Genomic DNA, 272,734 nt, shown 5'->3' on the forward strand with positions numbered 1-272,734 from the left:
AAGAAAGAAAGAAAGAAAGAAAGAAAGAAAGAAAGAAAGAAAGAAAGGAGGAAAGGAGGAAAGAAAGAAAGAAAGGAAGGAAAGAAAGAAAGAAATTTTTTTTTTCCCTGTGATGAGAATGCTTAGGAAGCATTACAGTTCTTTATAGTGGACAGGTGGAAGCTATGTGGAGTCACATCTTTACACTGATGTCCACAAGCTCTGGTCATTCTAGGGTTCTTGTTCTTGAATTTCCCGAAGAGTTCTGCATGCCATGATGTTTTAAAGTAATTCTCCCTGGTCCCCCTGACTCAAGCTGGTAGAATTAAGCCTCTATTTCTTACAACCAACAAAGCCTAACTAAAACACCATGCACATACTGGAAGAAGGGACTAGTACACATCAGATCAGTAGCCTGAGGAGGTAGACATGAAACTTAAACAACAGACCTCTAAGGGAGTGAGGTAACCCTGGAGAGTGGCTGTGAGGTAGTTCACTGTTAGCTGGCCTGGGCCCTTTGTCCAACAGTCCCCCTTAGCAGCTGGTTCTGACCACTGTAGTGGGATTTGACTCTGAGTATTGCTGTTGGTACACTTCTGGGAGGTTCTATAGGGATCAATTTGCTCCTCCCTGGCTACTGTAGCTCCAGGCTCTCCAGCATGGGTGACAGTGAGACTCCACTGCAAACTCCTTTTTCTCACTCCTTGGGTCTTGCTTTTGCATTTCATGAATTGGAGGTTGCCTTTCTTTTTCTTTCAAATGAGTCTCATTTTATTTAAAGAAAGTATCTAACAAATATTTTTTAGATTTTCTAGAATGTGGTAGCACTTTAATTGAGTTACAGGTTTGCTCCTGTTTTTAAAATTCCTTTGAAGGAGCATGAAGGAGTAAAGCCCTTGTGCTCCAATTACCATCATTGGTTGAAAACTACATTTTCCAGTTTAATTCCTTTTTTCTCATTTAAAACTAAAAAGTCTTAATTTGTATATAATACCTCCTTATTGAATCCGCCCAAGTAATCAAGGAAAAAAATACAATGAAAGCAGATCAGCTGGTAGAAATACCAGGATATCTTTAATAGCTATAAAGCATTATTCAACATATAATTTGTATACTCTCAGAATAATAGGCATCATATTCTTTCATATTTTGCTCTATTCTTTTCTGCATACTTTCTTTGTTCTCTCTCTTCTCTCTTATAGTCAGTTGACATCAGGATACCTAATGGGTGATATCAGCAATAAATAACTCATTCGATAAACACATTTTGAGACCCACAATTTACAAAGCTTTAAGCAAAAGGTTATAGGAAATGTGAAGAGTAACCAAGTGCTGGCTGTAGCAACTGCCATCACAAAATTATAAGCAAACTTCAACAGAGCACATGAAAAGGTGTTCAACACGATTAGTCGTTGGGGAAATGCAAACCAAAACCACAATGAGATACCACTTCACACGCACTAGGACAGCTACAACAAAAAAGACAGCTATTAACAAGTGACTGTGAAGATGTGGAAAAATTGAAACCCTCCTGTTCTTTGAGGTGATAAAAATGTTCCAGAATGGAACGGTGTTGATGGTTACGTAGTCATGTGATTGTATGATAAACAACTGAATTGTACAGTTTGCAAAATACACGTCTGCCATGTATTAGTCAGAATTGGTTAACTACTACAACAAATAAACCAAATCTCAAAGGCTTTAAAAAAGCCCAAAACGTCAATAGGAGGTGGGGGAGGAAGAGTTCAATTCTGACAAGGGGGATTTTGGAAAGCTTCTCAGAACAAAAACATTTAAGTCAGACCATAAAGAACAAGAGATTATAATAGCCATTTACAAAGCACCCATATCTGCTCTTTAAATGTGCTGAATGCCAGGCCTTTATTTTTAATTCTCTGTATACGTAGTATGGTCCCTTTGTTGCAAACCAAGAACCTGAGGCTCAGAGAGGTCTAGATGGCTGGCCCGTGCAGAGAAAGATTTGGATTGGCTGACAGGCGAGCTCTTGGAATATGCAGAGGTTTGAGTAGTCTACACAGAGGAAACAACAGTGCAAATGCGTAAGGGTAGAAATAGCGGAAGATGGATGGTAACTAGCAAATCAGCCAAGTAGCTGGGCCATCCCTCCAGCTAGCAACTGGAACTAGGACTTAATCTTCAAAGGGAGGCAGGACCCAAATTACGGAAGGTTTTGTGTGCATGATGGAGAAATTTAGAGAGCAAGACCTCCTCTTCCCGCAGAGTTTAAAATCCACTGGAGAGACAAGACCGACCGTGAAATAACAATTACCATTAACACATTACAGGCTGGAAGCAGGACAGTGTTCCAGCTGATACCAGTAAGAACCGATGACTTGAGTGTCTAGGGATTCATCTGTTACACCCACAGTGGCAGGGCCGTTGTGTGACCCAGAAAAAGGGGCTCCACCTGGAAAGCTAACTTCCACTATTTGGGCAAAGCTTGTGAAATGAGGAGAGGTAGCAGATAGCCTGGGGGCTTAGCTGACCCCTCCTGGGCGTCTGAGATCCCGGCCCTCCTTCATTTCTTTCGCCTGGGGCTGAATCTCACTTCTTGGTTATGGGTTCTTAACACTCCCTGCTTTGAGTGACTGTTACACGTTTTCATCTTCTGTCTACCCAGATTTGGAAAGCGAGATAAAAGAACATATAGACCCTAGGGAGAAACCCAAGGAAGAAATAAATGGATCTAAGTCAGAGTCATTATTTTACAGATCTAGAAAAGCAAGTTACTCAGAGTAATTCACACATCATTGAGAGACCAATTAGAACCATTCGCAAGTTATTAGCACTGACTTTAAGCTACCTGCTCTGATGTAGCCCCAACCATTCAGAGGGGCTGTGTGGTGTCACTGGAATTAACCAGTATAAACATACCTGTACATAAACAACCCTCAATCCGCAACTGTTTGTTGGGTGCTTTACCTGCCTGTGCATTGTGGTCCCTCCCCAAAGGCAGATTTAACACACACAACTATCTAGTCTCAAACCACTAGCTACTGGTCTTGATGGTGGAGTTAACATAAAAGATGTGGAAGGTCCCCAACAGCATAAAGTTGCAAAATTTCAGCAAAGGAGGAAGACTATGGCTACACAAAAGTTCAGAGACTTAAAGGCTGGGGTTGCTCAGATAGACCTCCCTTTAGGACTTAGACTTGGAGCCTCACCTTGAAGGATGAGTAAAATTGAAGCGAAAAAGTGGAGGAGATGGAAGAGAAAATATATTTCCAACAGAGTGTGGGCTCTGGCATCTGACTAGTGAGAACCAACCTTGGCTTTACCACTTGGCCTTGCTCTCATTACTTTACCCCTCTGTGCTTCCATTTCCACATCTGCGTGGGAATGATGAGAACGGTAGTATCTACCTGATGGCATTGTTGGGGAAGATGAAGTGAGTTAGTTCACATACATTATGAATTACATGATGCCTGGTTAATACACAGCTGACAATCAGTGTTAGCTGTTACTGCATGGAGCAAATACAAAGAAAGCACATTTCAGAGTAGTACTTATTTTAGGATCGCTTGTTTTTGAATAATCCTGCCAAAGCTACTTTTAACTTGATCATTCAGAAAAATTAACCTGATTAGTACTTTTTAAAAACAAATGACATAAAATGAATTCATGCTGATCAATATGAGATATTCTAGGAGGCGGCATATACAGCATTTACTACTTTTTTTTCAATCAACCTGAATTTTCCTTCATTTCCTTTTTATAGTCAATAGGGAAGGGAACCTATCTGTCTTAGCTGGGGATGCTATAACAAAATACCACAGACTGGGTGACTTAAACTACAGATGTTTATTTCTCCAGTCCTAGAGGCAGAAGTCTGAGATCAAGGTGCCAATATGGTCAAGTTTTTGGTGATGGCCCTTTTCCTGGCTTCCATTTCCATCCAGATGGCTGTGTCATGGGTGGGATGGGGTAGGGGAGAGCTCTGTATTCTCTTCTTATGAGGGAGATAATCTCATCATGAGGACCCCACCCTCATGACCTCATCTCCCAAAGTTCTACCTCCTCCTAATAGCATCGACACTGGGGTTAGGGCTTCAACATAGGAATTTGGGGGCATACAAACGTTCAATCTACTTAAAAGAAAAAATAAGAAACAAAACATTCAAACTTATTTGTTATGAATGGTCCTATAGTGCCAAGTATTTATAAATTAAAGCTTTAGGAATAAAAGAAAATTAATTATAAGAGTAGAGACTTTGAAGTTTAAAAATGCAAATTTTCTGAGCATAAAGGATATCATTTTTCTTTGAAAATTATAGGTAGAGCATTTGAAGATATGGAATTCAGAGATTCTGCTGGGGTGGAAGGGCAAAGAGGTAATGGTTTTATTACTTGTAACCAGAGGGGATAATCATGTTTTTCATTATTTTTGTATGTTTAGAGTTATCTTAATAATTATGAATAGCTAGAGAGATTATTCTGTGATAACATATCTAGTAGATTTAGCTTGTGCTGACCAAAACAGATTTGCATGGTTTGTGCTAGAATCCTGCCTCTCTAGCCCCTCAGAGCCTCTCCTGTCTACCCCCTCCTTTCCTCCTGTGCTCTTCTCTTCTGCTGTCCTTGCCAAGGTCCCCACGGTCCCACTGTCTCTCCTATGACCATGTGCAAGAAAGTGTGTGTGTGTGTGTGTGTGTGTGTGTGTGTGGTGGGAGTCTCCACTCTTGTGTCTTCCACATGTGGTGGGGAGGACAGATGGAGGAGAGGTGTCCCTGGGATCCCAGGTGAAATGAAGAATGAGTTTTCTCACTAAAACAATGTTTACCAAAGCAGTTAATTTCTACAAAAATTACAGCACCAAAGAGGGTTTACTAAAAAGCTAAAAGGGGCTTAAGTTTCGAGACCCCTCATTTCACATGAACCCTTCCAAAGGGTTTTTGTACTTTTGTCTTCCTTATCTAGAAGATTTGGCTCCCCAAATTGTGCTCCCAGCCCTGTAAAACCTGGATTATTTCTGGTCAACACTATTGTTTAATTACAGATTCCCTTCATGGACTGTTTGCAGACTATCCTGAGAACCTCACTACCATATAAAATGTTACTTCTAAGTAGTGTCTATTGAGAAACAAACACTTAACAACATACAACCTGTTCTCTGTCCTAGGAAGTTGTCTAGGTACTTAATAAATGTTTGCTGATGAAATAATAATGAAATAAATGAAGGGAAAATGAATATCCTTGAAGCACTTATTCAGTACCTCCTTCTGGATGATAGGATTATGGTGATTTTTCTTTTCTTCATACTTGGCCGAGTTTCCAAAATTTCTAAATGTTCGGCAATGAACATGTATTCCTTTGAATAATTTAAAACTTGCTTTAAAAGTTCATAGTACAGATGCCCTTTAATTTATACATGTATGAAGTGCTTGCTTTGTGGCCTTCCGTTAGTTCTGAGGAGACCAAGTCAAAGGAGACCGCCATTGCCTTGCCCTCAACAATCCACAGTGTCAGTCACCGTTCTGAGGCCTGAAGGGACAGAATTCAACCCAGGTCAACAATTTACAGAGTTGGTCTATTCAGGGTGGTCTGTGTAGATGAGGGAAGTGGGGGGTGGGGGAGACAAAAGCTTGTGACTCGTAAGGATCCTTTTACATAGATAAACACACACACACACACACACATCTTAGTCATATATTTCTTTCATTTTAGCATAGGAAGCTTTAGGCATGGCCTAAAAACCCCAAAGAAGAGTTGACTATATTTGCATAAACCCAGCAGATGGATCCCTCCCCCAACTTTAAGAAGGAATGCAAAGATTAGGAAAAAAAAGTCTACCAAATTTGGGGTTAAACTATATATCTGAAATAACAGCTCATCTTTACTGAGTTCTTACCATGTGTCATTATGCAAAGTGCTTTACACACATTGGCACCTCATTTCATTTTCCTTTTACTTTCACAAGAAGCCTATGAGGCCGGAGCCAGAATCATCAATCCCATTTTACAGCTGAGGAAAGGAAGGCTGACAGAAATGAAACGGGTTGCCTAGGGTGATAGAGATGGTGGCTGGCAGCGCCTGATTGGAATCCTAATTTGCCTCCTCTCCCTTCTTAACCATTCCTCTTTAGACGACAGAGAGTTCTGGTTCCAAGGAGAAAAATGAACTAGAATATGGGTAATTTAAAAAACAGAACACAAGTTTATTTTCAAAAACAACGTGATACCAGCCTTTCAAATTGAGAAAGAAAAAGCACTGGAAAACCTTTTTTTTTTTTCTTAAAGCCTGACTTCCCATCCATGATGGGTGGTTATTAACTCATTTCATTACACTAAATTATGAATTTGCTTTTCAATTAAGTGTCTCATCACTGTCACGGCTCTGACGTGTCCTTTTCCATTTCCCAACTTCATCTTGGAAAGTGAGACATGGTTCGGTTTGTGTGCAATCCACGAGACCCGGGGGTTATCTTTTGCCCCTATTGTTTTCTAGGGCGTCCCTCACTCTGGAGGCCTGGCATTCCTCACGTGTCTGGGGCAATGCCGCAGCAGCGAAGCGCCGGGAAGCCGCACAAAAGACGTCCAACCGCTATCAATGTGGAAAGATCCATTCGGTGCTCGCACCGAACACCCGCGGTGACCGAGGAGAGGGGAAAAATGAAACAGCTTCTCCCAAAGGGTGGAAAATTGGGTGGCCTCTTGTGAGTGCCCACAGAAAACTGAACGGCGATCTTTCTGGACCCTCAACCATCCCAGACGCGCCCAGCCCACGCGGCCTCCGCCCTTCTAGTCCCTAGAGGCCGGGAAGGGCGGGGAGGGGGAGCAGGGCGCGAAGTCTCCGGCCAGGGCTGGAGGCGCACAGCTCTCCCCCGCAGGGCCGCTTCCGCCGGGTCGCCTGGGCTTCATTCATCTGGAAGGCGCCGCGGCTCCAGGGCAGGCTGGAGGCGGTTCGGTGGCGGAGCCGGAGCCGCGGCACTGTGGCCATCCAGCCAGGGAGGGGGGGGCCGCGCGGCGCGCCCAGGGTGCCCGGCCTTCCCTCCGTCCGCTCCCAGCAGGCGCAGCCCCGCGGCAGGGTCCAGGGGCGGGCCGGGTCTACCACAGAGCTGGGCCCTCCGGCCTCGGAGCTGCCCCGCTACACCCGCGCCTCCTCCCGGGTGACAGGGCCCGCACGCAGCTTTCCCGCCGGGGTCTCCCCTCCCGCCGGCCCGCGGGCTCCTAGCACGCGCGCGCGCGCGCGCGCGCGCACACATACACACACACACGCGCGCGCATAGGTACCGGCCGGCGCCCTCCTTCCCTCCCCGCAGCCCCGCGCGCCCGCTCGCCCGGAGCGGTCCTCCCGGGGCTTGGCGGCCGGGCGGTCTCGGCAGGCCCCTCCCCGGGGGAGGGAAGCGGGCCGCAGCGCGGAGCGGGGCGCGGGGAGGGGCCGGCGGCGGGGGCGTGGCTGGCTGCCCCCGCCCCTCGAGTGAGTGACTGGGCGAGGAGGGCCCCTCCCTCCCTCCGCCCCTCCCTGGCTGTCCCCTCCCTCGCTTGCTCCCAGCCCGCTCCCGCTCGCTCCCTGCCCACTCCCGGGGGGAACGTTCCGCGCCGCGGCCCCGCGGCCGCCGCTTCTTTCACACTTTAGTTGGGAGCTGCGCGCCGCGCTCAGTTACTGGAGAGCTGGCCCCGTGCCGTCGCCTCCCGCACGCACGCACGCGGGCTGGGCTCCGGGGTTCTCGGCGTCTACTCCGAGCGGCGGGGAGGAGGGGGACACCCGGGCTCACTGTGGGGAGGCGAAGGAAGAGGAGAGGAGGGAGGAAGAGAAAAGGCGAGGAGGAAAGGGGCGGGGGGCGGGAGGCTTGCCACCTTCGGCCCCCCCCTGCGAGCGCCCAAGGTAAGCGTGGCCCCCGCCGACCTCGGGCGGGGGGGAGCGGGCGGCGCGGCCCCGCGACTCGGCTCCCCGGCGAGCCCGGGTGGGCTGGGAGGGAGGCCTGCGGGGAGTCTGCCGCGCCGAAGGGATGGGAGCCGCGGTGGTGGCGCTGCGGGCGCGCGGCCCGGCCCGGGGCTGCTGCTGCTTAGTGCGGGGACGGAAGCTGGGGTGGGGGCGTCTGCTCGCCGGGGCGGAGGGGCTGGGATGCGGTTGGGGCTGCTGACGACTTTCGTCACATTGAGGCCTGGGTGGCTGGTGTGAGACACCCCTCCCTTCCCACCCGCACTCCACCCACTCCCCCCGCCGCCCTCAGCCTGCCTGCTCCTCTCGGAGCTGTGCATGTAGCCACCGTACTTTGCGAGCCAGATCTGGAAAGAAAAAGAATTCAGAATCCTGTGCTATGTCTTCGAGTCCCTTCTCCCGCTCCCGACCGATTGATATGCTTGGATGGGTGCTGGGATCCCCGGGATTTCTGAAGTTTTGACCTTTTGGGGGTGGCTTGCCCCGGTGCATCTGTTTGCTCACCTCGGTGTGTTTATTATTCGTGCCCATGCGAGGCAGCAGCAGAGGGTGCTTGGGTACTGGACACGGAAGAGATCTCCCTCCCCTCTGCAGGCAGTCCGCGAAGTGCGGCCGCCACGGCTGCTGATGTCCTTCCCCGATCATCCACCCTGCCTCCTACCCCCACGGAGGGATTTCCCCCACCCCCCACTTACTGTTTGTGTGAGAGAAGTCCCTGGGCTTAAGGGCTCTCATCTCCCATTCATTCCTCTTCTAAAGCTCTGAATTGGCTCAGGCACGTTGGTCAAATTTGAGGTGGCTTTCTTTTCTCCAGGAGTTACATGGTCAAAGATAAAAATACATACACAGAAACACGCATTAATCCTGAGTGATGACAAGCACAGTTGGGGATAGAAGCGATTTGTTTCAGTAGGAAACCTACCTCCCTATGAGGTATCTTCCATCGCATGTGAGTTAGGAAATTTGTTTTAAAATAGATAGTGCTTATGTTGTGTGTGGCTGGAAGACAGCCATAAGTTCAGCTATTGGAGCAACTCTGAAAGTGATACACCCTGATCATCCAGAACCTTGGTTGAAGACACACACATGCTCTGCTCTGACTCAGACGTTGGGAGGGGGGCTGACACACCATAGATTCCATGAAACACTTTTTTTTTTTTTTTTTAAGGAAACAGTATGGACTGTTCGGGGAAGTGGCATGTTCATTACACAGAGAAATGTTATGAAAACCTCCCTACTCAAGGGGGTGGACTCACTTTTCACCTAATAATAACCTTTTAGTTTGGTAGAGTTGGAATGTACCGGGCGGGGGGGGGGGGGGGGGGGGGGGGGGGGAGGGGGTGTTTTTGAAGGGTTTTTCATTCCAAGATGCTCAATTTGGGGGGTTTTCTCCCCTTTTTCATACTTCTAGAGCCGGATCGTAGGGCCAATAGAACATGTTGTGTGTTGGCTCTCTGGAGATACAATTGAACAGACCTGGAAATTAATTTAGACTTGATCAGCTATTTTTGTTTTGCCCCTTGTGAAATGGGAAGTGTTGGTGATAGGTGAGTGTATTTATTTGCGTTAAACCATTGCTGGGACCAGCACTTACTGATCACAAAATGCAGCACTGAAATGTCACTTCCCCTCACGTTTCCTGCTGGGCAAACGGGGTTCAGAGAACAGTTCTGGAGGGCCACTGGGCAAAGCAAAGACAAGCAAACTTAGCTCTTGGATGAACCGATGCCTGAGGAGGAGTGGGTGCTTCTGTGGTCAAGCTTACCTCCCTTGGAGCATATGTCCCAAGAAAAATGGCCTTGGTTGGTGTGGAGGTCTTTTATCCAACGTTGAAAGTTCATCCTGGAAGAACCCTGAGGTTCTAGCTTCCCTCTGCAGCACTGACTCATTTTCACTCTTTTGAGAGAACTGATCATTTTGTTTTCTTGGCTAGTAATTTATCCGTCACCCCTTTCTCCCTATCTTATTTTATCATCTCACATGGATTTCTGGGAATTAATAGGCCACTGTTTGAAGTGGTTTGAGCTTTTTTTTTTTTTTTTAAGATTTTATTTATTTATTTGACAGAGAGACACAGAGAGAGAGGGAACAGAAGCAGCGGGAGTGGGAGAGGGAGAAGCAGACTTCCCGCAGAGCAGGGAGCCCGATGTGGGACTCGATCCCAGGACCCTGGGATCATGACCTGAGCTGAAGGCAGACGCTTAACGACTGAGCCACCCAGGCGCCCCTGGTTTGAGCTTCTTGAAGAATCACAGGGTGCAAATCAAGAGCTTGTTCGTTAATTGGTACTACTTGCTGTGACTGATTAAAAATCCTACCAAGGAGGAAGGTGGTTTGCCCGATTAGGAGTCTCATTTCCAGGCAGATGGTGGCTCAGCACTGTGCCGGATTTTCCACTAGGCAAGCCTTGACTGTTACATTTCCAGTGGCTTGCTCCAGGCTCTTCGTGACCAGCCCCCTTTCTACTGGATATTTTCTCTCAGAGAGTGAGACACCCCAGGCTGAGAGAGGGGGTGGCACGGCCCCTCCCATGAGGTCAGGAGAGACAGGAGAGGGCAGGGACTCGATCCCGTCATGGTGGTGGGGGGAATCCTAAGTGTGATAGATATCCCCAGCTTCACTTGAACTTATCAGTACAACTTGGTGCCACCTGAGGCACATACAAGTACACTTTGGGCCCTTTTATGGTCCTTCTTGGGACTTTCAGAAGTCTCATAGCATGGGAGAAGTAAATGCTGTATTAAGTTCTTTTTTTTTTTTTAAAGATTTTATTTATTTATTTGACAGACACAGAGACAGCGAGAGAGGGAACACAAGCAGGGGGAGTGGGAGAGGGAGAAGCAGGCTTCCCGCGGAGCGGGGAGCCCGATGTGGGGCTCGATCCCAGGACCCTGGGAACATGACCTAAGCCGAAGGCAGTCGCTTAACCAACTGAGCCACCCAGGCGCCCTGTATTAAGTTCTTGTTAAAACATGAAAAGCAGATTGCAATAGACTAGTATAACATACTGCTTAGACAACTGAGAAGACAAGGATAGGGCCTGTCTGCAGGGGGAATTGCAACACTGAAACTGTATTTTAGAAATTGGTGACAGTTGTGACTTTAAGAGCTCATAATTCAAGGGCTTATCTAAAGTGGCACACAAATTATACATATACATATTCTTAAAGTAGGCAATTATTTAGCTTGACTATCTCAGTTCTGAAGTTTAATTTTACAAGTTACAGTTGCAACAAGAAACAACTTGACATGTATGGTTATGCAATCATGACAAGAGTGGTTAGATGTAAGCTGGGCTAGGATGAACATAGAAATGAGCACCCGACAGCGTCCTCCGTCAGCAAGTATCAAGAAGTTCCTTGACTTTTTTTTTTTTTTAATGAAATCTGTTCCTGGAAAATGTATTTCCTGGGTTGTAGGCCAGGCACAGAATGTGAAGACTGCCTTCCGTCTCCACTTGTGAAAGGAGAGATAGCTCCTTCCCGATCTGCAGTGGAAACTGAGAGGATGAGTTGGCCAGGAAACTAGAAGACAACTAGAAGGCAGGCGGTTTGGGTCATCTTTGCAAACCCCACAGTAGCCAGCACAATACCTTGTACTTGGAAGTTACTCAGTGAGTGATTGAATTGAATTGAATTAACCTAATTAGTTAAGGTCTGTAATGTGTCAAAAAACTCCTTGGAAATACATTAGCTGCGGACTTCCATTTCAATAAATCAGTATGATAGCTTATTAAGAGCTCCGTATTCTGCCTCGGTTGGGATTTTTAATTGTTGAAGAATATTTAACAGGCAAGTAAACATACCAAGTGTAATGTCCCCTCACATTACTGGAATTTCTACTTGGGGGGGGATCTTGATTGGGATTATATGTATTATCCATCTTTAACAAATATTTCTTCCCTCATGAGTGTTGACTTGTGACTGTGGTCTTTACCTTTTTAGTCTAAGGGGTTCGGTGAATAACAGTGCCTCATATCGATAGGACGCTTTATGGTTTCCGGAGAACTCCCATGTACCTTGTCTTACTGAACTTGTGCTCCAGGTGTCCCCTGCTGGAATCCCAGAATGTGCCTGGATCTAGGAGTGGGGGAGACGGTCTGGGAAGGCTCAGGTAGCCCCAGCTCTTGGTTTACCAGGTTTTCCCAAGAGAGTCAGTAGTCAATAGTCACTGCTGCTCCCTCCGAAATCACTTAACATGAGGAAAGTGGAGACCTGTCTCCTGCAGGGAGCTCACTAGGCTCCTGGCATCCCGTGGCTCTGCCCCTACATCTGTTCTCACTCTTTGGGCTGCCTTTACCTTACTCCTTTGCCAAATGTCCCTTTCACCTTACAGTCCGTTCTGGAGCTTTAACATGGCTTTCTGCCCCACAGATTTTCATTCATAGAGCCTCCTGCTTCTTATCCTCGCACCTTACTTTTGCCTGCAGCACTTGGGTATTTTATGTTTGAATAATCTTGTCCAGTGTTTTAACCTCATCTCCAGGTCCACTTTCTCCTTGACTCCACCCACCTCCCTGTTCAAGTATAGCCTTCCGGCTTCTGGGGAGCTTCTTCCTTCTGCCCTCAGGGCCCCCCTACCTTGTCCCACTTTGCCCCACACCTCCCTTATTACTCCCACCCACTTCTCTCCATCAAGCCTTTAGATCTTCTAGCACATACCTGCCTGTGCCTGTTTCACAGGCTCATGCCAGTTAACAGATGCATTTATAGCATTCATGAGTTCAAGTCCACATGTTTTGTGCCTTGTAGAAAAATGGGATTAGAGCACCCGTGAGTTTAGGGATCTTTTTGCCTTTGTTTTCATTTTGACCTTACTATATTTTGGATTTTTCAAGGTGCTTAAGCCATGTAGTAATAGCTGAAGTATTTTGCTTCTTCGCTTAGCTGTTATATCCTGTGTTGGATAATAAAGGAACATTTCAATGATATTGTTACTTTTAAAGATTTGGACAATAAATCTTGAAAAGCATTTCAGAGATTTTCGTAATGGCACCATTGAAAGGCTTTGCTGTACACCAAAATCTACTGACTAATGACAGAAATAGAATGGCTTATTTAATGTCATCTTCATTACCTTATTTTTTTCTCCTTTGGTTAAATAAATATTACTGTAAGTTGAACCAGATTTTTTTTCTCATTTGTTATGGCTTTACTGCTCTCCATGAAAATTTTATAAGCCTGCAGGACACATTGCTGCCAAGTAAGGATTCTTTAGCTAATATTATTAGCTTGTTAGCTAATAAGACCTAATATTACTGGTTTTCCCTGTAAATTTGTAACCTAGGTCGGCCCCATCAGTAGGGAGTCAGTGGGAGAAAAAGTATTAATGGGGACAACTCCTAGAAAAACATATCCTATTGACTCATTACATACATCCTTGGGTTGGTCTTTTTATAAAATTGTACTTCACAAGTAGATCCAACACTAGTTATGCAATATCCCTGAGTGCTCCTCGGCTTTTGGAAGACAGTGCTTTAAAGCAGAGCAGAGCAAACAGTTTTTAGGTAAGGATTCCCTTTCTTTGATGAGTCTGTGTTTTATTTGAGTGCGATGGATACCACAGTAGTTCTAGTTCATTGGTAAACCCTGTGTTAGGACATACCCCACCTCACTTGGTGACTTAGGATTTTCCCCACTGAGCCGGGTAGGGAAAAGGTCATGAGAAGTTTAGTCTTTGCTGGAGTGTGGGGATCTTTTTTATACCAATCATCACAGATGCTAGTGTGTATAATAGCCACTCCTGAAAGCCTCCCCCTGAACCCCAGGTTGACAAAGAGGTCTGTATATGGTTGTTTGCGGTGGAACCCCTCTATTGACACTACTGTTTCTATCACAAGAAGATTGAAAGGCCAGGTGTAGAGAAAGGAGATGCTGCAGGCTGCCAGACTGTGGTTTGCAGGGAACTTTTCAAAGACACAGATAGTTAATACATGCCAAGGGGTGACTTCAGCAGTTCTATCGGAAAGTTCTGCCAGAAGCAATTTCCCTAAAATAATTTTGTGACAGTTCTTGCAGTTAAAAGGTTATAAACGAAGAAGCAACCTATATCTCATTGTATGTCTCAGAAAGATACGATTACTATTTTGATGAAGGAGATGAGAATCCAGGAGCCTCTTTGAGTCCCTTAATATTCGCTGAGAATTCAGATGTTCTGGTTTCTGTGCCAGGAATCCATGGCAGTCTAGACACAGCAACCAAAACAAACCTTGTGCTTATCCTTGGTGGCCTCCCTAGCACCCACCCCAACCCCGCCTGGGGATCTCAGTTCTCAGTTCAGATCCTGTCTCTGACCCTTTTCTGACCATAAGAATGGCTCCTCCCTTACCATCTGTGAATGCCTGTAACCCTTACTTGATGTCTGTTTCTTTCAGTATTAGTTTTGGTTTTCAGTTATGTGCTTTTCACCGCCCCACCAAATGATGAGATCTTTTGTCCTGCCCCCTGGGGGTGTATTATGCTGAGTAAGTGGCTCTGTTGGTTGGTTGACAGCTGGTCAGTGGTCTGAGGCTTAGAATTTTTCTCTGTGAAGACCTTGCTCCCATTCGAAACTCTCTTTGACCAAATGAGGAAGTATAGTGTGGGATGAGAAAAGATAATGGGAATTTTAAAATTCCTTTGTTGGCCGAGATTAAGGCATCTAATCTTTCTTACTCACTCAGATAATTTGTTAAACAAACATTTACTTTTGTTGATGACACTTTGTGTCATCTCCGTGCCTGGCACTGGAGAGATGCTGGAGATACAGATAAAAAGGCCTGGCCCTGCCTTTGTGGGCTTCTCAGACAAGTGAGTAAATTGACATGCAAACACATGATAGGTGGTGAATAGACGCTGCTTTGGGAGTTGAGGGAAGAAAGCCAATTCTCTTTACAGGTAGGCTGACCTTGTAGCCTGGTTTCCCTGGGACAGCCCTGGTCTATGCCTAGTGTTCCACATAGGTCTTAATATACCCCCTTGGCCCTCAAAAGTCTCCCAGTTTGGGCAATAAATTATGTGATTCCCCCAAATAAAGAAGTCCTAGAAGGCTTCACAGAGGAGGAGGTGTTTGGGATGACACTCAAAAGCTACACAAGAGTCCTCTACGGTATTGTTTACATTTCTAAAAATATTGGAGGGCGGCTAACATTGGCTTTCTAACTATTTTTCTCACGTTACTGTGGATTCATAGACTAGTTCACAGACTGGCATTTGGGGATAAAAGAGTTTATGGACAAAGGGAAGATGAAGTAGAGCATTTCAGGCGGAAGATACACATGGTGTGGAGACATGTGGATGTGGGGCCTGATGGCTGCAATTTACACGTGTGATGGAACACAGTGGGAGATGAGGCTGAGGAACCACACAAGGCTTCATGGTAAACAGTTTGGACTTACTGCAAAATACAACCAGTGAGAGGCACTGAAAGATTGTAAACAGGGGAGAGACGTCATTTGCATGATAGATAGTTCCTTCCAAGTGTGGGTAGGAGACTGGAATCAGAGCAAGGGAACTCTGGTCCCAACTGGGTGAGAGCTGATGGGAACTGAATTAATGCCTGAACATTGAGAAGATAGACAGGAAAGGTATTAGGAAGCAAGATTGGTGGGACTTGGTGACAGATTGACACTGGAGAGCGAAGAAAAGGGTAAAGGATAATTGCAAAATTTTGGGATAGATTATTCTGTCTTTCACCGAGATGAAGAATTCATGCAGCGGGAGGAAAGATCATTAACTCGGTTTGGAGTATGTTGAGTTTTAGGTGCTTATATTCTTTTAGATGGAGATATACTGAAATTCTGGTCTAGATTTCAGAAGAGAGATTTGGGACAGACTTTCGGCTTTGATCTCAGTGAGCATTTCTTAGGGAATTATTCCCTAACCTCCATGATGAGGTTAGATCCCTCTTTTCTGTCTTCCAGCTTCACCATACCCCTTGTGTGCATGTACTTACTACAATTATAGTTGCAAATTTATTTTTTGGTTCTTCAAATACCGATTGCCCACCTCCACCCCCCGCCCCAACTGTAAAGTCCATGAGAGTAAGACTATATCTGTTTTTAATTCTCTTGTATCCTCATGACAGCTTACCACACAATTGGGGCCTAGTACATGTTTGGTGAGTGAGTGAGTGGATGAAAGAAAGGAAGGAAGGAAGGAAGGAAAGGAAAGGGAAGGAAAGGAAGGAAAGGAAGGAAAGGAACGGAAGGAAGGAAAGGAAGGAAAGGAAAGGAAGGAAAGAAAGAAAAAGAATTTTTGTAAATTTGGTGGTTGAAGCTATGTGGTTTGGTGTGAGATTGCACAGGGAGAGTAAATACAAGAAAACTGCACAGTGAGTTCCAGGCAATACCGACATTTAGGGCTGTGGATGGAAAAGGACAGGGAAGAAGAATAAACAGTACAGGCCCTCAGAGAGGCAGGAGAGACAGGCAGGCCTGGTGTCAGGGAGCAGGCAGGGTGGGTCACAAATCAGCATATGGTCAGCATGGTCCAACAAAGAAGTAAAATAATATTGAAGAGGTTTCTCAAAATTCGTAATTCTGTTATTTAATAGAAGTGGAAATATTTACCTTACGGGAGATTGCCAGATACAGGTATTTAGCGCCGTAATATTATGTTAGCTTGTGCTACATGCAAAGTTTGATGTTCTATCACTGTTAGTTTGATATGTTGGGATTTTGAGGTTTGCTTTATATAATTTACACCAGCATCTGATGTAGTAAAAATTTGAGGCCATATTTTGGGAGGATGGTGAAATGGCGCAGTGTTTAATCCTTGTGAATTTATGAGTGTGCGTATTGATTTAAGGGGGTTAAAATACTTGAGTGCGTACATGCCACCAGATGAGAAACCATTAACAGTAAAGACACGTGAAGTTATGACACTGTGACAAAGGATGGCTCGTTGTCTGATTCTAGAAGCGATGTCATCAAAGCCTTGTCTTGTGAAAAAGGGACTCTTATTGCAGAGTATTTTTACGTGTTTTCGGTCTCCACTGAGGGACTCAGGGTAGAGGTAGGGCAGGCATCGTTATGTATTGGAACAAAGGAGGGCTTTGAATTCGGCACTTCTCTCCCAATTCTACCATCTTTTGACTCTAGCTTCATGAACTTGAATAACAATGGTAATAATTAACAGTAATAATAATGAAAGCTAACATGTATTGAGTAGCTTACTCTGTGCCTGGGTACTGTGCTAAGTACATTACATGAATTATCTTCTTTAATGCTTGCAACAGCCTTATGAGGAACCTCCTACCATTACCTCTATTTTAGGGATAAGGAAGAACTGAGGCTCGGGATCTTTAGGACCTTGACCAAGGTTTTGTAGCTGTCAAATGGTGGTACCAAGACTGGAACCCAAGCTCTCTGATGATAAAGTCAGGCCTTTAATTACCAACTCCTGGCCAATTCTGTTTTTTCCATACTCCTCTCCCCTTCCTGCCACACACACCTATTCCCTTCCCCTCACCTACTTGTTCTTCCTGAAGCAAATCACAGACATTATGCCATCTTGTCCGTGCATACTAGATTATATTTCTAAATAATAGGACTTTTTTTCTTTTAGTATAACCACAATATCATTATCATGCCTAAAAAATTTCAACAGTAATTCTTTAATATCAAATACCCAATCAGAAAGCAAATTTTCCTGATTGGTCCGTAATTATTTTTAATGATTAATTTGTTACATTCCGGATTCAGACAGTTTTCACACCTGAAAGATGCATCTGTCCTTATTTATAGACTTCCTTTTTCTATTTTTCCCTCTTCTGCTTCTTTCCTGGGAGTTTGTTTGTTGAAGAAACAGGGATTTTTCTGTAGGATTTCCTTCATTCTGTAGTTTGCTGATTGCATCTTCTTTCTTGGTGTTCTTCACTATTTCTGTTTCTCATATTTCCTGTAAGCTGGTAGTTTGATCTAGACTGGAACCTCGATCAGATAGTTTGGCGAGAGTACATCATACAAAGTGTTATGTACTTCTATGACAAGACTTTAGGAGGCACACGTGCCTTCTTGTTTCTTCTTTTGTGAGGTTAAGACTGATCAGTGGATTCAGGTGTTGTCAGCATGATCTCTCCATTATAAAGTTTCCCCAGGCCCTTCAAAACCATTGATGGTCATTGCTTAGATACAGTGTTTCAGTAAGGGTTGTAAAATGATGATATCCTGCCATCCATTTCTGCATTTGTTAGCTGGAGTTTTTCTATCAAGAAATGAACCGCATCAATTATTTGGTTACCTCAGAGTATAGCTTATATAGGAAAATTAATGCTTGGTTTTATTCCCTCATCTTAAATAATATTCAGAAAAATGTGTTGATTTTCTAGCATTTTCCAAAGAAGACTAAAGAGGTTGTTTTTTTTTTTTCTTTTTGTTTTTTGGGTTTTTTTTTTTAGTATTCTGAACTCATGGACTTTAACACAGGTTATATGTGTTTCAATCCCTTGCAGTTACTTCTTTCAAAACTCTAATTATCTTTGGCATGTGGAAGACTCTTTAAATTGGCTTCTGAATCCTTTTGACATGACTATAGTGGTCTTTGATGATATTTTTACTTTCTGGGGTAACAAGATATTTCAGACTTACCGAGTACTTTTTCTACTGCAGATCAGTTTTAGTGGTAAATGGTATTTAGAGACCATAGTCTAGGTGTTAGGAGTTCTCGTTGTCTCTGGGCTGGTCATTGTTCAATGGACAGAGTTAGGAAGATATACATATGTATGTGTATAGGTATGTGTTTGTGTATATGTGTGTATGTGTGACCTATGCAACGTATGCTCTATTTCTATTTAATGTATGCAAACATCTTCATTTTCTTCTTCTTAGGAAAAAGAGTAGCATATTATAGTTCTGCACCTTGTTTTTTTGCATTTAACACTGTATTTCAGAGATCACCCTGGAGCCATATATAAAGTTTTTCATTGTATTTTACAACTGCAGAGACTCCAGTGTATAAATACACCACACTTTATTCATTTGGATAGATGGTTGTTCCTAGTCTTGCTCTTACACTGTAGTGGGAATGATTGTTTTTGTTGGTGGAGGTTTATTTGCAAATCAAACATAAAGCTGGGACTGAAACATTTTTCCTTAACTGAATGGACAGGTGAATGGGCAGTGCTGGCAGTTTTTTCCCCCCAGTTTATCACTTGTCTTTTCTCTCTGATTCTGTTTTGTTTTGTTTTTTTAATTTTGATTTTTATTGTTTTTTAAAGTTTTTATTTAAGTAATCTATGCCCAAGATGGGGCTGGAACTCATGACCCTGAGATTAAGAGTCACATGCTCTTCTATAAAGATTTTATTTATTTATTTATTTGAGAGAGAGAGAATGAGAGAGAGCAAGCACATGAGAGGGGGGAGGGTCAGAGGGAGAAGCAGACTCCCCGCCGAGCAGGGAGCCCGATGCGGGACTCGATCCCGGGATTCCAGGATCATGACCTGAGCCGAAGGCAGTCGCTTAACCAACTGAGCCACCCAGGCGCCCCAAGTCACATGCTCTTCTGACTGAGCCAGCCAGGCGACCCAGATTTTGGTTTTTTTAATGCAAACTTTTTTCTTTGTTGTAGTCAGTTTTATCAGTCTTTCTTTTATTGCCTCTTGATTTTGAATCATGATGCAGAAAAAACAATTCCTTCTAGACCGTACAGCAACACCATCCAGTAGAAATCATATATGTAAATTTTTAGTAGCCACATTAAAAAGCATGAAAAGAAACAGGTGAAAAGAATTTAATAATAATTTTATTGAATCTATCAAAATATTATCGTTTCAATAACTAATCAGTATTTTTAAATTAATGAGATATTTTACATTCTTTTTCCATGCTGAACTTTCAAGAACTGATGTGTGTTTTATACTCTAGCACATTTCAGTTTGGTCACTAAATTTTCGTAATAAATACTTGATCTGTGTTTAGACTTCATAAAATTTGCTGTTGAAAAAATAAATTCACATAACCAGGTTGTCCCAAGTGTACATGAAAACTTTCCAATAACTGAGTTAAGTATTCTAAAATTTCAATATAAGTTAATTAAAATAAATTAAAACTGCCAATTTAGTTCCTCAGGCACACTTAACTACATTTCAAGTGCTTAGTAGCCACATGTGGTTAATGACTACCATTCTGGACAGTTACGGAGAGTCACCCATATTTTCTTTTAGTGCTTGTGTGGTTTTATCACTAACATTTAAGTATGTGACCCCTTTGGAATTTATTTTGTTGTGTGGGAAAATGGATCCAATTTTCTCTTTTTCCACACGGCTATCTAGATGTCACAAACCGCTTATTAAAAGTCTCATCTCGGGGCACCTGGGTGGCTCAGTCGTTAAGTGTCTGCCTTCGGCTCAGGTCATGATCCCAGGTTCCTGGGATCGAGCCCCGCATTGGGCTCCCTGCTTGGCGGGAAGCCTGCTTCTCCCTCTCCCACTCCCCCTGCTTGTGTTCCCTCTCTCGCTGTCTCTCTCTCTGTCAAATAAATAAATAAAATCTTTTAAAAAAAAGTCTCATCTCTTCCCCACTGATTTGAGATGTGCCCCTATTGTATATTTAATTTCCATAAGTATTTAATTGGCTGTCTTTCTGCATTTTCTATTCTGTTCTCTACTCTTTCAATTATAGAGGTGGTATAATATGTTTTAACATTAAAACCACGATGAGCTACCATTTCATACCTACCACGTTGGTAAATGTCTGTCAGCATCAAGCACTGGGCAAGGATATAGAGCAGAGGGAATATGCATATGATTCTGGTGCAGAGGGAATATGCATATGATTCTGGTGATAGTGGAAACTGGTATAATGGTTTTGGAAAGAAGTTTGGAATTCCTTGTAAAATGGTCCCCTGATCCTCTTAGTCTTCGGGGTAGCAGAGCAAATTGCAAGCCTGGAGTGGGAGTGGTTTTGTCTCATAACTTTATAGCTTGTCATTCTGATACTATTTTTTTTTTTTTATATAAGTGGGGTTATGAAGAAGATTGGGAAACACAGCCTTAGAAACTCTTACACATCTGTAGGAATGCTTACAGTGAAATACTGAAATAGGTCTATAGGCCTACTAACCAGTATATTGAGAAAAGAAATTGTGCTACATTTATAATAAACAGCAGTGAGAATAACGTACAATGGTGCATATCAACAGGGATGAATCTCATAAGCATAATGTTGAGTGGAAAAGCAAGATAGAAGAATAATACAGCGTGATTCCATTTATGTAAAATTCTAAAAAATGCTGAACTAAAGCAACACATTCTTTAAGGATTGACTCATATATGGGAAGATTATAAAGAAAAGTAAGGGAACTAGTAACATAAAATGCAGGAGAACAGTGATTACTTCTGGGGGTGAAGGATAGGGTCTGATTAGGAATAGCTACACCTGGGACTTCAAAGGTGCTTGCAGTGTTCTACAGGTAGGTACATAGAGACATTCATTTTGCTTTTGTCCATTGAATTGTACATATGTTATGTGATTATTTCATAACAAAAGAGAAGGAGAACAACAACAAAAGTCCAGACCCAGGAATAGGCTAGATTACTCAGAACTCAAGTAATTAAATTTATGCTTGAGAAAGACTTCTGTTAGATATGAAACACTTGGCTTTTTTCATTTCTTATTTAGGGACAATTACTTTTTTTTTTTTTTAAGACACTTTTTTTTTTTAGTGCCTGGGTCAGGCAGCAAGAAATATGTTCTTGTGTGGTGTACACACACGAGTGACTTACATCACCAGGTGCAACAACACACAGTCATGGGTTCTTTGACACTTAAGTGATTTTTTTTTAACCATTTATGCAAAATATCATCATGGTCAATTCTAAACTTTATTCAGAGAGAGATGACTTTTGAAGGGACATCATAAATAGGAAACATTTGTTACACGTGTGCTGTATGCCAGATGCAGCATGTACATGAACTCATTTAACCTATGTAGTGGTCCTGTGAGAATTACATATGGGCTTCGTGTTACTGATGAATAAACTGATGCTCAGAGAGGTTAAGCCACACAGGAAATTACATGATGTCAGAAAGTCAGCGGGAAATACATGATGGGGTTTTCATGAAGGTTTGGCCCCAAGTCCCATGTTCCCAACTTCTATTCCAGAGTATCTTTTTAAGAACTTCGGGTGATAATCTATCCTTTTGCTCGATGGCGGTCCATCCTAGAAAGTTGGTATTTTTACCCTTAAAATTTCAGAGAGGAAATCCTTGAATCTCTTGTGGCGGTTCTTCACTATGTCAACAGGAATTTTTAACATCAGTTCAAGTTTGCTCTGTGATGTGTGCTTTCAGAGACTTGGTGGCCTTAAAGGATTTGGCTGGGTGATGGGACACCTGATGGGGCTGGTTTCTGTTTATTTTCTGATTTGAAGGCTCTCCTAGTTTCTGATTCTTAAGATTAGCCTGAACCCCCCAAACCTGTCCTGACTATGCCTGTGCAAAACTTTTGTAGCCCATCTTCCCTTCTGGTGTTGAGATTATATGTATCTATTTCTGCAACTTGTCAAAATTTTAAAACCGTTTTTTCCCCCTTGTTCTTCGAAGATTACCTTATGTATCCCAAATTGTGATGTCAGCAAATGAAAAGCATTCCCTGACCTCTTTTTTTTTTTTTTAAAGATTTATTTATTTTAGAGAGAGAGCGAGCACGGGGGGTGGGGGGCAGAGGGAGAGGGAGAGAGAATCCTAAGCAGGACTCCGAGCTGAGTGGGGAGCCCCATGCGGGACTTGATCCCACGACCCTGCCATCACGACCTGAGCTGAAACTGAGAGTCAGGCGTTCAACGGACTGTGCCACCCAGCGCTGCCCACCCCGTCTTTTATCTGAGTCATTATTTGACATGGTCTGATCAGACCCAGCACTAATAATTATCATTATGCTTTGAAGTTTGCTTTCAAAATCCTCCCATTGCTACATTCTCTTCTTTCCACTGGTATTTTCATGACATGACACAGCAGATGAAGGGGATAGGGTGGGAAGGAGCATTCAAATAAGCATTTGGTTGCCAGGGATCCTGGTTTACTCAGGAATTGTGACTTCCCCAAAGTGATGCAGACATTATGGCAGAGCTCCTTGGGATCTCTGTCCAGTAGCATTTTCCTCTTTAGGTTCGTGTGCCTTCAGTTTTGGAGCCGACCGAAGCTCCTAAGGCTGCTGGGCTCCTTTCTGTGGGGGCTGGTAGACTTGTCTCAAGGGCATGAATGTGGCGAAAAACTGTCTTCTAATCAAAATCAGAAGGTCAGTGCAAAGTGAAGATGGCAAATCTCCAGCTTGTCTTGTGATCTGTGGATGTGTGTGTGCCTTTCAAGCCCTAGGAGGATAGTTTTTATAACACAAAGCTATCTTTATATCTCCCTTCTATTTTCATTATATTTGAGTCTCTACCAAGTTTGCTTTAGGTTCTAATGTCAAGAAAATACTTCCCCTTCATATAATCTCAAATGAGAGTTTTAGGATGCTCTGTGTGAAGATAAAATCCCTTGTGAGTGTTTTGGTTTTTCAGTTTTTATTATAACAGCTAAGACTAACCCACGTTTCAAAGGAACCAGATAGAATTAAATAAACTCCCGTGATTAGCAAGGAAGTAACATGAGTATATCCAGAAATGAAATGCCTGTGAGATTCATACTTGTTTTCTGTTACTTGTTTAGATCTTATAATAATGATTTTTGGGGGTTCTTCTTTGGCATGTCCGGTGTTTTTGCCATAAGCATCCTTGCTGCAGGCATTTTCACTGCAAACATTTTCACCAAATAATTAATTGGCCATAAGGCGATTTTGCTGTAAAAGATAAAAATCACACACACAAAAAAGAGGGACATTCATTAAAAAGGACATAAAGAAATAGGAAAAATAAGCGACAAAAATAAAAAGACTTAATTGCGAAATACAGTATGTTTGTATACATTCAAGGTGTGTAGTATGGATTCATGGCACTACTGTGCAAATAACTGATTTTTTGTTTTGGTGGCTTGTACTTAAGCCCTGTCTTTGGAGTCTTTTGTTCATAGCATTATACTTTTTTTTTTTTTTTGCTTGTTGGTTTATCTCCTCATTCAGCATCACACTTTTTCTTTTTTCGCTAATATTTCTTTCTTTATTCTAAGGCATAGCTGTTTCCAAGTACTAGAATATATATTTGTAAATGAGTTCTTGTTGTATTGTGTGGTGAAAACCTACACTGTTCTTGGCATCTTGTCACCTGTCTTTTGATAGAGGTTCCAAGGTTCCATGGGAAATGTGTGTTCAAAACTCTGTGCTGCTGTCTAGACGATTGTGAGGGTTAAATTTTATATAATATAAAACGGGAGTATTGCATAAATGGAGAAATGAAACTAAACTGTCAGCCGGTTGATGAAACCACAGACTGTCAAACCACACTTTCAACCAGTTATTTTTTTTTTTTATCTTTTATGCAGAATTGCCTTATGGCCAATTAATTGGTTATGCGGCAAAAAGGCTTGCATCAAAGATGCTTACAGCCAAACTACCTAGAACCTTTCTTTGAATCTTAGCTGTTGTCCATCCCAAAGGTGGGATTAGAGTGAGGGTGAGGGGTAATGTCCTTGGAAGAGAAAAAGAAGCGCTTGTATTTATGATCAAGTGTTGTGCATTGGGAAATAACATTTATACTAGAACATGTGGCAGGTTATTTGTTAAGTGGCAGAGAGGCTCCGAATTCCGAGGGAAATGCAGTTAAATTCAGTTCAGTTGGCACTGCTTGTCTTCTCCATACGGCCTGAAGATAACCTTGTCATCTACAGAAATGCATTCAGATTGTTTTCCAGATCGCTCCTTTAAAGGACTACTGAGGAAGGACATGGGCTTCACTCTGTTACATTGTGCTTTAGTGAGCCAGCCTCATGTATGTGGAAGAGTAAGGGAAGAGAGTAAGTGGATTTTTCCCCTCCCCACACGATCCCCCTTTCTCTATGGAATTGAGTCTTTGATTTGGAACTGTGACTATAATATTTTATATGTCTAAAATGAGTGAGACAGGGCGCCTGGGTGGCTCAGTTGGTTAAGCGACTGCCTTCGGCTCAGGTCATGATCCTGGAGTCCCTGGATCGAGTCCCACATCGGGCTCCCTGCTCGGCAGGGAGCCTGCTTCTCCCTCTGACCCTCCCCCCTCTCATGTGCTCTCTGTCTCTCTCATTCGGTCTCAAATAAATAAATAAAATCTTTTAAAAAAATAAATAAATAAATAAAATGAGTGAGACAAATTAAATAGGTGCCTAAATGGTATTTCCCATAATTGAATGAATATGCAACTACATTTGGTAACATTTAATATGAAAAACTCAGAAAATCTCTCAGGTGAGATTTTCTTTCTAAGCAAAACAAAACTGTCCCCATGGGTTCCAACCTGTGCTCTGTCACGTCCACTTAGCTCCGTGTATGCATCTGTTAAACACATGCGTGCACAGTAGTTCAGAAATCCACAAACACCATCTTCCCTCGGAAATAAATAAAATACATCCGTTTGGGTTATTTTGATAGTTCTTATCCATCTCTTACCTGCTTACCTTTGAGGCATAATGGCTTCTTGTTTTTTTGTTTTGTTTTGTTTTTTTAGGTCAGTAAGGAGGGTTGGGGGCATGTAAGGAAATGTACCAGGTCTCTAGCAAATCATCTGTGGCCGTTGAGATGCCATAACGAGCATTAGGTTTGACCTGAGTGTTTATCTTTTTTTATCAGGTATAAAGAAGTCTAAAATAAAAAGTTACATATCTTCATTGCACTGACAGATATGTTACGGTCATGAGGAAGTCATGGTGAAGAAGACCCAGGGTCTGGTTTTTGCATCGCATGGGCATATGGATTCCAACGTAGATGTGCTTATGGGTGTCAGATAGAGAAGGGAGCCATGACCTTCCACTCTTAGGGGTTAGAAGTCAATCAGGTGATCTGTGAGGAGTCTGAGTTCTCATTTTCCCTTTTTACTAACCTGGCTCTAACCTTGTTACCTGAGATGATCAACACAAGAAAGAGTAGTAGTTGGAGAATTAATAACTCAGTGATAATTATACTGAGATTGGTCAGATCAGGATGAGAAAAGTGTCCTAAATAGAAATTGTAGGCAACTCTGTCAGGACCCCTCTCACTCTTGAGAGCTTTTTCTGTATCTTCACTTGATAAACCTCTATGGCTTTATTCACAAACAAATAAATAAACGGATAGACAGAAATTGTAGCAATTCAGTATTTCCTTGCCAAGTAGGTAGATGACTCAGTGCACTCGGTAATACATTAAAATTGTTTTATCAAAACTGGAAAGCGTGTGTTAATATTGTAATATCGCAGTGGGCAATGGTTTATTTTTGTTGGTGGTAGTATATTTGCAGGTCAAACATAAAGCCTGAACTGAAACATTACTTTTCATTACCGAGACGGACAGCTGAATGAACAGAGGAGGTGAGTAAATTTATTTTGCTGCAGCAGCCCTGGGTATGGAGGGTTTGTGCTTGTTGGCAAACTCTGCCTCCAAAGAGACTTACTTCTATGTCTCAACAGTGGGACCCATTCTATCAGGGAGAAAACACTGCTGTACTGGATTTTTTTATTGCCTTGATTTTTTTTTTTTTAATTCATCGTTAGTATTTTGACTCCCAGATCAACAAAGGGTTATTTGGGTCATTTGCTAGGGCCTGGAGCTTTGCTAAATTGAGCTATAAGTCAAAATGTTTATAATCAAGGAGGAATTTTTATCTGTATTTGTAAGGAATAAAGAATCCCTGGTAAGCACTTAGAAATAGGAATAGTCACTGCGCCGCTAAACAGATAGAATGTGAAGGCAGATCCCCCCTGCAGGCTTTCCCATCCTTTGGGGATAGTCTGACCTTTGAAAAAGCTGTTGTAAGCCTGGTCAGGTTTCACCACCTTTTCTCCAGCATCCCAATCTGATGAAGCCTCATGCATAACAAAAATGGCAAATTAGGGTCCTTTTATTTAGTTCTGACAAAGCTCCATCAGAAAATTTGAGAACAAAGTCTATGCCTTCATCACACAGCTATTCTCACAGTGACCTAATGGGTTTGGATATCAGCATCCTTTCTGTACTAGACTACCAAGAGTTATTTCAGCTGAGAAAATGAAATGTGGAGAGCCTCCAACATTTCTGTCTTCTATTCAGCATTTTGGGTTTTTTTGTTTTTGTGTTTTGTTTGTTTGTTTTTCATTCTTACTCGATGTTCAAAGAAAGTTTTCTTCGGCATGTTTTGTAGTGTGGGGATGATCTCCAGCCAGCAATTGGCTAACCTCTTGGCTTGTGGTTTCTATTCTGTCCAGGTGAGCTTCAGTGGAGGGCCAGAAATCTGCTCTGCTTGTGTTTGTCAGTGAGTAGGCTCTTGTGTTGGAATTGATTCTGATCTTCAGCCTTTGTAGAAGGAAAGCACCTCACACTACTGGGGAGGAAATAAATGAAATGAGGTAGTAATGGAATGCAGGTGGGATGTGGGCTTTAGATGGCGAATGGGAGGACGGCAGGTGGGGTGTCACATAATCCCTTCCCAGGTGTCCTACAGGAATACAGGGCTTCCTAATGGATCTTGGCAAATTAAAACAAAAAGAATAAGAAGGAAGTGATCTTTACCAAAGTAACATAACTCTCGTGGTCATGAATTAATAGTTCTTTACAGACCACCAATTAATAACTCCCTGTGGCATGAGGTCTTTGGTCCACACGGCCTGCCCTTTCTTTATAGCTCACTGCCTACCAAGCACATTGCCTGGTTCATGGCGGGCCTCCACAAATCGTACAGAATTGAATTAAATGTTATGGCGACTCCAGGGGCTCTCGGTATTCATTGTTTCATTTCCCTTCTCTGTGGGTTGCTGAGTAATATCTCACTGTTCTAAGCTATAGTCTCAGTTGGCTTTGCTCTTATTTATGCCCTTTCTCAAGTAGCACTGCAGAGTAGCTACCACGGAAAAGAATCAAAACATTTATATAAATTTGTATAATGTCAGGGAAAGACACATAGCAGAATAGGGATAGAGTATGAAAAACTGGCGAACTTACGAGTGGTAAAAGTGATAGACTATGGAGAAGAAAGGGTAAGGACAGCAGGGAATTTATTTTTCCATTATAATAGAAATGAAGAGTCTGTTCTTAAATTTTAAAATAATATCTAATAAATATGCAGCAAGATTCTTCTTTTTAAAGGATTTATTGTGGGGCGCCTGGGTGGCTCAGGTTAAGCATCTGCCTTTGGCTCAGGCCATGATCCTGGGGTCCTGGGATCAAGCCCTGTGTTGGGCTCCCTGCTCAGCTGGGAGTCTGCTTCTCCCTCTGCCCCTTCCGCTGCTCGTGCTCTCGATCTCTCTCTCTCAAATACATAAAAGCTCTAAAAAAAATAAATAAATAAAGGATATATTGTTCTGGCAAGCAAAAGCAAAGAAAAAGAACTACAATAGATAAAAGATCTGTGATTAGTTTGCTAATCTAGGAAATATGGCTCTGAAAGCAATGTCCTCATAATTATACCTGTGTCTGGATAGGTAAAGATGTTTCAAGAAGTCAGAATTTGTCTTGGGAGGAAGAGTTATGCTGAGACCAAAGATGTTTTTTAGGTGTATATGTTGGATTTCATACTCTAATAATTTTTGAACGTGTTGAATGATTTTGATTAAATATGTTAACAGCACAAGAAATAGCTTAGATTCAGCCTTTGGTTTGGTAGGCAGTGTTGAAACAGTAATGAAAGCCAGTTCATTTCCAGTGTATTTCTGTATATTGAAATGAATCACAACGAATTTTAGGTGGATGAAGGTGGCTAATGGTATATGAAAGTATTGAGCAAGAACTTGTGGTCAGTTTTCAGATTTTCTCCTAATATATATATACTGTGGATTAATTTTATGTGATGTAATAAAAGTTAATTTGCCAAAATATATTTTTTCCCCTAAATCTCTGTATCAATTAGAGTTGTTTCTCTCAGGCAATTCTAAAATCTTATAGAGATAATATTAATGAAATATTTCTAATTTAGAGAAAATGCCCTATTGATTCTGTTTTATTGCCAATGTTTTTTTGTTTTGTTTTGTTTTGTTTTTGCTTTTTAGAGAGGGAGAGAGAGGGTTGGGGAGAGGAAGCAGAGGGAGAGGGAAAGACAAAATCCCTAGCAGGCTCCACACCCAGCTCAGGGCTGGATCTCACGACCCTGAGATCATGACCTGAGCCGAAATCAAGAGTCAGATGCCTAACTGACTGAGCCACCCGGCACGCTGCCAGTGATTTTTGGTTTCAATAAACATGGAGACTTAAACATGAATGCATGTGGCTTACAGGGACGTTTATGATCAAATGCAAGAATCAGTGAGGTCCTATCTAGTTCTTTGGTTTTGGCATTAAGCAGGCTTGGAAAACCTGCTGGCTTTTCTAGGCTCTAAAAGGGCTTTTCTGCAGATGGACTAAGGAATATTACCCCCTTATTCATGATTGCAAAATAAGAATATTTATCTATATTTTGCAGTAAAGTGTGGCCGCTGGGCAGCTTTCTGTGCTACTTTCAAATTAGGGTGTGGTTAAGTTCAGTGATCTCTTCTTAAAACCAACGTAGCTGAAAGCTCTTGGTTATATGAATTTCTTTTTAAATGCCCCATCCTGAGTTTATTATGAGAGATTACCAGGTTCTGTATGTTATTTCTGTCACAAGCTAAAATTTGTTCTCAGTCCACTAAGCTCGCCTCACTGTTGCAGACCTGGATGCGAGATTCAAAACTTTCGTGATGCTTTCCTGGCGCTAATCACGTACCTGACATTAGGCAGAGATGAGTGAACATGTAGAAACTATTTGATATGGAGGTTTATGATCGAATAAAATTTCAGAGAGAACTGTGATGTAGAGGCATAATTTACCATCTACTCTGTCTTCCTTTATTGTTGCATACAGATGGCTTTTTAATGGGACGGACTGTGTGACAACGATGACATCATTGGGTGCTTTTTACATTTCTGTGTTTTTAGTTGAATTATTTTACTTCCCGAATCCCCATTTTTCAATAATCCTGCCAGATAGGATTTTCTTAGTTAACAATGAAGCCAGGTTTAAATACCACTCCAGAGAAGACAGCACTACCATCCACTGTTAAGTGGAGAGGATGAACCCCTCAGGATTGTCAGCAAGCCAGCAGTAGGTTTTCTCGTGTAAGGAATGTGTGCTTGAAGATAGAAATTATGGACTCGGGGTAATGTGAACATGTCTGCATGCTTGGGAACATCGTGACAGGTGGTGAATGCTTGGGGGAAGCCTCATGCAGGATAAACATTGCTTAGGTACTTACTTGTTTGTTTCTTAATGAAACACGTTAATAAAGACGAAGAAAGGAGAACAAAAGTGGCATACGGATCACACAGATGAAACCAGAAGAGTGTTAAAATCTAGAAAGGCATTCCGTAAGGCTCTGCCTAATTATGTGAAAGGTAGTCTGCAGATCTGGCCCTGAGTTTCCCTGTAGCCATAAGAGAGGAAGAAACATCAATGACAAGATTCAGTTATAGGATAAAAATATATCTTTGCTTCTCCTCACACGGAGAGAAATGCATATGGAGAGAAAGGGACACGGAGTGAGGACAGTTCAACTTTGCTTGGGAAAAATCCAGATTTCTTCCTGAGCCTTTTCTAGAGATACTTCTGATTGATTACTGCAGGTGGGGAGCAATGTCAGACATTACATTTATACATCTGGAGGGATTAACTCTCGAGATACAGTCATCCCAAAACCCTGAGAGCAAGCGAAAGAAATCCAATCTCTGCTGTTTTTTCTGTTATCTCTTTGGAGGACTTGTGTTACTGGGGTGATCCTGCAGGGTCCTCCATGAGTAGTTTCTTGAATTCTTCAAGCAAAAGAGTGATTGGGGCTTCACGCATGTTTTGATGTGCATATATGTGCATGTGTGATGAAATGTACGTGGCACAGTTTCTTAAAACACTACTCAGTATTTGTCATCAGACTCCAGATGTGAAGCCCATCCTCGAATCCTGATAAAAATTATGAAGTGTATTTGCAGTCAGTTGTTAAATTTATCTGAACTAAATCTCACAGAATTAATGATGATTAAAGTGTGGGAGTGAGTAGCTGCTACGGATCAGGATAGAACTCCTGTATTAACATTTTAACGATGCCAGAGTTGATTTTTTTCTCTTTAGGTTCATAAAAGTGTTTGAAATCTGTAGAATATTTCTTTCTTATTTTGATCAGCTGCTGAGCTTGGCAATAAATCTCTGAAGTAGCTACGGTCAGACCTGAGTTACCAGGGAAGTATGTTTCTGAAAAATGCTCAATAACCCAAGGCATTGAGTTTGTAGACATGGTTGACTATCTCATCAGCCCCTTGTTTACAGAGAATGCTGTGGGAATCTTAGCGAGTGATGTAGGGAATGAAGTGAGAGAAATGTGTCAGCTTTGCCTTTACTCCCACTGCCTTCTCTGCCCTGAAAAAATATGGCCCATGTGTGCAAATATGTGGGGCGGGGCACCTTCAAGTCTCTTTTTCTACCTGGACTTTGCCAGAGAAGTCGAAAGGAAAGTGAAGGACAGAGGAGTCTCAAAGTCAGGGAGGGGGTGCCCTGGGGAGGCCCCTGTACCTCGCGCTTGCATATTTCCCTGAATATTTCCCTTGCATATTTCCCTGAAAAAAAGAAGTCCTCTCGTGTATACATTACAATTACTTGCTCCTTCCTTCCAGGTAAAGAAGTTGGTCATTGTGTACCTGCTTGTGTGGTTATTGATAATAACCTAGTACTTATGTACGCACTGAGAGGTTTTTGTAATCAATTATGCGACTTGAGAACTGAAGAGTCTACTTACATCCCTTCCTACTCCTACAGCGTCACACCGGACCCAGAAGTTAATGTTGTTCAATAGATGCATATTGAATTAATTTGATTTTAGACCCTAGAAAACCATCCTTGGACTGCTTCTGGAAGAGAGGGCCAACATTACTCAGTGGAATCCTCATAGATCACTGGTCATAGCTGTGGACCCTAACGCCTGACCCATGGGAACTTGAATTAACTGGAGGAGCCCTTCAAATGGAAAAATTGATATTAGAAAGGTAAACTCAGCCTAACCAAACCACAAATTTGACAGTAAACGTTCCAATTCCATGGTCTGTTTTTATTCTATTACATATAGTTAGCTTTATTTAGTATCCTTGATCGACTTGCTTTTTGTTGGTATTATTCCTTTGTTAGAATATGAGAAAACCATTTGTCAGTTTTATGATTTAGGAACTAAAACTGACACTTTTTATTGCTAGTTTATTGCCCCTTTTGGCCACTGTTTTCTTCTTACCTGTATAAAGGGAAAGCAAAACACCTTTGCCTCTATTATTTCATTTTTCATTCTTGCAAATCATTTGTTTTGTTAGGTCAGGGTACATTTGATGAAGATCAATGCTTATTAAACAGTGCGCTGGTTGTTAGATTGGCCATACGTATGATTTTATACTCCTGTCTTCTTGGAATATTAATTTTGGAAATGATAAGACATACATTTCTGGGGTTCTTCCTAACCCCCCCCAACCCAGACATAGCACTGTTCTAGGCATTGGAGATATAGCAGTGGGCGTGACCATTGAGTAAATTTGGGGGATATGGATCAGAGATGGGCATGAATGGTGTTCTTTATGTATTTAAAGAACACTCCCCAGGAATACAGGAGGCACGATCCCTGCTGTTGGATTTGCTACTAATTAGCAGTATGATCTTGAAAAACCATGTAGCCTCTTTGGACCTATTTTCCTTATGATTTATGGCTGGGTAATGGTCAAGACAAGTTTTCAAACTTCAGTGCACATCAGAATGACCTCGGAAGCTCATTGAAATGACAGTTCATGGACTCTACCAACAGATCATCTGTTGTGGAAGGTCTGGGATGGAGCCCAGGAATTTGCTTTTTTTTTTTTTTTCTTTGCATGTTCTGTTCTGGTGGACATGGACTGTGGGCCACACTGTCAAAAACATCTGGTGTAGGTCATTGTTTTCCAGACTGTGGGAAGTGCCCCATTAATGAGTCATGAAATCAATTTAGTAGACTTTGAAAAGCCTTGTAAAAATGAAATAGAAGAGAAGATATCAGAGGCATCTTGGGGGCAAGTAAAATGAGAAAGCCACCATCTACATTTTTAAGGGTTTGCTAGAGCAACACTCCACTTCCAGGCATCTAGAAGACTGTTATGCCTACTCTCTGCTAATTGACCTGAATGTGCAAATAGGAGCTGTGGAGTTCATCTTTTTCCTGGAGCATTGATTATTTCAAGAAGATGAATTGACCTGAGATGGAAGTTTTAATGCTGATAGCCACCGCCATGGCCCCAGGATAGAAATGGTGATTCCACTGTGGCTAGGGAAGCTTGTTCTCGGTATCATAACATAGACGTATTCCTGTTATAATATAATAGGAAACCCTGCTCCCTTCCACTTACTGAAAACTGAAAATAACAGTCCCAGGCCTAAAAGATTGCTAAGGATAAATTCCATCTTCACCGCCACAAAACCATCCTCCTAAATAGATGACTTACTCAAGGAGATTTAGATGGTTAATCTTGGCAAACTGAACATCTCTCTTTCTCTCTTCGCTAATATTTGCTCAATAAATATCTATTGGGGGCGCCTGGGTGGCTCAGTTGGTTAAGCGACTGCCTTCGGCTCAGGGCATGATCCTGGAGTCCCGGGATCGAGTCCCGCATCAGGCTCCCTGCTTGGCGGGGAGTCTGCTTCTCCCTCTCCCACTCCCCCTGCTTGTGATCCCTCTCTCACTGTGTCTTTCTCTGTCAAATAAATAAATAAAATCTTTACAAAAAATAAAAAATAATAAATAAATAAATAAATAAATATCTATTGGATGGATGCTCTCGAAATCCACTTTAATTCTAAGATGCTGAAGAAGACTTTGCTTTCATGCATTTGATCATTTGCTCCTTGAGGGAATCATATATTTTAATATTTTTTGCTATCACAGTGAATGATTTAAATTAATGAGAATGATGGTGGAAAAAGGATAAGATTTTGTGAAAATTAATCAAAATGTTAAATTAAGGGCAGTTGGCAGAATTTATTAATATAATTTATTGCATATACTCATATGTGTGTCCAAGTGGGAAAAACTGTCTTCGGAGTAGCTTTGGTTCATTTTGTACTAATTTTAAAGATCTTGCCATTTGCTTAAAAACAACCAAAAACCAAGACTATCCATCACCAAACACTTTTTGAACTTTTTTGTGCGTTTGCCTTCAGAGTCTGGTTATGATCCTCATAAGAAAACCAGTTTTATTACTTTAATGGTCACACCTCATTTTTATGAAAAACAATATTACTCAACATGATTACCTACATTATTTGGCAAGCTTGGGCTCTAAAGGCCTTTGGGTGCTTCCCAGAATCAAATACATCTTCAGAGAATGACAACTTACTGTCTCTGAGCTATTGAAATGGAAACAGCTCAGAAAGAGGAGTCGCAAACATTGGAGCAGTTTCTTCATGTTACTGGAAGACATGCTGCTTTCTAAAGGTGACCACTCCAAAAGCCTGTACTCTTAAATGTAAAATTTATGAAACATTTGTGTTTATTTATTTATTTTGCAATTTATTATTATTATTTTTTAAAGTTTTTTTTTTGACAGAGAGAGAGAGAAAGCACAAGCAGGGGGAGGGGGCAGAGAGAGAGGGAGAAGCAGGCTCCCCGCTGAACAGGGAGCCCAACGTGGGGATCGATCCCAGGACCCTGAGATCTTGACCTGAACCAAAGGCAGACGCTTAACCGACTGAGCCACCCTGGTGCTCCGAAACATTTGTTTTTAAACAAAACTTGGTCATGCTTGCTCAATAGTGAGACTGTAGTTGTCAGTAAAGGGTCCAGAAAGGAGAGATCATAATTAGGCCAGTGACAAGAACTTGAATGGGCCTTATCTGTGATTCCTTCAAGGAATGAATGGTTGAATGAATGAAAGTCACCTTTTTTTTTTGGGGGGGGGGCGGGGGAGGTGAAGCTGGTATTTCCATTGATCTATACTCTACCTCTATGTTTGGGGCTCAGCTGAAAGCATGGTGCTTGACAGCATGTCAGAAGGGTGGTACCTAGGCGAGGCAGGGCATGCTATACCCTAGGTGGATTACTGTCAAAGCCATTTTCAGTGAAAAGAAAAGCTGCGTATAAAGAACATGGCCTTTGCTAGCATAAGGAAGAACAGTCAAAATTTAGAGCTGCTTCCATAGCGACAATGCTATTTTTCAAGTATAGTTAGAGCCTAGGTACACCCCTCCCCCAAAGGCATCCATGCGTCAAGATAGCTCTCAAAGTGGTTATGGAATACTTGTGAAGGCTTTTAATTAAAAATTCTTTTCCTAGGGACTGCCTGCTTGTTTTACATTACTAATAAAGTAAAAATTTCTACAGATAATAGACCTGAAAAATTAAGACTTTGGATTGCTCTCTTGATTAAAACCATTTAAGCAGGGATTTTAAATTTGGGGTTTTAATGATTATCACAAAAGGAATTCTTGGCATTTATGCGTAATCTAATTTTAGATATTGAACTCACAATTTAGAATTATCAAGTAAAAGAAAAACTTCAGTTATCCGTGCGATACTTTGAAGTTCAGATATTTCTTCTGGATGAGGCAACGCCAACATGCGGGACTCTCCTTTTACCTCTGTCCACGGTCACTGAAGGCTCCCACCTCCCACCTCAGAAAGGTGAAAGCAGTGTCTGGTTGAGAAACCCCCAGGAGAATTTGGATAAGAAGATTTGATGGAATCAGATGGTTGGAATAGGCCGGGTCTGACTGGGACATAACGTTGTCGTGCCCTGTGTGTGGGAGTCGGGAGAACCCTCGGTTGGACTTGCCCCCCAGTGTCTGGGGTTCAGGAGTCGGTTAAGGTGGTGACGGTAGCCTCAGGACGGGCATCCCAGCCTCGTCTAACCACACAGCCTATTCTGAGCCATAGAAGTGGGTGGCTGTTTTGGACCATTTCCCTCTCCGTGGGAAGAGAAGCTAACCCTTCCAGAAACTTTTGCTCATGGGCCGTGTCTCCTTTGTGGGTTGGCGTCAATGAAGACTTTGGTCCACCGGTAAGATGATTCAAAGAAAAGAGCCTTTGATAGAATTATCCTTTTTCTGTCATTCTCTGGGAACTGCTGAACTCAGCTGTCTGAGTTGACTCAGGTTTTGTTCTACTGGGCTTGTGTAATGGCTCTCAAAATACTCCTACCAACCTCAGAAATTGTGATCTGGAGCTGGTTGAATTTACAGCGTGCCTTTTTTTTGTAAATTCGTTATTTCTTGCAGATAGATTTTTCTCACTTAGTGAGTCTCAGAATCTGCAGCCAATAGTGCCGAGGCTCAGTGAAGGGGTCACAGGGGCTATCCTGGTCACATAAGCAAGTCTTTAGGGAGACCGGTGCTGAGTTTAATCATGACGTCTCCCTTTCAAGTTCTGTTGTTACTGGTTTGGTTTTAACAGTATCAGAATGATTTTATAAGAATGACCATATGTTTTATTATAAAAGTACAGATTCTTTCACAAAATTTCGTTGCATTTATTATTTTTTTTTAGCCCAGCTTTTCTCTGTATAATTAACTGTACCCTGGCGTCTTCCCATAACACAGCCATGGGGTCTCTGTTGTCTGTGCTAGTGAAGAGCGGAACCAGGTTTATGATGAAGGAGGCAGAATGGGGCATCAGATGGCCCTGGATGTGCAGACAGCCCAGCATGGGCCCTCATAGGTCACAGTATGGTCTTGGGTTACTCTCTTATCCTGTCTGAGCCTACATTTCCTTAGGCTCCTTAAAAAATTAGGGAGGAATGTAATGTCTTTCTAATTGGCGCTTGGTGATGATTAAATGAGAAAACACATCTAAAACATGGTACCTGGCTCATAGTAAATTCTCAATAAATGGTGGCAATTAATTAAATGTTTTTGAACTTGACAAATCAGTTTCTTGTGTTGGTATCGGTGGTGAAATAACCAGTTATCAGTTTGCCAAGCGGGAAGTACTGGATACTTCATGGAGTCATAAGAAGTTAGAGCAATAGAAGACCTTATTTATTCATCTACAAATATTTGCTGAACACCTGCTACATACCGAACACCTGAGATGCGTCAGTTAACAAACACAAGCAAATTCCTGCCCTCAGGCAGTGTTCATGCTAGCTGGAAGAAACAAGCCAATAAACAAGAAACACAATAAAGAAATCAATTGTGTCATTTGTTGGAAAGTGGTAAGGACCATGGAGAAAGAAAAATAATGGAGTTTGAAAGACATGTAATTTTAAACGCATCTAATTGGGAGGGAAACGTTTATTCAGATATTTGAAGGTGACCATTAGTCATGCAGATATTTGGGGGAAGAGCATTCCGGGCAGAGGGCAGCCAGAGCAGAGAGGCCAGTGTGTCTGGAGTTGGTGAGCAAAGGGACAATCAGGACGTGAGGACACAGGGGTCAGACTCCGTAGTGGCCTGGAGGCCATTGTAGGGCTTTGGTTTTACTCTGACAGGGAAGGTGAAGGGGGAGTTCTGAGCGCAGGGATGACAAGATCTGACTTAGTTTTAATAGGATCGCTCTGGTGCTGTGCAGAGCACAGTGGAGATGAAGAGCAGAGACCTTGGGGTCCTCTTTAACTCCTTCATGTTAGAATAGAACTTGGAATTCGGGTTCAGATCCTGGGTCTGCATGTACCACTGTGGGCATCAGAGATCCCAACGTGAAGGAACTCTTCACAATATCCTACTACCTCTGAGAGCCAGATTTAGGCTTTGAAAGAAGGAAAAAGGCTGATTCCATTTATTGGGGGGATGAAAGCTGAGGCCTTTTTTGTGCCCTAAAATTACTTGGGGAGTGTGTTTGTCCATATAGCTTTGGATTTATAGACTGGGTACTTCAAATAAGAGTTGAGATTTCACCAGGTTGGCTGTGACATTTTATTAGACTTAAAAAATCTCTAGGTCTGGTTAGCTTTGTAGTTAGCTGTCAAGTACTTATGGAACCCAAGTACCTCAGTGGTGTTTAAAAGGGAAGTTTGTGATATTATATCATTTTTATTTAAAGAAAGTAAGCATTGCTAAGGGATCTAATTTTAGACTATTATGAGGAAAAAATGACTTAGTCTGATAGGTTTGCCTCCCCATTAGTCCTTCTTTATTTTTAACCTTGGCCAATATTTGATCCCTGTCTTTTTGTTTTTGGAGAAGCCCCCGAAATGTACTATTTGGCATAAAAATGTACTTTAATCCTTCTTGTTGCTTAACCTTAAGTTGCTAGAAATAAGTTAATCCCTTAACCCTCAAAGCCAAAAAATAATAATAAATTTTCTTTCAATTCTAATTTTCTAGGTTTTTTTTTAAAGATTTTACTTATTTATTTGAGAGAGAGAGTGCGAGTCAGAGAGCACAAGCAGAAGGAGCAGCAGAGGCAGACGGAGAAGCAGGCTCCCCATTGAGCAGGGAGCCCAACGCCGAGGACCCTGGGATCATGACCTGAGCCAAAGGCAGTCGCTTAACTGACTGAGCCACCAAGGCGCCCCTAATTTTCTAGGTATTTTTAAGCCAATTATTATTATTTTTTTAACATTTTATTTGTAAGTAATCTCTATACCCAACATGGGGCTTGAACCTACAACCGTGAGATCCGGTCATATGCTCTACTGACTGAGCCAGCGACACACGTCCCATGATTTTTTTTTTTTAAATAAAGAGACCTGTAATAAAGATTCAATCAGTGCTCAGAGTACTCCTGAGAGGAGAGACGATTATTTAATGTTTGGATCTTCTTGATCTTTTGCTTTTTTTCTATTAACGTTGCCTGCGTTATAGCCTCATATCTGCCTACCCCTTCTATAATTGGGCTGAAAGAAAGAAAAGAGATGGAATTCATATTTGCCTCTTTCCTTTATTAACTTCACAGTTTCATCATTTTTTGGTGCATTTTCCCCCAGATCTGCTATCACAGTGGATTGATTGCATTCTTGATCAAAAGTTGGCCATGAAAAAAAATAAAATTCCTTTCGTTTTTAAAATAAAACAATATTTGACATAGGCTGATGTTAGGAAATTTTTATTACGCTTCTGATAATTTTTATTTTATTTTTAATGTTTTAAAAGATTTATTTATTTATTTTAGAGAGGAGGAGAGTGTGGGGGGAGGGGCGGGGTGGAGAGAGAAAATCTCCAGCAGACTCCCTGCTGAGCAGGAGGCTCACGGGGGGGGGGGGGGGGGGGGGCCCCCCACTCATACAACCCGGAGATCTTAACCTTAGCTGAAATCAAGAGTCAGATGCTTAACCTACTGAGCCACCCAGGTGCCCCTGTGCTTCTGATAATTTTTAATGTAAAAATGCTTCTCACTTTCTTCCACTCCAGCTTACAAGGAAGCCAAGAAAACAGATGTGACAGTTTCAGATAAATATGTATTAGGAAGGGTAGAGGTTTCTTTTGTCTCACATTCTCCTGTCTGTTTTTAAGCTCCTTAGATGGAGCTGCAGTTTTAAATAATAAATCATAGGTTACCTCCCCCATTAGTGAAAAACTCAAGATGATGGGTTAGGATGAGTAGGAAATATTGTTTACAGTAGAGCTGTCTGCAGTTTGGGGATGGTTTCTAATTTTAGCTTTGGAATGGTAATTAGTATAGCAAATATCTCTGAACTTGAGCTGATGATCATTGTCTTGTGGTGCTTTGTAAAGTACCTGCCCTGTGAATGTGAGGCATTCTAGAAGCCCCATGGATTTCTGCTCATATGCACGTATGTGTGTGCATAGTTTATGGGTGAAAGTGTATAAATACCAGCTGTATACACAAGACTGACCCTGACCCAAGAGGCGTCAGCTAAGTGTCTGGGAGGGAGATTAGGGGCACATTCATGGAAGGGGTCTAATAGGATGGTTTTGTTGGCTGATGGATAGGATTTCATTGGGTCAAGACTCTGGGAGAAAGAAGAGGGCAGTGTGGAATGTTGGCCGTTTCTGTAGCCAGTCATACCCTCCCTGCTCTTATACCTACATTTGCCTTCAAAGCTCAGCCCTAGCGTCACCTGGGTACAGGTGCGTTCCTCAGGAAGGCTTTGTACATATGGATACTGGAATCGGATACTTGGTATGCTCTGGGTCAAGTTACTTAATAAGCTTTATGCAGTATCAGGGAGCATTTTCAGTGCCTGGCCTAGGCTTCATCCCTACAACATCCCTGTGACTCGGAACTGTTCCCATTTTAGAGATGGAGGACCTAAGGTACGGATGGCACTCAAGGGCACAGCTAGAAACCGGTGGTACCGAGACTAGAACAATGGCACTTTGCCTCCAGAAACTATTATCTCAACCACTTAACCACACTATGATCTTGCTCGGCTGCAGTTTGTTTATTTGTAAAGCCTTGTGATAGGATTTTCAAGACATTGTTCAGCACGCAGTAGGTGCTCAATAATTAGAAGTCATTGCTATAATTAGTATTTCCTGTCTCCCCAGTTTGGTTGAAATGTTTTTCTTCCTATCTATATCTCTCTGGTAGCATTATTGCACTGTGCCATAATTGTTGGTTTGTCTCTTTCACACGGTAAATTGTAAACTTCTTGAGGGCAGGAACTCTACATCCGGATCCTGTCCCCTAATGGCGCAGTCAGTGCTTTGTTGAATGAGTGAATGGATAACGTGTTTTAGCTGTCATAGATGGACTTGCTGCAGGAAAGGAGCATACGGAACGCTTCCTGTCCAGGACTTCGAGGCGTGAAGTACCAGGTTTGAATCCAACCCCGACCAATTACTGGCTTTGTGTCTTGTGCAGATTTATATTCCCTTACCTCCAGTTCCTTATATGTTTACTGGGGACAACAGAGTTGTTCTAAAGATCCAAGCAGATATTGCATATCAGGAATTTAACAGAATGCCTGGTTTATGATAAACAATAAGCAATTTCTATTGTTACAGAATGACTACTGAAAGTCAGGTATTCTCCTCCTCGTTGGAGGTACAGAGACAAAGATTCCTCCCTCATGCAGGGACTTCACAGTCTCATGGACGAGAAGGACTGTCACTGAATGCATTGTAATTGTGTGCAATAATATACAACAATAGACACAGTTCAGAGAATTGGTAGGGGAGAAGGTGAAGAGTGGTCATTTTCTTGATGGGGAATAGAGCCAAGTTGGGATTTGAAAAATGAATAAAAGTCCCTAAGGTAGAGCTGGAATAAACCCTCAAATAAATATCAGGTTTGTGGACTTAACTGAAGAGGCAATGGAGAGCCATTGAATTTTTCTGAGTAGGAGAGTGACATCAACAGAACTGTCCTTTAGGGAAATTAATCTGATAAAAATATACATACATAAAATATGTATGAGTTAGTGGGAGAGAAATGAGGAAATAAATATCACATTGACCTGTAGTAGAACCTTCTACGTGGGATAGAAGTCCGTTCTGCAGTGCCCCTTACAGAGGATCATCCAGCTGATGCCTGGACACAGTTGGTATGGGGAAGTTTACTCCCTCCTGAGCCAGCTCCTTCTTCCCTTCCTTCCTTCCCACTCACCCGCCCACCCATCCGCCCATCCACCTATCCATCATTTCTTGAGTTTATTATGTGCCACTTTGGGCAAGGTGCTGGGAGTGTCCATTAGCAAATAATTTTTATTGTTGGAAAGTTCTTTTTTCCTTAGCCTGAGTCAAAAGCCGCTTCCCTTTTGAGCTGCTCCCCTCTTGGTCCTACTTTTATAATTATTTCTTGTAAAACATACTAAGTGTATTCTTCTTTTATGTGACTGCTTCTAATCATTTTTAAAACTAGAGCATGGAGCTTTTTAATCATTTCTTTTGGAAAATCGCATTCCCTTTTAAAAGGCCCTCATAAGGCAGGATTCATAAAACTGAAGGAGTGTTAGAGCTGAATGGGACTTTAGGAGTCACTTGGAATTCATATCTCAACCGTCATCACTTTACAGGTAGGATCTGAGTCACAAATAAGTTGTGACATGCCTAAGATCACAGAGCTAGTTAGTGACAAAACTAGGGCAAGAACTCAGGCTTTTAGGTGTCTGTACTTGCAAGACTAGTGCTTTCTCGAACCTTCTCTCACGATCCCCCTTCCTAAACAGTCTGTGAATTTTCACTCTCTCTCATAAAACGTGGAACCTGCAGTTGAGCATGGTGTCTCTCATGTTCTGACCTTGGCAGAGAGCTGTAAAGAGAGTTAATAAAGGCCAACATTAACAGAGTGCTCCAGGTTTGTGCCAGCCTGGTTCCCTGCACTTTCCATCTGGTCTTTCAGCAGTCTCGGTAGGGTGGGTTTAGGACTCCCAACTTCGAGATGTGGGGAAACTTCACTTGGGAATGAAATAATTTCCAGTCCACAGCCATACAGCTGGTAAGTGGACGTGCTGGAAATCAGACTGAGCGCTCTCTTGACTTCAGGGTCACAGAAGGGCCGTTCCTTACTATAATCTCTAATGGTATCTTCATGAAGCTGATATTAGCTGCAGCCCCGGATTTGTCAGCGTGTATTACATTTGCAGTCATCGTGAGCGTATGGAAAACTTTTAAAAACCTAACTAGTGGCTTTTATTTTTCTTTCTGTGAAATAGCACACTGTTAGCATTGTTTGGTTTCACTGGTGACCAGTGGAACAAGGCTCAGGAATGGGGCCGATCCCTTGGGTGTGGTTGGGTGAGGGGAGCATCCCTGCGCCTTGTTGTCAAACAAGATCAGTCTTACTGACCTCGATATGAATGTGAGATGAAATGAGACGGTGTTTGTGGATGGGTATTGTCAATGGGCAAGTCATTGCTAATCCTGATGTTTTACCATATAGATCGAGGCCTTCCTTGCCCCTGGGCTCCCGCAGACTCACTCCTCTTTGTTCTTATTTTATTCAGACTCTTCCTGCTCCCAGGTATGCCCCCTCCCTCCCCTCCTCTACCCCTCAAAGTGTTACTCAGCCTGAAAGGCGAAGGTCAGAGGCCAGTTTTGAAAGAAACTTGCCCTACTTCCCTGCCAGGATCAATTTCTCTTGTTAGTGCATGTCCATACAGCTTTGTTTATAGTGCTGTTAACAGCTCTTATCTTAGTAGGCCCCGTATTAAAGTGTGTTGGGCCCAAACTACCCCCCTTCCCACTGGGGCCTCTGGGAGTCCCGTGAGAACAAGACCGTTCAGTTTTCATCTTTATCAACCTTCTCTTTCCTGAGCCTACAAGAGAGTCCAGTAGTGGTTCAATGAACTTTCTGATCGCGGCCATCCCTCCCAGATTTTTACGTACTAGTGGTTTGGCTGGTTTCCTGCCTGGCCTCACCCCCATCAAGATAACGTGTTGGAAAGGACAGAGACCCAGGGTGGAGCCAGCGAGAAACGGTGGCCCCACGTGATGAAGATCTTCCTGAAATTGTCACCCAAGCATAAATGTCCTCTGGGGTGATTGTTACATAAAGGGTGACTCCTCCAAACAGTGCTCTTACCCACTTGTCTGTCCATTCAAAACTTGCCAGGATGACTGCAGGAGCAGCCTAATTGGTGGTCTTTTACTTTCCCCTCTCATTTATGCTGCACCCACAGCCAGAGTGGTCTTTAGAGAGCCTGTCTGATCATGTTTCTCAGCCGTCAGCCCTTTGGCAGTGCATCCGTGGGCTCGCTGGGCAGGAGTCTTCAGAGACCTGTGCACCTCTCATGCTTGGCCCCTCACCTTACTGGGGCTCACTCTGCTTGGCCATATTCCGGCCCCACAGGGCTGCTTTCCATTCTCTCATTATGTCCTGCATCTTCCTGCCTCGGGGATTTCGCTCAGGCTGTCCTTCTAGAAGGTATTCTTCTTCCTAGCTTTTATTTCGTTAACTCTGATCTTGATTCTTGGCTTACATGTCATTTCCTCAGAACCGTCTTCCCTAAATGCCCCCTTTCGTAGCATCCGGTACTTCCCCTCTGAAATGTTATAATTGTTTGTATGATTGTTTGCTTTATCCTTGTCCCTGTCAGAAGACTGTAAGTTCCCCGAGGGCAGGGATCGCGTCTGTCTTGTTAATAAGCCCGGCATACTGGTGCTTGGCACGGTGCCTGGCACATTGTAGGTCCTCAGTAGATAATGAACGTATAAAGAGAAGTAGGAATTCATTCGGCCAACCCTAATCGAGATCCTCCAACATGCAGGGGCTCCAGATTCATCAGCTTACCATCCCCTTAGGGGGGTCCAGCCAGGTAAATGAACCACAGGAAGCTGTCACCTTAGCTCTAGCAGAGCGAGTGTGCAGACCTGTGGGACTCGGGGTAGGTGGGGTTTCCATGTCTGCAGTGGAGCTGCCGAAGGTATCCTAAGAAGACAATGTTTGAGCCAAATCCCTTTTATTTTGCCATTTTCATCTCCAGGTATGAGACTACCATATACCCTGCCTAAGTCTTGATACTTTAAGTGGACCAGACTTCTCCTGCTTATCAAAAACTGTAAAAAGCGGGATATAAAGTTAACACAACATAACATTCCTAGTGAATTCTTGTTAGTACCTAGTGCTTACAAAAGTCCGTGAGAGCCCCTTTTTAGTTTAGACAGACTCTGTCTACTGGTTTGGTTTCCTGGATCTACCCCATTTATAAAAAACCCAAAAAACTCTGACCTGTCTCCTTTCCTTTGCAAGAAATTCCCTTAACTCTTTGTGGCTCCCCAAAGATTTCTCAGAGAGGCTTTAAAGACCAGGTTCTCCTTATGTATCCTGGATTGCTTTTTTTTTTTTTTTTTTTTAAAGGTTCTTTTGATCTTTCACTTCTCCCTAGCAGGCCCAGGTAGGCAGCTGGAGGGAGAGGAGCCCTGGAATAGAGTCAGGACGCCTTGGAATCCTCTTCAGCCTGGTGATCTTGGACAAGTTATTTAACCTTTCTTGGCTTTGGCTGCCCGTCCATTAAATGAGGTGGTTGAAATGAATGAATTCGACGTATCCCTCCAGCTCCTGGTATTAGGAACTTCCTAATATAGTGACCCTCCAGCTCCAAAATATAGTCTGAGTAGTTCTGCCTTTAGTTTGAGGAGTGTGCATCTTGCCTTTCCATCTTTTCGATCATCCCTGCTTAGAAAACTCTGTCTGGTTGTCTTTTTTCTCCCTCCCTCCCACTCCCTTTCCCTCAATCTTAGCTCATTTGGGGCATGGCCTTCCTAACATTTTTATAGGTTTGAACCACTCTTGGGCAATGACCCTTTGTCCATTCGACTCCTGGGCTGCAACAATCAACAGCTTACCTAAAACAGGATCACGTTGTCCAGGTTTAAATCTTGGCTCCGCTGTGTGACCTCAGGCAAGATACTTAACCTCTCTAGGTCTCCGTTTCCTTGTCTGTAAAATGAGGATGAGACTAGACCCCACTTCAGTGGATGTTATGAGGTGTTAGTATCTCACTGAGTGAGCACAGTGTCTTAAGGTGAACACTCTTCAAATGCCATTTTTAGTATTTGTGCCTCTTTTCATTCTTCAGCCATTGGAACTTTTTCCAGCAGACCTACACTGAATTCTTCAGCTGTTTCATATGGTACATCGCTGTGCAGGAGCCTATGTAAGACTGCACAGGTAAACAAATTGCTGCATGAAGCAGCATTTAAAGTCAGGGCATTACAATAATGAACGGCTTTGAGGAGGCAGAAGATAGGAGGGAGGAGAAGGAATTATTCTTTTTCTAAATGTTATGTGAGGTGGTCTACCTGGTAATTTACATTAGAACAGCTTCCGACAGGAGGAGGAAGGAATCTGGTCAAGGCTGGTCATACTTAACCTTGCATCAGAATTAATAGAATGTACCCATATTCCCCATTAAATATGACTTCTTTTTAAGAATGTGAGCATTGAGTTGCATTTGATTGTTGACTTAAAGTAATGTTTTATAGTCATCTAAGCAAACGTACTAATTTTGATAGTCTGATTTCTTTTTGTATTCTGGAACTAATTCCTTTTCCCTTGGGTCACAGATGTTAGTGAGAGCCTATGGGCCACTATCTGTGCCCGTGTCCCCATCCCTGTGGATGAAATGGTCTTGGAGAGGGCAAGCAGCTGGGTCTGAGCTGACCCTGGGCTACGATTAGGTTACTTTCCTGAGGACCCAAATGTAGGGGATGATGACATCTTTGCATCATTACTGGGGATAGGACAAACAAGAGGATTCAGTTAGAAGATGGCCTGAGAGGGGCGTCTGGGTGGCTCAGTTGGTTAAGCGACTGCCTTCGGCTCAGGTCATGATCCTGGAGTCCGGGGATCGAGTCCCGCATCGGGCTCCCTGCTCAGCGGGGAGTCTGCTTCTGCCTCTGACCCTCCTCCCTCTCATGCTCTCTGTCTTTCATTCTCTCTCTCTCAAATAAATAAATAAAATCTTTAAAAAAGAAAAAGTTTAAAAAAAAAAAAAAAAAAAAGATGGCCTGAGAGCCAAGGCTGTGGTCATCCTGCATTCTCCCATTACCCTGTTCTCAGAGCTCCCCTCCTGTTTGCTTTTGCCCGCTTCACTATCTCTCCCAACCAGCATATGTAGTCTCAGTGACTCAAGACTACACACACAATCACCCATTAATTCATCAAATATTCATTGAGTGTCCACCAAGTGCCAAACATTTCGGTTACACAGATGAATTCAATACCCATCCGGTCCTCGGGGAGCTCATAGTCCGTTTCTTCTCTGTTTCTATCACCGCTTGTGGAAAGGGCTCTCACGTTGCCAGCATTGGAAAAATAAATAAATGCTGGGGCAGGAGAGGCACTGGCAACTTCTTGGCCCTCTTGTGGTTAAATGTGGTGTCCACGTCACTTTCCTTAACTCTCATGTTGGTAACTGGTTGTAGGAAGGTTATTTGCGCTGGGGAATGACATCATTTTTTTCTTTTTTTAAAAAAAGGGATCTATGCAAGTCTTCCCAATTCTAAAATTCTGTGATTGTATGATTCTAAATTAATTTAGGGAAGCAGTCAGACGGGTTTTGAGCGTGTTTCCATGGACACTGTGGATGTTGTCTTGAGGTGTCTGCTTATTCACATTTGGTACCATCTGGCATAAAAGAATTACTGGATTTTGGTCTGAGGGCAACAAAGGTACTTAGAGGGATCTGCTATTCTCGTATTCAGCTGAAATGTTCTAGCAGCTTCGCCAACCACCAGGTAGCATTAGGTGTGTGCCAGATAAAAATATAATATACCAAAAATGTGAGCAATCTGTTAGTATATCCCATGTGATATACTTTAGGACATAGTAAAAAATTATCTGTCATTCATCTGAAATTCAGGTTTAACTGGTGATCTTTTCCCTTCTGAATCAGGCAACGCTAGGCAGCCTCCACCTATAAGCTGTGATCTTGCTTACGTATGGTGCAGGTAACAGACTTACCAGTCAATCAGCCCTGCCTCCGTCCCGCTGAATGTTCTCTGCTCTGGGCCCCTTCTCACATGAGAGGAGTTGCTATTTCAAACATAACACATTGTACTGTTTGTAGGACTTTGATTGACATTTCTCTTTCCCCCACGAAAGATGAAGTGACAAATAACCATTCTTTAAGGTGCTTAAAATGTCCGTGAATATAATTTATATCTCAATTAGCCGTCTGTTAACCTATGTTTTAGAAAACATGTTTTTTGATTAAATCATATTTGATGAAATCTGAATTTACAGTACTTTATGAGTACTTTTTGGCTTTGTTTTTCTTATTTGATAAAATAGCTCTGGAATTTTTATATGAGGTCAGGACCTGTTAGCTCAAGCACACGCCAAGAGCTAACCCCCAAATACCAGATTTTTCTACAGTTCATCTTTGGTTCTCATTAGCATTGGAATATTTATAACTATACCCATTCATCATTCCTTCTTTTGAAGTCTGGTGCCTCTGTGAGGAAGAAGGAAAAATACAGCACCACATCCTTGCAAAATTTATAGGCTTTCAGTGAGTTAAGACATTTGCTGAAGAACTAAATGGAGAACATGAGAGATTTTGCAGAATCCTTAAGATTATTAGGAACTCCTCTGCTTTGCTTTTCCTGTTTTTAGCGAAAGAGAACGTGGAATCCCGAATTTTTTATTATTGAGTTTGGGATATCAAAAGACAAGTGTCAGAATCTTAAAAAAAAAAAAAACAAAACACCTTAATTCAGTCATGGAATTGTGACACTGAAGTTTGGGATCGGTACGTCAGACTAGAGAGGTCCATGCTTCTGTTGTCTCAGGTTTGCAGAATGAGGAGCTGTATGTAGCAGCCTTTCTGGGCTGTCCTGAGCCATAGGCGGGTGAGTTGTTTTCAGGGCCCTGGATTCCTCCTCACTCTGGGGATTTTTTAGGCAGGTATGTGTTTGCTGCTGCCTGAGACAGCAGTGCATGGCCATCTCTCGGCCTCCAGTGGCATAACTGATCTGGCAATTCTTCCTCTGCGGGGATGGGCGATGGGGTGGGGAGTGTGTGCATGATGGTCACCCAGGCCCTAGAGTCTTCCTTGCTCTGCTCCAGTACCATAGCCATGGAAAATCTTTTTCTGTCTGCTTAGGCTGCCAAGGGTGGTGCTCAGAGCTCTCTGCTGGGCTGGCAGAGAGAAGGGTAGGTATGCAGAAGGCTTTCTTCCCCAATCTCCTCTTTGCCAGGGACTGAGAAAGGTCTGATTTTTTTTTTTTTAAAGATTTTATTTATTTATTTGACACAGAGAGAGAGAGAGCACAAGCAGGAAGAGCTAGGCAGAGAGAGAGGGAGAAGCAGGCTTCCTGCTGAGCAGAGAGCCCGACGTGCAGCTCTATCCCAGGACCCTGGGATCATGACCCGAGCCGAAGGCAGATGCTTAACGACTGAGCCACCCAGGCGCCCTGAGAAAGGTCTGGTCTAAAATACGCAGTGCATACGTGGTATCACTTCTATGCTGACCTTTGTAAAGTGCAGCTTTGAACATACTACTTGCCTACATAGATGCTTCTGATGGCTCCAGTTATCCACAGGAAGAATTATAAAAATCTAAGGATGGCAGCATGGTGGGGACCAAAGCCCAAGAGGGCTAGGAAGAGGAGAAAATAGAATGTGAACAGGAGAACAACGCAATGGAAAGGGAGGTGCTGGTGATGTGGGCAAAAGGGGATGATCACAGGAGAGAAGTCCCTGGGAGGTGGGAAGGGGTGGGGAGCGCGGCCTTAGCAGAAGGAACATTTCTTGTATTGTAACCCCTTGGAAAGTAGAGGATGTGGAATAGATGCAGCTAAGTTGGGGGTGTTGTTGCTGGGAAGACGGGGTCGTTCTGTTTTCTTTATGATGCGTGTAACGATGCGGCCGAGAGTACGGCTGAGAGTTCGGGGTGAAGTCCGACACTTGAGGACCTGGGAGTGGTCAGCCTGGAGAGTTCGAGGAAAGTGTGCACATGGGAGGGGCGGAGAAGGAGTGTGTGCAAAGTTGAGCGCCCAAAAGGAATGTCCAGAGACGTCATCACTTGTGCGGGTCTGAGGCCTTGGAGCGCAGCTCTGCCCAACCCCCCGGAGCCGGGGACTTAGCAACACGTTTCCCCGAAGGTCAAAACCTCAATCTGGTCTTTGCCGTACTGCTTCTTTCCCCTCTGAGTCCACGAGGTGTTAGAACACTTCTGCTGCTGCCTCCTCTTTGCTGTTCCTGGGACCTCCGGTCTCGCCCTCACCTGGCTCACCCTTATTCAAGCATGGAACACCTTGCAGTGACAGGCGTTGGTCGGTGTGCTGGGAATGCAGCTGGGAACAAGGCAGGAGAGGTCCCCAGTCTCACAGGACACCTGTTCTCAGGGGGCAGCAGCCATAACCTGGTGGAGACAGTTGTCCCCAATGATCAGATCCCGGTGAGTGCTGTCAGCTCAGGAACCAGGCCGTGAGATTGAGTGGCCAGGTCGTGGCAGGGGGGCTGCTTGAGAGGGTCCCTTTGGGGACTTGACCTTTGATTGAGACCTGAAGGGTAAGAAGAAGCCAGCCGTAGAGAATCTTTAACAGCTGGAGTCCTTTTCTGTCCCTGGTGGAGAAGAGGAGCCCCGATGAAAGAGGAATCCTTTGGGAGTGGGGCATTCGGATGGGGCGGGGAAACCCTCTTGGAATTTGTGTTCAGAAGATTAAAATGCTAAAATGTTTCCATCTCATTGTGGAAGGAATCTCTCTTTCTACCTCCCTCCTTCCCTCCATTTCAACAACTGTTCATTTCGGGAAAGGAAATCATCCTGGAAGGACAGGAAGGGGTCTGATCTCGGGATCAGGCCCACTCCAAAATGAACTCAGAAAATTGACCTGAGACCCAGAATCAAGGCTCTTGGATCAGGAACCACAAGCAAAGAGTGAATAAGGAAATCTTTCTCTAGTAAGAAGTCCCACCCAGGCCTACCCTTGCTCCTTTTCCTCCTACCTTCACTGTATGTCTGGTTCCTATCTTAGCTGAGAGCCTTCTTTCTTTCTCCCTGGGGTCACAGCCTGGATGGAAAGGTAGCCACTGTGGGGGAAGCTGGGCTGGACGGCGGGAGGTATCAGGTTGTTTGTGCGCCTGTTGGGCAGAGCACAGAGGAACTTAACGTTTCATCTGCGGCCATAATCCCACGTTATGGACTTTTCCAGTGGGGAGAAAAAAGGCCAAAGAGGTCACATTCTCAGGGCTCTCAAAAATCAACTTCCCTCCTTATTCCTGAGGAATGTAGGATAGAACTTAGCTCAATTCCAAACTCTCTGTTGCCCTGGGAGCCCTGAGCAGGTGTTATTCTGAGAAGAAAACTCACTTGCCAATTGTATTTCCCTTTGAGGAATCTGAGAGCTGGAAGGTGTCTTGGAACTTGTCTGGGTCCCCCCAGAGAAGTCCCTCGGTTCTCCTTCCGTGTCAACTTGGATGACTCGGTGCCGGCAGAGCGGAGTGTCCCCTCCCGCGGAGCCGCCCTTCCAGTGCCGTAGTGTGGTGCTCCCCGATGTGTTTCCCCTTCACGGTGCACATAGAAAATGATCAGCGTGGCAGGGCACGTTGGGGTTAATAGACGAGGTTGCTCAAGGCCAGAGGTGACTGGCAGGGGGGCCTGGGTTGGGGGGAAGCACAGAACAGAGGAGATGCTATCTTGGTACACGTCGAATCCATTGGTTGCCCCCTAGTTAGGAAGCACTGCTGAGAGACTGGACTCCTTTAGTAGATCATGTGCCCCTTGGGGGGGGGGGGGGGGGTTTTGGGCTTTTTTTTTTTTTTTTTTTTTTTAAGATTTTATTTATTTTATTTGAGAGAGAGAATGAGATAGAGAGAGAGCATGAGAGGGGGGAGGGTCAGAGGGCAAAGCAGGCTCCCCGCTGAGCAGGGAGCCCGATGCGGGACTCGATCCCGGGACTCCAGGATCATGACCTGAGCTGAAGGCAGTCGCTTAACCAACTGAGCCACCCAGGTGCCCCTGTTTGGTCATTCTTGAATAGTTCTTCAAAAGTTCTTTACAACTGGTAGAGAGTCCATGAATATGGTTGCCTTAAAAGCAACAAGGATTATCTTCCCTGGGAGATCACTACAGAGAATTCTTTCTAAGCTTCTGGAAAACTAAAGATAGACGCATCATTGGGCTGCCTGGAATCACACCACTCAGGTTTGAGTTCCAGTTGAACCACTCGTTGGCTGGTTATCTCTTGAGGCTATGGTTTCCTCACTTGTACAGTGAGGATAGTAATATTATCTAGTATGGGACAGAGTCCAGACCCTACCCCAGAGCTATCTGACTCCAAAGCCCTTACTCTAAATCACTCCATCAGAATTCCCTGGTAGAAGCCTTTTGTTAAAACACAACCACATTCATAAGATTCTGGAGAAGTCTAGAAGTTTTTTTTTTTTTTTTTTGTAAAAAATTTTGTGGTTTAGTTCAAATGGATATTGGCCAACAATGCCTAGATTTGTAAAACACTTGAGTTCAGTCGTTCAGTATACGTTACTGGGCATTATCTTATGTTTGGGAGTTAGAAAGAGGGTCCAAATAAAGATGGTATAAAAAGCGAGGCTGAAAAGTGAGCCTGATGATTTCTTAAGGTTTTTGTGGTTGTTAACTTAGCAAAAATTAAAATGAAATAAGAATTCAGCTTGGTGATAAATAAATTTCTCTAAATAAACCAAACCCCCAAGAATTAATATTAGATTTGTTTCTTGCTTCTACTTTTGAGTTCTGATAGGGGCTGAGCCTCATGAGACTGAGGAGCCCTTGAGCTGGATATTAAAATGGTTGCTGACCGAGGACGTTAGGAAGTGATACCTGATTTCTCCACAATAGATATTGATTGCTTTGGTAAAAACTAGCATGTTGAGACTTGCTTTAAGATGAATAGCACCAGAAAAATGTCAGTTTCCTAATTTTCTTTTTTTAATATTAGAGGAACCTGTCTAAATATTTGCCTTGAGGAAATCTGATGATTCTCAAAACTTCTTTGAAAGTAGTTTACTGAAGTTGAATAAACATGTTCCAATATAGTAAGTTTGGAAAAACATCTCTGATACTTTAAACCCATGATATGAAAATCAAGTATATCATAGAAAGAGGGGAGAAGGGGAGAAGGAGAGAGGAGTGTTGCATAAAGTTTGTGAAGTGTGTGTCACTTAAAAGCATATATTAAGTTATGCATGAAGCATTCATGTTAAAAGAATTATTAGGAGACCTGATTTACCCTTCTCAATTAAAGGAACCCAGCTGAGAGACCTGCCAGATTCTACATTTTCCAAGAAAATCAAGTCCTAGAAAGTCCTTGCATTTCCTTTTGAATGTTGGTGCCAGAGATACATCAAAAATACAGGGGGGAAAATCTTACCAAGTGCTCCCTATAATTTGAACTATATGATGGTTTTTTTTGTTGTTGGATCCGATGTCCTAGGTAAACTGCATTTCCGCCCTCCTCCCTTTGGAGAGGCATCAAGGGAGAGATACCTCCTTAAAATTCCAGTTTTCTGATAAAAGAAAGCTTCATCTTTTGGTTAGTGGAAACTTCCATTCCCAGGATACATACGCATTTTTACTTCAGTACAGCTTCCTCTTGGTTTTGTGAGTGAGTTATTTTTAGTGAGTTACCATGTTTCTCCTCATTCCCTATTTAACTATGCTGTATCTTTTACTTCTCTTTCTCCATTAATTAATTCCCACAGCTCTTTTCTTAAACCTTTCCTACACTGAGAGATATTTTAAATTTTTTTTATGTTTCTCTTAAAAAAAAAAAGGAAAACATCTGGTTTGTCTAGAAATCAGATGTCAGTTCTGCCGCCAAAATCAGATGCTTCATTCCCAGTTTGTATTTTTGTGTCTTACAACCCAGTTTGAATTCATTCACCAGTTTCTTAGTTCTTTTATTCTTACTTGACCTAAATGACCTAATTCCAAAATAAGTGGGCAGTAGCAGTGTTGTGTGATTATTATGTGCCAGTTCTATGCCCATTTGTGACTTTATTTAAATCTCACACAACAATCCTCAGATGAGTGGAATCATCCCCACTTTATAGATGAATAGATAATCTTAACTACTGTGTTTATGCTGCCTGGTAATACTGTCTAATAGATGTACAGTTCTGAGCTAATTGGAAATTGATTAGTGTGTTTGAAGCTTCTATAAACCCAAGGTAAGGTTAATTTTTTTGACTTGGTTTAGAAGCATGTCCAAAAAACTGACAATAATAAAAGGAATGTGTAGGCCCATTTAGTGGTGGTTCATGTCCTGCAGTTATTGATGTTTATAGGGGCTGGTATTCATTAGTAATATGAGTAGATGTCAGTGAATGTCACAGCAGAACTCTTGTACTCTATTCAGTTATGCTGTAGTCAGTGGTTGGGATATTCCTGTAGTTGAGTGCACCCTGGATTTTCAGTTCAAATAGAACTTGATTCAAATTCTGACTTTTTCCCTGCTCTTGGATGAGCTTGCAAGCTATTCAGCCCTTCTAACCTCAGTATAGTCATCTGTAAAATGGGAATAATACTATCTCCTATTGCTGTGGTGATTAAAAGGAAAAATGTTATGTACGTTGCAAAGCGCCTTACACAGACTAAATATTCAACAAAATGGCACTTGTTAATAACAATTGTCACCATCCTGGAATCTCTGAGTTGAGAAGGATCTTATGGTCAGATAGACTTAGTGCAGGTTTTGGCTCTGCTGGCATTCACCTCAGTCAAGTTGCTTGTCTCTCTGAGTTTCTATTTCCTCACCTGCACAATAGAGATAATATTTAACACAGGATTATGATAAAGATTGTGTGACATGTGACATCTCTGAAGTGTCCAACCACCGATTGACCCTCATAAATGGTCATGACTGTCTTCCTTTGGCTCACAACCTCTAGGGACAGGGCAGCTCTAGAGAGCTGGAATTAGTAGAGCTTTACTTAACACTGAACATTAGTTTCCCTGTGACGTTTACCAGTTTGGCTCTGATCCCATGATCTGAATGACTGAGGCAAGTTATTTTTGTTCACTGGGTCATGATTTGGATTATATTTAGAAATATTGTCAGGACCCTAACCCACTTACTTGATTGTTAAGATTAGAGTTCCTATTCTTCTACCGTTGATCTTTATCTCCGTTTTCCTGGATACATTCTGTGCTGAACAAAAATATTTGTGTACATGAGGAAAAAAAGTTCCGAATCAAAAGACTGTGAAAATGTGTCCGTTTACATTAATGTGTGGATCTGATCGCTCAGTGCTCTGTTTGCCTGTTGCCGGTGATTCCTAATGTCATGTTGAGATCATCAACATTTTAAATAATTTAATGCTAAGTATGACAGTTTAATTTCTTTTATCTCCCCTCCATTCTCTCTCCCTCTCTCTCTAACTTCATGTGAAGCCCTGTAGTTTGAAGTCAGTAATAACGATAGTAATATGCCGTTACTGAAATGTGAAATGTGAATGTGAAAACATGAACAAAGCACGTAAATAATTTTACTGTGCATTTTCCTGAAGGGAGTTCCCGCGCTCGTAGGATCTTCCCTGAGGTTCAGGTGCAGAATCCCTTAATCATATACTTAGCATTTCTACTCCTTACATGCAGATTTACTTTATTTCTGTGGGCTGTGCCTGTGTGCCCTGCATAAAGAGCTCTGGGTGAGATTATTATGTGTAATGTAAGATCTTACCTAACCTTCTTTTCGGTGTTCTGGAACTAGGAGTGCAGTAGCTGTTCTGATGTGAAGAGTCAACAGGTTTTAAAATCCCAAATTCTGTTTGCCACTGGATGCCACATTTCATATTCCACTGGCTGCCAAGTCTATAAATTGGACATTAACTTTCCTCCCGTCCCTCTCAGAGTGACAGTGACAGTTGTCATGGACGTAGATGCCATGTGGGGGGCTCTTGGAGCCCTCAAAGCAAAATGTCCTTTATAAACACAACACCATAAAAGATGGTTTGCTTACTTGGTTGTTTTTTAAGGGGCACTGGGGAAATTCTTCACCTCAAGTTATTCTCCCTGCTAATCACACTTTTGGTGATTTATTCCTCTGGGGTCCGCATCTCCCCTCCCCAACACCCATGTTTTCCTGGAAGGACAGTACTCGATGATCCGATCACTTCCCTTTACCTAGCTCCCATTTTCTAGAGCTGCAGAAGGGATGGCAGGGCACGATGGGTTCCCACTGGCCTGGAGTCCCTGAAATGGGGATATCAGGCACAGAAGTCCAAGCAAAGCCTGAACTTTCGCTGTGTTCTGAGCCTGCTGTCCTGCCTGGGCAGGAGGTGAGAAGGCCCAGTCCTGAGGCTGAGGCTGTGTATGGGCATCATTTTCCATAGTGATCGGAAGTAAACCACAACCTTTTAGAATGAGCTGGTTATTGAACATTCTTTCAGTGAAAAAATTCTTGCTTGGGGTGGGCGCAGGGAGGAGTACAGTTTCTTAAAATGCCTTTACTCCCCCTTTTGTTTGACCTATATGTCCTTAGAGGGAGGACTCTGCCTCCCAATGAGGACAGTCCTGAAAAGAGCTCCCAGGGCCTAATCGTTACAATGGAAACTTCTACCTTGGTCCCTTGGTCCTCTCCTTCATCTACTCAAAATGGACTGGTTTCCTTACTAGCTATGAGACTTTGGGGAAGTCACGTTACATTTAAACCTGATTTCCTTATGTACAAAGGAATATATAATCTGTCCTGCCCGTCCACCTCACAAGGTTGTTGTGTGGAACACGAGGAAAGTGCTTCATCCAAGCATTCACTGAACACAGGATAAACGCCATGCAGGGCTTTGTGTCAAGTACCCAGGTGTCACATGGTCCCCCATGCAGGGAGATAGAGTGCTCCCCCAAGCAAGACGATTCCTCTCACCTTTTGTATCCTCAGTGTGTAAACACCTAGTATGAATACAGTATTTGTTGAATGGTTGTATGTAACATGATTGTGCTGGAATATTATATGTGACCCAATATGGGACAACAGCGAGATGGCAGATGAGTACCTCGTGGGTATGGAAAGTCCTCCCAGGAGAGAGACCTCCCACCATTTCATGGTGGATGGTCACTGGTCTCTGCACTGGCACCTGGGAAGCATCTCTTGACTTTTTACTTGTCCATTCATCCTAATGAAATCACCTCACTGATGCATTTATAAATGCATTAAAAACAGGCTTTTGTTTGGGGGCACCTGGGTGGCTCAGTCAGTTAAGCATCTGCCTTCAGCTCAGGTCATGATCTCAAGGTCCTGGGATCAAGCCCCAAGTTGGGCTCCCTGCTCAGCGGGGAGTCTGCTTCTCCCTCTGCCTCTGCCCCTCCCTCCAGCTTGTGTGTGCCCATGCTGTCTCTCTCAAATAAATAAATAAAATCTTTTTAAAAAAAAAAAACAGGCTTGTTTTCAGATGAATGTTTTTAGAATATAAAATTTTATGATGAAAAACCTATTAATTTATCTGAGCCCCTTTTTACCTGATACTACTGTGCCCCAAATAAAAACATGCTTTTTTTTAGACCTGGTGTTTGTTTCCAATGGCAGAGTAATTAGAGTGCACAGGACACTCAGTGAATTGGAACATACTTGCTGTAGATGTTGAAGTAGAATTTGTTCTTTTCAGGCAGGGACAGGAGAAAAGGTGCAGACAATAAGACAGGTTTCCTGGGAGGGCGCGTCGGTGGAATGAATGTGTCCTTTAGGGGCCATCCGTTAACGGGGCTTGTGTTTGGTAGAGCATTTTGTCAAATGTAAGTTTTGATCCTTAGAAAAAATGTCATGTGAGGATATGGTGAAAATTAATGAAAAGGGTGTTTGGATCTCTCTTTTTATTACCATATTCCTGGAATAATTACATCAATGTTATATTATTGGCTAAATATTTTGCCTTGTGGAGTCGAGGGATGTCATTTATGGGCTCTGTGGTTACAAGACAGAACAGTTTCCTATATGGGTGATGTGGTAGCCTCCTTTTTAGTGACTTTTCTTGGGAAGCTTTCTTCTTGAAGCCTTTAGGATTCCTGTGATGGGGCCGGTTATTACCTCTAATACTATGGAGAGATGCTTGGGGCTGCTTGAAATGGTCCCACAGTGTGATGCTTTATGAGTAGGATATGTAATTGCTTTTATATTTTTCTTTTTTCACTGTCCTCTGTCTTTCAGGCCATGCTTTTCCCCATTCTTTACCCTCACCTTTTTCATGGGCTTCTTTCCCATAGCAGATACACATTGATTTGTTAGCCCCATCTTTTTGTCTCCTGGTGGGAATCCCAACACCCCATAGGAGGTATTCTTGCCAAAATATTGAACCAGAATCTAATCAAACTTCTATGTCCAGGTACCCATTTACAAGATAGAGAGGAATCAGATGAATGTTAAATATTACTTTAGGGATACAATCAGAAAAAAAAAAAAAAAAAACTTTTATAGAATAAATGACCAAGGGGGAAAGAAAGGAAGAAAGAAGGAAAGTCAGTCATGTAGGGAAACCTATAGGCTAAAAGAGACTAGAAGGCTTGTCAGTCATTTATAGCGTATGGACCTGTTTTGGATCTTGCTTTAAACAAACTGAAAACACAATGACAAATATGAGGCAATGGGGGGAGGGACATTGAATGCTACTGGATATTTGATGCTTTTAAGAAGGTATTGTTAATTTTTTAAGATGTGATAATGCCAGCACGGTTATGTATTTTTGGTGTGGTCCTATTAGAGGTAGATACTGATATTTAGGGATGCAGTGATATGAATTGATAATTGTTGAAGTTCAGACCAGGTGAAGGGGCTATAGTAAATGTCTCTCTACTTTGAATATATTTGAAATTTTCTGTAAGAAAACATGAAAAAAAAAACCCAACAACAACAACAGCAAACCAAAACTCTACTTTGAACTTAGCCCTGTCCATACTGCCTGTTATTTCATATACAGTTCTGGAAGGAGTGGTCTACACTCACTATAGAGTCTCGAATGCTTGGCAGCTCTTGTTGTTTCTTCCGTGCGCCCTGTCTTCACTGTCTCCTCCCTAAGCCCCCTTCTCTTCTTGCTTTATACTAAGAATTCTTTGCCTATAGGTTCATAGTTGAGCTTCAGAGGATCTATAATTTCTCTGATATTTAGTGCCTTTTCTGTATTTGCAAATGTGTATTTTTTTAGGGGGTTAGGCTCATGACTTTTATCAGCACTTCAAGGATCTGTGATTGAAGAAGGTTAAGAACACCTCATGGCTTTGTCTTCTACGGGCATGTTTGGTATTTCCTATCTGCTCTCTGGTCCTCAGCTCTGTCCTGCGCTTCAGCCCTGTCCATTCATTTGGCTGGTTTTTATCTCATTACCACCTCAAAGATAACATGTTTAGGTGATGGTTTTCCCGGATACCCAGTTCCTCTCCATACCAGATACCTCTGAAGTAGCCCAGATTTCACTCTCTTCTTTGCATGAACTCTTGCATCTAAATAGTCCTCAAACTCTCATCATTTTACCTCCTAAGTGATATCTCTTGTGTCCTCTTCTTATTTGGTACAATGTCTTCATTTGGATGCTCACCATCTGTCACCTGGCTACTGGTTACCAATCTCCTTGCCTTTAGCCCAGTGCTTTCAGTTCCCAGAAATGATGTTACTAACAGAAATCTGGCCATATCTCTGTTTACATCAGTGGCTTACAAGGTCTTAGTAAGGCTGTTCGTAGGCAGCCCTTGTCCACTTAAGCGGTCTTATTTCCTGACACTTACTCCTTGGTCCTATTTAGAGCATAACATATTTGTCAAATCTCCTAGGCTTTGCTCATGTATTCACTTTCCCTGAAAGTCACCACACCTTACCACTAACCTTCCCTCCCCATCTTGCCAACATGGGAAATACCACTTTACCTTTCAAGTCTTCAGTCTTCCTGATGGTCCCCCAGGGCACTCAGGTGCTACTTCTCAAATGCTCACTCTCGGGTTGCACATACTGTCACTAAGTGTTGGTGTTTCAGTTGCCTTGCAGTTGTTGATAGGGTCATAAGCTAACCTGTTAATACTTTCATAGCATCTTTTTGAGACTACTCTAGCTCTTGCCCAATACGGAGGGAATGAGCGTTCCGGTAAGTGGTTGCCAAATGTACGCTGACCCGGGCCTCCAGAAATTCTTCCTTTCCTACATGTGGGAGCCGCCTCGAGCTCTTTCAAGGAGATAGTGACAGGGAGGCCACGGGGCTTCTTTTTCTCTTGGATCCCATTTCCTGAGGAGAGGAGAGGAGAGGCATCCTGAGTGGCCACTGGGAGGGGAAGCCGAGAGAGCGTTTTTCAGGTGGAAGTTTTTCTTTGGGGACTCCATTATTTCCCTCCCTTTCTAGGTTCTTCTATTCTCTACCATTTTTTGGTGACCCCTTTAAAATATGTGACTAAAGGGTTTGAAATAAGACTACCCTCTTCCTAAACTTTCTGCCTAAATCTATGTATTTTTTAACTGAGTTCAGTGGATTGAACTTCATTTTTAACTTATTTTATAGTATTTTTGGCAATGAGAAGAGGGGCTTAACTAGATTTCTCGGTGTCTCGGAGCCACTGAACTCCGTATTGATAGTGGACCCATTTTCCCCGGAAAATTATTATTTAAATCTTCTGAGAACAGCTTGAGTCAGAAAAGGCTTTATTAGTGGTCTCAACATTATACTAGTCAGAATTCAGATCTTGATCTCGATTCTCTTCATAAGCCCACAGATTGGTAGCTGTGAGTTTGTATCTAACTGTGTGATCGTGTATCTCCATACAGCTTTCCTTCAGTGTTGACTGACTTCATCCTGCCAGCTCCATGGTGCAGAAGGCAGGAGGGTGTCCTGCCTTGAGTCCTGAAAAATAGGAAAGGAAGGCTTGCATGGGATTTTAGAAATCACAGAAAAGGCTCCCTGCCTAGCATGCAGGATACGGGTATAGACAGAACACAAAATGGAGGGAGGCATTTTTATGGTAAAATTGGGGTGTGTGGTGTCTTCAATTCCAGGCATAGGAGTCATTTATTTTGAAGATAGCACAGTGAGGTCGTAGTAAGGGGATGCCTAGTACAGTCGTCGAGGGGATGGTTGTATGGGTCACCTTGCAGAGCAGCTCCATGAAGGGTTTGCCCCTCAGGGTTCAATCGGAGAAGCGCCCCTTTGTTGCCTTCACTGGGGTCTGTGAAATGGAGAGCATGGCCACCACACCGGGTGCAGACCTCTCAGGGTTTCTCCAAGCCCAGTGCCCTTCCAGGCAGGATGCTGCTAATCACTGCCCTGTCTTGGACTCCCCTTGCCCCCACTTAGAGCCTACTGGGGGTCTAACCAGCTAACCTGTAACACTGAATCAGGGAAGCGGGTTAACCATAGAACATGTGGTCTTCCCAATACTATTTACATTTTAATGGACGTCAACAGTGCCGTCACACAAAGAGTGGAAAATCTGTTGAGTTTTAGGGCGACAGGTGGCAGAGGTGCTATTCCCAGCGAAGTACCTACTTCGTAAGTTGTGGCACGCCCAAGAGGTGTGTATGCACACACACACAGCCAGATAAAGGTTGTCAAAATACACATATCACCAGATTGCCAGTTCTTTGCCTTTAACTTTCCTGTCCTCTGCTGTGTCCATGTCGATTATTAAACTTAATTAAATCCCATCTGGATGAAAAGCTTTATAAAGGTCAGGGAGAAAACCTAACTCATTTTTTGTGTGTGTGTGCTAATGAGTTCTTTTACTCTTTAAAATCAGAAATGAGGATGGAGAAAAAAGTTTCAGATGACCTCTGAATTCACCAGTATAAAAAATGCTCATTAAAGCTATGATTTTAAAAAATGAATCACATGTAATGTATGGTGATTAACATAACAATAAAAAATTTTTTAAATGAATCACATAAAAATAATTGCCATGCCTGTTTTTTTTTTTTAATTTTCTATTTTTCACCAATTTTGGAACACTGGTTTTAATCTCAATTTGCCCATCAACGGTTGTAATATTACACTTTGTGGCTTTAAAGAATTCTATACACACATACACACACACTTCTTTACATGCTCAAAAACAAATGAATTAAAAGCAGAATTCCTTCTTGCCCTGAAATGAGTATCTTGCACGCTGAAGATCTCTTCTGCCCCAAGTTCACAAAAAGGGCATTAGCAAATTATAAGCATCTGAAAGCTGAAGTTTTCCATGTTTATAAACTTAATGAGCAAAGGCTCCATTAAGTGATTACATTCTTTATAAATAATTGTGTTTTTAGAAATAAATGTTAATGTTAGTTTGTTATTGGAGATGAATGAAAGCATTAATCCCCAAGTGATCTTTTGCTTTCCCTGGGAGGTGAAATATTTTGTGACATTGAAATCAGAAGTCAAAGCCAAGCTAACTACTTAGATGAGATTTACCCCTGGGTGGTGTACAGAATGCTTCTTAAACTCCTAGACATGTATGTGTGCATTGTAGAAATGTTTCTGATGAAAATTTTGTGGAATGCATCTTGGAGGAAGCTGTTTCTTAACAAGGTAGAAGGTGTGGTTGGCAGGAATGATGGTATCATTGCCATGTCTCTGATGAAGGGCTTATTCCATTTAAAAAGATTTTGGTTTCTACAGTCCCCAAAACCATGGTGCAGAGCAAAATTCCCCTTGTTTACAAGGGGGGGGGGGTGAGACCAACTCTCTTATCAGTCCAAAGGGAGATTGAACCTCTCATCTCATTGGTGGGTCACCACTGCATGTGGGTGACTGGATACTGTTGTGCTTGTTAGAAACAGAATTAAGAGTTGCCCCCAAAGTAAGTTCTGGGTTCTTCTGCTTGTATCCTAAAGGTCATATTTGCTCTCTGTACTACCATCAGCCTGACCCGAGTATGGCCAGGTGGCAAAAACAGGGTGTAACCACAACATGCATTGTTTGCACATCAGAAGGCCATGATTTTTTTTTTTAAGATTTTATTTATTTATTTGAGAGAGAGAGATCATGAGCAGGGGGGAAAGGTAGAGGGAGAAGTAGACTCCCCACTGAGCAGGGAGCCCGACACGGGACTTAGTCCCAGGACTTTGAGATCATGACCTGAGCCGAAGTCAGATGCTCAACTGACTGAGCCACCCAGGTGCCCCAGAAGGCCATGATTTGTATACCTTTTCATGATACGTCTGTGTGGCTGGTGGCTCAGAACAAACTTCGGTTGGCCTTTTTGTAGCTAATAACACAAAGAAGCTCTATGAATGACTATTTATGGTGTCTCAGAGGATTGATGAGATTGTTTAGCTTATACCTGGTAGGAGCAAAATCTCCATCTTGTTTGTGCATTCTGTCAGCCCTGTCCCCTCTGAAGCTCTCTCTTGTGACCCAGCATAATTCGATGAACAATTTTTAAGGCCTTTAAACAATGTAGTGGCTTTGCTTCACCTCTATTGTTTGTGCCTTAAAAGCTTTCCCTGTTCTCATGAGTGGAAAACTTTCAGTCAGAAGGAAGCATATAGCCTTTTACTGAGAGGATTGCTGTGTTCAAGAGCCCATTGGTCTCTACTCAGCCAGGGTCACTTCCCTCCTAAATGGTAAACAACTGGATGAGGAGGAGCCACAGTCTGTTTCTAGAAAAATCTTAGAGCTGGGAAGCACTCTATGGAATGCCTCTAAGTGGTACGGACCTCAGTGTCCATCACTGTGGGAAGAGGCAGCTAGAGTTGCGTTATAGCCAAGCTTATCTTGAAGAACTGAGCCCTGTACCCTTCTCCAGAGCTTCTCCGAGCAGAGAGAACTCAGTATTAACTGACTGTTGCATCCTGACTTTGGCATCCATGAAGCCCCAGGTAAATGCAGCATCACCTTGGGTATACGTCACACAGAAAGCAAGTGCTTCTGACTTGGCTTTGCAGTCCTTTCTTTGCTTCCCGTAACATTTTAAAGTATTGACAAATACACAGTTTAGTAACACATTTTTTACTGGATCTGCCTTTCTCAGGAAACTAGTGTTTCATTTTCCCGAAGGAAACAACCCTGCGTAAATACTGGTCTGGGTGTCGGTGTTTTGTCTTTTCCTTCACTTGCTGAATGTCCTGATGTTAATGCCCTTTCTTAAGTTCCAAAGCCTTTGCTTGACACTTCCACCTATGTTAGTTTTTAATCTCTGAAGAAATCTTCACCCAAACTGGTTTTTTATGAGGTCATTTGTTTATAACTGCCGTGTTTGACTTGTTCTTCAAGAAAAGCTGTTAGTTTTCGTGTGTGAAACTTTAGGGATTAAGGGACAGTGAATGCCAGATATTTTATAGCTTTTGTCTGTGTCAGTTAGAGTTTAATGAAAGAAGCTGCTCTCCTGCTTTTCCCAGAATGTGCTTTTAAATGACAATTTTGAACAGTCAACTCTGAAAGAGAAGAGAGATTATATTTAAATTTTCTTTCCAGCAGCTAGAGTGACTGAAATTTGTTTCTGAACTTGAACATAAGAAACAAAACATTGTATGGGGAGAAGGATAACATACATCATAAGGGGACTTCGAGTGCTCTAGGCTAAACATACACCATTGGTAGCAGATCCATAAGGAAAACACTTAAAAAAGACACTGGGGAGGGTATGTGCCATGGTGAGCGCTGTGAATTGTGTAAGACTGTTGAATCACAGACCTGTACCTCTGAAACTAATAATACATTATATGTTAAAAAAAAAAAAAGAAGAAGATAGTGGGAAGGGAAAAATGAAGGGGGCGAAATCAGAGGGGGAGACGAACCATGAGAGACTATGGACTCTGAAAAACAAACTGAGGGTTCTAGAGGGGAGGGGGGTGGGAGGATGGGTTAGCCTGGTGATGGGTATTAAAGAGGGCACATTCTGCATGGAGCACTGGGTGTTATGCACAAACAGTGAATCATGGAACACTACATCAAAAACTAATGATGTAGGGGGCGCCTGGGTGGCTCAGTCGTTAAGCGTCTGCCTTCGGTTCAGGTCGTGATCCCAGGGTCCTGGGATCGAGTCCCGCATCGGGCTCCCTGCTCTGCGGGGAGCCTGCTTCTCTGACTCTCCCACTCCCCCCTGCTTGTGTTCCCTCTCGCTGTGTCTCTCTCTGTCAAATAAATGAATAAAATCTTTAAAAAAAAAAAAAACTAATGATGTAATGTATGGTGATTAACATAACATAATAATAATAATAAAAAAACATACAGAGAGGGGCACCTGGGTGGCTCAGTCAGTTAAGCGTCTGCCTTCGGCTCAGGTCATGATCCCAGGGTCCTGGGATCGAGTCCCGCATCGGGCTCCCTGCTCTGCGGGGAGCCTGCTTCTCCTTCTCCCACTCCCCCTGCTTGTGTTCCCTCTCTCACTGTGTCTTTCTCTGTCAAATAAATAAATAAAACCTTTAAAAAAAAATACATACAGAGAGTGAGTTTCTTTTGTTTTATTTACTTTTGGAAAGACAGTGAGAGGGAAATTTTGTATGTTTAAAACTTAATCCTTATCCAGGAATGGAAGCTGAGAATCCAAGGAAAAAAGAGAATATTTCAAGTTTTGATATATTTGATACAGTTCATTATGATATGGTTGAGTAGATTAGAAACCTTTAATTTAATATGGATAATCTATTATCAGAGTAGGTATAAATAGAATCAGTAATTATAGTCACAGATAATTAGAGGTAAATTTAATAGTAGGTCCAAACAGCAGTGGGCAACATAACCTAGTAGTCAATAGTGTGTGGAAGAGATAAGGATCTCTCAGACGGCATCCAGTACCACACTGTGGTTTCCCTAAATTCTTGGTGAATTATAAGCCACTGATCTCAGGCAAATCAAAACTGTTTTCAGACACCTGCATTCTTTGGAGGAATTAGGGAGTAGTAAATATATTTCTTTTATATAGGCCATTTTAAATTCGTTAATTATATCCTAATTTCTAGACAGTCTAGATTCTGAAAGTAGGAATTAGAGTTTAATGAAGTGTGATATGGCCTGTTTGTCTAATATAACTATCCTGTCATCTGAATTTTGAATTTCTCAAAACTCCACTATTAAAAATAGCTAAGATGGGGGGCGCCTGGGTGGCTCAGTCGTTAAGCGTCTGCCTTCGGCTCAGGTCATGATCCCAGGGTGCTGGGATCGAGCCCCACATCGGGCTCCCTGCGCTGCGGGAAGCCTGCTTCTCCCTCTCCCACTCCCCCTGCTTGTGTTCCTTCCCTCGCTATCTCTCTCTGTCAAATAAATAAATCTTAAAAAAAAGAAAAAAAAATAGCTAAGATGGGCGCCTGGGTGGCTCCGTCACTAAGCGTCTGCCTTCGGCTCAGGTCATGATCCCAGGGTCCTGGGATCGAGCGCCGCATTCAGGCTCCCTGCTCCGCAGGAAGCCTGCTTCTCCCTCTCCCGCTCCCCCTGCTTGTGTTCCCTCTCTCGCTGTGTCTTTCTCTGTCAAATAAATAAAATCTTTAAAAAAAAAATAGCTAAGATATTTTTAAGTTTGTCCCTAACCTATGACCTGACATTTTAAAAGAACAAATGAGCCCTCCCAGACTTTCCATGCCATTGTTCACAGCACCGTCTCCAAAGTTGGAAGGAGCCTTCGAGGTCTCATTCAGCCACAGATGTAAAGTGGCCTGTTTGTAATTAGACTTGTAAATAAAACCTCTGAGAACAGTGCTTCTGAAACTTCTACCTGCATACTTGTCACTGGGAATCTTTTTAGAAATACAGATTCTGGGGCCTGTGATTGAGCCTGAGAATGTGCATTCCTGGAAAGATCCTGGGTGGATCCCAATCCTGTTGATCTCCTATATCATACTTGGAGAAACAAAGTCTTAAAAAGTAGCTGTGAAACAGCCAACCCCCACCCCTAAATTAGGAATTCTTTTATATATTCTCTCATAGGGGTATTATGTTGGTCCCAATATTTTCATGCTTTGGGGGCATCGATGAAAATCAAGCACAAATGGTCACCTTTCTGGGATTGCTAATATTAAGGTTTACTGTAAAACTCTTTCACAGTGACTACCAAGGTCCATGTCTTTCTTGTTCCCATTATATTTCAAGCACCTGGAATGCTCCTGGCACATGCTGGGAGCTGAGTAAATACCTGCTGAATGAGGTCATAAATGGATAAATATATAACATTCAGATTTGGGGACATTATGAGTACCATTCATTTTGGGTTTTCACCATCAAATTTTTAATACCCCCTGGGAACACATCAAAAAGCTACCTAATTCTCTGTGTATAAGTGTAGAGTAGATACATCCTGGAAGCTGGTTCTTACTTGAGGAGAGTCGTCAGGTTGACGCCTCATCTCTTTTTTTTTTAATTTTTTTAATTTTTATTTTTTAAAGATTTTATTTATTTATTTGACAGAGAGAGAGATAGCGAGAGCAGGAACACAAGCAGGGGGAGTGGGAGAGGGAGAAGCAGGCTTCCCGCTGAGCAGGAGGCCCGATGTGGGACTCGATCCCAGGACCCTGGGATCATGACCTGAGCCGAAGGCAGACACTTAACGACTGAGCCACCCAGGCGCCCGGCGCCTCATCTCTTTTCATTGTTTTCTACTTAAATTTAACTTCTTCTTTCATTAACCAAATTAGGGAATCTCATTATCATAGCAATCAGTTCCAGGGCAGTATGAAGAGTTTACTTCTGAGATAGAAACCTGGTAATCTTTGGAAAGGTTGTGGTAGGTTTATATTCATTCACAGTAAAGATATTCCCAATCTTCCTCTTTAGAAACAAACAGCTATGATAGCACAAGTCCCAGATTTGATATTTTTCATGTTAAAATTCTCCCAAGCATCAACTCACACCCTACCTTCTGCACAGACTTTCTGGAATCCATCCAGGCATTGCTTTTTAACTTGATCTCCTCTGCTTGGTTTTATGCCGGCCAGATCAATCAGCTTCTCATATTGCAGTCTCTGATTTGCTCATCTTTTACTCTCCGACCATCACTCCATCTATATATTTTCATTATGTCCAGGTATGCCTAATCTAATGCAGGCCCACAGCAGCGGTAAATGTTGACTGAAAAACACACGAACGGTTTGAGCATTTGAGGAGAGAAGGAAGACCAAACCAGGCAGAAGCTATCTGGGGCAGCTTTCTGGAAAAGGTGATGATGATCATTTGGTTGGACATTATCTCCTGCCTTATAATTACGATAGCTCTGCCACCAGTGTTTGAGAGTTGTAAATAAATGCCCCGTAAGAAGAGGGTGTTGCTGCATAAAGCAGCAAACTATGAAGGTATTTACAGATGTTCTGAACTTAATTCTTACTCCTAGGAAGGCACTCTGAGGGGGACTATAGAAGTGGCGAGAATTATATCTGTCACCTTGAAAGTTGATATATTCAAGAAATACTTATTGAGCAAAAATGAGTCAAACTGGTTCCCTGCTTTCAAGGAGCTCATGTTCTACTGCCATATAGACTATCACCAAATAGACTGTAAGGAGCTCTGTTGTGGAGAAGCAAGCACAGTGCTGTGAGAACCCAGAGGGAGGAGGCACGGATTCCAGCTGGAGTTGGACAGAAACGGTTTTTACATAGATTCTGTCTCTCGTGCCTTCTAAAAGTGGGATTGATCTGCTGCAGGCAGCGTGACCTCTCTGTGATCATTCACATGAACCTTGGTTTGGGACCTCAGTCAACTGAAAGCTGCTCTTCTGGTACTTCCTGGACTCTTCTGGACTCTTGGATCTGCTCACGGTTCTTTTGAGCCTCTTTCCTGGGTATCTTGCCAGTTGTCAGTGTGCTTGCTTCCCCCATGTTCAGTCTGGTGTGTTATGAGGTGTAGCACAGACAAAGGGAAACTGAGATTGCATCCGTTTTGAGTGTCCTGGGGTTTTTTATGTGAGTGAAGCTAGGTAGAAAGACATTTTTATCATTTAATGGCATGTGCGCTTCCTGATATATATTCACTTATTTTATAATGACAGCTATCTTCTTTAAGTGTCTACTAAAGTGCTTGGTATCCTGGCCGTTGCTTTGTAGACATTGCTTCAAATGCTCAGAACTATCCTACAGGGGTAGATGGTGTTTATATCCATTTTATAGAAGAGGACGCTGAGGTTTAAGAGATTAACTTGTGGGGGCGCCTGGGTGGCTCAGTCGTTAAGCGTCTGCCTTCGGCTCAGGTCATGATCCCAGGGCCCTGGGATCGAGCCCCGCATCGGGCTCCCTGCTCGGCGGGAAGCCTGCTTCTCCCTCTCCCACTCCCCCTGCTTGTGTTCCCTCTCTCGCTGTGTCTCTCTCTGTCAAATAGATAAAATCTTAAAAAAAAAAAAAAGATTAATTTGTGTTAATACCTGGTAAATAGCAGAGCCTAATTCTTCCCTGGTCTGCCTGACTCCAAAGCTTAGGTTCTTTTAGCTGCCCCATTCCGCCTCTAGAGTGGGGCTGAGTCCACTGGTCGAGGGGACTCTGTTCCTGCCTTCATGGAACTTCAGATGGGAGCAGAGGTATTTGAAGCCCAGTATAACTGATCCCAGGAGAGGAAGTATTACTGTTTTGTGGTGTGTACAGATTATTCCAGTGGTATTTGCCCTTTCGTCTGTCTTCTGCTAATATTTGCTTCTCTTTAGGAATTTTGATAGAAGATTGATTGATAAGATTGATGGGGGAAAAGGTTTGTCACCGTCTCCTAGTCATTCATTCCTCTCTGTTGGGTCCCGATTGGGAAACAGATAAAAGGAATCAATATATATACTAAAGGATTTTAACATATAGACTGCTAGGTCTAGACTGTTTGAAACCATAACTATATATTATGCTTGGCACATGTGTACTGAATGGTAAATGAATATGGTTTTGACTCTGCTATAATTGGAAACAACTCCAGAAGTATTTCAATTTAACATCTTCATTTATTTATACTAACTCTGGCTTTTACAACGATCTGGCTTTTTGCCAGTTATCATAAAAGATTGGAAATTTTCTCATAATAAATTCATTCATTTATTCATTTCTAAATACATGCTATAAAACTAATTTTGAAAGAGTCAAACTTAGACTAATTCAGAGTTTAAAGGCATTAAAGTTTATGCCAGGAAACAAAATGATACAATGCTGGAACTTCACAAAGAGTGGGAAATTAGCTCTTGCGTAAATGAGTTTGCAGCAAATTTAAATAAATAGGAATCAGAGTGGTGTTTGTACTTTTATTGGGTTTCTCTGTTTTAGAGGAATTCTGTCAAAGGTTTTCCCATTCCTTGAATGGGAAGTTAAGTGTATTGTTTTTTTTTTAAAGGCCCAGAATCTTAGTAGTATTTGTATTTACTTAAACATTATTTAACTGCCTTCCATATATGTTGCGTTGTGCTGTTTGTTATGAAGTGCTTTTGTTTCTGCATCTTGATCCCTTTCTGGAGAATGTTGACATTACAGAGACTTTTCCAGGGTTCTAAACTTGAAGCATCAGCTTCTACCATCTTCCCGAGAAGAGTAGATTACAAAGTGGTCTGGGGAGTAATTTATTTGGTAAATAGCCTTGACATTCAAGAAGTTCATCACTTTAACAGATTGGGCTATATTTTTTCCAAAATACAAATAGTTCCTGGAGAAGGTGAAGGGTAAATCAGACTCTTTTAAGGTTTGCCTGACCGCTTTTAGGTCAAAGAGTAAAAACTCTTAAATCTGCATCCTTAAGGAATTGATGCCAGTTATAAAAGTGCCTCATTTGGCCTTGTGGAATATGGAAAGGAACTGCCTTCAGCTTTCTCTGTTTATTTCTCAGTGACTGAATGCCTTTCCTTTCTTATAAAAGGATTTTATGACTGTTTGTTGTGCTGTACATGGGTTTAAGATCCCGAAGCTGCCCTAGGATTGTTACGGCTAATATCCTTTTTTAACACCTTCTCCATTTTTAAGATTCATGTTATTTGGCAAACATGTGTTGAACGTCTTCTATGCATCAGTCAGTGCTGGGAGTTGGGGATGGATTTTTTTTTTTTTTAAGTGAGTAAGAGTCCCCACATTTGTCGCTCATGGTCTCGTTCTGGAGACAAACATAGGCTGAGAGGATGCAGTGAAGAGCTGAGAGCACACAGGGGGAGCAAGAACCACCAGAGCCTTCCTAGAAATCCGATGCTTTTGAGCAGAGTGTAGAGGTTGAGTTGCCCTGGCAAGGAGAGCTTTCATACAAGCTTTTGCATCCATTCGCTTCTCTTTTCCTTCTTCTTTCTTTCACTTTTCCTTTGGCTGCTTCCAGTTTCCTCAGCCTCCCACAGTTGCCCAGCATGTCTTTTCCTCACACCCCGTTTCTCTTCAGCTCTTCTTGTTCTTCAGGACTTTTCCACATGGGGGGCTCTACACACAGCCCCCTTCCAGGAAGCAACAAAGAACATAGCGCAAGCTGGCGCCCTGACAGAAAGACAGATTTCCTCTGTGGTAGACTGGAAGCCATCACTGCTTTTCTTTAGACATCCAAGACACAAATTTAATTCAAAATCATGTTGGTAGGTAGTGATAGAAATAGATCAGAAGTGGGGGGATTAGCAAGCGGTGGGAGGAAGTCACTCAGTGAGCCCCCAAATCCCAGCCGTCACTCGGCTCATTCAAGCAACTGCTACCATTGTCAGGAGAAGCAGATTGCTTTGCAGATGTTTACATCCCAAATAAAATGCAGCTTCAGTAGACATTCAATAGAAATTGAGCTGTGGGTGTGCCAGCAAGAGGTACTAAGGTCAGAGATGTTATAAATACCATCGAATAAGCTCTGATACTCTTACTGATTTTGTTGTTCTCTAAGACCTCTGTTACTCTCAAGCAAAGGAAATCAAATGGGGTGACCAACCCTTTTCTAGAGGTAGCCCTTCCTTTCTTCCCCACACACGGGGGACACCCTAGATCTGAATTAGCTTTACAGGCATCTCGAGTTGTATTAGCGGTGCCTTCTAAGACACTAATGAAGACCCTGGCAGATCAACAGAGCCAATTTGTGTGAAAGGCTCTGCAGATGGTAAAGTGGTGTGTACAATCAGTTGTTTTGCATCTGTGATGTCAGCAGGAGGCCTGGGTTCCATAGCCCTCCATTGCTGACATCGAGGACCAGTATCCTTCCTTTCCTCCCTAGTGTCTCCATTTACCTTGGATTCCCTGTCTCCATTTCTTCACAGAAAATGCTGATGCTTGCATGCCTGCCATCAGCTGACCATCACTGCCAGAGGCAGCATTTTTTCAGTACGAGCACCTCACCCCACTCCTGTGACCCAGGAGCACCCACATCATCCATTCTATTGGCCAGGCCTCTTGCTTAGGATCTCAGAGTGCTCAGCCAGCCAGGGCTTGAACGGGCTTGTTCCTTGTGTGCACTGTGATGGCCTTGTGCATCCAATGGACTGTCCTAATACCAGTGGCCAGGACTCCCCAGTGCTTTATACACTCTGTCTTTGATCTTCCTGAAAGAATGTGTTGGTATCCAGCTTCTAATAATGGGTGGTTGAGTTAGAGGGGAGCGAAGTACCCTTAGGTACTTCTCATTGAGGCAGTGAGTCTAAGGTTTTTGACCTTAGGCATACCATCAGGCAACCACCTGATCTGGAGTAGCCTTGGCCAGTCTGGGTCTCTGTCCTAAGGCACTGCTACTGATAAATCGTCCTGATCATTGCTGCTACCCAAAGATGTGTCCTATCGGTGAGCCCATTTCCTGCACAACAGAGCCAGAGCCACCAGCCAGGAGTCAGCTAATGTTTAAGAAGAATGCAAGTCTGGCTGCTGCATTTCTTGTCTTGTAGATTGATGATCTTTGGCTGTTTTGCTGATGTCATGGTACATCTGGTTTTTTTGAGTGACTGTAACAAGGAAGGAGAATGGTTAATCTAGCAAGAACTCATTATACCATGAATGATGAAGGGTGGCTCCTGTTTTATTCCTATTTGATTTGTTTGCTTCATTGGGGAAAACAAATGATTATGTCACCCTACAGAGAATTTCACTTTCTCTTTGACGTACAAATAAACAGCCTCCCACATTTCATTTATTTTTGCCACTGCTGGGATGGTTGATTTAAAAAACACGTTGTTAAGCCGCTTTCCTATATCATGACCTTCACTACTGGGTAGGGAAGAAAAAACCAGGAAAGTATGTATACTTTTTAAGACATGAGGGACCCTTCGTTACAAATGTCCCTACAAGCCCAGGTCCATTAACGAGATGGATTTGATGACAAAACCAAACTAAATAAGAGGGAGGAGGACATGAGTCTTCATTTTATTTCCTGTAATACGTCTTGGAGATGAGGATTCAACTCTCATTAATTCATTAAAGCAAGACATCAAAGAGTTCTTTCTTCCTCTTGTTGTCTCCCTATGACAGAATGTTCCTGGTAATGGGTACATTTGCTCATTTCCACTAAGAATGTGTTTTGTTGTATAAAACACATGTGAGGTGTTGGTTGTTTAGAGGATCACAGATACTGGCTAATTGGGATTTTCCTAGGGCCAAAATCCCAGTCGGCAACTTTGTGGCCGCTAGTCATTAGGAATGTATACATTTACTATTTCTATTCCTTGACCCTGGGCTTTTGGAGCCCGGCAATAGGTGTTTTATTTCCTGAGCTGGTCAGTATTGATTTGTGATTAGCCAAACCTGATTTGAACCGCAGTTTGCAGGCCCGTGTCTTGGGGGTATGTGGATATTGGACACTTGAGGGTAGAGATTAGGGGATTTTGACAATCTGTTGCTAGGTTACTGAACCCTGAATTACTGAACCCTGGACATAGCATTTGGGTTCTAAAAATTGTTATTTATGGTTGAAAGCAGCTGCTGCACGTATTTTCGGGGAGAGTATGGTGAAATGTAAAATAAATAAAACTAAATAGTTAGACACAGTACATCAAACAGTAATTATAAGGAAATGTTGATGGCAAATTAGGAAAGAGATTGATTTCCCCTCCTCCTACCCCTGCAACATTGGGAGAATTATTTTGCTCATGTTCACCGAACTGTTAGGCCAGCCTTTATAGAGCCATTATGTGAACTCAGTCATAACCTAGACTCTGTAATAAAAGTCAACCGATTCAGTTGTGGATGCTGCAGCCAACCCTCCTGATCTAGGGGTAGAGGTGGGGGTGGCAATCTTAGGTATACATTTTTCTTTCTTTTCCTTTTTTTTTTTTTTTTTTTACTAAATTTCCTTTTCTATTTGTAATTTTTTTCATATAGACAAAAGTTTCTATTTAAAAATAACCTTTGTTCAGAGAGTAATTTTACCAAATTATGGTATAATTATACTACCAACATTTGACCTTTTAAAACAGCCTCTAATAATCAGAAATGTTCAACTCCACTTTTGGCAAAAGTTATTTTTTTTAAATAACGTCTATAGTTCTCCCATCCTGCACACTTTTGTTTTCTAGCCAACATGTCAGGTAACAAATAATCGTTAACCTTCTACTTTGTGCCAAGAATTGCACAGGACCAGATATCAAAAGCATTGAAAAAGTTAAAAATGAATTAAGATGCCAACACAAAAATGTACAAAAATTAACAGTATAAAACAATGGAGATGTCCCAAAGCTGTGTGTGTGATTCTTTCCTGAGTGAGAGAGTTAATGCTGCCTCCAGGGCAGGGGCTGGGGGGGCTCCCATAGACCACGTTAGACTGAGGTGGAATGCTAACTGTGGACATGTCCCAACATGGGTAGGTGATGAATGGTCATGTGCATGCCTGCTGATGAGCTTACAGAAGGGGAAGATCTGTGTGGCCTGAGGCAAGGTTTCTTAGAGGTGACAAGACTGGTCTGTACCTTAAAGACAGGTAGAATTCGAATGACAGGCAGAGATTAATGGGGAGGGCTTTCTGTCTGAGGTGAGACCATGACCAGAGGCAGTTAGGGTTAGACTGGGAAAATAGGTCCATGGCATAGTAGCTGGAGACTAGACTGGCTAGAGCAAGGTACCTATAGAAACCCTTGATTTCCATGAGAAGAAGTTTAAACTTTCTTCTGGATACATTCATTTATTATTTATTCACTGTGCACATATTTTGAACTAAGCACCATGAGAAGCTGGGGGTACACTAGAGATCAAGAAACACAGTCTTTGTCTCACGAGGAGTATGCCCTCCAGACCTGTGGAAGCGATAGGCAATTAGGAATTGAGAACATCCTGCACTGTAATGGGTCCATGAAGTGGAATTATCTGGTGCACTGGGACCTTTTGGAAGGGACAGCTCATGAAGACCAAAAGTTAGTCAGGCAAAGATGAGGAAGAAGAGCTTTCTAGCCAGGGGAATAACAGTTGTAGAGGTGGGAAGGCAAAGATAGCCATTTTGAAGGTTTATTGAGTTCATACTATCTGCCTAGCAGCGCATCCCCCCCCCCACACACACACCCAATAGTGGGGAAGACAAATACAGGAGGTGGTTTCTGCCCCCAAAGCACTTAGTGTCTTTTCAGAGAGAGACATCTAAGAAACACCAAATAATTTACTCTAGAAATAAGACTTAGGAAAGAGAAAATTGAAGGAAGTCATGGAACAGTATGAAATCTTCTTCCTAGAAAAGGCTGAAGCAGTTGTAGAGAGGTGGGTATGTGAGCAGAATATTGAGGGGGAAGGATGGTCTTTGAGACCCACCTGGTGTGATGAAGAGGATGCTCATGACCTTGGAGCAGTAGAAAGAGATGACAGTGGGTCAACAAGTCTTGGTCCCATTGGGGAACCTTGCCCTTCAGTTTTCTTGTTTGTAAATTTAGGAACCTTGACCTTAGTGGTCCCTGAGAGTATGTCTAGCTTGAAAGTCTAGGTATTTTGGGCTTAATTCCCAAGGCATTAATGAGTTCTGGAGGATTTTGAAACAGAGGAAGGACCTAACAGAAATCAGTGCATTAAAAAGATTAATTTCTCTTTATTGTAGAAAATTAATGGGATAATTACTAATTTATGAGAAGTACAGTTTTTTACTAAAAACTTTAATCATGTTCTGATGTTCTTAAAACTGCTAGTGGGACCACCCTGATGTCCACTGCACATTGCCTTTTGAGTTCTTTCTCAAAAAAGCAAAAACCAAACAAAAGATAGGGCCTAGAAAAGCCTGATGACTAAGGGAGAGGTTTAGAGCTGAGTCCAAAAAGTGACCTACAAATCCAAATTTTAATTTAGATCCTAAAAATTCTTCAGAGTTTTCAGGGAGACCTTGGAATTAGAAAATGTATGTCTTTCATTTTTGTAGTACCATTCCTGGGGTGGTCATGCAATAGAGGTGATAATGGGGTGGCGATCCTTCCAGATACAGGAATACGACGCAGCTTGCTGGATGTGCCTTTGTCATAATCCAGGACCACAACCTCCTCAGCCTGTCCACCCACTGGAGGTCCCACAGAGATGGCAGCGGGACAAAGGCCTTGTTAGAATACAATGTGGTCAAATCCTCAATGTAACCTATTTCTGCTATTCCATTCTCCAATAAAACAGTTTATCATCAAGGCATGTATTTAGTTCTCTGTCCAGATGAAGACTTGAAACTTCCATGTGTCAGACTGGAACCGAACGTGGATCTGTTGGAGAGTGTTAATGCCAAGGAGTACTGGCTGATACGTCTTGATGTTCAGCTGTGGTCTTCTGTTGATGGGCCCCCCAGACCTATTGCTCTTGCTCTCATTTTCCACTTCTGCCGAATATGTGTCACTCTGGTCTCTTGCTCTAAGTACATTTTGCTGGACAAGTAGGGAAGAACACCATGTTCACTAATTATGCTACTTCAAAGGGGGAACATTGGGCTGATTTAAAATAATGATTATAGAGTAGACTGCAAATTTTGGTAACATTTACGAGGTCATAATAGCTCATAGCCTATAACCCTACCTGTTCTTTCATAGCTGTTTAGTGGCTGAAGATGGGCATCAAAGCCAGGGAAGAGCTTCTTGCCCTCCCTTTTACGTTGCATGACTCAAACCCAACTACATGTCACAGAGATGGTGGTAGGTACATTCAATGTAGAGTCTTGAGTGAACTCAGGAGGGGCAGGAGAGGGCCTCTGCTGGGACATTAGAGAGAATTGGCCATTACTCAGCTGACTGCTTTGTCCTCTGGGTCTAGTCTTTCAGTTTCTTACTTTTTGTTTTCTTTAAAGGAGATAATCGCACAGAATGTGTTTTTGGCTGAGCTCTGCAAAATCGAAGTTCCCCCAAAGTCTTCTGCATTGCTTGAGAGCAGTATGAGAACCGATGTGCCCTTTTAAAAAACAAAACAAAACAAAAACTCAGTAGGTTAAGGGGACATGGATTTATGCCACCTGAAAATGATACTTATAACTTCAATTTTTTGGCCTTGTAAGGACATCATTCTTAAATAGTTCTTTGTCATGGAAAGTTAATCAAAGATTTAAATTTTAGCAAAACCCAAAATGACTTTGTTTTTCCGACAGATGAGTTTTCGAAACGCTGCTAAACATTTCTGGATTCTAACTGAAAGTCAGAAAATGTGCGTCAAGGTCTGGCTGACTTACCCATTTTGGTATCTCTGGTTCCTAGTGGAATGTTGAGAACTAAACAAGTTCCCCAAAAACGATTGTTGAAATAAATAAATAGCATAGTTTTCCAAGGCAGGTTAGGGCCAACCATACAAGTGCCAAAAGCTTTCAAAATTCCATCATACTAGTATATTATATATTGCTCCCTTCCTGTCTTTTTAAAAAGGAAGTATATACTGAGCATAGTTTTAAATTGTCTATGATGGCTCAGACGAGTATCTTTAAGTGTAGTTCTTGTGATGTACTGAAGAACTCAGCCATCCATGCAGTTGACCTAGGGCCTGGGGCTTAGGAGAGCTCCCTTCCTTAAAATCCCTGGACATCTCTTTGTGAAAAAAGGTTTCTTTCTTTCTTTTTTTTTTTTTTTTTAAAGATTTTATTTATTTATTTGACAGAGAGATAGCAAGAGCAGGAACATAAGCAGGGTGAGTGGGAGAGGGAGAAGCGGGCTTCCTGCTGAGCAGGGAGCCCGATGTGGGACTCGATCCCAGGACCCTGGGATCATGACCTGAGCCGAAGGCAGATGCTTAACAACTGAGCCACCCAGGTGCCCTGTGAAAAAAGGTTTCTAAGAGAATTGATTAGTTCAACATCTATTGCAGACCTACTGTGTGCCTGATCTGTAACAGAGGGAATATAGGGAGGAATAATTAGGATATGGTTGTAACCTTGGAAATCGGCCCGATGAAGGAGACAGACACATAAACACATAAGAGTAGCGAGATGAGAGCTGCACATCATCAAGGCTGTGGCAAAGCTTGGGAGAGCTCACTGACCTTCAGTTTGTCTGCACACAGCAGCCTTGGACTTCAGAGCCCTGGGATGTGCCACACAGAAGCTGACCTCCCCACCTCCAACCGGGCAGCAACACGGGCACTGCTCAGGGCTCCCTTTGCAGGTGTTGCTCACGGACCACGGGTTTCTGCTACAGCATTGCTGTCTCTTGGTTCTGTGGTCTTTGAGTCTGCCTGCTTATCTTTGGTGCAGTTCCTAAGAACTACCAAGTTGTCTCAGTTAACCCCTCATCTCTTCCCATTTCTCCTTTCTAGTCTCTTTTGCCTCTCCCCATTTCTTCTTAAAGTTCATCGCCATCCCATTAAGTAATAATGATGGTAGTAATGATAATGGCAGTAAGAATCACATATCAATTGTTTACTAATTGTCAAGAGTTGTCCTAATTCATGCACTTTTACCCCATCTTATAAATGAGCACCCGAGGCACTGTGAAGTAAATAACTTGCCCAAAGCCACACAACTCCTTTCCCCTCGCAAAATCACAGAATATTGGGTATAGTCTTTGCATCTCTACAACTTTTGTGGTGGGTGTATGTGTGTAGGTGTATGTGTGCGTGAGGAAGAGAGAGAGAAAAACACTAAGTCCTTTACCAATAACGAGGTTTTATCTGTGTGCTCTGAGTTTTCAGGGCATTTCCAAATCTTGAGCTGTTCTAGATGGAACTGGAAGGTTCTAGAAGACGGAATTTCAGGTAGCCAAGGCTTTCCCTTGGGGATGCTCATTTCAGTCAGCAGGTCTCTGCCCAATTGGAGAGAGGTGGGTTTCCTCGGTCACTGGATCATTGCTGACTTCTCAGACATGGGATACTGTGGCCTGAGTCTGAGCCCAGGGAGAGAGAGCTCTTAAGACAGAGTTTGCGGGCGCCTGGGTGGCTCAGATGGTTAAGTGTCTGCCTTCGGCTCAGGTCATGATCTCAGGGTCCTGGGATCGAGTCCCGCATCGGGCTCCCTGCTCCTTGGGAGCCTGCTTCTCCCTCAGCCTTTCTCTCTCGCTCTGTCTCTCATGAATTAAAAAAAAAAAAAAAAATCTTAAAAAAAAAAAAAAAAAGACAGAGTTTGCACCAGTTTCTCAGGGATGATTTCATTTATTTTAGCAGGGGTGGTGGGGGAGGAAAGAGGCTATTGTGGGAGGGAAGAGAGATGTATGTTTAGATTTTTGAGGGAAACACTGTTTTTCAACTTCTAGTATTCAACACTTTTTAGAGTGTTACTACATTACTTTGTCAAAAGTATTTATAATTCTAAAGATATTAAATATATCCATACTTAAATGTTAGTACCAAACTGCTCAAAGAAAATATAAGCAGGCTCTTTTGTTTTTAAATAATTCTCACATTTGCTTCTAATGGTTAGTTTAGATAATTCCTATCTTTTGCGTCTATTGGTCCTATTTCTTTTTATCTGCCACAGTAACCAGCTTAAGGCTGAGATATGCCATGTCAGCATTAAGCTCAGAGATTTCATTGAATAAAAAAGGAGGAACATGCTAGGCTTGTGTGAAAGTTGACACTTTCTAATTCAGGGATGAAAACATGATACGTGCTTTCCCAGTGCATGCATCAGACCAGGATCACCGGCATTCAACCCTTGCCCCCTCGGCACCATGAGAGTAACGTTCAGATTTCCGAGGGATTAATCCAGCTGCAGTTCTGTTGTAGTTTATGGTGTTAAAAAGGATCAACAGCTCAAAACTGGCACAACCTCTGTTTCACTGTCCTCCTCAGTAAATGCTTACTGAGGGTCTGCTGAGAGTAGCGCATTGTACTGATGTTCCTCCATCTCTTGTTGCATAAAATAAAGCTGGGACAGCACTAGTTTAATTAGATTGAAACATCCTATGAATTTCAAGAACATCTCTGCTCCCTTCTTTTCCTGCAGTGTGCATCAGGTATTGGAATTTTAGTTTACTTCATTATGTTTCTGATCTGTTAGCCTCTCTGAACGCTCGCCCTTCAAGGGCAGGAATCCTCTTTGTTCTTTATATTTCAACAGGCAGATCACCCAGGATGTTCTTCATTGGCCATTCAGGAAGGATCATGACCCTATTGACTTAGACTAAAATCAAATTGTGCTTCTTTAGTAATTTGTACTTGCTCTACTTTCACTTTCTGGTTATTTCTTGTTTTTGTTTTTTTTTTTTTTAATCTTTCCCTTATCATCTGTTTTCTCTCATTTCTCTGGGGCCACCTATAGGATCCCTCTGGGCAAACCAATTCCACCCAGTGCTCCTGAAAAGTAATGTCCTGCACCTGGCATAGCAAAGTATGCATAGAAGAATATTACCTTAGCATTTATAAGTGCTTTTCCCAGCATTTCATTATCTACCTAGATTTCCAGAACAATCCAAAAAAAGAGAGGGAGCTGCAATTGTTATTCTTAGGATACTGACAAGGAAATCACACAGATTTGGTTCAAGTGACATGGTGAACCAGTGGCATAATTGTCATGACCCCAGTCATGGGTGGCCTGGTACAGAAGGTCCCCCCCGTGACATAGGTTGACAACTTCCTGCACATACCCTTAGTATACTGAGTCTTAGAAATGGAAGGAAGAATGAGAACTCCCAAGTCCTGGAATATCTGCCATTGGCCTGACCACTGAGGAGCAAATCTAGAAATAACATAATTCTGCATAGGTTCACCCTAGTGTGCGTGGGTGACTCTAATCAGGATCTGCTGTTTTCCTCTCTTGCCTTCCCAGAAATAGCGCCAGCCATGCATGAACTGTGGTGACCCATACACAGGTGACACAAGAGTGGAGTTTTCGGGTGTAGGATAAAGGAACCGAACCCTTAAGTCCCTAGCTGAAGAACAGTTATTCTACAGGCTTTTTAAAAATCTGCTCCCTACAAGAAACATTTTTAAAATTTATTTTTATTCATTAAAGGCAGGATAGAGAAGAGGAAATAGGAGAGCTAAGCTTTGTTCACCTTTCCACTTTATACACAATTGAAATCAACACCCTCAGGCCCAAACATCATTGGTAATAATCCATAGACTTCACAGGGCTTCTCAAAATGTGGGGGGTTTTAGACTTGCAAGATATCCTAACTGGGTGAGTTTTGAAAGCAAAGTTTGTAAGTAAATTGAATCTAGATAAAAACAAAACAAATGGGCTTTTTGTAAGTGGCAGTTTCATCCTTAGCATCCCTCGGACATGTGTTCAGGTAGATCATAGAATCAAGGAGAGAGGCACGGAGAGGTGAAGCCCAGCCTTGGTACTGAGCCAGGCATGTGTGTGATGCCTGAGACCAGAGCTGGGATTCTCACTCCCACTATGGTGCCCTTGCCCCCATGCCTCCTCATCCCCACACCTCACTGCCCAAATCCTGCAGAGGTGTATCATCTCGCAAAGGACTTACGATTGTTAACGTTTCCGAGAGACACCTCCATGCAATTATTATTTATGGAAGTGAGAGTTTTCTTGTAAAGAAAGCAGATGCCAAAATTCGTTTCTTGGAGTTAATAGCATATTGTTGAGTGTCATGCCACCAAATGAGTGTGAGGTGAGGAATGAATATCTTCTGGGATGCCGGCAGTTGCTGGTAAGAAGATTTGACTTTCCCAGATTACCCTCATGTCAAATGTGACATCTCTTTATGTATTACTTTCAACATTCACAATGAATGTGAAATAGTGTTAACAGAAGCCCAAGGATACCAAAGCTTCAAGATTAGAAATCACTTTTAGGCTGCCTTTCTTCTCCTCCCCGCCCCCCTCACCCCCCAGTGGGTTGCTGTATTAACACTCATTATAGCAAAGCAGAGCAGATGGGCAAACAGACTGATTAGTTATTTATATATATATTTTTTCTTTATGGAACTTAGATGTTGGCTCTTCCTTTAATAAAAGAAAGGAGTTTTTAGATGTTGCCTTGTCTTGATTTCCCTTTTTAATCAGAGGGAAAAAGGGGGCACTTTGCTCCTGATCTATTAATAATGTGGCTATATCCTATTCTTAACTACTGACTTCATAGCTCTCTATGTACCCATTTCAACAGAATTTGATTTCTCTCCAATCCTCCAAGCTGCATGTGGTACATTCTTGTTCTTTCTGGCCTAGGATTTCTTTATGGAGCTTATCACTTTTAATTCATTTTTAAAGAAGTGTCTTTCTTGACAAGGAAACTGTCTACAGTATTTTTGGCTTTTTCATCCAAAATGAAAAAGACTAGAACTGATTGGTGGGAAGTGAAATTATCCATAATATTACGTCAATAGAAATATTTTCCCATGTTTTTCCTCTTTTGAAAAAAGGTCAGATATCTCTCTGATTTTTCTCAAAACAGAATTTGTGTATTTCCTTCCTTCCCAGTTTTTTAAGAATAGGTTTTCTGATGAAACTGTGCTTCCAGTTAAAAAAAATTCAGGTAAAGAAAAAGGCCATCAGCAATTCCACTTCTGGATATATATTCAAAGGGAACATAATCACTTTCTCAAAGAGATGTCTGCACTCCCATGTTCATTGCAGCATTATTCACAATAGTCAAGGTGTGGAAACAACCTAAGTGTCCTGGATGAATGGATCAAGAAAATGTCACACACACACACACACACTCTCTCTCTCTCTCTCACACACACACACACACACACACTGGAATATTAACTTTAAAAAAGGAAGAGATCCTGTCATTGGCAACACCACCAATGAACTAGAGGGCATTTTGCTAAGTGAAGTAAGAGAAAGACAAATACTGCATGGCATCACTTATATGTGCAATCTAAAAATAAAATAAGTCAAACTCAGCAACAGTATAATGGTGGTTGCCAAGGACTGGGGGGTGGGAGAAATAAGGAGAGGTTGGTAGAAGGATACAAACTTTTGGTTATAAGATGAATAAGGTCTGAGAATCTAATATAAAAAAAACATGGTGACTGTAGTTGATTGGCACTGTATTTTATAATTGCACATTGCTAAGAGAGTATAACAAGCATTCTTGCCAGAGAGAGAGAGAGAGAAAGGTAAATAGGAGAGTTGCTAGATGTGTTAACCCGATGGTGGGATCCCTTTCACAATGTATGGGTGTATCAGATCATCTTTATGGAGCTTGAACAGTTGCAGTGTATTGCAGTTTTGTCAGTTTTACCTCAGTAAAGCTGAAAACCATAAAAAAACAAAGAGAAATCACTGGCATTGGGAAAAAGCCATAATCATAATCTTTTCTTATAAAAGGACAAATATGTCATATGTATGTAATAGGTATTCATAGAAAGGTAATGGGCTTAGTTGTGTATAGAAAAGAACTTTCTAGTGTTATAATGTGGAGTGTTCTCTAAGAGTAATTCCCCTAGTGATACTCAAAGCATCACCTAAAGAGGCCTGAGGCATAGTGTAAGGAATGATAAACATGCATGGTTACAAATGTTTTAGCCCTTTTTAAAATTTTTGAATTGGATTTGCAAATTTCTAATGTATTTTATCAAAGGCAGGAAAAATATCCTATAAAGATAGTCCTAAAGTCAGTTGGCTCATAGCATTGTGGATAGGGATTCCAACTTCTAATTTCATGGTACAGGATAATGTACCCATACAACTGTTGGGGGAGATTTTTACACAAAGCCATGGGCAATTAAGTGGATCCCATGTTTTTAGAGGTACCTGATGATCCTATCATATAGATTATTTAGTTTTTTAAAACTATCCTCAGTGGGAGTTGGTATTAGTAGAAGATTCTATCAAACATCAAAGAGATACTTCAGCTTAATTCTCACACTGTGATCTGACTTCAGAAATAGCATGCTGTTGATAACAATATGTGAAAACGAGACTCAGCTCTGTCCAGCTTTGTGGTCTCAGCATGTTCATCTGCACCATCGGACTCACCTCTCTAAGTGCTGTGGTTTCAGGAAGGGGCGTGAATAGAGGGTGTAGGGGTTGGCAGAGAAAAGCTGAGCAAAGCCAATGAGAAAACAGAAGCTAAAAAAAAAAAATGCTAGGGTTTCTATGAGGGATAGTACAAACCAGAGGGAAGCATTTGGAGCAGATTATCGTGGCAGATATTAGGGGGACATTTCTGAGGGTCTGCTCAGTTTGAGGTCTCGGTGGGACTGTAGTCAAAGTGAGAGAATTTTCAGTGGAAATGAAACCGTGACATTGCATCAGGCTATGAGAGAGGTGCAATGCAGGGGTATTTCAATGATGATTCTTTAGCTATGGTCAGGCCTCAAGCCTGATCTCTCTTGACATTCCCTCTCTCAAGGCTGAATCAGGTGCCTGTGGGCTGAACTCACCTCTCTTCCTGGATTTGACTCACTGCCGTGAAACTAATCTTTCTCGTGATCGCTTCTCTCCGAATGTTCATGTTCTGTGGGGATAGGGAGGAAAACTGTATCTTGTGTATCTCTATATACCCCATGCTTGCCAAACACTTAGTAGTTTTCAATAAGTATTTGTTGATTAAATGAATGAATGTTTGGACAATTGCTTATGTGCAGAATCCACATCACATAGTAAAAAGCTTTCCCTACTGATCCATGGTTAACTTTATGAATTAGAGATCTTCTGCCTCTTAAATGACTTCATAATCATAACCTTCAAAATGGGCAAAATATTGGGGCTCCCGGGTGGCTCAATCGGTGAAGCATCCGACTCTTGATTTCGGCTCAGGTCATGATCTCAGGGTTGTGAGATTGAGCCCCGTGTCCACCTCTACACTGGGCGTGGAGCTTGCTTAAGATTCTTTGTCTCTCTCTCCCTTTCCCTCTGCCCCCCCCCAAGGCAAAATATTAAAATATATTTCTGATGAAGTTGTAAAACTTGAAAACACCACTCATTAAATTACTGCTGTAAAATATAGAGTGTGTGTGTTTCAGAAACAAAATCCCTACCTAGTTAGGATTCTGAGAGAACTCATATCGATCATGCGTGTCTTTTAAAAAATATAATTAAATGGAAGCTTCCTGAGTCATCACTTGAATTGGATGTAAATCATGTCTAATCTGCTTATTAACATGCCCCTCACCTCCATGCCTGAATAACAGAGAAGTCCTCCTAAAAGGTATTCTTACATGTTTCATTTTTATTAGCCTGCTGCAGTTTATTTGATTTTCGTGTGATTTCACCTTTTTAAATGCAAGTAAGACTTTTTGATACAAACACAGCTTCTACAACACGGAAGAAACATCACACAATGCTTTTCAAGGGTAGCAAAGGATAATTCACATCTTAGATCCTTACATTAACTTCTTGGATCACTTACGAGGCTGTAAGCAGGAATTTGGAATGAGGACGAGGACAGCGAGAGGGACTTCCAGAGAGGACAGTTGTCAAATTCCCTTGGATCACCACTGTCCTTCAGGGATTCTGTTAGGGTTTCCCACTCTCCTTCCTGTTTTTACTTTGTTGTTGTTGTTGTTTTAAAAATTTTATTTATTTATATGACAGAGAGACACAGCAAGAGAGGGAACACAAGCAGGGGGAGCGGGAGAGGGAGAAGCAGGCTTCCCGCGGAGCAGGGAGCCCGATGCGGGGCTCGATCCTAGGACCCTGGGACCATGACCTGAGCCGAAGGCAGACGCGTAACGACTGAGCCACCCAGGCGCCCCTTTACTTTGTTTTGAAGATGTGGCAGCGGGGAGGTTTCCCCTCTCACTTCAGTTTGCTCTCCTGTGGATGCATGAGCTTGTTTTCCCACATTCCTTTCTGAAGAGTGAGGAATCTGGTTCCCTTAGGTGGTGATGCTTGAGGTGGGACTGAGGGAGGTTGACCCCCGAGAACGTGCTGGCCGGCAACGCATGGCGACGGTGGCAGCAAGGACCCTCAGCAGCCTCCCGGTTGGAGAGGAATTTTCCCCTTCTTCTACCTTCGGAACTGAATCCCATCTCTCATTCTTCTTGTCTCACAATTCAGTGGTGTTTCTTCAAAAACTATGATAGGTTGACAGAATGGATTTCTGCACTACTAATTGAACATCTCTCAAAGTGTGCTCAACTTGGCACCAGAGAGACGTCCTTATCTTTAAGTTGGATAAGGCCCTTCACAGCGTCAGCCCGCAGTCCCCTTCCCTGCCCTGCTCCCACCTCCTCCCGCCAAGCGAGGGTGAGTATGGACTCACGCGCACACACGCACTCTTCCACATTCTAGTGTCTTCACTCAGGCACTTCCTATGTCTGGATGATGCCACTGTCCTTGCAGCCTTGCAAATTTCTACCAGAGGGCACCTGGGTGGCTCTTTCGGTTAAGCGTCTGCCTTCAGCTCTGGTCATGATCTCAAGGTCCTGGAATCGAGCCCCTCATCAGGCTCCATGCTCTGCAGGGAGCCTCCTTCTCCCGCTCCTCCCTGTTCATGCTCTCTCTATCTCTGTCTCTCTCCCTCAAGTAAATAAATAATAAAATCTTAAAAAAAAAAAAAAATTCTACCAGACTTTTAAGTCTCTACAAAATACTACTTCCTCTTTTAATTCCTGTCTTTGCCCAGTCATAATTTCATTTTTTTTTTTTAAATTCTGCTTTGCCATAGATTTCTGTGAAACCTCTGTCATGGCACTCCTACACAACATTGTGTGGATTTTCAAAAAATGTCTTCCGCATGCACATTTCCCCTGTCAGGGCCCTGAGTTATATATACCAGTATGAATAGACCATCAAATCAAAATACTGTAGCTTTAACGACATTACTGCTAAATGTGTGTGTGTGCGCTCCATATAGCTTTAAAAATATGAAAATGTGTTAACAAGAGGTTACCCAATCGTGTAGAGAAGCTACAAACATTAACTGTCTAGGGAATAAAAAAAATCTTCCTTTTTTGTAAAACTTGACCAACTAACCCTAACCCTATACTTCCTGTTAATGATTTGATAGAACCAGTGCTAGAAAGTAGTATGAAGAACTATACAAAGACAGGACTAGTGTTATAGCCGTAGGGTCGATACTGCAATTTGCATTTGCTTGGCTTCATTTAAGATCATTACCTTTGTATCTAAGTTTGTTTTGGAGATTGATGTAGAATTACCTTTCAGTATTAGGTTAATTTGAAAAATTCCCTTTGCTGATATTTTATGGCTTAAATGATGAGATTTCTACATCCATAGGTGTCCTTGGAGCTCTAGGAAGGAGGCCTGCAGCTGTGTTTCGGTTTCTATAGCCCTGTTCCTGAGGCTGAGAAACATCAGATGTTCATAAAGGGGAGGTGCAGGTGCTAATTCATATCAGGTGCATGCCCTGATGCTGCTTTTGCTCTGCTTGGCTGTGAAGAGGTAAGGGTCTGTGCTACGGCAGGCTGGATGGAGACGAAAGAATGGGTAGATACCCAAAGGAAACATCTATGAGACTGGCATAAGTTACCTACAAGATTGAAGTGGCTGGAAAAGGATGATAAAAGAATAAAATAAATAAACAGCAAACCCTGAGAATTTGGGAAGCGACCTTGGGTGGGGTGGGGAAGGTATATTTACTTAACTAGAGGACTATCTCCTTTGTGGTCAATCCATAAATTCTCTTTCAGTCTTTATTATAGCGGTCCAGTAGATGTACAAAGGCTCTGATAAGAGGTGGGCAATTGCCTTGTTTTCTTCTCTTGATCTTCCCACATCTTCTCAATCCTTAAAGCATTCAGCTAGCTAAGCAGAAAATGGACAAAAGTAGGTTTGAATCCTTGCCCCCATCTCCTTCCTTTATCTTCCAAAACACTGTCACCTCAGGTAAAATAAAATACGGAGTTCCTTACAGAACCCACTAGAAATCTATAAATTAGCCCATATTTCAGCCTGAAGAGGAAGACCACTTCATTCTGGAAAAAGAACTGAGGATCTGAGAAGAGCTGGCTTGCAAGGCAGGAGGGGGAAGATGGAGAATTTTTCCCAGTTTCCTGTGCCTGGTAGATCTCATGAATGTGCTTTCCTTACTCTGAAGGTTTTTGAGATTCCAGAACATTAGCAAACATACGTGCACTTTATGTGTAGCAAGGAGTAGTGCTCAAATACTTATTTGAATAAACAAATACGTATGTTTTTGTTATCTCAACAAGTTCAGCCATGTGTCGTACAGGGGGCATGCCTTCTGGTCTTGCTTTCCGAGTGAAAATCAGATGAAAAGGTGCCATGTTGCCTTTCCTCCTCAGCACCAATTACCCACCCCCCCCCACAGTGCAGGGGGTTCATGCAGGAATCCTAGTGCATTGCTGATCACATAGCACGAGACACAGGCTTTGTTTCACGCATTCTGATCCAGCTTTCTGTTCTTGCAGGTGCGCACATCTTGACCAACTCAGCAGGAAGGTGGATTTTCTTTGCGTTTAAAGAAAAAAAAAATGTCCCTGTGTCTGTAGAGATGATTTGCAGTTCAGCCCGGCTGAAGCTGACCGAATGAGACTATGGGCTGTGCCTCTGCTAAGCATGTTGCCACTGTTCAAAATGAAGAGGAAGCCCAGAAAGGGAAGAACTACCAGAATGGAGATGTGTTCGGCGGTGAGTGCCCTTGAACTTTACCTTTGACCTTTTGACCTGGGCTTTTCACTTTCTCGGGAGCGAATATTTGTAGTGTTTTGGGGGGGGCTCTGCTGGTAAAGGGCTGATGAGATATGGCTAGAAATCACTGCAGATCTTTTACGTGGGGCAATTTCCGTAATTTATACATAGAGGATTTTGAGGAGCATGGTGGAGGTTTTATACAGAAGCTAGTATTTCAGTCAAGTTTTAAATAACTGGTAGGACTTAAATGGGTACATAGCACAGCAACCTCAGGGGGTCCTGGTAGAGGTGCGCTCACTGTAAGACTGAAAACACAGAGGTCCAAAAGTGTAGTGAGTGAGGATTTGTAAACGAGAGAGTGAGGTGTTTTTTAGGGTTAGTAGTTACTCTTTATGTGACTTTTTATGTGTATTTCTTCAGATTAAAAAATAGAAATACAATGAATTTAGTAATCATCTTTTAACCTTTCTCTGGTGATTCAAAGTGACTTGGGAATATCTAGTGCAAAGATCACAACTTGCCAACCCATGGCCATGTCTGGCTTGCAAATATATTTTCTTTGGCTCCCAGAGAACTATGAAATAAAGCGCAAGGCAGGGTTCAAAACTCAGGATGTTTCACATAAAACCCCCAAATTTCTTCAGGAAATCTGGCAACACCGGGTTTGTCTTCCCTGAGGCAGTGGCCCCCTCAGTCCAGCTGTGGCCTCCCGGGAACTGCTGAGCCTGCCCTGGAGAGCAGCACATCCAGTCCCTTTCACTCATGAACGTCATCTGCCTGGCCACTTACAGGCTTCTGAGTTTGCCTGGTGATGAGTTGGACCCTTAGAAGATCAGCGATTGCTCTGGCGTCACATGGCCGTGGGTTAGTACGAAATTCCAGTTGGGAAGGCAGACGTAGCAGTTTTGCTGAATTACTTGAACAGTGATAACCCACGACTGGACCCATGCATGGCACTCCTGTGTTCAGTCACCGTCAAGTCATTCTCCAGCATTTTGGTCCATCGTAATGGTTATGCCGGTCCCTGGTGAGGAATTGGGGTGTTGTGGGAAGACTAATGTTCTGCTAAAAGTGGGCTGGTATATATGGCAGGAGGACTTTGTGTTGTGTCGTTTTAAGGAAATGTATGTGTTGCCTGGAACAGATTTGCTTCTGGTGGGCACTGCCTAGAAAATTGAGAACTGTGGCAAAGAGTAACATGTGAGCATCTAAATAAAACTCGGCTTGGGATCACGGAGACCAGTTTCTGGGAGAACAGTTAATTGGAACCAGCATCATTCTGTCACCCTCGAACACTTAACTTTTAAGAGAACATAATCTAGTATCGAGGATTTGTTCAAACTAACTTCTACGTGATATTCTGTGTCATTATCATTTTTGTAACAAGAGCTGCCATTAATGGAGCTGCCACCGTATGTTAAACATGCCAAAGCATTTATACATTCATTTCCGTGGTGAATTTTCACAACAATCCTGTGAAAGGTGTGTCATCCCAGTTTTACATATTTGGAAGCTGAAGCACAGGAGAGACTAACCAGGTCCCAAGTTGCCCAGCTACGAAGCCACAGACTCCGGTCTCTCTGACTCCAGAGCCCATGTTGCTTTTCTCAATGTTGATGCCTGGCATTCTGCTGCCTCCCATTGGTCACTCATTCTTCAATGCAAAAGAATTGCATTGGCCTGTACAGGATATGCCAAGACCTTTTGCTAAATGCCACGGAGGGTGCAGAGGTAAATAATACGTAGACCTCCCTTCCTAGGACTTAATAAGAGGATGAGGAAATTTTATGAGGCAGAATAAGCCAAACATCAGGAAAGGAAAAGACATACGTCATGATAAGAGTCAAGGGGATGGAGAGACTGCCTTAAAAGTTGGGATCAGAGCAGATTTCTAGAGGGGACATCGAGCCTGGCCTTAAAGGACCACAAGAATCTAAACTTGTTGGATGAAGAAAGGCTAGAGGTAATGTGAGACTTACTTGAGAATTATAAATAATCCAGTTGGAATGGAGTATAAAATTTAAGTGAGAGAGAATTGGTTAGAAAACTAAGTTAGGGTTAAATTATAGAGAACTTTGAATACCAAATTACAGTCTTGAGAAAGATAGGCTGTAAGGGCAAAAATCAGTGATATTCAGTATATTGCACTTATATTCTGCCCCATAATGAGACCACCTAACCATCCAGTTGGTAATTCAGTTTCAGCTTTTATAGGCGAGGAGACTTTCTATTATTCTAAAGTACTATGTGTATTTGGCAGAAGTTGGCATCTAATAAAGGAGCCCTCTATTAGTCAGCTATCGCTGGGTATTGGACAACCTTAAGATCTCAGCGGCATTCAACAATGAGCATGTCTTTCTTGATCACGAGTTGGTGAGTCAGCTGGAGTGGCTCTGCTCCATGTCTCTCTCATCTTCCTCCTGGGACCAATGAGCCGCGGGAGGGGAGAGGGGGGCATGCTCTTTTGCAGAAGGGTAAAAGTGCAAGCAATACACAAGATGCCTCTTAACCTTGGGCTTATAGCTGGCACAGCATCATTTTTCTGGTCAACTCAAGTCACATGAACGGGCTCAAAGACGAGAGGCAGAGAAGCCCATCTGACGGCAGTGCATTCGTGACAAGGGTGCAGATGCGGAGAAGGGTCAAGAATTGGGGCAAACAATTCAGTCCAGCCCCAGCCTGCCTAGTCATTGCTGCCTGTGTGGCTGCATGCGGTTCATGCAGTCTGTTAGCTTTTTTCCAGCCTCCTAATACTTACACTGAAGATTTATTCACTCCAGCATTCATCATCTTGTTACTCTTTCTAACATAAACATTTGTGGGTTTGTTCCATGGTGTTAGATACAGCAGAACAAGGAGGGAGAGAGCTTCTTGAATTGGTCAAGGGAGATGGTTTTTGATAGTCCCACAGGGCTCTGGGGGTAGAATTGTCAGAGGGCAGTTTGAACATCAGTGCCATTATTGTAGTGTTACTGAATGCTAGAGTATGTGTATGACAAGAGAAGGTCCTATTTGTGTTTCTCCACTTAAATTTTACTTTGCAAGCGGAGCAAGTGGACAGAATCCCAATATGATCACAGATGGTCACAGGTAACTGGCAGATCTGGCTCACTTTTACCCACTTGATATCTTTGTCACCCATTGTTTCAGTAACTTATTACCGCATCACAAAGAACTCCACATTTAGTGGCTTGAAACAAGCATTGATTTATCATTTATCACAATTCTGTGGGGTGCCTGGGGTTCATCTGCTGTTTTTGCCTGGACTCAACCAGGTAGCGGCATTTAGCTGGGAGCTCAGTGGGGCTCAAGTAACCAAGATGGCTTCGAGTCTCTCTTTCTTAGCTAGAAAGTCAAACTTTTCATGAGGTGGCTGGTTTCTAAGAGAGGAAGTAGAAGCTGTCAGGCCTATGAAGACCTAGCCTTGAAAGTCCAAGAACGTCACTTTTGCCTCATTCTGTTGATTAAAGCAAGTCACAAGACCATCCCAGAGTTGACAGAGCTAGAGGTCTCCATCTATTGAGTCTGAGGAATTGTTGGGGGCCGTCTTTGGAGACTAGTTACCTCAACCACTGAGAGAGGCAGTGAGAACCCCATGACTGGATTCTATTCCAGCCTGCACTGTTAGAGTCTGCTTTCCAAATCACTGCTCTGTTTTTTACTGAACAAAGTTGCCTTGTTCACTTTTTTGTAGCCATTTTTAAATGTTTAAAAAATGTTATTACTGCTTGTTGTTGAAGAGTTGACAAAGTCTGTGAAGGATGGCATATTTGGGGATGGCTCTGAAGTATGTGTCTCTGCGTGTGTACACACACACAGTCGATCCTTTTCCTAAAGGTGTGAATTTAGTTTCATAGCTTCTAAGGACATGCTGGGGAGCGTTGATAAACAGTGTGTTTTTACAAATGGTAATTTCCATTTTTATGAAGCAGTTGGTCTCCATGATGTTTTGGTTATTTAGGAGAGTGACCGCTCCAAATGTGTGTGACAGAATATGTCTAGAATACTCCACCATAGAGGATTAAGTGACAAAAGAGCATCTTGACTCCTAGATTTCATAGAATTCAGGAGGTCGTTGACAGGGAACTTTATCATTGTCGTTCACCTATAGACTTTCTTTCCCTTTAAATGCCGAAGCATAAAAAGTTTCAGATCTAAAGTTGTGCCTCACATCCATGTGGCCTGTTGAGAAGTAAAATCCAGACCAGAAAGCTCCATCTCCAGATTGGAATTTTCCTCCCCAGCCGTCAGGGCCGATGTGAAGAGTGGTCAGATCTGCCAAGGTCAATCGGAGGACAGCTGAGCAGATTGCCAGAACCAGCTTGCATCAAACGAGTGACCAGCAGGTTCAAGTTATCATGAACTAGTTAAGCAAGTTCTAAGGAAAGCCAGGTGCTTATTGGATTTCTTTCAACAGCCATTCACTTAGACTATTAAAGTAGGTGCACGTAACAGAGTCAAGCCTAATATTATTAGGGAAGTTAACATGTCAAACCTGAGATCATTATCTCTTCTGCAGCCCACCCCAAGGGGAGAAAGCTCTTTACTTATATTGACTTTACTATTTGCCCGGGCCCCACCATTCTTACAGGAATATAGGCTTTAGTCTTGAAAAGGCTTTAAACTGGAGGCCTTTGTCTCTTCCAGTTCCCAGCTCCTGTGACTCTTGCAGTTTTCCCCAGAGGCTCTTTTCCTGCCGTTGCTACAGCCCATCGCCCAGAACAGCGCAGTGCCCTCCGACCTGAGCTCCATGAGCCCCCCTGGTTGCTTGTTTTCTTCTTGGATTTTTGTTGTTGTTGTTGTTCATTTTTAACTCTCCATTTTTTTTGCGCTATTGTCGGAATCTGTCAGGTTTTTCTAAGTGCTCCTCTACCCGTGTTGATTCTCCTACTCCAGAACGTTCTGTGGCGCCTAGTTCTTAGCCAGTAAAATCCTAAATCCTTAGTGAACATGCAAGGCCTCTCAGAGTGCTCATAGCCACCCTGGCAGCCTGTTTCACACTCTTTTTAAATCCTGCTGTTCTTCCAAACTTCACCCAAACTTGCATGAAGCTTTTCTAATACCTTCAGAAAGTATCGCTTTCCTGCCATCCGAGAATACCTTTTTACATACTTACGTATTTGGATTATTTCTTGATATGTCTCATCTCATTATTTGTGTTTATGTGTCATCTCTCTTATGAGCCAGTTAGCCCCTTAAACGCAGGGACTGTAGGTATTGAGAGAAACCTGGGTTCCCAGAACCCTGGGAGCTGGAGGCAGAGAGATTGAGGATCCGGTTGGGCCCTGCCCGCACCAGCTTCCCTATATGACTAGGTGGCCAAGTTTGGCTGAAGGGCCAAGAGAGGCTGAGGTTTATAAATATCCCTTAAGTGGAGGTGCTTAGATTATGACAGTAAATTCTTCTGGAATAGCAGTGTAAGACTGATTATAAAAGGGAAGCAGTAAAGCAAGATTTTGGCTACTTTGTCTCCCCTGGGCTCTATGTTGCTGTGTAGCTTCAGTTAAGTGCTGATGCTCAGCTGTGAATTGGGAACATATAACAGGCTTGTGTGTGTGTGTGTGTGTGTGTGTGAGAGAGAGAGAGAGACAGAGACAGAGACAGAGAGAGACAGAGAGAGAGAGAGATGGTGTTATCCAATCTGTTACCCATCTAAAATACCGTAGGGACCAACTTCACAGGTTATGGGAAGATTACGTAAGAGAATATATCACATTCATTCAGAAAGTCAAAGCAGTTGAAGGCAAAGTAATAATACACTGTTTCTTTCTGCAGTGATTTCTGATTGCATGAAGTGAAGATTAATTAAAATTAATCTGCATTTGTGTTTGTGAGACAGTAACAGGATGTTACCTCTGTGCCATCCAGTCCAGTAGCCTCTGGTCACCTCTGACTATGAAGCATGTGAAATATGCCTAGTTCTAATTGAGATATGCTATGAGCATGAAATACACACAGGATTTTAAAGACTTAGTATAAAAGAGAGAATAAAATAGCTCATTAGTGATTTTTTTTATTAATTAATGTGTTGAAGTGATAATATTTTCGGTATGTTGGGTTAAATAAAATGCATTATTCAAATTAATTTCATCAGTTTCTTTTTGCGCATTTAATGTGGCTCCTAGAAGTATTTAAAGTACATCCATAACTCACATTATCTTTCTATTGGATGATGCTGGTTTAAGTCCCTGAAAGGAAGTGCTGGTGTTTAGAGCTCCCTTTTCTTTCCCATTTCAGCTTTGGAGTTTACTCAGTCTGGAATCCAAGAGAAAAGGAGTTAGTTAGGCTGAGACAGGTGGGGGAGCAGGGTATTGGGGTAACAGGACAGCTGGAAAGGCAGAGATGGGGAAGCAGCTTAGCAGATGAGGAAGAGCACACTCTAACTTGCTCATCTCTCTGTGCTAATTAGTGGTAGTCTTTAGCTGCCTCTCACATAACTTCTTTTGCTGGCCTAGGGAAGCTTCTGTTGACTTCTGAAATTGTTATTTCCCAAAGATCAGAGAAGAAATCATTCTCTCTGCCACCCCCCCCTCGCCTTTTTTTTGTTTTTGTTTTCAACGAGTAGGTAAAGCACCTTCAGGGCAGGAGAACTGTTTGATGGGTTTGTGATAGAGCCAGGTCATGGTCATGAAAGCTGGGGAAAAAAAAAAAAAAATTAAGTCAAGATGAGTGAGGAACGTGGCCCTGGGTTTTAGTCTTTGAAGACTCCACAGTGTCTTGAGCTGAGCCTTACAATGGTCTCAATGGCTTGAAGTGTACTTGGAGCTCGTGAAATTATAGAGGTCAGCCCGCCTTGGCCAGGGGGTTTCATCATACTCTTCCAGAGTACAAGTGCTTAGCCCAGTGCCTGGCTCAGAGAAGGTGCCCAAATGGCTCCTGGGTCATTCTGGTAGCTGCTTGTTGCTTTGACAAGAGACAAGTCTGTATCATGAGCACGTTAACAGTGATTGTGAGTTCTCTCTCTAGCTGGGGTTTCTTCCAGCTTCCCCACTTCTTGTATTGCCTTTGGCAAGTAACTTAACTCATTAGTGCCCAGGTTTTTTCATCTATGATACAGAGATAATAGTGGAATCCACCACTAGGAGTCCTGTGGAGGATCAGATGAATTAACAATGGAAAGCACTTAGAACATTATCTGGTGCATAATTAGCACCCAAGCATCAATTATAAATATGAATAAATTTGCCCCACCTCTTCACTCTTGCCCCTCACCCACGTCAAAATATACCATGCTAGAATGTCCTGTGATGCAGAATCTAATCTGGCTGAGGTAGAGTCAGTCTGAATTTCTATTTGGAAGAATTTCCTGTAACAGAAAGTCAAGAAAACTCTGTATCTTTTAAATTTAAATTCAATTAGTTAACATAGAGTATATTATTAGTTTCAGAAGTAGAGGTCAGTGATTCATCAGTTGTATATAACACCCAGTGCTCATTACATCACGTGTCTTCTCCAATGTCCATCACCCAGTTACCTCATCCCCCCACCCCCCTCCCCTCCAGCAACCCTCAGTTTGTTCCCTATAGTTAAGAGTCTCTTATGGTTTGTCTCCCTCTCTGATTTGTCTTATTTTCTTTTTTCTCCCTTCCTCTATGATCCTCTGTCTTGTTTCTTAAATTCCACATGAGTGAAATCATATAATTTCACGAGTGAAATCATATAATTGTCTTTCTCTGATTGACTTATTTTGCTTAGCATAACACTTTCCATATTTAAAAAAAGAAAAATCTGGGCGCCCAGGTGGCCCAGTCGGTTGAGCGTCTGACTCTTGATTTCAGCTCAGGGCATGATCTCAGGGTCGTGAGATCGAGCCCCGTGTCAGACTCTGTGCTCAGCGAGGAGTCTGCTGGAGATTCTCTCTCTCCCTCTCTCTCTCTCTCAAATAAATAAATCTTAAGAAAAAAAAAATCCGAGTACTATTTTCCTTCCCTTGCCATTGGTATCATGAACGGGTTTGTTGAATGTTATATAGAGAGATAAGTGGAAAAGTAGAACTATTTGTCACTTACGGCTTCAAGGCAGCCTGACTGCAGGATTGGGGAGCCTCTGAGTTCACAGACACTATTGGCAGGGACATGCAGGCAGGGCCCTTGGTGGTGTCCCTCGGTGGTGTCCCTCTGGTTTTATGTCTAGGGGGTTTCTTTCAATTGCTCTCTTGCCCCCCAGGGGCCTGGTCTTCTCTAGAGCTGCCTGGAGCCCTTTTTCAGGCAGAAAATAAGAAAGCACTTGGCCCTTCAGAAGGCAGTGGAGATGGTTCTGGTACCATCCAGTGAAAGGCACACAGGACTGGAGCTGTGCGCAAGGCTTGTTCTCTGCTGGGGGAGGTTCTCAGAAAGTGACTCAGCAACACAAGAGAAGGTGGGAGGGTTTCTTGACCCACAGCATTTCTCCTCTGACTTACTTTCTCCTGAGTGACATCACAGAATTTGGAAATTCAAAAACAATGGCTCCTTCCTGGAATCCTGGCTGGTGTGGCAGAAAGGATGTGTTTTGCCATCAGCACCTGCCTGGTACCACCCACCTGGCAGTGCTTCCCTGGCTGCACCTGCCCGATGCTTAGACCTCATTTGGGACCTGGCTGTCCTCTGCAGAGACCGGCTCAGCACCCAGAGCCAGAAATGTGTCTGTTTCTTTTGCCCCTGAATTATGATATCAAAGCAACTGTTAGACTCATATTCTACAGTTTCTGTTGCTATCCCCATTTGATGCAAAAGAAGAATGAAGCCAAGAGCCACGCCAGTTCACTTACCTAAAGAAGCAGGACTGTGGCTAGAACTGAGGATGCAGACTCTTGACTAAGGGAGATCCCCCTCTCAGGAATAAGATATCTGTCTTTGCTATTACATCTAAACCAGCCTCTGCTCAGGAGTCTTTGGGAAGTAACTGCTAATTGGCCACTTGAGCTCAGCCCCAGCTTTTAACCGAGGATATCTGAAGGCTCTTTTATAGTTGTTAGAGCTATTTTCAGGAGACCTGAAATTCACGGTCATGGTGAATGCATGGGCCTGAAATCTGGCAAATTGGTTTCAAATCCTGGCTCAACTCCTCACCAACCTGTAACTTGGCAAATTACTCTCTTTGCCTCAGTTTCCTCATTTGTATAATATGGGGAGAACAAGTACTTACCTGCCTTCAGAGAGGACTGTTGTGAGATTTAGTGTATGAGTGTATAGAATGGGACTTGCTGTATAATACGCACTGTGTGAGTGCCATTTGTTAATATTGAATTAGCAGCCTTAGTTTTCCTTGATTATGCTGGGGGGTTGGGGAAGCAAAACCCGTTTATTACAGATATGTAATTCTCCAAGCTTTAAAAGTTTATCAGTTATCCACATAATACTTCTTTCTTTATTTTGTATTTTAAAATATTTGTGTTCCTATAATTTGTTCTTTTTCTCTTTTGACCTAGAACAGCTTCTCTTCTGTGTGAGATATGAGTGTGTGTGAGCATGTGTGTGTCTTTAAATCAGAAGACTAAAGTATATGATTTGAGTGGTAAATATAATATTATGCCTTATTTCTATAGAAGTGTGGTTTAAAAAAATAGTGCCATCCTAGAAGTTAATAAATATAATTTCATTTATCACACATTAATCTCTGTATTTGTGTGTATGTGTGCAGATGCGTGTGAGCATGAGTGTATACACAATACATTGTAGTGTTTTCCTACTCCTGGGTTTATCATGCACAGTGAGGATGTTTATAGAAATAAGGACATTTCTTTATGAAGCACTGTGGAGAGGCCAGGAGGCAACAGACACAGATGATGCCCTCAGTGATTGTAATTGAATAAATGCATCCATAACTAACTGAAATAAAAAGATGTACAAATTAGATACTATTTCAATTCACATTTTATTCTTTAAAAATACTTTATTTATAAGTCTAATATTAAGAATTGAATTCCTTAACTCCTCACTCCATATTAGAGTTTTCCAGATGAATCAAGATTGAACTGTAAAATATGGAACCGTAAAAGTACTATAAAAAATATGGATGAAAAAAAAATATGGGTGAGTGTTTTTATCATCTTAGGTTTGTAATGCCGCAAAATCCAGTGCCATAAAGAAAAGTTGATAAATTTGACCATGTAAAATTCTCTGCATGGCAACGAACTGCCATAAACTAAGTTAAAAGACAAATGTCATAATATTCATAACATAGATAAGATTAATAAGACTAGTATAAAAAGATTCTTAAATCTATGAGGAAAGAACTAACACTCTAACTGAAAAGTGGACAGGGTTTATGACCAAGCAATTGAAAAGAGAAAGTACAAAAGGCCAATAAACATGGCAGAAAGACACTCAGCTTCCTAGAAATCAAATAAATGACACCAAAGAAAGCAGAACAAAACCTTTTTCACCACTCTAATCAGCAGGAATGGGCATCTATCTCACGCTATAACTGGGAATCGGGGGGGGGCACCAAATAGTTATATATACATATAGAATGTAAATGAGCATGCCCTTCACCCCCAGCCATCCCACTTCTGGGAATTTATCATAAGGAAATAGTTGGACGAGCATGCAAACCTGTATACTCCAGGGTCTTTCTCACTGATGAAACATATATCAGATATAGCCATTAAAGATTAAGGCACTTTATTTATTTATTTGTTTGTTTATTTTTAAGTAGGCTCCACACTGGGTGTGGAGCCCACCGTGGGGTTTGAACTCATGACCCTGAGATCAAGACTTGAGCTGAGATCAAGAGTCAGACGCTTAACCGACCACCCAGGCGCCCCTACTCTATATTTATTGAGATTTTAAAAAAGTCTAAGGCATGTTAATAAATGAAAATAGTAAAGGGTTTTACAGCATATCTTGTTTGTAAACTTTGTTTAAAATATATGTAAAATGGGTAAGTGTATTTAAAAAAAATGTTTGGGAAGGCTGTTCACCAAAACATTAACAATGGCAAGTCTCTTGTGAAGTCTCAGGTGATTCTTAGTTTCTTCTTGAAGATTTTTTTTTTTTTTAAAGATTTTATTTATTTATTTGACAGAGACAGAGATAGCGAGAGCAGGAACACAAGCAGCGGGAGTGGGAGAGGGAGAGCAGGCTTCCCGCCAAGGAGGGAACCCGATGTGGGACTCAATCCCAGGACCCTGGGATCATGACCTGAGCCGAAGGCAGACGCTTAACGACTGAGCCACCCAGGCGCCCCTTCTTGAAATTTTTCTGTGATTTAAATCTTTGATGGTCAACATTTATTGTTCAATACAACTGTTTATTTTGATAAATAGAATTTTATGTTTCCATTTTCCGAAGGCCAGCAGTTGTACTTTCAGAACAATGTGAAATCTATCCCATAGGAGAAAGTTCTATCACTGGAAATAGCCCCAGGGCAACAGGGATTTGCCTAATAGACTTGTTTGCCCAGGTAAACAGATGGAGTCTGATCAAAGGCACTTGTTGGCTAGCAGTTCGTTCTACTAAGCACTTATCAACTACTACACATGGCGTAGGCGCTGTGCTAGGCACTGAGACTATATAGATAAGGGAAGCCTGGTCCCTGTTTTTTAGGAACTGATCATGATGCAAAAGATGGGCATCTCAGCATTATATGATGATCATGCAGAAGGGTCTCTTATCCCAAGAGTAGAGGAAGGCTCTTAAAGAGGATGATTAAGATCTCAGCTGAGTCTTTTTTTTTTTTTTAAGATTTTATTTATTTATTTGACAGAGTGAGAGAGCATAAGCAGGGGGAGCAGCAGACAGAGGGAGAGGGAGAAGCAGGCTCCCTGCTGAGCAAAGAGCCCAATGCGGGACTCATATCCCAGGAACCCAAGATCATGACTTGAGCCGAAGGCAGACGCTTAGCCGACTGAGCCACCCAGGCGCCCCTCAGCTGAGTTTTAAAAGATGAGTAACAGACAAAAGAACAGAGGTAGGGCAGGAGTGAGAGGCTGGGGGACCGTGAAAAGGCTCAGGGGTACATTGTGTACCAGGTATGTCAAGAGGAGACTGGGAAGCTTTACCAATCCAGTGGGGAAATAACTTCAGAGAATCTCACATCAGAACAAATGTCTTAAATATTTGGAAATTTTACACTGTAATTTTCCCCCCAAATACTGAAAAGTTCATGTAGGCAGTACAGGAATCGAAATTATGTCAGAGATCAGACAGTGGGCTAAGAATTTAGAAAACACTGGACAGACAGTGTAGAAGATCTGATGCTAATTCCTTAAGCTGTCTAAGTGGTTAGCCTCACTTCAGTTTTAATAATCATAGACCCTGAAACACTAATCCCGGAATATAGCCTCCTATACATGTTAAGACTATATTATCATTAAAACACCATCAAACCAGCTGAGACAGAATTTGATGGTGTGGTGTTTGTCCCATGTGGGAATCAGAACATGACTCTATTATTTATTGCACACTGGTGGTGTCTTCAAAGTAGATTCTATATGCGTCATATGTCACAAGTAAATTCTTCACATGGGGTGAAATAAAGACAAAAACATGGCAGTAGTTACTCACTTAGAAGCATGCAGGAACTTGTTGCTGCAGATAAGCCCTGAGTCTTTGGCAATCTTTAGAGGGGAGGATTGAGACACAAAGGGAGGTAGCAATGGCATGTCCATCCCCCTGGGGCAGAGCAAGGTGAGGTCTACCGTTCACTCACCCACCCATTGTTCCTAAGAGTTCAGCTGTTAAATATTTCTAGGTGAGTAGTTTGTGATCATAAATTGGTGTCACAGTTTAATTGTGTTTCTCTGATAACAATGTTCCAATGTTTCCTCACTGTTGTGAGGAAAATTGCTTCATCCTATTAGTAACTCCTAAAGCAATAATCCCCAGTCAGCGGTTGTTGGTTGGCCAGTTATAAGGTTAGAATGGTTCCAGCTGAATCCGTGTTTATGAACAGGACCTGTGAGCTGGTGGGTGGTGGATACAACAGAAGCAGAATCAGGTGACTTGCCCATAAAGTGTTTACCCTATTTTAGAATAGACACCATTTATGCACAGGAAATAATTCAGCAAGAAACAGACTTGAATATGTGTAGCAAAGTGCTACACTGAGTGTCTGTTGGCACAACAGGTCCCCAAATACTGTGGACAATGGAAAAAATAAATACAGGCTGCTTTAGGGGTAGAGAGAAGAGGAAAATATTATGGGAAAATAAAGATGTTTCCTTCTTAGAGAAAAATCTAGCCACTATTCAGTAAATCGTCAGTCTTTTATGATCATTGACTGTGAGTTCCTTGAAGATAATGCTTATAATTTATAAGCACACACCACTCTTGCCTAACATAACCGAGTGCCCAACATATAAATCGTTCGATAATAATGGATGGATATTAATAACAATTAATAACAATTACCGGGGGGCTATTATGCCCAGTTATAGGTGAGGGAGTGGAGACCCCGAGAAGTTACATAACTTGCCTAAGTGTACACGGGTAATATGTTAACCTGGAATCTGGTCAGGAACTCAGCTATGTCTGACCTCAGAACTTCAGTGAACAAACGTGTGCTTCGAAAGAGGAAGCAAGGAAGGCACTCCATTAGGCATGGTAAGGGATTTTTTAAAACATACAAGATACAGTTTACAGTTCCTCTGTTCTAGGGACTTTCAGTGTAATGGAAGAACAAAGCCTTGCATCACCTACCTCATCCTTTCTCATTCATCAAGCACTGACATATTGAGCCCTGTTAGATGGGAGGCCTTTCGACCCTGGGCTGCTCCCTGTGTGCAGATGGCAGCCCCCTGGCCCATGGCTCTCAGTACCGACTTGGATCATCCCATGACAGTGAGCTACAGGGCTCTGATGAAGGCACACAGATGTTATGAGCCATGTTTTACATCGAATTTCTTTTTGTTCTTGTCAGCAAACAACCATTGAATAGTGGTGGGAAGATACCCCCTCATATTGTATCCTGCTCTTGAGCTGACTCTGTGGACTAGGGTCTGGAGAACCTACGTCTGAGCCCAAGGAAGGTCAAGGGCACCTCTGTTTGAGAGGCGTGGAACTCATCTGCATGTCTGGCTCTGTCTGGCTCTGCAGTTCCTTGAACCCAATGAAAACCTAATTGCATCAAATAATTCCAAACTCTGGACTTTGGGGATATAAAGATAAGAGAGTTTACCATCGTAAATGCTTCATTTCCTTGTTTGGACATTTCTATTTGTTCATTGTATTAAGTACTCTGATGTTAAATGGAAAAAGCTGGGTATGAAACTCATACATATAGAATGACTCTATCAAATGGCAGTATATAGTCAATAGATACGTGCATGGACTGAAAGGAAAGCCTCTAGGTGTTTACCAGGAAAGGTGAATAATGATTATCTCTGGGCGGTGCTGATTACCAGTGAGTCTTTGTGCTTCTGTTATAGTTTCCAAATATTCCACATCTCTTTCTAAATGAAGTTTTTGAAAACAATTAAATGTGTTTTTTTTTCAAAACACACTATGATGATCCTTACTTTTAATGAATGTGCTGTTTATGAAAGGGAATAATCTATAAAACTTTCTTAAAGAAGTCTATGTATTTATTGAATACTTTTTATGTGCAGGCATTATTTCAAGTATTTTGTTATTTATTAATTTATTAATTCATTCAATCCTCATAATACCTTATGAGGTAGGTTCTAGCAGGAACCTATCAGTTGTCTTACTCTTCCTTTCAAAGTTTAAAGAGGAGAAATGAGGGTCGCCTGGGTGGCTCAGTCGGTTAAACACCTGACTCTTAATTTTGGCTCAAGTCATGATCTTAGGGTTGTGAGATTGAGCCCTGCATCAGGCTCCACACTCAGTATGGAGTCTGCTTAAGATTCTCTCTTAACCCCCTTCCCTCTGCCCCTCTTCCCCGCTTGTGCTCTCTCTCTCCCGTTCTAATAGATAAATAGTAGATAAATAACAAACAAACAAACAAATAAATAGCATACTAGTTTTTAAAAAGAAAGGAGAAATGAGCAGGGTGATGTGAGGGTTGACAGATGACCAGCTTGAAGTTGAGCCATCCTCATCCTATGTGAGTTCTCAGTTGTGGTCAGATTTTCTACTATAAGTAATTCTTCACAGTATAGTAACTTCTCCTAGAGAACATAGTGGGCTACATACTGCATAAGGTTTCATTAAAACAAACAAAACAAATGGCTGTAGCCTAGTAAACCCAGTGTAGCGAGGAGTTCCTGACTTAGTGGGTGGGGACCTCGGGTGCATTTGGATTCTGCTGTGGAATAATGGCTACAAGGTGACCTGTGAGCTTCTTTCTCCATCTTGGGAGTGAGTGTGTTGAACTTAGGTGATCACTGTGGGCGTGGTGAGCACTAATGTTCAAAGGTTTCACTTTACCTGTTCCCCAGACTATGGTCACACAACTTTGTGCTCTTGGTTTCTCTTTAGCCATGGGGTCATTGAAAAGATTATATATGATATTGTTTTGTTGTTGTTGTTTTGTAAAACGATGGGGCTGATAGTGTTCACAGCTACCAGCTTTATGGTCCCAAGTTGACCAAGGCTTTGGTGATACCATTTTTCTTCTTCTAAAAAATTAGAAACAAAAATCACGAATATCATCTGTAGCTTCGAAGCATTCCCGTGAGCTAGAAGGTGAGAAAGCTGGAAGTGTGGGGTACGATCCCTGCTTCCATTCCGGCTCGCGGGTTTTCTGTTTATCTTCCATCCAGCGTTGCTTGTTTACGTTGCTCTTGTGCGGCTGCTAGTCAGTATGAGATTCGTTCTGCTGACTTTTTGTTTTAAAGTTGTGTTAGAAGTAGTGGGTGACATACATGGGTTCTGCTATTTGAAAGGAATAATGAAATGTTTGATAGAAGATAGTCTGAAATGAAATTTAGGCTAAAAAGAGAACATTTAATTTCCCAGGTTGCTGACTTTGGCAAAAACTACTCTACCATAGGCTGGTCACTTTCAGATATGATTTTGTTCATTAACTTATATAGGCATACTCTGTTGGTTCTGCTGGATTTTAAAAGGGTAAGAGGAAGTCAGAACTTAACAAAATCAAATTCTAAAGCGTAACAAAGAGATAAAAGTCTCGTGGCCGTAATATTAAATATATACATAAATAATGTTCCATAACATAATAGTACATTTGAAAAATGGTCTTGGATGGTTTTTAAAAGGTTGCATAAAGTTTCTTAGCTAGAAAGGCCATTGCTGGGGAAAGGAATTGGTGGAGAGGGAGGAAGGCTGCGTGGGACACAATGTGCACAGTTCACTTCCTTAGACACAATAATCCATGCTTAAGTTATCTTGTAAATGGATATTTACATTTTCATTTAAAATATAGTTCAAAAGCTATGTGCATGGCTATTAAGACTGAAAGTCAAAAGAGTAAGGGCAAACGGAAAAAGCAGAGCACTATAATAGCAATCTATGAAACTGATGAAGTTTTCAAATTGTGAAACAAAGCCAAACTGGTACAGATCTCTATTTGGATTAAGTTCCATTTCCATTTTGGAAACCCCATGCACAACAAGCTGAATTGCATTTAAATTCCCTTCTAGCTACATGCACCCATGCTTCACTCTATGTCACTGTTGTTTTTGATCTTTGACCAAAGAAGATACCATCAAATGATACATGAAATAGGATTTTGTTTTTAATGTTGCACCCAACATTTTGGCATTTATTATGTCTGCTTTTTAACACAATATTTTTCATTAATCTTTTACTTCTCGTTGCCTTTTTTCATTCAAGAAATATTTCTTTATTTAAAAGTGTTTAGACCCTGGGGTGCCTGGGTGGCTCAGTCAGTTAAGCACCTGCCTTCAGCGCAGGTCATGATCTTAGGGTCCTGCGATGGAGCCCCATGTCCAGCTCCCTGCTCAGCGGGAAAGAAATCTCCTTAAAAAAAGGTGTTTAGACCTTGGGTTTTGACCATGGCTTTCCTCCTTTGTTCCTTGGCTGTTTCCCCCTAATGCAATCGCTCAATTGCCAAGTGTTGAAATGAAAAACAATATGCTTTTAGCTCCGATGGAACTCTGAAAGTCACAGTTACTTATTTCACAGATATTTATTGAGCCATTGCTATAAACTGGCTTTTTACTAGGGAATGTAATATGTAGTGAGACAGTAACTGCCCTCATTTGGCTCACATCCTAGGGAGTGACACAGACACTAAGCAGAGAGACGGATAATACCCGGTCAGATGGGGATACGTGCAATGAAAAAATGAAGGGAGAGAGAGAGACGGGTGGCTATTTTAAATGCATAGGTCAGAGAAGGTTTGTCTGAGTAGTTGACCTTTTTGAGCAGAGACCTGAAGTAAGGGAACAAAAGCCACGGGAATACCCAGGAACAGAATAATTCAGGCAAAGGAACAGCAGGGCCACATCCCTGAGAGGGAGCCTGCTGGTGGGTTCCAGGGAAAAGCCTGAGGTCTTCAGGCCAGGAGCGTGATGGATGATAAACTCACTCTATGTTGCCCTGTAGCTCAGGTATAGACGCCAGATTCTATTCTAAATAGAAGCCAGGAGAGGGTTTAGGGAGTTCGGGAGTGATGTAGTCTGACTTTGGTTTTAATCTAAAGGCTTAATCTGGCTGCTGTGATGGGAATAGACTGTACAAGGCAAGAGGGGAGGCAGGTGATGGTTAGAGGCTGGGTCAGGCAGGAGGTGATGGTGGTCTGGACTAGGGAGGTAGCAGTGGAGGTGGCGATATGGGCAGGGTCCAGGTACATTCGGGAATGCTTAAATATGGTCTTCGTTAGAGCTCATCTCACCTGCAGGTTTTGCAGTGAGGGAGTGGGAGTGTTGGGTGGAATTATGTACCAGTAGAGGCTCCTGCTCCCAAGTGGTTCACGGGATGCAAGGTTTATAGGTTCTGAAGCAGAAACTGTGTTCTGAGGCTTAGCAACGTGGTATTGTGCAAGTAAGGACTTTTTCAAGACAGGGTTATAAGGAATAAAATATGACTTGGTTCTGTTCTTTAGTTTACGGTGCTTGGCTGTACGTAGGTGTGGGACATGGCCCAGGTAAAGAGAGTCACTTCAGGACTCCAGAACCTCCTGGTGCGAGGTGCTTCTTCTCTTGAGCGTTTCATCGGATCTGATAGAAACCACCATGTTTCATTTCACTCAACCTAATTGTGAAGGGATCTTCAGAAATGACTTGTTTTTTTCACTTTTAGCAAGTGGGTTGAAGGCCACAGGTAACTGAGGAGATACATGTCTGCTCTCACCTCCCTTCCCTTGCTTGCCATTTCTCTCCCTAGCCCCCAACACCGACTCTTATTCCTGCCCCCTTTGTTCCTCATGGAACTCTGAGCTCTAGTTTTTTTCCCCCTGACCTGCTCTGAGCTGTGGTCCCTGTCCTGTTCTCTTTGCTTCCAATATATGCACCATCCCAATTCACTTATCTTTTACATCTCCCCAGAATAGGAACAAAATCCTATGAGATGAGAGAACAGATACACACAAATAAAACATTTCTGGGGAGGCACATCAAGCCCCCAGATAATTTTCCATTGTGAGTCTCTTTTCCAGTTTGCATTGTTACCTTTCAAGGAATGAGTAACATCAATCCCTCACTCCTCGTCCTGCCCCCCCACCCCCCACCCGCCACTGTCTCCCATCACCAAGGAACAGCATCCGTATTCTTCGAGGTACTTCACAAAAGATACTTTTTTGTGCTCAGCAGAATCTTACAGAAGAAAAAAGTCACCCGTGAAAAGATGTGGTAAATGTGTAAATGTCACCTTTTGCAGAAAGTTGGGCTTGGGGAAGAGGGGGGCTTGATTTGCCTCCATAGATTGTGGAAAGAGGAGAAGTTGACCGAAAATGGAAGAGGAGATTAGATGACCAACTGGAAAGGGTAGAAAAGGGAGCAAGTAAGAGAGGGATGAGTAGAGTAGGTTTGGTGATCCAAGGCCAGATCTACCCAGAGAGCGTGCTGAGAAAACAAGTGACTAACCTCTGGGCTGTCCCCTAGGTAAGGGGAGATCCGAAGTCCTAGATCATGAGGGATTTCAAAACCTGAAACCCACACCTTAGACTGGGTGATGTGGCTCAGTCCATAGGGAACAGATGTCCCAAATGGTGATGGAGGTTGTTTCTGGAAACTGACGTGGTGGGGGTATAAAAGGCCATGAGCCATAATCACCCCTTGATTGGCTGCAAGGCCTCTTTGCACTATACGTGCTGCTTCAGATGTAACCCAAAGTAAAAGAAACCTTGAACCACGTCCACGTCGTGCATTATACTTGAAAATCTTTGAACTCTGAGATTTTACCTAACTTAGGCTTTTGAGTCCAAGCAACATCTCAAAGAAGGGTAGCTGAAAGAAAGCGGTACAGGAGATGTGCTAAAAAACTCTGGCTATTTTGTGCCTCTCTATGAGCTGTCCTCCCAAATTCTCCTTTGGCCTGTGTGTATAGAAATGTGTGGGCTTTTCATACTTCCCTATGTTAAAAATTTCTGATTTAAATCATCCAAAGTCTTAGAAATTACAGCAGTTCTTTTTTTTCCATTATTTTTCTCAGCATTATTTATGTATAATCAACTTATAACATTGTATAAATTTAAGGTTTACAACGTGATTTTTTTTTTTTAAGATTTTATTTATTTATTTGACAGAGAGAGACACAAGGGAGAGAGGGAACACAAGCAGGGGGAGTGGGAGAGGGAGAAGCAGGCTTCCTGCTGAGCAGGGAGCCCGATGCGGGGCTCGATCCTGGGACCCTGGGATCATGACCTGAACCGAAAGCAGACGCTTAACGACTGAGCCACCCAGGTGCCCCTACAATGTGATGATTTGATACACATATATATTGGAAAGTGGTTATGAGAATAAGTCAGTTAACATGTCTGTCTTTGACCTCACATAATTCCCTTTTTTTGTGTATGTGGGGAGAACACTTAAGATTTATTCTCTTAGCAGATTTCAAGTATATAATACAGTATTGTTAACTATAGTCACCATTCTGTACATTACATCCCCAGAACTTATTTATCTTATGACTGAAAGTTGTACACTTTGACATACATCTCCCCATTTCCCCCATCCCCCAGCTACTGGCAACCACCATTCTACTCTATTTCTGTGAGTTTAACATTTTTAGAGTCCACATATAAGTGATATCATACATATTTGACTTTCTTTGACTTTCACTTAGCGTAATGCCCTCAAGATCCATTCCAGTCATCACAAATGATAGGATTTCCTTCTCTCTCACAACTGAGTAATATTCCAGTGTGTGTGTGTGTGTGTGTGTCACATTTTCTTTATCCATTACTTTGTCAGTGGACGTTTAGGTTGTTTCCATATCTTGGCTATTGTGAATAAAGCTGCAGTGAACATGGGGGTACAGATATCTCTTCAAGATCCTGATTTCCTTTCCTTTAGATATATACCCAGAAGTGGGAGTGCTAGATCATATGGGAGTTCTATTTTTAATTTTTTCAGGAACCTCCATACTGCTTTTCATAGTGGCTACACCAATTAACATCCCACCAATAGTGCATGAGGATTCTCTTTTTTCCTACATCCTCATCAACACTTGTTATTTCTTGTCTTTTCGATAATTACCATTCTAACATGTATCAGATGATACAGGAGGGTTTTTTGTTTTGTTTTGTCTTGTTTGCTACTATACATCCCTATTGAGGAAGCAAAATGGAATGTCAGCTTTAAGAAGTTTTGTGATCCTAAACTACATTTAAATAGCTTATGTAGAAATGGTGGGTGGGAGTCCTTAAGGACCACTTCTCCATAAGCTCTGGTCCTCGGACTCTCACTACAGAGCCTACCTGGCAACTGTCACACAAGTTAGCTGATTTGAATTTAATTGAACCTCTCAGATGCCCTTTTGAATGAGTCCTCATCCCTTCTCCCCAAAAGATAAATGCCCACTGTCTTTCACAAACCAGTTGAGCAGAATGGGTTACTAAAATAGGCTGGTTCAGACGAAACGGGTTGTGGAAGATGGTGTGATCTTATTTACTGTGTCGCTCACCATTAAACTATCCTTGAGCATGCTGTTCCCCCTCTCACCCAGACACATTATTCCTAAAGAGCTACTCTTTGTTGCAGTCTGAGCCCACTTTCATCTCTGAGGGGAAGATAACTTGGCGATTCATAGCAACTGGAAATGATCTTTAGTTTTATGTGAATGAAGCTCTTGTGAGAAGAGATCTACAGACTTGTCAAAGGAGAGAAGCGCGAGAGCCCTTGTCTTCTGTCTGTGCACATGTGAATGAGCGCTCTCCCTAACACTCCAGGACCTTTCTCCACGAGTGTGAGCATTTCTTTTCATGAGATCTGTGCAGTGAAAGTCAGGTCATGAATATTTTTCATAAGGAGAGACGCTACACTATTTTATCACAAATTGTATTTTAGCTTTCCATTTTCAAAATTCAGTGGCAGTGCTTACAAACTTGGGAATTACTTTAACTGGAAATGACTCTATCCAGTCTCCTTCTATTCTTGTTAATGATTTTGCTGCCACTCATGGTTGTCCAACCCAGATTGAGTCAGGCCCCTGAAAGCCACCTTCAATCCAGACACATATCAAAAGAAACATTAAACATCATTGAAAAGCAATTTAAATTTTTACTGAGTAATCTCAAAGAATCACAAGGAGGTGCGATTCATAAACTACAGCACAACATACTGAAGTCTACTCCCAGAAATCTCTAGCTCTCTGTCACCCCGGTGACTCTGTCTGTCTCCCTCTTACCATCTCAGAAATCTCCCTCTTTCTCTGTCTCATTGTCCACAAAACTTTCCCCACTAGCCGAGGCCACCTGAGGTCTTCTGTGCCTGGCCTTAACAATTCTTCTCCTCTTGTTAGCCCTCCCCTTTCTGGTGTAAATCTGGCCTGCCGCAGCTCTCCCACTAACCTCCTCACCCCTTTGCCAGTCTGCAGCACAAAATCACACAAGCAGGTCTGGCCTCATGCAGCTCATCGGTGAGGTGGCTTGGCGGTGGGGTGCTGGGAGGCTCGAGTGCTAATACTGTTCTCTCTCCTGGTTATTATCTGTGAATCTTTTCCTTAACAGAAATCCACTTAAGTCAGAACCCAATTAAAGCAATTAAGTCAAATGGACATTCAAATGTACTTCTTCTTCAAACACAAACGTGTATGTGCGCGCACGTGCGCGCGCACACACACACACACACACCCCTGTTGGACAAATTGTTCAATGTTTGAGATGGCTGTGGCAGCCACAGTAAATGGGAGAGAGTTTCTGGAATGGTCATTGAAATTCCTCATCCTGAAGAGCCGTCCTGCAAATTCATGACCATTGATCTTGGATGTAGTGAGGAACTGACTACAAATGAATCAGCAGAAATTTACTGCCAGCCCTAGAAAAACAACTCACATTTCAGGCCGTTTTGAGAACAGTGGAATTTTATCAACTGCATATACAGAGGAGGACACATGAGCCACTCTATTAGTTATCTCTTCAGAAATATTTGTTATTGCCTTATAGTTTACCCTAACAGTTTACTGTTCACGTTACTTTAGGTCTTCTTTTATGATAATACAGTTCTTAATGACTGACTTGAAAAGGCTTATCTTAAGGGTGACTTCCATTCAGACAGAGAGTACATGGTGTGAAAACATGTAATAGTTCTGTATACAAAAAGAATTTCTCTTTTTCTCAGAAATTCACTTTACTATACATTTGTGGGGAAATTGAATGAGAGCATGGGGTCTGAATCAGACTGCCTGGGTTCAAGACCTAGCCCCATCCCACCACTCACTAGGTGGTACAGCTAGGTGAATGAATGCTCTGTGCCTCAGTTTCCTTTTTAGTATGATAGAGACATTAATGGTTCTACTTCATAGAGCCCTTGTGAGTATTAAATGGGTTGTTGTATGTCAGGTTTTCAGAACTGGATCTGGAACATTAAAAGGGCTCTATAAATGATAGCTCTCCTTTCTTCTCTTATGCTTCCTCCTCCTCCTCCTCCTCCTCCACTTCTTCTTTCCCCTCTTCCTCCCCCTCCTCCTCCTCCTTACTCCAGTGAAAGAAGAGGTCCTTGATTTATTCCTTGGTCTTAATGATCATATATCAGAGTTGTAGTAGTATACCAGAAGCCTTAAAATTAAGTTATCTCTCAAAAAACAAGTTTTTGTAAAGACATTGCAGTAATTACTATATATTGGAGAAAAACTCAGTTTTCTTCTGTTAAATGCAGCAGTGGTCAAATCACCATTTTAACAAAAGGTTTCACATAGCACTTACTTTAGATGGCGTATTAGTTCCTAACTTAAAGAGCACAGGGATGCTATCTTCCACTGATAAAGTTTCCAGACACCTGACAAGGGAGGGTCTAGTAGTTTCTCTGTTGTTACTTTCCAAGAAGGTTAGATGTCGTTGTAACTTTTATTCATATCTCTGTGATTTACAAATTCGTCCAAATCCTTTCTGAATCCATTTATGCTTTATGCCTATATCATCTCCCAAAGTAATTATTTACTGTGCTTTGTGGTTTAAAAAAAACAAAACCAAAAAAAAACTGACTTGGTGGTTAAGAACCTGGCCCCAACTCAGACCAACCTGGATTTGAACCAGCATTGCCACTTGACCAGCCAATCAAAGACTAATCCCTGCATCTGTGGAAAGTGGGTATAATTCCTGCCTCATAGAGCTGACATGGGGATTAAATCAAAGCAGAAGAGAGCATAGGTGACTGTGCAGGTTTTTATCATGAATGCTTATCTAAGATAACAGGAGGCCAACTAAGAGTAGCGGAGAGGAATTAGCTGGCCTCCAACTTTTCAAGAGTCCCAGCGATTCAGCAGTGGGTGGGGAACCAGCACGAAGAAGAGTCAGAGCAGGGCTCTTGAGAAACTTGATAAATTGCTGTCAGAACAACCATGCAAGCCCTCCTCTCTGAAAGCAGCTCTGAATCTTCCTCAACCACTCATTCTGTTCCTTGATCGGAAATTATTACTGTATGGTGTAGAAATTACACCCCTTCCCCATCTGGAAGCCTTGCTGTGCATATGAATTCATAAAGGAATCCAGGCTGGATTGGATCTGGTTGTGTGTCTTTTGTGGGAGCTTGTCAGAAGATGAATGTCCAGGGACCCTTAATGACTGGATAATAGTTCCGTGGTCACTGAATAATGTACCCCAAATGAATGAAGGAAATGTGTTGTCTGGCCTCTGAAATGATTAAATGATTCAGGAATGGGGCCTGCAGGTCGAGTGTTAATGATTAAAGGTGCTATAGTGAGAGAGGCTTTGTCACCCTCTCATCCTTGCAGCTGCAGGCGCCCCTCATCTTGTTCTCTCAAAGACATGGACAAGACCTAAGAATGCTAAGAGACCATAAGCACCCCATGCACACATCTCAGTGCACAGAGTTCACTAAGAGAGGTACCCTGCTTCCATGGCACACAGCTGAGAAGTCACAAAGGCAGGTCTGGAAGAGAAAGGCCTTGGAAACCAGTGCTCCATCTGGAGTGATGTGTTGTTGTCCTATCGAAGGGGAAGGAGCTGACATCAGATTCAGTGACATTCTTTTTGCCCCTAGGAGAGGTTATACATCCCCATCTCAACCACTCCCAATTCTTAGTGTTGCAGCACTTCCCCATCCCCAGTTGAAGGCATACCCGTTGGGGGAGACAGGAAACACACGTTCCGACACATGTGGCATTATACCCACCAGTGCCCCACCGGCATGCCATCAGCTGAATCCAGGATAAAGACTCCACTCTCTTGAAACTTTCTGTGAATTCTCTCTCTGGCTCTTTCCCTGTCTTCCTTACATGTTCTTCCTAACCTTCCTTGACCAACTGGTCAATCTCAAGATGTACATTCATTCTTCCTTTGCTGCACCTTCTCTCAGAGAGAAGCAGAAAGCTTTGGATTAAGGTGGTTGGGGTCTCTCCAGAAGAGATGGGTAAGGACAATCCAAAGGACAGACAGTTGACCTAAATGGTGGCTTCAGTGCTGGGCACTGGTGGGAGAGTCCACATCAATCCAGAAGAGGGGCTGACTCTTCCGTGGGACTTGCATATCAGGTCTTCCTGGACTGGTCCTATCAGCTCTTCTCTTTACATCACTGTACCCCCCTGGAATTCTTCATGTCGGCCATATTGAATTAATTGTAGTTCCCGTTTGCCATATTCTCACTGGCCTCTGAACTCATTGGCCTGTTGCCTGAACTTGTCATTCCCACACACACTAGTGCTCCTCAGGACTCCACTGAGATTTATCACCTCTTCCAAGGCTCTCCCCAACCATGCTTAGGGGGTCTCTCCTTTTTATCACAACCACCCCATACATGTGCTTCTCATAGCGGTAGACACTGCGTGCTCTCCTTCCTTATTTTCTTGTATCCTTCCTCACCCACTCCCCCAGAGGAGGCTGTGAGCTCTTTCAAAACAGGGCCTGCTTCCGCCTCCTAGACCTAATCCGTAGGACTGAATGCTACGTTCTCTGGCAGATAGTAGGTGCCCAGTAAATATTGCTGAAGGAAAGAAACACAGAAAAGCAGTACAAGATACCCCAACACTTGACTCAAAGACAGAAAGCAGCTGGTTCCTTTCACTTTCTCATGTCCAAACTAAAATCAAGAGTGTTTTTGCCCAGACCTTTTTGGGCCAGAAGTGTGTCCTAAATTGGTATAGTTCACAGAGAGCTCATAGCAGTCAGTAAGAAAAATGCTGTAACTCCAATAAGAAAAAAAAGGGCAAAAGATATGAAGAGATGCTTCACATGGATGGAAGTACAAATGAATGATATCGATGCATAGAAAAAGTGCTCAGTGTCATTGGTAAATTCTGAAACATCAAACTAAAATAAAAATTAGGTACCGCTTCCACCCTTCACTTCATTGCATATTTTTGAAAAGGATAGTACCCTTTATGGATGAGGCGTGCTAAAATGAGTTTTATACCACTGAAGCAAGACTAAATGGAGTCAGCACCCCCGAAGGCCTTTTCTCTCTGGTTTTCAAATACAAGCAAACATTAGGTTTCACTAGAGAATAAGGATGCAATAAGCATAGGAGAATTGCTGTCTTTGTGACATTAACATTTGGGGATTTTGAGATAATGGGGGATATGTACAAATATGTACAATGTTCCTACTTCCCCTAGTAGAAACCCCCTGGGTCAGACCTCTCCATGTCTAATCTCCACACATATAAAGTCTAAAAATATAATTTTCTTGCCTGTTATTTTTGAACAACTTCTATTTTTAGATCATTAGAATGTAATGTATCAAACAATCTTAATTTGAAATCACTTTTCCTTTATTAGGTGGATTTGAGACCTATTCTGAAAAGAGCTGAGAGTGTTTTATATTAAATGTACCAAAGCCTTGTTTTGAAATGTTCAAAACATTTAGAATGGGCAGCTTATAATTACCCTAGAAATTGCTTAATAATAACTATTACATTGGAAAGGGCAAAATCACTTTCTACAAGCGAGGTACAAAAATTATCACTAAGGGACTGCCTGACTCAGAGAATTGATAATGGACTATGAGCTCCTTCAACCCAGTCTCTGCTTTGCCTACGATTGTTCCAGATTTAGAATCAGCCCCGGTGAGCAGTGGCCAAGTGGAATGGGGTCAGTCTGTGTGTGCTGAGGAATGTGCTCTGGATAGCAGAGGGGTGGTCAGAGCCTGAGTCTTCCCCTCCAGACAGGTGGTCTTCCTTGGCACTCCCAGCCTCCTCCATTACCCCGCATTGCTTGTCACAGAACCTAGCACATAACAGCTTCTTAGATGTACCCAGCACAAGCTTTCAAGAGGAGGAGAGTTTAGAAGTGAACTAGGGTTAAATATGCTGAAGTCATCAAAGCTTTCACTATTCTCTGCTCTTTATTTCTTTTTTAAAGATTTTATTTATTTATTGGACAGAGACAGCAAGAGAGGGAACACAAGCAGGGGGAGTGGAAGAGGGAAAGGGAGAAGCAGGCTTCCCGCTGAGCAGGGAGCCCAACATGGGGCTTGATCCCAGGACCCTGGGATCACGACCTGAGCCGAAGGCAGACGCTTAACGACTGAGCCACCCAGGTGCCCCTTTCTCTGCTCTTTAATGCCTCCGTAACAAAATTCTTTTCAATCCAGCAGATATCAGGCACTGACCTACTGTTGCAAAAATAAGAAGTGCAAAATGTATTTTAAGATGAGGATGATAGGAGGGGTGAGACAAATTCAAAAGCATAGACCAGTACTATACAAGCATACTTCATTTCAGTTTATTGTGCTTTGCTTTATTGCACTTTGCAGATACTGCCTTTTTTTTTTTTTAAAGATTTTATTTATTTATTTATTTGACAGAGAGAGACATAGCGAGAGAGGGAACACAAGCAGGGGGAGGGGGAGAGGGAGAAGCAGACTCCCCGCCGAGCAGGGAGCCTGATGTGGGACTCGATCCCGGGACTCCAGGATCATGACCTGAGCCGAAGGCAGTCGCTTAACCGACTGAGCCACCCAGGCGCCCGCCTTTTTTTTTTTTTTAAACAAGGGTTTGTGGCAACCCTGCATGGTGCAAGTCTGTTGGCACCATTTTCCAACAGCATTTGCTCACTTCATGTCTCTGTGTCACATTCTGGTTATTCTTGCAATATTTCAAACCTTTTCATTATTATTATTATGCTTGTTATGGTGATCTGTGATCAGTGATCTTGGATGTTACTATTTGTAATTGTTTGGGGCACCACAAGCCACACCCATGTACGATGGGTATGTAATTGGTAAATGTTTCGTGTATTCTGACTGCTGATGGGTATGTAATTGGTAAATGTTTCGTGTATTCTGACTGCTTCATTGACCGGCCATCCCCCCATCTCTCTCCCTCTCCTTGGGCCTCCCTAGCCCCTGAGACACAGTATTGAAATTAGGGCAGTGGAAATCCCAACAATGGCCTCTAAGTCTCCAAATGAAAGGAAGAGTCACACATCTTTCACTTGAAATCAAAAGCTAAAAATGCTTCAGCTTAGGGTGGAAGGCACGACAGAAGCCGAGATAGGCTGAAAGCTAGGCCTCTTGCACCAAATAGTTAGGCATGTCATGAAAGCAAAGGAAAAGTTCTTGAAGGAAATCAAAAGTGCTATACTCCAGTGAACACACAAACAATAAGAAAGTGAATCAGCCTTATTGCTGAGATGGAGAAAGTTTGAGTGGTTTGCATAGATTAGACCAGCCCCAGCATTCCCTTACGCCAAAGCCTAATCCAGAGCAACGCCCTACTCTCTTCCATTCTGTGAAGACTGAGGAAGCTGCAGAAGAAAAGTTGGAACCTAGCAGAAGTTAGTTCATGAGGCTGAAGGAGAGAAGCCATCTTCATAACAGAAGTGCAGGATGAAGCAGCACCAAGTCATCCAGAAGATCTAGCTGTGATGATCAACGAAGGTGGCTACACAAAACAACAGATTCCCAGGATAGACGTGACAGCCTTCTGGATGCCAGCTGGCACTTTCGTAGCTAGAGAGGACAAGTCAGTCCTGGCTTCAAAGCTTCCAAGGACAGACTGACTCTCTTGTCAGGGGCTCATGCAGCTGGTGACTTGAAGTTGAAGCCAGTGCTCATTTCCCATTCCGAAAATCCTTGGCTCTTAAGAACGATGCTAAATATACTCAGCCCATGCTGTAGAAATGGAACAACAAATCTTGGATGACAGCACATCTGTTTATAACATGGTTTACTGACTATTTTAAGCCCATTGTTCAGATCTGCTCAGAAAAAAAAGGGTGTTTGGTTTTTTTTTTCAAAATATTACTGCTCATTAACATTATACCTGCTCACCCAGGAGCTCTATTGGAGACATAAAATGAGATGAATGTTGTTTTTATGCCAGCTAACACAACATCCATTCTGCAGCCTTTGGATCAAGGAATAATTTTGACTTTCAAGTCTTATTATTTAAGGAATACATTTTATAAGGCTATAACTGCCACAGATAGGTGATTTTTCTGATGGACCTGGAAAACAGAAGTTGAAAGCCTTCTGGAAAGGATTCCGCATTCTAGATGCCACTAAGAATGTTCGTGATTCACGGGAAGAGGTGTAAATACCAACATGAGCAGGAGTTTGAGAAGTGATTCCAACCCTCATGGATGACTTAGAAAGGAGCTCAAGACTTCAGAGGAGGAAGTGACTGCAGATGTGGTGAAACAGCAAGAGAACTAGAATTAGAAATGGAACCTGATGATGGGACTGAACTGCTACAATCTCATGATCAAACCTGAGTGGATAAGGAGCTGCTTATGGATGAGCAAAGAAAGTGGTTTCTTGAGATGGAATCTACTCCTAGTGAAGATGTTGTGAAGACGTTTGAAATGATAACAAAAGATAGATGGATGGATGGATAGATAAATAGATGGATGGATAGAGAGAATATTACATAACTTTAGTTGATAAAGCAACTGCAGGGTTGGAGAAGATCGACTCCAATTTTGAAGGAAATTCTCCTTTGTGTAAAATGCTGTCAAACGACATTGTGTGCTACAGAGAAATTGTTCATGAAAGCAAGATTCCGTTGATATGGCAGTCTTCTCTGCTGTCTTATTTTAAGAAATTGCCCGAGCCACGCCAACGTTGAGCAACCACAACCCTGATCAGTCAGCAACCATCAACATCGAGGTCCAGTAATCAAAAGGTTATGACTTGCTAAAAGCTCAGATGATGGTTAGCATTTTTTAGCAATAAAGTGTTTTTATTTTTTATTTTTTTATTATTTTTTATTATTATTTTTCAAAGGCCAATAAATATTTAAGGAATGGACTTGAAAGAGAAGTTTCACACGCATTGTGTTTGGATGCAAAAAAAAAAAAAGGCAAAGAAGGGGATTTTTTTTTTTTTTTTTCCATTTAGCGATGCTTTTTCTTCCTTGGAAAATCTAGCAGAAAAAAAAAAAAATGTACCCCTGAGACAAACAGGACTGAAGCACTCACTGATTAGGGGAAATATTTATTCATGTATGAACAGTCAGCTCTGTGCTTTTCTTCTCCTTTTTGAAGAAGGCTTTATTAAACACCTTCTGTGTGCCAGACACTTTGAGTAACAGCACAGACACACAGTCCCCATAATGTACTGCTCCATATGAACCCCTGAGAAAGACCAGGGCTTAGCACACAGCAGATATTAAATGCTGTTTGTTGAATGGAACCAGTGGAAGTGGGAACAGCTGATGGGCTGGAGTCTCCCGAAGTGAGAAGACAAATCTTCCCGACGCAGCTGACCCATCCATCCATCTTTGGTTTGTAGTTTCAGAGAGTCCTGCCTCTTTGTCCTTCCAGAAAAGGGTTTTCCTTCCACAAATTGCTTTTCTGTAGAGCTGCTTCTACTCTTCTGGCTCGAAAACAGTCAATCTGCCTGTTCGGAATTGGAATCTCATTTGTTCACTCTTGGCCCTCAAGGTAGGCTAGACCGAGGCAACTATTGAATGAGGATGTAAGGGAAGATAGAGGAGCATCATTTTGTTGAACCCCTGATTTCATTTGAATAATGATCACTTTTCTTCTCTCAGTCATAAAATGGTTTGTTATTCTTTTAAAATTATTCGAACTAAAGTAATCTGGTACTTTAGTTAGTATTTTGATTAAAGTAATATATGTGCATGGCTAAAAAAAATGCTAAGGGCTTATGGATGATAAATCCCCTTCTCGTGTCTTCTCTCCTCATTTGTTAACGTAGTTAAGTCACAATTTTTGGTTAAATTAATTACTGATGTTTATATTACGCCTTTTCTTTTTCTATCTTGATGGATTTTGTACATTAGGAATAGTATTCCCTGCGGAACCAGCAGAGCTTTCTATTTTTTTTTTAAGATTTTATTTGTCAGAGAGAGAGGGCACAAACAGGGGGAGCGGCAGGCAGAGGAAGAAGCAGGCTCCCCGCTGAGCAAGGGGACTTGCCTGGTGCGGGACTCGATCCCAGGACCCTGGGATCATGACCTGAGCCGAAGGCAGACGCTTAACAACTGAGCCACCCAGGCGCCCCCCAGCAGAGCTTTCTAAAGCAGCAGCTAACATTTATTATTTACTATAGGCCAGGCACTGTTTTCACGTATTAATTCATGTGACTCTGTGTGTGAGATTAGGTACTATAGATATTCCCATTTTACCAATGAAGAAATTAGGGCACAGAAAGGATGAGTAACTTGCCCAGGGTCATATGGCTAGGCATTCCAGCTCTAGAAGCTAAGCCTTTAACCATTATGAATACTTGCTTCTTGAAAAATCCTACCAAGTAAGGAAATAAAGATCCTAGTCAAGAATTTGAAGTTGTACCGGGATTTTAAGGCTCAAATTTAGTTAGCTTGGGAGACAAGGATGTTCAATGGGAGGAACCCAAGAGAAACAAGTGTATGCCGTAAGGTTGGTAGAGTTGTTTTCTTTTCAGTGGCTTATGTTTGTAAATAGTTCTTGCAATGCCTTGCCCAAGCTCTTATATTTTCCTGAGCATATCTTAATTGTCTACCAGAGAATCTTCATGCAAATTCTGGATAAAGAGGCAATCCAAAGCATTCAGTTAAGGCACCCAGATGTTGGACATTTTTAATATGAGGATATTAGCACAGAATTTTTGAAGTTGGAACAGTCCTGGAAAACAAGAAATTTATTACCACATACGTGTCATTGATCAAAAGAAGACTGGATAAGAAGGTATGAAAGTAGGTGCAAATTTCACCAGATTAGCACACAACTGTAAGATCCCTTCTTACTAGAAAGAATAGCATATAATGGCATTCTGCATTTCTTCCTTCCCCATCTAATGTATACATTTGTGAAAACTGTTAACCTTTTTTTTTTTTAAATAATTCTGGCATTATAAACTCACTCCAGCACTTACCTCCATCTAATGGGCTCATTTTAAAGCCAGTTGCATTGCTTATAAAGGTAACCTTAAGGCAAAGCTTGGGACAACTGGGATAGGGCCAGTGAGTTGTTAATAATGGAAGAATTGACAGGATCCAGAAAATGGGGTGAGTCCATACCGCCTAAAATATGTGCAGCCAACTGATCCCTTCCTAGCTGTAAAAACTGTAATACTGTGTATACACACACACACATAATATATACTGTACATCAAAATGAAGCCCAGGGACTCCTGGGTGGCTCAGTCGGTTAAGCGTCTGCCTCTGGCTCAGGTCATGATCCCAGGGTCCTGGGATCGAGCCCCGCATCGGGCTCCCTGCTCCACGGGAAGCCTGCTTCTCCCTCTCCCACTCCCCCTGCTTGCGTTCCCTCTCTTGCTGTGTCTCTCTCTGTCAAATAAATAAATAAAATCTTTAAAAAAAGAAAAAAAATGAAGCCCAGAGATTTGGTGGGAAACTGTGTATCTTCATGCCAGAGCCACCACAAAAACAGTCCGGCCCCTCTTCTGGTGTAAGCTAGGGAATAAAATGCTAAACATATCACCAGCTCATTGCTTTTACCCCAGATCGATTTTGACTAGCACAGCTTGCGACTGTTTACATAGAGAGAAGGGGGAGCAGGTTCAGAACAGGGTGTCGGCCTCCTGTTCCTGACGTGCATTTTAATAGGCCACCTGACAAGATCAACAGGAAGAAAAGAAAAATTGCGAACAGGTGTGAGGGAGCCTGAGGAAGATGGTCCTGCCCCTCCCTCCTTCTTAATCAAGTTGGCACATTGCTCTGATGCCGGGATTCTCTGGCTTATACCGGAGGCTGTGCTAATGGCCTCCAGTGTGGGGCTTGACGAACGAGGCCCAGAGTCCCGCACTGATTCCCCTGTGCCTTAAACAAAAGGAAAACGGGATTTTTGTCTGGCTGGTTCACTGTCAGAACCCGAAATGCTCCATTCGTCTGCGCTGAGACTTGCTGGCGAGTGCAGCTCCTGACGGCGACATCGCCATGGAAATGTGTGACACATTTGTTGATGAGTTGTCTGTTTCCAGATGGACACCTTCCTTCCCAGCGCCAGCCTTTGAGAAATGGAACAGACCATTTTTTTTAAGTATTTACTTTGTATAAATTGTGGCTTCTCTAAGGGTCTTGCTGGCCTTTTGTTTTGTTTTGTTTTATACCACAACGGATTTTAGGCAGTGTGTTGTGTAAGTAATAATGATAGGTCTGGCTTTGTAGTCATGGCTGTTTGTTTTTTCTTTCTTTGTATTCCGCATCGGCCAGCCATCCAGCCGTGGTTGTTAATGACACACTAAAACCTATCCTCTTTTTGAATTGGTGATGATTCTGCCTTGATGTGTGTTTTTTTTTTAAAAAGGCTGTATTTGGGATAATGCTGCTTTGAAAGTCATGTAGCCAGCGGGTTTCCCATTTCATTGAAGAAAAATATTAGGAAAATATTAATAGGTTGTCTACTACTTTCAATTCAGTTGTGTTCCCTGGAGGGTAAAAAAGCAAATGAAGACTGAATATTGCTAGACCGCTCAGAGAGTGTGGACAGTGGGCTATGGTGGGTAGGTAGAGAGGAAGGGGCGAGGCAAGGGGGGATCTTCTCGAGGGCAGATGCTTTGCTGTGCATTGGGCAAAGTACCATCTCAGAAGGTTCTGCTTAAGTCCTAAAATGTCGTGCTTTCCTTCTTATCATCTGAGGGGTAGGATCCTACAGAGGGTCATAGAAATCCACCGAAATTATGTTTAAACAGTGTGTGTGTATGTGTGTATAACTTATGTTTAAATAGAGACCAGAAGTACTTAAGATCACAGTTTAGTCCAGTGAAATGTTAGTTTATCCAAGTGAACCATGGTTTATAAATATTAACGTCCCAAACTGAAGTTAGGGAGGCTCATAACTTTTTTTTACCTTTATTTTTATCTCTGTGTAATTATATTGGAGGCATAATTTGTCAATGTCTTTTTTTTTTGGTAATTAACAAGTGCTTTTTTAACTTCTGAATAAGTAATCCTTAATTAAATGTGTCTATTTTGTTCATTTACTTTCCTTTTTTTTCCTCTTAATACAAATTGAAATGTGAAATTCTTTTGTGTTGTGACTGTGGATCGGAGTCCACTGATTAACTTGTTAATACATTTAGGACTCTGTATTCCTGAAGGCTCATTACTGTAACCTCACACCAGTCTTTCTAATTTCTTTAGAAAGAAGCAGAATCAATAACTACCTTGAATTGTCAGGTGGAAAAAACAATTGGCTTAGCCTGAACATGGAATCTTTATTCAGATACATGCAAATGTACTACTTTCGTAAGGTGATCATTTTGAGAAACATTTGAACAGTATAATTACTTGGGAAAATGTTACTTTAGCAGACATCTTTGGGGGTAGTGTGTTAAGGGTTATTACATTACAACTTCCTGAACTGAAATGCAAACTCTCTTAGCGATAAACATCTGTCTTTCAGGTAGCCCATCATAGGCATTATTCCATGCCATATGCTAGGCAATCGTCAGTTTGTTGATTGGTGAAATTTTCCACTTGCACAATTTCTGTAATTTTTCCAACAAATTAAAGATGACTCGAAGTCACACCTATTTGGACCTTAGGGTTCCCAAGTCATTTCCTGTTGACAGGAATCTGATGGAAGCGTCACCGTCATTACCAAACTGCTGCCGTGGGGAAGAGCTTTATTCCAGAGTTTGTCCTGTGATGTGTACTGAGATTGAGATTTATTGTACTCTCTCTCTCTCTGGCTGTTGGGAAGTCTAGATCCTGTTACCTAGAGGCCCACTGCCTCTCCAGTCTTGAGTGATATACCTGTTAGCTCCCTTAGATACTGTGGCTCTTCATGCATGTGACTGTAGAGAGAGATTAAAGTGTGTGTGCGTGTGTATGCACGCGCGTGCGCTCATGTGTGCAGCATATGAAGTAATTGAAGACTGCTCCACGTTTAATATGGGGATCACAAATAGGAAATTTTCAGCTCCCTGTGGTTTACATCTATTTGTTGATCTATTTAAACTCTTTAGTCTTAAGCAATACTTTGTTTTTGCAAAAGAGGGAAATTAAGGTGTGAATGTCCTGCTGAAAGTTGCTGCCGCAGGCATTTCGAACTAATGTTCTCATGGAGAAAAAGCTTCCTTAGACCACTGTGTGATATGCCCTGGTATGTGTAGATTCTAGATCGTCTTTAGAGGTGGAATACCCTCCGTTTCCTCCACCACCATCTGCTCTCCGTGGAAGGACCAGGCACTGCCACGTTCATTAGCTGCCTTTATGGTGCTGAGCTCTTCCCAAAGGGCAGAAGAGAGCACCTCCCAGAAAGAGGCTGGTTAAGCATATTCCAGATTGTTTCAAATGAACCACATAGAAACGCTGCGGGGAAAAGGCTCTGACAAATTACGCTACTGGGGGCTTTTCTCAGTGACACTTTTCTACCATTGTGAAAAAGTTATAAAATGTCTTTTCTTTTTTTGGTGCTCAGATGAGTATAGGATCAAACCAGTGGAAGAGGTCAAGTACATGAAAAATGGGGCAGAAGAGGAGCAGAAAATAGCAGCCAGGAACCAAGAAAACTTGGTAAGATTGCATTTCTCGTATAACAATGAATTTTGGTGACACCATTGTAATAAAATCTGCCCTGCGTGTTTCAGCTGTAACTTACACATTGGCACAAGATTTCTTGAAAATGCTGTTGCTATTTATAGCTTGCCTGGAAGCTGCACGATCACTCCTGTATCCTGTTTGTTCCTGAATAAGCCCTTCTTTAATCTTGATAGAGAACGCTCCCCGGGGCGGGGCGGGGGGGAGGGATATAGCAAAATTATTAGCATCTTAAAATGGTTAAATGTAAAGGAAAAGGCATGAAGTAGGATTGAGATTTATGGGGGGAGGACCAATATATTTTTTTCTTTTTCGTTCCACCTCTTTCACTCTTACCCAGTCAGAATGAAGCTTCATTACTCTGGACACCGAGTGTTGTGGATAAAGTTGCCTTTGAGAGGATATGTCTCTATCAAAATAGTCAGCAGTTCACATTCACAGTGTTAAAGGTATTGGGGCTTTTGAGTGAATGTGAGAACGGCAGTGATCTGAAACAGAAAGTTAGGAGCCTCTTTCTTTCATGTGAATTGGTATACATACTACACCTTAATGTTCCATCTCTGTGAAAACACGTAGTTAATGCCGTATTCGCTGATTTCTTAAAAGACTTTACAAACTGTTAAGAATGTGCACTTATTCCGTTTGTTAGAGCAACATTGTTTTTGTATTTTATTTTGGGATTAATTATTTGCTGTGCTTTTCATGTTTGAGTGGATGTATTTTTAAGAAGCTTGAAACGTCATGAAGTGTTTTCACCTGACTTAAACTCCTTTTTCCATTATGTGCTTTGTTTTTGTTTTTGTGATTTCTGCTACAGCAGAGGGAGTTGGCCAGCGCTCATGAGTATTTCATGCTGTCATTTTCTATGATACGTTAATGAACATAATGGGCTAATTTTTCTCTCCTCTGTTCTTCTCTAAACATCCGATCTACACCTTAAAATACTGAAGTTACCAACAACTGGCTATTTTAGATCATTATAAAAGGGTGGAAATACTCTGCAATAAAATTTTGCTTCATAAACGGGATTTGGATTTTAAGGTATTGCTTGAGTCACAGAGATTCATCATATGTATGCTCTGTTTTAACATTAGCTCTTAGATCTCGAAAACAGTAGCTGCGACTAATAGTGGGAGTTACTATGATCCGACTTTTTACATGAATTTTTTGTAACTTTGAATAGATAAATAGATGACCCAAGGAGTTGAAGCATCAGTTGGTTTTTTTCTACTTCATTTTACTGAAAATCAGACTTTGTCCTTTTGCTTGATATAATTTCGGCTTGAGTTATAAATCTCATCTTTAATATTTCCATTGGAGCCTGAAGAGTCTGGCAGTGGTGTTCCTTGGATCTACGCTAGAGTCCGTCTCTACTTAGCATGCTTGTCTCTCTGAAATCCTAAGGGAAGCAACGACATATATCTTACAGCATGTAGTATTTTCCTCAGTGTGCCCTCTCATCATATTTAAAGCTGATACAACTTTTTCCTACTCTCCAATTTCATAGTCTCTCAACTCCTTGGTGCTAATATATTCTTTTCCAGCACTTGGTCAGAATGGGCACTAGTGCTTTTCTGTGCAGACTGAATGAAAATTCAAGAGAGAGAAATTTCTGGGTTTTTGGTTTTTTTTTTACTTGTAGACTATCTGTGACAACCCTCACACCCCTTTTCTGCCAACCAATCAGAGTCCACACCACCAACAGGAGTTTTCAAGAGTATAATGACTTTCATGGAGAAGGAGGAGTAAGTGGTTATCTTTGATTCTGAGATTTCTAGGCAGCTTCCCAAAATTAAATGATTTTTCAGTTGTCTGCTGGTATATTATCTTTGTCATCTGCTCCGTCCTTTGGGATGCATAATCGAGTATGGACCATGCATGTTGTTTGAGAAAACTAATAGGCCTTCTAAATTTGAAGCTTACATTGAGGTGGATGAAATAGATGCAACAATTCTTTATTTTTCCATCCACTAATAGAATCTAAAAGACAAGAAGTTCTTGTTTTTAGTATTTTTAGAAGCTTTTTTTTTTTCTTTTTACTCTAACTGTTAAAATTAAGGGGCTCAGCAAACTCAGTCCAGATAGTGTGGCATGCTGGTGACGACCATGGGTTTTGGAGGCAGAAACTGCCTGGGTTCAGATCTCAGCTCTGCCCCTTGCTCAGTGTGGGGTCAAGTTACTTCTATTCTCTGCACCTCCTGCCCATCAAGTGGGGAAAAGGCAGGGCCTCAGGGTGCCACGGTGAGGACAACTTGAGATGAGCATTGTAGGGCTTGGAGTACAAAGCCTGGCACATGGTAAGCACCTAGTATGAGTTAAGCATTATCATATAAAATAAATGGAAAAGAATGTTAGGGTCAGTGTTTCTTTCCTTTTTCTTTTATGTTACTTGGTGAGAGGTTTCTAAATGAATACTTTAGGTTAATGTCAGTATGACATGTATTTTGAAAAATCTTGCTCAGGAACTATGAAGTTATTTAAACAAGTATGTTTCGATCACCTGTTATGGACAAGGCCTTTATTTGTATCAAGAGACATGGCAATACTTAAAGTCACTGTCCTCAAAGAACTTACAGCAAAGTTTAGAGAACAGTTCAGTTCCAACAAATATTTTATTGATTGCCTCTAGGTACCAGCCTCTGTACTAGACTCTGCAGAAAAACACAAAATAAGGAAACCACTGACCCTTACCTTAAGGTGCTCTATGGTAGTAAACAAGGTGAATACCAAAGGACTATAAATAAAACAGGATTAAATACATAAAGAAATGCATAAATCAATCAAGTGAGCAAGATTGACTCCAAGAAGGCAATACAAAGTGCTGCTGATATCAGAGGAGGCAGAGATCTTGTCTGTTGGAGTGTCTGGACCTACTTCATGAAAGAGCTGTTGTTTGCAATGGGCTTCGAAGGATAGGATGAGGAAGGTTGGCCCAGGCAGAAGTGACAGAGATGGAAAATGCAAGGTATATTTAATGAAAAGCATGTAGTCCTGTTTGGGGAGTAGGAGGGAAGAGAAGGTGTCAGTAGGACAGCAGGGGGAAATTACAACCAAAATGTAGATGGGGTATTATATAGAGCCTTCATGTCCAGCAGACAGGTCTGAAATGAATTCCATGGATCACAGGGAACCTTTGAAGATTTCAAGCAAAGCATTGACAGAATGAGATTACGAATGAGGAAAGTTTATGTGGCAGCAGTGGGTGTCGTATGGATTGGTGTGGGGAGCCTGGGTTGGAGATCATTTATAATAGCTTTTGCAAGAGACAATGAGCCTGAAGCAAGATGGTGGCTGAGAGAACAGAAAAGATTTGGACAAAGTTGCAGTAGAAGCAACAAGATTTGATAGCTTGTTATAGATGTCTAAAGAAGGCAGAGGAATCAGAAGATCATGGTAATTCCCATGGCCACTGGGGGAAGAGCACTGGTGGATGTGAGAATAAATAGTGACATCAAACAAAATGGGAAAATCACTTAGGAAGATAGGGTTTGATGAAAATACAAGAGGTTTATTCCTTCCCTCCTTTTTGTTCATTCGTTATTCATTCTGGCCCACCCTTAAAAACATCACAGTGTAGTCCACAAGAGAGAAAGTGAAGCTGCTGATCACACCGAAATGTAATGAGTGCAGTAACAGAAAGCCTGAATTGCCGGGGTCCTTAGACTCTGTGCTTTGGAGGACTCAGAGGTGCATCAGATGTAAATCTCACCTGAGAGAGCTCACTTTCTGGTAGCAGATAGAAGGCATGAGACCTGAATGACCATAAGAATCCAAGGTACACTGTGAACGTAGAGCTTGGTTTTGAGTAAGCAAAGCTGTAGGAACTTGCAGAACATCCGTGTGGAGGAACCTAGCAAAGGACAAAAGTGAGGGTGTGGAGCTCAGGAGCATTGCCTGGGACATGTTAGGTGTTGAGTATATTTTTGTTTGCTGGAGTGGATGGATGCATGAGTGAATAAGAGTAGTTGGACCTCTAAGTCACAGTAGTTGTCACCTCGTAGTTAGTTGCTCAGTGGTATTTAGATCTCCAGTTGCTTGAGCCCTTTGGCTGCAGTTTCTATGGGTGGAGGAGATTGTGCTGGTTTTCTGAGGGTGATGATGAATCCTTTATAGGTCAATCATTTATGTGTTCTCAGTGCAAAGATGTGCATTTGTCCCAGTTTTCATCATTGTTAGATATCTGTATATTCCGCTTTACTTCTCTCAGACTTTAATTCCTGCTTCAAGAAGGTGATGTGAAATTGTTTCATTGGCTTTGATTATATATAGATATGTATCAATCTAGATCCTAGCTTCGTTGTTTCTAGCTTTGTAATTTTGGTCAAACGTCTAAAACTTCTGAACTTTGACTTCCTCATCTGGAGCCCGGTAATAACAAAATGATTCAAGTATTAGAAGAAACATAGAAAAATATGTTTAAAATCTTAGCAAAGGGAGGTTTTCTTAAATAAGACATAGAAAGCAAAAGCTTAGAAGACAGAAAAGTAGTTTATTTCATTAGATTAAAATTAAATACTTTTATGAAACGGAACAACCACAAAAAGGTAGTTAATAGATAGGCAACAGCCTGGGAGAAAATATTTATGACCTCTAAAAGGCAAAAGGTTAATTAATAAGAGATTGATAAAGAATGCTTATAAATAATTAAGAAAAAGATAATCCACGAGAAAAGCAGGTACATGAAATGAACAGAAACAGATGGTTCACAGTAGAGGATATTGGGCAATAAGCATATGAAAAGATGTTCCACATCATCGGTACAATAGATACTCTCTTATCCAACTCGCCGCATAAGAAGACTCTCATAAATCCCTCTCTGAAAGAAGCTGACTGCAGCCTACAGCGTGCTCGCCCGGATGGCTCGTGGTCTACTCTCCAGAACACCTCTGTGCTTGTGCTGCCTCAGTTAAATGTGTTTTCCAAGAGCCCGTGTGGTGGTTCCCAAACCTGTTTATACTGGTTGAATGTCATTGTGATTATGTAATTTATTAAGTAATATGTAAGCCACTGAAACACAAGTGTGGAAAGAGAGCTGTTTCATTGAAAATTAAATTAAGTGCTTTAGAAAGTCTTGATGAAGGCACATGACTAAAAAGCTTGCTGTTAAATTAAATTAAATTAATTTCTGCACTCAGATTATTTCACAACATCTTTATATTCTCACTTCAGTTAAGAAACCAAACCAGGGGGATCTTAGATGTGCTTTATAAGGGTGTGGTTAGTGCAGGAGGAACACGTGAACCTCCGTGTGTGGTTCCTTACTTGAAGCAGAAGCCTTGTTCCTATGTCAAAAGGTGAGAGAGGAAATGAACATCTATGTATTTTAAAATAAAATCGTATGCTTAGTGTATATTTACATCTTTATGTTGCCCTGCTTTAACTCACTTTACCATTTAATTACCAGTCCGGATGGCATTGCCTAATATAACTTTTATTTTAATCAGGGAAATGCAAATTAAAACATGATTCCTTAGACTGGCAAAAATTTGAAGCTTGGGCGCCTGGGTGGCTCAGTTGGTTAAGCGACTGCCTTCGGCTCAGGTCATGATCCTGGAGTCCCTGGATCGAGTCCCGCATCGGCCTCCCTGCTCGGCAGGGAGTCTGCTTCTCCCTCTGACCCTCCCCCCTCTCATGTGCTCTCTCTCATTCTCTCTCAAATAAATAAATAAAAATTAAAAAAAAAAAATTTGAAGCTTGATAATATCAGATTTTGGCATGGTTGTAGGAAAATATGTATTCACATACTGGCGGCAGACATCTTGGAGGACAACATAGCAGTATCTATTAAAATTGAAACATGCACACCCATGACCCAGCACTTCCACATCTTGGTATCCACCCAAAGCAGCTGCCGGTGTGCATGAGGAAGCTTGCACAAGACTGTTCACTTCAGCATTGTGTCTGTTGAAAAACTGGAAATAACCTTCATTCTTCTCAGTAGGAGAATGGTACGGCTGTAATATACTAGAGAGCAATTAGAAAAGAATGAGGTAGAGCTTTATGAACTGTCATGGGGAAATCTGCAAATTGTATAGTATGATCCCATTTAAGGTTTTTTTAATAAAACAAAATAGCAACACACTACAATTTCTATGAATACTCATAGATGTATAGGGATTTATAGAAAAACCTGGATGGATATGTCCCAAACCATTAACAGTGGGTACCTGAGTAATGGGGGATGTACTCATGCTGAAGCTCACTTTCCTCCTCTGCAAAATGGGGATAATAATTGAACCCACTTTAGCAGGAAATTGTGAAAATTAAATAAGCTATGCTTGTAAACTCAGCATGGTTTCTGGCATAGCAAATGCCATTGTTGGCTAGTGTCTGCAATGGAGTTGGACTATGTAGGAAGGATGAGAAAGAATTGTATGTGGTGGTAAAAGGGGATTTTTTTTTTTGACCCTTAAACTTATGGTTTTCATTTTTTAAAGAAAATATGAGTATAATATTATTTGTGTGATTTGAAGTTAATTTTTTAAAAGGGGAATGGTAGTAGCAAAACTCAGATTGTGACTACTTGGGAATCTGTAATGTAAGTGGGATTATGTCATTTTCTCATTATCTTAAATATCCTCGGTTTTTTGTCATTCTCTGATATTGATTAACAAAAGGCAGTAGAAGAAAGCTCAGGGATCATCCAACTTCATTTGTGTAGGTTAACTACGTATAAATAATTTAGTAGGTAAATTACTCCAGAGTTGGCAGCATTCAGTTCCTTCCTTCTCCAAAGTAAATATCTTGACTAATGAAAGGCATTCCAGTTTGAGTTTTAAATTGCTTCCTCTAACTATTTGCTAAAACATTGTCTTGTTTTCCTTAGCAGCTGTCCTTCTTAAGCTATCCTCCCTTAGGAGTTAATAAATTCTTTGATTATGGAGGGGTTTTTTTGATATATATTTCCTAGATTTACATATATTACAATGGCTTTTGATTCACTATTTCCAGATAGCTTTGTATGCGTGAGAAGATTCTTCTGTAGCCAGTGACCTATCTCATAGTTGCACCCACCATGTTTTTGACTTCATCCTTATCCATAGAAGTTGAGAATTGATTTGAAACATGCTTGTCTAAGTCATCACTTCCTGAGTACAATCAAATGATGCTATAAAAAGAATGTTCTAATATATATGAGCAGGAAAGGAGAGTGGAATCAAACTTTAGGTGTGGCTACATCCTCCTTCTACTTGCTGAGTTTGTGAGAGTTTCCATATGTATCTCTAGTGCATTAGATTTCCAATAAATGTCAGAGCATCCAGTTCCAGAATTGAAAACCTGGAGATTAGGAGACCTCTTTGATAGAGGAAATGCGCCAGAAACTGCTGAGAGCTCTCTTTGGAGCAGTGGTTTCCAGCTGGTAACAATCAGCAAGTCGCCCTGCCCCACAGCTCAAGCAGTTCCCTGTAGGCGGCTAATGTTCTCCAAAGCACTGTATTGACGGACGATATGAAACCGGGGATGAGTCTGTGATTCCATTCGTAACCATAGGGTCAATAGGAAGGCTGAGTGGTCAAGACCACAGTCACCATATCACTCTAAATATTAGAGCATACCTGTAAGAAATAAACTTATGTGAATGAACATTGTAAACTTTGAATCACTAATGTTTATTATACTAAGCGATAGACCTTCCAATAAAGGCGTTCTCCTAGTTGGGACTCCTCTAAGAGTCCGTTTAAACTCTTCTTTTTAACAAATACAACCATGTTTACTTCTATGACTCTACAGAGCAGCTAATATAATAGCAAAAGACCATGACTTTGAATTGTCCCAGTTTCCCAAGTTATTTAAACACTCTTAGCACTCTTGAGAATAGAGTAAAATAAACTGACAAGAGTAAAGCTGATATTCCAGACAAAGGGTCAAGCTCTGTGGAGCACCTCTTCTCTCTCCCCTCCCTCCCAGGTACAGGTTGGATTGGAGCTCAGGCTGGGGCTGGAATTGGGTGGGTTGTTTGGGGACATCTGGACTTGAGGTAGAGAATTTTTGGTTTATGGAAATTCGATAGGACTGAGGGTTCCCAAACCAAAGTGAAGATGGAGAGTGGTTTGAGGGTATCTGACTTTAGACAAGAGAAGCCTCTTCCTAGAGCAGCTTTGGAAACAGTCACGTTAGCACAAGACCCCTCCCCAAAGTTCACCTGCTTCCAACTCAAGGACCCTCGTTCTCATTTGCTCTTCTCTCATGCATATGATGTTGACATCAGCCTCTGGTTCTTCCATATAACTGGGAGATCGCCTGAACCTTTAATTTCTTTTCTTTTTTTTTTTTTTTTTTAGATTTTATTTATTTATTTATTTGAGAGAGAGAGAGAAACAGCATGAGAGGGGATAGGGTCAGAGGGAGAAGCAGGCTCTCCGCCGAGCTGGGAGCCCGATGTGGGACTCGATCCCAGGACTCCGGGATCATGACCTGAGCCGAAGGCAGTCGCTTAACCAACTGAGCCACCCAGGCGCCCAGAACCTTTTAGTTTCTTAAGGGAATAACAGCTCTTATGAGTGGAGGGTTTGGGTAGTATCATTCCCTTTTACTATGTTTGTCGTGGAGTAGAAGGAATTAGAGGAAAGAGTGCTAGCTCTTCATCTTTCTTGGAAGACGTCCTTTCTCCAGCCAGCCTTTTTGTGCTACCTGAGCCAGGCACATTCAGGGTCTTCCAGATTCTTCTAGCACTGTGATTTGTTTTAGAGCAGAACAGAAGTAGAGTTTAATTCTCTAAGGATGAGGGATTTGTCGAATCAGCCTTCTAAGTTTCAAGTGTTGTACGGAAGCACAGTTCCTGACTGAGGAACAGAACATTATAAGAATAAAAGAATGCCCACAGAAGTGCTTTGTAAACATAAGCCCAATGCAAATGATAGCGATTGTTGTTGTTACTAGTTCAAAGGACACCTGGATGCGTTCCTGAGGTTCGTTGTTATTCCATGGTAGAAACACAAGTAAGGTACAGCATGTACCCTCATAGTACCCTTCATTCTCCCACAAAGAAGGGGCAGCAAAGTGTATACTCAGTAGATACAGAAATCAGTAAATCAAAGGTGGATTTTAAAGCAACTACTGTGAAAAGCCAGGCATAGCAAACCATGACTGAAATCCCATTTCAAATGGCTTTTTCTCTTTCCCATATTAATACACTGAACTGACCATATGCAGATGAACAGAGTTAGGGTGCTGGTACAACATATTTCTTGAATAAATCCCTATTTCAATGGACTCAATTCTCACTGGCAGCTAGGCATTGTCTGGGGCACTGAAAGAATATGAGGATTGGTGAGGCACAGTTGTAACTCTCGGGAAACACCAGGAGACAGATAGATACGCTGTAAGTCTCTAATAGAGTCTTTGGGGGAGAACCAGAATGGAATGGGGGACCCTTACTGGGATATCTGAGAAGATTCACAGAGCTGGCATTCCCACAGGGCCTTTAGGGGAAAGCAAGTTTTCATTGGCAGATGAGGTTGGGCAAGGGATTTCAAGCAACAGAATAGTGAGAGCCAAGCACGAAGATGTGGCACAAATAATGAGTGGGTGGGGAGGCGGATGGAGTGTGCTGTGAAGCGTTTTGGTTAGTTGGTGCATTTTAGCTGGGGTTTTTTTGTTTTTTGTTTTGTTTCGTTTCCGTCACCACATTAATTTCTGGTTTACAGAGAGCCACCGGCTTTCGCCAGTTGGCAGCATTTGTAACTACAGAGTAAATAGAACACACCTCTGCTCCTCTAATTTGAAGATTGAGGGTGTTGATAATGGCTTCCGTTTTCTCAGCATTGTTGCAAAATGTGATTGCTTTTAAATATGCTTTCCTTGGATGCAGGGTGCTGGCTAAAAGTTGTTGGACATAGTTACTCTTGACCTTCTCTTGCCCGGGAAAGGTTGGCTTCTACTATATCCTCTGAAACTTTCCCCATTTAACTTTGGGAAGTACAGCAAACACAAACAGTACCTTAGAGTTCAATTTTTGGCCTTATCTCCAAGAGCAGTACCCTGATATTTAAGTACAAAATGGAAAGGAGCCCTCTTCAGAACTTGATTCTTTCTGATCCCCATGGTCATTCTAGATGCCAGATTTATTTATCTCACTGAAACATGGGCATTTTCTACCCAAGTGGCCCAGTTTCAACAACGGAGTGAGGGGAAATGAGTGACAACTGAGAGAGTCGCCGAAGGCTTCGCCACTGTTATCAGAGCTTCTAGAACAAAAACAGTGGTGTGCCTTTTCTGCAGGTTGTTCATATTTCTCTCTTATCTCCTATGCGATGCTAAAAATAAAACCAAAGCATATAAGTTTCACTCATCAGTTGGCAAACTCCATGAGGTAACTTCACTCGAAATTAATAATTTATGCCCTGGAGGTGAGAGTATCAAAAGACATGGTAATGTTTCCGAGTCTGGGCTTTGATAAGTGTCTCTCTCTTCTTGTGGACTTTATTTGTGAGCAAGTAATACCCAGGATTAACAGAGATACAGGATTTGCCAACCTCCTTTGTTTTTAAAAAGTTCCTGGTAATTCTAACCATGGATTCTATACCTGTCGTTCAGAAAAGGTGGGAATAAATAACCAGGCATAAAAAATTCATACATCATCTTTGGAGGGCAGAGGATGTATTGTTTTAGCTTGTCAACATTAAAAAAGATATATGAAGATGCCACTGTAATTGCCTGCTTGTGTGCGTAGTAAGTCTAATTTAATTTATTTCCTCAGTGCTCTGTATAATAAGAGATACCAAATTTCCTCCTTCTTTGACAATTGACAATGACAGCAATACTTTCCGAAATGTAATGAGCTGACTCCATTTTTTTTTTTTGTTCCTGTCTGCGTGTGATGGTGTACTACAGGTTTTCATTTACTGACAGATTTCTTCTCATAACTAGATCACTTCAAGGCTTGCTTAATTGGAGAAAAACCTTTTTTTTTTTTTTTTTTAACACTTTATGGATTTGTACTGTTGAGGGCACTTAGACCAGAAACAAGATAGGAATCTGTTGATTGGAACTGGAAAATGAAGTAAAGGCTGCTGTCAGAAACAAAGCAAAAGTTCATTATTAGAAACAAGGAACAGCAACACTGACATGAATCTGGGTTTCTCAAATGCTAAGCCGGGTTCCTTGACTTCTCCTGAAAAAGAATGTCAGGGAGCACTAGCTGTAAGGAAAGAACAGAGAATCTCATTATAGTGAAATGCTTCACAGTCTGTGTGATGCCTTAACACTCACAGCATGTAAACTCATATCGAAGAATCGGCTGGCCGGGAGCTGGCGGGCTAGTGAAACCAGATAAACAATACATAGCTATTGGATTTGGTTCACTCCTGTTATTCTCTTATCTAATTGTGCTTTTTATTTATTTATTTTTAAAGATTTTATTTATTTATTTGACAGAGAGAGAGATAGTGAGAGCAGGAACACAAGCAGGGGGGTAGGAGAGGGAGAAGCAGGCTCCCGCTGAGCAGGGAGCCCGATGAGGGGCTCGATCCCAGGACCCCGGGATCATGACCTGAGCCAAAGACAGACACTTAACGACTGAGCCACCCTGGTGCCCCTAATTGTACTTTTTAAATTAACTCTTTCATGATTAAATATGTGCTGCTTGCTTAAATTACTTTAAAATATTCTTGGGAAATACAGAAATGAATGAAAATAAAATCAGTCATAAATCACATAACTGTTTACAATTGTATGCCTAATATACATAGAAATATAATTTTTTTTTCTGAACAATATGGGCTCACATCTCTTACAAAACTAAATGTAGTCTTGGGGTGCCTGGGTGGCTCAGTCGTTTAGCGTCTGCCTTCGGCTCAGGTCATGATCCCAGAGTCCTGGGATCGAGCCCCGCATCGGGCTCCCCGCTCTGTGGGAAGCCTGCTTCTCCCTCTTCCACTCCCCCTGCTTGTGTCCCCTCTCTCACTATGTCTCTCTCTGTCAAATAAATAAATAAAATCTTTAAAAAAACCAAAAAACTAAATGTAGTCTTAATATGTGTCCAGCAATCATAGCCCTAGGATATTTTCCCAAGTGATTTGAAAAACTATAATCAGGTCACCTGACTGGCTCAGTCGATAGTGGGTTCTTGATCTCGAGGTTTTGAGCTCAAGCCCCACATTGAGTGTAGAGATTACTTGGAAAAAAAAATAAAATCTTTAAAAAAGAAAGAAAAGAAAAACTATGATCACGCAAAAATCTTTATGTGAACATTGGTAGTAGCTTTATTCATAATCACCAAAAAACTAGAAGCAACTGAGATGTCCTTCAGTGAGTGAATTAACAAACTGGTTATATCCACATGATGGGATATTATTCAGTGATAAAAAGGAATGAGCTACCATCCATGTAAAAACATGAATCTTATGTGCGTATTGCTAAGTGAAAGAACCTAGTCTGAAAGATACCTACAGTATGATTCTCCCTATGTGACGTTCAGAAAAAGGCAAAACCATAGAGGTGTTAAACAGATCAGTAGTTTCCAAGGGTTTGTGGGAAAAGGAAGGTTGATGAGGTGAATCACAGGGGATTTTTTTTTTTTTAAGTATAGTCGACATCATTGTATTAGTTTCAGGTGTACAACTTACTGACTCTACTATCTTGTCTATTACTCAGTGCCCACCAGGATAAGTATAGTCACCATCTGTCACTATACAATGTTATAACAATGTATTACAATGTTATTGACTATATTCTCTGTGCTGTACTTTTTATCTCTATGACTTATTTATAAGTGGAAGTTTGTACCTCTTAATTTCCTTTACCTATTTCACGCATCCCCCCACCCCACCCCCCATCCCCCGCCCCCCGGCAACCACCAATTTTTTCTCTGTATTTAGGAGTCTGTTCCGTAGTGAAGCTCTTCTGTATGATACTGTAATGGTAGATACATGACACTGTGCATTTGTCAAAGCGCACAGAATGCTACAAAAAAGAGAGTGAACTTTAATGTTTGAAAATTTATAGAAACATCTAGGAGGTCAGGGGATCCAGGGTAGAATGTAGACTGATAAAGGAATCTAACAGTATTACAAATACATGAAATAACCTCACTGAAGATGGTGGGGGGAAGATGTGCTGACCTAAGTAACTTTGGAAGTGAATAGAATCTGTTAAAACTGTAAGTAAAAGTAACTGTATATAGGCACTCTACACCTTTACTGTGGAGCTAAGAGTTAACAATTCTAAAAACAATTAATTAGTGGTGGCTGGATTGTGGAGCCAGGTTTCTCACTGTTGGAGTGGGAGGTTGTAAACACACAAGCCAAGTGGCTAGAAGCATCCTGTGGTAGGGCGCCTGGCTGGTTCAGTCAGTTAAGCATCCGACTCTTGATTTTGGCTCAGGTCATGATCTCAGAGTCATGAGATCGAACCCTGCGTCGGGCTCCGCACTGAGCATGGAACCTGCTTGAGATTCTCTCCCTCTGCCTCTCCCCCTGAGCATGTGCGCAAACACTCTCTCTTTCTCTCTGAAAAAAAAAAAAAAGAAGCATCCTATGGCAGTGCATCACAGTTGGAGACATCAGTGAGAATTGATGTTTAGCCAATGTAGATACAGATGGCTACGTGTAGAAATATTGATAGATATGTATAAACACACATACACGAGTGGGCATGCATATATTTGTATACATATATGTATACACATGTAGAGACATGGTGTACACACATAAGCACACACACACACGTTTTCTTGCTGTCAGCTAAGAGGACCTAGAAGCAATGATACCCCAATAGCAGCAAGCATATCCACCATGCAGATCTTGTGTCTAGAACCATTCTCCAAAAAAAAAGGAACCAGGATTCCTTGGATACATGGCTTATTATAGGGCTAGGGGATATATATGATGAGCCTAGAGCATTTTGTAGTGCTAGAATATTAGGAAGTGCCCAAGTGCACACACACATACACACACAATGATGGGTTATGTCACAGGGACACAAGAATCAACTGAAAGAACTTGGAGTGGCTAAAGCTGAAATAATTGAAGCAACAAAATTAATAATATCATATTAGATTTGCTATAAATCTGGTATAACAATGTATTTACTTTGAACAAATTATAAAATAAATATCCATGAGTCCATACTGATACAAATGACTCAATAAACAAATGGAGAAGACTCTATAAATCTCCGTGCAGAATAATTCCAAATCATCTATGTAGTGCTCTGTCCTCAAGGAGGCAAAGCATAACTTGGCATGGTGACTTTCTTAGAAAGAATACTTCATGGATATGGGAGAAAACAGATAACTTTACAGTGGAGAAACATGACAAACACTACCTCAGGCAGGTGATCCAAGTGAACAGCGATAAGTTAGGTTGATAGCATACATCCTTGATATGACATGATGAGAATGGCATTTTATCTATGTAGTCTTCCTCCAAAAACCCATAACCTCAGTGTAATCATGAGAAAGAACATCAGACTAAGCCCAGTTAAGGGACATTCTACAAAAAGACCTGCCCAGTACTCCTGAAAACTATCAAGGTCATCAAAAATAAATAAAATCTGAGAAACTGTCACAGCCAAGAGGAACATAAATAGACATGGCAACTAAATGTAATATGGTATCTTGGAAGGGATCCTGGAACAGAAGGACACCAAGTAAAAACTAAGGAAATATGAATATCTTATCAATGTTGGTTCACTAATTGTGACAAGTGTACCATCCTCATATAAGGTGTTAATAATAGAGGAAGCCGGGTGTCCAGTATATGGGAACTGTGTACTGTCTTCACAACTTGTCTGTAAGTTAAAACTATTCTAAATTATGGCAGTTAATTAAGTATGAAAAAAATAGACCTATCCTAGGGACGTGGGTAGGGGCATAGGTGAAATAGGTAAAGGGAATTCAGAGTACACTTACCACAAAGAGCACTAAGTAATGTATAGAAGTGTTGAATCACTATATTGTACACCTGAAACTAATCTAACACTGTACATTAACTATACTGGAATTAAAAAAAAAAACCAGACTTGTTCTGTACACACTGTGAATATTTGAAGATACCATAATTATCCTTCCATTCAATTAGGATACAGAACTGGGATAGTAGTACTTTTTAAATGGTTTTGAAATAGTCATCACTTATTCCAACAGTGTTGAATTAAATGTATAAATACAGCTGGACAGTACCATTTCACTGGCTGCTTGAGGGTTGGGGTCATTCAGCAGTTTCAAATTCCTGAAGAAGAGCACCCTTCCTCAGTGTTGTGGACCAGGAGCCTTAAAACTTACAAGGTTCCTGCCTTAACCTCAGGGCAGCTTGTAGTCTTGTAAATGAGATAATTGAGCTAAGATGAAACTCTTTGAACTGGATATTATTGGTCTTACTCACTTTGTTGTAGAAAATATTCTCAAAAGTTACTTCTTAAAAGTATCCATCAGTTTGGGAGTACATTGAGGTTACCTGCTAATAATACACGTATTTTCTGAGTTGGAGCAATGGTAAATTTTTTTACTCCTTGAACAAGACTCTTTTGCATCTAAGCTTTTGCAATATAGTGATATTTTGCTTTGTTTTAAGGCAAAGACAAACAATATACCTGCAGGGATGAGTGGGAAAAAATAGCTTTTATTTTAAACATAATTTTGGCTATTAAAGACCTCCTTTGTTTTATTTTTAAAATTTTGGTCATTATAATTATTTTCATTCCACCCGTTTCCATGGAAGATTAACTTCCAGTTTTAAAATCTTAATTGGTAATCTAATTATAAAATTTATACAATGTACTCTTCCTACCATATTTCAGTGAGCTTCTGATTTTATCTATTCATTTAAATCTTATCCCTTTGTTTCATGACATTTGCTTTTCCATCATTTGGTTTTTGTGTTTTGTTTTGTTTTTAAACCAAGAAATCCCATCGGCATTAAGAAAGATTAAGTTTAGGGTTCTGATTGTGTAAGCAGAATCCATATAAGCATTGTGATATACACAGGAATTTTGTGATCAGATCATGAACTTTGTCCGAAGAGTAAACTACAAGAGAAGTTGTAGTGGTTTGTTAGGCAACAATAGATAATCAGAACAGTGATGTTGTTTTTAACTGATCAAAAGAGTAGAGGGAAGGGTGGTTTCTCTGGGTAGCAGGGTTGTGGAAGATTCTTCTTTTTTTTTTTTTTAAATTCCTTTCTGCATTTAAAATTTTTTCCTCCTTAGTGAACACTTATTACTTTTAAAACTTAGGAAAAAGAAATTATACAAAAAGCATTTAAAACACAAGGAGTTACAGTGGAGCAAAACATCATGCTACCTCAATTGTTAGTTGCTGCTTTTTTTGTTTGTTTTGAGAGGGAGAGAGAGGGCTGGGGGTCAGGCAGAGGGAGAGGGAAAGAGAGAATCTTAAGCAGGCTCCATGCTCAGTGTGGAACCCAATGTGGGGCTTCATGCGGGGCTTGATCTCATGACCTTGAGATCATGACCTGAGCCGAAATTAAGAGTCAGATGCTTAACCAACTGAGCCACCCAGGCGCCCCTGTTGCTCTTGTTCTTGTAATGGACATCTCTGTGAGTGGTGGGGAAAGGAGCATTCATCCTGTTTCTATCTCGAGAATCAGTGGAAACTTCATCCTGCCACAGGTGGCGTAGTCTATGAATGAATGCAGCCGTTATATAACTTTCCAGGACTTAATAAACTAGGGAGGGGAACACATTCACCATGTGGACAAATTGCTTTGCCTTTTTAGGAGTTCTTTAAAAGACGCAATGAAAGTACTGTTGTGAAATTATTTCCATTAGCAAAATGGCAATAATTTTTAAATCTTATTGTTAGAGTTAATGACAGAAAACTTGAGTTAACCAAATTGCCCCAGGAATGGAGTGCGCTAATCAAGCACCATAATTCCTTTATTCTTGCCTTGTTATTGAAAGTTTTTTTTTTTTTAATATATTTGCCCTCTCTTTGCTTAAAAGTTCAGGATCTTAAATACCAGTAAATTTTTCTTTCATGATACCAGTAAATTTTTCTTTCATGATTTCTTTCATGATTCAGTATCTTGCCTGACCTTAAGGTCATTGTTAAAACAAACAAACAAACAAACGAAAAATAAGCAATAGATCCAAAAGCTGAAGAGGTTTGACAAAATCTGTGCTAGCCTTCTGACGTTCCCTAGAAAAGAGTTTATTTTTTATCTAAGCATTATTTTCTCTTATACTTAACCTTCAAGTATTTTTGGAACATCATTCTGTTCCCAGCATTTTATTCTCTTTCTTGGGATCATTAGTGCTGAATTCTCTCTCATCAGCTCAGGTGGAATTTGGCAGGTAATATAAAAGTAAATCAAGTTATTGGCGTTCTGAGGCTGTTCAGGGACTAAATCATGTTTGGTTATTGCTTTAAAAAAGGAGAATAGTTTGACAGCACTATGGTAAACTGACTCCATATTTTCTAATCATTTTGCTGAGAACCCACTCTGTTTTCTTAATAAAACATCAGCTTTGAAACATAATACCTCTGTATGGCTAATTTATTGAAAAGTAGCCCAAAATATAAGAATGTTTATGTAGGTACATTTTCGTAGTCCCTCAATACTTTATAGGAATAACCCTCAACTAGAAAATTGCTTAGCTACCACTTTGGGTATGTGTGAGATTTTAACATATCCCCTGCCCCCAAAATCTACCCTCAATTGCTTTAAAGAAATAGTTGCTTCATTCTAGAAGAAAACCAACACCACTGTTCTGATGATCTCTTATGTAACAGACCACTCCAAAATGCAGTGCCTTAAAATAATAAGTTATTATTATGTTGTGGTTCTGTGGATTAACTGAGTTCAGCTAGACAATTCCTGCTTAGGATCTCTCACACACTTGCATTTAGATTTTGGCTCACATTGCAGTTACCCCTAGGCTTGGCTGGGCTGGGTGTTCAAGATGCCTCCCTCACAGGGCTGGCAGTTGACGTTGACTATGAGCTCAACTGGGCCATCAACCAACACCTAAAAATGACTTTTCCACATAGCGTGGGCTTCTCACAACATGGTGGTCTGAGGATAGTAGTCATGCTTCTCACCTGACAACTGGCTTCCTAGAAGTGTGGCACTTCTGATTCTGTTTGTCAGAGTGGTCACAGAACCTGCCCATATTCTAAAGGGAGTGGAAAAATAGCCTTCGCCTCTTGGTGGGGAAGTAGCAAGGTTTCATGATGGAGGAGCACCAGAAACAGAGATACGTAGCAGCCATCTTTGGGAACCACAATCTGCTACAGCCACCAACCTATTCAAGTTTCAGGACGGGTAGGGACCACTTTCTGTGAAAAGCATTGTGGGCAATCCCACTGATTACAGATTGGAAATTTAGATTTTGTCCTTGGATCTAATTTTTATTCTGAAAGAAAAGCTGCCAGAGAAACACAGCTACTTCATGCTTATGTCCTGAGGAAGACACCTTTATATAAGTACCAAATACCCAAATTGCTAAATATATCTAATCCAGGGAGACAAACAAAAAACCTGTTATGTTGTTCATAAGATCTTCTCAAGATACAAGCTGACATCAGTAATGAGCCTAAGAGAAGCAGTCTGTCATCAAACGTAGCCAAGCTACTTTCTAACCAGATGACCTTATTCAAACTCCATATGCCTTGATCCCTCATTTATAAAATAAGAAAAATGATTTATACTTTCCTGGGCTGTTTTGAGGAACAAATTAGGTGATTTTTGTAAAATACTTGGTAGACTGCTGCAGATTGTAAGTACTCCATGAAAGATAGCTACTTTCTTCTTATCTCTGTTCTTCTCATTTCTCTTTGTATGATAGGCCTCAAAACGTACCAGTTACTAGAGAGTTACAGACACTTCAGTGCTTGTTAACTTAGGTTTTACTATTTTGTTGAATACCTTCTATGGAATTTTTTAAATGGAGTCTCCTAACTAATTTCAATTTTGAGTCTTTGAACTTATAAATAATTTTTTACCCCCCACCTCCAATGTTCCCAATATGGCAGTCAATGTTGGGTCATTGTGTTTAAAGTGGAAGATCTTCATCTTAGTCTTAATGTCTAAATTTCAAGTTTAAGTGAGTTCATGTTCTTGGAATTTAAGAAAGAACAAATAAAGTGAATTTATAGTACAAGTAAAAATGTGTGTTTAACTAGAATTTGTCATCGCTCATTAATGAGGAAAAACTGTGTCTATCTCTAGTGGCCGGCCCTCTTGTCTCAAGAGTCTGCTAATTAGCTAAATGTTTGGCATATCTCAGTAACCCTATAGCCTGTATAATTAAAATAAGCTTTGAACACACAGTATCCTACATCTTATCTTCCTTTTTGAAGGCATCTTCTTCAACTGAGAGCTTTCTAATAATAGTTCCTTAGCACTGAACTGATGTCAGGATAAAGAGAGAGAACATGTCCACCAAATGAATCTTCTTATTTTGTGCATTTTTAAAGAATGTTAAGTGGGAAGCATTTTTACTTTCTAAAAAAGTTCTATTCTGCTTTTAGAGGAAAAATAGATCCTCTATAAAGTTAGAGCTTCCAGTGATTTCCTAGTCATTGAAGAGAGTAGAGAAGGATATAACATAGATGGACAAGTTTAACTGTTGAAGTCGTTCATTTAATATTTACACAGAATTCTGGGAGCATCATGAAATTGAAACGTTATATTTTTTTAAGTCTGGCACTAGTTTAGTAGAGCATGCTACAAGTTGAAATATTTTCTCAAGAACCCAGGGAGAGAAAAATGCCTCAACCCCATTATTTATTCATTCAGTCAGTCATTCAACAAATATTCCTTAATCACCAATTCCATGCCAGTTACTGTTGGTTTTAGGGTTTGTGTGGAATACCTACAGTCCTATCTAGAAGGGGAAGGCAAACCAGTGAGCAAGCAATTCCTATGGAATATGCTAACAGGCCCAACAAGTAACCACATGGCATTATGCACCCTTAATCCAAACGTAGTACATTAGGAAGTCCAAGTGGTGGGTCTCCTTTATATCCTCATTTTAGCTAAACTACCTCCATCAAAGCTCTGTGAAAAACGGTATAGGAAAGTATGGGCCCCTGACTGATGTTCCATCCTTTGTACACAACGGAGGGTGCTCCAGTGTTGGCCGGTGTGCCTGGAAACCTCCTCCCAGCCGGAAGTGTTTGTTCATTCAGCAAGCAGGAGTTGGGTCCTTATCACATGCTAGGAACCGTGCTTAAAGCCAGGAATACAACAGTATACAAAACCGTGTAAAACATGCTCTTTGCCTTTGTGAAACATAATTGGGAAGGAACAGCCTGGTAAAGAAGCATAGAAACAATATGGCAGATGTTGACTTACAAACATGAATTACTAGCTAAAAGAGCAGCAGACAGGAGTGCCTGGCTGGTTCGGGGGGTGGAGCATGCAACTCTTGATCTCAGGGTCGTGAGTTCAAGCCCCACGTTGTGCGTGGAGCCTACTTAAAAAATAGAGAGAGAGAGAGATAGGACATAAGGGAACAATTAATTATGCCTCTTGAGGTAAGGGAGATGGAACTTTGAGGGATAAAGAGGAGTTTTGAAGACCAGGTGAGGAACAGAAGAAGCTAAGGCCAGGGACTTAAAAGGTCATTGTGTCAACTCAGAACTCCCCCAGATCCAGAGTGAGGAGAGTGTGGGCCACGGTCAAGCTCTGAAGGACTGTGTACACCATCCTAGCAAAAATTGGAAGCATCATTACCTAGTGTCAAAGCACCTGGTTGGCTCTGAACTCAGACAAACACATGTTCAAGTTTTGGCTGTCTCACTCCTTAGCACGTTACATGACCTCTGAGGCTAAATATCGTGAGGACACAAGTATAGTACCTCTGTAATGGACTGCTCTAAGGACTATGTAAAATAATGCAAAGAATGGGCGCCTGGGTGGCTCAGTTGGTTGGGGGACTGCCTTCAGCTCAGATCATGATCCTGGAGTCCCAGGATCGAGTCCCGCATCGGGCTCCCTGCTCAGCGGGGAGTCTGCTTCTCCCTCTCCCACTCCCCCCTCTCGTGCTCACTCTCTCTCTCTCTCTGTGTCTCAAATAAATAAATAAAATCTTAAAAAAAAAATAATAATGCAAAGAAAACCCTTAGCACAGTGCTTGCCACGCTAGCAGACATGCGGTACACGTTAGCAGGTGCTCTTGAGGCTAGATTTGATCCAGTGGTCATTGGAAGGCTGTTGACAGTTACTGTTTTCTTGCTATTGTCACTGTAGATTACTGAACTTCCTTGTGTGTGATCGTAAAAAGTTGTTATGATAGTTAAATAAAGTAATATTTGTAAAGTGCTTAGAACGGTGCCAGGTACATAGTAAGTGTGTATCACATAATTTAATCTGCTAAGAGTTAGAAATAGAGTTTTCTTATTTTATAGATGAGTAAGCTAAGTTCAGAGACGTTAAGCTTCTTGCCTGAGGTAGTACAGCTCATTAAGTGCACGACCTGTATCCAAACTGTGTTTCATTTCATATTATAGCAATCGCATCTTAAAATTGGATTTTTAGAAGATAATATAAAACCTGATCATCGCAACACGTTTTTTATTTTTGTGAATTCTCGTCAGATGGTTTCTGTCCTTGCTCAGGTGCAAGTCATCGTTTTTCCACAGTGGCAGTCATAACCGGCGTGTAATTTTGCATTCCAGCTTTTTCTTAGCATTAGGTCATTTTCCGTTTTCCTTTACAGTCATCATGTTAAATTTTAACAGATGTGTAAAAATACTTCAAATTGATTTCCTTAGCTTTTATCCTGCTGTTGGGTATGCGTCTATTTCCTATTTTTCATTATTATATAGCATATAATGCTTCTGTAAGCATATCCCCAAATACAGCCATATTCTTCTGTTGATTTATTTCCTTAGATAAGTTTCCAGGAGTGGGCTCACTGGGTTGATGGTTGTGAATAGTTTTATTGTTTTTGACATACATTGCCTCATGCAGTGTTTGGACCGGCAGTGTTTGGAGACTGCCGATTTCAACACTGAGATAAAGAGGTCCAATTGATAACTTCTCCAGCAGTGTGCATTTTATTTTTTTTTAATTCTTGCTAATTGAATTGAAAATGAAAATGGTACCCAAGGCCATTTTATTTTTTGCAGGTTTTGATTATTATTTTCATACTTTAAAGTGGAGGGTCACCTAATATTATGGCCTTTTTATGCTTTCTTTCTACTCTTATTTTTATTATTCAATTAATAAACATTTCTGGAGTATCTGTACTAGACCTGGACTCCCCTTGTTTTGGAAACAGAAGGGAAATGAAAGATAAGGGATTTTACCATCTGGCAGGAGAGATAAGTGGGTTAAGGACCACTTTGGCTTCATGTGATAAGGACTATGATAGGTATCCACCTGTGGTAGGAAGGCAGAGGGCAAGGAAGAACACACTTCTTGAATGGAATGGCTCTTGAGTCATTTTGAAAGAGATACAGATGCTCTTTGTTCATGTGTATGTGTGAGTGTATTTATAGCAGGCAGATGCAGATACGTGTGTGTGTGTGCGTGTGGGCAGAAATCTGGGCCTGTATAATATTTGGTCATCATTATCATAGGGTGACAAGAGGAACATTTGCCCAGAGCCAGAAGCACTGACAAGTAAGGAGAGGGCCAAAGATGGAGTGGCCCAGTAAAAGAATGGAAAGAAAAGGGCAGTGAGGTAGGAAAATTAGAGGACAGCCGTGGGAGGAGGGAATTTGAGGAGAGGAGTGGTAACCTCAGCCAGATGAGTGAGTGGAGGAGCATCTGTTGAACTGAGCTGTTAGCATTGGTAACCTTGATGGAAGCAGTGTTTTTTTAAAAGACCAAGTCGGTCTGATATTCTTTTATCTTGCAGTGCCATTCTGATTTTAAAAATACCTGTCCCTATATGGAATGTGTAGTAGAGAAGGAGTCTGTGCTCCAGGATCAAATAGACCCCAGTTCAGATCATGGCTTAACTACCTACCAGCTGGGTGACCTTGAGCAAGAATTTTAATACCTTTATGATCTTTACAATATCTTTACATAAACTCTTTTACAGTATCTTGCAGGATCTTAGGATTAAATGAACTGATGTCTTTAAAATGCTTAATGCAATGCCTGGCAATAATAGGTCCTCTGCAAATAGTAGCTGCTAGAATGATCATTATTACCTCAAATGTGTACTAGTGATTATTTTTAAGCACATCCCGTACATGCTGTGTTCTTCTAGTCATAACTAGTCACAGCAGAACAGGAGAGTGAGGTGGTTAACAGCTGGGTTAGGATCCCACTTAGCTCTGGGCCTTGAGCAAGTTACTTTGTCACTCTGGGCCTCAGTTTCTTCATCTGTGAAATGGAAATGGAAACCCACCACATAGGTTTCTTTTCAGGATTAAAATACTTAGAATGCCAGATAGTAAGTGTTGTTATCAGTGATAGCTTTGATGATGATGCTGGTGGTGGAGGTGGTGGTGATGATGATGGGGTGGAGGTGGTCATGGTGATAGCTACCTCTTTGGACAAAATAACTATTTTAAGAATATGAGTAATTCAGTGCCTTTTGACTTTTTTCTCTTTACTCTCTCCCTTTCCCGTACTTCATTAGCTTATTCTGAGGATCTTAAAAATTCTTGTTCCTTTCTCTTGAAGTTTCATTTACATTTCTTTTTTTCTTTTCTGTTTCAATAATCTCATCAGTTATTAGACTTGTTAAGATCAATACTTAGGATTTTTCTTCGTGGCTCTTTTTTTTTAAATCTACAACTATCTTCAACTGGTGATCTTGCTTACTTATTGCTGAATGGAAAATTGATTCCATGGTCACCAATCCCTTTTTCAACATCACTATCCCCCAGTAAGTGTATTCCTCTTTTATTCTGTCCCTGATATTTGGAACAACAGTCTCAGATTTCTGTGGAGTTGTTATTCGGATGATACAGCCTTTCTAGCATGCAGAAGCCATTTAAATATTCTTTGTAGGTTTCACATACACCCATTGGTGCACGCATGCACACACACACACACACACATACACAGCCCCCAGTCCTTGTACTCCTATCCTACCTCCTCTGTTAGATTCAATTTTTACAGGGAAAATCTGAAGCTATACTAATTTTCACCTATTTGATAGTGATCTGATTTTCTGGTTTTAGACTTCAGAATGCTTTGTATCTTAAATAGGTATGCCTTAGTGTATTTTTTTGCTTACGAATATAACAGAGAACACAGTGAGCATTTCCAATCTCCAATCCATAGGTTTTTTCTATTTGGCCTTGGTGTTAAGTTCTGGAAAACTGACGATTTTTTGTTGGTTCTTCTCCCGTTAGAGACTCCCCTTGCTTGTAAGTTACCATCTCCACGCTCTATTTTCTATGTCAGTCATCTCTCACCTTCTTTTCAATGTCTGATTATTTTTCAACCTTCCATGTATGTCTCTTGTACCTATTTCTGATTCACTAACTCAATTTTTCTGCTGTGTTGATTTTAATATTTACTGTATGCATTGATGATCTTATTTCTTCTTTCGTGGAGTGAGTACATCCTGCTCTGTCCTTGTTTCTTAATGGAGATGTTTCTTTTTACCTCCTTGAGAATGAGTAACAGTCATTTGAAAATTTCTCACATGGTGTGCAACATTTACATCAGGGGGATTATAATTGTTTCCAAGATCGTCTAGTTTTTTTCATTTTTCCTTTGGGTCATGTAACTTTCTCATTAGGGCCAGATTGATTGATTTATTTATTTTTTTGGTATATTTTCTTAAACTATCTCTCTTAATTTTGGAGTGTCTACTATATGGAAGTTGACTTTAAATTCAATTTCCACCTGTTTGGGAGGTTGGGATCAGATCTACCAGAGATGAATTCTTTTTTTTCTCTGCTCTCCTACCCTTTTCAGTAATCAGCGGTACGATTCCTCCAGTTGAGATTGTAGATCAGACCATTTTAAGGGGACGTTTTCATCTTGCCCGGCCATGTGGTTACTGCCAATATTTATCTCCTGAAACAGATTGGTGGAACATTTAAAAATGTGCATGCCATTAGTGTGGTAGATGAAAAATGAAAAATTTCTTCTGAATTTTCTCAGTTCTTATTATTCCTTGTGGCTGTATATATTTAGTTAACTTTTCAGAAAATTTCACATAGGTTTGTTGTTGTTGTTGTTTTGATTGAGGGAGAGAAAGTTTTCCCTCCCTGTTCTGATTTTTCCCAGAAGACCAGAATTCGGCATTTGACAGTGATAAAATCCAGAGTCAGTATGGTGTGATGGCGAGGTTTGGAGCCAGAGGGAAGTGGCTGTGGACCCCGATCCCACTTAACTATATGTGTTACCTTGGGCAGTTTACAAAATATTTTTGAGCCTCCATCTTTTCAACTATGGAACAGTAAAAATAATACCTACCTGACAAGATGGTTGTGAAGACTAGAAATGGAAAGCACGGACCAAGTTGCCTGGTACATGGCAGGTTCCTAATAAATGACTGTTGCTATTACTGGTAGCATCGTTCAGTTCAAAGTGGTGAGAAAGCAAAGTCAGTTCTATGATTACGTAGGTGGGAGTCAGAGAGTGGGAAAGCCGTGACCCAAATTCAGTTATAGGATGGAGGGTGCTTGTATAGAAAAGAAACAAATAAAAAACCTGAACCAAGAGTTAAAAGAGGGTGGTTCTTCCAGTATCTCTCTCTGTGTTCTTGGTCAAGTGACTTCACTTTTGAGGCTCAGTGTCTTCATCCACAAAATGTACGCAATCTTGATGGCTTCCCCTCCCACCCCAGTCCGGTTCTCTCTCTTTCTTACCACTGTCCTTGGTATTAAAGTCACCTTTTGATGTTGCTTTTTACTGCATATCTGATCATGTTACTCCCCTTTTGAAAGCCCTTCCCATTGCTCTCAGGTTCTGACCCAAGTGGGGATGACCCTGCACTGCACTCTGGGCTCCTCTCTCCCCTCCCCTCCTAGCCAAGCTCCTTCCCACCTCGATCCTGCAGTCCCACACTTCCTGCCCCTGAGCTTTTCTCGTGTCCTTCCCTTGGCCAGCTCCGTCTCCCTTGTCTCAGCCCTAATGTGCTTGGTCCAGGGAGCATTCTCTCACCCCTCCACCATCCCCTCCACTGCCCGCCCCCCACAGATTTCACTGTAGCATGGAGCCCTGTGCTTCTCCTTTGTAACCCTTATCACCTTGTAATTAAAGTTACTTATGTAACTGTTTGCTTTAGGCCACCTCTAATTGACTATGGCTGTTCTCCGGACACCTTGATTACTGCCTAGCGTGTCATAAGCACTAAATAAATATTTATAGGATAAATGAATGAATAAACAAATGAATATTATCTTTCACATGATGCTAAAGGAGGCATGGTCTTTGATTTTTTTAATATTTCCGGTAGATCCAAGACTTAGCCAGGTTGGATGCTAAGGAATAATGAATGCCTCATAAACAACTTCAAAAATAAACGTCCTAATATGATATTTGCAGTTACTGGTTCTTTCACATAAGAAAAAGGTTAAATTATATCTCATGTCAAAATGGGGTGGGGCTGAGGGTTGGTGGTGGCTCTGTTTGGAGTATGTCCTGACCTCAGAGGTGCACCTGTTCCTTTGCCATATCCAGACTTGCCCTCAGGCCATGATGCTCAGACCCGTGGAGATGGAAATTAGTTGTAGAGAGAGTCCATCTGAGAGTAGGTGGGTCTGTCTGAGGGAGACCTTGCCAGGACAATCCTGAGTCTCCAGGCTTTCTTTGAATCCCTAACACCTGCTACCTTGTCTGGTCCACAGTAACCACTCCGAAGAGGATTGTTGAGTGAAAGGTACTTGTCTCCTTTTCTTTCCCGTCTCTAATAATAATGCATTTCATTTACATGTCACCCAGTAGTTTACAGAGCTCTTTCAAGGCCGCCTACTCATTGGAAGCTCACACTCTGTGACAAAGGTACAGCAGGTATTTTCATCTCTATTTTAAACTAATTTTAAAAAGGAAAAGAAAATCTCAGAGGGGTATTCCCTGCCAACTATTGCCTGAGATTTACTTTGGAATGAGGTATGATTTAGATTTCAATTTTATAAATGTAAATTGCCCAGAGTTAAGGAGGCAGAAAGCTCAGAGAAGAAACTCAAATCTGGGTCTTCTGATTCCTAGTGTAAATTACGTATCAGTTGCCTCTCATCCAACTTTTTTACAGCATAAATTTTTTGCTTCTTTCTGTCTCAACGTAAGAGATGGAACAAAAAGACACTATTATGAATTTCTATTTCCTTTACACATTTAGTTGGGATTTTTTTTTCCATTGTAGTTTAGGATCCTTTCTTTTTCTTTTATCCCCACAGTGATTCAGCAACCATGCACTGAACATCTCCTATGTGCCAAGAACTGTCCTGGATGTTCAGAATAAAATTAGGACATGATCCTTCTTGTTAAGGTGCTCATAACTTAGTGGTGTGTATGGATATATAAATAATTAAAATACAGTTAAACCAGTGATACTGTGGAGGTAGGAGGGTTTAGGGAATGAACGTGTCTATGTGGGAGTAGGAGAGAGGGCAGGCAACAAGAATATTTCATGGAGAATAAATAGATAAAGGGGCGGAGGGAGTCACTCCAGGCATAGAGAACAGAAGGATGCGGTGAGAACGTCCTCAAATGGATAATAGTCCAAGGTAGTTATGACAGAGAGGAACAGTGGGGGAAGATAGGTCTCAAGAGGCAGGATGGTTAGACTTGAAGGTCTTATGATGTTAAAGCTCAGGCATTCTCTAGGCAAAAGGGAGCCCTTGATATTTTTTAAAACAGATGGATGACATCAGATTTTAAAAATAACTGGCATTAATGTGTTCCCGTCTAGAAATTCTGAGTTCCAAGTTGAAGATTATGAAAAGTAGAAGTGGAGTGAAGCAGAAAACAGTGTATTGTAGGAAAGCAAGCCCAATTCACGCTGATTTCTGCTAGCAGCAAAAGTGACTCCGGTCAGCTGTGTGGGAGCTCGGAAGGAGGGGTGGAAAAAATTGAACCAAATGGCTTTGTATTTTTTTTTTTTTTAAAGATTTTATTTATTTATTTGAGAGAGAGAATGAGATAGAGAGAGAGCAGGAGAGGGGGGAGGGTCAGAGGGAGAAGCAGACTCCCTGCCGAGCAGGGAGCCCGATATGGGACTCGATCCTGGGACTCCAGGATCATGACCTGAGCCGAAGGCAGTCGCTTAACCAACTGAGCCACCCAGGCGCCCTGGCTTTGTATTTTGATGGCTGGTTCGCTGCAGTCTGAGTTGTCCCTGATTCTGTGATGTTAAGACTCAATATCAGCCCTCTGAACATGAGGACACTAAGTAGAACCTACAAGAAATGCTTCTAAGCGATATTCCAAAGGAAAGAAAGAATTCTGGTTTTCCATAAACTGTATCCAAAGCTTAAACCAACAAGGTCAGATGTTTTTGCTCTCTGAAACAGTTCCCAGCCATTTCGCAACTCCTTAGAGCATCAGATGCATGAACCACGTCAAATAACATAATTCCTATTGAATGTCATTTAAAACAGCAAATGAGGATATCAAAGAAATGGTGAATTGAGAACTTTTTTTTTCTTCTTTTCCTATGAAAAAGTTAACTAAAAACACATGTGGTTCAATGGGTGGACCTCATTTTAGTAAATTAAGCCTGTGGTTTCTTGTATGTGTACTTAAATCTGGGTGCTTACACCATCAGAGCCAAATTCCAATCACGTCTGAAGGCTTACTGTTCCTTCTCAGAAAGAAGTACAGATACAGACAACCCACTGATCATCTTCCTGTGGACTTTGGGAAATGTACTTTGAGAATATCTTCTGACAGTTTGGCTGTTGCCTCAACCACAACCTCCAGAATTTCTCATTAGCTCTAAACCCTGGCAATCTACATTGAATGAAATAATTTCTATTAATAGGATATGTTGATCATCCTAAGAAACTTGAAATGGTATAGTTCTTAGCATTAAATTCTGTTCCTCCTGCTTAGTATGACATTAAATCAATAAGAAAGGAATTGAGTAATTTACCATCATTTTAATGAACAGTCTACAGAGAAGATAGCTTTATGACCATGGACACATCTTTTAGTCTCTCTGGTTTCAGTTTCTTCATCTGAAAACAAGAGATTTGAACCAGCTGACATGGCAGTAGGTAACCCTTTATTGTAAACATGTATTTCTCTAACATATAGTCTAGCAAACACACTCCAGGGCTGTTTCAGAAGGTTCATAGTTTCAGATACCCAGATTCCTTCTGTCTTGTTGCTCTGCCGTGCTCAACATACAGCTTCCATCTTGTGGTTAAAAATGTTGCTCCAGCACCTGCCACCACGTCCACCGAGCAGCCAACGAGAAGAGGAAAGGTGCCAAGGGGAAGACACACCTTTTCTTTCAAAGGCATGAAGTGACGCACACCTTCCACTCATACCCCTTTGGCTAGAACACGGTCATGTGGTCACCCCCAGCTATGAGAGAGGTGTGAGATGGCTCTCATGTCATGTCGTTGTCATGGATGCTGCACCATATAGAAGGGGCAGGAGGTAGAGATATGAAGACAACAAGCAGTCTCCTGTCCCACATCTCGGGTCCTTTCTAGTTTTAAAATAAATGATAATAAGTGCAAGTTCCAGGTCTAATTTCCCATCAACTGTGCAAAAAATGGGAGACCGTAGGTACCTGTTTGAAGTGCCGGGGGCAGAGAGGGCAGGAGGCGAAAGGTCCAGCAGGGGGGGATATTGCAAAGTCCTGATGAAGTGTGTTCTTTGTTTGAAAAAACTGATTACTTTTCCTCAAAACAGGGAAAACAAATAAGAAACCTGTGTGTTCCTCTCTTACTTACATTATAACTCAACAAGAAACAAATTAACTGGGACCTTAATTTCTCCTTTCTACTTTCATATCCAAACTTTGTTTTTCTTCAGAGGGAGAATCAAGTTCGTTCCTGTTGGAGGCAAATGACTAACTCCTTCCCTTGCACAGCCTAGAAGGTGGCTCTGTATAGCAAGGGGCCACTGAAAAGGCAGACAGGCTATGTCTGATGCTGGAATTAGATACAGCGACATGTTATAACCTCTAAATTAAAGTGAAAGAATCCTACAAAGCTCCTTTTAATAGTGTGGTAGTCACTGGAGATATTCATTAAATCTTCTGCGTCCATGGGGCAATTTTTTGGCCCATGTGACCATGTGACTTGCCTTTCCTAATAGAATGTGAATAGAACTGATATATGTCACATTTAAGGGAAACCCTTAAGAGCCAGTGTAGAATTCTACATATTGCGTACTTCCTACCATGGTGACCAGCAAAGTTCTTGATGGCTGCTCTCTTTAAGACTATATCCCTGAGTGAAGATAAGACCTGGTGATACAGAGCAGCACCCCTGCTGACCTGTGATGGGCGTGTAGCATGAGTGAGAAATAAATCTTTGTTGTTTTAAGCCATTGAGTTTGGGGGATGTTTGTTACCATAACATAACCCCCTGGCTGATACAAACAGAAACTAAAAAATACCCCATCAATGGATGTCAAGTGATAGGCAGTTACCACTCCATTCATGAAAGTGAATCATTAATTAAACAAAAACACATCATTTTTAGTAAATGCCAAAGAAATGCAGTATATATAATGCATGCATCTTTTTGTTCCATCTTAATGCTTTTACCCAAATACTAATAGCTAGTGCTCAAATTATTAGCTTAATTTAGTTGTGTCTCTTCATGGTAGTTAGCAGCAGGATTTTCAGTAAGCCAATCCCTAAACTCTTATCTTAACATAATTGTTAGGCTATAAGATACACCAAGGTTTTGTTTTTGTTTTTGTTTTTGTTTTTTACGGCACACCAAGGTTTTAAAAGAAATTGACAGACTTGTAGTATGTCCTTGAGTCTGACAGTCTTCAGTATTTTGGGTTATAGAAACTTGTAATCTAGATTTGGAAAAAGTTTTTATTATGCTATAAAAAGTTTTTATTATGCTATAGTTCTGATGTCCTGAAATTTGGAGCAGAAACAGTGACTTTCTGATCTGTAACCTGTGAATGGTATTACCACAAACAATGTAAATGCTATCATACCAATTTTTTCTCGAAATGCTTATCATTTTTTAAGCATTTAAAAGAAGTGTCAAAGTATACTTGTAAATGTAAAAACAACTTTTAAGAGTCATTTTATTTAATTAAAAGTCAGTTCCAAAACCAATGAATAATAGCTAATGTTTATTGCATGCTATTTACCAAGTATTCTAAATGATCTACATAAATTATCTCACTCAGTCTTCATAGCAGTCCTCTTGTGCATGAGAAAATCGAAGCACAGAGAAAACTAGGAAATCTGAAGCCCAGCCTTGTGGGAAGTGAAGGAATTGAGATTTGAACCCATGTTGTGTGGCCCCCCTGAGCCTCCATCTATATCCACAGTGGCATCCTGCCTCCCCGAGGGGGTGGTGTGGGAGAATCCTGGGAAGGACCTATGTCCCTTGCTGATTTTGCCCAAGTGCATATGTAGAAGAGCAGCGAGATCACGCTTCTTGCTCATTGTTTGACACCAACCAGTGTGTGATTCCCCTCATCCTGAAATACTAGGGGCTTTTTTGTTTGTTGTTTTGGGTTTTTTTGTTTGTTTACTTATTTTAAGTAAACATCCTAAAAAGATTAACTTGGAGCATCATCCTAAGTGAATATGCTTCCTATCGTCATTAGAAGAAACAGCCTCGATCTGTTTGATCTCCTGTGTGTCTGGTCTGCTCTTCCCCATCCCAGAAGACAGAATCGTAACTTCGCTTTTTTAGGTCTGAGACCAGGACTCTTCACAGGTGACCTGTCTGGATGTCTTCCGGTGACAGGATAAGGATAGAAATCTTGTGTTCAGGTCCTAGCAGAAATGATGGGGAGTGAATATCAGATCCTTAAATGTTTACTGAGAGATCACATCATGGTCCCCTGATGATGTTGAGGGCCCACAGAGCCAAAATTGTTCATAATGTTGTTCAGTTAAAACTTGAAAAGCAGTGTCTGGCTTTCTTCTTTTGCATAAGCAGAGCAGATCTGGCTGTCCAGATGGGAAGTTCATGATCTTGGTTGGCTTTTGGGAAAGGTGTGCCAAGGTGTGCGTCTTCACTTACTAAGCTGGAAACCAGAGGGTATCACAGGCTGATGTGCAGAGCTGCTCAGTCGGAACCGCCTGAACTTGAATGGGAAGGTGACAGCATTCTGTGTGACTTCTGGCAGCTTTGGCATGTCAGCTTGGCCAGCTCTCTTTTTACAATTTCTTAAGTGTAGAAATTCCTGAATTTGCTGAAGCTGAATGTTCTGGGAGCAGAGGGATGAGAGTGATTAATTGCCTGAACTGTGCTCCTGTTTTTGCTTTCAGGCAAATTCCTCCTCCAAACAGGGTGCAGTCTTTAGCTTGTCAGCAGGTTGTTGTCACAACACGTTGGGAGGCTCGTCATCTTAGGCACTTGCAGCTAGATAACTGATCTCACCTGCAGATCTCACCATGTGGAGATACTGAGATATAAGACAGGCAATTCATGTGATACACCAACAGTAAACACTGTGCCAGGCGTGGTTCTAAGCCCTTTACGTGCATTAACTCATTTAATACTAATAAAAACCTATGGAGACGCTTTTAATATTCTTACTTCACAGATAAAGAAATGTTAAGCACTTAGGGTCATGCAACCAGTCGAGAGCTGGATTCAAACCCAGGCAGTCTAGCTCCAGTAGCTGGAATGACCCAATCACCCAAGAGTAGTATTTTCTTGAAAATGGTAAATCATAGGATCAATGATGATTCAAAGAAAGGAAATACATATTTTAGCAAAATACTAGTTTTTATTGTAGGAAGGTTATAGATGAATACCTGACAAGCAGGTCAGAATTCTGAGCTGCTACTGGATGAGAGACACTTCTACGTGGGAGAATCCTTTATCACCTCTGCATGGAGAGTTAGTAGAGGTTGTGGATACCGTAACAGACAGTGCTTATACAAAGGTAGATGATTAGAAAATCTCTTCAGGGTGCATGCCATGTGTGGAGCATGTAGCAATGACAAGGTAGGGGTGATCATCTTTGTGCTTGCCCGAGGATCCAGCAGACCTTTAGTGAGCAAGAGTCAAGTTGACGGTAAATGGGCCCAGAGCTCCTGCCAGAGCTCAGAGACTGCCTGCCTCCCATGGCCACAGCATCCTGGGGAGGAAAGAAAGAGAAGCAGTTCCATGGCTTTATCCAAAGCTCTCTTCAACCATGAATGGGCAGAAGTGCTTTCGAGGATGACAGACACTGTGTAGGATGACTAAAATGTCCTCTCACCCAAACCTCGGAGAGCCGCAAGCATGGCATCCATCCTACTGTGGGAGCCAGTAAGAGGGTCAGGGGTCACTGAAAGTGCAGTCTCACATTGTTCAGTGACCCAGCTGCACCAGTACTAGGGAGGGTGCCCTCCCTCACTCCGGAAGAACATACGTGCACGCTGGTGCCTGGGGAGGTCTGGCTAGAGCCTGTCACAAGCCCAGGACAATGGCAGGAACAGTTAGACCAACAGTTAGACCAACCCAGGTCAGGGCCAGATGGAGCAGAAGCTGCCCATTAGAGGTATCTCTGGAGCAGGGCAGAGCGGCGAGAAAGGTTTAGTGCCCTGTTGTCCACCCTGGGTTTCTCTGCCAGGAAAACTGGAGGGGAGACACGGGGGTCCCAGTGCGTCCCCTGAGAGGAGACCCTGGTTTTTTTACCCACATCCTTCTTTTTTACTGCCTTCAGCCAGTGAAGCCTGGGGGAGCAACAATGATAATTATATTGTCATTTACTTGTCATGTACTAAGTGAGAAGTCAACTATAGTTGACCCTCGAACAACATGGGTTTGAACTGTGAGCTTCGATGCAGATTTTGGGGGGATAACTATACTACAGTACTATAAATGTATTTCCTCTTATGACTTTATTAATAACATTTTCTCTAGCTTACTTTATTGTAAGAATACAGTGTATAATACATACATCATACAAAATATGTATTCATCAACTATTTAGGTAATCGGCAGGACTTCCGGGCAATAATAGGGTATTAGTAGTTAAGTTTTGGAGGAGTCAGAAGTTCTATGTGGATTTTTCAACTGCATGGGGGGTCAGTGCCCCTAACCAACTCATTGTTCGAGGGTCCACTGTTATTAGTTTAATAACCATACAGAGCCTTCTACCATGCTCATTTATGTGCTTCAAGTGATCATTTGATATCATCTGCAACCAGTTTGTCTTGGTTTTCAACCCTAGGTACTTGGATATTTAGGAATGCTTTCTAGAATTTCCCTGGTGCACTATGTCCACTGTATTGTTAAAAGTAGATTGGTTGTTCTAAAAATATTTTTTATGATTTCTGGCAGGGGAAACTGATATATTTTATAATTTAGTGAAATGTTATCAAAAGGATAAGGTTTATTTTTTTAAAGATTTTATTTATTTGTCAGAGAGAGAGAAAGAGAGAGAGGAAGTGTGAGCACAGGCAGAGGTAATGGCAGGCAGAGGGAGAAGCAGGCTCCCTGCTGAGCAAGGAGCCCAATGCGGGACTCGATCCCAGGACCCTGGGATCATGACCTGAGCCGAAGGCAGATGCTTAACAGACTGAGCCACCCAGGCCTCCCTAAGGTTTATTTTTTTAAAATAACCAAATGCTTTTGTTTTCACTATCATGAAGCTGGGGTGTGGCAGCGGGAGACCTGTGATGACTGCAGGTGCTTTTCTCTAGTGAAGAGCAGGATTTCTGCTTTTCTCCAATATCACTGAATTCCAATCCCCTCGATAATTTTTTATAAAAGATAAAGGATATTTTTCCAAAACCATTTATTCTCACTAGCAACTGAAGCTGTATAAGATTCAGTTGAGTTTATATTTGATTTGAGACTATCGTGATGTTTCATTTAAGTAGTTTTGAAAAATACAGACATGTAGTTCCCATTTGATTCCACTCACTCACTCAATTTTTGTTTTTAAACTTCTGGTTCAGAACCACTAAAGAGAATTAATATTTAGATTTAGATCACTTCTAATTTAGGGCTCCGAGCTTGAGATTCAGGGTCATGCCTCTTGTTACAATTACTTAATGTTCTGTGCATTTTCGAGAAAGTAATTAGAACCAGATGCTTACTTCCACTCCCAGACTCAACTCCAGTGGTTATTACTTTTATAAAATTAATAATTTGATATAAATTTTAAATAATTAGATAGTGGCTTGAAGGTTGAGGCACGGCGGCCCATAGTATCTCATTTGTAATTAATCATTTGGAACCCTACAGTGCACCTTGTCTTTTGCATTTCTGATGATGCAGGGTATATGTTCAAAAGAACTTTTGAAATTAAAAAATACAAATCAAAGCAAACAGACACCATTTTTCACTTAATAGTTTAGCACAATGGCTAAAGTTTGATAGTTTCTGGTGCTGGTGAGGCTTTAGGGAAACCGACATTCTTATGCTTTATTGGTGTGGTTATAAATTGCTGCCACCTCTTTGGTAGACAGTTTGGCAGGATCTTTTAAAATTATTAATGCATATACCTTTGGTCTAGTAGGCCACTTGCTGGGACTTTACTGTGTGTGATGAATGAGTCATCTGTTACCATGTAACACATTACCACAGAACGTAGCCAGTTTAAAATGACAGATATTCATCATCTCATGGTTTCTGAGTTCAGCAATGGGGGACAGGTTAGCTGGGTGGGTCTGGCTCATGCTCTCCCATGAGGTTCCTGCAAACTGGAGACAGGGCGGCAGTCATCTCAAGGCTCAGTGGGAGTGGGGGGTTCTTTTCTGAGCTCACTGTTACGGTTGTTGGGAGGCCTCACTCCCTCACCACATGGGCCTCCCCTCAGGGTGCCTGAGTGTCTTCATAACATGGCTATTGGCTTCCCCCAGAGTGTATGAACCAAGAGGGACCCAGCAAGCAAGCCAGGGAACACACAAGAGAGAAGCCACCATCTTTTATAAACCAATCTTAGACCATCATTTCTGTCATAGATTCTGGGCCACAGAGAACAACCGGGTACCATATGACAGCCAGGAGGCAGAAATTCTTGGGGGTCCTCTTGAAGGCTGCCAACCACGTGTGGCCACTTTAAAATGAACAAAAACCCAAGCTGTATTACCAACCTGAATGGCCATCTCTGTGTTAAATAAATCACGATGCATCATACAGTGGAATATGTGCCAGGTGTTAAAACAGAATAAAATCTTGGGTTGCCTGGGTCGCTCAGTCAATTGAGTATCCAGCTCTTGATTTCAGCTTCACGATCTCAGGGTCGTGAGATCGAGCCCCTTGTTGGGCTCTGCGCTCAGCGGGGATTCTGCTTAAGATTCTCTCTCTCTCTAAGAAAAAAAAAAAAAGAATGAGATCTATATGTGCAGATATGAAAATATCCCTAAAATATACTATGAAATAAAAAATTAAGGTAGAGAAAGTAGTATACAACGATATATAGATTTTTTTAATAGTATACATGTAATCTGGTATAGCATACATTTTTTTGCTAGAATGAAAAACTATTACCAGTGATTATCTTTCATCTTTTTCCCTCCCTCCATTTCCCTAATGAGTAATTTTTTTAAATTTAGAATTGGGGCACTGATGTCTGCTTGAACAGTCCTCGTGCCCTGCCCCCTCAGCACCAAGGTCCTGCACCACACAGATCTCTCTTTTCCAAGTCCCTGAGGACCGCAGGAGTTTCTGAGCCATAACTGTTCCTACACTGGACTCTGCTTTTCATTTGCAGCCCATGGCCCTGCTGTGCAGTGTATTGACGGAGTGGTACGTAGAGGCTTTCTGCCTCCACATCTTCAGCCACTGGGCAAGAATTTTTGTTTCAATAAATTTTGCAAGTTCCAAGATGCCTGGTCTACCTGGAATCTCCTGAGTCATTAGATTTTTGTCTCACTTAGGGTTCCTCCCAGCTTGCCGTCCTGTCTAAAACTCCCTTGATTCCCAAGCAAGCTCTCGGGGTACTGCTGGCCTGACTCTGCTTTCTTCCAGAAGCAGCATGTTTGTTTCTAGCCCTGGGGTGAAATGCTTCAGTGAAAATTCTGCTTTATGAAGTCTGTCTTTTGGTCTGCCAGCTTCCACGTCTCATTATCTGTTGAATCCTCATTTATTCAGTAAGAGTAAATATGTTTGCTAGATACCTCTCTTGTGTCCCCGAGTCTGGGTATTTCTTCCATTACAGCATCTCTGTGGCTCTCCTTTTTATTAATTCATTCCACAAATATGCATCGAGCACCTACTCCATGCCAGACACTGTATTAGAGACTGGAAGTAGAATCAGGAGCAAAAGCCCACGGTCCCTACCCTAAGTGGATCTTACTGTCTAGTGGGAGAACTGCCACTAACCAATTGAGCGTAGGAAGCAATGACTGCAGACTCTGATCAGGGCCATGAATGAGGAGTCTACCTGCAGATGTAAAGCAAGAAGACTTGCAAGGCCAGTGACAGTGCCTTTGTGCAGATTAGAAAAAGCCATCCCCCCTAAGTGGACAAATTAAAAGGTAGCCCCTCCAGGTAGATGCACACAGTGGGCACATGGTTTGGCAAGTGGATGGAGGCTTTTTCTAGTTCACAGAAAGGAATCTCTTTCTCCAGGCAGATGCAGCCCAGTCTCAGGGCACATGACTTGGCCAGCAGAGCAGCCTTCCTCCCTACCCGCCCCCCTTGATTAGGAGCCCTTATTTAGAGCACCTCCTGCCCAACCAAATCCACAGGCTCTGGGAGCCTGTCTGACCTGGAGGATCTAGGCAGACCTGAGATAAGACCGGAAGAATAAGTAGGTATTAACTAAACAATGGAGGAAGGATGGTGGGGAAGACCATCAAGAGTCTTCCAGGCAGAGAAAACTGTTTAAGAGTCCCCAAAATAGGACAGAGCCTAGGATGTTCCAGGAACTGAGACTAGAGAAGGAGAGGGAGGGCAAAGGTGGGTTGAGATGAAACCAGAGTGGCTGAAAACCTCCAGACCAAACAGGGCAGGCTCTTCTTGTACAAGTCAGTAGGCCCAGATGGAGGATAGCCTTGAAGGCCAAGCTAAGGAATTTGAATTGGAGTATCATTCTTTTTTTTTTTTTTTAGTACCATTCAAATTTTCATTTATATAGGGACTGAATTATTCTGCCTCCTTTTTGTCAAGTGTAATCAGTCTTTGTTCATTTACATTTCTAATTATGATCCTACTTTCTTGCCAATTAAGGGTACATATAAACTTATGTCTTTCTCTCTTAGAAAAACTGCAAATGGCATGCATGCTCAAAACAAGTTCTTGGGCTTGCTGCAAGGAAAACAGTTTCTGAGAACCACAGGGAGGAAATCTAGAAAATTATAAAGAAGCTCTGTTCTTTTCCCCATGACTGGCACACATGTATACACATACAAATGCACACAGCGGAATGTTCTTTCCCACATACAAAGTCAAGGAAATAAAGCCAAATGTGTTTGTCTATTTTCTTTTGGCAGCATTTCAGGTATTTAAAATTTTAACTCACATCTTCAATTAATTTAAAAACTTGAATAGGTTAAATGAACATACCTTATCATTTATGAGAAGAACAATCAAAATGAATATGCTGTTTTCTAGGAAGATGATGTGGGTGAATATCAGACAAGAATTCCTCAGAAAGGAGTGTTTGACATTCATAACAATCTGAAATGTTGACCTAAGGCATCAGAGTGTGCAGCTGCAAGGTGGGCGAGTCACGTGACTGGAAACAGACACCTGTTTCTGCTGCCTCGTCCGCATCCACTCTGGTGGTCACTGCCCCTCCGGACCACGGCTGGAGGTTGCTACTGCTTTGGGAAGGCCGTTACTCTCTGCTGGGCCTCACCTCCTTGCTCCTCGCTTCACCCCTCCTTCAGGCAACCTAACAGGGTCTGTTTCCCAAAGACCAGCCATCTCCTCCTGGTGGTACCTCCATTGCATGCTCTGAAGGACAGAGGGTCAGCAGGTGCCCGGCACTGGTCAGGCAGGTTAAAAAGGTGCCTTTCAGAAGTGTGGTAGTTCATCTCCCACCTCCGACGCACACTCAGACATGCAGGCATGCACACACAGACCCACTCTAGGTGGGGAGGGTGGGCGCGTTAAATTGTCCCTGAGAGAGCAAGTGAACCGTCACTGTAGAGTGCCCGACCCGGGAACTGACCCGTCTTTATTTGTTTGACTCACGCTCATCACCAGTTCATTATGGCAGTTTGTGCGGCATGTACGTGCAATCTGCATCCAGTACTTAGGCAGTTCCTAAGGCTGTGGACAGAATTCTGGGAGCCCGTGAACTTGAATGAGAAAAAAAAAAATTAGATCTTTATTTTCACTAAAATTTAGACTTCTGGTTAGTGTCAGTGTTTAGGGTGCCTTCCTTTGGAGAAGGAGCTAAGGCACGTAGGAAACAACACGCTAATTACAAACACAGGCAACTAGAGTCAGATACTTACCTGACTGAGCCACCCAGGGCCCCCATCCCTTCTCTTTTTAATGAAAAATTTATCAGTAAAGTCTCCAAATGACTAATTTTCCTACTTATCTTCATGTATTACATGTATTTCATGTAATTTTAAATAAACATAAAAGTCACTGAAAAGACCTAATCATATATAGAAAATGCCTTCAGAACTATGGTGAAAGACAAAATATAGTAGTTGATTAGAGGTGTTCATGGATATTTTCCCTTGAAGTACCAATAACTATTATATGTTGTTGTAAAAAACAAATAATAGAAATAAATGCCTAAAAATTAGAAAGATCTCAATATCAAGGAAAGCATATCGTACTAGACCAGATTGTAATGTTAATGTCTATATAAAAAACAAACAAACAAAAAGCTTTTGGAAGGGAAGTAAATTAATTTGTTTTAATTTTGTGAACTACCCAGTTTTCTTCACCCAATTTAAAAAAAGGCAAATTCTAATGCTGCCCACAGCATATTTGCAAAATTTCTTGTAGCTGCCTTATTGATTTAATCTGGCAGGACTGCTGAGCCAGTAACTAGATCTGGCCTTCCAGAAGTAAGTTCTCTTCTGGTTTTATAAAGACAGACTTACTAGACTTGGTTAAACTGTAACTGACTTTCAAAAGCTTGAGATAGCCAGTTAGTGACATTATGAAAGAAAAAGATGGGGCGACCTGGGTGGCTCAGTCGGTTGAGCATCCGACTCTTGATTACAGCTCAGGTCATGACCTCAGGGTGGTGAGATCGAGCCCTGTGATGGGCTCTGTGCTGGGTGTGGAGCCTGCTTAAGATTTCTCCCCCTCTCCCTTTGCTGCCCCTCCCCACACTCTCCCTCTCTCTTTTTCCAGCTTTATTAAGGTATAACTTTATTAAGGTATAATTGACAAAATCTGTATATATTTAGGGCGTACAGTGTGATTTAATACATTGTGAAATAATTTCCAGAATCAAGTTAATTAACACATCCTTTACCTCACACAGATACCTTTTTCTTTTGTAGTGAGAACACTTAAGATCTACTCCCTTAGCAAATTTCAAGTGTACAATACACTGTTATTAACCATAGTCCACATACTATACATTTAGATCCCTAGAATGTATTTATCTTATAACTGAGAATTTGACCCCTTTGACAAACATCTCCTCATTTCCCCTACTCCAAAGCCCCCCAAAAGATATCTTCTGATAATAAAATAGTTTTGGACAGGGTAGCTATGAAAATTTTTAAAAAGTGATGAAAAGGAACATGCTATCTCGAATATTAAAATATATAATAAAGCTACAGTAATTAAAACAGTGCATTGAAATACACACAAAGACACACAGACACCAATTTATAATCATTGAAATACAAAAAACCTGTGGGGGAGGAAATAGATTATTCAGCAAACCACATACCAGAATAAACTCGGGAACTAGAGAACCATGTGGGTTTTTTTAGATGATTCTTTTAAAATCTAGGAGAAAGATATAGGTGAATACTTAACCAATAGTGGGAGGGGGAAGGATTTTGAAATACAAAAGCAGTGGAAGAAACCATAAGGGAAAGAATTCTTTTTATTTCATCATGCTTTAGTAAAGATTATGAGTTTGAGGAACTAAACTAACTCAAAATACCACACATAAATGGAAGGTTGACCAGAGAAAGATCTCAGATTAACACCAGGGCAGGGACTGGGCTGGGCCTTCCCGGGGTGAGGCAGAGAAGCCACCCTGGATTCTGGAAGGACCAGGAATCTGAGCTCAATTAAACAGCCTGTGTCTACTGCTTTCTGGGCAGGAACAAATTCTCTGAAAAAAGGGATATGAATTGGACAGAAAGGGTCTCTCGGCAGGGCAGAGATGAATCCTGTCTAATATATTCAAATTTGAAATTCCTTAGGTCAAAAAGTAAACATTTAAAAAGGTAAATACCATGGACTAAAAAAATATTTGCAACAAATATTACCAAAAAAAAGATTTAATATCTTTAACATAGAAAGTGTTTTTTGGGCACCTGGTGGCTCAGATGGGTAAGCGTCTGCCTTAGGCTCAGGTCACAATCCCGTGGTCCTGGGATCAAGTTCCGTATCAGGCTCCCTGCTCGGCAGGGAGCCTGTTTCTCCCTCTGCCTCTGCCTCTCTCTCTCTCTGCCTCTCATGAATAAAAAATTTTTTTTTTAAATCTTTAAAAAAAAAGTGTTTTTATCAGACAATAAGGATATTTCTAACAATCCAGTTATTTTTAAATGGGCAAAGGACATAAATATGTGGTCTGCAAAAAAAAAGAAAGAAAACAGTATACACAGAAGGGGCAGAAGTGATATTGACCTTATTAGTGGCCAAAAAAAAAAAAAGCAGATTTAAGAAAACAGTAACATAAATTTTTTTGTCTAGGAAATTGACAGTTTTTGTGCCATTTTGTGCTTGTATGTGTTTTTAAAATCATGCTGCCAATTCAAGCAAAGGTCAAGTGGGTGTTTTCCGCTGGGGGTGTAAATTGTTACAACCTTTCTGGATGACAATTTTTTGAGCCATGAAGACACTCATGGTTCAAGTTGATCAAATTATTATTCTAAGAAGGGAATGAAGCCAAAGATATGTATAAAGATAGTTATTACAACATTATTTGTAATGGTGGAAATCTGGAAATAACCTAAATTCCTAATATTTCCCTTAGGGTTACTTAATGGTTATCCTATAATGAAATATTAAAAGCCATTAAAAACCATTTGTTCAAAGAATGTTTATTTACATAATTCCAATTTTGCAGATAAACAGCAGAGAGAGTGGGGCACCTGGGTGGCTCAGTCGGTTGAGCATCTGCCTTCGGTTCAAGTCATGATCCCAGGGTCCTGGGATCGAGTCCCGCATTGTGCTCCCTGTTCAGTGGGGAGTCTGCTCCCTCTGCCCTTCATCCTGCTTGTGCTCTCTCTCTCTTAAATAAATAAAATCTTAAAAACAAAAAAAAACAGCAGAGTGAAGAAAAGAGAGAGAAACAAAGAGATGTAAAATGAACATAGGAAATATTCCAGTTGTTAGTGGCACCCGGGAGGGTAACAAGTGATTTATTTTCTGCAAGGAAACTATTACTTTGGTTATCAGAAAGAAAACAACAGTGATGTATTTGGCATTTACATGAAAGTAAAATGGACATTTTTATCATTTGGCCTAGAGAAGGGACATATCTGCTCAGGAGAGAAGTAGCTTCCATATAATCCTCATATGAGCTTTCAAAGAATTAAATTAGAGAGTCCATTTCTAAAGGTCTTGGTCCATGCCTGGTACTCATAAAAGTTGCTCAGTGAATGTCAACAGCACATGCAAATCCCAAATCTCTGTTTGGGACAGAGGGTCCCAAACCCTCTGAACAGATCTCCTGGATTTCTTTTTTCTTTTCTTTTTTTAATTAAGATTTATTTACTTATTTGAGAGAGAGAGCACGTGTCTCATTCTGGGGAAGGGGTAAGGGGAGGGGGGAGAGAGAATCCTAAGCAGACTCCCCACTGAGCGTGGAGCCCAACGCAGGGCTCCATCTCATGACCTTGAGATCATGACCTGAGCTGAAATCAAGAGTCCAACGAGTAAGCAGCTGAGCCACCCAGGCGCCCCTCTCCTTGATTTCTTAATGCAATCTGGGTACAGCTTTTCACAGACACCAGGATGAGGAAAGACATATTTTATTGTTTTAGGTTAAGAAAAAACATTTAGGGGTGCCTGGGTGGCTCAGTCAGTTAAGCGGCTGCCTTCAGCTCAGGTCATGATCCCAGGGTCCTGGGATCAAGCCCCACCTCGGGCTCCCTGCTCAGCGGAGAACCTGCTTCTCCGTCTCCCTCTGCCTGCCACTCTGTCTACTTGTGCTCTCTCTCTATCTCTGTCAAATACATAAATAAAATCTTAAAAAAAAAAACAAAAAACAACATTTAGTTGTAAACTCTATTAATGAATCTAAGAGCAACAAACTGATTCCATTTTTTTCTTGAGAATGCCTACTAGGTGTCCATGAATAATCCTAGGCTCAGAAGTTATTTTACAGGCTGTCTTTAAATAATTTTCATTAAACAAATAGTTTAGAATTCACATAAATTACATCCTAGTATTTATTCTTAAATTTAAAAAAGTCAATACCTGTTTACCGTTTACCCAAATCTGTGCTACACATTTTATTTACTTTTTAAAATATTTTAAATGCATTTTTTTAGATTTTTTTTTTTATTTGACAGAGAGCACACAGGTGGGGGGAGGCACAAGCAGAGGGAGAGGGAGAAGCAGACTCCCCACTGAGCAGAGAGCCCGATGCGGGGCTCAATCCCACTGGGATCATGACCTGAGCTGAAGGCAGATACTCAACCAACTGAGCCACCCAGGCAGCCCTGGTGCTACACATTTTAAGCGCACTATCTTACCTTCACAATCCTATGGTTATGGTTTTTACTCCCATTTTACAGAAATAGAGGCTTCAGAGTCAAGTGACTAATGGATAACTTTGAACCCATCTGTTAACCGGAGTATCGTGCCTCCATTCATTCACTCATTCGACGGATAAAATAAACATCACTTCAAGAAAGTCCATGGTTAGGGCACCTGGGTGGCTCAGTTGGTTAAGCGACTGCCTTCGGCTCAGGTCATGATCCCAGGGTCCTGGGATCGAGTCCCACATCGGGCTCCCGGCTCAGCAGGAAGCCTGCTTCTCCCTCTCCCACTCCCCCTGCTTGTGTTCCTGCTCTCGCTGTCTCTGTCTCTGTCAAATAAATAAATAAAATCTTTAAAAAAAAAAAAAAAAAAGAAAGTCCATGGTTAGCAAAGATTTGTAAACTTTAGTTTATGGCACACTTCCTTTGCATCATAATTTATGAAACAAAAATCTAAATACAATAAAAATTATGAATAAGCGTGCCTGGGTGGTTCAGTCATTTGAGCATCCCACTCAGCAGGGAGTCTGCTGGAGATTCCTCTGCACCCCCCCCTGCCCCACCCCATCCCCCCTCCCCATTCTCTCTCTCTCAAAACAAATAAATAAATCTTTTTAAAAAATTATGAACATTCATTAAAAATTCCTTGTAAAACTTAAATTGGGGTATAATAGGATTCTTTTAACTTGATGGCTGGAAGATTCTTGAAAATAGAAACAAAAATTGAAGCTATTTTGTTGTTTAAAATTCAAAAGTATATATGTTTGTGTGTACATCTGACAACAATATGAACATTTCCCTAATTCCAGAGACCTTGACCTTCTCTGCAAACTCCCACTCTCTATTATCCTTTTGTATTTTCTTCTTTACTACTTTTCACCACGGGACTTCATATTATGTATATGTGTGCTTATTTTTTATTGTCTCTCCCTTCACTGGAATCAAGGCTATTAGGACACTGGTTTTTGTCCTTTTTTCCCCTGCTCAGCATCTAGAACAATACCTGGCACATAGCTACTCCTCAATTTCATTTAGATAGAATGAATGAATGAACTAATGGATGAATGAATTTCTCTGCTTCTATGTGCTATGTGGGAGGAGAACCCCTGCCCCCCCCCACACACACACCCCTCATATTGAGGCTCCTGAGCTATTTTGGGGATTTCCAAGAGATATCTGGCAGGTGACTTTGAACACAGTCCAGCACTACCAATGGCCACTACCAGTCCCTCTACCCTTCACCCACCCCGCTCTGGCTTCCTGTGGGATCTGCTGCTGGACCCTTACACCCTTATACCCTCTCCGTGGGTGCCAGGCAGAGGCCCCTCTGAGCCACTGCTGATGTCTGCACGGGCACGGTCCCTCGGGGTCCAAGCTGAGGGCACTGATGTCCGTGGCCAGATGCTGCTTCTTTCACTGTGGGAGACTCCTAACCAAAGTCCACTCACTGTTCTGTGGAACTATGCCTTGAGTCTTCTCTGCTGAGGTGGTAATGAGCACATACATACACGTACGTGCGCTCACTCACACACATGCATGCATACACTCACACCCACACGTGCATGCATACACTCGCACACGTGCATGCATATGCTCACACCCACACATGCATGCATACACTCACACATGTGCATGCATACACACACACGTGCATGCATACACTCACACCCACACGTGCATGCATACACTCACACCCACACGTGCATGCATACACACACCCACACGTGCATGCATACACTCACTCACATGTGCATGCATACACTCACACCCACATGCAAAAGACATCTGTTACCTTCCCATCTCAGAGTTGTGGGCCGGAGCTACCTCGTGCTTCCAAATTTTTCTCAGTTTTTTGGTGAAACCTCCCTGTTTTAACTCCTAGGCCCCGGGGCTGGGACTAGGGTTGGGGGAGGGGGATGGGGGGAGTGTGTGGGGGTGGGGTGGGTGGCTTGACAATCAGAAGTTCTGAGGAGGAAGCCATCACAGGGCCCCTCCAACGCAGAGGCATTCTTCTGACTTAGCTAACAAGTCTCTGGCAGGAAAAATAATTTCCCTGGAGGCAACTTGGTGCCTCATGCAGATTGTCCCGGTGTGGAGCTGCATGCTGGCCCTCCAGGCCATGTGCACACAATGGACCCCTGAAGGGGACTCACTGTCGCCCCAGGCTAGGTTGGCTGCGAGAGGGAGATAAAGCTTAGCTGCTTCCTTTCTGCTTTGTTTTGAACAATATTCTAGAAAGATACGAGAGAAATGTTATCTTAATTAGTAATTGCCCACCCCCCACCTCGAACAGACACACACACACAGGCGTTCAGTGTTCACCACAGAATATATTGTCACAGGGTTTAATTTAGCATCGCGGACAAATAAACCGAGGCAGATGAGAAGTGGATAAAGCCGTGGGACAGGTCAGCAGCAGTGGTAGGATTGGAGTCTCCCGGCCTAAGGAAAGGAACCTGCAGCGTCTGTTGACGTGCGTGGCCTTTTACTGTGGGCGCCCCTTGCAGGCTAACAAAGCGTATCCCCAAACCTGTTCCTGCTTCCAGAGCACTGACAGAGCCCCTGCTGGTAAAGGAGGCTCATTTCTGAGAAGGCTGATGCCTCTCATGGATCTGGGCAGAGAAGGATGCAGGCCTCGGCCGAGGCTAGGCCAACCCAAAGAAAAGGAACTGGGGGGAGGGGGGAAGCAACCCCCTCCTTATTTAAAAACAAACTAGGAAGGAAGGAACCTTCCACCGTCAGTCCCCTGGTGACCACTGCTCGTTATTTTTTCAGGGTTGTGTACTCATATAATGCTTTTAACCAGAAAAGGCTGTTACGTTTTATTTTGGAACAATCGGGTAAGCCGAGGAAGGGCGACAGAGGGCACCACAGAACCCGCCTTAGCAGTAGAAAGGTGATACTGTATAGTGACAGGGCACAGTCGGATCAAGCCCAGGGGAAAACCATGCTCCACACTTTGTAAAAACAGGATCTAACTGTTAAGGAGGATGGCTATAATTTTAGAAAGGCAGAGATGAATGGAAGACTGTCTGGGCTGAGGAGATCCGTTTCTATTTTTTGTCCAGCTGAGTCACTCTGTGATAAAAGTGGCCCGAGTATCACAAGACTCACTAACCTTTATGTCATTTCCCCTCCCACTCCATTCCCGAAAATGCTCGTTTTGTTGTTTTTTTTTTTTTTATCGGTTTTTATCTTGCTTCGTACAGTAAAGAGTTTCTCCTCATTGGCAAACGTCACATCCACGGATGAATTGTTGCTGATGAACTTGGGTGCATGTGAGCGACCCTGTGCTCCCATCTTTGCACTATCGAGTGGGAATTCCCTGCGGTATGCCCCGGCCCCTCCTGACTCTCGCGAGTATCAGTGGGGGTCATGAATCGATCCATTATTGTTCTTACAGTGTTACCTTCACCCAAGAATCCCAATTTTTTTTTAAGTTTTTATTTATTTAATCTCTACACCCATTGTGGGGCTCGAACTCACGACCCCAAGACCAGGAATTGCATGCCGCACCGACTGAGTTGCCAGCTCCCTGAGAGAATCCCAATTTAAAACATTGTTTCCTGCAAGTTTTAATTTTTCCAATTAGGAAGTATTTAGATTGATTTGGGGGCTCTTTGATTTTTATTAGTTTGTTGTTCGTTTGTTTTTTTTTAGTGACTTTGTTTTAACTTTAAAAACCACCGCCTATAGCTTGGCCCCACTACCACAGAATGTAGCTGATGGACCCTTTGGTCCTAGGTGACACCGCTGTGATCTGACAGAGCTATTCAGAGGTGAGGTGGGGGATTCTGGAAGAACTCACAGCGTGCAGGTGTCCTAAAAGGATATTGGGATCAACCCCTGTTTTATATGAATTTGGGCACAGGTCTTGCTTTACTCGCTTGGTATTCAAAATGGTAAGAGCAAAGAGCCACTGACTGCCTTGGCCATGACCAGCTCTCTGAGGGCCCAGCTGCCGTTTCCGGCTGCTTCTTCCTTCCCACTTCCCACACATTCATTAGCAGCTTTTGAAGCGGAAGCTTAGCATACTGTTTTCACCTTAGCTTTCTGTTTTCCTCTTCAGCCACCTCTTCACGTTCCCCCCTCCACACACACACTCACCAACAAGAAGCTTTAGCAGGTATGTCACAGAACGCACACTCTTCAGTGCCCGTCAGTACACTACCCTCATGATTTCGGTGGTCCCGATTTGTGTAAGTGATGACTGTTCATGTCACTTGGGCCCTCAGAATATTTGATCTCGCCAAGGTGACAAATTGTACATTTTTTTCTTTTATTTCCTGGGGTAGTTGCTAGGATTTTTTTTTTTAAACACCATTTTATATGCCAGGAATTCTAAAGTCAAATATACATAAACCATTAGGTTGTGAACAAAAGCATCTAGGAATCTTTAGCTGGAAGAAGGTCAGAGGTCAAGTGCAGTCATCTCTGTGCAGGGACCCTTCTCTGGCACCCCGGACACAGGGTCCTTCGTGAGGGGAGGAATCTGCCGGGTCACCTGGCTGCTCGCTCTGGTTGTTGGGCACCTGGAGTCTGATGCTTTGTGTGAGTGGGGGCCAGGTTTTTAAGCTCTCTGTTTCTTCATCTGAAATGGCGACTGTTAACAGTACTTCCTCATAGAATTGTTATGATTGTTAGCTCAGTCAGTCCATGTAAAACCCTTGGACAGTCCTGGCAAGAGCTGAGGGCCCAGTCACTGCGAGTTGATAATGCTTCCTCTGTGGGGAGGTGCAAGTCAGGCCGACTGGTTGGAGCTCAGACCTTGCCAATACCCAGCCCTGTGAACATGACAGTTCAGTTGCTTGCTATTCTCTGAGCTTGAATTTCTGTATCTGTCACCTGTGAAGGAGGAGTCCGCAGTGTGTACGTGCGATAGTACGCTGTCAGTAAAATGCCAAGAGATGTAGAGGGTTATGGAGAGAATTCATGCAAGATGCCCGATATGGAGTAGACATGCATTAAACCATCGTGACTCGTCACATTTTCTACTTAGTTGAAGAGGCCAAAAAAGAAAGTTATGCTTGCTTTGCCTTAAGAGACAGTATAGTTCTAGCCCTGTCACACTAGTGCTTAATAGATATTGGAGTATTTTACTCAGAGGAGAGTAAGAGGTGAAATTGAAGAGTAATACATGTTTGAAGCTTCTGAGAACCAAAGAAAAGACACAAGAGATTTTTGCAAACCTACAGATTAAAAGCCTTGAATGTGTGAGATTCTCTGATGTGTAGAAACTCAGGATTTCTGGGACTGTTTCTCTTCAATGATAGCAAAACTGCACTGATTCATATGAGCCAAAAAAAAAAGAAGAAGAAAAAGCCAAATCAGAATATTTTTAAGGAAATTCAGACTTTTTCAAGTATTAGTGGACCACCCGTCCGCCCCCCTTCCTGGAGAATCTCTAATTATCTGAACGAGTCATTGTCAGGTGTCTTTTCTGCAGATAAAGAGGTGCCTAGCCAGGGCGAACAGCCTCTTCCCCACCATCAACTGCAGACACTCCAGACCAGCAAGTCATGAGCCCCCAGAAGCAGGCTCTCCAGAATCCTCCGATGTCACAGACGTGATCCCTGATCCACGCACCTCTAAAAGGAGCCAGTCCCCGGCAAAGACACCCCTATGAAATGAATTCTTCGCTTTACCTTGAATGATTCTCTGATTGTAGATTAATGAGATGGTGACTAATGGCAGCTCTGAAGATGCCTGTTTTAATGAATAGATAGGAATTATTTTTAATTAGTGCTTCAGTTGTCTATATGTAAACGATGCTCTCTGATGTGCTTAAGGGCCTTTTGAGAACAGTTGATTTTCTTAATTCTGTTAAGCATTGCCTAAGCACTCTTGTTGGCAATGCTGTTTGTGTTCTCTATGAGAAAGCTTTCTCCGAGTAGAGATCATTTCCAGCCTTTGTGGAAGAGTCCAGTTTTAGTGGAGATCATCTTGATCACCTGCCTAGCCCCAGGTGAGTCTACCAATGCCAGAGCAAGAAGCCATTATCATGTATTTCACAGCTGTTCCCTCACTCAACGCTCTGCCTACCTCAAAGATACACAAGTGTGCCCCTCAGTTTCCCTGGCGGCAAGGGTTGGGGGTGGGCAAGATACCTGCCAAACCTTGGCAAACCACCCTGACCAGGGCAATAGGCCCTTGGCCTGATACAGTCAGGTAGGTGTTACCTGGGCGACAGCACACATTCCGTGACAAGATGATGCCAAAATTTGGCATTTTAAGATTAACAGATACGAGTTAGTTAGAATCACTTGCCTTAGCCCCAATCCCATACTCAAAAGTGTTTTCTCTCCCAGAGCCTTGAAATTACTCCCTGCAAAGTAACCATTGGTTCCAAAAGTCTGACATTGTATATTGGATAAATATATTTTTAGGATTTCTTTAAATATGATACTTTGAGATTCCGCCCCCCCCCCCCCGGTTTCTTTAAAAAGAAAAATCATCTAAGAATCAGTTTTCAACCAAAAATTCTTTTAGGGTTTTCTTTTTTTAGTCTGTATCCCAGAATAGTAGTTTCAGAGTTGCCAACTGCAAAAGGACCTATGTGTTGTGTATGCTGCCGAAAGCTATTTCCAAGCACACACTAAATGGTTTTAGAAAACTAGTACGTGGAGTAACTCACGTGGTTTCGTGTGTAGCAGGAAAAACCACCTTACCTCGGTACTGCGGAAGCCGTCAGGTCTTCTGATCATAAGCAGTAATTGTCTTGGACTTGAGAGCTGACAAAATTATGTTGGACGTGGTAACGTTCAAGAAGGCAAATGGTTCTTTTAGCGGAATGGTTCGCTTTCACCTTTACACAGCAGTTAAGAGAGTAATGGCTCTCCCTGAACTGTAGGAATGCGTCTGTGAACTTGGATAAACCCCGTAGGAAGTAGCGCACACTTCTGTCGGTACAGTTTATCAGTCACCACGTGTGCATTGAGTTCCTTTTGCCGGGTGCTGGCCTCGTAGCTGCATAAAATACCGGGGTAGTAGGTGTCAGCATTACGTCCTTCAAGTCATTCGTTCCATCCGGGGAAGCGACGTGCGAAGCAGTGAGGGAATAGTCAAGGTAACAGGGCTATCTCGGTAAACTGTCATTCAACACACAGTGCCTTTCAGCCTACACAGATGGTTCTTCAGTTTCCCTTTGACTGGCTGCAGACTTGTCAGGGCTACAGTCAATAGGTAACCTTTATTCGTTCAGAACATATGTAAGCATCCACCACCAAAATGATTTTGTGTAGAACACGGCACCATTTTAGAACGAATCATTTTTTTAGACCACTCTTGGAAGTTCAGAAAAGGATGGCTATGTCTAAGTGCCTCATTCCTATTTGGATTCGTACGGGGGAGGTTCTGCGTGGCATTTGGTCTTTTCTGTGTTTGACTACATCACGTTTTCTATTTTAGACTCAGCTTGTGGAGCCAAAATTGTATGAGTTCAGCCTAAGCCCTGCTGTGTTTTCTAGGCTTCCTAACCCTGTGTATTTCCTGCATCATGATTTATTAACAACGACTTAGGTAATTTAGCTTAATTGTGGAGCAAGAGATTTAGAACTAAGATTTCCCGATGGCTAATGTTTTGGTTTTGCTAATTTGATTTTGTGCTGGCTTCAGCTCACAGGTTCTATTAACTGCCCCGGGACACAAGTCTTTACACCATCAGATGGCTCTGGACACAGTGACACCTTCTTTGGGTTTAACACCTACATTTCATTATCTTTTAATTGAGTTCTCGGACATGTCAGTGGAAAAGAAAATAATGGATGATTAATGCTTCTGTGTGAATGAGGACTAATAATGAATATGACTTACTTTAAAATTTCTTCTGCAGTAAAATATTGTGCTAGTTGACAGCAAACTGAGGTTAAGGAGACTTTAATTAAAAGTTATAAAAGCTCACCCTAGCCCAGAGCACTAGCACATGCAAATCTAAGAATACCTAGTGGACAAAAAACCCTAAAATTGTTCAATAGCACCCCCTAGCCTATATAATTTTAGGCTATAAGACTAGGAAGCAAATTCTATTTGTCATTTCTTCCCTAAAAAGTATAGGTTTTTCAATATGTCTGGTTATATTGGCACATTCTTCACATTATTCCTGAATTGAATGTCTGAAGGCAACTATAAACAGAGGATAGCATGATCTAGTAGAATAATTTCTTGTGCAAAGATTTTCAAAATGATTTTACTTTAAATCTGGCTGTCTTCTATTCATTGTCTCTGCTTTGGTTGGCTGATTTAAGGAGATTTGGGGTTTGTTTGTTGTTTTTGGAGTAAGTCATCTAGGAAAGAGAAAAAGGCAGAGCTGGGGGAGGTTCCTAAAGTAGATCATGGAAATCCACAAGGTAGCTGTAGTGTATTTAACTCTTTGGTGAGTGTTAAGAACACAGCCCCTGGAGCCAGACTCTGTTCTGGGCTTTGTGATCTTGGGTGGGCTCCTTAACCAGTCTGTAACTTCCATTTCTTCCTGTGTAAAATGGGTGAATGGTAATAGGTACCTGTCTCACGGAGCCTTTGCAGGGAAGACACACAAAGCACTTGAGCAGCTTAGCACATAATGAATGGTCAGTGACGATCGATAGCTGTTATTTCACGTGGATGCTTGGATGTGGTCATGATCTACAGCTTGGATTCTAATATCAGAAAGACCTGTGTTCAAACCCTCTGGGAGACGTTGGGCAAGTTGCTGAAACTCGGTTTCCTCACCACTAAATGGGGATGATTATAACAATTGCATACAGTTGTAGAATTTAACAGTGTATGCAAAATTCCTAGATTAGACTAGGTAGGGGCGCCTGGCTGGCTTAGTCGGTCAAGCAGGCAGCTCTTGATCTCGGGGTCATGAGTTCAAGCCCCATATTGGCCATGGAGCCTACTTTAAAAAAAAAAGAAAAATAGATTAGGTGGGACAGGTAGGTAGAACATAGCTGTTACTCTTCATTTCCTTCTGAAATGCCAATAAAACAACAGTGAAGGCACTCTACAAATAATAGTAATCCTCTGTGACTAACAGAAGACAGCAATATCAGCATTCTATAAGGTGGAAAGCAGAGAATGGAAACCGACTTAGCAAACTCAGGAAAGCCAGTTACACCGTAGAATGCACGAGAGGCTCAGGAATTGCTCACACTAGTTATCTCTGGAGATGGAGGTGAAAGCGGGGCTAACAACAGGCAGATTCGTTGAAACCCAGCTCCGCTTTTTCATTCCTTGGAGCCAGGCACTATTAAGGGCAGGGAAACCCCAAAGTGAAATCAGGGTTTTTAAGTGAAAGTCTGCATTCTGAATGCTGAGCTCCTTGGTTGTCTTCCCCCTTCTGGCTCCCCAGATGCTGGCAAGGAAGTTTAGACCCTCCAAGACACAATGAGATGCACCTTCTCTGGCCCAAGTAAATAGACCTAAGTATACTGCCCTTGGACATTCTATAACTAAAAAGCCCATCACATCCCTGAATCCCACGGTCCACCTGCCCAGCCTGTGTGCACGGAGCTTCCAAGTCAGCGATCTAGTGTTCCATGCTTACCTGGGACAGAGAGCCAGGGACCCCAGACTAAGGTCTCCTGAGGGTGGATCATTGTGTGGTGTGTACAGTGGGGCATATTACAGGTTTTTTTAACGTCTGCCACTAACTGTATGGCCTTCAGTCAAGTCCTTAATCTCTCTAGGCTGTAGTCACTACTGATGTAAAAGAGAGGGGATAGATTAGACCTTTTTGTTTGTTCGTTTGTTTTTAGACTAGACCACCATCTTTAAAGGTGCCTTCCTTGTTCTCAAACACCCCAGGACATCAGGACAAGTCTCTGAGGCCAACCTGGTTACTTTTCAGAAGTGTATGTACATATGACCACTAACAATAAATGTATTATTAGTAATAGATAATATATCATGAAGATGAATAATAATATCTAAGAATTATTTGAATTTCTACCATGTTCCAGATGCTTGCATTATCTTCTTTAACCTCACTTCATGGGATACTAGTGCTTTATGAGAGACGTTCTTTTATCCCCATTTTGCAGAGAAGCTAACTGAGGCTCCAAGGATTTATGTGTAAAATTTACAGACAGGAAGTGGCAGAGTCTGGGTTTTGAAGATGTGGTCACCGCCAGAGAACCAGTTCTCTAGATCTCACCATGCATCTCTTTTTTGAACTCTGCTGGGTCCTTCCCCAGTGAGAGCATTATACTCATTTGAGGTCCCTTGGCTGCTTTCGGTTTTAGTCTGGCTTCATTGCCTGCCACTGGGGAGTTATGTTTTTTCCCCTGTAACGTTGATTGGCATCGGAGTCATAAACGAACCGAGCCCTGTATTCCTCTCACAAAGATCGCTTGCTCTGAGTTCTCAGAGTCCCACTTAAAAGGTTCTACATGTGTGACATTACATTGTTCAAATTCCTGCACATCTAAACTTGAACAGGATGTGTTGTGTTTGCCTGTGCTGCCAAGCCTGCAGATCACTTTTGTTCAGTGGATTATGCGACACACCAGCTGTCCTTTGAGTTTGCCAGACTCTATAAAGTAATAAGTGACTATTGTAGCAGGTCTTTATACATAAATCTTTTTTCTGCTTAATGTCGATTTGGGAGTATATAAAAATAAGGAGAGAACAAATAGATTTGATGAAGCATCAAGAAAATCTTTTAAAAGAAGCCTGGGGGAGGCTGGAGGTGAGAACTCCCTCTCACTTCTGCTGTGCATTTTTTAAAATTGGGTGAAGTGGACATAACATAAAATTTACTACTTGAAGGGAGCCTGGGTGGCTCAGTCGTTAAGCGTCTGCCTTCGGCTCAGGTCGTGATCCCAGGGTTCTGGGATCGAGCCCTGCATGGGGCTCCCTGCTCTGCGGAAAGCCTGCTTCTCCCTCTCCCACTCCCCCTGCTTGTGTTTCTTCTCTTGCTGTCTCTCTCTGTCCAATAAATAAATAAAATCTTTTTTAAAAAATGTACTACTTGAGGGCGCCTGGGTGGCTCAGTTGGTTAAGCAACTGCCTTCGGCTCAGGTCATGATCCTGGAGTCCCAGGATCGAGTCCCACATCGGGCTCCCTGCTCGGCAGGGAGTCTGCTTCTCCCTCTGACCCTCCTCCCTCTCATGCTCTCTGTCTCTCATTCTCTCTGTCTCAAATAAATAAATAAAATCTTTAAAAAAAAAAATGTACTACTTGAACCATTTTTAAGTGTCAGTTCAGTGGCATTAAATACATTCACATTTTCGGGCGCCTGGGTGGCTCAGTTGGTTGGGCGACTGCCTTCGGCTCGGGTCATGATCCTGGAGTCCCGGGATCGAGTCCCGCATCGGGCTCCCTGCTGAGCAGGGAGTCTGCTTCTCCCTCTGACCCTCCCCCTCTCATGTGCTCTCTCTCTCTCATTCTCTCTCTCAAATAAATAAAATCTTTAAATACATTCACATTTTTGTGCAAATATCACCAGCATCCATCTCCAGAACTTTTCTCATCTTGCAAAACTGAAACTCTGTAGCCATTGAACACTAACTCCCAATTCTCCACTCCACTACCCCCAACCACTGGCAATGACCAACTTTCTATCTCCATGAACTTGACTACTATAGGTTTTGTAGAAAGTCTAACCTGACACGATCAGTGCTATAACTAAGAGAGGAACAGTTGTCATGTATTACTGTTATTACCCAGAGGGTTTATGGCAAATATACTTCAGAGGTTTTTAGAGTGAAATAACATATGTTAAGCTCTTTCTCTTTCTTTGAAATAAGTTAAAACCTAAAACATATTTTTTTACAAAAACATCCTGAGGTTCTTATAATTCAGCTTTTAAAAAATGATGGTGCCATGTGCTTGGACAGATGTGATTCCTTGCTCTTTTCTCCCATGGGACCCCAAACGCAATTTTAGTGAAGACCACAATAGAAGCTCCATTCCTTCTTCCCTTTGGTGCCCCCACCCTCATGCCCCAGCTCCAAAGTTCATTCCTAAGAAACACCTGCCCAACATCATACTCTGAGTGGGATTGATGTTGCCAAATAGTGTAGCAGTTAAGTAAAGGTAGGACAAATGTTCGTTTGTTCTTTCCTCAGACTTTTACTGAGTGCCTCCCACTGTCACATACTGCCTACAAAGGTAGATCAGACACTCTCGCTGTCTCTAAGGGGCTTCCATTCCATTAGTTGAATCATTTAAAACAATCTGTGGTAAGAAGAGAGAGAGAGAGAGGTGGATAAACAGAGAAGCCAAGGCGCCAATGCAAGAACAGTGAGGGGGAAGTTGGTTCCACACGGGAAGCTGAGGATGTCAGTCATCATGGTGGCTTTTGGGGGGGGGGGCGGTGCCTTTCTTCAAAAGGCTGATAAAGTGTTCCATCCTACCTTGACTGCCTTCTGCAGCTCCTTAGGTTCTCGTCTCTGGATGGATTTGGGGCTGTTTGAATGATGATGAAGCAGGGGAGCTTTGGACAAGAAAGCAGCACTTGCCGTTGCGCCTTGTCTCTCATCTCTCTCCGCAGCGGTCATTAAATGGAAGCATGAGAATTTTGTGGAGCGGGGTTGAAAGTCCTATGGTACACAGATTAGCTGAAATCTCTCATTTGCCTCACATTTTGTTGGAAGCTGGACTTTCTTCTTCTGTGGAAGGTTAAACAAACAAACAAACAAAAAACAACTCTAATTCATTTCTAGATTACAGTGTCCTTTCAAAGAAAATCCCTAAATAGACACCTGCCTGATTTGGAGGAGAAATAATAGAACTTCCTACAAGACATAATTATGAAGCTAGTCGTGGCCAGGTGGTGCTTTTTTGGAAACTGGGACCCGGGACGACAGAACAGTGAGCTGGGGATGGAAAAGGATCCCATGTCATCCATTCAGGAAGAAGTCACTATGCTGTGGAGAGGACATGACATAGCAATTTGTCCTAGGAGCTGAGCCTATGGAAGTCAAGAATTTAGGCTCCCTTAACCCAGTTTTTTTTTTTTTTTTTTTTAAGATTTTTATTTATTTAATTGACAGAGAGAGAGATAGCGAGAGCAGGAACACAAGCAGGGGGAGTGGGAGAGGGAGAAGCAGGCTTCCTGCCGAGCAGGGAGCCCGATGTGGGACTCGATCCCAGGACCCTGGGATCATGACCCAAGCCGAAGGCAGACGCTTAACGACTGAGCCACCCAGGCACCCTAACCCAGTTTTTTAAAAGCAACACGATGACACGTCAGCCTGGTTCATTTAAAGCATCCCACTGGACTGTAGTTTCCTCTTGACCACATATAAAGGGTATTTATTTAAGGAAAAAGCTGTCAGTTATGTAAGGTCACCTTATTTTGGTCATGAACACCTGTCTCAAGTCTAGAACAAGGACTCAGGTAGGGATGGCAAACAAATCTAAAACCAATCGTGTATGATTTTATATAGAGACAGTGCTGGTAAACAAGCTCTCTGAGGGGAGAAAAGGTTTGATTTATACTGGTTGCCAATTTCCGCAGTCTAATTACTCCCACAAAGGCAGATTTCAAACTACCAACTGTTGGCTAACAAAATTCCTGAATATTTAACAACTGGCTCTGAGGTTCTTATAATTCAGCTTTTAAAAAATGATGGTGCCAGAGGCGGGAGGGTGGAAGGTGTACAACGTGGGTAAAAGGGGTCAAACAGGACAGACTTCCAGTTATACAATAAATAATTTATGGGGATGTAAAGTACAGCATGGTGACTGTAGTTAATTTGAAACTTGTTAGGAGAGTAGACCTCAACAGTTCTCATCACAAGAAAAAAAAATTTGTAGCTATGTTTGGTGATAGATGTTAACTAGACTTACTGTGGTGATCATCTTACGATATATACAAATATTGAATCATTATGTTGTACCCCTGAAAACTAATTTAATGTGATATGTCGATTCTACCTCAATTTTTAAAAATGTAATTTGAATGCCTTTGGGAGAGACAGTCACTGATGGCTGTCCTTATGAGTTATACCTGGTGCCCCTGCTCCCTATTGCTTACTCAAGGTGCATCAGCTAGTCCCATTACTCGCCTGGCCTTGAGTTGCTTTGGTCTGGGAGGTACAGATGCTGTGTTTCACCAATGGCCATGGGGTTCTTGCCTCTGTCTTTGAAACTGGATCCCTCCCAGGCTTCTCGTCTCATCTTCTGGTATTGAAACACAAAGCAGGTGTTAAAAATTATGTGGACTGCTCTTACTCTCACCCTCTTTAATTTATATAGATTTGGCTGTTTTAAGAATGCACCATATTGGGGCGCCTGGGTGGCTTAGTCCGTTGAGCGTCTGCCTTCGGCTCAGGTCATGATCCTAGGGTTCTGGGATCCAGTCCCGCATTGGGCTCCCTGCTCAGCGGGGAGCCTGCTTCTCCCTCTCCCTCTGCCCCTCCCCCTGCTCGTGCTCTCTCTCCCTCTCTCTCTAAAAGAAAAAAAAAAAGAATGCACAATATTTATCAAAAGAGATGCCAGTGCATGGTCCCTGTCCCCCTTTGGCCAATAACTCTCTGACCTTGGGCAACTTAGAAAATGTCTCAGAGGCTCTGTCTCCTTAATGGTTTCCTTAATGTTCTCTGTGAATGCTTGCCTCAAACAATTGCTGTGAGGATCAAATAATAATAAGTTAGAATAATAACAATAACAGTAATTGCTGACATCTGTTGGGCTCTTAACACACGGCAGGGCCTGTGCATGGCCCTTGGTCTGTGCTAACGTAATTAATGCCCGCAGGCCCTGGTGTGGAGTCTGGCACCTGCCAGGGTGTCCTCAGTGATAGCTATTATATTTACTGTTGTTACTGTTTTGCAATTATAAGAACCATGGTGATAAAGAATCAAAAACTATGTTTCTCTTTGGTCAGATTATCATGGGAGCATCAGTTACGTACATACATAATGGCCTCGTGTAAGAAACAAATTAAACACGGTTTTATGTGTACTTGAGGAGTTTATCTTCTGGAACAATGACTCTCAGAGAGAACAGGGACATAGACAAGCACATCAGCATACGTACAAGTTGTTGTGTGTTGTTTCACCAGCCTCGGAATGTTTTCTACCAAATGACCATTGGACAACAGATGGGGCCCTCAACATTTGTGAGATTTCATTTCAGTATTCCCCTTGAGAAATGGAATAAAGTCTCTAATATTTCTATTAAGTTTCATCAGGAAACCTTGGATGGTGGTAAAAGATACCCTTTCAATCATATTCACATGAGAAGATTTCACTGTGTTGTGGTATTTGCCAGAATATAAGCAGGATTTTTTTTTCTGGAGTCCTTGAGAAAAGTGGATGCCACCTTCTATATGAACCACGTGGTATAGGGCACTCTTGTTATTTTGAACACGAAGTTTAAGGGAAACGTTAGCCTAAAACACCAGCTTTAGTCGGTGAGCACTTTAGGTGCTTACAGAGAGGGGCCTGCTGATAGAATCATTTTTGTTTCTAAATGAGAAAAAAAGCACCATTCTAATTTAGTAATACTTCTGTGCGTCATCCTAACAGCCTTTTTAACAGTTAATGTTGAAAGAATAATGCAGTAAGTGGTGCACAACGTGGAGATCACCACTACTAACCTGGGTATTTATGGCTTGGAATTAAATGTCCAAGACAGCAACATATAAAAATTCAAATGGCGTATTTCGTCAAGTCAGAAGTGAAGATAATATGCCTTGGAAACATTAGAAACTCAAAAAAGCAGGTGACTGGTGGTGAAAATACTGATTCCAAATGCACCTGGGACGTTTAAATTGTTTGATGAAATGTGAGTGTGGAAAAAGTAATATTTCTGAATTCATATAATTTTGTACACAATATGTGGTTTTAAAGATTTGTGTAGCTGAATTAATATTTATTGTAAGTCCATCGCCTGAAGGTTTCAACTACATTCCTGAAGGATGGATTATATATTTAAGCTTGCCAGGACACGTTTCTGAGGATCTTGTCTTTGGAGGAGTGGGGATCATCTCACATTTAGGCCCGTGTGGTTGGTTCATCAGAGCTTTTAGACACGTGGTCTAACATATTTTTCTCTCCAAGCCAGCTCCACCCTCCCCCCCATCCCCCACCCTTTTACTCAGGTAGGGAAAGACTTTCACTTAAAGGGAGAGGCAAAGAAGAAGGGAACAAGCAAGCTGTCTGCGAAGACTTATTTGCCTGGTAGGATCTAGAGTGAGAAGAATGGAGAAAATGGGATCAAACATTCAGAAACTACTTTACACAAGGCAGACTTAGTAAACTAAGGCCTATCGTACCACTAATGAGCCCCTCATTGGAAGGTCTCATAAAAGATCCTCAGAGAGATGAGAAATGACAGCGGCAGAGAACGCAGATCATTGGTTCTTAGCTTCTCCCCCCAGCTTGATGTCAGGCTGCCGAAGGGGCCCAAGCCCATCATTGTCCCACGTCGGCAGTAAGTGCTCGGCTCAGAAGTCTTATGGGAGGGTACACCAGCTGTGAAGGCAGATGTGGAAAAAGATGAGTATGGGAGCTTTTCTAGAAAGGAGGTGAGCAAATAAAGACACTCCTGGTTAAACACAACCCATTAAAACATTTCAGGATCAATTCTGTTTGCAAAGTTCAGAATGAAGATATTTCTAGCAGCCCATTTCCCCAAAAGGAGGTGGGCGGGGGGAGGGTTGGGGAAAAATAGTGCTTTCCTTTTATTACCTAAGTACCATATTTCAATTTTAAAGAGCTTTTTTAACCCAAATGCTAGTTACAACCAACCAGTCTTTTCCTAGCCTTGGGCTAAAAGTTACATCAGTAATGGAACAACGCCACATTTGATTATTGACTATGTATAGAAATCTAGTGACTGACTCCACATTGCAAAATAATCGTGCCGTGACAGGATTGACACTTGTATTAGCTAGAAAGCCTGGGGCCACTGTTAAAACATCGACTTCCCCTCATTTACACTGACTTCTGTTGGGAGAGGTGGCAAAAGGGTACAGAAGAAAATGTACAGGCAGGGAGCTAAATTTAGAAATAGCCAGGACTAATCCTAGAAGTTACGGAGAAATAATCAAAGAAGAAAGAAATCTGTTCTTTTTCACCAGTCAAAACTTAGAACTCCCGTATGTGAAAACATAAAAGGATTTTTTTAAACACACTTTTTAAAAAGAGAAATCCATGCAACAGAGAATGTGTATGTTTTGTAAATATGTCCAATAATAGAGAAAAAAAAAACCAAACCTTTTTTCCAGGCAGTGAGCTCCCAGGCAGAATAAAAGATGTGGTCTCCTGCCAAGTTGGCACTGGACGGATGGAAGGCAAGCTAATAATCAGTGTTTCCCTGAGATTCTTGAAAATGGCCCTCACAGGGAAGACTTTCTTGCCTGTTGAGTGACAGGGTTGTAAGGATTGACTCAGGCATTGCCACAGGGTCCTGGAAAAAATGAAATCAAGGTGATTAGCAAAGGAGTGAGGGAGTGTTTTTTGACCACCTGGATCCAGTCAGGCCTGAGCTCAGATCCACTCTTGTGAGGTAAATCAGTAAGTCCCAGGCCTTCAGACAGGTGGTCTCTCCATCTACAGCACCGTCACCTGCCTCTCTCCTCCATGAATGTTGGTTGGGCTCCACATGGAGAGACTATGTGATAAGTAAAGTCTATATCTCAAAAATAGTTACATTTTAATGTATCCATTCAGAAAGACTACATTTTCTCCTAATTTCTGCGGACAACAGTTCAGGCCATCTAGGTATAGGCCCTGAAGCTTACGTTTCATTCCCTTCAAGAAAAACGCACCTCTGCCCAGCCCCATTTCTGCTTAATAGCCATGTCACCTTTCCTTTGCTTGCCCAGAAAGACACCTTCACTTGGGAGTCGACCCACCCATTACACATACGTAGCAAGGAAGAAAAAGCAATTTTTTGAAATCCGTATTTCACCCTTCTAATCAGTAACCCTAAAGTTCCTTTATTTCTCCTTTTGGCCACTACCGTTTCCTGTTGTCAGCTCAGCCAAAAACCTGGCCGTCATGCTTGACTAAACCTTGTCCTCTTCCACCTCCCCTGTACATTCAGATGACCTCAGATTTTATCAGTGCTTTTACTTCTATAAGTATATATATAAATGCTCTGTTTATGTATATTTATTTTATTTATAGATATTTAAATTTAAATGATAGTAAGTGCTATATTTAGTATTTGGGTTTGTTTTTCTCTGACATTTGCAATTGCTCCATGAAGTTGGGGCTCTCCTTTGTCTTTTTCTTGTTTCCCTCAAAGGAAAGCAAGGCGCTCAGTGTACAGTGAGGACTTGGTAATTTTCATGACAACTGTCAAATCTGTGTCCTCATCCTTATTTCAGGAGCAACTATCTTATCAACACAAGCTATCATTTGTGATGGACTTCCTGTCCAACAGGTAACCCACTGAAGGAGGTATGACTTCCGTCCCCAGTTCCCAGCTAAGGAAACTGAAGCACAGAGGTTATGTAATATGCTCAAGGTCACACAAGTAGAAAGTGGAGAGGTCATGTGACTCCAGAGGCTATACTCTTGTTATCCTCTATGCTCTGCCCGTCTGGTCTTAGTTAGCTTTCATAGACTCTGCTGTTTTACTGGCCTGGCTTCCCGACGGGCTCTCTGCTCCCATCTCTGAAACATTTTGCCAGAAGGTTCATAAACTTCTTCAGTGTTTCCTCCTTGTTTCAAAGGAAAACCCAGTGTCCAAGAATGAGCCCTCCACCCCTGCCCACCTCACCATGTCATCTCTCATATGCCCTCCTGGCACCTCATGCTCTCCCTGGCTCTCCCAGGCTCAATGGTTCCAAGTACTTGTCATATTCTCTCCTTTCCCTGTCAGGGTATACATTCTTCCACCTTCCAGACCCAACCCTGCCTGGTTTGCTTTCCAGGAAGCTTCCCTGACCTCCTCCTCTGAGTTAAGTGTCATCTCAAGTGCTTCCACCACACATACTTCTATCATTTCCAAACATCATTTCACTTTCCGATTTTGTAGTGGGTGAGGATCATATCGCTAACTCTCTAGCACAGTCTGGCACACAGGGCCATTAAACAGGGATTTAGTGAAGACTGGGCCATTAGGTTTCTCTATTGTGGTTTTCCACAAGTACTTGTCAATCCTTGTTTCTGTCCCTACATAACTTTTCATTGTGAGCCATGGACCTGCTTTGTCCTGATAGGACTGAGCTTTGCAGATGTGAGATGCCAAGTTCTTCATTAAGAAAAGGTAGAATGAAGAATGATCCCCTCCCCCAAGATGTCCGCATCCTAATTCCTAGAACCTGTCAATATGGTACCTTACATGGGACTTTGCAGATGCGATTACATTAAGGGTCTTGACATAGAGAGATTATCCTGGATTATCCAGGGGGGCCCAGTAGAATCACAAGGATCCTTCTAAGAGGAATGCAGGAGGATCAGAGTTAGAAAAAGAAGATACAAGGATGGAAGCAGAGATCAAAGAAGAGAGATACTAAGCTCTGACTCTGAAAATGGAAAAAAGGAGCCTTGAGCAAAAGTAGTCAGTCTAGAAGCTAGAAAAGCCAAGGAAACAGATTGTCTCCTAGAGCCTCTAGAAGGAAGACTGCCCTACAGACCAGTTTTAGGCTTCTGACCTCCAAATTTGTGTTCTAAAAATCCATAAGTCTGTGAGAATTTGTTAAGCAGCAGTAGGAAGCCAATATAAATTTGTTACCTTGAAATATAATAGTGCTGTAATAACACCTATAAATGTGGAGTGCCTTTGGAATTGGGAAGTGGAGAGAGACCGGGAGAATTCTGAGAAGCATGGTAGAAAAAGCCTAGATTGCCTTGAGCAGTTAGTAGAAAATATGGATATTAAGGACTCTGTTAGGGGCGCCTGGGTGGCTCAGTTGGTTAAGCGTCTGCCTTTGGCTCAGGTCATGATCCCAGGGTCCTGGGATCGAGCCCCACGTAGGGCTCTCTGCTCAGCCGGGAGCCTGCTTCTCCCTCTCCCTCTGCCTGCAGCTCCCCCTGTTTGTGCTCTCTCTCTCTCTCTCAGTCAAATAAATAAAATGTTTAAAGACTCTGCTGGTAAGGGCTCAGAAAAAGGTGAAGAGCATGGTGAAGAAAACCTGTATCATCTTACAGAATGTAAGTCGTCACAAACACACTGTTGGTAGAAATATGGACATGAAAGTTACCATTGGCAAGTTTCCAGTTAGAAACTGGAGGAAAGGTGACACTTGTAATATGGTGGCCAAACGCGTAGCAAATCATGTCCTACAAGGATGTGGAAAGCAGAACTTGTAAGCAATGAACTTGACTATTCAGCTGAGAATATTTCTTAGCAGAGTGTTAGTCACCACCTTGTTTCTTCTTGCTGCTGATAGTAAAATGTGAGAGCAAAGAGATAAATTGAAGGAAGAGTTGTTCTTCAAAAAGGAGCCAGGACTTATGGATTTCTTTTGAAGTCTAAACCCAAATTTTAGCCCAATTTAAACTTCCAGTATTTACGTTTCTTCCATATTTCTGTGACTTACACATAATTTAGTTCAAATAAGATACTTGACACAGTTGGACATCAGATTATTCAGAAAAAAAAGATTTCTATGATTAATGTTACGTAGTTCTGTGATCAAGAAAACATACTTTAAAAAAAAAAAATGAGCATCGTGGTGGTCATTAGGGCTATTCATAAATATTCCAGTTCTGTTCTTTCCAAGCACGTAGTAGGATTATACTTTCTCCATTCTCTCGAATTTACATGTAGTTCTCTGATTTGCTTTGGCCAAGTAAACATGAGCACTTAACTTTTGCTCTGCTCTAGTCTTCTCTCCTCTGCTGTGATGATTATGACAGCATGGGCCAACATGGGGCCTCCATTAGCCTGAGTCCCTGAGGGATTAGGATGAGCAAAGCCCCGCTGCTAGCCTATGCTAGACATACAGCATGTGCAAGACATAAACTTGTATTTTATTGAACCACCAATACTGGGTATTGTTTTTTACCGTAGTGTGATCTCCCCTGTTCAAAGTGATAAAGTGTCTTGGGCAAAAACTGAATATGGTTCTTCCAGATTTGTTCATTGTCTGGGTATGTATGTAATACTTCTTTGAAAAACAGAGATACATCATCTTGTGGAAAACATCCTCAACTTAAAATTCTTCGTGTAATTTGACAACATTATATAGAGCTTGTTACTTTTAATAACTGACATACTGGCATAGTGACTTAAGGACTTTGTTTTAGATTTGTTGGTACACAACTAAATCTGTTCCAAGAAATTTCTTACAACTGTTTACTTTTTAAAGATTATTTTAAATGTTTACAATCTACCTCGAGAAACAACTGCACAAAATATATTAGGTCTTTAAAACTGGGGCGCCTGGGTGGCTCAGTTGGTTAAGCGACTACCTTCGGCTCAGGTCATGATCCTGGAGTCCCGGGATCGAGTCCCCACATCAGGCTCCCTGCTCAGCGGGGAGTCTACTTCTCCCTCTGACCCTCCCCGCTCTCATGCGCGCTCTCTCTCTCTCTCGCTCTCATTCTAGCTCTCAAATAAATAAATAAATAAAATCTTTTAAAAAAAAATAAAACTGATTTGCCCCACTTAACATTTGCTTGATATAAAATTAGGTATATTTTAATTTATAGAAAAAGAATTTCCATAAAGCTGATAACTTTCCATGCCAACTTCATCACTACTAAATTCTAACAAAATACTAATAGTTCTAATAATCTCCCTGGACAGGTAATTATAAATGGAAGTGTTGAGTTCATGAAACTATGAAGATATAGGTCGATCTAAGTCAACAGTTTAACCTGGTGGCTTGGGCCTTGCTACTTGTTAATATCCAGAAATTCTGGTCAAGTGAATGTGTCACCATCATTCAGAAGACAGAAGCTAAAATTCCTTTATATTTGAAGGAAGTGGTATCCTATCCCATGTTAATGCCACATGAGAAATCCTATATAAAACATCAAATGAGATTTTTTTTTAAGATTTTTTTTTTTTTTAATTTGAGAGAGAGAGAGAAAGCACATGAGCAGTGGGGAGGGGCAGAGGGAGAAGGAGAAGCAGGCTCTATCCCAGGACTCTGGGATCACGACCCGAGCCGAAGGCAGACGCTTAACCGACTGAGCCACCCAGGAGCCCCGAGGTTGTTTTCTTAAAGGGTACATTCTAGGGGCACCTGGGTGGCTCAGTTGGTTAAGCGACTGCCTTCGGCTCAGGTCGTGATCCTGGAGTCCCGGGATCGAGTCCCGGGCTCCCCACTCAGCGGGGAGTCTGCTTCTCCCTCTGACCCTCCTCCCTCTCATGCTCTCTGTCTCTCATTCTCTCTCTCTTGCAAATAAATAAATAAAATCTTTAAAAAAAAAAAAAAAAGAGTACATTCTATGGGTTACTCCCTCAAAGTTGGAATGATTACTCATGTATTTTATAGCTGATGTCTTCCTGTTTTAAAGATGTGTGTACCCCCCAATCTCCTAATTGTAGTTAAATTATTTACCTTTCTAGTTTTCATGTATTTTCTGAAATGCAGTGGTTCAAATGTACACACACACACACACACACACAGAGTCTGTGTGTAGGGGGGACACTTTGCGAATTCATATTTAGTAGTTTTGTGTCTTTTCTCTGTGTAGCTCCCTCACTGGCAGTCCCAGAGGTTAGTGCTCCAACCCCCACTACTTTTCTCTAGGCGTCCAGCTTCCTGCATCCATCTGGCTCCTGGGATTTCTTTATAAGACTGAACTTCCTCCTGTTGGGCCTAGAAAAAGAAATTGAGATTCCTCCCCACATTTCCAACCCAGAAACAGCTCAGGGAGCCTCGCAGGGCTACAGCTATCTAGATCTGCTCAGACTCAGTGGGACAACACAGGCAAAAAGAACTGACGGGTGAAAAGAAGTTCCAACCCTTGCCAACGGGGTGGGGTGCTTTCTGCCATCTTCCGGAACGCATTGTGTGGCTCCCTTCAGAATTAAGGAGGGGTGGGGCACCTGGCTGGCTCAGTCGGTGGAGCGTGCTGCTCTTGATCTCGGGTTGTGAGTTAGGGCCCCACACTGGGTATAGAGATCACATAAAAATAAAGTCTTCCAAAAAAAAAAAAAATTAAGGAGGGGAAGTTTGGGGGGAATTTTGGACAGAAGCTATCAGTTTCTCTCAGGGTTCTGACTTTCCCTTTGGGAGATGCCACCCAGGGACAGGGGAGCAGCCCCATAAATACAGTTGGTTTGACTGTCTCCATCCAGCCTCAGAGAAACTAGGAGAAAGGTAAGTTTACTCTAGACACTGACAAGTGTGCCCTGTTCATAAAGAGAGAGAATTATTCCAAGCAAAGGAGAAAGTTGTTTGATTTGCTGTTTAAATAAACCTGTCACTACCTGGCTTTAGTTTGCAAATATTTTTAAGAAATGGATGTTTTTTCCAACTGATAGAGCCCCTAAGTATAAAACAGGTTAAAGGGGTTGCTGCTCGGGTGGGCCTCCCTGTTGACCCCGAGGGCAGCTCTGCAGAAGCCCAGGGGAATCCTAAGCACAAAGGTATTTATTCTCTGAAATAGAACTTCTCAAACTTTTTTGTCACCTCGGACTCTTATTTAATATGCAGATTCCTTGGGGCACCTGGGTGGCTCAGTCAGTTAAGCATCTGACTCTTTTTTTTTTTTTTAAAGATTTTATTTATTTATTTGACAGAGAGAGAATGAGAGAGAGAGAACACATGAGAGGGGATAGGGTCAGAGGACGAAGCAGACTCCCCGCCGAGCAGGGAGCCCGATGCGGGACTCGATCCGGGGACTCCGGGATCATGACCTGAGCCGAAGGCAGTCGCTTAACCAACTGAGCCACCCAGGCGCCCAGCATCTGACTCTTGATCTCAGCTCAGGTCTGGATCTCAGGGTCATGAGTTCAAGCCCTGTGTTGGGCTCCACACTGGGTGTGGAGCCTACTAATAAAATAAAATAAAATGCAGATTCCTGGGCCTTGATCCCAGAGACTCATACTCAGGAAAGCTTGTGTAGGGCCTGGGAATCTGTATTTTAACAAGCACCCCTGAGGATTCTGGATACCAAAATGAATGGATCATGAGAAACACTGCTCCACAAACTGCTTGCTGGGGGGCTATTCAGTGGGTTCGTCTTAGTCCCCCTTGGTTCCAGTTTATTTTAAGTACTAGTTTATAAGTGTCAAGTACCAATAAAATCAGTTTTTCTGCCAAGAAAAATGATATCTTAGTTACTGCTTCCATCATCTCCCGAATTCTCTGTTCCTATTTCTGGAGCACCCCAGACGTGGCATGACTCTTGGCTCTCTGTTGGGTCTCCTCCATCTGAGGCTCCCAGCAACCTCGTCCTGTCAGCCCTTCTGGTTTTCTTTGTTTATTTGATTGTTTCTTTGCCTTTTTTTTTAAAGCAGATCTCTGTAAACCTCCCCTTCCCCAACAAACAAACCCAGAAAAGAAGTTAAGTGATGTTTATAAGCAAATATAAAGCTGACTTCTTGATGCAAGTATAGCTAGCTGGTAGGCATGTAAATGCTCTCACATGGCAAGGTATTCTGAGGGATGCAAAGAACAAATCCAAATAAGTCATGGTTTTAAAAATAAATGAAGCCCACGATGAGATACCACTTGAATGGCAATAATCGAAAAGACACTGTCAAGTGTTGGCAGGGATGTGGAGAAACTGGAACCATCATGCATCCCAAGTGATAATGTAAAATGGTGCAGCCATTTTGGAAAATGGTTTGTGATATCTTAAATAGTTAAATATACACTTAGCATATAATCTAGCAATTCCATTTCTAAGAACCTGCCCAAGAGAAATGACAGTATATGTTTGCACAAAGACTTATATGTGAATGTTCATAGCAGCTTTATTCACAATATCCTCAAACTTAAAACAATCCAAATGTCCATCAAATAGTGAATGTACAAACAAAATACAGTATATCCATACATGGGAATATTATTTAGCAATTAAAATAAGTGAAATACTGAAAGATGCTACGATATAGATGAATCTCAGGAACATAATGCTAAATGAAAAATGCCAGACACCAAAGGCTATATGTGATAAGATTCCATTTCTATGAATCTATAAAAGGCAAATTTGTAGAGACAGAAAGCAGATTTGTGGTTGCCTGGGGCTATAGAGGAGAGCAGAGAAGAACTGCAAATGGGTTTGAGGAAACTTTTTAGGATGATAGAACTGTTCAAAAACTGGATTGTGGTGATAATTGTACAGTAATATAAATTTACTAAAATCACTTAATCATACCTTCATAATGGAATTTTATGGAATGTAAATTTTACCTCAATATGGTGGTTAAATATTTTTGTAAATAAGGCATATAGCAAATTAAATAATCGATAGTTCTTTTCTCTGCAAAGGAAATAGAGACACTAGTCAAAGTATGGCCTGCAGACCTGGGGTCCCCAAAACAGTCTCAGGATGTCCTCAAGCTCATTTTCCTAACAATACTAAGAAGCAGTTTGCCCTTTTTGCTGTGTTGACATTTGCATTGATGGTGCAGAAGCAATGGTGGTTGAAACTGCTGGTGCTTTAGCACAAAATCAAGGCAGTGGCCCCCAATCTTATAGTCATTGTATTCACCTGCACCATGCACTTACAGTGGAAGGATACATTCCATTTTCACTTAAGAATCTCCTTGATGAAGCAGTAAATTTTATTTAATTTTATTAAGTCTTGTGCCTTGGGTGCAGAGCTTTTTAATAGTCTATGTGATAAAATGGGAAAGAGGCATACGTAAGGCATTTCTTCTGCACACCCAGATAAGATGGTTATTTGAAGGAAAAGTACTTGTTCAGTCGATGGAGTTGCAGGCTGAACTCATGGTTGTTTTTATGGAATACCATCTCTACTTTAGAGAAAAAAATGCCTGACAGATAAATTATGAATATTCAGGCTTGGGTATTTTGCAAACATTGTCTCAAGAATGAATGAAGAGAGGGGCGCCTGGGTGGCTCATTCGTTAAGCATCTGCCTTCGGGTCGGGTCATGATCCCAGGGTCCTGGGATCGAGCCCCGCATCGGGCTCCCTGCTCAGCGGGAAGCCAGCTTCTCCCTCTCCCACTCCCCCTGCTTGTGTTCCCTCTCTCGCTGTGTCTCTCTCTGTCAAATAAATAAAATCTTAAAAAAAAAAAAAAAGAATGAAGAGAACCTGTCACTTCAAAGAAAACAATTGGCAGTATGTGTTGCCAGTCATAAAATTCAAACGTTAAACCAAAATTAGAATTTTGGAAAATTTTATACCACCATGAGCTTGACAGCTTCTGTCAAGATTTTCCTAATGAGATTGATGGTGAATTTTAACAAATGTGATTTTTTTTCATATTGTACAAGGAAATGTGTCAAAATTTGTATAATATGGGCAAAGGGGTCTTGATACTAGAGCGTTTGAGAACTGCTGGCCTAGTGGCTAATAGCAAGGACTCTGGGGCCATTCGGCTTTGGTCAAAATCCCACCACTATCACTTATCACCTGTATGGTCTCAAGAAAATACTTCACCTCTCGATGCCTCCTCAGCTTTCTCATCTATACAAGGGGAATAAAAATGGTACCTATCTCAGAGAGGTATTGTGGACGTAAGAATGAGTTGATAGGGCGCCTGGGTGGCTCAGTCGTTAAGCGTCTGCCTTCGGCCCAGGTCATGATCCCAGGGTCCTGGGATCGAGTCCCCCATCGGGCTCCCTGCTCGGCAGGAAGCCCGCTTCTCCCTCTCCCACTCCCGCTGCTTGTGTTCCTGCTCTATCTCTCTCTGTCAAATAAATAAATAAAATCTTTAAAAAAAAAAAAAAAGAATGAGGGGCGCCTGGGTGGCTCAGTCAGTTAAGGGACTGCCTTCGGCTCAGGTCATGATCCCGGAGTCCCGGGATCGAGTCCCGCATCGGGCTCCCTGCTCGGCGGGGGGGGTCTGCTTCTCCCTCTGACCCTCCTCCCTCTCGTGCTCTCTGTCTCTCATTCTCCCTCTCTCAAATAAATAAAATCTTAAAAAAAAAAAAGAATGAGTTAATATATGTGAATATTTGTGAATATTAAAATGAGTTACTATATGGAAATCACTTAGAATAATGCCCGACCTATATAGTAAGTGATCATTGATATTAAGATCCTGGTGAATGGTAATTTGTAAAAATAAATACATCATACATACATAATCAAAAGAATCTCTCTGTAATTATATATACTTTCTTTTTTCTTTTTTATAACTGGGAAATCTGAAGGTGACATTCCCCCCAGTGCCTCTGCCGAAGCTTTGGTCCTCCCACTTCCTGGCAGCGCGCACCTGTGCGCATGCGCAAAGGGATGGCTTGTTCAGGACCTGAGTGTCCCCGCCCCCTCCTCCCCCCCATCCCCATCCATTGAGCCCTGTTATTTGGGGTTTCCTTCTCTCCCTAGCAACCACACAATGTATTTTCAAGGAAGATGCAGAGAAGCAATGTCATTGTGAAGGGTACCGTTTAATACATTGACTATAAGCAGAATACGATTGTGTATCGTTTACAGTCATAGAATTAGAGGCGTCGTTCCTGCCTCAGTAATGTTTACAATTACAGTGTCTCAAAAAATAAATAACAAAATTACAGTGTATCATTTAGGCTCAGCGTTTGGGAAATTAAGTGAATAGGGAAAAAGTGTAGGGCTCTGTCCTGTGTCCATTTTCGGTGCTTAATCCAAGCAGACAGGAAGTTTAAGGGGGAAAAAATGACTAACTTGGAACCTACCTCTGCAGTTCTTCAGAGAGACTACATTAAAGCTATTTTTATCTCTCACTGTTAAAAAGAAGTTCATCATTTGTTGACCTTGTTCATTCGTGCTACCAGTATACGATGTGTAACTCCCATGAAGTGCCAGGCAGGCCCCACCGAGGCTCGGAGTCCCCACTGGTAAAGCCTAGCCCTCCTGGAGCTGCTTTGTGAAAGCTAAGGTGGTTCATCTGTTGTTCCCTGGCTGGGTCAGCAGAAGGAGCAGTATATATTTTATGCCTTTTAAAAGTGTATGAAAATGCTCTTCAGTTTAGTGTGGGGCAAAGAAGGTAAGATAGACCGCAAAAGAATCCTAACAATTGTTTCTTTTCCTGGAAGATCACAAACAAAAATTACCCTGTATTTTGGAGTCCTGATGTTATACAGATAAGCTCACGTTTAATGGTAAATAGCAAACAACCACAGCATGTAAATCATTGGAGTTTCACTGATTTAAATGGCTTCTGCTGTCCTGAGAGAAATAGGAACTCTCAAAAGAGTTCATTTGGTGACCATCTGCTTTATGCACCATCCCACATCACTCTTTATTCCTTGCCCTCCCCTGGGTCTTTAAAATCGCTACACATCAGGTTCCTTGAGTGGATATAGTCACCTGTTATAAACAGGTTTAGAATAGTCTGTCCTTTCATTTCGGGGATGTGTTGTCAGAGCAAATTATAAAGCATCCTAAATATTTTTTAAAGATAGTGTTGTATAAATACAGAGCAGTACTATTATTGAGATAGTATACCTACTGATATACTTGCATTTTTTAAAAAAGATTTTATTTATTTATTTGAGAGAGAGAGCACAAGCAGCAGGGGTGGGGGGGCAGAGGGCAGAGGGAGAAACAGACTCCCCACTGAGCAAGAAGCTTGACATGGGGCTCGATCCCAGGACCCTGAGATCATGACTTGAGCCAAAGGCAGACGCTTGACCGATTTAGCTACCCAAGTGTCCCAATATACTTGCATTTTAAGATTTGAGAATGTTTCTTTCCCGTGAGGCTGGTAAACTGGGGATAAAAAATCAGATCAGACTAAAAGCCAAAGAAGTGCTTCTTGAATATAAGTTAGTATTGAATGTTATTAATTCAATTGAATTCAATCTCAGTATTTGTTATGGGTGGAATAAATTAGTTATTGTTAATCATGTTCTTGTCTCTGTCACTGCGAGGGCCTCATGCAAACTTCATGTCTCAATAACCGCAGTTGTCTTTTATAAACAAAATGCACTGCATTGAACAGTTAACCTGAGCACATAAACAATGTCTGTAATTACACTACTGCTGTTCTTTGGCACTAGAATCTTCTGTTCCTTGATTCTCTTACTAATTTTTCCTAAAAACACCTAAACATCAAATATTAGTTGCACATAATTTCTTAAAAATACTTATAGCTGTTATAAAGCTAACTTCTCTTTTCCTGACAGTGTTCCCTGTTAAAATGCTTGGGCAGTTTTACCTTACAGTATAACCTCTTTGCAGGATTTTTTGCCCTTGTGAAGTGGTCAGCTGTGCAGGGTCTCAAACAAATCTAACATTTCCATGATGACAGTTCATGCCACTGCTTAATTGCTGATTCTCACCTTGTCTATTACATGTGTGTTTTATGTTTTTCAGGAAAAAAGTGCCAGTTCAAACGTAAGACTTAAAACTAATAAAGAGATTCCAGGATTAGTCCATCAACCCAGAGCAAAGTAAGTTCTGGTTCTTATTTTCCTTATGTTGTCTTTAAAGCTAATAATGTTTTCAGAGTGAGCTCAGTTTTGCCTGCCAGCTAACCAAGATGTATTGTAAAGCTTCAGTGAATTGAGACAGTGTGGTTTGGTCTAATGGAACAGCATAGAGAGTCCCAAAACAGACCCATAATAAATGACAGAACTGACATTTCAGATCAGTTAGAAGAAAATAAAGGGGAATATCTTTATGACTATGGGGTAGGGAAGAATTTTGAATAAGTCACAAAAGATGCAGATCTTAAGAAAAATGATTCATTAATATGACTGCATTAAAATTAAGAAATTCCATTTATCAAAATTTACTGTAGGGGAGTAAAAGGAAATGGTGGAATTTATCTACAGTGCATATAATGGACAATAGTTGGGTTTCCAGGTTATGTAAAGTAATTCTATAAATCAGTAAGTACAAAACAGAGAGCTCATAGAAAAAGAGGCTAAAGATGTGAACAACCATTTCACCACAGAGGAAACTTGAAGAGCTAATAATGTCTAGGGAAAATACCATTTCACACCACAAGATGGGCAAAATTTAGAAAGTCTGATGGTACAAATGGTTGACCAGGATGTTGAACAACAGGCACTCTTCACCCCAGTGGAAATATAAGCCAGTACAATTACTTTGGAAAACAATTTGTATTTTCTAATAAAATTGTACCTGGACATACCTTGCCCACAAGCAACTCCCCTCTCAGGTGTATTAGCCTAGAAAACCCTCACGCATGTGTGCCCCAGATATGGTTGATGGGTCCATAGCAGCACTGTTTACATGAGCTCGTAAAGCTCTTGAAGGCAAAACCCGAATGTCCTTCAGAAATAGAGTGGATGACCAAAAAATGTGGCATATTCTTAAGCTAGGAATTCTACACATCAGTGAAAGTGAATGACCTATGACTGCATATGTCAAGATGGAGGACGGTCACGAAAGTAAGGCTGTGCAGTAAGGAAATACTAGCACCTGCCTGCATATAGTCATTTATATAAAGTTCAAAAAAAACAGGCAGAACTAATCAATAGGTTATATATGTATGTCATAAAACGATAAAGACGAGCGAGGACATGAAAAGGCATTAAACTTAGAAGAGTGGTTCTTTCTCACTGGATGGAAGACAGTGGGACCAGGGATTCTGTTTGTTAACCTGAGTGGTGATTACATGGGTGTTCCTTTCATTGTTATTATTTAAAACTGTACAAATAACATGGTACATTTTGTTATGCATTGCACGATTAAAAAGTTAGAGAGAAGAATGAGTATTTTTCTAGATTGTTCTAGAACTGATTCTACCTTGGCAGTGAAACGCCCTTTGTGTGACTTTGAAGCTATCTCCCCTTTCCTTCAAAGAGGCTCTGTTTTCCCAAGGCTACAAATCTCTTTTGTGGGGTTTCCCCTAAATAAGAACAAATTCCCTGAGGGTGCTGATCGTACTAGTGCAGCTGATCGTCACACCCCCCCCCCAAATAAACCTATTACATCTATTTAATAGTAGTTCCATCCCAGTCATAAGCAAAAGTTGTGTTACGTCTGGTTCTTCCCAGGAAATGGAGACAAAAATAACCGAGGTCCAACCAATCACTTTACCCTGGCTCGGTGTCTTTGGTGGTGCTGTAGGTGGTTAGGACTCTACAGGGTGGTGAGCTCAGAGATTTAATTGTTTACTTTCAAAGAAAATTGGACATTTTAAAATCCACTTACCATTTACATTGACAGTGGGATGGTAAAACCGAATTTTGCACCCTTAGGGACACGTGATGCCATAATCACAACCTCCCACATCCACTTCACTGGTAGCCACTTTCATCTACACTAATTTTATCTGCCTTTGAGGGACAGCAGGTATCTGATGATAGAATGAAGTCATCTTTTCATTCAAGCCATTCAATATATGCTATTTTTAAAATTTTTTTTAAGATTTTATGTATTTATTTGACAGAGAGAGACACAGCGAGAGAGGGAACACAAGCAGGGGGAGTGGGAGAGGGAGAAGCAGGCTTCCCGCGGAGCAGGGAGCCCGCTGCGGGGCTCGATCCCAGGACCCTGGGATCATGACCTGAGCCGAAGGCAGACGCTCAACCGACTGAGCCACCCAGGCACCCCCAATATATGCTATTTTTAAATGTTTCCCTTATCTCTGAGTTCTAAGGAGGGGTTGCATTAAAGAGAATTTCTTTTTTCCTTCAGTGTAAATACTTACGGAACTTAGACATAGACACATTGAAGCAGATGCTTTGCAGACGGGCCTGTGCTGGGGCTTTCAGAGAGATTGATTAAACTGGCTCATGTGTTTACATTTAAATTAGGAAGAAAATCTTCTGGTGTGTGTGTGTGTGTGTGTGTGTGTGTGTGTGTGTGTGTGTTTTAAACTATGAGTCAGAACCTTAGGTTACAGGAATTCAACTTTGAAATCTTCCTGTAAGGCCATGAGGAGTGGTACTTTTCCTCCTTACTGACACAGAGGATCAGGGAAACTATTATTTATTCTGCAGTGTATAAAACAAGATAATGAGTTTCTTTTCTCCAGAAGTGGAAGGGCAATCCCATATGTGATAACAGGAGATTTAGTAATAATAAAGGTAGATAGGTAATAAAAGGCAGATAGTCTTCACACCTTCATTTGATATAACATGCAGAGCCCATTCTTACTTTATGATCTCAGGCCAGTGTCATTGGGCTTCAGTTTTCTCAGATTAAAACAGAGGAGAAAAATCCTCTCTCCTAGGGCTGGAGATTAAATGAAATAATGTACGCCCAGTGTCTATCACAGTGTCTGATGCTTGTTAAGAATGCCTTAACAGTTAGGGGCATCTGGGTGACTCATTCGGTTAAGCGTCTGCCTTCGGCTCAGGTCGTGATCCCAGGGTCCTGGGATCGAGCCCCGCATCGGGCTCCCTGTTCAGTGGGTAGCCTGCTTCTCCCTCTCCCACTCCCCCTGCTTGTGCTCTCTCTCTCCCTCTCTCTCTCTGTCAAATAAATAAAACCTTAAAAAAAAAAAAAAAGAATGTCTTAACAGTTAGAAACAGCCCAAATGCCCTTTAACAGGAAATTGGGTAAAGAACCTCACTGCCTTCACACAGTGGAATATTAGCAATTAAAACAAATGCACTTCTGGTAAGCGCTGTGAATTGTGCAAGACTGTTGAATCTCAGATCTGTACCTCTGAAACAAATAATGCAATATATGTTAAGAAAAAAAAAAGATGAAAAAGGTAGCGGGAGGGGAAGAATGAAGCGGGGGATATCGGAGGGGTAGACGAACCATGAGAGACGATGGACTCTGAAAAACAAACTGAGGGTTCTAGAGGGGAGGGGGGTGGGGGGATGGTTTAGCCCAGTGATGGGTATTAAAGAGGGCACATTCTGCATGGAGCACTGGGTGTTATGCACAAACAATGAATCATGGAACACTTCATCTAAAACTAATGATGTAATGTATGGGGATTAACATAAGAATAAAAAAAAATAAAATAAAACAAATGCACTGTAGCAACACATAACACTGGATGGACCTGAGCAATACAATACTAGAAGAAAAGAGTAGGCCCTGAAAGATTACATAGAGCATGATGCACTCTTCGTAAAGTTAAAAACAACTAAATAAATCTGCTTTATAAAGCACATATGCAGTAAAGCTCTATAAAAGGGGGGAGGGCATGTTGGTTCCCTTGAGTTGGGGGAAACACACGCCTGGGTGGGAAGAAAGGTAGCTCTAGGTTGTTGTCCAGGTCCTGGCTTTTGTTTTTTGTTTTGGTTTTGTGGATGCTTATTATACTATATTTGACTAAATAAAAGTGAGCCGTGCATGAACTGCTAGCAAGGGTGTGCCATGATGTGAGGATTAGGATTAAGCCACTTCCCCAACGTCCAGTTGAGCAATGGTGATGATAATTATGAAAGAAAGAACTGTGTTCAGGCCAAGATTTGCCAGGAACTCCCTGAGTGATGGCATTTTATTTTTGCAGGTGAAGTATTAGGGAGTCAGGGCCTTGCCTTCTGATACTTTTGTGGCTTAGGTTTTTATTATAAGGGGAAACTTTTTAAGTCACTGAAAATGAAAGCCGTATACCTTTCAGCTCTCAAGCTCATTTTGCCCACCTTTTTCATTCCTTTGATTACTCGTCATTAAGATTCCATACTGTTGTCATCCCTCGTGTCATGAAGCCGAGGAATCATAGTCAGAAGAGCTTTGGATGACTCAGGGTTGACTCACAAGGGCTCAGCCAGTGCCAGCTGGGGGCACAGGAAGTGCTGGGGAGCATTGTGTTTTCCGCTCAGCTGAGTGCAGGGAGAGAAATTGGAATTACTGAGATTGTTAAGTTTTATCAGTTGAATCAAGTGCCAGCATACAGGCTTTTATAAAATATTTTTAGATCTCATTAATCTTAGCATCAAATATTCGTACTTTATAAACTGAATCATAAACAATTTAATTATCCGTTTCTATTATCGTGAGGAAAACTAGAAAGGCCAGTGTGCTTTTTTCCTCCCTCCCCACGGATGGTCACCAAAGTGTGCATCAGAAAGGGTTTAAGGAGGGGGCTGTTACCTACGGACTGTTTCTCACGGTGCAGTTCGGACTCTTGAAGGTAAAAACGAATATTAATGCCATCGTGTTGATGGAGATCCCACACGAGGAGAGAACATCCGTGTTTATCTAGGCAGCAGTCGGTGCAGATGGGGCGACTTCGTGATTTATTCACTCCCCCAGAGTAACAGTGCTGCCTCTGCCCCTGTGGAAGGGCCTTCGGGGCTTGTCTGTGAAATGAATCCACAGAGGACAGAGATGAGCCAAGTGAGCGTCATGCTTGCGGGTCACACCACCCTGAAGATGGCCTCACGCGGGCCCTTGCTCTGACGGGGACAGTGGAGCCTATCAGAAGGAGCTCATTTGGTGCGTCAGGATTTGATAATAAATAAGTCACCCTTCCATTAGTCTTTTCTGGCTAACACCGTCCACATACTGTGTGTGGCAAGATAGTGAGTCGGTCTGGCGGAAGACGCGTCTTGGTAGGTTTTGAAATGAGACAGAGGCGGGTAGGGATGTCCTGATGCTCTTACCCAAGGACAAAGCAGGCAGCATTTCTCTATCAGCGGGGTATGATGGTAGAGATGCACCGAATGAAAGCCAGTGGCCTAGGTTTGGTTAGAATTGTTTCTCAGAGGGCACACATGAAAATGAAAATGGTAGAGTTTGCCTCCCAGCCCTCGTACCCGCTGCCCCAGAGTGAGGCTACTGTTTGGTTCAGGATTCAGGTGGGGTTGCAGATACCCTGTCTTGACTAATTATTTCTGGGTTAAGGGGCTTTTGTTCAGTTTGCTTTAATCAAGGAATTCCTTTTTTTTTTTTTTTTTTTTTAATGGGTAGAAAGTATGTAGTTAAAACTACCCAAAGCTGGAACCACTAAGATTTTTGTGCTGGCTTACTATGTATGCATCTTAAAGTCCTCACCATTACCTTTGGCATCAAGCTCCTGATATGGACCCCGGAGCTCTGCATTCTTTTTTAAAATTTATTTATTTATTTATTTATGTAATCTCTCTACCCAATGTGGGGCTCTAACTCACGACCCCGAGACCAAGAGTCGGCCGCTCCTCTGACTGAGCCAGCCAAGCGCCCCTGAGCTCTGCATTCTTGATCCCAGACATGGCAGACACATTTGCAGAATCACTTTTACTTAAGACTAATCATTTTGTTAGTCTAGTATGCATATGTGTGAGTACTAACCAAGCATGCCTGTTTTCATGTTGTGATAGTTCAATTAAGCAGTTAATGGAAGTTAGTAGTAATCCTAGAATATCAGTGCTGGAAGGGACCTCAGAGACCAGCCTAATGGTTTTAGAAATGAGAAATCTGAGGCCTGCACCTCACCCATGCCAACCTACTGAACTGCCTCTGTGAGGAGTCATGCATCACATGAATTAAAATAGGTACGCTTAGTCAATTGAGTAAATATTTATTGCCCTTCTGTTATTTGCAAGGCAATATATGTTAAAAACTCTACCCTAAAAGTTTCCACCGTGTACCTCAAATCCTAAACATGCCATTTTTTTTTGTTAGATTTTATTTATTTATTTGAGACAGAGAGAATGAGAGACAGAGAGCATGAGAGGGAGGAGGGTCAGAGGGAGAAGCAGACTCCCCGCGGAGCAGGGAGCCCGATGCGGGACTCGATCCCGGGACTCCAGGATCATGACCTGAGCCGAAGGCAGTCGCCCAACCAACTGAGCCACCCAGGCGCCCCTAAACATGCCATTTTTATGAGGTCTCTTGGAATTTCCTAAGGAAACTAATATATACATGGTTATCTGTATTAAGATATGTGTATGCGTGCATGCGTGGTTATCTATATTAAGGAATACCTATATCTATATGTCTTCACGCCTTTTCTATCTGGGACCCAGAGCTGTCCAGCAACCTCATTTGCTGAGAGCATGGCCAGGAACAGGGAGGATGCCCAGAATGTGTCTGAGCAGTCACAATGACTGCCAGAATATGCCTGTTCCCCACTCACAAGAACCATCCCCCGCCCCAAGCTCTCCCTCAGAGCCTGTTTACACTAACTTTAGACACAACTCTAACAGACTTGGATGTGCTAAGCATGGAGTAGAGAAGTAGCAGCTGGGAAGGAAACTGAAAGAGAACCAATACCTTCCTTGACAAGAGGAAATGAGGGGAAAAGTTCAAAGCAGGCAGAGAACAAAAGCCCGTAGTTTCAGGCCACCTTGCTTAATTAAGGAGAGACAGCTCTCCCCATCTCAGAGGCTCTAGGGGGTGTCCCAGTATTACAGAGGGGGATTGTGATTTAAGATCATGGGAGTGGCCTCTAGTCATTAAGTGAAAGTTAAATAATGTTTGTGATAGATCTTGTATTAAAGTTTAGAAGATTTGCATCCAAAGCGGCTCAAATAAAAATTGTTTTGGCACTTAAAGAAGTAAAACCATGGGGAATCTGGAAAAACTCAGGTATGTAAAAGTGGCTTTTCCGCCCAGCCAGAGAAAGAGAGGAGACTGTTTTAATATATTCTCATCATCCCAGATTCTGGCCTGCCTTTCTAACCTGCAACAAGAGAGGACCTTTTTCTGAAACAGGACATTTACCTCACTTGAATTATCACATAAAGGACAGGAAAAATTACATGATGCATGTGAAAGTTGATTGCTGATATCAGATAGTTTATCATTTTCCTTTTATATCAGAGCTGATGTCATGGTGCTCCCAATGTTAAATCTTGGTTTTACACACAGGGAAAAACATTTGAGCCCCATTATCTGTCCTTGGAGGCCTGAAGGGTTTGGGGTCTCTTGGGCCATTCTCTGTGGCCCCTAAAGGGTGAGGCAGAATGCTAAGGGTAAGTCAGGTGGGCTGCCCCCCACACCTAGACTTGCAGAGCCTCCCCTCCTTCCATGCGCAACCACTGCAACAACCGAGCTCTAGAAAGGGGCACTATGCGATGTGTCTCTTAGCCCAGCGTCCTGAACCTCCTTGGACCATCTGCACCTGTTTGTTGCGTGGAAATTACTATCATTAAGACCCTTTCCTCCCCATGCCCTTCCCATCTGTGATTCTTCTCCGCTCTCCTTTACCTTCTGATGTTTTGTCCCCAGCACCCATGTCGGTCTCACTAAGTGTGCAGTCAAATAGCATTAGACAAGCAAACACACAGGACAAGTGCTACTCACATATGCCCCCTGCCTCTATCCCACATTCCATGGGATCTCACTTCCAAAGAGGTGCATTGGCTTTCACCACTGCACAAAGGGTTCAGGGGCAATGTCAAGTTCTTTGCCTGTTAGCTGCCAGCCCATAGCTACACGGTCGGCTGAATACCATGCTGATGATGACAGTCTTTGTAAAATACACATTTTCACAAAATAACTTGGATATATTTTCTTCTCACAGTTACACACAGGTTTGAAATATGCCATGGAATGCTTGTCTGTGCTTTTTTTTTTTTTTAATCACAAATGTGTATCTGAAGAAAAAAATTGACACATACCTCCCAGTAACATCACTATAAATAATATGTGTACATTGAAAGGAAATTGTATACCGTAAATCATAGGAACTGATAGACTATAATGAAACACATTTATAGGAATTACTGGAATGGCATTTATCCTTAATATGACTTAGACTGTTCACTGGAATAGTCGGTAATATATAAATGTCTGCTTCAAAGTTTGGGGACTCAGTGGTTTTCATTTGAGGGAGCTGGTTGAAGAAAACATTGAAATAATGCACTTAACTATTCCTTGTTTTTTTAGCATGCACATCTCTGAAAGCCAACAAGAATTCTTCAGAATGCTGGATGAAAAAATTGAAAAGGTAAGAAGTAAAATAAATGAACTACTTGTTTCAAGGGAAATATGCTCACTGCCTCATGAGTGAAGGTAATAATATTCTGATTTCTGTGTTACAAAGCTGTTCTTGTAAGGGGATGGGTAGAGAGTTAAAATAAAAGTCACCCCTCACACCAAAAAAAAAAAAAAAAAATGTGACTATGACAATGTTTAATATATGCTAGAGCAGCACCCAAGATCCTAGGCTTGTTGATCATTAATTAACATGTGTAGGGCCAAATAGAGACTAGTAAGAGCCTTTGCCTCGAGACAGAACATTGCTATCCCTGCACATTGTCTGCACCTGATACCCTGCTCTCACTTGAGACGGCAAGCAAGAAGGTTGTTAGTGCCTGTCAAAACCTATGGAGTGTCCACTATATGCCTGACGCTGCTGTGAGTTCTGTACAAACATCGCATGTGTGTTGCAGTCAATACCCACCGCAGGGAAATGGCTCAGAGACAGGTATCATCTGCATTTTACAGACAAGGAAACTAAGGCTCAGAATACTTGAATAACTTACCAAGGTTTGCAAGGCCACTAGTGGTCAAGTTGGAATTCCGGCCCACATCTGCCTGACCCCAAAGCAGTTGCTTCCCTCCCAAGTTGCTTCTCTAAGAGCGTGGGGATTTTACATTGACAGGAAGATCTGTGTGGAAATTGAACCCATACTTAGGATCTCAGAGTGCCATATGCTGATCAACTGAATGAAGTATGGAATATGGTAAGAATTAAAGGCTTACTTACATACTTGTAGAATTTAAATTCATCACTGCAGGGGGTGAATTTTAAATACTACAGTTATAAATCTGAGTATTACCATTTGAAAACCCTGTTCTGAAGAAGAGTAAAATTCTAAATTCAGAACATAGCACAACTATGATTAAGGCATCATGGGCCAGTTTTGCCTTTGAAGTTTTTTCCATTTTAATTTTTATTTATTTTTTACTTTTTGTGGCACTTTTACCTGAGCATTCCTTCATGAATTCCTAAGTTATGACATATATCACTCAATGGAAAATAATGAAGGGCTTAAATTCATCAGTATTTTAGCAGCAGACCTCATTCTGAAGTGGACCTCCTTAAAAAATAGTTGTGCAATCTTCTAATGCACCATTAAAGGACCACATATGTTGCCAATGTGAAAGGTAGAGATGGATGATGAATTAGAATGGAACTTTAACCTACAGTATTACTTGGCTATGCATAAATACTCCTTTGCATATAATTTATTTTATTTTATTTTATTTTTAGAGAGGGAGAGTGAAGGGGCAGAGGGAGAGAGAGAGAGAGAAAGAATCTCAAGCAGGCTCCACACCCAGGGCTGAGCCCAACTCAGGGCTCGATCTCACCACCGTGAGATCATGACCTGAGCCAAAACCAAGAGTCAGAGGCTCAACCAGCTAAGCCACTCGGGTGCCCCTTTTTTTTTTTTAAGTGACATCCTGGCTTACATATGACTTTTTAGATTGAAAACTTCATCTAGGAATAATTACCAAGTTCCACGTATTCGTTCAAAAGCTGTTCGACTTGTCAATAACATTTGTTTTAGTAAAGAAAGGCAAAAAAATAAATATTTTTTTTCCCACTGTAATGGTGAAGACCTTTTCTTTCTCAGTTTGTTTGGGCTCCATGGCAATAAAAAGATCTTCTTAGTAGTCAGAGTTAGTCTGTAAAAGTTGAAACCTGAATAGTAAGTATCTTTTTAACCAAAAGTTACAAACTCTGACAAGGCATTTAAGATGATCTAATCCCTTCCTGGTGTGTTTCCATAATTGAAATTCTACCTCCTTTTACTCAAAACTGGAATTCATTGTTCACATCTGAAATCCGACTTCCCTTCTTCCTTTTGCATCCAGGGTATAGAGTATGATGTGTCTAACACAACAAAAGCAAAGTTTATAACTTGATCATTTGTTGGATGGAACCTTCCCTGGACAAAGGAGCATTTGTAGATTCAACATAAACAGTATTCCCACTATGGAATACATTTATGTTCGAAGAGCTGTTATGTAATCTGTGACATGCACCCAGTTATAGATTTCTAGGGGAATTTTCTATCCGGTCTGAACCAGGCTTTCCTGTTTCTTCCCTCTTATCTGAAGTTCATCTTTCTGAATATTTTGAACATGCTGTTCTGTGTATTATTTCACCATTGAGCCTCTAAGATTAAAATGTTCCTTCTTAATATATGCATTTGACTTAATATAATCTTCACTATATTTTATATAACCAAGATTGGAAGTGGATTCTTATAAATTATTTTCCTGACTTTCCACCATTGCTAAATATTTCTTTAGTCCAAGCTAGCCCGAGGACAACCATAAATGCAGCTCAGATCTATTCTTTAGGTTTTATAGGGTTGATTTTAAAAAGCAAAAAACAGGGGCACCTGGCTGGCACAGTCAGTTAAGCGTCCAGCTCTTGGTTTCAGTTCAGGTCATGATCTTGGGGTTGTAAGATCGAGCCCCACATCGGGCTCCACCCTGAGCACAGAGTCAGCTTCAGACTCTCTCTCCCTCTGCCCCTCCCTGCTCTGTGCATTCTCTCTCTCTCTCTCTCAAATAAATAAATAAATCTTTAAAAAACAAAAACACCTCAAGAGCTTCATGCTGAAAATTGGAGTCATTCTAAGAGGGCTTGAGTTTTGAGATTTAATCTCTCAGAAATGTCCAGGGATTCCTTTTTCTTCCTTCAATTGCTAAGAAGCAAAATTGACTGAATGTGCAGAGATTTAAATCTGCCCTTCCTTGATTCTTCCTTTATATTTATTGAATGTCTGTAGGACATGGTTTCAATTTACCCTTCAACTCTCGACACCAAAAGAAATCTCTGTCGCTCTCAAGAGACATGTAAAAGTACCATTAGTATAAAGAAAGTATAGTATAAAGACTGTTAGTTGGTCTCATATTTACAGTGGAACTTAAGTTGGACGGCTCTAGTTTGCACCTTCAGCTGGACCAGCATTTTCTAAGAAGTTAATGATGGCAAAGGAAAGCAAGTAGCGAAAATGCCTTTAAAAAACTTACTTACCACTTACTGAGTACCAGATAGTTATGCGGGATAGAAAATAGATAGGAAATTTGGGATACAAAATATGTAGGTAACAGTCCCTGGCCTTGAGGAGCTCAATTTTAAAAGTAAGTTTCTTTCACAATGTTTCTTTCACAATGTTTTACTGATTGGAACCCTTCATCCATCACCCCCTTCTCCCCACACCCCCCTGCCCTCCCGTCGTCACCGGGAGCCAGGTCCTCCTGTACCGAACACAAGTGTTTGTTGGGTCAGGTGTTGAAACTTGAGGTCCCATTAACCAGGCAGCCAGGACAGCTTCCTGGACACTTGGTACCATTTCCACTGCGCTGGCATCTAGAAGGCCAGGACACTGAGCTGCATCTGGGAGAGCTTTGGTCAGGAGAGCAATGAGAGTTCCAAAGAACTTTATAACCTCTATTTGATTTACTTCTGCATTTCCTTTGTGGAGAGTAAAATTCCTATGACACAATAGGAGCACTTCGTTTACTTTTACCTCATTATGTTTTACTCAGATATTCAATTGGAGTATGACCTGAGCTGAAGAAGGCAGAAACTTAACAGACTGAGCCATCCAGACGTCCCAAGACAGCTCTTAATATTAAAGAATGTCTCAGTACAGTGCCATTTGCATCTGATTAGTTTTTCTCAAGCAAGACTTTGTAAGCTTTGTTAAGCCGTGAGCATCTTTTTGGAATCTTATAAAAGTTATAGAGACTCTCCCTATAAAAATGCACATATCATATACACAGATTTCTTAAGTAAAATGTCAGGGTTTGATAATTCCCTGGAGCCTGTCCCTGGGCCCCAGGCCAAGAACCTGTGGATTTCTTTATGATGGCATTTCATTAATGTGCTGCTTCCCTCTGATCCAGGGGCTATCTGCACCCGTGAACCTTACTAGCAATGATCCATATAGATCTCTGGTTTTAAAGACTAGGAAACTCCACACAAACCCATTCTCCTTTTCTTACTGCCCTTCCTTCCTCTCAAAAGTAGCTGATAGTACTTCACCCCCTGAGGATGAGCGACCAGCACACCTACTGTATCATCTCGCTTATTCCTGTATGAGCTTGAGATTCTGTCACTGTTGAATGGAATTATTCATTATAACCTTTTGAGGAAATGTATGAGAAAGAGCAGCTCTGGATTTAAAATCGGCTGATTTTAAAGGACGTTTGTTCATCAATAGACCTGTACATCTATTTAAAAAATCATTTACACTTAGAAAATGTTTGCATTCCTGCAGTGGCCTGATTCCCCTGGCCCCAGAACTAACCTAGCTGGTGAGAAAGAGCATATCTGCATTTATAAATTTATTTCAAGGGCTCTTCCTCGTAATATTACATCAGCTCGGTATGAACCATGTCTTGAATCAATGTGTTGGAGATCAGAAGGTGTTTGCTTTTCACCTGGTGAAGAGAGTGACTAGCATGTAATTTACGAACCATGATGTTTGGTTCTATATATAAACTACCCCTGTAGGGGACTGTGTAACTTCAGAGTTGCTATAGAATCAGATACAATGTGTGGCAGATGCAGCTGATGATAGGTTTTACTCTCTGGGCACCTGTTTGAAGGCCTCCTCAGTGCCCACTAGGGAAGAGAAACATGGGGCTGTTGTATCAAATCCTAAGGAATGTTACACAGCCTGCCTGTGTGTGCAGAGGAAATCATAGGGTGTGCCTCCCTTCTTGCTTTTCACTTTTAGCAACAGCCAAGGCCCTCAACAGCCCTCAACACTGGTGGAGAGAGGCTCCTGCTGGCATGTATATTTTGCAAGTGGGCTGGTTTGCCAATATCATTTCATTAAACAGTTTTGTGTTCCACAGTAAGCATAGTATGGCCTTGCTATACTATGTTTGTGTTCCACAGTAAGCATAGTATGGCCTTGCTAATAACCAGACCCTTCCTGTGTCCCCTTGCCCTCCACCCCCCTGCCTTGCCTTCCCTCTCTCCTGTGTGTACCTTTCCTCATTCATCAGCCAAATTAAAGCTGTAGTTACAAGGGTAAGGATGGGACTCAGTCCTGTTTTGTTTTTCTCCCTACTGAATAGTCATGATGATAACACTGGTGTAGGAACCACTGGCAAAGCGTGTGCACGCTCTGGGCTAAGATGCTAAGGTAGCTGATAGGAATAGATGGTGCGGCCAAGGAGGATAAAGCAGGCAACGAGCCTGAAAGAAATGAAACACTCGGTCTCTGCTTGCTTTCTTTTTTCTGGAGGGCTTGATTTTCTGAGAATTCTTGAGGTACTATCAGCCGGGCTCTTTAGGGAGCAGCAGAGAAGAGTTCAGATTCCAGAACGATGCGGTACATGAATGCAAATAAGAACCCTACCGTTTTTATGAATGAAGTGTGGCCGACAGTAATGTGGGGCACAACCAGTGAATGGTGTCATTTTGCCATGGTGCAGTAGTTAGGCAAGGGAGGGCAGCCCAAGGTACCACTCAGAGCAGAGACAGTGATGCTGGTGTGGGCCATTCCCTTGTTCCCATTCAGTTTCTCCTTCCCATCCTCTTCCTGGGCTGTTTCCCGTCGTCTGCATGGCCTTTCCATTCTTTGCGTTTGGCAGCCATGGGCATTGTCTTAACCCTCTGGGCTAAGATTTGTCTTTGGGAATCATTTGTCTTTGCTTCCCCAGAACCTAGCACAGGGCCTAGGACAGAACAGATGCTTAGCACACTTGTTGAATGAGGGAATGGTACAAATAAGACCGTGGGGCTTAGCAGAAGCGAAAGCATACAAAGGAAGGAGGTATGGTCAGGCAGCCTCCTACAGTAGAGGGCTCAGCAAGATAGGAGGTGCTCTTAACAAAGAACAGCACAATAAGTAGCTAGTGGGTGCAGAGCCAAGACCTGCATTGAGAGAAGTCAAGGAAAGAGGCAGCACAGAGGAAGACAAAGAGCCTTGCTTCCAAGCCCGGGCCAGATCTGAGAACCAGCTCCAGTTGTAGCTGTGTGGCCCCAGGCTGGTTGTTAGACCTTTCTGATACTCTGGCTCCTCTTCGAAAAATTTGCATAATAATACCAACTTGTCTGGGAAGTTAGAGCTAATTCACCAGAGTCTAGCGGAGGGTTTGGTCCGTTGGACATGCTTGAAGTTGTTTGTATCCTTATCATCAAGGCCATTTGTAGAGACTGAGGGGAGGTGGGTTTTGAGGGGGCAAAAATTGAAACTAAAAATGCAGAACTTAACAGCTTGAATTTTGCTCCAGCAAAAGTGCCTTCCTGTGGTACAGATGTCTCCTTATAGGTGGAGTATTGGAAGAGGATTCTTTGCCAGTGTGCCCTGACCTGCCTCCCTCCTGTGTGGTATAAACGTGTTAAGGAATTAGATTCATGTGAACATTTTTAGCACCATTCAATAACCTTGCACTAGCTTTTGAGCTGTGATTACAGAACGAGTCGGTGAGTCAGTGGCCTGGGTAGAGCTGGATCCCTATATAGATTTTTCATGTTTAGAGGGTTCATTCTTTTTTAACTCTTGTAGATTTTTTAAAACACACTTTTACAAATAGCAATACCAGCCTCAAAAGGCTTGTGACAACAACAAAAACAAAAAAAGTTAGGAAAGGGGATCTCCCCCAAAATCATTAAAACAGTAAAACTGGGGGCGCCTGGGTGGCTCAGTCGTTAAGCGTCTGCCTTCGGCTCAGGTCCTGATCCCAGGGTCCTGGGATCGAGCCCCGCATCGGGCTCCCTGCTCCGCGGGAAGCCTGCTTCTCCCTCTCCCACTCCCCCTGCTTGTGTTCCCTCTCTCGCTGTATCTCTCTCTGTCAAATAAACAAAATCTTTAAAATAAAAAAAAAAAAAAAAAAAAAAACAGTAAAACTGACTTCTTTTGATTCATTTAATGAGCATAACTGGGATGTGTTCTCTGGACACAGAAATGAGCCAGGGGCCATAGGAGGTACATAATTTAAAAGTTGGGTTTTTGCCTTTAGGGAACGTCTAATCTAGAAGCATAAAATTTCGAGTTGAGAGGAACTTTAGAGAATATCTTATCGATTGCCCCCAACTCTTTGAAATTCCCACTAAGCAAATCCTCTGTAGCAAAGAATGACACATGCCCATTTATATCATTTGGGAAGGAATTACGAAGCATATTATGTTCTGTACATTTCTTGAAAGTTTTATTCTGAGATAATCTTGTTATTAATGGATACTTATTCCTCTCTTTGAAGTTCTGTTGAAGTTCTTTTTCACTCCTAGAAAAAGCATTCTTGGAGCAGATAATTCTAGATTGCCCTCATTTAATCCCATTTTCCTACATAGATTCAAAAGAGGAGTACCAAAATTCTTTAAACTCATATTCCCAAAATTGGTTGTTGGAGGTTTGGAGACATTTAATCATATCCTGCCTCCCTTCTGGGTTCTTAACAAACTGAAAATTGACACAAGGAGCCGGGTGACTGTCATGGGTCAGTGTCTCCCTTATTCATGAGCCTTGTAATTCCCAAATGCAGAGTTTCTAGTAAACTAGTTCAGAATATGTTTGCAACACTTAAAACATCGAAAGGATCTATAGCTGGAATATATAAAGAAGTACTATTAATACAAACCAATAAAATCATCAATGAAACTTCTGGGTCGGTATCCTTGAAATTCGTTTACATCTATACAATAAAATTTACTGAAGCATTCTGTGTTTGATAGCAAAGAGAAAGGCCCCCGAAGCAGCCTAAGTGTCTACCTGTGGAGGAATGAGTAGATGAAACTGTAGGAATCTGCAGTGGAATATTATACAGCAGTTAAAGGAAATGAATCAGGTGTGTGTGTGTGTGTGTGTGTATATATATATACGTGGACTGTATAGATTTGAAACCATATTATTACGTGAACAAGGGAATATGCAGAATGATAAAAATTGTATGATACCATCCCAATTAAAAAATGTAAAAATGCCGTACGTTATTTAGGGATGGACATTCAGCAAGTATTTATGAAGTACTGGCTATATGCCATATGCACTGATAGACGTATACACGTGTGTATGCACACATTGATATGGTATATTTTTATATGATATATTTATATATGGATGTGTTTATATCTGTTATATATTTAAACATGCATCTACACATAAAGCATAGTTTATCTGATAGAGTAAAAATATGAATGTTAGAGTATCAAAAATGAGCTGGGAGGCCGCCTACTAAACCCATGACCATTGTTGTGCCTGGGGACAGGGGAATGGGGACTGGGACAGCAATTTCATCAGGGAGGGCAGCAGCTAGAAGCAGATGTTACAAAATATCACTGCTTCTTATGTCCAAGTGATAGAAATACAGTCTTTGTTACATTCTTTTTACTTTTCTGTACCTTTTAAATTTCTCAAGATTAACAGAAGTCTGTGAAAACAGGACAATGTTTATGACAAAATGTCTAGTGGGAAAAAGCAGATTGAATAGTGGTCACGAGTCTTGCTCACACTTTCCACAGCATCCCAGCGTATGCAGTTTGGTGGAAGACAACCAACAAGCCGTAATATACAGGCACTGAGAAATGCTCTAAGTCACCTGAAACGGTCCTTTTTTAGATTTCCTTTGAATCATTATTCCCAAGGATTCTGATAGTCATGACCAGAGATGTAGTTGACTTCTGTTGATTGTTATTCGTATTGGCCAGTTGGCCAAATATGAGGCAATCCTTAATTTAATCAGAGCTTCCCATTAGGCTGAATAGTCCCCACAAATCCAGTCACTTCGGCTTGCCTCAGCCTGTCATGTGTCCTCTGGACCCCCCTCAGTTGTCATCCTTGTAGAGTGCTCATTCCCAGGAAATGTGTTGGGTTCATCAGGCCAGTAGGCCCCTCAGGATCCATAATGAAGTCCCATGGACCTGCTTTCCCTTCTCTTTTAGTGTGCAGGTTGGCCACCTTAGCCATGTCCTGGATGAGGAAGGAAGCCACATGGACATGCTCTCCCCATCCCGGGGCCCAGGACACCCACTCCTCATTGCCCTTTGGGCTTTCTCCCCATCCTATCTGGCTACTCCACTCTTCTCTACCTTTTATAGGCAGGGACCTCCCATCAGGAGCTGTGGTCCTCTTCCTGGCCGGATGCATGTGCTTTCTATTCCGAAAGCAAAGAGAAAGGGAAGGGATGGTGAGCACTGATCACGCAGACAAGGTTGCTCCTCTCTGTGGAGAGGAAGAAAAGGAACCAACCTTTCACACTTCCTCCTCTCTAGTCTGCTAGCTTATGAGCAGTAAGAGGGGCAAACCCAACATCCTCCATTCTGTCCACATACGCCTGGCTGAGTCAGTCACCATCCATAGGGCCTTGGGGTGGGACAGGGGATGGTGATGAGAAGGGCCTGCTGGGTTCCCTAACCTAGCAGGAGAGCTAATTCCCATCTGACTCCTTCTGACTGTTCTCAGTTAAAAACTGTAAGGAAAGGAAGTGGGTACTTAGTCTCACCCAACCTCCAACCGTGTTCAGTGTACATTCTAGGGTATAAACAATTAGTTCTGAACAAAGAGCTCTAAAAAGTCTGTCTGGAAAACACGTCTTTGTCAAGAGGCATATGGATTGAAATCCCAAACTTGCTACAGCTATTGTCCTGAAGGAGGTGAACCCCAGAGAAGCCATGAGGCTTCATGTCCTAGAGGAAGTGAACCCTAGAGGAGACTTCATGTCTAGAGGAAGTGAATCCTAGAGGAGACACATGAGGCTTCATGTCCTAGAGGAACTGAACCTTAGAGGGGACCCACAAGGCTCAATCTACCAAGTAGGTTGACCTGGCCTAGGGGTGAGGGGGTGGTATTTAAATCTTAACTCTTACACCTGAGAGTAGATTAAGATATCCCTTTGAATTAAGTCCATCAAATGGCCTGGAAATCTTCCACAAAGAATTCCACAAAAATTTATGTTATATCTATTTATCATTAGAAGGAATCGGTTACAACAGGGAAAAATTTTATAAGATAACATTAAGTGGAAAAAAATGTGTCTGTCATAGGATTGAAACTATATAAAAATGACAGATATATGGACAGAGATTTAAATGAAACTTGGAAACTGTCCAATTAATTAGGTAGATTGTAGGAAAACTTGATTTTGATTGATGGTTTTCTTGTTTGTAAAAGAAGAACAATTTTATAAAAATGACATTTTAGAAGAGAACTCTGACCCCATCTTGAGAGACATTTCTCTCAAGATGGAAATTATCTCTGTTGCTTGAGCTTCTAGGAAGAGGGCCAAACCCTTGACATGTTGACCTCTGAACCCACTGATGGTAATTCTTTTCTCTGCAACAGGGGTGGGCAAACTATGGTCCATGAGCCAAATCCAGCTCACGAAACAAGAATGGTTTTTACGTGTTTCAATGGTTGGGAAAAGCAAAAAACAGAATATATTTTCTGACATGTGAAAAATTACGTGAAATTCCAATTTTGGTGTCCACAAATAAAGTTTTATTGGAACACAGCCAGGCTCATTCTTCTCCTTTTATCTATGGCTGCCGTCATGCTTCCAACAGCAGAGCTGAGTGGCAACAGAGACCGTCTGGAATGCAAAGCTTAAAATATTTACTGTTTGGCCCTTCACAGAGAAGGTTGCCAACTCCTGCCTCTGACATCAGTTCACTATGGCCTAGAGATAGGAACCTCCCACCTTTATCCTCATTCCTGCTCACTTCCTGGGGTGGAGGGGGTGGGGGCGGGGAGAAGGAGCATCATTGAAGTCATCTGAGTGCCAGTGTCAGATAAAGCTTGAGAAATATGTGCCTTAAAGCTTCTAAAATAGGGGCGCCTGGGTGGCTCAGTCGTTAAGCGTCTGCCTTCGGCTCAGGTCATGATCCCAGGGTCCTGGGATCGAGCCCCGCATCGGGCTCCCTGCTCGGTGGGAAGCTGTTTCTCCCTCTCCCTCTCCCCCTGCTTGTGATCCTGCTCTCACTGTGTCTCTCTCTGTCAAATAAATAAATAAAACCTTTAAAAAAAAAAAAAAAGCTTCTAAAATACCCTCCTTTTTGTTTGTAGAATGAGGATTCGGGTATAATAAACACTTCATGAGGGTTTTAAAGCCGCGTAGTTAATATGTGCTCTCTCTTGGAAATGAAAAGCTCAGTATACTGGGACTGTTGTCCCTGGTGCTGTTATCATGGCGATTATGCCTCTGTCTGGTCAAAGAAGCCTTCACAAGCTGTCACGCTCCTGCTGCTCTTTACAAACGAGACCTTTTTCCAACCGAAATAATAACGCGTGAGTCTAATTAGAATAAAGCTCATTAGAAACAGAGATGGCCATTAATGCCTTGACTGATTTTTCTAATGAAGTAAGTCGGAGGAGGAGACTTGAACAGCGCAGCTAATTATTTTTGCTTTTCTTTGGCATTTCCTCAAAACTGTGGTTAGAAATTGTTGTTGGACTGTTAGTGAAAATGCTGCTGGAGCGCTGACGGAAGACAGCCTGCCACTTCCAGCCCCGAGGAAGGGGTGGAGGGCGCCTGCTTTGGGCCCGCTGCCCCGCAGGCGGAGGATGGGGCGGGGCCTTCATTCCACTTTTCCTCTCTTTTCCTGCCTCCCGCCTCCACATCATGGGTGTTCTGGATTTCAGCTCATCATTCACAGATGCTCAAGCTGTGGCATATAGCTCTCCTGCCCCTGTATTCCTGGTTCAGGGACAGAGCTTTTAAATGTCCAGATTCCCATGGAAATTTGGATCTGAGGTTGCCTCTGGATGGTGATGCCTGGAGGCAAAGGTCGGGGGAATAAGAGGTGTTAGGTGGGCAGAGCAAGGATGTGGCCCCATTAAGTTTCTGCGCCAAGATACAGTCACAGCGGTTGTGTTTCCTTAATCGGGGTGTTCTTGGGCACCCTGAAAGCCACAGTGCAGGATAGCAGTCGATCCAGGAGGCAAAACTATGTCAAGAAACTGAAACTCAGGATGCCTACGATTAGGAAGAGAGAGGAGGAAGATGAATCATACAAAGGAAGCAGACAGGAAGTAGGAGAATCAAAATAATGCACAGGCCAGAAACAAACGGTGGTTCCTGGTGTCATCCAGAGAGGTAAAGGAGAGGAGACTGAATGCTTCCTTTGGTCAGTCAGTCAGTCAGCAAACAAGAGCCTGCTTTATGACAAATGTAGCTCGCAGTTTGAGACAGAAATAAGCCTCATTAAAACAAACTTCCATAATGAGCCTCCGTTACAAAACTTAATGTTTGCTTTCTACGAACATGAGAGTCTTCCCTAAAATATTTAGTTATCTGGCCCCTTTGCAGTACCTGTGAGGTTTTTAATCAGAACTTTGTGACAACAGCCAAGACTGAGTTTAAGACTCCTGGATGAATATTATAAAAAGAGAACCAGACTGGGAATGCAAACTGGTGCAGACATGGTGGAAACAGTATGAAGGTTCCCCAAAAAATTAAAAGTAGAACTACCATATGATCTAGTAATTGCACTACTGGGTATCTACCCAAAGAACACGAAAACACTAATTTGAAAAGCTATATATACCCCTATGTTTACTGTAGCATTATTTACGATAGCCAAGATATGGAAGCAGCCCAAATGTCCATGGACAGATGAGTGGACAAAGAAGATGTGGTGTGTATATATGTGTATATATCCACAATGGAATATGACTCAGCCATAAAAAAGAATGGAATCCCGCCATTTGCAACAACATGGATGGATCTAGAAAGTATAATGCTAAGCGAAATAAGTCAGTCAGAGAAAGACAAATACCATATGACTCCACTCATATGTGGAATTTAGAAACAAAACAAATGAACAAAGAAAAAAAAAAAAGAGACAAACCCAAAAACAGACTGTTAACTATAGAGAACAAACAGATGGTTACCGGGGGGGGGGGGGGTTGGGGGAATGGGTGAAATAGGTGGTGGAGATTAAGAGTACACTTTTCATGATGAGCACTGAGGAATGTATAGAATTCCTGAGTCACTACATTGTATACCTAAAACTAATATAACACTGTATGTTAACTATACTGGAATTAAATTTTTTTTAAAAAGGGACAGCTGGTGTTCCTATTACACTTGCATTAGATTGACACTTATAATTTAGCTGTCCAGATGCACATTTTTTAATCAAAACATAAAATTGCAATTGCCTTTTCCAAAAAAAAAAAGAGAGAGAGAGAACCAGACATGATTCCCTATGTGGTTTACATAAGTATTATTTATATAAATAAGAATGCTAAGTAGTGGACATGAGATTTCTGATACCAGCTTTTGTTCCCCCACCTTGCGTTCCTGCTGCCCTCTGCTAAATTCCAGGCTCTTCTTGGGACCAGGCTGTGCCCCAGTCTCTGCTGATTCTGGTGTTCAAAACTTATTCTTTATCAGCGGTGTTGTTGAAAAGGACTGCTTTTCCTGTGCGATCCACAAAGTGTTGACAACTTGCTTCACTTATTAAAGTCCAAGACACTTCCAGAAAACATCATGTAACAACCTCCATACACACACACACGCACACACGCACGCACGCACGCACGCATGCACAGCAACACCTCCCTCCAAATGCCTGCGTATTCATAACCATTGTGACGTGGGCCACACGAGGATGAATGAGACACATCCTGCTGCCTAGAGTAAGGGAGGCAAACATTTTGGCTAAAATCACTATAAAGCATGGTGGTGGGGTGGAAGGGAAAAGATTCTCCCTGAGCAACTGGGGGAAATGTCACTTGAAGATATGATGTTGGAACCACCACCGTGAAGGCTGAGTGGCCACGGGGAGACAGCTGGGAGGGGGGTCTGCGAGAAGGGAACAATATGTGTGAAAATGCAGTGGTATCCAAGCAGGAGCTGCTGGGACACAGGGGGTGACGAGTCCGCTCATTTTGTTTATGTGTCTTTTTGGTCGCAGAGTGTGCTTGGACCATCCCTTAGTAACCCCTTTTTTTCTTTGGGCTATTCGATCGAGGTTTTTTTCATGCCTAGTAAAAAAGCTGCAATGAAAATATTTGTACATATACTTCTAAGAACTTTACGAAGATAACATTTACATGGCATAAAATTTACTCATTTTATATGTGCAATGCAGTAATTTTTAGTGAATTTACCAAATGATGCAACCATCACCACCTTCCAGTGTTAGAACATTTCCATCACCTCAAGAAGGTCCCTCCTGCCTGCTTACAGTCAATCCCCATGCCCATTTCCAGCCCCAGGGAAACAATGCATATATTTTTTTAAAACATATATTTGGGGGTTTATCTTAGAGACTGATTTCAGTGATTGCTATAATAAAGGGTATGAACATTTTTATGACTCATAGTAGGTATTACCAAGTTAACCTTCAAAGCTGCTATACCATTTGACACAGCTGCCAGCAAGATAGGAGAGTTACATTTCTTCGTGTACTCTCAAGAATTGGGTGTCGCTATTTTTCAATAATATCTAATTATTTGATTTATATTTTCTGATGACTGAAGCAGACCATTTTTCTATCTCTGTGTTCACTGGTCTTACTTCATTCTGAATGAGTTTCTAGTTTATACCCTTCCTTCCCTCTTACTGAGATCCTCTTACTGTCCATTTTTTATAGGTTTGAGCTTCTCCTATAACTTACTGACACATTGTATGCTACAGGTATTTTTCCCATTATGAAATTTGCCTTTTTATTTTATTATTTTTTACCCCGCAAAAGTTCATTTTCACATGATCAAGTGTGTTCCTCTTTGTATCTTTTCTCTTGCGATCTTTTTCTATTCCTTTGTATAAGTTTATTTCCCTCTTTCCCTGAGAGCTATTTCCCTCTCCAGAACCTTGACAGAAGTTCTGTTGTATTATTAAGATTTAGCACATCCATTCTCTTGGAATCTGCCATTCCTGGTGATCCCCTTTGTCAGCTACTGAATCCTTACCTCTCTTATGCTGTGTATCTGGGATATCTTATTCTGCGCAGGTGATGTTTTTGATGGGTCCGTTTTAATAAGATCATGGGGAAAGTGGCACCCTTGTAAGGGAGAGACCTAGATGGAGCCCTGTTATTTGCAGATGAGGGACCAAGGGATGCTGTCGGTCTGGGAAGAATGATCCTTTGGTTCCAAAGGCCTGGATTAAGCCATTCTTTGGGAATTACAAAGAGGCAGTTTGGGTCCAGCTGTTGAACAGTGTCATGGGCAGCATGGAAAACTATCTGACATTTTCCAGCGTAAAAGAGAAGGCTCCCAGTCTGGAATGGGGTAAATGGAGACCCATCCTACATTAGATGCAAGGTCAGAGGGGGAAACCTCTCAGTCCCCTTTCAACTCTGAAACTTCACAACTCTAGATATTTTTCTTTTTTTTTTTTTATAACTCTAGATATTTTTCATCCTTTCACTGATGCAACAAATACTCATTGAGCATCTCACATGTGGCTAACACTAGTCTTGAGTCCTGAAGATGCAGCATTGCATAAAACAGTCCCTGCCTGCCTATTGCTTCTATTCAAGAGAGAAAACAGCCAATAAAAAAAAAGGAATTAATATATTAATGTCAGGAAATGATAAGTAATATAAACAAAAATGAAGCAGAGTAAGGGAAGTGCTATTGTGTATAAGGTGTTCAGGGAACCTGAGGTGGCATTTGAGCAGAGATCCAGAAAATGAGAAGTGATAGATGTGGGGAGGGCTGAAGGCAGGGGGAGCCAGTCAGGACGGAGCAAGAGGGACAAGCACCCAAGTGCCTGACTTGTTTGAGGACCTGAATGTAACTGACTCATTCAGCTGTGGTCCCAATTTCTCACCTAGACAGTTTATTCACTCCTGCATCTGTTGATCTCATTTTTTAATATCATCACTAGAGCCCTAATTTATTAATTACCTCCCTCCCATGTGCCAAGCTTTGCTAAACACCTTACGTGTATTACTTCTAATTCCCTCAGCAGCTGCATTCCTTCCTAACTGCATGTTAGGTCTTACTGTCCCCATTTTACAGATGGAGAAATGGAGACTTGATGCATCCTCTCAGTAACAACCATATGGTTCTGATCTACCCCACTGGAAAAATACTCAGTTCACAGCTGAGTGTTATGTACTTGAGGTGTATGTATTAGGCTGAATGCACACAGGTCTACAGAAATGTACTAGAGACTTACAAGATAAAATCACAGCTGCGACTAGACGGCCAGTCCTTGACTATTTGTCTAGTTAAACTTAAGGAGAAAAGCACTGTAGGTACTTTGGAGGAGCAATTCTCTTGTTCGAAGTCACTCTTTGAGCTGCTCCTTTTTAGCAGGATTTAAAATTAGGATAATGGTCTTTCCTTCCCTCTTCCTTAATATCCCTAATTCTTAGCCTGGACATTTCAACAAACAAAGAATCCTTACCCTAGAACCTTGGAAATGTATGTTCTGAACTGACATAAACTTCTTTAAGTTTCCAAGGAGATAGCACAGACAGCTGACGAGGACATGGAAACTTATACAGAGTAGGGGCGTGGCGGGGAAAATCTCTGCAGACAAGAGCTCTTCGAGATTTTTGAGTCTGCACCAAGATGCCCCTGTGGTTCTTCAAACAGCCCTTCCTTGTCAGCATCACCAGGACTTTCTGGCCTTCCAGCTTGCGGGGGCCTCGTAAAAATCTTGTTCCCTGTAGCTTTCGGTGGGTCCTTTGCACAAGGGTGGAATTGTGTACCCTGGCCCCAATTCTGACTGCGGGAGGCCTCTTTACAGACGTCCCTTTTGTAGCCCCTTTACGGGGTAGGGCTGCCTCAGGAGGATTGCCGTGTTCCTCCCAAACCCAGCTCACTCCCACCTCTGCCTTCTGCCAGCTGAAGGTTTTCATGTTTTCTTTTAGCACAGTTCTTCACAGATTTACATGAATCGTGCAGTCATGTTGTAGAAGGTTGCCCACGTGCAGGTGGGGTGTTCCTGTGACGGTTCTCAGGTTCCCCATCCTTAGAATGGCGCCGGCCCTCTGGGAGCTGTTACTCTCCAAGCCTTTGATTTCCAAGTTTTCCGTCCATGAAATATTTGGTTCTCGGAGCTGCAGGCCCGTGATAATAACAAGCACGGAACTGATTGCAATTTGAATTTAGTTGTCAGCTCACTGCAGTCATAACAAAAAGGGTGAGGATGAACCCTGTGGTCTTGGGCCCCTCTGAGGTTTCCCTCCAGGTGACAGAGCACCACTCCCCCTGACAGGGTCGGCGTCAGCCCTCGAGGAAATAATGTCTGCAAAGCAACTCATGCCATTTTCCTCCTCCTCCTCAGAGTGATTATAATTTCCGAGAAGCAAATGCTCAGGAAATGATCATTGCGGTCTTGGGTTTACACAGACAGTTGATACAGATTTGTCCCTCCAAAGGGGGTGCTCCCTTGTGGTGGCAGTGAACTTGGAGGCTCTGAAAAGCTCTCGCTGCGTTAACACCACATTAGCTGGCTGAGCCTTTGATTTGCGGTCTCATTTAGATAGAAGAAGGAAAGGGACTTAGTGTCAGCCACAGAAGTTTAATCCAAGTACACAGGGTTCTGGCCTGTCTGGGGTACAAGGCTGGGGGGGGCAGGAGGAAGGTCTCCCCGCCATCTATCTGATCACAATTTATGACCACAGTCCTCTCACCGACAGCCACAAGGAAGGAGACCCCAGCCCCCTGCCTGGCCAGACACAGGGTATATAATAACAATGATCACAGTGATAGCAACAGCAGCTGACCTTGACTGACTACCTGCCACACACTGTTTTTCCCATTGAATCCTGATCACAACCCTGAAACAGAGACCACGATTATCTCCAGGAAACCAAAGCCCAGTATTTTGCCTGTTGTCACACAACAGTGTGTCTGTCCATTTATACGCTGGATATGTCCTCTTTCCTTTCCTAATAAAAACTGCACGGCCCTGCTTTTCCCCTCTAGCTAAACACCCGGTGCCCATTTGCAGATTTCCTCTCTGAGCCTCACGAGTTGAGGATCTGTGGGACAGCATCATCCGATCGGTTTCTAGCACTGTGCTGGTGTGTTTGGATGTGTCCTGTTTCTCCCATTGAAGACTTGAACTCCCAACCGTCAGGGTCCACGAGGTTCTCTTCTCCGGCTCTCCAACACGTGGCTCCCCTGAGTGGCCTGGGCCAACGCCAGGGTGGAATCCGCTCAGGCGGCATCACCAGGGAGGCTGTTGATGGGGATGACTACTGGGTGCATGCTTCTCTTCTCGGGGAGATTGCTTACCCAGTTTCTTTGCCCAGGAGATGTTTCACACCACAGGTAAAGTAAGCCTGGAGGTGACATGGGGCTCAGAAACTCTGCAAGTAGCAGGGGTGGGAAACCAAAACACGCTCGTTAGTGAGTCCTGTTCGAAGAGAACAAGCAAGCTGGGGCCATTTAGCATGGGAGCTGGCAACCTCTCGTGCTTCACAGGCCCCAGAGACTTCACCACGTGGCAGCTGGCAGCATTTTTTTTACCAAACACATCTGCATATACACATACAACGTGTACAGAATGCTGTGCCGGGCCCTATCCCATCACCTTACGACTATTGTTTAATCTTCAGCAACCGTGTGAAGTAGGTATTATTGTTTTCTTCACTCTACCGATGGGGAAACTGAGGTACAGAGAGGTAACTTGACGAAGATGCCAGAGTTAGTAAATCACAGAGCCAGGATGACTGCCTGGCCAGATGGTACAGCCCTTCACTATGATGACGCTCAACTATTAGGAGAACGTGAAATATGTTCAGTGTACAGATACTGTGACAAGGAAACCTATAAGACACTTGAGAACTAGTTTCATGCAAAATTGTTACTATCTTTAAGTTTACTTTTAAGAATAAGTTCCAGTTATGTAGAGAATTCTGTTCTTAAAGGAATATCCCGCCCCACCCCCCAAAATTTAAGCATGTGTATACAAAAAGAGACAGGTTGAAAGGTACAAATAGTTTTAATACCTGACCTTTTACAAAGCCCTTATCTCTGACACTGTGATGCGGGCAGGGAGGGTACTTTTGTTCCTGTCCTATCTCGAGGGATTACAGACCAAGAAGCTGAATGCTTTGACCAAGGCAACCCGGCTGGGTCAGATGTGACGCTTAAATCCCAGTCCTAACCATGCCCTCATAGAGTGTATAACCTCCTGGAGAGAGGATGAAAAATGTTCAAAAGTAACGATTGTGTATAGTCCTTAAGCCTTCAAGTGACCTGTTTTGGTAGCGAATGAATCAAAAAAGCATTTTTGCCTTTCTTGTGCATCCTACACGTACCAAGCATAGTACCAGACATAGTCCCAGATTTGTTATACAGATGTCCGTGAATCTTTGGGGTTTTTTTTAACCCCCTGTTAGAGTGGATTCAAACTAAGACATCCCTGGATTATACCCTCCCTTCTGTAAAATTATAAATTCCAGACATGGCGATACAACCGTAGATTATGAGCAGCCCTGACCCCAGCCAAAAGGGACTTGTTCATTGTTTATTTCAGTTTCTCTTGCTCTTGAGAACTTGGTCTCCTGAATGGATCGTCCATTTGGTAATTTCTTGGTGAAAGACTGAGTCTTGTATGTGCCTAATATAAGTTCTTACCAATATAAAGAAAGGGCTTATTTGGGGCTTGGGAACACTTCCGTGCCCTGAGGCATATACTGTTGATAAATCAGCCGACACGAATTTGCGACTTCTCTCCCTTGTGCCCCGTAGTCACTGAAAAAGCCTGAGTTCTCTCCCAAGGATATAGACATTGAGAGAAAATTGCCGGTGATTCACCGTCTCGGGTTCTGCTTTGAATTTCTCACTCACGTGCTGTCCTTCTCTTTTCCCCTCAAGGGTCGAGATTACTGTTCCGAAGAAGAGGATATCACATAGCGCCCATTCTACCACTGAAACCAGGAGCCACTACTGTGTAAATAGGTTACACCCCAGTTGAAATCTTTGCAAAGGTCGGTTCTCTCCAGCGAACAGCACTCTAGCAAAAAGAAGATCGTTCCATATCGTATGCCCCATTAAATTACAGTGTTTCTTAACGAACTTGCAAAGGAATATTGCTAAAAACAAACACACACACAAAAAACTGTTATCGAACTTTCTTTGTTGCTGCTAGTTAAAACTCGTTGCAACTTCTCACTTCTCTTGTGTCCAGGTATGCAGCAAAACTCTGCAATGTCACCTTAAAGACACTGTTGGTTTTACAGATGCTCTCCAAACTATTTTCTATATAAGATGAGGTAGTGGTGAACTCAGATATCAAACTTCTGTTGTAGAACTATTCTGCTTCTAAGACAGGCGTCTCCTTCCCTCTCTCCTCCCTCTCTGTCTCTCCCGAGCTGTCCAGAGCCTTGCTTCTCACTGGCACTGTTGCGCTTTGGAGATGGGATGGTTGCTATGGCAAGCCTTGTTTCTCTGCTGAGAAGAAGTGAAGAAGCCATTATCCATTAAAAGCACGTGGGGACGTGACTCCCAGAGTGACGGAGTGACGTAGGAGTGGGCAGCAGGTGGTTTCGTTGACTAGGTATCTTCATCAAGGATAAGCTTGCAACATTGGCTTTGCTCAGATGCCGATGGAAGTGTGATCACGATCATTCTGAATCCCTCTTCCCCCCCCTTTTTTTTTCTAAGAAAATAAACATTTTACTGTTTTTATGTATCCTTGTCTTCTCCCATTCATCCAGTTCAGTGTCTTACAGTGATCTTGGGTGCGGAAGATGAGCCCTCCTTTGCAGGGACACCGATAATTGAGCTTCCTGGCTCCCTACCCTCCCATCGATCATCCGCCACCATTGGCAGGGCTGCCAGTGGTCAGGGGAGATGAGGGGACATCCCCCTCGACGTTTTAGGAAGGCCCGAAACCACCCTGTGTCCTTTCCTTTTGTTAGCAGATAAGCCATCCTACGTCCTCACTCGCTCCCTTCCGAATGTTCCGTGAGTCTTGCCACTTCTTCTCTCGCTCGTGGCACTGGCCAGGACAGTGCCAAGCGTTCGCCTACTGGAAACCTAGTACATTGACCCTGGTGATGCTATTTGCAGATGCGGAAGCCAAAGCCCTGGGGCAGTGTTGGGGAATGTGAACTGTGGGTTTGGTAGAGTTTATTTTTCCATATTATATGAAGAGAATGATCTCTTCTCAAAGACAGAAGTAATATTTTTAACAAATGTTGTCACAAGTAAATAGCAATCAAAAGGAGAAAATAACTTTTGTATTTTTTTAACACGTTTGGTAGCTTGGACGAGGGTTCTCTTTGTTACTTTCAGGGCAGGGCACCCTGCTAAATGCTATGCCAACAGGCCAGGTGGGGCTTTGGGCCACAGAAACACAGAAGGAGCACTGTAGGTTTCTCTCTCGGGGGGTTTGAATGTGAGGGGCTCGGGATCAGCCACACTGCCACCGTCCAAAGGTGGGGAGTCGTTGTTTGTCCTGGGTAGCCGAGAGATCACCTGCCACAGACCAGAATAAGAAGCTAAGTGTGCTCTTGCTGAGAAGATGAGCCTTGACTTTAAAATCCATCCGTGTAACGGATGGCACCAGGGATGGGCTAATGGGGAGATTCCTCATCTGCGTTAGACCCCAGGGCACAGAAGCGAGGGGCAGGAAACTCAGTCAAGTGCTACAGAAAATGGACTCACATGGTAGCAACAAAAGCCCTTAATTCTTTCAGGCAGCCACAGCTACTCTAGGGAGCAGCTGTGGTTGTTACATAAATAGAGATGCGGCCAAAATTTAAGGCTTTTTATCCTGCTTCAAGCAGAAAAATGCAGAGAGTCAAGTCGCCTAGGGGTTTACGTTCCCTCCCTTTGTATGGTTTTTGGCCAAGTGACTAAAATAGTTCTCCTCAGCTGTAAATGAACTGCTGAGCCGCACCTGAATCTTGTCCACGTGGGACTTTGTTCACTGTTATGTGATTTTCTGATTCCTCTCAAGGAAGAGGATCGCAGGCACTAAGCATCTTCCACGGGGCTGCTCTACCTGGTGTCTCAGAGTGTCTTCCCAGAAAAACCGCCCACCTTCTACCCAAAGATGATCCATGCTCATATCATTTTTTCTAGTCTGTTTAGCATTTTGACATGATACACATGTGCCCAGAACCAAGTGTTTCTTGGGAAGTTGACTTTTGAGTGTTTCATAAAGCTAGAAACTGGTTCCTGTGAACCCAGGGGCTTTTCACCTGGAGTTCTTGTCTGCCAAGTTTAACTCTTTGATGTGCAGACGTGATTTCATCTGCAGACAAATTTCGTATATCTAGAAATAGATCTGAGAAATGGGGTGGTTGAGTGGGTTGGCATGAGATACTTGATTATGTTAGCAACACTCTGTCTGTTTTCTCCATCGTTGGCTTTAATCATAAAATTGTCAAGTGATTTGTGTTTGTACTTTATTTTTTTATGGCTTCTGCAAAAGGTCTAATGCAAAAATATTTTGCCCTTTTTTCTCCCCGTGTATCTGAACATGAAGCAGATTGTCTCAGATACCATGAAAAGAATCATCCAGAAACTAGTGCTTCTGCCTGCTGACGACTCAGGGAGATGGAAGGAGGGAGGGAGGGGAGCGGGGAGTGGCCTGGGGGAAGGAGGTAGAAAAAGGAAGGACGAAAAATGGACGTTGAGACGCCTTCAGCAGAGAGAGTTGATAGCATGGCGGCGGGCTTGGGTGCAGTTCACAGTCCAGCGGCCTGGGGGCCAGCGAGTGGGGCCGACCGTGTAGAAGGTTTCCAGCTGGATAGCACACGCTTTATGTGCTCCGAGTTGTCGAGTTGTCAGAGTTCAGCAGAATATGCGCTGCTTTCTTTTGGTTGGCGGAGATTCAGGATCATGGAGTACTTGCTGTCCATAACCGAGTACGTGTTTGTTACTGCCAGAGAACCTCAGCCATGCCTCCTAGCCCCCAGGCTGGAGCATGGAGGGGTGTTCTGGCCGATTTAGGGACAAAGAACGAATGAAGTCCAGAGACGAGGACACTAGGTCAGCCTGCGGCAGCAGCGGGGGCCCCCCACGGGCCTGGGGGGAGACTGGTCTCTCCCCCTCTGCACGGCCCCTGCTCTGAGACTGGGCTGCTCCGACTCGAGTGAGAGATGGGCTGGCGGAGGAAGGAGTAGCCTCAGGTCCTTTGTGCCAGGCAGGGAAGCCCCTCCGTGTCGGGGGCGCCCCCAGAGTCAGCCCAGGATGACGACCCCCCCCACGCCTGCCACTGGACAGCCCCCCGGTGCAGCCCAGGGATGGTGGCACCCGCGTTTCCATCCCACTGGATGCCATCCTGCTTCGAGTTCTAACTGCCCTCCTCCCAGCCTCATCGAGACTTTTTTTTCTCTAAGGGCCAGACTGTCCCAGAAGCCTGCTAAAAACAGAGATTGTACCTCTCACGAATTTTACCTCAGGAGCCTGTGATGCAGGCCAGCGTATTGGTTACAAATTCTGCTTAGACATTAGGCAAGAATCTGAAAGGAGCGCTCCATCCCTACTGGTCTTAGGAAAGAAACCCTGTTAAATATGTTGGTTTCATAGGAAGAAAAATGATCCATGTCTCAAGCCGGGAAAATACTGACTCTGAATCTTGGACTCGAGGACTCTGATACGTTCTTTGTGAAAAGCAAAACGATTTGGTGTCTAAGGCAGCCTCCCTCCTCCCAGCTCCCAAATTAAAAAAAAAAAAAAGAAAGAAGTATTAGATCGTACCGGATCGTTTGACAGAAAATCTGCCTTCTGTGCTTTTGCCCCTGGGAGGCATTTTCAGAGCTTTATCTCTTGGTACCTCTCAGAAAGTAAGCTTTGTGTGAAGTGGCGCAAAACCCCAGTAGATAAAGAAGACCTGGTCGGGGAGAGGGAATGGGTATTTGGGGGCATGGTGAAAAGGTGGCTGGAGGCAGGGACGTGGGCTTCTGGGTGTCTCATGCGGACCCCCGGGCCCCCATGCACCTGCGTGCACCTGGGTGAGGCAGTCGGCTTTCCCAATGCAAATGCCCTTGCAATAAACCTTTGGAATTTTGTGAATGACTTCTATGAATTGCCTTTTGCCAGTGAATGGACATGTTTTTCCAAGGGGGAAAAATGTCCTTCAGTCACCTTTTCGCGTGTCTCCGGAAAAGGGTCAAAAACTACAGCAGAAACCGAGGATGCTGGGTGAATGTATTTACTTATGGGACCAACCTTAAGACTCACTAGCTCTCCCACGTCTTTCAGGAAGACTCTTGTACCTTATCTGGGATCTAACCTAATCCTGGGGAAAGAGGAAACGGAACTGATATTTATTATTTATACTCACTCTGTGCCAGATCCTGTGCTAGGCATTTTGTAATTGTCTTGTGTCATCCTCCCAGTAATCCCGTGAAGTGAATTTGTGACCCTCATGTTCCAAGTAGTGTATCCTAAGTACAGAATGCGTCTGACCCCTATCAGTGCCCATGGGGAAAGGAGGAAAGATGTCATTCAAGTATTTTCTGAATTTTGTTATTCTTTCTATACCCTTTGCAACACTGTGAAAAGAACCCTTTGGGGGCTTCTCTCTTCCAGAATCACTCTTTGGCTCATCACCAGCTGGGTTTGCCATGGGGAATGTTTTCCTTGGCCTTCCCGAATCTGGCGAGCTACACACATACCGCGAGAGGCCGCTGGCTAACAGAAATTTAGTGCCCAGAAGGAAAAGGCTTTGGGTATTTAGGCACATGTCTCGCTTCCTGGAACCCTTTCGGCATCTGGAAAAGGAACCTGTTACTTGTACGGTGAAATTCCAGAGGCAGCCAGAACAGGCCTTTGAATGCTGTGATTCTTTCTGGGCTCCCAAGGCTTATTTCATCCCAGGCTGCATCGTTTTAGGGTGAAAAGCCTTAGCCTTGCAGAGAAGGGTGGGAGAACCCGATCGTCCAAGGTAGACACAAGGCCTGGACCATTGACTTGAAATCCTTTCTTGTGGGCCACGGCTGGATGTCTCTTTTTGACGTTTGAACCGGGTCTGTATTTTCCAGGCCAGTTGAAGCACTGCAACTAAATGTGAATCTCTTTCGAGACCTTAAATGTTTTGGAGAGTCATGTCGTGACTTGGACAGTCATTTAAATAACGTGTCCAAGGTCAGAAGGGCCCAAGAACTTCCCAGAGTTCCTTGCCTTGCTTTTCAAGGCACGTCCTCTAAAACAGATGACTCACGTCTCCATGGCAACTCTTAAAGGTGCTGCCTAGAGGGGGCCCACCCCTGCCCTCACTGGGCTTGAAAGAATCAAAAACATTTCCTTGTGTAGAGGGGGTGCTAGTATGTTCAGTTTTCTATGAAAACTATCCCCAAGACCTTGCCTCTTTCAAACCTGGCAATTGTCAGATTCCCTCAAGATGATGTGGGAAATGGCTCTTGTCTCTTGTGAGCCAGAGAAGTGGCTTTAATTCAGCAAGATTCGTTCCTAAACCAAAGTCCTCATTCCAATACCGTCTTCCCCCTCTACCCAGAATTCTCCCTTTTTCCCTTTCCGAGAGTTATTTTTAGCCCAGGGCTTTGAACACAATTGAGTAAGACTTAAAAGCAGTAAAAAGAACATCGTAAACTCAGCCAGAACTGCCGTAGGGTCTCCAGGGTGGCAAATAGTTCTAGAACCTTAGGGGCCATTTGGCCTAGACCCAGAGGGGCTCAAACAGCCCCTGTTCCTTTGGCATTTCAGTCCAGACCTTCAGGGACTGTTCTTTCTTGACCGTCAAGTGAGCGAGGGAAGGGAGGCTTCGCAATAGATTTCAAGCCAGCTTTTCCATTCAAAACAAGATGCAAATTTATTTTTTAAAAAGGCATATCTATTTTCCTGGAACAGAACCAGGCAGCTGCCTTATTAGGACTCTAAATTTGGATCTCTTTTCTTAACACACACACACACACACACACACACACAGGTACTTAGAGAAAGAAAATATATAACTACTTTATCATTGAAATACTCCAAGGGAGAACTGTACTTTGCTTTTTTTAATCTCTAAGATAACATCTAGGAAAATATTAGCATAACTCTAATAATGACAGAACAGGAAAAGCTAGTGATCCCTCTTGCAAAACTTTGAGTTAGACTCAGTGAGGAGGACGGAGGTCTGTTGGCCAACCTGGCCTTGTGCCCCCTCTGGACCAGGATGCTCTGCCACTGGCTCGTTGGCCTCAGCTGGGCCTCTAGCCTGGATACTGGGGCCGGCCTCCTGTCCCAAGCCCTGGTGCATAAAGGACGCATCCCCGAGGATACGGGCCAGGCGCAGCCACATTCAGCCACGGTGTTTCTCACGCCCTCGCCGGCTCATCCAGCGTGGCCCTGACTGGCAACCCAGCCGTTGCGCTGCGACGTTCCGACACCAGTGTGTGCATTTGGGGCCCCTGCATCTAGGTTGTCCCAGATGGAGCATCTTTAGCATTGCCTTCTCTAGGGTTGCGGACTCATTCATCCAGCAGACTACGTACAGAGCACCTGGTATAATCGCCCGTAACAGCCGGTTATAAGCCGAACACAGCTCCTGCCCTCGAGGAGCCTACCATCAGTCAGGGAGACAGTGTGGACACCATAAGCATCAGTCCCGGGTGCTGTGGGAGCTTCTCAAAGTGGCAGCTGCCCAGCTTGGAGAATCCGGGGGCTTCCAGAAAGAGGTGACATCCAAGCTCAAGTGTGTCAGAGGACGGAGGGAGGGCGTTACAAAGGGCCCAGCATGGGACTCAGCCCACAGAAGGGACAGTGTACGCTCTCGGGCTGGTGTGCAGCAAAGCAGCTGAAGCTGGGAATTGAGGAGAGGAGAAGAGAGGGGGTGAGGGCAGGCAGTCAGCTGGCTGGTCCCAGAGGGCCGCATGTGGACGGGGGAGGGGAGGGATAGGGGAGAGCTGTAGACCACGCTCTGCCCTCCGAAGCCGAGGTCACTGCCGAGGTCAGCCAGAGAGGTACGTGTGGTCAGCCTCAGGGCCCGGGGTTGCCCTCTTGCTGTGGGAGCGCACACTTGCTTGCTGAGGTGATTTGTCCCCATGTGTCCTCTGCCCCCCACCCCAGCACCTTACCTCCCTCCAAACGCTGTTTGAATTCAGGGGCTTTAACCTGGGCTAGCTCTGGCTTAGAGACATGCAGGGGACAGCGCCTGGTCATCCTGACCTGTCTGTAGAGCCACCGAGGCTAAAATACCTCTTGGTACGAGGCTGGCCTAGACCCCGCGATGAGGGGGGTGCCCTAAGATGAATTCCCGGGAAACAGCCGAGGGCTCGTGGGCTTAGTGTGACGCCTTCCTTCATCCTACCCAGAGGCAGCCGCCCTGGGACAGCCCTTCCCCAGGTTCAGTCATGCCCTGCGGCCCAGCCTCCGCTAGGTCTGGAGTGCACACCTGAATCCTGCCAAAGAAAGGGGATAGTAAAAAATAAAAACAAAACAAAAAAAGCACAAGTGGATTGTATGCACACGGCAAATACCTGCCAACCTAGACAGCCGCCTTGGACCTCGTGGGGACAAGGAGGCCACCGAGCTCAGCCCTGTGCCCTCCAGTCGTGAAGCAGGGAGGCTTGGGGAGAAGCAGGCTCTCTGTGGAGACACCTCACAGTGCCTTTTAGGTTTTCCAGAGAACCTATTCAGAGTTCAGAGCAATGGGTTCTTCCCTCCCCTCACCCCACAAATAATTAGAAATTTTATAAAGAGAAGGAAAAGAATTCGATGAATGAAAATACTAGCTGTGAGGCAGCGTGGTTTCTAGAAACTTAAGTAAAGGCTCAAACAAGTGACATGGTTTCCCTGAGAGGTTGGAGGAATTGGGTGCTGAAGGCACTTTTCTTAGCCAAGTAGTTCGGTCTCCAGGGATCCCCAAGGGCCCTGAATATTCCTTGGGGCTGACCTCTTTTGCAAGACCCCCAACACCCGCCCTTCTGGGTGCAGGTTGGCATATTCAAAAGCAACACCAGCCTTCTGAACCCTTGGAAAGAATTTAGCTCACACACACCCTTTTCCCAGATATTCCTCCGCCTCCTTGGTGAGGAATTTCTAATTCTGTGTCTTGCGGTTCCCACTTGAGTATCCCACAGTCTTAGTCCTTTCGATTAGAATTTGGCCTGTGGCAGTCGTGATGCTGGAAATTGACAAGAGCATTTGGCCTCACACACACGTACCTTAAAATTAAGGTCCTGCGGGGTCCCCTTGGTGGTGGCAGGGGGATGGTCATGGAATACGGCCAGGTTTGCCTTAGGGCACCCTCTCCCCATTGTCTGCTCCGGTCTGGTTCCCTCACTGTCACCAGGAAAGAATCAAAATGCCCCCTTGCCAGTTGTCCGTGGCTGTGTATTTGCTCTGTGTGTTGTGTTTTACTTATGAATAAGGCCTTACATTCAAGTGAAATACTGTGGCAGGCTTAGGAAGCATCCGCTCTCAGTTGGGTCTGAGGGGTATCTTGGGGCAATGATCTTCTGAGCACCTGCAAAGCTTCCTTGTGGTGGGCATGGGAGCCCAGCAGGGCAGCCTCCCCAGCGCTCTGCATGCACGTGAGTTCTATAAAGCAGTGGGGACCCGTTTATTTCTACTGTACACGCCTCTCGGTGAAAACTCTGTGAGATGCACCCCCTCTGGATGTTTATTAATCTTTTGAAAGCCTATATTCACATACTCCTGGACTACTATATTAGACACATTATAAAAAGTACACAGTGTAGACATTTTAAAAGAATAAGATACAAAATATTATAAACAGAGGTTCTGGCATCTTCTCTCTGAACACCCCAGGGGACCTTGAGTACCCCCTGGTATGTGCACACCCACTTTGGACACTACTGTTTTAAGAGCAAATCGGCACACCTTCATGGCATCCATCCCCAAACCACTGTGCTGGCACTTGGCCTGCAGAATAAGAAGGTCTTAAGATAAAAATCCCAGGAGTTCCTCATCTGGGAGACAAGGGCAAACAAACTTCAAACAACCTAAATTTCAATAATGAAAAACCTGCCCGACAGGAAAGCTATCCCTGGACAGTGGTGGCTACAGGTGCTAAGAAAAGATCAGGTGCAATGTCCAGAGCCGTGGGATTGCTCATCTTCCCTCTCTGGGTTTCCAGAAGAGGACATTTGGCAATCCTCCCAGCTCTCACATGATTGGAATTCTTTGAACCCTCCAACTGCTTCTGCAGTATATTCCCCATGGCACCAGTGGGTCCACGTCGCTTGAATATTATTGTTGATTTGACCACCAAGATGTAATGATGATTCTGTTCCATTTTGAAAAGGGTCTGAGAAAGTGTACAGGTCTAATTATATATACATATTTATACATGTGTATTTTTGTTTATTGTTACATTTTGACATTGGACTTTCTATTAAATAATTTTTAACAGTTGACCTGGCTTTGTTCCTTTGTGTGCCTTTCTTCTTTCCTGGGTCTCAGAGAGGGGGCCATTTAAATGTCACAGAAGATCTTGTCCCTCTGGTCCCTCCGCTCATCTCTCTTCTTCCCTATTTTTGGTACAGAGGGCTTCTCCTATCCATTCTTTTAGGTTCTGTTTTTAGAGATAATGTACTGCATCAGGCACCTGCTTGGAAAACCCCCAACTTTGTTTTCATTGCCCCCAGTTACCAGGGGCAGCCCACTCAATCCCATCAGCTCTACAAATGCACAAATTTACGGATGTGATGAAGTTGCAAGAATGAGCAATAATTAAAATGATGCCATGAGCCTTTTAAATCTCTTGTACATCTCCACTCACCCTCCCCAATACACACACACACACACATACACACAGTCCTAGCTGCAAGACCTGGGACAAGTCCCTTAACCTTCCTGAGCCTAGTGTCTACCTACCCTATCTGTAAAAAACAATACATTTTTTCATAGGTTGGATATGAGGAGACCCCATAATAAATGCTCAGTAAACAGCCACCCACTTCACGAAGGCAGTCACTCACTCAGTGGCCTTTATTCATGACACGGTGTACGCCAGGCCCTTGGGTCTCCCAAACGGGGTGGGGGCAGGGAGGTGAGGACTTAAGGAATGCCCCTCTTCAAAGTCAAATGCAGGAGAAGCAGCATGAAAAAATGAGGCAGATGCCTTACAGTCTCTCTCCTGCCCAACTCCAACACAATGTGTACCTGGCACCTATGGGAGGCTCAAAATAATTAATTCTCTCACTGCACTGGCCTTCCAGGATCTACCAAAGAGAAATATGCACACGCACGCTCACACACACAGAGCCCCAAAGCACTATCAAGTCAAAGCACTATCCCTTGGCTCCATCTTCCCTGCTGCATCAGCCTGTTCACGTCTGACAAATGGTCCATCAGCAAGCCCAGCCAGCTTCCTGCCCTCCACCCTTGCCCTTGGGAACATTTCCCTCGAGATTTCCTAACGGTGTGGAGGTGAGAGTCAGGGTCCGGGGTGGACACAGGAGGGGGACGGCAACCAAGGGGAAGGAGTCGGTAACTGTCCTCCAGGTTTATTCCTGCAAACAGTAGAGCTGGAAATTTGCAGTTGAGTTTTACGGGAGGTCAAACAAGGCAAAAGCCCAAGCTTCTGCCCAGAGTAAATGCTTTCAAAAACAATAAGCCTGTTTCTCCCAGCAAAAGTTCGCTTGAAATCACAAGGCCAGCCAAGCTTGACGAGCTCCCTCACCCAATCCCACACCTGCTGGCCTCCTGTACCCCAGATTGGGGCTTTGGGGGCTTCCTTTAACCTCAGGCCAAAGACGAGTCGAGCTGAGAGGACGCTGGACTGCCCCGTGGTGTCCACTCCCCAACCCCGTGGCTGTGACATCAGTTCCCAGGTCCCTGGTCATTGCTGGGCTGAAGCCTGCACGTGGCTTCCCAAGTTCCCTCACTTGGAGGCAGGAGGGCCGAGAAGCAGCCTGTGAGCCCCAGAGGGAGAACAACACCCCGCTTCCTGGAGCCTCAACTCTGAATGGGTTGGAGGAAAATGAGTTTGTAGACCGCAAGTCTTAGGAGTGAGCAAGCCCAAAGCCCAGCCGGGCCCCTGGCATGGCTGTGGGGGACAGATGCTTCTTCCCAGGGTTCCCCGGGCCACCATCGCCCTGCCAGTGACAACGCCCATCCACCACGTCCTGCCAGAACGCTCAAGCAAAGTCGTCGGGAGGTGGACGTGAGGCTTTAACTTCCTCCATCACCTCGTGTTAAAAAGAAGCTGCCGGCTCCCACCAGAACCAGCTGCCATCGGGCAGCCTGCTCTTCGCCCAGTCCTCACCCCCATCCTGCTCTGCCATGTTTATTCTCCTACTCTGGTCCCTGCTGTCCCCTCATCAGGAAAACTCGCCATCTCTCCTCATCACCATAAACTGAACTTCCTTGGCGGTCCAGTTAAAATTGACCACTTGCATGAGACCCCACCTTATGGCTCCAAGACACCACCAATCTTTCCTGCCAAAAAGAACATTCCCTTACAGGAGAGGCCAGATAGGGGTGGGGGGTGGGGTAGAAACCCGAGACTTGAGCCACGGAGAGTTCTGGTGTCAGACTAGGTCACCAAACGCCAGGCGACCAGGCCCAGTGCAGACACTGACCGACCGAGAGCCAGATCACCAGTGCTGAGGACGGTGACCCGTAGGAGAGCCCGGCGCGGGCACGCAGCGGGCCTGAAAGCGGCAATGGCCGCGGAGAGAGTGAACACCTGCGCGCAGGACCCGTGTCCCGGAATAGACATTCTACCTCAAGTTGTAGCATTATTTCCAACAGGAAGGAATTAGACACAGTCTTAAATGACCATCAAAAAGAGAACGCATAAATAAATAGTAACGCAGTTAATCTTGTGTCAACACGGATAAGCCTCAAAAAGAGTGAATAAGGGGCGCCTGGGTGGCTCAGTCTATTAAGCATCTGCCTTAATAAATAAGATTTTATTTATTTATTTGAGAGAGAGAGCACGCTTAACCGACTGAGCCACCCAGGCACCCCAATAAATAAAATCTTAAAAAAAAAAAAAACAGTGGGGCGCCTGGGTGGCTCAGTTGGTTAAGCGACTGCCTTCGGCTCAGGTCATGATCCTGGAGTCCCGGGATCGAGTCCCGCATCGGGCTCCCTGCTCGGCGGGGAGCCTGCTTCTCCCTCTGACCCTCCCCACTCTCATGTGCTCTCTCTCTCATTCTCTCTCTCTCTCAAATAAATAAATAAAATCTTTAAAAAAAAAAAAAAAAAAAACAGTGACTAAAAAACACGCAGAGGAGGAGCCTGCTGGATTTCCAAAAGTCCATTCCCCACACACAAGGGCACAGCAAGCACACCACCCATGCCACGCACGGAGCAAATGTGTGATGATGACAGGGGGTGAAGAACCCAGAGTCACTGTGCCCCCACCAGTAAGGGGTACCTGGGGCATGCCATGGGTCCAGATGTCCCGGGCGATTTGCTTCCCTGTGCTGGTCTGTGACCCCAGGCTGTGAAGGCCGGTGTCTGGGGCTTAATTTCTCCTTGCCCCAGAAATGATGCCAGCTCCCTTCCAAACCCTCTGGCCCAGCCCACACACATTCTCTGGTGGGCACCTTCAGATGCCCTAGGTTTCATGATGTCCACAAGCGTTGAGAATCCAGCCCTCCTCAAAGAAAATAAATAAATAAAAGAGAAAGTGCCACTGGGGTAAAGCTGCCTGATTGGCTCGTTCTGAGACAAGTTTTTGGGGGCCTCTCAACAATGACGGCACATTGGGATCCCACGGGGAGCTTTCCAGCCTGTCACCGTCACTGTCCAGACCTCAGGGCAGTTAACTCAGGGTCTCTGGGAGTGGGGCCGGGCATTTCTAAATATCTCCCCAGGCAATGGTGAGGCACAGGGAGGATTTCCGAAACACGTGTCTACACTGCATGCCACGGACTTGGCAAACACAACTGAGCAAAATACACCCGGCGCCTCAGGAGTTAAAGAACAGGAGTGGGTGGGTTTGTACACACACACTCCACAGGGCTGTGAGCGCTCGGAAAAAGAAACAAGTCTGCCATCGTTGCCGACGGGGAGAATGAGCAGGGCAAGTGGGGGACCCAGTAGGGACTCCCCAGTGACACGCGGAGGGGCATCCCTCTTGTGGATACGGGACAAGAGAATGAGTCAACGCCTGCAAGGCTAGGAGCTCAGGCTGGAGAAAGGCCTCCAGGCTCCATCTGGTTTCCAGGCACGATTTTGCTCCATCATTCCAAAGAGAGAGAATTTCAGGAAGACCCCCCGATGGGAAACCTGCTGCTGCCATTGGCAGCTCGGGGCGGGGGGGCCCCCACCCCAGGCAGGAAGCTTACCCTTCATGGCCCACCTCAGGCAGCAGCCTAAGCCAGTCCCTGCTTTACCCTGTTCCTCAGCCAGTTGCCTCTCAGACTTCAGGATACCCCTTCTCGTGGGAGGCGTGTTGGGGTTGGAACACAGCGTTCAGAAAGGAACCCCTTCCCCCTAAACTGACGAGCCTCAGGGAAGGCAGATCTCCGGCCCCAGCAAAGCCTCTGTGTGAGTGAAGGAGGGGTCCCCGGTTTCAGGGGACCGAGGGCCATGGCTGTGCGTCCTCTGCAGAACCCCTGAGCCGAATAAACAGAAAAGCAGGATTTACGCACCCAGCACCTTTGGTGGGGAAGGGGGCAGGGGGTTGTTATCAGTCTTATAGTTGGGGGCTGCGGTGGCGGAATTCCTGGTGAATTTGGAAATTGCCAGCTGGGATGTGACCCAAGACATATGCATCTCCCCACATGGAGCAGGCAGGCTCAGGGCTGGAACTGCAAACCCTCGCTCCAATTGTTCACACAGGTCTGGTCATTGGTATGCTCGACACCTGGTCCCTGACCCGACGCTGGGTTCTCATGCTTTGCTGTCCTACCGGGGACTGGGAGCCTTGAATACCACCACACAGAGCAGAGCCAGTGAAAGGTGGCCGGAAAGGCCGATCTGCTCTCACCCTGATGGCCCGGGGCTCAGCTGGGTGGTGAAGATGCTGAGAGGGATGCCGGCCGGTTTTGCCAGAGTTTCGGTGTCAGCTGAAGGCTCCCCTGCACATTTCGCTTCAGATACAAACCAGGCTGGGACCCCAGGAGACGAGTCTCCCATGATCACGCTGGAATACAAATGGAGTTTTACATTTAAAGATCAGGTTAGGGCACCTGGGTGGCTCAGTTGATTAAGCGTCTGCCTTCGGCTCAGGTCGTGATCCCGGGGTCCTGGGATCGAGGCCCGGGTCATGCTCCCTGCTCAGGAAGGAGTCTGCTTCTCCCTCGGCCCCTCCCACTCGTGCTCTGTCTCTTGCTTTCTCTCTCTCTCAAATAAATAAAATCTTTTTTAAAAATTAAAAAATAAAAAATAAAACAAAATCAGGTGAGATGACACATGATGGAGAAAGCCCTTTCCGAAGTTCTGTCATTCTACATGTGAAAATTCAAGTCCCTAACAAGGCTCTGTCTGTTTTCAGTCCCATCCCTACACCCAGGCCTGTGCCCAAAACAGGAGAAAGGGAAGCTTTAAATCAAGTCATCCTAAATCCTCTTTTATCCTTGAGACAATCGTCTGGTATTTGTGCTTCTGCTGATGCAGTGGGATTCTGGTGCCCCAGGCCCCCCTCTGGCTCTTGCCCTGCTGTCACAGAGATGGCCTTGGCCTCAAACGTCTCCCTTCTTCTGCCTCCCCCCGCCCCACCACCAAAACACACACAATTGGAAGGAAAAAGCTTGAGGATCTTCTGAAATATAAGTACATAGATAGGGTCATCTGGATAAGTAGGAAGCCCCCAGCGCTCACAGAATCCTCTTCATGCATTAAAACTTGGCTGTGGTCAGTGCGGAGTTCCCACCCTCAAGTCCCAGGCCAGATGAGCTTCCTGGTAGAAACCGAGTCTGCCAAACACTGGCAGAGTCTACGTCATTCCAGGCAAGTGTGGCATGAAAGCTGTCCCTTGGACCCCAGGTGTTCCATCTTCGTAATTGTCACTGCCACTTTGGAGCCGTGACTAAATGTTTCTCAGGAAATCCTCCCAACAACCCCTATAAAGTAACTGCTGAGTCTTCATTTTACAGTTGGGGAAGCTGAGCCTCAGAGAGACTGAGTAACTTGCTCAAGGTCACACAGCAGCAAGCGCAGGGCCCCCGACCCAGAGGCCTGGCCAGCAACCGCTCAGCCACAATGCCCCTCGCAAGTGTGCCTTGGGGCCGTGTCCTGTCGTCTTCTTGGTGTGGTTGCATTCGTTGCCCGGGTCAACACGGAGCTACCTTCTCCAGCTTCCCTCCAGGATCCCTGAGCCTTCCCGTCTGCGCTTCATCCCTCCTGGACCAACCACCCCTCCCAAGTGGACCAACGCTGTCGTGAGGCCCGTGAGTGGGGACCCCTCACAGAACTTACCACCTGGGGTTCCTTGCGTTCCTTCCTCCCTTTCCTTCGCATTCACTGCCTTCTCAAGCTTTTGGCTTGCTTTTTGAGCTCTTTGACTCCTCAGCTAGATGCCCTGGAGACAGTGGGTCCTCCAAGGAGGTCTCACAAGGTTTGTCTTCTTCCCCCCCCAACCACTCCCAAGAGGTGTATTCCCGTGGCAGAGTCACTGTGGCGTCCTCTGGGCCCTGTCAGCCCAGGACCAACACGGCTCTCAGCAGAACACTGCCTTTTGTCGAAGGAGCTCTGTGGGAGACTTGGTAATGTGGTGTCACCGAATTTGTTTATATTTGCTACATGTCTTATTGGACCAAGGAACAGCGCAGGCGGGCATCCCGTCTACCCCCTCTGCCCTGCATCTCGGGAGTACTTCATTTTTGCTGCTTATTGGCTGAGACCGGCAGCCTCTGAGCGCACATGACAACTAACAGCCAATCAATACTCCCCAAATTTTTAAAGATTCACAGGGGTTTAATGCATATAAAGTCAAGGAAAGAACAGTCCGGGTTCAGTAGCAATATTCTACACAATTCATATGGTGGGGTTGGGAGGCAAGGGGAAGAGGCCATACAATTCACACCCCAGTATGTTCAAAAAGAGCTATGCACAGAGCAAACCCCACCTGCAAGGATGAGGTAGCTTTCTCCCGGTCCCCAGCAGCCAGGGGGCTCATTACCCCAAATAGCACAGTGGGCGCTAACCCATGTGGGCCCAAGGTCCTGGCGGGGGTGAGGGGGGCACTAGTCCAGAGGGAAGGAGGCCCTGAGGCCGTTGGTGGCTGAGCATGGCCTCTGAAACTTGTCCACCGGCATGCAGGCACAGTGGAACCGGCCGGCCAGCCCCTGGAGGCAGGGGTACTCCTCCAGGGGGCTCAGGCGGTACCTAACAAAGTCCCACTTCTCGTCGAGGTCGGTAAATAGCTGCCATGAGTGGGCACAGGATGAGTCTGGCACGGTCCTAGAAGTTGATGTGCACACAGCCAGACTGAGGTGCAAGATGATGGACTAGCAGGTGCAAAACCGGGGGCACAGGCGGGGTAGCTGGGCTAGATTCTGGGGCGTGGTCTTGGCATCTGCCTTCAGCAGGTGTTCGCTCACATGGTTTCAGAAACCCTTAAAGTGGGTGATCTTCTTCATCGAGGAGCTGGGATGGGAGCCCACCGCGAGGGAGGACTCTATGTCATCACGCTCTACGTTCTTCAGGCTGTCACTGTCGTTGCAGAGAATGAGTCATGTAATCGAAGCACGCCCCCACACGGTTGTCACACCAGGCTGTCCTTGTCCAAATTTGCCATCCCAGAAGATGGGGATGCAGGCGGGATCCTCAGGCGGCGCCTTGGAGGCATTAATGCCGTGTAACTGCCTCAGCATGTCCCCAAGGGGGGAATCTACCACCTCACTGGTCTCCGTGTAACTGCCACAGCATGTCCCCAAGGGGGAAATCTACCACCTCACCGGTCTCCTGGACCACTGATTCCTCTTTCCCAGGTGGCTGGGGCTGGGGCTTCTTGTTGCCTTTACTGAGGATTATGAGAAGCTTCTGGTGCTGGGGTCCAGGCTGCTGGGAACGACTGAAAACCTCGGTGGAATGGTGAGGCAGGTGCGGGGACAAGGGCAGGAATGAGGCCGGAAGTAAAGAACTTGTGATTGAGCAGCTCGTGAGCAGTCTAACAGGCAGTGGAAACTGTCCGAAGCATCTTGTGAACTCAGGAGGTGGCCATGGGGTTGATGTGCTTGGAATACTGTATTCATTCTTCATTGGTGTCTTTGAGGCAAGACATCTCAAAAGGTGGTTTGCCCAATGGCAAGGTACACGTGACTCACCCAAGGGACATGTCCACTTCAGAACCATGCCCTCTTGCTCAGCACCTCCGGAGCTATGTTAGTAGGGGTCCCGCCCAGGGGCTTCTTCCTCCCCTTGTCATACTTGACTTTGGTTGCCAATCAGAATCCCCTAGTTTCGCCTCCAGATCCTCACCAAGTAAGAGTTAGCCCAGCTTGAGGTCCCAGTGATGAACTTGGTTTCAGGGCAGGTCCTGGCATCCAAGGAGGCTCAGTCAGTGCTTTCTTCCCCAGACATCTCCAGCAGCAGAGCTCCAACACCAAGTCGTGTACTCGAAAAAGCCATGGAAGCCCATGGCATGTCGGCGGGAGAGGCTGCAGTGAATGCACATCTCCATGGATGCCTTCTCCTTCTTCTGGTACAGCTTGAGTAGCAGCGACGTAGGCAAGATTTTGCCCACAAACACCTTGGTGTCTGAGACCTAGATTTCGAAGCACTTGATGAAGGTGCCCTTTCCCAGAAAGCAACACCTGCAGATAGCACCGCCGGCTGCAAGGGTCCACTAGGACCTCCCGGATCTCCTTCACAGGAGCTTGGCTGCGGCTGGCAGCCCCAGGAACCGAAACTTCTGAGACCCTGGCTTTTCCAGGGTTGACTGGGGCTGGCTTCCCTGCAGTCGCCATCGCCCGTCCTGTTCCGGGAGTTGCTCAGCAGACCTAGTAGGGTCTGACGGAGGCTTGGCACTGCTGCGCTGCTTCCTGATTCGAACGCAGTGCTGGGAACATTACAAAAGCCTCTTTTTTTTTTTTTTATTCTACAACTAGAGAGGGAGTGGCTCAGGTCCTCCATGTGCCCTAGGCTGTCCCACTCTGTGCCCTGCACCCCATTCCCTGAGGCCGCCAGTCCTGGGGATGGGCTCATTTCCTGGGACAGAGGGGAAGTAGAGGCAGGCATTCGGAGGGAAAGTGGCTTTATCAGATTAACTGGTTAAAATGCTCGGGCTCCCAGCTTCTGTGAGCAAGCTGCCCCAGTGTCCTGTGTACCCAGTGGTTTCCAGGCTGATGGAGGGTTGTTTATCTTCCAAACTCTTGGCCAGCCCTGCATCTCACCCAAGGGCTGTGGTTTGGGGAATGTTTTGACTTGAAACATTCAAGCCGGTGGTGGTAGTTGGAGGTGTGAGACCCTTCTGTGTGCAAAGGAAAAATGAATGGTCTATTTAGAACCTGCTAACAATTCACAGTATAAAGAATAGGCAACAGTCCCCCCGCTGAAATGTGCTTTCTGAGGGTAGCGCTCCCCAGGGGAGCTGGCTCTGTGGCCAGCATGGCCCCAGCTCTGGATATTGCATCTGCAAGACCTCCCTTGCCAGCGGTGGTAATGCTTCCAGAAGACTGTGCCTCTGCCCCGGCTCTTTCTGGGCCTCTCCTCAACCCCTTCCCAGAATACTCTCTTCCTGGGGCCTGTGGTGTTCTTGGGCTATGAGTAAGACGACTTTTCCCAAAACCACATGAACTTTGCTCTGGACAAACAAGGGAAGGGTGGCTGTTTGGAAATGCCTAAAACAGCTTCTTTTGAGCCTGAGTTGTGAGGTTTTACCTCACCATCGCAGACACAGAGTTCACCTGAAGGAGGAAGCTGGTTTTCCTCTCGGGACAAAATGGTGGTCCCTGGAGCCTTGGGTACATTCCCGGGTGTTTCTATCCCCAGAGCGATGCATACTAGGATCAGAAGAGAAGGTGAGAAGCATAGGCTTCTAAACACTCAGCCAAGTGAAAATCAGCCAGTTTACTGAAATGCCAAAGTTTCGTTCAGAAATCAATGGCAATTAGGAATAATACCATTCCTAATTTATCAAAAGGAATTCCATACAGGGACAAGAAATCTCAGTCAAAATCCTGATAGGTTTTTGTTTAGAAATTCACAACCTGATTATAAAATTTATATAGAAATGCAAGGGATTTAGAATAGGAAAAACAATTTTGAAAAAGAACAAAGTTGTCTTTTGACTAATACTACCCGATTTGAAGACTTAATATAAAGCTACAAAAATAGACAATGGGGTCCTGGACACACATAGAGTATAGACACACAAGTACAAACAGATCGGTCAATGGAACAGAATAAGAGTCCAGCTATGGGTCCACACATATATGGTTCCTAAGTTGTGCTGGTATAATTGGACATTCATATGCATAAATGAACTTTGACCCTTCCTGCAAATCACACACAAAATGAACTTGAAATGGATCAGTACTAAATGCAAGAACTAAATTTATAAAGCTTCTGAAAGAAAACTGGAGGATAAAACCATTACGGCTTTGGATTAAATAAAGATATTTAGGGGCACCTAGGTGGCTCAGTCGTTGGGCGTCTGCCTTCGGCTCGCGTCATGATCCCAGGGTCCTGGGATCGAGCCCCGCATCGGGCTCCCTGCTTGGCGGGAAGCCTTCTTCTCCCTCTCCCACTCCCCCTGCTTGTGGTCCCTCTCTCACTGTCTCTCTCTCTCTATCAAACAAATTTTTAAAAATCTTAAAAAAAATAAAGTAAAAATATTTAGCTAGGACACAAAAACCATGCATCATAAAAACAAAACTTGATAAATTAGACTTAATCAAAATTTTTTAATCCTGCTCTTCAAAAGATAGTGTTAAGAAAAATGAAAAGATAAAGCACAGACTGTGATAAAATATGTGTAAAGCATATATCTGACAAAGATGTGTGTAATATATGTACACATTTGATAAATATGTTCCACATCATTAGTCATTAGGAAAATACAAGTTAAAACCGCAGTGAAATACCATTACATATCCATTAGAATGGCTAAAAGTAAATTAAAAAAATTGACAACACCAAGTGTTGACAAGAGTGTGGAGCATTAGAACTTCCATACATCGCCCATGGGGGTACAAAAACGGTATGGCGTACACTTTGCAAGATTTCATAAAGATAAGCATCCACTTAGCATTTCACTCAACAACCCCATTCTAAGGTATTTTACCAAGAGAAAGAAAAGCATAAGCCCACAAAAAGACTTGCACTCTTTTTTCTTTTAAGATTTATTTAATTATTTGAGAGAGAGAGAGAAAGCAACAAGGGAGGGGCAGAGGGAAAGGGAGAGAGAGACTCCTCAAGCAGACTCCCCGCTGAGTGCAGAGCCCAATGTGGGGCTCGATCCCAGGACCCTGAGATCATGACCTGAGCCAAAATCAAGGGTCGGCCACTTATCTGACTAAGCCACCCAGGCGCCCCAGGACTCACAGTGTTAATGTTCACCGGAGCTCTATTCATAAACATTGAAAAGTAGAAAGTACTTCAATGTGCATCAACTGACAAACAGTTTAACATATTGCAATATATCCGTATAGCGGAATATTACTTGGCTAACTACTGATGCATGCAGCAACACGGATGAACTGCTGATTGAAAGAAGTAGCTTTTTCCTGGGGTGAGTGTGGGGCCTGTTTGACACCCAGAGCCCACACTCCTACCACCCTCCAGCTGCAAGACTCCACCCCACCTAGACTGCAATTCTTACGGAACTGGGAATGGCTCCCTCTCCTTCCTGAACAATCTGTACTTTTTCTCAGTAAATATTGAATCGATTTGAATAATTACAGTAACAAGATTTCAGGATGCAGGAGAGACCTACTTTAAATAGCTACTTTCCAGGACAAAGTAATATCGTTGATTTTTATAAATGGAGAATGTGATCCTAATAATTGATCCTTCACCCACCCAGCGCGCCCTGAGTTTTTGTGAGTGCAGGGCCCAGTGCAGGTGCCAAGGATGCCAAGGGGTGCCTCCCAGCCCTTGCTTTTTCAATCAGGTCTTACAGGACCTATTGCAATGAATGCTTTCTTAGCCTAGACACTCATTCATCCCACAAATATTTATCGAGCACCTACAATAAAACCAAAAGTCAAATTTGAAAATGTATTCTCTACAACAGACTTATTGTCAGATCCTATGAGACCAAATAATTAAGAAAGTTTTGTTATTTGTTAATTTTGTTTTCTGAATCAACTTTTTTTTCTCCATTCTGTTCACCAGAACAAGGTGGAGAAAACCCGGAATCGCAGGGCCTGCCGTTCAGAAAAAGAGGATCCCCTTACACTCTGGGCACCTCCTAGAGAGCAGAAACTGACCTGCTCCCGCTGGATTCTGGGGTCTTAGCAAATAATGAATTTTTGGGTAAATGTTTGTTGAACTTCACTAAATTTTAAATTATTCAACTGCTCGGGGTGAAAAACAACCAGTTCCTGGAAAGTAACTAGATGTACCTTTTAAATTCAGCTTCAGGTAAAGTCAGATGAGTTGCATTTGCTCCGAGGGAAGTCATATGCTCGGCCAAGGTAAGGACTCGGGGGCCCTAGCCACAAAGGCTGAAACTAGAGCTTGAAGACAGGGAAGGTAGGGAACCACGGACTAAAACCTGAAAATGAAAAGGTGGAGACATTTTTGTAGAGAATCAAGAGGGCTTTGGGTTTGAGCGGACAGTGCTTGTCCGCATAGAGACATCCAGCCAGCAGCCTGGAGCTTGAGGGAAGAGCCGTCGGACGACAGATGGACAAGGTGACCTTGAGCACTCAGCCTCGCCCCTCAGTCCGCTTCCCACCCCCCTCACCAAGCAACAGGTTTGCTGGTGCTACCTTTTAAATATTTCTTGACTCTTTCCTGCCCGCCTACCTCCCGTGTACAACTCCAGGCCCTCATAAGCTCTTCCTTCTCTCAGGTCTGCCCTGCCGGTCTCTGTCCCCTTAAATCCACCCTTCACATCAGCACCAGAGTCGTTTATTTGAAACAAAATTCCCAGCGTCTTCCATTCCCGCTTAAAGCTTCTCGAACACCTGTCTCCCTCTCGTTCTTCAACACTAGGACAAGCATCCTCTCCTACGGAACACAGTCCCTGATGCCTCCACGATGAGCTCGGTGACCATGACCCCCATGCACTTAGAGCTCCCCGTGCCGCCTCCTGACCACACTGAGCCGTAAGTACCTAGTGGCCGCTCCTCAGGACTCAACCACACCTGGGCATCTCCATGCTCTGCCCCGATGCCAGTGCCTGGGGCACACAGGTGTTCGTTCATCTTGGGAAGAGGGGGCGGGGAAGAGGGTCAGGGGTGCCTGGGTGGCTCAGTCGGTTGAGTGTCTGACTCTTGGTTTTGGCTCAGGTCATGATCTCAGGGTTGGGGGACCAAGACCCACTTCGGGCACCACATTCAGCACGGAGTCTCCTTGAGATTCTCTCCTCCTCCTTCTCCCTCCCCCTCAGTTCCTCCCCCGGCTTGTGTTCTCTGTCTCTCTCTCTCTCTAAAATAAATGGATAAAATCTTAAAAAAAAGTAAAAGAAGAAAGAAAGAAAGAAAGCCAGATACTGATCTTGAAAACTGTCTTCATTTGCTAGGGAATCAGCCAGGTTCCCATATCCCACCTGAAGGGGCTCCGCGGGCTGCTGAGGCAGAACTGGGAGCTAACTCCTAGCTTTGCCACGGCCTAGCTGGTTGACGTTGGTCAGGCTGCCTCACGTCTCTGGGCCTCAGTCTTCTCACTGAAATCGGGGAGTTGGTCCAGATGAACTCCACAGTCCCTCCAGCGCTCATTCCAGGGGCACTGCAGGTCTCCAGTCCCCTCTCAGCACCCAGGACCTCCCTCTTAGGGCCTCCTGCATTTGCCCTGCCCTGGGCCCGCCTGTCTGGTCCCCTGACCTCCCTCACCCAAAGCTGGCGAGAAGCCACGACAGCCTCCTTATATGGTGGTGACAGTCACAGCCTCACCCGCGGACTCCACCAACAGCTTTCACTGGGGCTTAAACTCGGCTTCTCTTCAGAGATTAAACAGCTGTTTTTGGGGACTGGGCTTACTTCTCATAAACTACTGAGTCCAGAGGCCACGCCTTTGAACCTTCTTTATTGTCTTCTTTAAAACCTCGTTAAATTCCTCTTTCCACCCACTGTTGGAGAGGCCACCAGGCCTTGGGGGGGGGGCACAGTCCCTCCTCCCATGGCAGCTACCCCTCGCCTAACTGGGCAGCATCCTCCATGAATAAGGAAGCACTGCTGGCTCAGACCAGGCACCGAGGTGCCCCGACGCCCCCTACAGGTGGAGAAAGGAATTGAAGGACACGGTCTCTCTCCCCAAGTTCCTGAGTCTAGTACAGGTAAGGAAGAGCTATTGAGGAGGATGGTGATAAAAGGAGTACACATCCCAATCTTAAATTAGTTCTTTTATTTCCCAATACTATATAAGTTCCGCAAGGACAGAGACCTTGTCTTGCACGCTCACCACTGGATTACCTGCGTGCTGTGACAGGCACATTCAAGAGATAACTGTTGAATGAGAGCATGTCATGTTCTTTGCCATATCCCCAGCTCCTAGAGCAAAACTTGGTTTAATAAATTCTTGCTAAAAGAATAAATGAATAAATGAGGGTGAGTCAGGACAGGGCTTTGAAGGATGAATAGAAGTTAATCAGCCAAGGAACATAAAAAGAAAGGGGCAAGTGGGGGGGCTATTGGCTGGCTCAGTTGGTGGAGCATACAACTCTAGATCTCAGGGTCATGAGTTTGAGCCCCACATTGGGCATAGGGTTTACATTAAAAAATTTTTTTAATAAAAATAAATAAAAGAAAGGGGCAGGAGATTTCAAGGGCAGAGAGGATGACATTTACAAAGGTGAATGAAAGCGTGGACTTCCAGTGAATAGTGACTTGTTGGAAGTGGCCCAGTATTTATCTGAAAATGAATATAACTAAAGTGTGATAGAAAAGTGGCTGAAGACCAGCTAGGTTTTCTCATTTCTCTCCCTTCTACCACCAACATATCCGCTTGAGATCATTAACAAAGTCACAGAGCCCTGGGTTTTTCCACTATATTAACCACAATTTTTTTGTCTGCGAGTGACAGAAATTTAATTCAAGCTAGCTCAAGCAAAAGAACTAGCAAGTGTAGGGGCTGGTTCTTTCATTATATGTGTGTATCTATCTATCTTTCTATCTGTCTGTCTATCAACTATCTCATCTTGGATTTTCTCCCTTCTAGATAGAGTAGTCTCATTCTCTCCTATTTCAAACAGCTTCTTGTTTACGGGGAGGGAGATATGCTTCTATGGCCCCAGCAGCTCTGGAACCACCCATATAAAAATTCCAGGAAGAGACTCTGATGGGTTCTGTTTGGGTCGAATGCTCACTCTAGACCAATCCCTGTGACTTGACCGGCAGGGATCATGTGCCCTCCCATGACGAACAGTACCATGACTGATGGACCCAGGAGAAGGAGAGGAATGTTCCCCCAAATGCTGGATAAAATTAGTCCATGCTTTGCCAGGTGTCCCAGGCATCCAGCCAGGTGCCACGGTGTGGACACGCGGCAGTCAGGGCTTCATTCAGTGTAGGAGAAAGTAAACTCAGAATATGGCCTCTTTCATGTCTGCCCGTAACTTCTCTGGGCCTTAGTTTCTCTATCTGTAAAATGAGTATGTAGGGCTACATGCATCTTCAAAGGTACCTTCCAAATATGACGTTCTGAGATGTTTATTTACACTTATAGTCTTGCTCACTTGACTTGGATAATGGCAATGTCTAGTTTTTTGCTTGATTAACTCATGAGGTAGGTTTGGATATTTTATCTTTGTTGTTCTCGGTCATTTCAAAAATACCAAATCTATTGTTCAGCAAAGGAATCTAATCTTTTCCCAAAGCACATTTTTCAGTCTCCTTCAGAATGTCAATTATTTGAATCATCACCTTGGCAAGAATGAGATATTTGGGGGTGAAGTACTTGCAATCAATCCCAATTTATAATGCTGGGGCCCAAACCTTTTATTATTTCTAATTGATCCTAGGAGCTGCAGGAAGGGAAATCACTGCTCCCTCAGGTTATTTGGGGCCCATCTGACCTTGGTAGGGAATATTCCAAAGTGGGGTCTCTGAGCCTGGAACCTTTGCTGTTTTATATTCATTGAGCCCCATGATGAGATGCAGGGCAATGACAACCACGGATGCACTAAGATGCACTAAGAGGAACTCTGTTCCTCTTCCGAGCACCTCCACCTGCCCCTCCCCCATCTCCAACAGTCCTGGGCCAGAGCCCGGCACAGAGAAGGAAAACGTGCTCACAGTCAACTGTTGGTGAAGCTTGAATTTAAAACCCAAGACTTCTGACTTCTGGTCTCCACATTCTCCTTCAACACAATTATCCCCCGCCTCCTCTTCACTTCCAGCCCTATTCAGAGCCTCCTTGTCCAGGGGACTGAAACGAAGTCCAACCCTTCCTCGCCCCTAGCTCTCAAGGTCTCCTTGGTGACACCATGACCCTGACCACCAGCCACTCCGGGCCTTTCTGTTTTGCTTCCCACGGCATCTTGAGTTGGCGCTCTGACTTCTGGGCACCTGCTCTATTTGCAGAGAAAGCTCTTTCCTTAACTCAAGCCTGATAATCTGACTCCCTGAGGGATCCTCTAACACAGCCGGGCCTTTGTCTGATGGCGGAGGCTGTCTCCCCCGACATGTATCTGCGCTCTGTCTGGGGCCCCCCACCCGCAGCCTCCCTCCCCTGCACACAATGGAAGACCTGTGTCTTTCACCACCGGGAGGATGTTACAGCGGATGCTGGGGCGGCTGCCAACCCTTGCGGCTGCGGAAACCTTCGTGGCCTGGCGGCTGGAGCTGACAAGGTCAGCAGTTGGGTTGATCCTGGGTCACAGGGGCTAGATCCAGTGAGACCACTGGCTCAGAGAAGAGGTGACCAGACTTTTCCCAAAACTCCCACTCATGTCCGGCAGAAGCAGCCTGTTCCTCAGAGATCACAGCTTTCTTTGACTGCCTCGAGAGGCCAAGGTCCGACATAGCAACCAAAAACTTTCTGACTTGGGAAGAATCCCCAATTGTCCTCTTCATCATTTTTCTCACAAGTCTAATACAAGCCAATCTATCCATTCATCCATTCACCCATCCATCCATCTTTAATCTATTTTTTCATTCATAAAAATATTTATTGGACTCTTACTATATTCCTGGATAATTAAGAAGCTGACCTGCCCTTTCTGAGTCTCCTGTTCCCCATGCTTCAAAGCCCACCATAAATGCTTCCTCGAACAGCACAGCTCTCCTAGCATTGCTATATTAATTCTCTTTGGTAGTATGCAGAACCTTTGAGCACTCACTGCTCCCTGCTGTCTCCACACTCAGGCCTTCCCGGGGTGACTGGTCCTGCGGCTTCCTGTTAGTGCTGCTCCAGACTGGGAGGGAAATACCCGAGTCAGAGTTTCTTATTCTCCACTCCTCATCCAGACCCCTGGATCAATCAGCCTTTCCACGCGCATCCTTTCCCACAGGACACCTCTGCCCTCGCTCACCGGGTACTTCATTAGCAACCCAGTCTGTCTGTGTCCTGCTACTCTGCCTTCTCAGCTTGATAACCAGATCCATCTTCCCACCAAAGCATCGTCAACATGCCTTGCACAGACTCTAACATGCATTCATTGTCTACTGCTCGGGGGATTTTTTTTCAGTCATTCATCAAGTATTTGTTGAGCACCTACCATATTCCAATGACTCTGCAAGACCACTGAGCCTAGAACAGTGAGCAAAATATAAATGCAGTCTAGATAGAAAGACAAAAATGGGCCAGGAAGACAGTAAGGTTGATTGGCCCTGCTTGGGGAGTGTTTCACGGGAACGCTGAGGTGGGTCCGGGAGGGATCTGTCAGGAAAGGTTTCCCGGAGAGGGGGGACAGGTAACCTGAATAAAAACTCCCTTGCCTGCATTCAAGGTCTATTCTTGTCCTGCAAGCTAAGAGTGTTTGCACTGAGTACGCCCCTCCTCCACCAGCTCAAACACCCTGTCCCACCCACCTTCCTCCTTCCACCTCTATTGTGAATTGTTTGTCCATGTGTGGAACGCAAATCCCCAACTAAATGAGAAATCCAGCAGGGCAGGACCGGCTGCCTTTGAGCCCAGCCCGGCCCTGTGGTCTGCACTGCACTGTCCACATGATGTGTTTTAAATACTGGAATTTGGGACTTGGGTGGAGGCCGGCAGTGTTACAGGTGGCGGGGCGACGGTCGCTCTCCTAAAGATGCCATTTCCCCACCAATCAGAGGACGCGCACCAGTGGCACCTAGGCGGGCCACTTCCCAGCCTGGACCTTAACAACCCTGCTCACGCTCTCTTCCACACCCTCTTCCCTCTTCTGGCGAACACCCAGACGTGGCTGTGGCCCTGCCTTGACCGTGACCTGCAAAAGAAATCAACATCCCGGTTCCTTAAGCCATTGCATTGTTGGCTCCCTTTATTAGAGCAGACTGGCTTTACCCCAGCAAATCAACTGCCCACATTTCAGCTTCCCAGCACCACTGGGGGCAGGGAATCTGGCACCCCTGTGCCTGCAATCAGCACGAGCTAAGTCCCACTTTGCCACAAACCCGGCAGTTGCCCCAGGGAGGCTGAGAGCCAGGGTCCCGCGTGACCTTTGCACTCTTGCTTTTTCCAACCCTTCACTCTTTCCCACACTCTTTCTGAGGCTTGCAGACAGTTGTGTTCTCAGAAACATTCGAGCCTCAGAGTAGAACATGACTCAGGGGATCCAATTCCTGATGATCCACCTGCTTGGCTCTTCTCTCAAGGGTTTTTGCTGTTTTAAAACCTAAACCCAGTCATCTCAACCCTGGTTAAGGACCTGGATCAGACCCAATGCCTTCCGCCAAAAACAAACATCCTATAATGTCCCCTTTGTGTTCCTGAAATTAAATTAGTATGACCCACCTACACACAATTCTGAAAGTCAGTCTCATGCCCAAATGGAAATATAAAAGAGAAATAAAATGAAAGTCGCTTGTGATAACAGCATGTGTTTCAATACATAAAGGTTTGGTGGGACTACTTTAGGAGCCAGCGGGAAGTATGAGATGCCCCCAGGGCAGGAGCGGAGGCCCCCGTGAATCCGGCGGCGAATGCAGACCCGTACAGCTGTGTGATTCTGGAAGCTCATGAGTCACAGGTGGCATTGCCGTTGGGGATCTGATCTTGCTGAAAGGTGAACAGCTCTTGGAAACGTCCCCCCCACCTCTAAATCCAGTCTTTCCTTGATTTCCACAACAGTCGCCTTCCTGGAAAACCTTGTGCATTAAAAAATGTGCAACAAATACTTTATGAGTACAATAGAGTTCAGTTTTAGGCTCAGATCATCCCAAACACGTTCTCCACTCCAGCACACCCAGCAAACATGCAGGGCAAAGGACAGATAGTTCTTGGTTGGGGACACCATCCGGAACATTTCAGCCTGTCTGGCATCTCTGCCCTTTCCCCCCCCCTGAGCGCTAAGAGCATCCCAACCCAACTATTAAGACAACCAAACACACCCACACGTTTCCAAAGGCCCCCTTCAGGCAGATGCTTCTTCCCCCGTGAGAACCATTGCCTCAAACCAAGAGGACGCACGGAGAGGTGAAGGCGATACTGAAGCTTTTCCTGAAGATGACTTGAGTTTTTCTTCAGAGCTTGCTGAAAATGAGGCATCACCTCATCTTGATTTCCTGTGACTATCTGGACTTGCTGGACGTTTGTTCAGGGAAGGACTCGGCAGTGGTCAGAAGAGACCGTGGGGGCCTCCAGGATGAGGGTGGTGCTCATTTCCCCCCATGGCTCTGGGGGAGAGGCCTTCCCTCCCAGCTTCTGCCCTTAAAAAGGACGTATAAATGAAGCCAGAGGCTGAAACTGAAAACCAGTTCTTGCATCCCTCTCATCTCCTGCCTATTAATAGTCTCTAATGAGTTGCATGGAGATGTTGACTGACTGCCTCTGAGCAAGTGTTCACCTAAAATGCCATTTTTCGATGTTGCTGTGATTCTAGGCAGCCAAGATGAACACCATTTCTCAAAGAAACATGCCTGTAAATCGGGTTTCACCTCCGATTTAGGGAACTGGGGGGTTTGAGCGCTTGGTCCTCTGGGTCCTTCCAAAGAGACCAGCCTCTCAGCTTCTCCTTGTCAAAGAAACCCCCATTTTCTCCACAGGCCTCTGTGTTGCCTGAACTCCCACGTGGCTCCCTAAATGGGCTTGCGGACGAGCACTGCTGTGCTCACAGATGTAGGCACTGAAGGGACAGTGACAGGGGGATAGGAGCCAGATGTTCTTCCTGTTAGGAGCGTAGGGCCAGGGTTGCTCCTCCTCGGCCCTCAGATCCTGATCGCCCCTGGCCCGAGCCAGCGCCTCACCTTCCTCACTGCATGCCACCTCGCCACCTCATTTCCTCCTCTGTCCTAGGCCATTTTTAACTGTCCGACCGGGAAGGATTTGACCTGACAGGACAATTAAATATTAATACCGTGATTGAAGAGTCTGTGCACTAATCAATTAAAAATAGGTCTTGTGGAGCTGAGACATTTTCAATCTATTTTTCCTTCCTGTCAGGAAAGCTCTTGCCATGGAGCTCAGACCTGAGGCGGGGATTGATCCCAGAAGGTGCCCATATGTTCTGCCGGTGGTGGGGGGGGAGCCACCCAATCACTACCCTCCTCGGAGGGGGGTGGGTGAAGGGGCTGATGTGGCCTTTCTCCTACCATGAGGGGCAGGGACCCCATGCACAGATGCCTCCTCCAACAAAGTCTTCCCCAAGACAAGCTGCCGCTCTCGGGGCTCCCATCCCATCCCAGCTTGCCTCAGACGTTTGGTAAGTATTTGCTTGTTGTGTTTGCACTGCATCCTAGAATGTGAGGGAACACACTGAGGGCAGGGACCATCCTCTTCATCTTTCCACACAGATCCCCATCCAGTTTCTGGAAACTGGTATGCAATTAATAAATCTCTGTGCAATGAATCTACAGGGCAATGAAATCTGCCACTTTGTTATACTTCCTTGTTTCTAATGAAAATCTGTCAAATGACAAGTATTACTAATAGCTTAATTCTTCTACCCCCTCCCAGCTCGACTTGGGGTGGTATCTGGGTGACAATATAAGCATACCCCGAGAAAGCCCAGGACAAATGAGAATTTATTTCTATAAAGAAGCAGAGTGAGCAGCTACTCCCAGACTCTTGAGATGAACTGATTGCCCACAAACAGCCGGTACAGAATTTGGCTCTGAGCTTTCTGGAAGCCCAGGCTGAAAGGCAGACATTGTAAGTTATTTTCTCGCCAAAAAAGAACACAAATTGGTCAGCAGGGACAAACTTTTCCTGAAACTCTGCCCCTCAAGAGGGATTTGTTATGTGAATCCTTACACAGAAATACCAAAGTGTCATTGGGCTGTTCCTCTCATAAGCCACACTCGTTCCTGCCACAGGACTTGTCCTTCTGCCTGGAATGTCGGCAGGGCACTTCTCAACACGCACCTCTCTGCTCAAGTGTCCCCTCAGAGCAGCCATCCCTGCCTCTTCTCCCCCAGGGCTCCTCTTGGGCCAAGCACCACACTCTCTTTTTTATTTCTCTGCATTGCACTTACCCCTCCAAAATCAACATCTTACTTCTTTGCTTACTTACTTGCTGTCTCCCTCAAAAGACTATAAGCTTCATGAGGGCAGGAATTTTGTCTGTCTGTTCATTGCTGCACTCTAAGTCCCTCAAGTAGCACTTGGTACCTCGCAGGCATTAAATATATACTACCTGAATCGTGGCCCAAGATAAAGTCTCAACCAGGGTTTGGGGGAAGCACAGAAACATTGTTTTAGAAGGAGACTCTTCTGGTTTTGGACACGCTCTGACGAGTATGAGATAACATGTTCCAGGCTCTTTGCATTCTTTTAACAATTTCATACTGGGACAGAACACGGAGGATCTATAAATGGATAACATCAACAGCTTCCTGGGTCTGTTATTTGCCTCCAACATCAGGGGGCCTAAGGTGAACTTTGACAAATCTTCATTCAAGGTCAGTCTTTTTTTCCCACATATATGTATATATTCTATAGAAAGGGTCGCACTGAGTTGCCCAGGCTGGAGTGCAGTGACGATTCACAGACACGTTCCCCCTACTGATTAGCATGGGAGTTTTGACCTGCTCTGTTTCCAGTGTGGGCTGGTTCACCCCTCCTCAGACAACATGGTGGTCACCTGCTCCCCAGAGGGCACCATCTTAATGCCAGACTTCATGTGGACACCCAATCGGCACAGCACTCTATAGCCCAGCACTCTTGGGCTCAGGTGGTCCTCCTGCCTCAGCCTCTCAAGGAGTTGGGACTACAGGTACCCCCCCCACACCCAAGGTCAGTTCCTCATTGGCCTCCCAACAAGTACTCTAATAGAGCTCTTCAAGTTTGCCTCAAGTGAGAGCCTTCTAGACTGCCAGACAACAAGGCAAATTCCTATTCACCTGCAAATATTTAAGAGCTGGACTTACAGTCTCATCTGCAGAAAAGTCAACCATCTTCAGCAGAAACATGGTCTGCAGGAGTAGCTAGAGACAGATCCAGTACATCCTGTAGAAGAGAACTGGGAGCTGTCAAGGGCTCACACAGGGCCTGGGGCAGGGCCCTCAAATTCTGTATCATCTGCCTCAGCTATCTGTTGTTACATAACAAATTACCCCCCAAAAAACTTAGCTTAAAATGACAAACATTTATTATCTCACAGTTTCTGTGCACCAGGAATTTGGGAGCAGCTTAGCTGGGTGGTTCTTTTTCAAGGTCTCTGATGAGGTTACAATGAAGACATTGGCTGGGGCTGCCATCATCTGAAGGCTTGACTGGGGCTGGAGATTTCAATTCTAAGATAGCTCACTCCCAGGGTTGCTGACAGTTCCTCCCTGGCTATTGGCAGGCAGCCTCAGTTCTTTCCCACAGGGTCTCTCCGTGGGGCCCCTTAAGGGTCTTCATGACATGCTAGCTGGCTTCTTCTAGAGCAAGTGACCCAAGAGAGAGAACAAAAAGGAAGCCCCAGGGCCTTCTATGACCTAGTCTTGCTGCCACATACTTTTACTTCCACCATATTCTATTTGTTGGAAGTAAGTCACTAAGTTCAGGCCATAGTCAAGTGAAGGGGAATTAAACTCCACCTCTCAAAGGTAGGGGAATCAAACCACTGCATCATTTGATGTGCACAAAATAGCCTCAGCTGGAGAAATATATATGACAGCCATTACCAACCAGAGAAGTTCTTGATTGTGTGAAGGGGGCAGAATGTACTGAAGAGGTCATGAATAGTAATTAGACCTTCCAGGACTCAAATCTCTAACCCACCACCTACCGGCTAGATAAATCTGAGGAAGACACTTACCTTCTCAGAGCTTTAGTTTTCTTTTGTTTAACATGGAGATAATGTTACCCAATATGCTGACATGTTATGAGAAATAGAGAAAAGGCATGTCAGTCTCTTTCAGGACACACAGTAAATATTCATGAAATGTTAGGTGTTATTAAATTATACTGAGACACTTCTTTGATTTTTGAAGAATTATGAATTGGTACACTGAGTATAGAAAATGGATAAACTGACTCCTTAAAGAGAATTACTTAAGATACACCACACATTTGCTACTATCCAATACAGTGATTTTGGTTTGATACTCAGCTCATCCTTCTGGGATATTTATGTGTGTGTGTGTGTGTGTGTATCCTGCCTAATTCTCCAAAGACTCAAATGGCTAACAAAAATATCAATTACAAAATGAATACATTAAAAATGAAATTTTAAGGGGCACCTGGGTGGCACAGTTGGCTAAGCATCTACTTTCAGCTCAGGTCATGATCCTGGGGTCCTGAGATCGAGCCCTGAGGCCTGCATTGGGCTCCCTGCTCAATGAGGAGTCTCCTTCGCCCTCTCCCTCTGCCCCTCCCCCCCACTTGTGCACTCTCTCAAATCAATAAGATCTTTTAAAAATGAAATTTTGAAAATACAAAAAGAAACAAACTCAGGAATATGCAAAGCACAAATCAAAAGGGGGGAAAAAGGCTAAAATGAGGAGTAAAATAAGAAAAATTTGACGCAAAATTTAACTCCAAGCCAAAACGAAGGAGGAACCGTCATCGAGGTCATAAGGAGATACAAAACATCTTTCTTAGAACTTGATTCTGAAAGGAATGTCTCATGAGGAAGTCACCATACAGCACACAGGGATGTAGGACCATCCCAGTGGGAGGTACCTAACTACTTTTATAAACCTGCAGCATCCCACAAACATGCAGAGGGCATGACCTCAAGGAACAACTCATTAATGGCAACTCTGCAGGGGTCATAACTGCCTGGTACATCTGGAGAAATATATGGAAGGTGGCCTGCATATCTTCTGCAAATACTTAGTGTCCAGGCTAAGATGATAATAACCACAGTGTGAGTTTTTTGAATACCTACTAGGGACCAGGCAGTAAGTGGGGTGCTTTCCATGTATGATGTCATTGAATCTTTACAAGACCTATGAAACAGATAGGTTTAGCCCCCTTTTGCGGATGGGGAAACTGATACACAAAGACAAGGGATAACACAGAGAGAGCAGGAGAGTCACGATGTACACCTGGGCAATCCAGAGCCTGCCCTCCAAGACACCTCACGATGGAGCCCGGAATACTAGGGACTGAGATGGGAGCAGGTATCTATAATGAAACCTGGAAGGCCTGGAAGGCCTGGAAGGCCAAGGTGAGGCCCTCCAGTGGGGACTGCAGCTCATGCAGTGTGGTTTGAGTGGCTCTGGGATGACAAGCAACATTAACAAGGAGGTGGCCCAAGGGCCAGAAGAAACTCCATTGCTCTTCATAGTTTTGTTGAAAACCAAGGTGTTGCCCTCATTCTGCTCACTCTGGGACTCGGGCAACACACCACCCAGGAGCCTGGACAAGCTAGGGGCCCAGGTTGTGGGTCTTAAGTAGATGCTGCCCTAGAAGAAATTGGTCTCCAAATAAGATTAGCAAAAGCATCAAGATCCATTAGCTTACTAAAGGCTCTGGGACATTCTGTGCTCAAGAAATCCATTCCACATCCTTTAATCTGCCAGTTCCCAAACTTTGTTTGTTGGAACCCAGGTGAACATCCTGCAGAACTTAGCAAATGCTGGCCCAGCCCATCTCCAAGATCCCTTCTAGCTCATGGATTCCATGGTTTCAGGTCTTCTTTAAAAAGGAATGGTAGGACAAGGACTTCAAAGTCAGAACACCTAAACTTGATTTCAAGCTCTGCCTCTTGCTAACTGGAAAACCTGGGGATGGTCAGTCTCTCAGACCCTCAGTCTTCTTATCTGTAAAATGGGGGATCATGATGGTATCTGTGTCATTATGCTGCCGTGAGGATCACATTAGGTCATAAATGCATACTAAACAACTTATAAACTGGACATGGCCTACTCATATTAGCTGTTACTATTATAAATTAAAAATGAAACAAAACAAACCTAGAAATCAAAGTTGATCAGTTCCATATCACCGAGTCATCTGCTGGGAACGGCTTTCTTATGGCCCTGCCTGCTCTTAATACTCCACAATAATGATGTATATATTTTTTAAAGGTTTTATTTGTTGGGGCGCCTGGGTGGCTCGGTCATTAAGCATCTGCCTTCAGCTCAGGTCATGATCCCAGGGTCCTGGGATAGAGCCCCGCGTCGGGCTCCCTCCTCGGTGGGAAGCCTGCTTCTCCCTCTCCCACTCCCCCTGCTTGTGTTCCCTCTCTCGCTGTGTCTCTCTCTGTCAAATAAATAAATAGAGGCCACCCAGGCACCCCTCAGATTGATACTTTCGATGTCATTTCAATTTAGTATATGTGTGTCGGAAAGAGAAATAAATTAAAAACAAACAAATGATTCATTCTTCTACACAGCAACCCCCTGGTTGATGAGCCCCTCTGGCTGGGGCTTTTCATTCAATGTCAAAGGCTGGTGGTCCAACTGGAAACAGAACACAAGACAAAGGGGGACTCTTAGAAGAAATTCCTCAGAGAGAGCTGAATTCCACTACAGCAAATCCAATGCAGACAATCTTAAGACACAGCTCTTCAGGGGGAAAAAATCATCCTGGCCAATCCAGAACAGCTCTTTTCCTAAGTAGAAAGAATGGTGCTTTTTCACACCTCATGCAGGTACCTGGTGACACAGAGTCATCCTGACCCAGACTATACCTCCTGCCTTTTGCACATAACAAATAATATAAAATCTATGTCATGAAAAAAATCACATCCCAAAATCCTCCACCCCATTTGTTATTCTCCGTGGTCCTTACCCAAACCATGACTCTTGGTCAGTTCAAAATAATATCTTCTATTTGTGCAGTGTTTTCAGTTTTAAAGAATTGCAAATTTAATGATACAAAGAAGCTGAAGGTCCAATATTGAGTCTGCAATGATGCAACTTTCTCTTTTTTTTTTTTAAGATTTATTTATTTGTGTATTTGAGAGAGAGGAAGAGAGAGAGAGAGAGTGCAAATGCATGCACAGGGAAGGAAGAGGGAAAGAAGCAGAGTCCCTGCTGAGCACAGAGCCCAACTAGAGGCCTGACCCCCCCGACCCTGAGATCATGACCTGAGCCAAAATCAAGAGTCGACACTTTGTATTTCCCTGATGCCAAGTGATGGGGAGCATTTTTTCATGTGTCTGTTGGCCATTTGTATGTCTTCTTTGGAGAAATGTCTGTTCATGTCTTGTGCGCATTTCTTGATTGGATTATTTGTTTTTTGGGTGTTGAGTTTGATAAATTCTTTATAGACCTTGAATACTAACCTCTTATCAGATATGTCAATTGCAAATATCTTCTCCCATTCAGTAGGTTGCCTTTTAGTTTTGTTGACTGTTTCCTTTGCTGTGCAGAAGCTTTTTATCTTGATGAAGTCCCAATAGTTCATTTTTGCCCTTGTTTCCCTTGCCTTTGGAGATGCGTCTAGCAAGAAGTTGTTGTGGCCGAGGTGGAAGAGGTTGCTGCCTGTGTTCTCCTCTAGGATTTTGATGGATTCCTGTCTCACATTGAGGTCTTTCCTCTACTTTGAGTTTCTCTTTGTGTATGGTGTCAGAAACTGGTCCAATTTCAGCCATCAGAAATGATGAATACTTGACATTTACATTGATGTGCATGGAATTGAAGAGTATTATGCTGAGGGAAATAAGTCAGTCAGAGAAAGATGATTATCATATGATCTCACATATGTGGTATATAAGAAACAGCACAAAGGATCATAGCGGAAGGGAGGGAAAACTGAATGGAAAGTCATCAGAGAGGGAGACAAACGATGAGAGACTCTTAACTCTAGGAAACAAACTGAGGGTTGCCGGAGGGGAGGTGGGTGGGGGGATGGGGTAACTGGGTGATGGGCATTAAGGAGGGCACGGGATGTGATGAGCACTGGGGATTATACACAACTGATGAATTATTGGACACTACATCTGAGACTAACGATGTACTATATGTTGGCTACTTGAATTTAGATTTTTAAAAACGAAGAAAAAAATAGTCGGACTCTTAATCAGCTGAGCCACCCAGGCGCCCCTGCAATGGGACAACTTTGTCATTTGATTTTTTCTGTAAGAATCTTTCAGACTCTGACTGAATCACTGACTTCACATTGAAGGATGTTCTTGGACAGGCTGGATCCGGGATTCCTCAGGGAAAGCGGTATAACTGTGAAGAAATGAAGCAGCCCTCCTCCCGGGCACCATGGGACCCCGCAGGTGCACCATGACGGCAGCAGCTTCAGTAGGAAATGATGGTTTCCTGCATTTTATTCCATGCCTGGTGTAAAATCAAAAGCCCAGCCTCTGCATTTCTAAACTGTCCTGGTCGCTGAAAACCTAGCACAACTTTTCTTTTCTCCTTTCAGTTTTATGGAAACCGCGGTGCATTAGCACAGAGGAGAAAATGTAACCCGGGAAAATAAAGGAAACCTCATTGAAAATGGAGCCGGGGAGCCCTGAAGGGGGAGCTCTCACACACGTGCTGCTTCTTGCCGCCTGCAGAACCAGCAGCAGGAGACAAGAGTGATTTCGACAGGACATGTTTCACATAGGAATTCTGTCTCCTGCCTTTTTTTGTTTTGTTTTGTTTGTTTGTTTGTTTATTTTAGGTAATCTCTACACCCAAGCGGGGCTCGAACTTAGGACCCTGAGATCACATGCTCTTCCGACTGAGCCAGCCAGGTGCCCCTCTCCTGCTTTTAAGAAAAAGAAGGAAGATGCCTCCCTGCCCAGGCAACAAGCTCCAGCCACCACTTACAGCCAATGGGAAACAGCCACAACCTAACCCCTGTTTCTTTTGTCCAAAACAACCCTCCCCAGTTTCCTCCTAAAACCTAGTAAAAAGTTGACCTTCCCTGTGTCTCTTTGGACCGGCCTGTGGCTCACCATCGCTTGCTTGTCCCAAATTGCAACTCCTCTGCTATGCCCAAATAAATTCATTTCTTAGCTTAAATAAAATTGCTCTTTGCTCTGTTTAAACTTAACAAACCTCTCTTCATTTTGCGAAACCCAGAGAAGCTTTATCATAGCAGCACCTGTAGACTTGGGTAGACTTGGACAAATCTCTCCAAAATAGAAAATTCCATCAGTAAACTGTTCTAACATGAGCTCTCTGAAGAAACTACAAAGGTCTTCTGTTTCATCACTTGGTGATTTTCCCCCATAGAACCTCATATCTTATTTTAAACTGTTTCACCTTAAAATGACAAAGTAACCCTTTAGGCATGATATAGCCTCCATTATTTTAATTTGTTTATTAAAAAATAATTGGTCTCTCAAGTAGCATTAGGTCTGAAAAAGGATGCTGCTATCTGTGTTCAGTGCTTTATTTTCCAATCTTCACAATTCTACAATGTAATTATTATTTTCCCCGTTTTTCAAGCGAGGCACTTCATTATTAGCATAACTCTCTAGCCCAAAGATGTGCAATAACAACAACCTTGGTGTTGAACTTTAGGGCTGTATGATTCTAAAGCCTCCTGCACATCATGCTGACTTTTTCACAGCCAACAGAACAGGAGCAGGGAATTCCAAAACAGAAAGAAGCTTCAGACATCACCTACCGACAACTCCATTTTATGGGAGGAATTGGACCCGGAGAAGTGAAATGACTCGCTCCCATTCATGGGGCTAATTAGGTGACAAGCACCATCACTTCTCAGCATCTCCTGATTCTGGGTCCCTTCTGGCACAGTAAGACTCGGTGTGAGATTTTGTTGGGATCCCCTTACAAAGGAATACATGAGAAAAAGAGCATTCGCCCTACTAAGATCTGTGTTGACACATAACACTTGTAAATGTGTAGGGTTTCCACACTTAGCAATTCTCCAGTTTTCTGCAGACATCAGCTATGGTATCCTACCATTTAATTCAATCCTGACACTACCCAGTTAATGTAGACCCCACTGGTTAAGGGCTCAGTTCCACAAGACTGCCCCCAACTTCAGACACCAATCACAAGGGGTGAGTCCCAGGTTATCCACACTGCAGTCCAACTTGGCTACAAATTGAGGGTTCCCCTGACACCCTCTGCTTCATGCTTGATAATTTGTTATTAATGGCTCACAGAATTCAGGGAAACACTTTACTTACTATTATCAGTGTATGATAAAGGATATTATAAAGGATATAAATGAACAGCCAGATGAAGGCAAGATGTACATAGGACAAGGTCTGGTCTGGAAGGGTCCTGAGCAGGACCTGAGTTCTGAGAGGAACTTCCTCTATCCCCTTGGATTTGGGGGTACACCACCCTCTTGGCACAGGGATGCAATCACCTATCCAGAAGCTCTTTCTAAACCTCATTGTTTAGGATTTCTATAGAGGTTTCATTGCTTAGTTAGTCATGATTGATTAAATCATTGGCAATGGGTTAATTCACTCAATTCTAGCCCCTCCCCCCTCCCCAGAGCTGGGGGTGGGGAAGGGCTAAAGGTTCCAACCCTGTAACCACTGCTTGATTCCTCTGGCAACCAGCCCCTACCCCAAAACTATCTAGGGGCCTTCCTTAAGTCACTTCATTAGCATAAACTTAGGTAGGGTTGAAAGAAGCTTATTACGAATAACAAAAGTTGCCCCTCTAACACCTGCCAGTTTGGAAATAAAATTTTTAGAATCTCTTGTTCCAATAACCTAGTCATAGACCAAATGTACGTTTCTTTTTTTTTTTAAGATTTTATTTATTTATTTATTTATTTATTTATTTATTCATTTATTTATTTAGAGAGGGAGAGAGAGAGTGCGTGTGTGAGCCAGGGGAGGGGCAGAGGGAGAGGGAGAGAGATAATCTCAAGCAGGTTCCACACTGAACCCGGAGCTGACACAAGGCTAGATCCCATGACCCCGAGATCATGACCTGACCCGAAATCAAGAGTCAGATGCTCAACCCACTGAACCACCCAGGCATCCCCAAATATATATTTCTTATATCACAATATCACACACCACAACTACATAAAATTGTGAATATGTGCAAAGAGATGTATGAAAGATGATCTCTAAAACGTTAATGGTGATTATCTCCAGATGGTGGGATTTCAGATAATTTCAATCCTCTTCCTCCTACTTCTTTGAGTTTAAATTTATTACTCTCTCTCTCTCTCTCTATATATATATACAGAACATGCAATAAAGGCAGACACTCAATTAACAACCCTGTGTGTGGTCTTTCTAAGATTCTCACGTTCGTATGACAATATACAAACACATGTATATGTATATAAGGGTGCCAATATTTGCTTTATAAAAATGTTTCCCCCCCCATACTTTCTCTAAAGTTTGCTTTTGTCACTTGAAAACATATTGTGAAAATCTCTCCAAGTCAACAGGCAAAGCTAAAAGTCATTCTATTTAAAGACTGCATAATATTACCAGGTTGGGAATATGCCACGATTTTACTCAACCCTTCCCCTTTTGATAGGTCCTCATTTTATTTCATGCCATTTGCCAATACAAACAAGGCTCAGTGAATACCCTTGTACTAGCAGCTTTATTTCTACAAGGTAGACTCCCAGGCATTGAACTGCTGAGTCAAAAAGCATTAGATGGACTTAAAATGTTTACAGATATTGTCAGAAGGCACTCCAAAAATGATCGTGACATTCCACGTTTCCACTAGTAATAAACTCTCTTCTGATGAATTCCAGTGAATTCCCACCAGCAATGTAGTCACACTTTTCATGTTTGCCAACCTGATCAGTAAGGTGGGCTATTGCTCTATTATTCTAATTTGCATTTCCCTAACTCATACCATTAGCCAATACTTACACAATGCTTTACTGGGCTTACTATGAGTCACACACTGTGTGGAGCACTTTACATAGAATAGCTCTTAATCCTTAACAACAATCCTGTGAGACAGTATTTTAAGTATCTCCATTTATAAGATGATATACCTGGGACACAGGGAAGTTCAGCAACTTAGCCAAGGTCACACTACCAGCTCATCTGTCTCTAGAAAAGTTTAATCACTCCAATCGCTATACTAGGCTCCAATGTCTCATGCATTCATGGATTTTTGGAATCGCTTTTCCAAAAACTATGTATTTGTATCTCTAACCCATTTTTCTATTGGACAGCGTTTTGACTCTTAAGCTGAAGAACTCTTTGATATAGTAGGTATTAACTATAAATTCTTTATCTATAATCTTTCTTGCAAATACTTTCCCTTAAATGTATCATTTGTCTTTTGATTTTGTTTATGGCATTTTTCACCATGCAACAGTTTTAAAACTTTGTGCTGTCAAATGACAAAGCAAAAGCAATTTAGTAATGAATCTGATGTCCTTTATTCAAAGGAAAACAATCCATGGATTAGAGGGAGTGCCTCACAAACACCGGAGCACCTTCCTGGGAATTTTGGGCAAGAGCAAAGCTTAGGAACAGAAGAGAAACTTAGAAACACCATGACTGACGAGAAGCTCGGGGATTTCCTGCTGAGGCCGGCAGTTCCTATTTTCTAGGGTAAAGTAAGCTAGCAAATGCTGAGTTGGAGGATTGTGATTAGTGTATTAGATTTCCTTGGCAGGCGTCTCCCAGAAAGTCCAGGCTGACTTAGGTTTAAATTTGTGATGTGGGCTGGGGGGGCCACTGGGGGGGGGCCACCTCCATTTGGTGGATCCCAATATACAAATTTATCTTATCAGTGTCAATCATTCATATATATATATATATATATATGGCTTCTGGTTTTCCTGTCTTTTTTTTTTTTTTTAAGATTTTATTTATTTATTTGACAGAGACACAGCGAGAGAGGGAACACAAGCAGGGGGAGTGGGAGAGGGAGAAGCAGGCTTCCCGTGGAGCAGGGAGCCCGATGTGGGGCTCGATCCCAGGACCCTGGGATCATGACCTGAGCTGAAGGCAGACGCTTAACGACTGAGCCACCCAGGCGTCCCATGGTTTTCCTGTCTTAATAAAAATATTCTCTCCAACACGCAGGTTTTAATATACACGCCAAAATCTCTATTTAAGCTTTCTTTTTATTATCTTAGGGCTTCATAAAATCAAACCTTCATTTTTGAATATGGTGTGAGATAGGGATCCAGCTTTACTTTTTTCTAGGTGGAAGCACATGGTGCCAGCACCATTTATTACAGTATGTCAACCTTCCTTTCCCTACTGGATTAAAATATTACCTTTTCATATTGTATATTATATGGTTATGTTTACTGAGATCTATATCTGGGCTCTTTCTGTGTTCCGCGGATTTTATTGATTTAAAAAATTCCTGTGCTACAATGTACTGCTTGTATCACAGTGGCAAACTGCTGGGGATTTTTTAAGCATTGTTTGCAAGACATCCAGAACCTGGAGGCGGAGAGGAGAGGTGCTTATAAGAGCAAATTGCAAGTATGAGACGGTAAGAAAGAAATGGGCCGTATCAGGGCAGCTCAACGAGACTATTTTGTGAGATGCAACAACCCAGAATCTGCTGATGAGAAATTCCTGTAAGGTTGATCTTTTCCCCCTTGTGGGGGTAAAATGGGGCCCCCCATGAAGGGGGTGGTCCTTCCACTTTGAATAATGCTGAGAAGGGGTAGATACTAGGACCAGAAACGAAGCCTGGGAAGCTTGCCCCTGGGCTGGGCTGAGGCACAGAGCATTTTCTTCTCTCCTGGCCTCCCTCTGGCAGATGGACTGGGACAGAAGGCAGCGTACAGGGCTGAGCTGCCCAGCTGGGGGAACCAGGCCACGAGACTCTCTGTAATGGCCCCTACCCCTACCCATGTGCTCTGAAAGTAGTCACATCTAGCACTGGTTAGGATACGTTCCCTACTGGATCCTACTTCCCTTCTGATGCCCTCAGCCCCTCAGAAAGTCCCTCTTAAGAGCAGCAAGGCTGAAGGGAGAATTAAAGAAGCTGCTCCCTGATGGGGATGGAACAGAAAACCTTCCTGTGGGAGTGCAGTCAGCCCCTGCCTCCAGGGGTCCACCCCAGCAGGGTCCACCTCACCTGCAGAGGACCTCCTCGCCTGGTCATTCCCTCTCTGGGCACCTCTGATCTGGGGCCTGAGCGACGCAGCTTCTAAGAACCCTGCCAAGTGACACAGGACCCCTGGATACAAACCTCCTGCAGGGAGTTTTCCATCTGGTTGGGGGAGCCCTTTCACAGTGTTGCTCTCAAATAAACATCCTGAAGCCCAAACTCTGTCCTCCCTTCTGCTTCCAGAGAACCCAGACTGCCAGCATGAAGGGCAAAAGGTGCAGACGCAGTGGGTGGGAGAGGATTATAGCCTGTCCCTAAGCGCCTGGGAGTCGGGGTTCCCAGAAGTCATTGCTGGGGCCAAGTTTCTGTCATGAGGCAGGAGGCTGAAGGTCTTCTTAATTCGGGTATTAAGATAGTATTTGGTAGGCCTGGCCTGAGTTTCCATTTCTCATCACAAACTGGTTTCTCATCAACATCTAAAAACTCCATTTGCTTTCTTCCTTCCTTCCATGGCACAGAGAAGTAGAGCCTTCCCATGAAAACTTTCAGAAGTGAAATGGGGTGAAGTGAACAGTATTCTCTGCTCTCTGAAAGTTGGAATTAGGCCACTTTGCTTTTACAAAACACCGCATTAGAACCTGTTTTCACCAACCAAAAGAAATCAGAAGATTTACAGAAGAAGCCATTATGGTACCAGTGGGGGTCTTGTGTAAAAGTGAAGTGGTGAAACTTGAACTTTTGGAAAGCGAGGGACACATGTCTACCCTTCACCTGGTCCTCCCCCTGCTCAACATCCACAGTCCCACAGGGCAAGGCCTGCTTCTGCCAACCCAAATTCATACGTTGAAATCCTATCCCCCCCCAACGTGATGGTATTTGGAGGTGGGCCTTTGAGGGGGGTTAGGTTATGAGGGTGGAGTCCCCAGGAATGAGATTATAAGAGAGACCCTAGAAAAATCCCTAGCCCCTTACACCATGAGAGACCCGAACATAAAGACGGCTGTCTCTGAGACAGGACTCGGGCCCTCACCAGACACCAAATCTGCAGACTCTTTGATCTTGGACTTCCCAGCCTCCAGAACTGTAAAAACTACACTTCTCTGGTTTATAAGATGCCCTTGTCTCTGGTGTTCTTGTTATAGGAGCCCGAATGAACTATGTCAAGACAGAATCTTCATGCTTTTGTTTTTCTGTTTGAGATCTCTTAAACTCCATCCATTTTTATGAGGCCACAGGTATATTACCCACAATAAATTGGGCAGTGGCAGTTGGAGAAAGAACCTTGAGCCTGGAATCCAACGCCCCTGATTCTGGATTTGGGGAAAGTTCCTTACATTACCCCAAATTCCTTACCTGCCCGTTGGAGAAGGTGGATCAAGGATCTGGGCACCCCTGTAGCACAGAGACCGATGCCTCTGGTCCTTGCCACACGGAAGGATGGCTCCCTGCCCCATGTTGAAAGAACGTCTTCTGTGTGCATCCATTCTTCCACCCCTCCCCCCAGGCTCCCCTCGGGCAGGGACGTCTCTCCAACCCTGACCTTCCTTATTCACTCACACTAACGTGTGCCTGTCCTTCTGGATGACGAGCCTCCCCATCTCCTGCTGTCTCCTCCTCGAATCCCATTATTTCTGTTTTAGGAGAATAAACACAAACTCTGCTGGTTTGCCTTTTTAGTTTCCCCCATGCCTGTGCTTCCCTATTCCTCCTTCCAGTTAAAGCCGCAGCAATCAGACCAGGAATTTCAGCTCATGTTTATCACATACCATCTTTACAACATCGATTAATGCTACACAAGCCCTCAGAAGCATTGTCCACATTTGGGACATTGTCCTCCATTGTCCCTCCAAGCACTCTAAGAAGCAGCACCGCCTGGGGCGACTGGGTGGCTCAGTAGGTTGAGCAGCTGACTCTTGATTTTGGCTCAGGCCATGATCTCAAGGTCCTGGGATCGAGTCCCATGTGGGACTCTGCACTCAGCAGGGGAGGCTGCTTGAGATTCTCCCTCTCCCTCTCTCTCTGCCCCTTCCCTGTCCAGGCTCTCTCTCAAAATACATAAATAAATCTTAAAAGAAGAAGAAGAAGAAGCAACAGCATGACCTGTCTTTGGATTATCTCTACCAACGATGTGCTGGAAAAGTAATGAACCACCTTGCAAGGAAAATTTAAAAGCAACCATTAATTCTCACCCATATTAAGAGTTATTTGATGTCATGGTAAAATCTTAAAAAAAAAAAAGTGGAAAAGTGCAATATGATGTCAATTCTGTAAAAAAAAAAAAAAGCAAATAATAAACACTGAAAAAAGAAAACAGAAAAAAATATTTGGTAATAGTCCTCTCTGAACAATGGGAAGTAAAGATTTTTCTTTCTTTCTTACAGTTTCTGTATTTTCCATCATTAATGCATCAGCATGTATTCCAATTATAATGAGACAAGGTAATACATACGATTTGTATTTGGAAAAATATAAAAATGAAAACAAAACCGTGACCTCATCATTCAGACCCCACAATCGCTCCGTTTTGATGTCATGTGTCATTTTTTTTTTAAGATTTTATTTATTTATTTGAGAGAGAGAATGAGAGACAGAGAGCACGAGAGGGGAGAGGGTCAGAGGGAGAAGCAGACCCCCCGCTGAGCAGGGAGCCCGATGCGGGACTCGATCCCGGGACTCCAGGATCATGACCTGAGCCGAAGGCAGTCGCTTAACCAACTGAGCCACCCAGGCGCCCCAATCATGTGTCATTTTTGAAAGTTGTCTGGTGTAGAAGAAGAGCAGCAACGAGCGTGGGCCTGCCGTTGTTGCCCAGAGAGGGTTGTGGCCTCCCCCGCACCCCTTTCCTCCTCAAGCACCTCTCCCTTATGCCTTTTTATATGAGCGCTAATTTTTGCAAAAAATCCCCGAAGATGCATTATTATAAGTCCCATGTTGGAGATGACGAAACTAAGAAACTCACTGTCTATGAGGACAGGCACGGCCCCATAGATCATGGTCCCCTCAAAGCAGCTTTCCCCGGGAGGCCTGGCGGTTGAGCGCGCACGTCTGGCAGGCAGCCCCGAGTCCCTGGCCTGGCACCTGTCCTCCCTGAGCATGTCTCCACCCGCAAGGAGCTGAACGAAGCTTCTGTTTCTCATAAAATAAAGATCGAAAGATCATCTCCTTCAAGGGTCGTTGTGAGTACTACGAAGGAACAGTACGGCGACGGTCCTACGGCGACGGTCAGCCGGAGAGCTGAGATTTGAACACAGATCTGTCTGGCTCCCGACGCCACAGCTTCTTGACAAGGCAAAATCTCTCCTGTCTGCGAGGGGTTTCTTTGTCCAGGTCAAGGAGCTTGGCCTCCAGGCACCCAACAGTCACCGGGCCCGGAGACCTTTCGGCAGCCTCCTCCGCGGCCCACTTGTGCCCCCCGAGAACTGGGGGATCCGGCTCTGGGGCCTGGCAGGTGGATGGAGGGCTGGATGAGCTCGCCTGGGACGCTGCTGGAACCCTTCCCTCTCCCCAGGTCGGCTCTCCTCCTTGCGGACCCTGGATTTCAGCCGCGTCCCTTCCTCTGGGGGTTCTCTCTGCCAAGCTGTCAGGACCTGATTGTCCCTGTCTACCCGTTCCCTGTTACACCTCTGCTGGCAGGTGCCTTTGCCCAGGCCCCAGAAAATGTCAAGCGCGCAAGCTGGGAACACGGCCCTCCCACTGCGGAACAGGCAGCTCCGCGTTCTTTAGTATTTGGAGCAGGCCTGCCAGTTAGCTTGTACTCTGCCCACATGCCCGGGGCTGAAAGGAAAGCAGACCAGGCGGAAGCAAAATGAGACAATGGGCTCCCAGAACACCGAGGGGCACCTGCTGTTCTCTCCCCTCTGGCCGATATTGGGGGCGGAGCTGGAGGAAGAGGGGCGTGCCCGAGGGAGGGTGGGGGGCGAGCCGTGCACTTGCTGCAGGGGGTCCCTCTTCCACATGCCAGGTGGGGCTCCGGGGGCACAGCCCAGAGGAAGGGCTGAGCAAGGGCCAGGCTCTGGGACTGGAGTCTCCCAGGGCTCAGGGAGTGTTGGCACTTAACACCTGGGGTCACCCTTTAGGACAGGGCTGTGGCTTGTCCATCTCTGTGTCCCGCACAGTCCCCAGGGCGGGGCCGGCCTCCCAGAGCCCGCCCGGGGGGCAGCAGGTGTGGTGGTTGAAGACCAAGAGATTTGGAGAGAGGCAGACCTGGGTTCTGGTCCACCGCTCTTCCTGCCCCGCTCTGTAACCTCAGTACTTCTCTGTTCAAGTTTCTTCCTCTGAAAAAGAGACTAAAAATGTCCACCCCATAGGGTTACCCTGAGGATGAAAGGAAAGGGGACTGAAACACCAGGCGCACAGACAGCATTCGTTCCATGTGGGCCGTTATTATTTACAGAATCTACATAGTACCTGTTTGTAGAATCACTAGACTCTCTTCTGGGATGAAGAACAATGTCAGCCTTCCCAAGGTAATATTTTATCTCTGAGGTTAACTAACGCACCAGAAGGGCAGAAGGCACAGAGGAAGAGGGGAGTGTGACAAATGTTTCTCAAAGACCCCCCGCAGGTGCCACACCCTGGGCTAGGCGCTCACCTGTGTTCTGCTTTTACACTGCAGGTAATGCATCCCAGAGAGCAGGCCGCTGGAAGTCAGACAGCTTGCCGGCGCAACAAAGCAAACAAAGCAACAAAGCAACAAAGCAACAAAGGAAATGCTCAAGACCGAAATGCCTGCTGTGTCAAGACACCTGGTTAGAAAACCACGTCCTAGAGAATTAGCAGAGCAAGGCTCAGGCTCTGCCAGGAGAGCTCAAATAAATGTGCCAACAGGGGAATCACAGAGCAAAGTCGATTGTCATCCCGGGGACTCCGTTGATTCCACAAGCACGACGCAGAGCTCTGACAGAACTGGACATGTGGGATGATGTGTCCTGGGGCCGCGGTCACCGTAGTGCTTGCAGACACCCTGTCACATCACGGAGAGAGTCCTGCTCCGATCAGAGATCGGCAGGGCACTGGAACTTGTCTAGTTATAAGGAGGAAACATCAAGGTAACTCAAAGTACAAAAATAAAACACTTCGATGATGACTAAGCAACAGCAAGATGTTGGATTTAGAGAGAGATTCTTTCAACTTAACGAGACATCTCACAGAGGAAAATTATAGGTTATCTTCAAGTGCCATATTGGGACTCAGAAATCCGTTGTTACAAAGACAGGATTGGTATCATTCCTTGGTTCATTTATCCATCACCCACTTATTTTTCCATGCATGCTACTACATGAGCTGAATTGATAGAAGTTGGGGTGACGTAAAATGTCAAATAAGAAATGGTACATTCCTGGGGCACCTGGATGGCTCAGTTGGTTAAGTGGCTGCCTTCAGCTCAGGTCAGGATCTCAGGGTCCTGGGATCAAGCCCCACATCGGGCTCCCTGCTCAGTGAGGAGCCTGCTTCTCCCTCTCCCTCTGCTGCTCCCCCTGCTCGTGCTCTCTTGCTCATGTGCTCTCTCTCTCTCAAGTAAATAAATAAAATCTTAAAAAAAAAAGAAATGGTACATTCCTTTAAGGGATGGCATCTGTTAGGGACTAACCCAGGGGCAAATAGTGGCAGTTATGCAGATAACTGGAACTCAGGTCTGGGCAGGATGGAATGTCTGTGCTAAGAAGTGTGGTGTTTACTGTGCAGGTGTGTTAAGGGTGCTATGAACAGGTGCTAAGCCTGGGAATGTCTGTTGTACAAGCAGCAAGTGGTGTGCAGGACGGAGTCAGAGGCAGGGAGCCAGGTGGGAGGTGAGAGCCGTCATTCTTTTTTTTTTTTTTTTAATCTTT

General features: G+C 43.1%; 1 protein-coding gene and 1 pseudogene across 3 annotated transcripts; one reads left to right on the forward strand and one right to left on the reverse strand.

Moving 5' to 3' along the window:
• Nucleotides 1–7,503: 7,503 nt before the first annotated feature.
• C6H1orf21 (chromosome 6 C1orf21 homolog) lies at nucleotides 7,504–225,822 on the forward strand. Of its 3 annotated transcripts, none has more exons than XM_021682784.2 (6): nucleotides 7,504–7,824; nucleotides 87,575–87,794; nucleotides 123,053–123,147; nucleotides 196,190–196,266; nucleotides 204,566–204,626; nucleotides 224,389–225,822. In XM_021682784.2, exons 2-6 carry the CDS (start codon nucleotides 87,701–87,703, stop codon nucleotides 224,425–224,427), a joined length of 366 nt encoding a protein of 121 aa, XP_021538459.1. In that variant the 5' UTR covers nucleotides 7,504–7,824; nucleotides 87,575–87,700; the 3' UTR covers nucleotides 224,428–225,822. The 3 variants fall into 3 exon arrangements, with proteins under 3 accessions (XP_021538459.1, XP_021538460.1, XP_021538461.1); XM_021682785.1 differs by lacking the exon at nucleotides 7,504–7,824 and adding an exon at nucleotides 31,887–31,918; XM_021682786.1 differs by lacking the exon at nucleotides 7,504–7,824 and adding an exon at nucleotides 34,282–34,374.
• Nucleotides 225,823–240,581: 14,759 nt separating this feature from the next.
• Nucleotides 240,582–242,306, reverse strand: LOC110574202 (annotated as a pseudogene).
• Nucleotides 242,307–272,734: the final 30,428 nt, after the last annotated feature.

Source organism: Neomonachus schauinslandi, chromosome 6 (genome assembly GCF_002201575.2).
Source record: "Neomonachus schauinslandi chromosome 6, ASM220157v2, whole genome shotgun sequence".
NCBI lineage: Eukaryota > Metazoa > Chordata > Mammalia > Carnivora > Phocidae > Neomonachus > Neomonachus schauinslandi.

Bases quoted from the DNA above. Each gene is read 5' to 3' on its own strand.
- C6H1orf21 (XM_021682784.2), top strand. From the start codon at position 87,701: ATGGGCTGTGCCTCTGCTAAGCATGTTGCCACTGTTCAAAATGAAGAG. The intron at 87,795-123,052 runs GTGAGTGCCCTT...TTTGGTGCTCAG, and splicing joins GAATGGAGATGTGTTCGGCG to ATGAGTATAGGATCAAACCA. The intron at 204,627-224,388 runs GTAAGAAGTAAA...TTTCCCCTCAAG, and splicing joins TGGATGAAAAAATTGAAAAG to GGTCGAGATTACTGTTCCGA.